This window comes from Spermophilus citellus (genome assembly GCF_964194105.1).
Source record: "Spermophilus citellus genome assembly, chromosome: 12".
Classification (NCBI taxonomy): Eukaryota; Metazoa; Chordata; class Mammalia; order Rodentia; family Sciuridae; genus Spermophilus; species Spermophilus citellus.
Genome location: NC_138198.1, coordinates 37,807,762 through 38,096,119, shown reverse-complemented (window position 1 = coordinate 38,096,119; position 288,358 = coordinate 37,807,762).

The window sequence follows — 288,358 nt, the reverse complement described above, 5'->3', positions numbered from 1 at the left end:
CCTAACTTGAGATTTGCTGACACAGCCCCAGCTTTCAGGGTACAACCCCTTCTAAATCAAAAACTAAATCTAACATAAGGTATACTGTGAAACTTTAAATAATTCAATTTGCTTGGATCAAATCCATTTACTTACAGACTTTGAATTTGGTTTTCATTTTTTTTTTAATTTTGTATCTACAACTCCAAAAAGAGTAGTCACAAGAGATGCCTGTTTCTTTACCTGGTCCCTGTCATGGAAACTGAAGGCCTTGAGCTGACCATTTTATTTTCCTAATGTTCCAGCACATTTAAAATTAACCAAATGAAATCATCATTATTCTTTTTCTTTTTTTTTTTTTCTTAAATGGCAGTAAACACTCAGCAACTCAGATTTTCCTTCTGCGGGCACTTTATTAGTCTACAGATTGCATTGTAAGAATTTTTTTTGTCACTGCTTGACATAAACTCTGTGTCCTCTCTGTCAGTGGCAACAGCTTCATCAATGCAATTCTATCTAATTAGATCAAAAAAGTTACAGAAAACACAAAATCAATTCCCATAAATCATCCATAAATTTTATTTCTGATAAGTTTTATATATATTTTAGTTGTAGGTAAACACAATATCTTTACTTCATTTTTATGTCGTGCTGAGGATCAAACCCAGGGCCTCACGTGTGCAAGGCAAGCACTCTACCACTGAGCCACAACCCCAGCTCATATTCTGATAAGTTTTGATCAGGGAGGCACCCTCACTATAATGGTATGGAATAAAGGATTTATTACAGGGATTGGATCTCATACTGTTGGGATAACCGATGAGGAAGTCAATACAATACTATTCTCATTGTGTCTATGCTGGGCCTGAAATCACTATCAGTCAGCAGGATCAAGGTCTCAGGGAGCAAAGCTAGAATTAAACTGTGTGTTTGGAGTGAAGGTGGAGGAGGCAGGACAAAGCAGAACCCATGAAGACCAATCAAACCCAAGTCCAACCTCAAGAACATGATACCCAAAAGAAGTCTTTTGCCACAGAACTGCCTTCAAGCTTCATCCTGGACTCAGCAACTGCCAAAGGGATCCAGGTAAATGCTGAATTACTCCTGGGTTTGGCCAGCAAGGTGAGAGAATAAATAAGCAATAGTTATTTAATCTGTAGCATCCAAGCTGATGCCTTGAATCAGCTTCAAAGCAAAAGGGCTACTATTTCACTTCTTGCCTCCCAAATCTCACACAATATATAGAATAACGGGTCTTAGTCCAGGACATTGTGCTTCATTGGAATAAAATTTTATTTGGATCTGACCCAATAAAAAGGGATTTTTAAAATATATATTACAAACTTAATCTAGAAATGTACAGGAAGGGATAATTTAGGAAACATAGTTCTAGTCTATCTAAACTGACACAGTACAAAAACATCAGATGCTTGTTTTTCAGATGTCCAGCAACTCTTTTATCTAGCCTAACTATGTACAAGGCCATTTGGTACATTTGACAAAACCTTAAGTCCTCTCCCATAATATACCATTGGAGATGAAAGTACCATATGGAAAGAGAAAGAAAGAGAAATTAAAACTTTATTTCCAAAGATTCTAATTTTTTCTCTATGAGATCATCTAATTTTATATCTCATCCTTGCATGTTCACAAGATTGTCTCTTGTATTCTTACAGAAAAGTAATTCCCTTTTTTTGGTCAGTTACTAATAGAATTTTACCCAAAGAAGCCCAATGGCCTACACTAAGACATTAACCATGGTTTATTTAGTAATCATGTAAATCCTGAATTTTCCCTTATTTTCTCTCCTATTGGTTACTACAAGTCTTAAGTATCAGTTCTCTCAAACAGGAGAGAAAAAAAAATGCCATGGTATTTCTCTAACATTACAGGCCAAAAGAGGAAGAGGGGAAGAGAGAGAAAATATCAATCTTTCAGAGTTCTGGAGGAGAGGAAAAATCCTTTACAAAAAAGAAAACTTTAAGTACACTAGAAATCAATTACCTTTTTGAATGAGTGTAGAGATGAAAATGATATCAGTTTCGTTGAATTCACTTCTGAATTTTAATTTGAATTACAAATAAGCCTTTTGTTAATACTATGATTTTTGTATCTAGCCTATATAAAATTATCCTTCTAATAACTTTTTCCATCTTCCCCCTTTAATTTTTCTTTTGATCAACTCCTTCCACTCCTTCCTTCCTTCCTTTCTTCTCTCCCCATGTCTTTTCTCTAGAGGATGGCTCTTAGAGCATGGGATGTAAATGGTAGAGTTTAAAGTGACTCACTTTTACTGAAGTTTTCTTTGCTTCAAATCCAAATTCAAATATTCTATCTGCCTTTTGTAACATTTGCTAAGAAAACAAAACCTGAAATTTGGATAGATGGTTAGGATTTTGAGACTTTAGTGTTTACATATTGCCAAAAGAATATAAACTAAAATTGTCTTATGGAGAAATGCTGCCTGATTCCTCTAAAGTAAAATAACAACAACAACAATAATTTTTATGTTTTTCACATATTACAGAGCACCAGTATTATCTTGAGGAAAAATATAGTTTTTTAAATGTTTCTAAAAAGTGGTGAAGTTTCATGAGGTATGAAGTAATTTGTGGTGGTCTTGCAGGTATCCTAAAAGCATTGTTAATTAAACATTCTCATCATTAAATTCATTAAAGTGAAATGGGCACAAACTGAATTCAAGAACTAGCCTTGAATAGAAGCATAAGGATAACATAAAATATACTAAATTACTATTATTAAATTCATACTTAAAATGTATCAAACTATACAGGGGGATAAAGCAAGGAATTACCATTCAAGGTCAAAACAAAGCAGTCAATAAATCAAACAGCAAAAATAGCTAATTAGTACTGAAATTATTAATATGTAATATTGTTTGTTAATTTACAAAAACCCTGGGGACTGTTCTTTCCTTCAAGCTGGCTCCAATCCATATGAAATATACTAGCCAATTAATAGAATAAAATACACTGTATTGTTCCCTTCTTGAACAACTCACTTTGTTTGCTTGCTAGATGATTCCCTCGTCTACTTTTGAATTGATGCAATTTTCACTGAAGAGAAGATATGTCTTTTATTCTGTGTCAGAAGAAAGTCTTATTTTGTTTGCTCTTTGCAATAAAGAAGTTAAGAATCGACTATGTGAAAACACAGCAGATTTGAGTTTGTATTTAAAAAAAAATAAAAGATTTTTCTTTCTCCTAAAAGAGATGGGAAGGATCTCAAGATAAAGAGAAGTGGTTTCTGTATAAATGATTGCAGCTCAGAGCAGCATATCAAGACTTGGCCTCTGTGATCTCAATGCTAACAAAATGACACCACTGGCCTTTTATGATTTGTGACAGTCATTGCATTTCAATTGTCTGAAAGCCGCATTACCCTCTAGCATCCTCCTCATAAACATGAAAATCCATCCATCAGCTCTGCCTGATGAGGCCTGAGATGACTCAGAGATTCAGCTGGCTTGTGGACCTCTTGGTGTTTGGACCTGTTGCCAGCTTTTTTCCAGATCAAATTTTCAGCAGTTTAATGCTGCATACACAACTCCATGTAGTATTAATGGGAATTAAAAGTCTTACTCTTTCGGCACTTCTGATAATAATCTGTAGTGTGCTTATGTGTTTGCAGATCTGAAACAAACTCATGTTGAACACAAAACTCTGCTATAACAATTTATGTATGATCCATGGATTTCCTAAGCACTGTACAATACAACAGCATTGGGGAACTGAGAAAGAAAGAAAATTGCATTGTGTTAAAATATAAGGACGGTGTCAGATTTAAGAGGCCCAAAGACTCACATAAGTGTTAAAACATTGCTTTTGTGTGTGCTTAGAGAATACCAGGTAGTAGTCTTCAGGTTTTTACTATGTGTACTATTTGCAGTTGATTTATATTTATATGTTGTTTCAGTATGGTTATTTTTTTTAAACCAAAGAAGTGAAAAACTCCTGATAGAATCAAAGAAATCAATTCTTTGAAATTTTTTTTTAATTTGTTTTATTTATTTGTTTGTTTGCTTGTTTTTTAAACAATATACTTTTTTCCAGCACTACGCTTGTTTCCAAAGAGACTATAAACATAGGGTTCATGTAAGAAAAATCTCCTAGCTTTTATTTTTTTATTTTTTGAGTTAAACCTATTTTATTGGTTCTTTTAGTAATGTAGGACAATAGAATCAATTTTGACATAATTATGAAAGCATGGAATATAACTTTCTTACTCAGCTCACAGTAATTTCCCACACAAACACATGCTTCCTTCCCTCTACTGATCTGCCTACCGTTTATCCACAGTTTTTTGTTTGTTTATTTGTTTGTTTGTTTATTTATTTATTTATATGCAGTGTTGAGAATCAAACCCAGTGCCTCCTACATGCTAGGCAAGCGCTCTACTACTGAGCTACAACCCTAGCCCAAGTCATTCTTATTTACAATGTTGAGGTAAGTTCCTTCTATCTCTTTACTTTTTCTAGTGTTTTACACATAAATGGGTGTTGTACATTGTCAGATGTCTTTTCTGCTTCTATGAAGATAATCACATAATTCTGTTCTTGAGTCTATTTATGTGGTGAATTACATTAATTGTTATCCGTATGTTGAAACATGAGCCAACCTTGTACCCCTGGGATGAAACCCACTTAATCATGGTGCACTACCTTTTCAATGCTTTGTGTATGAGGCTTGCCAATATTTTATTCAAAATTTTTGCATTTATATTCATCAAGGATATTGTTTTTTTTATTGGTTGTTCAACACATTACAAAGCTCATGATATATCATCTTTCATACCATCAAGGATATTGGTCTGAAGGTTTTTTTTCCTTGATCTGTCTTTGTCTTTGTCATATGAGTTTAGAGGGGTTCTCTCCTTTTCTATTTCATGGATAATTGAGGGGAGTTTGTATTAGTGATTCTTTAAAGATCTGATAGAACTCAGATGAGAATTCATCCTGTTCTTGGCTTTTTTTTTGTTGGAAGGCTTTTAATGGCTGCCTTAATTTCATTACATGAAATGAATCTGTTTTTTTTTTATATCCTCCTGGTTTCATTTGGGTAGATCATATGTCTCTAGAAATTTGTCCATATCTTCAAGATTTCCTAGCTTATTAGAGTATATATTTTCAAAATCGTTTCTGATAATCCTCTGAATTTCAGAAATATTTGTGGTGATAATTTCTGTTTCACCTCAGATTTTGATAAATTGAGGTCTTTTGGTTTGGGGGGATACTTTTGTTTGTTTTATTTTTTTTTCCTCTTTACTTGGTTAGTTTGGCTAAGGTTTATCAGTTTAGTTTATCCTTTCAAAATACCAGATGTTTTGTTGATCTTTTGTATTGTTTTCTTAATTAAATTTCATTGATATTTGGCTCCAATTTTAAATATTTCCTGTCTTCTACTTATTTTGGGTGTTAGTTTGTTCTTTTTCTAGAGCCTTTCAATGTAATATTTGATTATTTATTTGGTATCTTTCTTTCTTTTTAATGTATGAGCTCAATGCTATGAACTTCCCTCTTAGAACTGCCTTTACACTGCCCCCAGAGATTTTTTATTACTATTCTCTTTTATCTTGAAGTATTTTTTTAAATTTCTCCCCTTATTTCTTCTGCTACTCATTCATCATTCAAAAGTCTATTATTTAATTTCCATTTGTTGCAGTAGTTTCTATTTTTTTACTTATCATTTGCTTTACTTTATTCCATTACGATCTGATAGAATGCAAGGTATTATCTCTATATTTTTGTATTTGATATGCTTTGCTTTGTGACCTAAATTGTGGTCTATTTTAGAATATGTCCCTTGCTAAATTTAGTAAACTTACTATACCCCTAAGTGAGGGCTAAAAGAAGGGAGGAAGATAGATTGGTCAAATAGGAAAGAAAAGAGAGAGAGAGAAAGAGAGGAAATATAAAAGGATAATATACATCAAGGTAGAAAAGAGAGATAGATGAATGGGTGTTATATGAAGTTGTAACAGTTAGTGAAAAAAATATGAGTAGGGATAAGAGAAGCAGGTGTAAAACAGAGCTAGTAAAACAAGAAGATTATCCATTAATTGGAATCATCCAATTAATGCTTTAAACCATGTGATAAATATATCACATGGGTTGAAGGTATACAATGTTGGCTATTGTGTTAACAATTATTATTCACGTGAAGGAGTTATTTATATGATCAAAGTTGGTGTTAGAGTTGTTTATAGGGCAGTATGTCCAGTTGAAGAAAATTTTTGTTGAATCTTGGTTTGTATTTCATTAAAGTTTGAACATTTACCAGATGTCCATCAGTCTGTGGATCTCACTCAAGTTGTAGAGCACAGGAGCCAATGTCCTATTTTCTATGACCCTCTTACCAGCAGATTCTGGTTTTTGAGCTATAGGGCTTGCAGATGACTTCTCACAGTGTGCAATTCACCCAGCTGACTTTTCTCTCTGAGGTATGGCAGTACAATATCTCCAGTGGTTCATTCAGACACTGGTTCTCAATGCCCCAGGTTGTGAAGGGTGTGCACTGTCTTTCTATGCTCATAAAATATGATGTAAGCTCCCACAAGTATCCAAACAACTCCCTGTCACTTAACAATTGTAGTCCCAGTTCAGTCTATGCACCTGTTAAAGCTGATATCAGTACCCTTCTGCTGAGTAGCCTCGGGCAATTTCCCTCTGGGTTTCTATATAACTGGATATTCAGGCAATTTCCCTTTTGTATGGCCCTGCCTTCTGAACTCTGATCCTGGGAACTATCTCCAGTCTTCCTGTGGTGCCTCCCCACCAGTGTCAGTGGTCTGGGTCTGATAAACCTGCTTTCCTGTTTGGAGCCAAAGGTGTTTCCTTGTTGCTTTCGTCTTAGCAACTGACCAGATGCTATGCAGAGCTTTTCACCCTTGCCTGGGTCACAGAGGTTGAGTAGGGCTACACATGTATTTCCCCAGCACAGGTCCCTCCTAGCCTGATCCATTCTCCTTGGTTCATGGAAAAGGCAAGAGGGTTCAGTGATTTACAGCTAGTAGTGATCTTTCTGGAAGTTCTTTCTGGCTGGATATTTTAAGATGTCTCACTGCAGGGTACTTCCCTCTGTGTTAATCTACAGCTGTCTGGGCATGGAAAGATGACTGCGGCTTTAAGAGGCCAATGGGTCTGCTAAGGGCTCCACAGATGGCTGAGGACCCCTGGTTCAGCTTTCTTTTCACAATTTGGTTTTAAGATATTTATGCTGCTTAGGCCTTCTGTTATTGTTGCACTTTAAGTTTTGTTGTCTTTCCAACCATTCTCAAGTGGGTGAGCTGAAGAGAATGTCCTGGCTGAGTCGGTTGCCCCTCCCACTTATCATCTATAGTTTTGGGTTGCAGGGGTAGGATCAGGGCACGATGGTTGATTTTGTTTTCTACTCTAGTCATCTATCTTCCAGTTTCCCCAGGTCTCAGATTATGTAGTATTGAGTCTTAGAGTATTTATTTTGTCACTCACCTCTCAATTCTGCTTTTCCTTCACTGCATCCTTTCTGTGTTGTGAGGACATCCCTTCCATCATCTTTCTCCTCCTGGCCTTTAAAGAGCATCCAGATTTAATAGATGATCAAGATTAATATACATTGATGTTCAGAGTTAAAATTAATCAGGCACTAATATGTATGAATTTAAGACAATAAGCCTTCTTCAGGGAAGGTTTCCAGTAGGACTCGGGCTTTGAAGTTTATCCAGCTGCAACAGCAGATTGACGACAGATGAGATCAACATGCTGAACTCTCTTTGGGGGTGGGCATGCTTCAGGTATCAAGAGTGAGCATTAGCAGAGGAAGAAGCAAGCAAGAGAATGTCCCAGTAACAGCACAGATCATGATATCAGGGTATAGGGGGTTTTGTGGCTTTTTTTGTCCATGGTAGCTCCCAAATGGGGCACTATGCTAGACCCAATTTTATTTAGTCCACCAGTCTTCTCCCTTTAGACTTGGGACCTATTCCTGGAAGTTCCTTTTAGTCAGGGTAATTGATGAGGCTTCCCCTAGATTGCAGAGAACTGCTATTATCATTTTAATGCCCTCCTCAATATCCTCTTCCCTAGTAACCAAATTTTAAGATAATTCTTTTCCTTAGCACTGAGGGATTGCTCAATACATAAACTTTTCTTCTTTTGACAAAACCTTTTCTTTCCACACTAAATTAGAGGGAGGTGTTATGGTTCAGATATGAGTTGTTCCCCCAAACTCATGTGTAAAACACTGTCAGAATGTTCAGAGGTAAGATAATTGGATAATGAGAGCTGCAACAACCTAATCAGTGAATGAATCCACTGATATAGATTAACTGGATGGTAACTGTAGGCAGGTAGGGTGTAACTAGAGAAAGTGCATCACTGGGAACACGAGTTTGGGGTTTAAATTTTGTCCCTGGTGAGTAGTGCTCTCATTCTTCTTCCTTGTTGCCATGTCTTGAGCTGCTTTTCTCTGCCACACCCTTCTGCCTTGATGTTCTGCTCACCTCATGCCCAGAGCTATGGAGTCAATAATCATGAACTGAACCCCTGAAATTGTGAGCTAAAATAAATTTTCCTCCTCTAAGTTGCTCTTTTCAGGTATTTTGGTCACAGTGATGAAATGCTTACTGAAACAGGAGAACATACAGTTGTAGTAGATGCTGTTACTGCCTCTGTTAGGTTCTCTGTACCAGAAGTCTATCATAGCCTCCTTCCCTTGAGAACAGTCCATATTATCCATCTCACTCAGAAATGCCTAGGAGGCAATGTCCTCATCTCCAGGGCAATCTACAGCCAATTCATAGGAAGTAAAAACACTGCTTCTATTGCCTCTGAAAGGAAAAAAGTCGACAGTGTGACAGTGTCTTTCATGCCCCTAGGGTTTTTGGTACAAACAGGCTGAAGCTAAACATTAGCTCTACCAGTGATTCCAAATTTTAGTGTGCATCAAAATCACCTAATGGGCTTCTTAAAATACATATTACTGGGCCACACATTCAGTGTTTCTGATTCAGTTGATTGGAGCCTGAGAACTTGCATTTTAACACAGTCTCTGAGGCTGGTGCTATTGGCCTAGGTACAAAATTTTGACAACCAGTGAGTTGAACCCACCCCTTTGCTTTCCTCCTTTATCCTTACTCACTTTTCTCACCCTCTTAAGTTTTAATCTGATAGTACTCTTTCAATTCATTTCCATAACAATTCTCATCTTGAGCTCAGCTTCTAAGGAATCTGACCTAAAATAATAGCCTGTGCTGAATTAGAATTACAGAATTTTGAGAGAATGTTTTGGTATATGTATGTATGCATGCATGTCTACATAATAAAAAGCAGGAGAGGAATATGGAAAAAAGCGCTTTTATAATATTCAGAGCTATGCACTCTTTGGACAAGTGAAGTTACATTAATGATAACAACCAAGGCTTCACTCCCTTAACAATTCCTCCTGGTATTGCTTCTGTGACCTTTCCCCTGTGGGAACCAGCACAAGTGCATTGAAGCATCCATAGTTACTAAGGGAAGTGAAGCTGAAAGGAAGGTATGGGAAGAGGAGATAGGTGCCAAAGCTCCTCTGTCCCTGTTAGAAGGATTTCAAAACACTATTATAGATGACTCCACATTCCAGAGAGAGCATTGAAACCATTCTTGCAGAAATTAATGTCAACCCCCTTTCCTCAATCCTAGAGATCAATCAGGGCAAGAACATAAAGTCACCACACTGCTCTCAAAATTCTTCTTCCCTCTGACAGCTAACTGTTCTTTTGAGGTCAGGCTTATGCTCCTCTCCATTTTTGATTTCAAAAGAGTTTTTACAGGGTCCTTCTTTGCTCAAGTAAATGTATTTCTTAAGAACTCACCTTTCTGTTTTTCAAAGTCTTTTTGAGATTCAGGTTGATAATCTCTACTACATATGCTTTATTTGTTTATACCAGAAGTTGGACTTAGCAGCTTTTTATCTGTGAATTATTGACTTACGCTGCTGCTACTTGTTTTAGTCACCTTTTTCACTGCTGTCATTAAAAGATCTGACCAGAACAATTTTAGAGGAGAAAAAAAGTTTTGAGGGGGCTCATAGTTTCAGAGGTCCCAGTCCATAGACAGCAGGCTCCATCTCACAGAAGGTGAAGTAGGATATCATAGAGAAAGAGTGTGGCAGAAGGAAATAGCTCACATGATAATCAGGAAGCAGAGAGAGCTCGATTCACCAGATACAAATATATTCCCCAAAGCCACTTCCCCAATGCCCCACCTCCTCCAGCCCCACCCCACGTACCTTATGTTACCACTCCATTAGTTCCATCAGGTGATTAATTGACTGATTGGGTTAAGCTTCTCACAACCCATCATTTCCCTTCTGAACCCTCTCACATTTCTCACATGTGAGCCTTTGGGAGACACCTCATATCTAAACCATAACACTGCTGGTTTTAAAAAGAGTAAATATAAAATGAAAAAGGTAAAACTTATTTTGTGTGTGTGTGTGTGTGTGTGTGTGTGTGTGTGTGTGAGAGAGAGAGAGAGAGAGAGAGAGAGAGAGAGAGAGAGATTTCCAGAATACCAGATCTGTTTTCCATCATCTACTTGGTTTTTTGTACCATCTTAATGAGTAAAACATGAATTTTCAAAGGCCCAAACGAAGTTCCCTGTATAGTTTTCCCTCTTATACAATTGTCTGAAGATTCTGTCTGCATTCCAAGAATGTAGTGACATTTTTGTATTCCACACATAAGATCATGCTTATTTTTCTGTCTTTGGCTTAATTCACTTACCATAATGCTTTCAGTATTCATTCATGTAGTCACAAATGGAAGTATCTCCTAATTAGTAGGGGTGGGATGGAAGAAATGTGGAGTAAGTAGGTCAAAGGGTACAAACTTACACTGTATAAGATGAATAAGTCTAGACAGCAAATGTTCAACTTGAAGACTATGGTTAACAGTATTATTTTTATACTAAAATTTTGCTTAGAAACTAGATTTTATACAATATAACCACACATACCAAAAAGATAACTAAGGAAGACAATAATGTTAATTTGCTTGACTATAGTAATCATTTCACTATGTATATGTATACACATATCATATTGACACCTTAAATATATAAAATTAAAAATAAGATCATAAAAAATGAATAATCACAGTCCTCTGCCAGATAACAATGTTCCAGTCAATGGTGGACTTTGCATATGATGGTGATCCCAGAAAATTGAAATGGAGCTCAAAACTCCTACTGCCTAGTGAGATTGTAGCCACCAAATCATTGCAGCACAAGGCCTTGCTCACATGTTTGTGGCAATGCTGCAAGTCATACAAAAGTGAAGCATATACAATTATGTACAACACAACACATACAGCTTGATAAAGATGATAATTGGCTATTACAATTTCTTTCTTTCTTTTATTATTATTTTTTTGTACCAGGGATTGAACTGAGGGATGCTTAACCACTGAGCTACATCCCTAACTCTTTTTTTTTAAGCAGGGTCGCACTAAGCTTCACAGGCCCCCTGTAAGTTTCTGAGACTGACTTTTGGATGTGCAATCCTCCTTGCTTGAGCCTCTCAATCCACTGGGAATTCAGGCATGCACCATTATGACTAGCTTTGATTTATTTTATATTTACCATACAATAATTTAAATTTTTACTTTATAATGTATTCCTACCTAATAACAATGTTTACTAAAAAGCAATATGCAGTATTCTGCCTTTATACCCTTTTTACCACGTTTCTCGAAAGCACTGAGGCCAACACGACATGACTAACCTCTATCCCAGGTTTGTTTAAGCACAACCTGTGATGTTTGCACAGTGAAGAAATGACCCAAGAAAACATTTCTCAGAATATATTCCCTCATTAAGTGGCATGTGACTGTATCCTAAACCAAAAGTAACACTTAAAGTAAAGCAGTAGCAGCTAAGATAGTAGATCTATCTTTTCTCTTGGAGCTAAGACTTAGAAATTACCCTTTTCTACATTGAGGAGAGGCACAGAACAGTAAAAATATGTCCTGGGCTTATATGGACAATGGGGAATAGATTGAAACTTAAAAATACATTTAAATTCCCATTTGCATTAGTTTTTTTTTCTTTCTTTGCTTTTGCATCTTACAGTAAACTTCCCTCAGGATAAACATTTGAGTACCAAAAGCATAGCATCAGTTAAATTTCAAATTAATCCACACATACTTGGCTACAGAACTTCTAAAAGTGCAAACTACTTCCCTTAGGGAAAAGTGGTCTTTTCCCTCTCAGAAGTCCATTAAAATTGTCACTAAGGCAGGCTTGCTACAAGATCATGACTGATGTAAATGATATAATTCAGAACATGATTACATATAATTTTGTTTCCATCATCCTTAAGTTTTAGCCAGGATTGGAAAGCCAAAGCATTCTATGACATTTTAAAGCTCTAATCAGGTAACAAATAGACTAACCCTCCTGAACAACGTGCTGCCTAAAAGAGAACAGCTTCAGTACTTGAGACATTTGATAGTTTTATCTCTTCAACCACCAGCAGGATGAGACCCTCATTGTTTAGATTAATTTGTGATCACACACTTCACCTACACAGTGAATATTATAGCCTGTTATAGTTGAATATGCTCTCACACAGACTAAAAATATCAATTAATTTAGGATTTGGGAAACAACACTTACAGGACATGGAGTAGTTCATAAAAATAAATATTAAGTGAAAATTTAGATAATTAAATGTTTTTTACATTTTCACAACATTTTTGAATGTACTCCATTTCCCCAACAATGTTCCTAAACATGAGGTTGTGACTTTTAGTCTTCACAATCTTAGATTCTTCAGTTGTTAAATACAGTGAAAACTATGTTGTCTATTGTGCTGTTAACTGGCTGCTACTTAGTATAATTGAATCATGTATAACATTCTTGAAGAAAATGATGTGCTAATCTATGGACTTTACCAGAGAAGAAACAAATAAATTGTGAAAAACATGATGGTCTTTTAGATAGGATCCAATAAAATGAGAGGACAATTATTTATATCAAAATAGAGAGGAATCAAGCCAAACATTGACCTGCTATTGGGTGGACATGTTGTTACTTTTTAAATAAACCCTGCCATGAGGCTGGGGCTGGGGCTCAAGCGGTAGCGCGCTCGCCTGGCATGCGTGTGGCCGGGGTTCGATCCTCAGCACATACAAAGATGTTGTGTCTGCCGAAAACTATATATATTTTAGTTTTTTTTTAAAATTCTCTCTCTCTCAAAAAAAAATAAAAATAAAAAATAAAAAAATAAAATAAACCCAGCCATGATGATGGCTCTTTACATGATGTCCACAGTATATGTAGAGAATTTAGTGATATCATACTCTGTGTTAGACCCATGGCTAATAAAGTTAAATATAAGTCAGCTTGTTTGAAGAAAACACCTCCATCTGTAATAATCTAAACTTTAGACTACTATTTAGAATATTAATTTTCAGACTACATATACTGTCAAAATTAATTAAAAAGTGATGACTTTTTAATACAACTCATAACTGTTATTTTAGGAAATGTTTGAATTTTCAAGAAAACAGGAATCTTTCTTTCTTTAAAAAGACAACTATTTTTTATAAATATAGACATATATTTTGTTTGATTCTAAGAATAACTTATACTTGATAAAAACAAGCAATATTGCCATATTTTATTCTCTGTCACTTTACTATTTATTTCTTTGAAAACTATAAAACCAAAATAGTTTAATATTATACATAAATCATATAACAGTTTCAAAGATTGTAAGTTTATTTTTTTCCAAAGTAAAGTATTTTAAGACTTTTGCAAAACATTAAAATGATTTTATGTAATGTTAATGTATTAAATATATACCATATACCACACACTGCTAGAATGATGAAATTTTATGGTGTTTTCTTTCAAGATTTTTTCAGGTTAGTGAAGGATAATAAAATAGAATTAACATGAAACAAGTTAACAAGATAGAGTAATATGCAGTGAAGCGCAGAATAAAGAAGTATCAGAAATTTTCTGGTAAATTTACAGAAGGATTCATAAAGGAAATCAATGGCATTTGTGCTTAAGAGAGGCAATATGTTTTCCATTCAGAAGCTTGGATTCTGGGTTATATTTTTGCAGAGAGTTGGGGGACAGGGAACTGAACCCAGGAGTGTTCCACCTATGATCTGTATCTCAGACCATTTTACTTTCTATTTTTATTTATATTTTTGTTTAGGGTCTCACTAAATTGCCTCCCAAGTAGCTGGGATTACAGGCATGTGCCACCACAGCCAGCTGGAATTTTGGTTCTTGACTGTGTGGGTTGGATTCCCAGCTCTGCCACTTCCTCTCTCTGAGATGAACCAAGTTACCAACTTTTCTGTCACTTAACAGTCTGAATTGGAGTAACATATATGGTACTAGAACATCCTCATGGGCTTCGTAGGATTAAATGCATCAATATACACAAAATATTTAGATAAATGTCTCACACACATGGCGTTACTCTTTTGTCATTATTACTTGAAGGATGGAGAACAGTTTGATGTTGGATAAACTTGTTATGTGTATTCCAAGCTAAGTAAGACTCAGTGATGCATTCCCATGATCCTAACAACTAAGGAAACTGAAGGAAGAGGATTACAAGTTTGAGGCCAGCCTCAGCAATGTGGAGACCATCATCAACCTAGGGAGACCCTCTCAATATAAAAAGTAAAAAGAACGAGATATTGATATAGCTCAGTGGTAAATTATCCCTTTGTTCCATCTCCAGTGATAACAACAACAGGAAAAGACTAATGATTTATTTTAAATAAATACATGCAACAATGTAAGCAAAGATAAGGTATTAGGAACTGATCGTGTAGGATCTTTAATCCATGAAGAAGTTGAATGTTTTCATCCTATAGATATTTAGGAAACAGTGAACAATTTTTAGGGATGTTAAAAAGCTCATTCGGAAACAATTTGAAGCAAACATTTGAAGCGTTAAGCAATGGTGGAAGGACTGGTTAGGAAACTACTGTAAAAGACAAGAAATCTGAATTAGGGGAATAAAGAATAGAAAAAAAAATGAGGTCAAAATCTTTCTGGAAAGATTAAAGTGACCATAATTTGCTCTTCAGAATTGAGTATAAAGAGAAGGGTAAGTTTTAGGATATGTATTTTTCTTGCCTAAACTCATTTTAAAGGTAAAAATAGAAAATCACAAAGACTATAAACAATGGATTGAAGAAAATGATTGAAATAATGAGAAAAGGCATATCTGTGGCTTCATAATCCCTCAAGAGAAAACATTTAAAAGAAGGTACAGGGCGAGGGTTGTGGCTCAGTAGTAAAGCACTTGCCTAGCACGTGTGACGCACTGGGTCAATCCACGGCACCACATAAAAATAAACAAATAAAACAAAAGAAGATGCATTAGTTATTTCAACCTGGAATAACAAACTACCTTACCCCAAGTGGCTTAAATAGAAAACTTCATTTCTCACAGTTCCAGTGGCTAGAAAGTCCAAGATCAAGGCTCCAGCTGATTTGGTTTCTGATGAAGGCCCTATTTCTGGCTTAGAGATACCCATCTTCTCTAGGACAAACGATGGAGAGAAACATCTGAGTGTTTGTCTCTCTTCTAAGGGCACCAGCCCTTTAGGATGAGGGTTCCATTCTTACATCCCCTCACTTAATCTTAGTCTTGTGCTCACAGGCCCTTTCTTCAATTATAGAGAACTGAAGTAGGGCTTCACATATGAATTTGGGGTGAGGGGAGTGCCACAATTAAGTCAATAGCAGAATAAGTTTTCTTTTTTTTTTATCAATTGACTGTAATTGCATGATTTTATTTCTTGGCTCTCTATTTTATGCATACAGAGAATTCCATATAGACTCCACCAAAAATAGTGAGAACTAATAAAGTAGAGAGCCAGGATACAAAAATCAACAAATGAAAATTGGTAGTGTTTCTTTTTTTTTTATTGGTTGTTCAAAACATTACAAAGCTCTTAACATATCATATTTCATACATTAGATTCAAGTGGGTTATGAACTCCCATTTTTACCCCAAATACAGATTGCAGAATAACATCGGTTACACATCCACATTTTTACATAATGCCATATTAGTAACTGTTGTATTCTGCTACCTTTCCTATCCTCTACTATCCCCCCTCCCCTCCCCTCCCATCTTCTCTCTCTACCCCATCTACTGTAATTCATTTCTCTCCTTGTTTTTTTTTTCTTTGTAGTAATTAGTATTTAAGAAAAGAAGTGCATTCATTATGGAACTTTATTCTGGAATCAACTCCAGGTTAGGTAATGTAATAGTTTGCCCATGTAGTATACACATTTATGTAAATTCAAATGTATTAGCTAGTTGGGACATTGCCAAGAGTAAGAGCTCAAAATGTTTATTTATAAAATAAATAAGTAAGTAAGTAAGTAAATAAATAAATCTAGATGCAAAAAAGTATTGTCACTAAACACCATAAATCATAAATTCAGGTGGTTTTGAATTTGAAAGAACACTTGAATGTATTAAATTCCTTTTGTACCATTTTACAATAAGAGATGGAGAGAGTAGGTCATGATTTAATCACATAATTGCTTAGTGGCAGCATTAGAAGAAGCCTGAGAATGAGAATTCATTTTATCCTAGGCCAGTGTATTGGCCAGCACACCACATGTCCTAAAGCTTTAGGTATATGATGGATATTTTGCTATGAAAATATTTACTGATAATCAAAATTTTCAACTTCTTTCTAACATATTTGTTCAAATTTCTCTTTTAACAATGTATCTGCTGCCTTAGTGTCAAACATACTCATTATAATGTTGATTTAATTATTAACATCATTATATTGCGATTATATTTATATTTATATTATATTTATATTATATTTATATATTATATTTAACATCATTATATTGCAATTCTTTATTTATAAATGGACATATTAAACACTCTCCACCAATGAGTGACATTAATCTGAGCTGCATTTATAGGCTTTAGGAATTAATAATAATAATAATAATAATAATAATAGTAGTAGTAGTAATATTAATAATAATAATGTTGCTTTCATTCCTCATGGCAATAAAATCAAGTTATGCTGTATGCATTTCTAACAGCATATATGATGGCACAGCCCATAGGAAACTAACTTTCTTCAATAAAGATTCTACATTAAAAATGGAAGCAGTCTTCTCTCTTTTGGTACTTTCTTTCTTGAGCAATCCTGGAGTTAGAATTATACTCAAATCATGTTTTGGTACTTCTCTGGGGGCAAGAAATGGGAAAAGGAAGTATGTTTTGAACTCCAACACATTTTATCTTGCGAACATTGAAATTTTCAGATTTCCTATAAAATATAAGTGGGGCAAAAGGCAGAATTATTGATTTAATCAGAAGCTTGCATAAATGATGGCAAAGCATAAGCACCTCCAAGATTTTTTTAAATTTACTTAATTTGAGCAGATAGCAGAACAAATGTCAGTGGTCCCAAACAAGGTATTTGCTGCAGCTGGCTGTACTAATTCCCATAACTGTTAGCTCATCTTCTCCTCCCTGCTCCTCTCTCCTTGTTTACATTTTCATTGGCATCAAGTCAGTAGCTTGGGATTGGCAACAGCAGTAGTATTTATACTATGGATATCCTCAATTGATACAAATCAGAATGGGTTATTATTACTAATGCATTTTTATTTTGCCAATATTTCTGTCTCACCGTGATATTGGACTCCTTCACAAGGTTGACTTAAATTAGTTATGGTACTAGAAATGCTGAAAAGATGAGAGAGAACCCTGTATAGAATAAAATCCTCTAGCTTCAGAAGAGTGTTTAGTATGCCTGTGATTTAAAATAAATTAATATATAAAAATATAATAATTTCAATAATTGTGATGGATCATAATTTGAAAAATAGTCCATTAATGATTTTCGGAAGCACTTGAACCTACCTCCTCATTTTGAAAGTGATAATAATATGGCCATGAATGATTGAAAGTTGCATAGGGTGATTACTGAACTAATACTCCACTTTCCCTTAAGTGTGTCCTCCTTGTTTAATACCAAATGTGACATGACCGTCCCATTCATCGTGTATTTGCTATAACACATACAGTTAAGTTGATTACTCAGTTGTCACTTAAATGACTTCTCTGGCCAAAAAAGAAACTTTTTAAATGAATAATTCTCTTTGAATCTATGATCATATTCTAGAAACACATAAGCCTGACAATGATAAAATATGAATTCAGGTTTAGCCTTTTAAATTAAAATTTAGATTCTGATTCTGTTTTCTCTTGGGTAAAAATGTCAATAAAAGTACTAGCTTTGAGAATTTTGAAAATACCATAAGAAATTGAATATTATTGTGTTGGAAAATCATCAAGCACTTTCTAGCAAAGTATTGTTGTCAGTATAATTATTTAGATATAAAAAACATTGAAGCAGAAATAACATCTACAAAAATTTCTTTCTAGAAGTGAACTCCAGAAGCTTTACACCTGGAATGAAAATTTATGCTTACTCTCCTTTTAGATTTTTAGAGAAATAATGCATTATTGCTGAGAAATCAAATATCAATTGTAATGAACTGGCTAAACAATAATCACTGTAAGAACTTTCACTCCTAGTACATAGGAACAAATGTCACATTTGTCCAAATCCTGCATTTAGTAACCATTAATAAGATAAATGCTGTTGCTGGAGCTGTTGTTGTTTTAATCAATTATTTGAAAGGAAATTGGCAAGGAAGATGGATGATCTAAGTCCCTAGCTTGAGCTTCCCAGGTGATTGTTTCCAGTCTCCTTGGGAATCCATTAACTCCAACTGGTACCTAGGACTCCCTAGGCAGAGTACATGTGTATCACAATTTTCTTGTGCATTTGGTAATATGAGTCCTACAGTATTGGGGTGTAGAGCTTAAATAGCTAGAGCAAGCAACTATTGTCTGTCAAATCAATCATCAAATAGCATGGAGAGCCATATCGCAGGCAATGCAAATACTAAGACTTCTAACGTGCACTGTTTTTTTTTTTTTTTAGTTTGAGTCCATGCTATTTAATTAACTGTTTTTATTTTTTTAATTTATATATGACAGTGGAATGCATTACAATTCTTATTATACTTATAGAGCACAATTTTTTTCATATCTCTGTACACAAAGTATATTCACACCAATTCATGTCTTTATATATGTATTTTGGATAAGCGTAGGAGGAATGTACACTGATTTCATAATGTGCCCTTTGTTGCACCAAACTCCTCTGACCTCTGCCCTTTTTCTTCAATATGAATATATGCTGACTATCTCATTATATTACGTGTACTTCTGATACATATCTTGCAAAGATCTGAACCCTAGCAACTTAAATTCCAAGAAAAATAAAATTTGTGTTATATCTAGTAAAGAAAGTACATAAAGGAGACAGAAAGAGGATAAAGTAATTAAGAGCACAGACCTGGGAGTAAGACTCTTGAACTTCATTACTGTCTTCATTTTGAAGTAGTGAAATTCTCTGATAAAAATGCTGATTCAAATCGTTTGTTGTTATTTCTTCATGTGTATAAAGTGTGGTTAGTAATAGTACCTATCACATTACAGAATAATGTATGCAATGCTGCTTTTGTTTTTAAATAAGGAAATAAAAACAAATAGCCACAAAATCTTTTTGAGGGCTTTGAAGCTTGACATAGTGTATTAGGCAAAATTCTAGATCAAGTTATTAATTTGTATGTTGTTCAATTTATGAAATTGTAAAGACAAAGTTTCAAAAATAACTTTGTGTTATGAATGGAATTCTTATTAATATTTATGTAGGTTTAATCTTTCATCCTTATGAGCTAATGTCCTTGAAAAGCACCTCTTGTAAATACATAATATGCAATTTGGTTTCTAGACTACACTAATTTATACAATGATACATCTTATTTGATATGTCTAGTGTGCCACTTACTGAAAATTAAAGTGATAAAATGTTTTAGATATGCTATAGTTACCTTAGCACCTTGTATCAATGTAGATTATAAATGACTGCTTCTTCTATATTCCTGACCAATTGAAAAATAATCATGCCATACAGGCTACTTTGAAATGATTTGATTAACTCATATTTTTGTATTTTTGTTTCATAGCAACATTATTGACGTATCTATAACAGCATTCTTATAGTAATTTTATTGTTATATAAAATAATTTGCTATTTAAGTACTTTTAAGAAAATAAGGGCTGGGGATGTGGCTCAACTGGTAGCGCGCTCTCCTGGAGTGCGTGCGGTCCGGGTTCGATCCTCAGCACCACATACCATCAAAGATGTTGTGTCCGCTGAGAACTAAAAAATAAATATTAAAAATGAAAAAATTCTCCTCTCTCTCTCTCTCTCTCTCTCTCTCTCACTCTCTCTAAAAAAAAAGAAAAGAAAATATACTTGTGTGTGAAAAAATATTTAACATTCTGCTGTGGAAGTCACTATCCTAAGAGAAATGAATTAATAGTGAGAAAAACAAATTTTCTGCCCTTTTGAGCTGAGATTCTATTGTGAGAGAAAGACTAAAACCACGAGATATATATATATATATATATATATATATATATATATATATATAGAGAGAGAGAGAGAGAGAGAGAGAGAGAGAGAGAGAGGAGAGAGAGAGAGAGAGTGAGAGAGAGAGCAAGATTATCATTGAGAATGACCTAGACCCCTAGCTTGGTGGTAGGGATGTAGGATGGTTTGTAAGGGGACAAATTTTCTATTCAGAGTGGAACAGAAAGGCTCATTTGGAGGAATAATATTTAAATATAGATCCAAGTGAATAGAAGACAGGAAAACATCCTGGAGAGAATTAGCCCAAGTAGAAGAGGAATAACCTAAAAAGGTCCAGGAACACAATGAATAACAGTATAGGTAGAATTTAGTGTAAGATGAATAGATGTGACTTAACCTGGATTAGAGTTTTTAAAACTACTTTGGTTGCATATGCCCAAAGCCTAGAGTGCAGTCTGGAATAGAGAAGGAAGGTCAGGAAAGAATGAAAACTTACTGGCATTTAGGAAGACACAAGTAGAATCTAAAGAGAAATGATGGTAACGTCAACGGAGAAATGTCTCCAGATAAGGGTCCAAGGAGTTCCTATAGAGAAGGTATAGAGGCATAATAGAGGCACAGAAATTTATTTTGGAAAGCAAGGAGTATTTATTCAAGGGAGAAAGTGGGCCATCTAGAGAGTGAGAGAGGTGTTGGGGGGGGGGGCGGTTCCAAGCTCTTTTTTTTTTTTTTTAAGGAAACTTCTTGAGGGGTAAGTATGGAAAAGTATACAGGAATGGTATCATTCTGTTGCTCTCAAGACAGTTTGTGATAGTCTGATCAATCTCCAAATTCTTAGGCTGATGTGTTCTTCATCATCTGATCAACAGACAGTGCTAGAAAGTCACTCTGTAGTTTTCTGAAAATATTTTGACTCTTTTGACTTATGGACAGTTGATTAACATTGCACAGGCAGATTGGTTTCCCAGGAATTTAGGGGTGAAAATCCTGGAAGAGAGATTGGCTCAGGGAATGATGGGTGTGCAAAAGTATATGCAACTCGTGAACTGAAATTTTCATTCCTATTTCTTCTATCCTACCTAAGTAACTAGTATAGGATCATAATAAAAGCAATGATAATCAACTGTATTCAAAGCATATATTATCAGAAGAATTTAAAAGTTTTGAGAATGTCTTAAATCCGGAAGCACAGGACCTCTGGAGGGCTCCGTCACAGGTGGCAGTGGGAAGTGTTTCAGAATAAATTTCATTCATTTGCAAGAGTTACATTGACATCAAAGGTCATCTCACCCAATTTTTCAGCTGCATGTGGACTCTACATATTACCTTCAGGTAGTTACTCAGTCATTTTTTTTAAAAAAACAATTATAAGAATTTTTTTTCTTTTTGTTTTCTTATAATGAACATAAAAATAGTTACCTGATTATCCCTTTGGAATAGGGCACATTATAAATTCACTACTTCGTCTATAACTATTATTTCTTCTTATATGACACTTAACCTCTGAGCCACCTCCCCAGACTATTTTTTATATTTTATTTAGAGACAGGGTCTCTCTGAGTTGCTCATGACCTCAAAAAGTTGTGTAGGCTGCCTTTAAACTTGTGATCCTCTTGCCTCAGTCTCCCTGGCCACTGGGATTACAGGTTTGCGCCCCTGAGCCTCATAGTCTGTAAAAGGTATTATGTAGAACACTATAGTCAAATAACTTGGGGAAATATTGCATTCTATAAACTCCTTAAAAATCACAAGCAATTTAGAAAAAAAATGAGATGTTATAAGTAAACAAACTTTTATTACGATTAATATTGTGCACCTAAAACTTATTCAACCATGGAGCCCTTATACAATTATTTTTTAACAGGAGCTTTATTCATATTTCAGAAAATTAGTGTGGTGTCATATTTTTGGTAATGATGAATGAGAGTCTTCAGTCATAGCATGTATGACATGATAATCAACAATGCTGTCCAGCTTTTTATTCACAGATCTGTTTTGACACTGTAAATCCAAAAATATGGCAGACATGTAACAAAACAATTCTGATGTGCTCTGAGTAGCAGCATATTTTATGTAGCTATTACTTCATGTAAACCTGAATCTGTATTTCCTTTGAAGTAATTTAAACTATGTAAAATGTGTTGTAACAATATCACATCATCAATCAGAATAAACACAGATGTCCTCTCCAGTGAGAGAGTTGCCAAGACATTTCTTCCTTTTGTAGTTGATGTTTGTAGCAAACAGGCTGGACTTAGAATTCCTGTAGAATTTCAACAGGAATGAAGAGATTGCCAAATGATTTTCATTCTTGGTTCCGTCCTTGTTTTTATTGGCAATGTCTCCCAACTTGGAGACATCTGCATCCTTAGTATGGTTTGATCTCCTGCACTGATTAAATCTGAAACCCAAAGACAGAAACCTAAGTCAATTTACAAGAGCCCTCTTATTAGTTTGATATTAGGTTGTTAACAAAAAAAAAAAACCACATAAAATATACTGACACCACAAGTTTTGAATAAAAATAAAATTTTGAAATTTTATCACAATAAATTATACTTTGGGACAAGTAAAATATGGCCTTCATTATGTTCTCATCTGATAAATGAAACTCTCATTTATTTAAAAAATATATATACTCATTCATTCCCAGAAAATATATGTATTAGTGCTCATTTTACTTTTTAAACTTTCTTTCAAATTATTAGTTAAAAAGTATCTGCTATTTTTTTGTGTGTCTGGTTCCTCTCTTTATCAACTTGCATTTTTCAAAATTAACCATCCTTTTAAAATCTCTTTCAAGTCTTCTGTGATTTCTCATGTTTTTCTAAAGGCAGTCCTGAAGTCTCATCGTACAATTGATTTGATAATATAATTCAATTTGTTTGATTGTTTACTTAATTTATTTCTTACACTAATATATTTGTTGCCTTATTTTAATTATACATAAATAGTGGGATTCATTCTGACGTAATAGCAGCTGCACATAACATAATTTTTTCAATTCCATTTCAAGTATCTCTTCTTTCTCTCCTACTTCCCTTCTTCTAGTCTCTTTTTCTACTTTATTGATCTCTCTTCTATTTTAATGAGATCCTATCATCCCCCCATCCTTTTTTCTCTGTATTTTCCACATATGTAAAAAGTAACGTGACTCTTGGCTTTCAGAGACTGACTTAGTATTTTAGCATAATGCTCTCTTTATGTTAATATCTCCTCTTTAATCTCTAATTTTATTAAATTGGGTTTTCTCTTTCTTTATTCTGATTTGTTTAGCAAAGGGTTTATCTACCCTGTTTATCTTTGCAAAACAAAAACTCTTCAATGCATTAATCCTTGGTTATCTTATTCTCTATTTAATTAATTTTAGCTCTGGTTTTAATTATTTTCTTCTTTCAAATGATTTTGGAAATGATTTGTTCTTGTTTCTCTAGGACCTTGCATCGTTGGATTATGTAGGATCTCTCTGATTTTGTAATGTAGGCAGTCATAGCTGTAAGCTTCCCTAAAAATGTCTTCCTTGTGTCCCCAAAATTCTGATATGTTGTGTTCCTATTTTTATTTGATTCTAAAAAATTTTTAGATTCTCCTGGCTTTTTTTAATACCTCTTAATTTTTCAAAGTGTATCATTCAATCTTCATGTGGTTATATAATTTCGTACTTTGTCTTGCTATTGATTTCTAATTCCACTTCATTATGATCTGATAAGATCCCAGAAATTATGTCAATTTTATTTTGTATTTTCTAAAACTTGACTTGTGATCTAAAATATGGTCTATTTTTAAGAAGGTTCCATGAGCAGCTAAGAAGAAAGTGTATTGAGGTAATTTTGTATGAAATATTCTGTAAGTCCATTTAATTTATAGTATTTTTTTAGATATGAAGTGTCTTTGCTGATCTGATTATATTAGTGTTTAAAGAGGTATTCATTATTTCCTGCCATCTTATTATTTTTATACTTTAATTCTCTCATAATTCTCATTTGTTTAACTACTCTTATAATGAGATTTATCCAGTTCCAACCTCTGATGCCTTTTTTTTTAAATTTTCTGCTGTGTGTAGGATTTCTTTAAATATCTTCTTCAGCTTAATAATCATGAATGCTTTTAGTTTATGCTTATCTTGAAAGATTTTTACTTTTCCTTATATTCTGAATGATAGCTTTGCTTATATAGCAATCTTTGTTCGTAAGCATTTTCTTTCAGGAATTGCAAAACATAATTCCATGTCTTCCTGGATTTTAGGGTTTCTATTGAGAAATCAGTGTTCATTCTGATTGGTTTGCCTATAAATGACTAATATAAATGGTCTCAATTTTCCAATTAAAAGACATAGACTGGCAGATTGCATTAAAAACAAGACAAATATATGTTGCTGAAAGAGACACACCACTTAGACAAAGACAGGTTGAAAGTGAAAGGATGGGTAATGATATTTCATGCAGATGGACCCAGAAACAATCATGATATTTTTGTCTTGATGCTCTTCAAATTCTATGCTTGCTCTGTGTGTGTGTATGTATGTATGTATATGTATATATGTATATATAATAATATGTATATATGTATGTATAATGTATATATACATATTTTATATATATATATATATATATATTATAATGTGTTATTGATAAAATCTTTTTTTGAATTATTTTATTCTCTAGGATTGGAAAAACAATTCTTTTTTTATTTTCCTGTATCTAGATGTCTGTTTCATCACCAAGTTTTGGAAACTTTCTGTTATTATTTCACTGAAAATATTATCAATGCCATTAGCCTATATTTGTTTACTCTGTGATTCCAATGATTCTTGTTTTGTCTCTTACTATTGTCCAAAATTTCTTATATTTTGATGATGGTTTCTTATTTTTTTCTTTCATAGTGTCTGAATACACAGGATATCTCCTTTTCCTTCAAACTCTGAGATTCTCGTGTACTTGCTGTACTCTACTAAAAAGACTTTCAGTTGAATTTTTACTTGATTTGTTCATTTCTGAGATTTCCATTTGCTTCATTTTCAAAATCTCTAGCAATACATTGAATTTCTATTGGTATCCTGTTCTGACTTCCTTAATTTAACCTATCTTTTTCTGCATACTCTTAGAAATCATTAATTGATTTTATAATCATTTTTTGAATCTTTTATCTGGTATTTTACCAACTTTGATGTCTTTGGAGTTAGTTGCTGGAGAATTGTGAGCCGTAGGAAACATCATGTTACCTGTTTTTTTTTTTTTACATATTCTTTTATTCCTATGTTGAGATGTATGCATCTGTTGTTATAGATTTCTCTTCTAATTTATGTGAGGGCCTTTTGAAGACACAGCCTTCATTAGTGTGCTGACATATCAGTTTGTCCTGAATTATTGAATGTATTTCCAAGTGGGTTTCATGATATAGTTTTCCTTCTGTTCTTTGGTGATGATTAGTGTACTTCAATATAGTGCATACTATGTAAGAACTTGGAGGATCCCACTTTATTGCAGTTCTCATGTGAGTCGGATCCTTTTGGTAGGTCAGGCAGTTGTCTTTTATGCAGCAGGGTATATGGGGGTGCAACCTCTCTGATAACTCTAATAAACCTGAAAATTCTATATGTTCTAAAAAGTCATGAGAGTGCACTAGATTAAGGCCTCTTTTAGGTCTACATATAGCTGAAGTTTGAGAGGAATTAGGTGTATGTAGAGCTTGGTGAGCTCTTATCTGGGTTGAGGTGCAGTTCAGCAGCAGAATATAGACCTCCTGAATTTAAAGCCTCACACTAGATCCCCAGAACCTAACAGAAATGGGGGAAATAAACTAGCAACAACAGCTATTAAAGGAGGGGAATCTCACTAAACTGTTTTTCAAATCAGTTCTCAAAGCATCTAGAGATTTAATGGCTCTGGAGAAAAATTCATATAGTATAGACTGAATTTCTATGTCCAAACCAAAAGCCCAACAGTTTGTCTTTTATATTTCTATGGTTAAGGTAAATGGCACAAAATTATCAATGCTCTATGGAGTTGCTCTGTTGTGTTAGAGAAGTAATACACACATCTGCTTTCTGAAGATAATTTATTTGGTGCAAAACTGTCATCATTTTGTGAGTTAGTATACAAGGACTGTTTATTTGAATCCATTCATGGAAATTTTGAACATTCCTACACATTTTGTACTTGAGTTTCCAGCAGGCAATGATTGAGATCTAGTTATTTCAGCACTAATCTTTCTTTTCTTTTCTTTTTTTTTTTTACATTTTATTTTATTGGTTGTTCACAACATTACAAAGCTCTTGACATATTATATTTCATACATTAGATTGACATGGGTTATGAACTCCCAATTTTACCCCAAATGCAGATTGCAGAATCACGTCCGTTACACATCCACAATTTTACATAATGCCATATTAGTGACTGTTGTATTCTGCTACCTTTCCTATCCCCTACTATCCCCCCTCCCCTCCCCTCCCATCTTCTCTCTCTACCCCATCTACTGTAATTCATTTCTCTCTTTGTTTATTTTCCCATTCCCCTCACAACCTCTTATATGTAATTTTGTTTAGCAATGAGTGTCTACCTTCATTTCCATGCAATTTCCCTTTTCTCTCCCTTTCCCTCCCATCTCAAGTCTCTGTTTAATGTTACTCTTTTCTTCCTACTCTTCCTCCCTGCTCTGTTCATACTTGCTCTCATTATATCAAAGAAGACATTTGGTATCTGTTTTTTAGGGTTTGGCTAGCTTCACTAAGCATAATCTGCTCTAATGCCATCCATTTCCCTGAAAATTCTATGATTTTGTCATTTTTTATTGCTGCATAGTACTCCATTGTGTATAGATGCCACATTTTTTTTATCCATTCGCCTATTGAAGGGCATCTGGGTTGGTTCCACAGTCTAGCTATTGTGAATTGTGCTGCTATGAACATCGATGTGGCAGTGTCCCTGTAGCATGCTCTTTTAAGGTCTTCAGGGAATAGTCCGAGAAGGGCAATAGCAGGGTCAAATGGTGGTTCCATTCCCAGCTTTCCCAGGAATCTCCAAACTGCTTTCCAAATTGGCCGCACCAATTTGCAGTCCCACCAGCAATGTACAAGTGTACCCTTTTCTCCACATCCTCGCCAGCACTTGTTGTTGTTTGAATTCATAGTGGCTGCCAATCTTACTGGAGTGAGATGGTATCTTAGGGTGGTTTTGATTTGCATTTCTCTGACTGCTAGAGATGGAGAGCATTTTTTCATGTACTTGTTGATTGATTGTATATCCTCCTCTGAGAAGTGTCTGTTCAGGTCCTTGGCCCATTTGTTGATTGGGTTATTTGTTATCTTATTGTCTAGTTTTTTGAGTTCTTTGTATACTCTGGATATTAGGGCTCTATCTGAAGTGTGAGGAGTAAAAATTCATTCCCAGGATGTAGGCTCCCTATTTACCTCTCTTATTGTTTCTTTTGCTGAAAAAAAACTTTTAAGTTTAATTAAGTCCCATTTGTTGATTCTAGTTGTTAACTCTTGTGCTATGGGTGTCCTATTAAGGAATTTGGAGCCCGACCCCACAATCTGTAGATCTGAGCCAACTTTATCTTCTATCAGACGCAGAGTTTCTGATTTGATATCAAGCTCCTTGATCCATTTTGAGCTAACTTTTGTGCATGGCGAGAGAAAGGGATTCAGTTTCATTTTGTTGCATATGGATTTCCAGTTTTCCCAACACCATTTGTTGAAGATGCTATCTTTCCTCCATTGCATGCTTCTAGCCCCTTTATCAAATATAAGATAGTTGTAACTTTGTGGGTTAGTCTCTGTGTCCTCTATTTTATACCATTGGTCTACCCGCCTGTTTTGGTACCAGTACCATGCTGTTTTTGTCACTATTGCTCTGTAATATAGTTTGAAATCTGGTATCGCTATACCGCCTGATTCACTCTTTCTGCTTAGAATTGCTTTTGCTATTCTGGGTCTTTTATTTTTCCATATGAATTTCATGATTGCTTTATCTATTTCTACAAGAAATGCCGTTGGGATTTTGATTGGCATTGCATTAAATCTATAAAGAACTTTTGGTAATATCGCCATTTTGATGATGTTTGTTCTGCCTATCCATGAACAGGGTATATTTTTCCATCTTCTAAGATCTTCTTCTACTTCTCTCTTTAGGGTTCTGTAGTTTTCATTGTATAAATCTTTCACCTCTTTTGTTAGGTTGATTCCCAAGTATCTTATTTTTTTTGAGGATATTGTGAATGGAGTGTTTTTCCTCATTTCCATTTCAGAAGTTTTGTTGCTGATATACAGAAATGCCTTTGATTTATGCGTGTTGATTTTATATCCTGCCACTTTGCTGAATTCATTTATTAGTTCTAGTAGTTTCTTTGTAGACCCTTTTGGGTCTTCTAGGTATAGAATCATGTCATCTGCAAATAGTGATAATTTAAGTTCTTCTTTTCCAATTTTTATGCCTTTAATTTCTTTCGTCTGTCTAATTGCTCTGGCCAGTGTTTCGAGAACTATATTGAATAGAAGTGGAGATAGAGGGCATCCCTGTCTTGTTCCGGATTTTAGAGGGAATGCCTTCAACTTTTGTCCATTCAGAATGATGCTAGCCTGAGGCTTAGCGTAGATAGCTTTTACAATGTCAAGGTAAGTTCCTGTTATCCCTAGTTTTTCTAATGTTTTGAACATAAAGGCATGCTGTACTTTGTCGAATGCTTTCTCTGCATCTATCGAGATGATCATATGGTTCTTATCTTTAAGTCTATTGATGTGGTGAATAACATTTATTGATTTCCGTATGTTGAACCATCCTTGCATCCCAGGGATGAATCCTACTTGATCATGGTGCACTATTTTTTTGATGTGTTTTTGTATTCGATTCGCCAGAATTTTATTGAGGATTTTTGCATCTAGGTTCATTAGAGATATTGGTCTGTAGTTTTCTTTCTTTGAGGTGTCTTTGTCTGGTTTCGGGATCAGGGTGATGTTGGCCTCATAGAATGAATTTGGAAGAGCTCCCTCTTTTTCTATTTCCTGAAATAACTTGAAAAGTATTGGTATTAATTCTTCTTTAAAGGTTTTGTAAAACTCCGCTGTATACCCATCCGGTCCTGGGCTTTTCTTGGTTGGTAGTCTTTTGATGGCTTCTTCAATTTCATCTATTGATATTGGTCTGTTCAGATTGTCTATATCCTCCTGACTCAGTCTGGGCAAATCATATGACTTAAGAAATTTATCGATGTCTTCACTATCCTCTATTTTATTGGAATATAGATTTTCAAAATAATTTCTAATTGTCTTCTGTATTTCTGTAGCATCTGTTGTAATATTGCCTTTTTCATCCCGTATGTTAGTAATTTGAGTTCTCTCTCTTCTTCTCTTCGTTAGCATGGCTAAAGGTCTGTCGATCTTATTTATTTTTTCGAAGAACCAACTTTTAGTTTTGTTAATTTTTTCAATAGTTTCTTTTGTTTCAATTTCATTAATTTCCGCTCTGATTTTAATTATTTCTAGCCTTCTGCTACATTTGCTGTTGTTTTGCACTTCCTTTTCTAGGGCTTTGAGTTGGAGTGTGAGCTCATTTATTTGTTGGTTTCTTCTTTTTTTGAGGAATGACCACCAGGCGATGAACTTTCCTCTTAAAACTGCTTTCATTGTGTCCCATAGATTCCGATATGTTGTGTCTGTATTTTCGTTTATCTCTAAGAATTTTTTGATTTCCTCCTTTATGTCTTCTGTAACCCATTGATCATTCAGTAACATATTGTTCATTTTCCATGTGATGTAGGATTTTTCCTTCCTTCTTTTATCCTTGATTTCCAGTTTCATTCCATTATGATCAGATAAAATGCATGGTATTATCCCCACCCCTTTATATTTACTGAGGTTTGCCCTATGGCATAATATATGGTCTATTTTTGAGAAGGATCCATGTGCTGCTGAGAAGAAAGTATATCCATTTGATGATGGTTGATATATTCTATATAAGTCAGTTAAGTCTAGGTTATTGATTGTGGTATTGAGTTCTATAGTTTCTTTATTTAACTTTTGTTTGGAGGATCTGTCCAATGGTGAGAGAGGTGTGTTGAAGTCTCCCATAATTATTGTGTTGTGGTCTATTTGATTCTTGAATTTGAGGAGAATTTGTTTTGTGAATGTCGCAGCACCATTGTTTGGTGCGTAAATATTGATAATTGTTATGTCTTGTTGGTGAATGGTTCCTTTTAACAGTATATAATGACCTTCTTTATCCCTTTTGATTGACTTAGTCTTGAAGTCGATTTTATTCGATATGAGGATGGCCACCCCTGCTTGCTTACGAGGACCATGTGCGTGGTATATTTTTTCCCATCCTTTCACCTTCAGCCTGTGTATGTCTTTTCCCATCAGATGTGTCTCCTGGAGGCAGCATATTGTTGGATTTATTTTTTTAATCCATGATACCAGCCTATGTCGCTTTATTGGAGAGTTTAAGCCATTAACATTCAGAGTTACTATTGATATGTGGTTTGAACTTCCATCCATGTTTGATTGTTTATCCTTTTTTTTAAAAAAAAAAAAAATTTAGTTTGTCTCTCCATGATTGTCTTTCCCCTTGCCCTCTGTCTTTACTGCGGCACTTCCCACTGATGGTTTTGGTTATTGTTTTTCATTTCTTCCTCGTGTAGTGTTTTGCTCAAAATGCTTTGCAATGCTGGTTTTCTGGCTGCAAATTCTTTTAACTTTTGTTTATCATGAAAGATTTTTATTTCATTGTCATACCTGAAGCTTAATTTTGCTGGATACAGAATTCTTGGTTGGCATCCATTGTCTTTCAGTGTTTGAAATACATTGTTCCATGACCTTCTTGCTTTCAGTGTCTGTGATGAAAAATCCGTGGTTAACCGTATTGGTTTACCCCTAAATGTAATCTGTCTCCTTTCTCTTGTAGCTTTTAATATTTTCTCTTTGTTCTGTATATTGGATATCTTCATAACAATGTGTCTTGGCGTTGGTCTACTGTGATTTTGTGTGCTCGGTGTCCTGTATGCATCTTCAATTTGTATATCTGTTTCCTTTTTTATTTCTGGAAAGTTTTCTGTAATTATTTCCTTCAGTAAGTTTCTCATTCCCTTGGTTTGAATCTCTGTACCCTCTTCTATCCCGATGACTCGCAAGTTCGGTTTCTTAATGTTATCCCATAATTCTTGGATGTTTTTCTCGTGATTTTTTACCAGCCTTTCTGAGTTGGCTAGACTCTTTTCAAGATGGTGTATTTTGTCTTCATTATCTGATGTTCTGGTTTCTACTTGCTCCACTCTGTTAGTGATACTCTCAATTGAGTTTTTAATTTGGTTTATCGTTTCCTTCATTTCTAGAATTATTGTTTGATTATTTTTTATAGACTCTATCTCCTGATAAAGATGCTTAAATTCTTCTTTTATCTGTTTGTGAAATGCATTCTCAATGTGTTCTTTCGCTGCTTGAATTTGCTGTCTTGTATCCTCTTTAAGGTTCCATTCCATCTGTCTTAGGTGTTCCTTGAGTTCTTTATATGACCATTTTTCTGATGACTCTAGGTCCTCCTGAATATTTAGGCTGTCCTGCGTTGTTTGTACTCCTTTTCTTCCTTGTTTTTTGAAGCTGCTCATGTTGTTTCTTGTTCTGTTTGACTGCTGAGTTACTGTTTACTCCTATAAATTAGTTTGATGCTTGGGAGGAAAGGTATTTGAAGGGAAGGGAAGAAGTCTCTAAAGAGAATGAGAGTAGGCAGGTAGAATTCAAGAAAAAAGGGGGGATAAGAAAAATGAGAAGACTAAAGAAGAAAAAGAATAGGAACTAAAAAAGAAAAAGATTTAAAAAAAATAATAATAATAATTAAAAAAATTTAAGTTAAAATTAGTAGAAAAAAATTTAAAAAATATTTTGTAAAAAAAAAAAATTAATAAAACAACAAGAAAGAAAAAAATGAAAATGAAAGAAAAACCTAAATCAAAAAAAAAAAAAAAAAGGAGAAAAGAAAAAGAAAAAAAAACCTAATAACTGCAGTCTTAGAGTTTGATTAACTTCTCTTCCAGTAGATGGCGCTGTGCCCACCAGGTCAAGTTTCTCCTGTCAATACGCGGGAACCAATCACTGTGCAGCAGCTCCTCCCAGACTGGGCGAGTCTCCAATCCTGAGTGTCTAGGGCCTCCTCTTGTGTCTAGTCACTTCCCACTTTTTCTCTAGCCAGGCCCCTCTCACCACAATACTGGCTACACGCCAAGTCTGCTGCTCCCGGGAGCCCTGTTTTCATGAACGACTGGGCACACTCTTCCAGTTTGCCATTCCCTCAGACCCTAAGCTTGTAGAGTTTGGGGCTGAGAATCCTCAGCGGCTTTTACTTGCCCTCTGGTATCCACTTCCCGTAGGTGGTGCAAGAGGCCTCAGCAATCAGCCCAGGTGGGAGCGGTATTTCCGCTTGCGAGACCCGCACCACCTCTGATTCCCTCGGGCTGGCTGAAGCACTCACAAGAGAGCTGGGAGTTGCCCTTAGGGGAGAGCTGGGAGGGGCTCTTAGAGTTTTCCCGATGTGTGGAGAGGCAAGGCTATGGGATCACACACCTGTTTCAACAAAGTTATCTCCCCAGCAGTCTGATGACACGGTTTCCCTTTGCCGGGAGACTAATTCTACGGGTGGGTCCTTCTCTCCCAAGCCCCGTTTCAAACCTGTGGCCTCTACTTATGAAGGCTCGGTAGGTAGGCATTTACCTTCGTAGGATGAGAAGGGCTGACCCGTTGTTTCAGCGGGATGAATTAATGCCGAGTCATAGCTGTTTGTCTGCGGGAAGCAGGTGACCGGGAGTTTGAATTCAGCGGGCCAGAGCTCAGTGCGTGTTCTCGGATCACTTGGATTTTAAATTGTCGCTCATCTTATCAGCTGTTTCATATAATTCGGCAGCTCAATCGCGCGGTGAAGCGTCTGCTCTGTGGTGCTCTGTGGGAGGCTGCGGCAGCGGCGGCGGCAGCGGCGGCGGCCTTCGGGACCCCCGGGGAGGGGGTGCCAGCACTAATCTTTCTTTGATTATCTCTCAGGTAAATGAAATAGTCAATATCAGAATATTTAACACAGCATTGGTTTCTTTAAAAGTGATCTGAGCATGAGATGTCCCAGTCAGTAACTTAGTGCTCCTTTATGCTTCTATCATTTTACTAAGATAATTTCAGAGTAACAATATTAATCAGAAACAAGAATAAAATAATAAGTGAGACCAATTACAAGGAAGATTTGTGTTTGTGCCAACAAAAAAAATTTAAGAATACCTATTATTTTAGTCAGCTTTTTCACTATTGTGACTACAAGACCTGACCAGAACAATTTTAGAGGAGGAAAGTTTATTTGGGGGCTCACATGTTCAGAGGTCTCAATCCACAGACAACCAGGTCCATTCCTCGGGATCAAAGTAAAGCAGAACATCATGGTGGAAGAATATGATGGAGGGAAGCGGCTCACATTATGATCAGTAAGCAGATACAGAGACTCCTCTCTCCAAATACAATACCCCAGTAATACCACCAGCGACCCACCACCTCCAGCCACACCTACCCACCACCAGTTACCACTCAGTTAATCTTATCAGAGGATTCATTCACTAAGTGGGTTAAGGCTATCATAACCCCATCATTTCTCCTCTAAACCTTCTTACACTGTTGCACACATGAGCTTTTGGGGGACACTTCACATCCAAACCATAACATCTATATGTAGAGGAAACCCTGCAAATCAGTAATGAGTATAAACAATCCATTTTAAAGTGAGCCTGAGTCATTTCTCAGAAGAGAAAGTGAGAATGGCTAACAAATAGGGGTGAGGCGTATCTCAGTGACAGAGCAAATGCTAACAAACTTATAGAGATGTTAAAAATGACAATTGATTTCAAATATTTCAAAGTAAGTAACACATTACAGAATCATTTCATTTGTATTTGATTACAAAAATAAAATATCTGATAATAGCCTTTTATTGGAAATGCTATATATAACATGGTATTTTACATATTACTTATGGAAATGTAAATCTATACAAACATTTTGGAAAGAAATTCAAATTTCCTTCTATTGTTGAAAAATCATATTCTTCATAACCCAGCAATCTACTTAAACATGTATAGCAGAAAACATATACAAGAATGTTCATAGCAGAAATAATCACAATAAAAAATTGCAGATCTCACTTAATGCTGTCATGGGGCAGTAAATAAATTATGGCATGTTCACATAACAGAGTTTTAAAAAGGAGGCAAACCACATTATATATATAGATCACAATTTTTATATATAATATTATATATTATTACATATAATATATGTCTAATGTATATAAAATATATAATTTGCTTGGATAAAGTAATCATTTATATATATATATATATATATATATATATATATATATATATATCTGAGGATTAAATATAGCATAATTATTTTCCATAGTATTCAACCAATAAATTATCTTTTAGAATATGTAGATGTAGAAAAACAGTATAAAACGGACAACAAATGTATAATTATGACAGAAGTTAAGATGATATGGGAGGAAGGTAGGAAGGTAGGAAAATTTATGGGTAGATTAAAAGTTATTTTCTGAAGTCCAACTGTTTTGTGAGTAATGCATTTATAGTTATCTATTACATTCTTTAAAAAATTTTAAGTAGTTACATGTTTTAAAAAGTAGTCCTTGCATATAATAATGATGAATTATGACAAGAACCAAGGATTAATATTAATAGTATTCTGTGAATCGTGGTCTTGTATGTGTACAAATCTATAATAATGAAAATATAAGATACTTTGCTGAATATCCTAGACAAAACCTCTGGATCAAGTTTATTCTATATGTCTGCTATTCCTGTCAGAGAAGCGGAGTACTTTATAGACTTGGTTAAGAATTGTGATTAATATAGCTAGCATGCTGTACATTAAATCTCTACTCATCCTACATAATTGCAACTTTGTACCCATTAAAGGTTTTTTTTTTTTTTTTTTTTTTTTTTTTTTTTTTTTACAGTGCCAGGGATCAAAATCAGGGCCTTATGTGAAGTAGGCAAATACCCTACCACTGAACTGTACCCTCAGCTCTACTTTGTACTCTATGACCAAGATATCCCTGTCTCCATCCACCCATCCGTTGATCCTAGTAACAATGAAGGTTTGGAATGAGTGCACGCGAGCGCACACACACAGACACACACGCACACAAGGTAATTATGTGATGAAATGAATGTTATGATTATGATAATTTGCTTGGATGTATTAATCATTTTGCTGTGCATATGTGTATCAAAATATCATATTGCACCAGGCAGGGCACAAATCTGTAATCCCATCGGCTTGAGAGGCTGAGGCAGGAGGATCAGCCAGTCTCAGCAACTTAGTGAAGCCCTAAGCAACTCAAGGAGACCCTGTCTCTAATAAAATACAAAAAGAGGCTTGGAATGTTTCTCAGTGGTTAAGTGCCCCTGCATTCAATTCCCAGTACCTCCCACCAAAAAAAAAATGATATTGCATACCTTAAATTCATACAATCAAAAACTTTAAAAATTAACTATGATTAATCCTTTCAGAATCATTGTGATCATTCAGTATTTCACATTGTCAACCAACTATCCTCTCTTTCACATTTGGTAAACAACTCTTGGTGAGTATTATTCTAATCACTGTTAGGGGGATCAAGTTTCTCACTTTTCAATGAGGAAAAGAAAGAAAGAATGTTGTCTTTAATACCATTTAAGACTTTGTGGATCATTGTGATTCAACAATTTGAACTATTTAGAGAAACAAAACAATGGTCTCTAAAATGTTGTTGATTGACTTGGGCAGGACAGTCATGAAAATATGGCTCTTTCTGTATCTATAGCTTATTTAAAAAGATTAAGTAATAGCAAATTGACACACACACACACACACATAAAAATTGTATCCCAAAGAAATAAATAAGAACTCCTTACTAAAATTTTATTATGCCCTCCTTTTTCTTCCCAAAAGTTACTCTATTGGGCAAGTGGGTCCTTGCTTTCTGAAGTTTGTCAACACAGTAACTGAGTCCAACGCTATGTTGCTTTATCTCTCCACTAAGAACACTCGTGAGTTGGCACTCCTTCAGAGAGACCCACATTCATCTTACTGTCAGTACACTTCTTGGAATAGAAGGTATACTTTGTCTTCTTGATGTTTGTAAAGCTTTAAAAAACGCAATGTCAACTAGCAGAGGGTCTAGGCATATTACACAACATTCCATTAAAAAGTGAAAAATTTCCTTGGTATTTTATATTATGTTACTGACATTAGAATAACATTTTGCAACAATTTCGTCAGAATTATGTTCTACTAAGAGAATTCTGTGAGAATAGGAAAATGAGAAAGAAAATTCCAGAATCCTTTTACTGGTTATAAATGTTTTGGAGGTTGTAAGTTTTCAAATTGACAAAAGTTTACTTTTGTCAAGCTACCTGGTATTATTTTTAACTACTTTATGCAGCATCATTACATAAAGACTTTATTACTTGAGACTCCAGGCTATATTATTCATATAATCATACTTTATTAAGAAAACATTTCAAAACCCATTTTTCACACTTATAGGTATGAAGAACCCAAATATTGTAATAAATTAATATTTGACACTTTTTAGGCAAGGTCAAATTTTAGTGAGAACAAAATAGATTTATCATTTGAGACTAAAGAGCACAAAGAGAAATTTAATCAGAGAAATTTAAAGACAATAGTATTACTTATTGAATAATTCTGAGAAAATGAATTTAAGCCCAAAATTATCAGAAGCAGAGAACAGACAGCTTCTGACTTGAACATTAATTTTTTCCTTAGCTCTCAATAAGACGTCTCTAATTATCATCTGGGAATATTGCCACCTGGCTAAAAGAGAACAGTTCTCTCAGCCTGTCTTACAGTTCTGGTGACCAATGACTGAAGTGTGGGTGAAGATTCATTGGCACAAGTGTTGTGTGGGACATTATTAAGGTTGCCTTTCTGCCTTCCTTTGTCCTATTGTATTTGATGACTGGAATTTCTTTAGACTTCTAGGATGGAAGGGACTTTGGAGGAAAGCCATGGGTACTAGACAAACAGCACAGAATGGCTTGAATGTGACACAAGAAAGCCACTATGCAAGTTCTGAACAGTTACCCCTAGACTTCTTTTCTAGAAGATTATTATCGAAAACTAAAATTACTGACACCTTAACCTAATCCATAATCTGGATCCATATGATCCATAGACAGTTACTGTTTCATTTCCAATATAATCAAAATTATTATAATCTCCATATTCAACTTCAGAATTCTTTATCTTCTCATTCAAATTTAGTTTGAAAACTACTTACAATTATTTGTTCTTCTGTTAATCATCTTGTACCACCTCTGTTTCACTTCCTGTATATGAATATCCTTTTCATAATCCCACAGTCCCTTGATTTGCTTTATCTTTACCCATTTTCTCTTTCTATCCATTCAACTTCTGATTTCAAGTATTACATCTGGGAGAAAGTAATTCCAATCCTTAGGAATTTTTTTGTAGGGCCTCTGTTTAGGTATTCTAGTATCTCCATATTCATAGACCTATTTTTTAAACAAGTATGCCCAATGCACATTGCTTGGAGACACACCTTATAGTGTTTTCTTGCGCAGAGACTTTGTTTGTTTTGAATGTTTTACGTGTTCATTTGTACTTACCACAACTCTGCTTAAATAATCATTTTTTTATAACTAATAACTATCTGGAAGTCAAAAACAAACAAAAAACAACGGAAACAAAAACACTTTCCTTCACTTATGTCTTTTCTTATCTTGAATAAGGACACTATCATCTGATTCTGTACTTCTCCCATACAACTGCTACTCACTGAGGTCAATCTCTAAATCTTGTTACTTATATCTTTTTCATTTATCTGGAATTTCATGCCTCTTTCCATCTCTAAGTACACTGGCCTTAGTTGAGGCAGGATATTTAATTGCTAACCGGCCCAGTTTGTTCTCTTTCATTCCTCTTCCTCAGACATGATCTCATGAGAAGGAGCTTAATCATGTCACATCAAGATTCAAGCTTACCTCTCCAGTACCATCTAGAAGTTATTCTTGGCTTTAATATCAATTTTCTAGAGTTTCTAAAACATAGTGCCTGGAGTGGCTGGAATAAACAATATAAATTTATTTTCTCACAATTCTGTAGGCTTGAGGTCCATGGTCCAGGTGTTAGCAAAGCTCTTTTCTCTTGCACATGACTGCCCTCTTGTTACATCTTCATGTGGACCTCCACTTGTGCACACACAACCCTAGTATTTCTCTGCATGCCCTAATCACTTTTTTTTTTTAAAATAAGACCACCAGCCAGAGTGAATTTGGAGCCATTGTAATATCTTTCTTGTATTTTCATTAACTCTTTAAGACCCTGTCTTCTGATATAATTACATTCTGAGGTACTGGGCATTAGTCATTACCTAAACTTTAATCTGAAGAGCTTTCTGCAGTTATTTCAAAGATAACAAACTCTGCCTCTTTTCATCTTTTCCTCATTCCATTTTTTAATAGTTTGTATAGGTTCTTCCTTTATGTTTTCAAATTCATTTTTCTGCCAATTTTGTCATTGTGATTCTGCTTAAAATGTATGCCACTGGGTAGAATTACATGTACTTCCTTCCTTTCCTGAACTTTCCCTTATTCCTGTTTCCCCTAAAATGATTTAGAGGATTGTGTTAGACAGCTTTCCATCACTGTGACAAAATACATGAGGTAAACAACTTAAAAGGAGTGAAAGTTAATTTTGCCTCGTGGTTTCAATCCATGGTTTATTGAGTTTGTTGCTCTGGGCCTGTGACAGCACAGTATATCATGATAGAAACTGGAAGTAAAGCAAGAGATAGAGGAAGGGCCTTCTACTAGATGCTACCTCTTGAAGGGATCACTGTCTCCTAGTAGTGACACAAACAGGCTATCAAACCTTTAACACATGGACATTTGGGGAATAATTTCAAACCATGTCCAAGGCCCCTTTAAACTAGCAAGTCTCAGAGCCAGAATTCAAACTCAAGGCATCTAATTCCATAATCTATGGATTACCCATGATAAAGAGATGTTTTTATTTAGAAATAACTTTTTTCCAGGCTGTCCATTAGTTTCAGGGTAACCTGCAACCTTGAGCTCATCCGTAGTTGGCCCCTAGATGACAACTCTACTCTCATGCTTCTAAACCCTGGTTTATATTTAGAATTTAAGGAAAAGGGAATTTAAAATAGGATAGAAGTGAAAAACTTCTATTGGTTGCTTCATTTTTCTTTTTTCTTTCTTTCTTTCCTTTTTTTTCTTTTTTTGTCTTTGGACCTTTATTTTATTCATTTATATGTGGTGTTGAGAAAGGAACCCAATGTCTCACACAAGCTAAGCAAGTGCTCTACCACTGAGCCACAACCCCAGCCTGGTTGCTTCATTTTTCTAATGCACAAAAGAGAAGGGGCGTTTTTAAATTTTACATGATGGCTTATGAACTTAGCGACTGACAGGCTGAGAGACAGTTGAAGAAAACAAGCATGACTTCTGTGTAAGAAATCAAATGGACTAAAGTTGCAAAAAGAAAGGAACATTAATGGTTTTTCTCCAACCATCTTACCTTGTCTGATTTCCTCCCTTGTCAAAAATATGTCAAAAATAGTCACCAGGGCACCCACTTATCTTAGGAGGATGACAAGTGGTAAATCGCTGACACTTAAGGAGTTTCTCCAGCAAAACACTCCAACTGCTTAGAAAGATATTTATTCCAACTCTGTGTTTGGTCTCGATTTATTTTGTTGTAACATGTGTTTTGAATTGAAACTCTAGAATGGTGACTGAATTTTAAGCAAGTGACTTAGTGACAAATACAACATTGTAGTTTAAAATAATGGTCTAAGTTAAAGGCAGTGCAACATAATGGTGAAAAGCAATGGGTCCTGGGCTGAAATTGTTTGTGTATTGAATGGCAGTGAGATTGGAGGAAACAGTTTATAGGAATACTGATCATTAGTAAAATGATAGTAATATTGCCTAAATCGTGGGATTGTGTGAAAGTTAAGTAAGATAATACATATCATGCAATTACCAAAGTGCCTCACACATGGGGCCTACTCAGTTATTGTTACCGACATTTGTTCATCCCTTTCCACTATCCAATCTGAAGCCATGTTCCACTTCCAACCTGAGGAGCCTGTGAGGAATAGTAAAGCCAAGTTCCTGTTCTAACCTTACAGACAATAGAGACTCTTCTGGTATAGTTTAAAAATCTGGACTCCGAATTTGGACTGCCAAGGTTCAAACCCTGCTGCACCACTTATATAGCTATTTGACTTTGGCAAAAGTGCTTGACCTTTCTGTAACTGCTTTCTCACCTGAAAAATGAAAATAATGAATAGGTTTGTTAGAATTAAATGAATCACTAGTCTAATTATCTTAGAATATTCCTGGTATTTACAAGGTCTTTAATAAAGGTTTTTCATTATCTGAATTAAACCAGAAACTTTATGAAATATTTTATAAGACTGGACTTTCAAATCAGTCTGCCTTGAATCAGAAACTATAAGTGGTATCAACATAAACTGAATAATTTCAAGGATACAAACAAGAGATTCAAGAATGGCTTTCCAGATCATTCCTTCCCATAACAGCTATGTCCTTGTAGCCCAGAATAGATGTCTCCAAGTGAGGTGTGCACAATTCTTCACACAGTGGATAGCAGTACAATTATAAAACGCCTCTAGCTAGAGAGCCTATATGATGTTCTCCAGGGAGTCATAGATCTTGATTCTACCCATTATAGGTAATTCTAAACCAGAGACATCCTGCTGAGGACTCTTCAATGACAAGTCTCTTCCTCCTTGTATATATCATTAGTCTATTTACCCAGAGGATGTCCAAGTGACAAAGGGTTTAGTCCTGTCACCTCCCACTATGGACTGCATGCTGAGTTACTCTCCCTAAATTCATATGTTGAACTCTTACCACCCCACCATGCAGTGTATTTGCAAATGAGGCTTTGGAAGGTAATTACAGTTAGATAGGTCATGAGGGTGTGGAATTAGTGGTCTTATAAAATGAGGAAGAAATACCTCTCTCTTTCTCACTTGAATACATGGAGGAAGAGTCATGTGAAATCATAGCTTGAAGGTGGTTGCTTTAAAACTAGTAAGAGAGCTTTTACCAGGAATGAAACCAAGCTGGCACCTTGATCTTGGACTTCCAAGCTCAAGAATTGTGAGAAATAAATTTCTGCTGGTTAAACCACCCAGGTTATTGTGTACCTTATGGTTACCCAAGCTTAACACTTGTTCTTCTTCCTTTCTCCCAAGGTCTTTCCCTGGTGAAGGTAGTGGGTGAGAGAAGGTATTGTAGGCCACATTCTTAAACATCTTCCACCACCTTTTTCTTTTTAAACTTTGTTTTTTAAGTAAAAGAGATGCATATACTAAACTCTTCTTTTCATGCAATTCCTCAAAGACATTCTTTTTTCATTTGAAAGGAAAACTTTCACATGGCACACACACACACACACACACACACACAGAGACACACACAACAACAACAAAAACTGTCTCTAACTTTGACAACAACTTCCCACTTACCCACAACCCCAACCAATTTTGTTAATATGTGATTGAAACCCTTTGCTCTCCCTTGCTATATTCACCTAAAAATAACATGGATACCCCTCCAATACCAACATGAAGAACATTTTTTCATCTTTTCTTTCTGTTTTTCTGCATAGCAGTATATCTCTCATGGTATGGAGATGTTGTATCTGTTCCATAATAATATATTTAAAAAATATTTTATAATGTGAGCCACTAGAAACTTAAAATCACATATCTGTGGCATGTTCCTATGTCATTCTAAACTCATTGCAATTGATGTTCTGAGGATTTTATTTGTGCTATTTTAAAAACTGTGGTAATAATACTTAACATTAGATTTATCCTCAACAAATTTTTAAGTGTACAGTACAGTATTGTTAACTATAGGTACAATATTGTACATTTCTAGGACTTATTCGTCTTACATGATTGAAACTTCATAATAACATTCTCTTGTATATTTTATCACATAGGAAAACAATATTGAAATAATGAAGGAAACTTGTAACTCAGCATTTAGTGTTTGATGGTAATGATTCCAAGAAAACGCTATCATATTTTAACACAAAGAACTAAATCATTTAAATGTTTTTATAATTTATACTCAGACATTGACCAAATTGGATAAGACCTAAAGGACCTCATGCTAAGTTTGCCATATTCCTTTATTTTACACACACACACACACACACACACACACACACACACAAACACACATTTTTTCCTTAACATGAAAAAATTGAAAATGTGTGTGCCAGATTATTTGAACTGAGAAATTATTCATGGTGGTCCAGGTTTCAGATTTAGACAGATATAGGTTTCATGTTAACTCAATTGTGACAAAATAGCTTTGTCATGAAAGGCAAACTTGCATATGCTTCAATCTCCATATAATTTGGGGATATAGACGAACAACTGAGATAATGGATGTAAATCACATCGCATAGCACTTATTCACTAAATACTGGCTTTTATTATCACTAGCTTCATTATTATATGCTCCTGTTTTATTCTGTATTAGATTTGGAAGTAGCTGTTGAAGAACAACAGTTTATATGACATCAATCTTCTGAGTCCACAGTGTAGTGGGAAAGGCATAACAGTAAACAAAGAATAACTTTAATCTATAACAAAGCAATGCATCCTTAGGTTAAATGCTATGCTCCAGGAAAGTAAAAAGGAGTTCTGAAAATAAATTTTATAAAACAATGATCTTGAGGAAAAATCTTCAAGATACTTTTCATTGGAAGAGATACTTATATGCCCAGCTTCAATTTCTACTTTTCAGAGAATATGGTGAAACATACAATACTAGAACAATGCAGTAGCTATTTTAATTTGGTGGTGGTGGTAGGACTTGGAAGACTACAGGTTTTAACAATACCATTTAGATTCAATAGTTTCTTCTTAATTCTGAAGCTAGATGTAAGGTGTAAGGAAATGGAGTGAATCTGTTGATTTTGAAGTTGCTTTTCTTGTTTATTGTCAACTATTTCCTCCCATAAAAAGAGAATATGCAAAGTGATGCTGGGAAAGTTGAGTCTTATTCCTTTTCTTTTTGCATAACAATAACCATTGTGACTTTGGTTTCTCAAAAATCCCCCCCCCAAAATTATTGAGGATATTGCATTCTTACAAAAAGAATAAGAAAATGCTTCCTGAAGAGAGTCCATAAATACACAGATTTTTTTTTCTTTTTTCTTTGTTAAAGATGCTTAAATGTCAAGAATATTCTGTTCCAGATTTTTACTGCTGCCTACACACCTTGTAAACCACAACCCAGGGCAAATGAAATAGACTCCTCTCTGATTTGTACCTGACTTTCCACTACATTCCCAAGCATTACAAAGCACTCCCCACATATTTAACTTGACGAATGTATAAATGACCTATTTCTGCTTATTTTAAAAAGACGCTTTAGTAGCAGATAGTGATTTTCAGAAAAACAACCATAAAAGTAATTTGACACTAGTACCTTTTTGGAGAGGAGGCTGTCCTAAATTTTTAATTTTCTTTCACTGAGTCTCTGGAATCCAACTCTGTAATTCATGTCTAAAAGTCTACCACAATATTTAATTGTTCACTGATAGGATTATGCAATTAGGAATCATAAGTTAAAGATAACATTTTGTTGAAAATGGTTTATTATAATTCTTATTCCCACTTCATTCAGTATCAGGAGCAGACATTTATTAATTAGGATTAAGAATTAGAACTCAAAAAGGCATCAAACCTTGTGGCAAGCAGACAATTTATAGATTATACCAGGTTGGAAAAGACTGCAGCACATCCTCCACTTGAAACGCTGCAAAAGTCAGTGTCCAAAGTCATCTTGGGATATCAAGCCTCAAAAAGTCGCTCCTGGCACACACGGAAATAAAAATGCCTCTCTCTATATATCACTAAACATCTCTCTACCAAATTCATTGTTCACTTTTCCTTCATGCAGGTTCAGCAATCTAGCTTCAAGCTCTTTCCTTAACAGTCGCTGAATGAAATGCCAGGTGTCAAACGCACATTTCAACTCCCTATGCACCGGTCTAAGAGCAACCTTGAATGGCAGAATAAGATAGTGGGAGAGAGTTGTCAGTTGTTCTCTACCTCCAAGGAGCAGTCTTCAAGGATGCATCACCCCTAACACCAACAGTCCCTCTTGGGCAGTGCTTCTGCCAGAGTTGACTCACGCAGAATCTAAAACAGGTCCACTCCTGAAATTCAAATCTGAGCCTTTACCTACTGATCTACAGCTCCTAGGCGCAGCAATGCTCACCTTTTAATGCTCTGAATTGATTTCTGAGCTGCTAGAAGTGCTTTCAGAGCTCCTACCAACACAAGTTTAGTCGTTTATACTAAATCCTCATCTCGTTCCACTTTAGCACTCCCCAACACCATGTTCTGTATTCGCAGACTGTTCTCTCTTGCGGACAGTTAACCGGCTTCCAACTTGAAGAAGACCAATCAGGAGACCCTCTTTCTGAGGAGGAGCCACACGGATGGAGACTGTAGAGGAGAGGCGCCCCGGTGGGAAGGAACCTAGCGCCACCTCCACGCTGCATCACTTTGCTTTTTCTGCCGGCAGGTCCCATGCCTTAGAGATTCGAGCAGCCACTGAGTGGAAAACCCCGCAGACCTCCACGGTCTGTCCAGTACTTGGAAAGACAAAGTAACGCTCTTCTGGTGTAGAGTCAGCGCAGAGGAAAAAAACGATGCCTGATAAATAAGCAACAACAAAAACAAACCAATGGCCAAAAGTTTACTTTCCAAGAGCAATTCATTCCTGCAGTTCAGTCTGGGTACGATAAACTCCCACTGGGAGGATACTTTCCATAGAGCTGTGGATGATCCTGGAGTCTCTGGCTTGGGGTTTCCCACTGTGCAGCACCCAGCGATCCAACCCCTACCGTCCAGGGAAGAATACAAAGTTGGGACAGAAGCTAGCTAGAGGTTCCCACAGCTACTTCTAGAGCAAAACCTTGGAAATGGCTGCTAAAAGGGTTGGGTCTCCAGACTCCTAATCCCTCCCCTTTCTCCAGCTGAGCTGTTCACCTGCTACCGTCCAGTTTACAATATAAGCGTAGACACTAAATTAGCCCACTTCTCAAAGATAGTCATCCCAAGTTCCAGGGCAGTTCCTTTAAAAAATACGTTAGCAGCTTTAAGAACTCCTTGGGGGAAACATTAAGTGAGGGCAAGAAAGGCGTTTTAAGAAGGGATTGCATCCGGGGAAACGGTGTAAGCTCCTCTAGTCGAAGGATCTCGGGGAGCCCCTCAGCTCCCAAGTGAACTGCTGCAGCTACTTCCATTCCGCAGAAGGGGCGGAGGTGGCCCTGGAGGGTGGAAATGGGAACTAGGTTAATCTTAGCCGGGCGACTTTACTCAGTGGTTTGGGAGAGTAGCTGGCCTCTAGGAAAGAGCCCAAGAGTCAAAGAGGGAGACAGGGCAGCGAGCAGCCAGGTAGCCGAACTGACTTGAGAACACGAAGGCAGTAACTGCTAGCAATTCACTAAATAGTGAGGCGTGATCGAGTCTTCCTATTATCTAGATCCTAGGAACCTCTTGCCAGAACTCGCCTTTCCGGGTGGCCAGTAGCCCGGGGGCTGCCGGCACCAGGCCGGACGTGCGTGTGTAGCGGCGCGAGCGCGCGCGCGCGTGGAGCGGGGGGGGGCGGCTGTGTGCGCGTGTGTGTGTGCGCGCACTTCGTGCGCCGAGTGGGGCCGGTGGAACCCAGCAGCCGGCCGCCCGCCGCCCGCTGCCCGCTTGAGGTCCCTCTTCCTTTGAAGCCGCCTTCTCTCAGCCTTCTCACCTGTGCCCAAAACCCGCCCAGCCGCGCTCGGTTAGGGCTGCATCTACTCAAAGTTTCCTCGGCTTAGACACCTCAGAGCCGGGGTTATCTAAGCGAACGCGGTACTGAAGTACCTTGGAGAGACTCTTACAGCACCTTTACGCCTTGGTCCCACCCAATCCAAGCAGAGATTAGATTTTTCTAATTAAGGGGAGAAGAGGGGAAGAGGTGTTTCCAGAGAAAGAGAGGAGCGGCAGCAACTGGGAATATCTGATCCTTTCCGGTCTAACGCCAGAGAAGTGACTGACGTTTTTGTGGGGTTACAGAAGGAAATTGAATAGGCAGCCAAGTTGCCTGAACAGGGACTGACTGGGAGACTTCTGGGTGCTTGAAGGTTGCCCTGGTCTCTGTTTCCATAAGCTTGAAGGTGTGGAGGCGCCTCCACTGTGAGGGCTTTTAACCGCCTTCCCCTCACGTTTCCCTTGAAAGGAAAAGCCAGCAGAGCTGAATCTGGGAAGTCAAGGAAAAGCCCCTGGACTTATGTGCTTGTATTCTTGGCTTTGGATGTTAGGGACCTGAAGAATTAACAGCACCTCTAGGTAAGAGAAAAACCGCTGCTTGAATCTCCAGAGGGAATAATAACTTAAAATAGATGTTGGGGTAGGGTGGGTGTTTAGGCCAAGTTACAATGATTTCCTCGGGTGTCGCCACGCAGTTGCACAACCGGAGCGAGTGGCTCTGGTGGGCAAGTCGAGGAGTAGCTGGTGCTGCTGGTGTCCAGTTGAGAGGTAGGAAGCCAAAGGCAGCGTTCTTTCCTTACACGTTTGAAACCTATTGGAAATACGCATCGGGCTGGGTCGTCTGTCCAGGCTGATTTACGGCGTGGATTTTTTTTTTTTTTTTAACACCCCTGGCAAGATTTTTTTCCCCATTAGCACCGCAGACCCACCCGCTCCTTGCCATAGAGAGCAATGGGCACCGGCGAAAGCAGCTAGAACGCGGTGGCAGGTGAGCCTGGCGCAGGTGGGCAGGTGGCGGCGGCGGCATCCGGCCCGCGGATTTGGGGGGCGTGCAAAGCCCACGCCGCCGCCTGGCAGGCTTTCGGCAGCCGGCGTCGGAGCCCGGGCGCCGCGGGTCGGCTGCGGTTCCCTTCGCCTCCGCTAGAGGTTCCCAGAGGGCGCCGCGGAACCGGTGGGTGTGGGGGCACCGGGAGGCGGAGGGGCGAGCACCGGGAGCGAGCGTGCCCGCGGGGTGGCGGAGCCAGCGCGGCAGGGGGAGGCGAGCCTGGCTGGGTCCAGAGACGTGTGCAGGAGTCCCGGCGCGCGTCCTGTATGCGCGCGGCGCCGCGGGTACGCGGGTCCGAATCCCGGCTGAGCTCTGGAAAGCTGTGTGTGCCCTGAACTGGAGCCACTTCGGGGAAGCGATCCTAGTCCGCGCCCTGAGGGCAGTCTCTGGAAGTAATGCCCTCTTTCTACTTACTCTCTCCTGTCCCCCCTGTGTCCCGTTCTCTGTAAATTCTCAGCCAGATACTCAGTTGGGAGCGAGTTGAGAGTGTGAGCGAATCTGTAGGGTCTGTATCTAAAGGTGCCTTTCAATCTCTCCGTGGTGCTCTGGGGACTGTGTATTTGCACCAATCCCTATTTCACTCACCCCTGAATTTTTGCTTGCTTGCTTTAAGGGAAGTCCCCCCCCTCCCCTCCTGGGAGAGCGTCTGGTGGCTGGTCTGGTTTGGGTTGCTCCCAGTGGACCCTCTGTGTCCCTCTGAGCTGCAGTGTTCTGGAGTGCAAGACTCAGGGGATGGGGTGTGGTGGAGAAAAAGAGTACCACACCCTCTTCTTTTCCTCCCCTTTCCTCTTTACCTGATGGTGAAGTCGCCCCATTCAGCATCTTACTGATTCCCTTTTCCAATGGATTGGCTCTAAGAACAGAGCAAAGCTGCTGAAAGATTTGGAGAGAGGGAGAGCAAAGAATGAGAAGGAAGTCATGGCCAGAACAAGAAGGGGGAAAGGGGGGTGAAGTTAATCTTATGTGTTTGGGAGGGGGGCGGTGCTGCGAATTGGCCTTGAGTTCAGATTATTTGATGAAGTCAGATTCATTTCACATTTCACACTGTTTCTGACATAATCCACTTTACTCAAGCTACTAACAAATATCATCTCTGCTAGGTACTGCCTTGGGCACTGAGGGCACTGAATATGTTTGATCATTATGTATAAGCAAAACAAAAAAGTGGGTATTGTGCGTGCTTGGTGTTAATTATGCGCTGCCTTTCAGACAGGCAGTAATGAGTGCTTTTCAGTGTACTGTGTCGTGTTTGTATATATCATATGTGGTCATTTTACCCTCTGCATGCAATTTTAGGGTCCTTTAAAGGTGGCTATTAACAAAGACGACTTAATACAAAAGAAGACCAAGAATACGATGGGTCATGGAATATTCTAGGAATACTGAAAAGCAAAGATCCAGCAGTAGTGAAATATTGGGCCACATGCTGAAAGAATGAACAATATTTTTTTTTAAGAAATAGGAAGCAGTGGCTAACATTTTAAAAGGGGATTTTTTTCAGTGTATTATCATCATCTTCTACTAGTGTGCATTACTTCCAATACACTTGGAGTGTGAGGAAGAAAAAAATATGAAGTGCTTCCTGTTGAAAACCAGTGAAATGTGTTATGAGATTCTGTCAGGTATTTCACCTTAACAATTTCAGAGAAGTGATTAACCAGTGATGATGGATGAAGTGGTTTGGTTATCATTTATGTAGAGGGCATTGGTTACTTACCTTACTAATTAAGGTTAATATATGTTAATATTTTTATATAGCAATTGTAATTTAGTGAAAATGGAAGCAGGACAATTTATTGATTTTTTTATTCCAGAATAACACATGGCATCATCTCAGGGAAGATTTACATAAACTTTGTCAGACATGTATTACATTGGATAGAGCTATGTCTGGGAGCAAGAATAAATGTTACAGAAGTCCTTCAAAGGATCGTTTGTTCTTAAGCTGTATTTTTTGGAAATTTTGTGTCTTGAGAAATGACTGTGAATCATTTATAGAAAAAAAATCTGCGTATATAGACAAAAATCACTCATTTGGTGAATGCAATTAGCCAAAGAAAAAACATATTAAGGGTTCCGTTGTCTTTCTGAAACCAAAGGAAGATCTGCTAGTATTAAGAATCTGTGTATGTGAAGCTTAAGGGACATTGTGTTTCTAGACAATTAAATCAAAGTAGAGGGGCTGGTTTGTAATCTCAAATTTAGTTTTAGGACTCCGTCTCTAAAGATTTTTTTCTTTAATAAATGTGATTTTTAAAGAGTCCAAACATTGAACTCTTTCAGAGATGCCATGCCATGAGCCTGAAAACCATGTCCTCTGAAATTTCATGTCAAGAATAAGAAGTGATAGGAAGTTGTCACAAATTAATTGGCTTGGTGCTTCAATTAAAAATTGGTTATTATCTGACTCTGGTAGTCATTATGGTTGATTTTGTTTGGTCTCTAGATATTCTGTGAAAGAACTCTAGGTGGAAATGTTTTCCTGTAGTACAAGGAGAGGAGGTCACTATATGCAAACAGGCCTGTCAGTTACTGATTCTCAATTTGGTTGCTTTTTATCCATAAGGCAGCATGTTAGATTGAAAAAAAAATCAGTTTCTGATTCTACATGAACATTTCTCTCTCTTGTAGCCCTCAACAAACCTCTGGGTTCCCTGTTTATAATTTTGATGGGGCGATATGTCACCAAGTCACATCCTTTTATGAGTTAGGGTCTACTTTGGTGTTAAGAACTTTAAAAACTATTAAAGCATAAAATAGTATATTTGTTGAAAGGAAATTAATTGAGCTTTAAAAGATATTTGCTAAGGAAATAAAAAGAGAATAAGAGAGAGAAGTTAAATCCTAGGTATCAGCTTAACCTATCTAACTGCATTTACTTCTACAATTTCTTCTATGAGCCACCATTTTTTTGTTTTGCTTTTAAAAATCTCCTTTCTTCTTTTTAATTTTTTTCCTTCAGAACTAAATCTATGCTAATTTATAGTTACTGAACAATTATTTCAATATATTTAAGTGGGAGGTGGTTTTAAAATATTAAATTTTGGCATTTATTTTTGAATCTCATATGCAAAGGAAATCCCCCTAGAATGTGCTTTTGACTCTTTAGGGAGACTCAGTCATTAACTGATTATTATCTATTTCAGTGTGAATGCCTCTTGTCTGACTGGCTTTTGTTTCTGGGAAGTGTAGAAGGTTGCATACTTAGTCACTGGAGATAGATGAACTGCTTAGGTACATGGTGCATTTGTACTTGGAGTGACTTATTTCCATACAATTCATACTCTATGGGCAAATTGTCTGGTATAATCAAATGTGAAATGCTCATATTAAGCCAATATTTGTGTCACACAAGTCAGTATATACCTGTTCAGAAATTAGTAACCCATTTTAGGAAACCTTAACTCCATCCAAGACTTTAGTAAATCCCTTCCTCCTCCTTTTGTCCCTCTTTCCTTGTTTTTCTCCCTCCCCCACTTTCCTTCTTTGAGGTGTCACTCAATGGCTACAATTGCTAAATGGTTCTTAAATATCCCCAGAGAGAAAATCCTGGTTTCAAAAATCTCTCAAGAGAGAGTAACCCAGTGCCCCAGGAGGCAGCATGAATAAATAGTAAAAGCATTGGTTTTGACATTAGAAAACTTGAATTCTGTTTAAGTCTTCTATGACTAGCAGTGTGATTTTTGAAAAAGCTCTCGTTTTTATAAGACTCAGTGCTGATTTCTGTACAAGGGAACATCTTATATCTATCTACCAATTCTATTTTTGTATTCCACATTTGATCATACCTAGTTTTAGGTTTTAGGGAAAGAAAAACAAGGCTGTCAGGTGAATGTAAATGTTAGGCATTGTAACATTTGATAGAAAAATAAAAGAAATATATGTAAAAATACTGATAAAACTTCTAAAATTAAGGATAGATTTGGATATGCCAAATCCATATGAGAGGACCTCCCCAGGGTATATATATAACAGGTGTTATGAAAATTAATTTTAAGTTAACCTATATGTATGGGAGATAATTTCCTCAAAGTTATTGTGTTAATGAGGCACAAACTTTGGGACATATGGACATCTTGTAATGCTTATTGTGTGAGACTTGAAAGTCCTCTATTCATTCAATCTGTTCTAGAGCAGTTATGATGACAAAGAATAGGTAGGAGAAAAGTAAAATTAAGTATTTTTTAATAATAAAATTACAATGAAATCCCTGTTTTTACTTTTTAGGAATTGTATGTTTTTCTTTTTATGTATAGTATAGCCAATATCTTATTAAATCAGGTATACTACTCAGTTTCTTCAAGCACTAAAGATACTGAATTTGTGCAATGTTGATTTGGTGGTTTAATCTATGAAGTTGAACACAAACCTCATACACTATTTTAGTTTTTGCAAGACCACTGATAGTCTGTCCATTTGTCCTATTTAACTTTAGTGGTTTTAATGCCAATGATATTAACTATAAGTTATTTTTATAAAATGAATTAGAAAGAAAGTAATTGGTAGATGCTAAGTTATTTAAGGACTTAAATTAAAATTTTAAAGACCCATTGAAATAATTGCGTGTTCTTTTGATAAAATAGAAAGACTGCTAGGATTTCAAAGTAGAGTAAATTTTGTTGTTTTTTTAAGGTATTCAGTAGTTAATTTTAATAAAAGCTTGCCTTCACTAGTTGCACTGGTAAGTCAAGTACCATTTCCTTCCCTTGAGTTTTGTTGTCATTGTAAATATATTTTTCTCTACAGAACATATAAAACTGAATGCAAACCTAGATACCTAGCCTAAAAATCAAATTACATTTTACTGTCATGGCAGATAGAGTAAGACATAATATTAATTATCTATAAAGAGGGAATCATTATAAAAATTTTTATAAAAATCATACGCAAATTTCAGCTTAACAAATATATGCAGAAATATAAGATTCCCAGAACTTTTTGGTTTCTAGATGTAGCACTGTAGAGTTTTTCAAGTGGATTCTAAATTGGACTGCATAAGAGGATTTTGTGTCTTCATAGATCTCTTTCTATTATAATGTAACTATGGTTAGCTGCAAGATATCTATCTTGTAGCCAGCATGAAGGGAAATAATTAGCATAAAATCTATATTGCTCCCAGTATACCAGAGGAGCCAACAGCAGTGCCCTGTGATAAATGTTGATTTTGAAATGGTGAGATTCATTTTACAAAAGCAAGGTGACTTTATCTTCTTAATAATTTTTTTGCTGGACTTTAGTGTGTGTGTGTGTGTGTGTGTGTGTGTGTGTATGAAAATATCATGTATCATAAATACTGTATATATGCTCACAACCTTTATATTTTATTTTATAAATTATATAATTAGGAGTTGTGAATGGTTTCTCTTTTTGATATTTCATTTGCAGGTAATTCTAAAAGCCTACCTGTGATCTCAATGGATTAAATTTACCTCAATTAGTATGTAAACATTGATTTATGTTAAACTGATTATATTTAATATTCAGAATATAATGCTGCATGTGAATTGGTCTTTATTCTTAAATATCTTGTGATCTTGTTCAGCCAAGAAGGCAAAAGTTGATAAGCTAGCAAAAACAGAATAGACTACCACCTCTTTGAGGAAATGCTTGTTAAGTATCTATTACTTGCAACACTCTATACAGTGACAAGGTAAGATCTGCATTATCAGGCTATTCACATTAGGATAAAGTGAGAATGGCCTGGAGAAGATTCATAAAAGGGGACATTGAGATGAGAGTGAACATGTGAAAAAGAAATACACAACCTCATCAAGAATCACAGCCATGCAAATTAACTCAGTAGCCAAAGAGTATTTGCTGATGATTTGGGAACATTGATATAGTCCCAGTGTTGGTCATGGAGTTGGGAAATATATATGCGTGTGTGTGTGTGTGTGTGTGTAAACTGGTGTTGTACTAAACTTGTTAAACTTATCTAAAGTGCAATTTAAATATTGTTTAAATATCTGTTAAGTTATAAATGTTTATAATAATTGACTTTAAGTTCCTCTTTTAGGAACTTAGAGAAATGATCTCATGAAGCTGCAAATAAATATTATTTGTACGTAAGAAGAAATAGATAACTTGAAATAGTTATCTTTTCAAGAAATTTTATTTGTTTTTAAAAACTTTCCACACCATATCACCCAGTGAATGGATAAACAAAATAATGAATATTCATATTGTGGAATAATACTCAGCAATAAAAAGGAATGAAATCATGACACATTCTATGACCTGGATAAACCTTTAAAATGTGTTTCATGAATGCAGTCAGAAGCAAAAGACCATATATTCCATGCTTCTACTTATATTTAAAAAATAGAAAAAAATTTTGTGGAATTTGAGTGGAGAGTGGCACTTTCTTCTTACTGGGAGTGGGAAAGGAAGTGGCTGAATGGACATGAAGACTCTTTTGGATGAGGGAAAAAGTATAAAATTGGAATGTGGTGATGGTTGCACAAACCTGTAAATTTATTAAAAATTATTTACTTTTTCATGTAAAATTATTAAATTTTATGGCAAATAGGTGGTATAGCAAATTAGCTGTTAAAAAATTCCAAATCCAAAATAGAACAAAGCACCCAAATCTTCTCACAAGGTAAACCTTAGGCACAGAAGATCTCAGTAATAAAGTCTTTCAAACATTTCAGGAAGAAATAATACAAATTCTCAACAAACTCTTCCAAGAAATTAGAGAGGAAAGAATATTTCACAACTCATCCTTAAAGATAAGCATTACTCTAATGTTAGTAACACAAAAAAATGCATTTGAAGAAGAGAAAAAGAGAGACCAGTAATTCTCATTTATGTAGACCTAAACATTCTAGTAAAACTTTAACAAATACAAATATCAAGAGAATATAAAGAATATGCATCATGACCACATTGGGTTCCTCCCAGAAATGTAGTGTTAGTTTAGCATTAGAAAATCAATCAAAAATATCATCACATTAACAGATGCAGAAAAATGGATGAGAAAAATTCAACATTCTTGATAAAATTTCCTTATCAAACTGAGAAGAGAAGGGAACATCTTCAAGTTTAAGGTATACAACAGCTGCAGAACACCTTGATCAAATATAAAACCTGCTGGTGGAAGACCTAATGTCTTTCCTTTAAGCTTGGAAGCCAGGCAGGAATGTTTGCTTTTTATTACTTCTTCTCAGTGTTTACAATGGAAGGTCTAGCCAAGAAAGTAAGGCAAGAAAAAGACTCAAAAGGCAGACAGATTGGAAAGGAAAGGGCAAAAGCCTTCTAAACACACAAATTTCAAAGAATCAGAAAAACAATCCACATACTCCAAGGAGAAATAAATAAGCTTTGGAATACTTTCACATTGGATATTGTGATGCAGGTTTGTTAAGAAGATAAATGGAATGCTGTATTTCTTTAAATATCACCAAGAGTAAATCTCCAAGATATATAGTGAAGTAGAAAAATGTGGCTGTAGAACAATACTTCATATGGTGGAATAGTAGATCAATTCAACAGGTAGCACGTGACTCCTTTGTGTTAATAAGCTCTAGGGTAGGTCTTGGATATGATTTGGATGTTGTTTCTGGGAAAGGAACAGTTAAAATCATGCCTTTGAGAGACTGACTGGCTATGTTGGAAAGAACTTATATACAATGTAGAGAAACCAAATATATAACTAGAAATTTTGTTTTATGTATGAAGAAACAAAATCCAATGATAGAGATTCACCCAAGATGGTCAAGAGAGTTTCTCTTAGAGGCATCTAATATTTGGGGAACACTCAGTATAGAACTATTTTCATAATAGAGGAATACAAATTATTTTTTTTCTACCTCACCTTATTTTCCCTCATATCTTAGAAACTCAAGGCCTATATACTATACTTCCCTAATAGACTAACTTCCCCTGGTTATTATAAAAATCTTTTTTCACTTAGGTTAATTCCCATTATTATCATCAACTTTCCTCCAGTATCTACTATTCATTTGTTTCATCTGACTAAAGCCCTTTTCTTTACATGTAATCTTATTAGATTTTTTCTTTTTTTATCACAGTAATAGGATATATTAATCATCAAAATATTTAATGCTGCAGAAATCCATAATTTAAAAAGAAAAAAGAGCTTCCTGGGACTCCCTTACACCTAAGGTTTTGATAAAGAAAGAAGTAATATAAAAGAAATGAGGGAAGAACAGTGACACTATGTGCTTTGTGGGTAGAAAGCAAGAAGATTTAGTGGCCATGCACTAGAATGATATTGTATGATGAAGTAAAGGTGATAAACTAGGGGAAAAAACCCAGAAGATAGATGTCAAATGGAATTTTTCATGTACAATGTTGTACTCAGTGTAGGGCCATTGCTCCTGTGATTTCAAAATCTTGAGCAAAGTTATACAAGTTTAAGTGTGATTAATGCTGTGGAAGAATTTGGTTTTGTGTCAAAGTTGGGTTAGCAATGCAAAAGAGGTGGCTTGTGTATATAAGACATGGATCACAACATTCATGTAAATCATGGGGTATCTCCCTTGGATCATTTCCATGAGTGGCCTTAGTGGCATAGTCCCTTCTCCTGTACCTTGGATACAGCCTTATAAAACGTCCCCTCCAAGTAATTGTCTAATATATATTTGGACAATGAAACCTATCGCAGATTATTTTGATATTCTCTATGTGGTTTGGTTATTTTTCATTTTTTTTCTATAAAAATCATTATATCTAAATTTGATTTCCATGGCCATTTCTTTCTCAAGAATTTTATTTTAGACCATATTTATTAGTTAGTGATATTATTTTTGTAGAGGCTCAAATTAAGAAAATATTTGCATATATGGTTGGTTCTGTATTAGAGATTCTTCTTACAAGGTACTATATGAACTTTCAATAAAATATAGTTTGTCTTTTGTCAGAGAAACTGTAATAACCATAATAAAAATATAATTCACTTCATGAAACACATATGTCATGAAATAAATTCTGTATGTTTATAGTTTGTTATGCAGCCTATAAAAGTATTTAGGTCTGAATAAAAGAGGTAGATTAGATAACTGTCATATTGGGCTTCGAACTTTTGGACCTGTTCATCCACCTTTAGGAACTCCTACTGTAGATTATAAGAGTGGTTCATATTCATATTCCAAAGTTAATCCAGCTCACTGAAAAAAAATAGAAAATAAACATTACTAGTAGGTTGGAAAAAGGTTCAATGATTATGGTAAAGTGAAACAAAGCCCAAGGAAAGTTGTGAAGTTTGATTCAATAGAAATTAATTTTTTTTAATCATAGATTTAGAGTATGGATGTTAATCAGATATTTTGTCAATAGTAATGGTGAAAAACCATGGAAGGTGTTTGCCTTTCTAGGGCAGAAAATCACCTACTGTTTTCTCTGGTAAGAAAGAATATAGATGTATCAAGTGTACTAATGGCTTTTTAAGAATAAATTGCTAATGAATTTAATCAGTGATTCATAGTAAATTTATATATATATATATATATATATATATATATATATATATATATATATATGGAAGAATACTCAAAGTACAACAATCTAGTATCTACTAATGAAAGCACTCCAATTTTCAGTATATCTCAATGGTTTTGCACATTGGGATTCCTCCAACTGAAGTAGCCTTTTCCAAATTATGTGGGCTGACTTTTGCTCATTCTTTGAAAACAAGCCTAATATCATATTCTCAATAAACCATTTCATAAACTCTGCACAAAACTCTTTTGTAAACAAACTTCTGTTTGCATATATATTAGTTAATATATATTATTATATATTATTAATTTATTTATTGGCCTGAACATATCCTTATAAACCATGTGATTCTAGAGGGTAACAAATATTTTATCATCTTTTTAGAAATAATTTTAGACATAGTTCTAATATTTTCTAAATAATTTAAAATGTGAGTTTTAAAATAGTTAGTTTTAAATCACATCAAAGGACATAATGATGTTATCTCCAACTAGTAAGGGAGATGGCAAATATTTTCCAAATAATTTAAAATGTGAGTTTTAGAACACTTAGTTTTAAATCGCATCAAAAGACATAGTGATGTTATTTCCAACTAGTAAAGGAGATGGCATGTAATGATTTTTTGAAGTTTAAAGATTTGGTTTTAAATCTTGACTCTGCCATTATCTGCTAGTACTGAACCCTAGCAATCTTAATATTTTGAAGTGTTAATTTCTTAATAGGTAAATTAGGGGTAAAGTTGTTCTTTTGCCCTATTTACCTTGCATAGAGTTTAGGGTAGGATAGGATAAGATAGGATGGGTTAGGATAAAACAAACATGTATACTCAGTGTCTTCACAAACTAAGTCATTTCCATATTAAACATATAAGTAAAAATCACTAACAAAATGATCTTCAATTCAATTAAGTACATCACTTTTAAAATTTAAATGGAACATTTGCATAGAAAAGCAAAATGAAAGCAGTAAAACTTTGTTTCTTCTATTGAATTTCACTGCCTTTTTATAACAAAAATTTCCCCATTTTTTCTTATAATATGGATTTTATTTGTAGGCTATGAAATAAGGATAACAATATAAATCAGACTATTGTAGTTTGAGGACCTCGTTATATACATAACTGGTTGATAACTTTCTTGTAGTTGTTCATACCTGGTTTAAACACTGTAAGCAACTCTTTGATCCTGTATAAATAATAGTTTTTATGCTCTCTTGAAAAAAAAATAACCAACTTAAGTAAAATAATCTGTATTTTACTCTTTTCTTATCTTAAACATTTACCCTCTTCAGCATTTGAACCCTGTTTTCTTCTCTGATGCTTTCTGTATCACAGACAGAAAAAAATTCAAAGATCAAATAGATGATTTAATGGAATTTTGCTTCTGGGACATCCACTGTTAATGTGTTCTGATGGCATAAAGGGTTATAGCTCTATACTTAAATCTAGTTTGTTGGAAATAAATTATGTTTTTTGTCTCTGCTCAGTATTTCTCTTTGGCCAATGTTACAGGATCTAATCAGATTTTCTGTCATTCATTTTGCTGTGATGGAGCATTTTCCTAGGTGTTTTTGACTTTAAATTCTCACAGCATTTTCATCTATAATTTTTGTTTCATGTATCTGGGAAAAACTCCAGGGCAGAATGGTTTATCTGAAAAATGTCTAAACTTTTTTCTTATTCCATTAATAACATTTTATCTTAATTCTTCTGAGATTCTCTTGGTTATGCATGTTTTTTTTTTCCTCTGATTTTTCTGAAAGTTTTATTTTTATTTGGATTCACTTTACAGTCCCCTCCCCACTCACCATCCCCAATTGTTTTCTTTTTAACTTTGCCATTTACTGAAAGGTACGGTTCATCCAACACAGATTTTTCACATGTGAGCCTTTTATTTAAGCAAACTGGTTTTCCTCCCTTTTGAATCCTCTACTCTCCCTTCAGAGTTGAATATTTCCTCTAGGGAGCTGAATATTTTCTTGCTCATGAATAAAATGTCAGATAGGCCTCATATTTTATTTACTTAACTATTATAGAACATAAATTGTGATTAGCAATCACTCCTAATCATGTAAATAGTGTCATTTCTTTTACATCCCATTCATAATAAGGAAGACCTAAATTTATTTAATGTTAATGTTTCCTTCTCTCTTGTTTCTTATACTGAATGGAAGGAGAGTCCAATAGGCCTTTTCTGAGTTTCTCCCAATTGCCTTCCATTCTTTCTGCTCTCGCCTTCTCAGAATCATAGGAGAGGAAAATGTGAAGTCTGACTTGATTGATTTAAATGTAACCTAGAATAAACAACTTCTGGTTTCAGTGGACTCCTCTCTCTTTCTCTCTTTTTAAGTGCTGTTTGTTGTTAACTTATGGCAGTGTGATAGATATGAATGTTATCAAACATTTCTGACTGTATACCTCCTGGGTACATGGTACAGTTTAATTCCCTGGCTATTTGTGCTTGAGAGAGGCCATGTGACCAGATTTGACTAATGAATTGTAAGCAAAGTGAGCAGTGCTAATGATAGGCTGATCTAGTAAGTATCTCCAAAGATCTGTCTTTTTCTTCTGTCACTGCAGTCAACAACTTCACAGAAGACAACTGTTTCCTCTCATTGAAACTTCAGTGAGAAGAGCCAGCCTCTGCCCTGGCTGACCCACAGTAACCATGTTGAAAGTTAACATTTGAGATTTTAAGCTATTAAAACTAAAAGGTAGTTTGTAACCACAGCCTAATATGATCTATAGAAATATACTATAGATAAGTATATTTCTCAGAATCTCTACTAGGTCTCAGCTACATTTTCTGTGACCTAGGAAGTATGTTTTCTTCTGATTAGATAGATAGCATTTCTTCCCTAGTTCCCGGAAAATCCATCCTTCTGTCATAATTACCCCATTCCTGTATCACATTCTTCTTGGATGGGAGCTAGTTTAGCTAGTTCTTTCTTCAAAATTGCCCCTTTAGTCTTTGGGAAATATTTATGGAATCTCGCCTCTCCCAGGGAAGATTTATCCAGCACCTCTCTCTGCTCTGCTAATTCAGGATCATAGCCGTTCATTTAAATTCAATTTGTAAATGGCTTAAAAAATTCTGAATCTCATAAACTATAATAATCCTCTAGAACTCCCAACAAGAATGGTTTTGTAACAGACATTCTAAAGTGCACATAAGACATTAACTGTTACATCTCTCAGGATTTTAAGATTTTGAGGTATTCTCCTTAAAGCTTCTTTAGTGTTTGAGATGAGGAGATGGTAGTGTGATTTACAATACAACAACCCCCCCCCCCCACACACACACTACCTTTTGGACCATATAAATTTTAAGGGACAGAGGTTCACAATTGGGTTTGAGAGTTTTCCTTTTGCAATTCCTGTATAGATTATCTAGTACTTTGATTAAAAATATGAAGTACCTTCAAGTATTTGGTTCTTGGCTTTTAGTCTCAACTGAAACTAATATAAACATGTCTCATTCTAACATGGAGTTCTACAGTCATTGTTACAGGTTATGTTTCAGAGGATTACTGGAATATAGTATATCCTAGGTGCTGTGGGGAACACATGCAGTTCCAGCAAATTCAGAGGCTCAGACAGGAAGATCAAAAGTTGTAACAGCCTAAGCAATTTAGGGAGACTCTTTCTCAAAATGAAAAGGATTGGGGGTACAGCTCAGTGGTAAGGCATCCCTGGATTCAATCCCCAATAGTGCCAAGAAAAAAGAAAGAAAGGAATAAAGAAAGAAAGAGAGGAAGAAAGAAAGAAAGGAAGGAAGGAAGGAGGAAGGAAGGAAGGAGGAAGGAAGGAAAGGAAAGAATATTTTTATGGTATTTTTAAATTTATATTTTTATATTTATAAAATGAATTAAAAATACACTTGCCTAAAAGTATAGCATCATGGCCTCTCTAAAGGAATCACCAAATGATTTATAGGAAGTTTTGGCAAATTATTAGTTTTTGCTTAAATCAATATGATGCTATACATAGATGCAGTAGATGGTGTAAATTGACTCACTTCTCATTAAAGCTATTTGGTGTCTCTGTAAGTGTAACTAAGTAGAATTTACTGAAGATACTTAAAAAAAATGTATTTATTCTTACCAATTTCAAGGACTTACACTAAAACAGTTGCAATCACTTCACATTTACTCCAAAAGATTGCTGTGGCTTAACCAGTTAGCAAATCAGTCTTTCAAACTGATTATAAGTAATATGAAACAATCTGGAGTTTGTGGAGGAAAAGATAGTGAAAATCCAAGAGCATAGTGTACATTATACTTTAATAATTTCAGCCTTTATTTATTATAAAAATTTAAACTTAATGAAACCATGAAAGGATATGCTTTATTTTGTAAAGGGCCTAAGTTGGAACATTAAATTGTGTGTGCAAGCCATTACAGTGTATAAGTACCATTGTAAATTCACAAATATTATTTTATCTATTGTTGTTATTGTTTTCTATCTCCTGATACACTTGTTTATGAAAAGTCTAGTACTATTTTAAGGATCTAAGCCAAGTTCATGAAAGAAATAAAAATTTTCATATTAATATTTTTTTAACCAACCCTTTGTCTTTTGGTATGCTCTAACACTTGATGAATTTGAGCAATAGGAATGGTAGAGTAGATTAAGAAAGGAATATTTTCAGACTCTGGTCCAGGCTGGGTTATTGCAGTGGCTGATAAGTATACACACTTGTAAGTTACTGCCTTCCAAAGAATGATGGCTATTTAAACTCTACATTAGCATCAGATGTTTGTATTATTTGCTGTGTTGACAGATGATTTCATGTCAGAACTGGACACTGCCACCATCTGGTGGCCATGTGAAGTTTCACCACTTAAATCCACAGCCTAAAAGTTCTTGGGCATCTCGCAGGTGAAGTGAGGTTATATAAACTTGATACAGGAAAAAAAAAATAAATAATAATAATAATAATTGTGTATGCCATAGAGCTCCTGGCAATAAATACAAGATTATATTTTCCAATCAGGGATAATAATAAGAAGGAGTGAGGAAGGTTGAACTATCATACCAGATGAGTACATCTACTTCTCTTGAAACATTTTCCATTACCTCTGGCAACTTCTTTCAAAGTCTTCTCTGCCTGAGGCCAGAATACCTGATATTTGTTTACTAACATCTAGAAAACATTCTGTACATTACACATTAGACCTCAATTACTTGAATACACTTTCATAGTTTTTATATTGCTTTTTAAGAAGTTAATTGGAGTTAACCTTTCATCTCAAATTATGTCATGTGTTTATTTAAGGAAAGACATTATAGATTTCTTTTGCATGCCTGAGTCCTAGAACACTTAAGAGTATTCTGTCTTGGCTTAACACCTGTGAAAGTTTATCAATAAAATGGTGGTGTTTAAGAGATTCTTCCAAAGTACAAATGAATAAGAGGAAACCTGGATTTTTTGTCATTTTAGCATCTTTTATACCATTGGAAAGCCTCAAGTTGCATATGTTAAATATGATGTTTAAATAAAATGGTGGTACTATGAAGAAATAATAAAATTTTTTTAAGACTGTATTAAATTAAAATATCTTGGGGGCTGGGGTGGCTCAGTGGTAGAGAGCTTGCCTAGCATGTGTGAGACATTGGGTTGGTTCATTTCATAGCACCACATATAAATAAATAAAATAAAGGTCCATTAACAACTAAAAATAATTTTAAAAATATAATATTATAGATACCTCCTTATAAATTAAAAAATAGGGCTGTCTTGCTTAGCATGAGCAAAACTCTCAGTTCAATTTTCAGTACCTCAATAAATTAAACAAACAAACAAAAAACAGAAAAATTCAAAATATAAAAAATAGAAAGGAAGTTGGTCATAAATAAATTAAGAATATTCAGGAACAAAGTAAAAATAGTAGAAAAGTGGAACTGTTATGAATATATGAATATTTGAAGTTGCCTGGATGGGAAGTATATGTAAGTGAATTCCAGACAACAGTTTAATTATTAGAAGTAGTAACAAGATGCTCTGCAATTCCTGAAGAGGATATATAATTTGAAAATTTAGTGCCATATTCTTTTTTAGAAAAAAAAAGGTCATTAAAGCATAAAGGATCCAGCCCACAATGTCTGAAAAGTCTAAAGTATCAAACATTTTCCTTAAGTTTTTCTTATTTGAATTTTCTCACCTAAAACAGAGGACATAAAATTGGTTTGTGTGATTTTATTTTCTTCCAGTGATGGAGGATAGCACTGTGTGAGATGCGGAGGAGAAGAGTTAACTGACTGCAGTCAGTGCAGTGTAATATAAGGCATTGGTAATTAAATTGAGTACAAATTTCTATGGAGATTAGGTCTCATTGTGATCAGAACATGCTCAGTTAATGGTTTTGTAGAAGAGAGCTTCGAATCTTGAAAATCTGCTGTGTATTAATCTTAGTATATTTAGTATTATAGAGACTATCCAGATCAGATTTAGCTGTTTTAATAATTGAAGTTCAATAAAAGCAAAGTAGTTTTCCATTTGATACTTAATGAATCTTACCATTTGACCTTAATACAGATTTTTCTTTTTTTAATGAAAAGTTGCAAGAATATATTTATAAGCCATGTATCGGAAAAAAAAAAAACTAATATCCAAAATAAAGAGGTCTCAAAACTCTACAGTAAAAATACAAATAATTCACTTAGAAAAAAGGTGAAAGACATGAACATACATTCCACCAGAGTCTATATAGATGGCAAAAAGTCCTGGGAAGAGATATTCAATATTATTAGCCATTCGGGAAATGAAAATTAAAAACACAATGAGACGTTGGTACCCAGAACATGTAAATTAATGTAACATTCTTGCAAGGAGACAGAGGAACTGGATTATTCATGCATTACTGGTGGGTATGTTAAATGGTACATCTACCTGGAGAACAGTTTGGCAGTTTCTTATAAAACTAAACATGTCATTAATATATGACCCAGATGTTGCATTCTTGGGCATTTTTCATGGAGAAATAAACCACATATTTACATAAATACAAAAATGGTATTGATAAGAGATTTATCCATGACAGTCCAAACCTTGAATACAATCAGATGTTCTAAGAAAGTGGCAGATTCAAAAAATTGTGATATCTATTCTATAGAATACAACTCATCAAGAAAAATAAATGACCTATTATTATTTACAACAATTTATGTGACTCTCCAGGGCAAATAAAAATAGCTAATCTCAAAAGGTTACATATTAAATGGTTTAATTTATATAATATTTTTGAAATGACAGAATTGCAGAAATGGAAGACACATTTGTGTTTACCAAGGTTTGGGAGTTTAGGGGGTGGGTAGAAGAGTAAAAAGACAACTCACATATTCCATGTGGTGTTGGGCTTGGAGTTGTCCTGTATTTGGATTGTGGTTGAGGGTTACAAGGACCTACTCATGGTATACAATTGTAGAATTAAATGCATGTACACTCACAAATTAGTTCAAGCAGTACTGGAGAATGTGATGAGTGGCTTGTTTCAGTGGCATACCCTGATCATGATAGTGTAGTACAATTTTATAGCAGAGTTCCCTGGAGGAAATCTGGGTAAAGATACACAGAGTTGCTCAGGAGAGATTTGAGGGTGGATTTCAAAGGGTACAATCATATCCTAATCTTGTATGCTATAAAACTGGTCAGGGACTTCTTGTCACCTTGTGGTCAGAGCAGAGTTAGTGTGGGGGAGGTTAGTGTGTGGGAAAATTTACACAGAGTTTGGAAAGAGGAGGGCCTATTATCTGATCTTTGTATGAAAAAGTCAAAGGTTACAGTGTGACGGAAGCTGCCTGAGATAGTAGAGAAATGGGAAAAAAAGCTTCCTTGAAAATAGTTGTACTTCTGTTGATGATATTAAGGTGATTCTCCTCTGGTGGATGATAAGGTTCAGAGATATCTATGGCTAGTCAATAGTTGGCACCAGGGTGATAGGACACCATTATAAAAGTATGCATATAGTGGACCATGGAAGTAGGGTCTTGGGGACCTCCAACAGCCAGCTGTGGGAGCATGGTTCATAGCAGTGAGATTGCAGGTCTCCAGAAAACTCTGGGTAGGTTATGAAAGAGAGTTCTCTCTGAAAGGGCCAACACTTGGGGTATCTGCTATATCATTATCAAATGTGACCTTTGCAACCTTTACCTTTTTACTCACTTGCCTAAGCATGAGCTAAGGAAGAAGAAACAGCTTTAAATAGAATGACAAAATGAAGTTTAGGACATAAAAAGTAAACTTGTTATTAATAACTTAAAGAGTAAAGCATTTTTATAATTGTCCTAAGTAATTTTCTAAGGGATGGAAGGAGAAATAGAATAGAGATGGTTTGAGAAATAATGAAGAAAACAATTAGTTTTTCTGCTTTGCATTCCCCTGAACCTAGCTGTTCAATAAACTGGTATGTAGATGCATGCATGTATAAATACACATTTTACTAAATATCTTTGTCATAATATTAAAGAAAGACAAACTTTAAGTAATATAATATTAATCATCTTTATTTATGTTTGAGTGATGTAACCTTTTTGTATCAAATTCTTTAAACTTGCATGTATTTTCTAGGTTTTCTATAGTAAGAACATTTCAGTTTTGTAATTTAAAAAGTCTTATTTCAAAATAATGTTGAAGGCATTTTGAGCATCAATGACAGAGATAAAATTATGACTCTATATCTAGCATTTTATAAGTATTTGGATTTTTGGCTGATCTGCCAACTTTTCAGAATTTAGATTATCCATATTTGGAAATAACAGCAAATTATATAATAAAGTATATATTATTTCAATAGTAAAGGAATATTGAGGTAATTATTACTGTTTTTTCACTCCTATAAATCTTACCCATTTTTCCAAATGGTAACTTGTACATCAATTTGTATGTTCCAGCTCTATTTTAAATATAGTCAACTCTCTGTCATTGTTTCTACACCCATGGATTCAGTCTACTGTGAATGAAAAAGTGTTTCATCTATACTGATGCAATTTGTGCTGGTTTTTCTTTGATTATTTTCTTAATATAGTATAGCAACTCTTTTCATCGCATTTATATTGCATTACATATTATAGGTAATCTAAGAATGATTTAAAGCATATGGGATAATGTGTATAGGTTATATGCAAATAACACATCTTATTAGTTAAGGGACTCGAGTGTCTGCACATTTTGATATCCATGGGAGGGTGGATCATTGGACCAATCACAACTGAATTGCTATTAGAAAGGTGAAAAAGAGTACCTTTCTTTAAGCAGCTCAATGTGACAGGTGAAAAAATAGAGAATGACAAATCTGTGTGGTCGGTACTGCAACAGGGACATCACTGAAATGTAGTCCTTCATACAATCCAGGGGAGGCTGTGTAACAAGGTGGTGATATTTGAACTGAAACTTGAAAATGAGCATGCTAGACTCAGAAGTCAAGGAGTGGGGATGCCAGGTAGTGGAAATACACCAGGGGGATCCTGAAGACTAAAGAGAACATAATACATTTAGATTTATACAGAGTGTGAGAGAACTGGGGGCATGGAACTGGTTTACCAAATTTGAGGCTGAATGGTTGTCAGGTAGTAAGAGTATTAACTAGATACTGGAAACTCAGAAAGCCATAAGGAAAGATCAAAGACAGTGAAAGTGTTCTTCCTAGGTTAGAAAACACATGATCCTAAACACAGGCAATGGCAATGGGAAGGAGAGCATTGGAGACACATTAGTGTGTCTGGGTGTGAGTCATGGGGGCAAAGGAGGAATCAGGTGATTCCAGTTGGATCTTTTCCTTCACTTTCCTTTCATTCCAAGATGGCAAGGCTGTCATAAACATATATGGTACATTGTGAGAATTATTAAAAGATAATGACTCTTGACAGATGAATGGTAAAAAAGTGATCATCAGTGGGCAGAAAATTGCAAAGAAAAAAAAATTCAGCTTTTCCCAAGATTTCCCAAACCTGTCAGTGCTGCAGCAGGATACTACCTGGCTTGGCAGTATGGACTGGATTTCTGTTTCCACTTGTCCACAGAACATTCTTTGTGAAGTAACTGGACTGTAGAACCAGGAGACTACACCCTGAATCGCTTTTTATTGGAGGAAGCCTATTAGGTGCAGAAAAACAGTTAACACCAAATAAAAATATTTTTGCTTCTGCTTCGCTAAAATGAGCCAAATTAACAATATGTAGTCTCTATAATGTTTAGAGCCAAGCAGACATTTATGAAATGTTATATCACCAAGTGTTTTTTCCCCCAGCAATTTAAGGAATATGTTAATAATATTTCATGGGAAAACATTTTTTTCTCTATGTTTGAAGAGATCAGTTGTTTTTCTGTATTATTTACATTGTATTTTAGACCAACATTTACTTCTATAGAAATGAATCTCCATTTTAATAATGGGGATTATTGAAAAAAAAGTGTAGTATGAAGAATACAAATGTAGTTTTTAGCTTTCCAAAGTGCTTTGTTTTGAAGTGTACTTTTAAGAACAACAAAAATTTATTTTACAAAATATCATCAAATTTCTCTTCATATACATTAGTAGGTTGGTAAAATCTGTAGGAATGATACAACTCTAAAAGAAGACAAAATTAACTGGATGCAAATATGAATATCTAGTTTGAGGCATTCAAATGAAATCCTATATCAGAATTCATACTTAAGTAAAATTGACAGCACTGATGAATGCTACTAGTGCAATTGATATCATTGATCCTGCAATTGGGAATAGAATGGAGAGGGCAAATACTTTTATTACAGATAACATTGGTAAGTAAAGTAGGCGATCAGTCCCCTACATAACAGACATAGAGTATTTTATATTAATGTTGTTTCTATTGTAGAGAAAGGATCACATTAGCTGGAGATAGTAACATTATCCTGAATTTAAAGATGAATTCAGTAGTAAAAAAGCTTGGAATCATCCACAGAAAACATATGTGATAATGTTCATAAAAAATTACAACATAATTGTAACTAAACATTATTTATTGCTACTTAATTTAACCATATTCATCTTTATATCCTGGGATTATAGCCAATGCCTGATATTTAGCAGGTGCTTTGAAAATGTAAAAGCAGTCATTAATGGAACATGCATTACAATAATATTATCTCACTGATTTCTGGGTTGTGCTGTCTTGGCCATGGTGTTAACAACATAAAGAAACTAGACAGCAAAGCATCCCCCGAAGGTTTTGTGTTCTTAGCAGCTCAAGTGGTTTGTGACCCTGAGGATGACCTGCCAGATGGAAAACATGAGAGTAATAATGATAATTAGGATCCAGGTCAACAAAACTAACTTGCACGTGAGCAAGAATGGGTAAAGTCATTACTACAAAAACAACAAAAATAACAATGATATCATAAACACCTTTCAGTATAAAATCATCTGTAAGTACATTATGACTAAAACTGAGTAAGGAAATTTAAAAATGTACCTCATGTTCATATTATTTTTCCTATTATTTGTAAATGAAATGTTAGTGGAATGATATAAATACTGTTAGAAATTCTTGGCGTTTCAACTTGTTTTCAGGTTTTTCTTATATATACCTAATTTGTGGTGATTATGCATTAAAATGCATTGAACAAGCTGAATATTCTTCTTTTAAATGAATATTTGAATTTTGTACCTCATTTTTAGTGTAGTGAAAGTTCTGGTTAAATTACATGAAGTGTTTGGACTAAGACAGTGGCAGTAGGATTTCAGTGTCTGCAATTTTGGTACCTGTGGTATCTCTTACCACGAACTAATGCATTTCAAAGCATTCAGTGTTTGCAATCATTTAGAGTCATTTTTGATTATCAAATTGTAAGACAATAGTCAATAAATATTAGCCTATCCTCAATTTTAAAGATTTTATAAAAATATTTTTGATGTTGACCTGACTATTGCCAGTCTTCTTGTCTGTACCAGATCAGTAAACTTCTGTGACTAACACTGGAAATGAATTAATTACTATGTAAACATAAAAAAATATGAAATATTTTAAAATTAGAGACAATGCCCTGGCAATTAATTAGCATATATTTTGGAATTCTTGAAAAACTTAATTTTTTAATTTTTATAATTTTTCATAATTAATGTGGAAGTTTCAAACAAATGAAAATATAGATTTTTAAATAAAAAGCCCACAATTCTTCATATTATTATGTCCTTATTTGCTTTCCCTTCACTCATCTTGCTTTTATTTTTGTGTTTGAATTATTTGAGATTAGCACAAGCCTGCAGAGTAACCATGTTGGCATTGTTCTTGCTAATTAATCAAATGGTACTTCCTACTTATTTTAATTATACGAACTAAAAGAGTTATTTTTAGAAAAATGTTGGGAATAAATGAATACTATTACATTCAGTATCTTTACACTGCTTTTTAAAAATTGCTCTCCTTTTTTAAACCATAAGGATATATTTTATGATTCATTTTATTGCTGAGATGTTAAATAGAAAAGGATAGTAACAAGTCAGTTTACACAAATTTTGTTTTAATTAGTTTTTTAGTAATTTACAGTAATTACTAGCAACTAAAATATGTTTAATTATTATACTCATTTTTTTGTATACTTTATTCTAGTTATATAAGCCATCTGTCTGATGAGTTTTTAATCTGTTGCTTGTGGTAACAGGCACTAGATTATGGTTCAACATTGACTGCTCTTTAACAATGAAAAAGGATTTTTAAAACACTCAACCTTAATGCATTCTTTAACAATACAGTTCACAGTAAAACTGATGGAGTGTGATGCTCTTTTTGAAAAATTGAAATGTATACTTTTCCATTTTGAAACTACATTAGATACTCAGAATATTACATTTATATAGCAAATGAGTTGCAGTTTATATATATGTATATAAATATTATAAATACATACATATGTGTATACACATAAAGTCTTACTTTTCATTTCTACAGAAAATAAATTGATTTATTTTCCAGTTGTAACACCCACTGACAAGATGCAAATTTATAGTTTGTACCTGTGTTTTTTTTTTAGTTATGTAAGTGCATGCAAAGGCTAAAGAAAAGTAGCTTAATGTATTCTTAATGTCCTATTTTTTTCAAAAGGTTACTAAGTTCTTTTGGGATATAAAATTTTAGTTGTTTGGACTTAGTAAATAAAAAGGTTAATATTTCTTCTGAAAAAAATAAAAAAGTAGTTTTATCTTATTTTTAATTTTGAGTTTTTAGGTATTTTGCTGAACTGAACACAAATTGGAGTGAAAAATTTAAGAACAGAATAAATGACCAGTGGCTTGATCCATAGAGTATGCTTAGTGCTTAAAGTACTACAAGAAAATTATGGAGTTTTGTTTTAGTTTTCAATGAATATGGGGTTAAATTGTGTTCTTGTTTTCATCTTATAAAATACAATGAAAAAAATATTCACTTCATAGGAATTTCATTTATAATTGCCTTTGCTGAGTTTCACAGTCCTCTTGCAGAGTGAGGTATGACTATATATTCATTTTTAAAGATGTAATAAGAATTTCAATTGGCGCTTATATGCAATGTGTTATGCAAGTAGATTGATTGTGGAAGAATATTTGGATATGAAGCTGGGATACAGCAGGAAGAATACCAGCCCTGCACTCAGAAACCCTGGTTCAAATTTTAGCTCTGCTTCTATTTGTTACTTTGTCAGAGGAGCTTCACCTCATTGAAACTCTGGGAGCATACAATGATTCCTCTGACTATAATTTGCAATTCCTCTCTCTATAATATAAATTAAACGAGGGACTATATGTGAAAATCCTTTAAAATTATGAAGTGCAGTTTTATTTGTACCATTTTTATTATGTACAAAGTACTATGCTGAATGCCTTATCTCATTTAATTCTCAAAACAGTGATATCCAGTAGGCATTATTAGTAGCCTTATACAATGAATGAAAAAATTGGCATTGTCCAGAAGGTAGTGAAACCAGGACATAGCCTTGCTGAAACCACTGCCGTTAGCTAGTATGCTTTAGCATAGGATTTTACTTTTATTTTTACATTTTGTTTTCATACCAACACATCCTAGAAATGAAGCTAACCATGTTAATCATGAAATATTTTAGCGACAATGTAGTTCTTTTAGTTGTATTAGTCGTATTGTTCCTATGGCAGCTACTTCTATTTTCCAAATTAAAAAGACAAATTATTTTAAAAAACCCATTGTAAAATGTAAATTGATTTTTTTTCTAAATTTCTGTGAAGGTTAGCTGTATAGTGTTGTGAAATTATTTCACTACTTTAGGCATTAATTACCTCTTCCCTATCTCATAGAGTTATTTTTGTATATTTTAATTAGTGTGTTTTAAGTATGCAATGTGCAAACAACAATTCATAATACACAATAAGCTTATGTGGCATATAACATGCAGAAATTGCACCAGTTTTTCATATTTCATTCTATCCATACTCCTTTGCAATGGGTCTTTGCAAACATTTCCATCAGGAGGTGGGATTTATTTCCCACACTTGAGGCTTGTTTTGTTCCATAGAGTGCCATTTCTAACCTAAGCCTCAAAAGGACTAGTATGTTCTGTTCTTTCTTTTGGATTACTGCTGCCTGTATCAAAATATTTCTGAGCCATTGTAGAGGAAAATGAGACATCCTGTAGAGTAGAGCCTAATTATACACCAGTCCAGTCTGTTGTCAACCCACCAGATGTATGAGTGAGTCCAGCTTAGCTGAGCTAAGCTGAATCCAGATAGGTGGGGCTTCTCAGTTGACCAAAAGAGCCTGTTTAGAAGAAAAAAAAAAGGTGTTTTAAACGCTTGTATTATGGGGTGGTTAGTGCCATAGCAATAGCTAAGTGATACCATGTGCAAAAAACAAACAAACAAACAAACAAACAAACAAAAAAAAAACAGAAAAAGGGTATTATTAGGATTCTCATATATGTAATAAACTTCTTGAAAATGGTTAGCTAATTCAGAGGCTATATTATACATTACATACCTTACATTACCTTGACTATAAGGTAATTTTTTTAAAAAAGATTTTCAATAAATCCATAGCAACACAAAACCATAAAAAGGGGAGGGGTGGGAGGAAAGGGAGAGAGAAGGAAAGGAAAATATAGAAGAATAAATAGAAGAAATAATTAGAGGGATTCTAGTTATGTAAAAATAGGTTTTAAAAGAAATACATGAGATTTAAGGTAATGGGTACCTTATCTGATATAGGTAATTAATCCAATCAGCTAAATGGGGAGATGGGGCCCTTCCAAGAGAGGTGGGATATATTTTGAGTTTGCCTAACTTTAGGCTTCAACCTGTGTTAGGATGCTTATGAGCAGAACTGCCCTCCCCTCCTTTCCCTCTCTCCCCCCAGAGTGGATATTTAATGTGCTTCTAAATACATGTGTTTGACAGCCCCAATGAGGATATTAACCAAAACTCTCAGTACAATCTTGTCGACATATTAAGTGGCACTCTCTGAGAATCTATATAAAAATATTTTTCAGTTTTCAGAACACAGACTCTTTTCTCTTTACTATATTTAGCCAATTGCAAACACAGTTGGCCACACTGAGCTTGAGGAAATCCTTCAACACAAAAAAGAATAAGGAACAGTGAGTTCACCTTGCTCAAATTTGGCATTGAAAGAGTGTTTTTCAGTTCAGAGCAAAGATATTTACATTTGAAGATATATACTTGTCCAATTACTCTCTCTATCCTTGTTATTCACGTTGTGGTGCTTTAGATAAGGGCATGTTCCTCCATTGCAATCTTCTTATTAAATTAACTTTATTTTCAAGAAGCTCTAAAGATGAAAAGCACTCCGGATGTTAAATATCATTTAAATATTATATGAAGTGCTTCTCAAGTGTTACATTTGTAGGTAGCAGGAAAGAGAGAAACAGGTAGGCAGTTTGAACAGAAGGCTGAAGGGCAGCTTAATGGCATTCTTAAAATTTTTGAGGGCTGCTTTGTGTAGGATCGAAAACAGCTATTCTCTGTTGTCCTGAGGGACTTTACAGTAGCAGAATATGAGGAAATGCCATTAAATAGCAACAGAAAGGACCCCCCAAATAATAATGTATTCTTTCAGCATAAATTAAACAAATGTTTATTGCATGCCTTCTGGGTACAGTCCTGTTCCAGGTGCTCAGAATTAAATGAACAAACCAGACAAAAATTCCAATAGTCCTTTTAATAAATATCACGTCTTCCTTGGTGACTCATGTGTTCTAACCCTAAATCCGCTTCTGGTACCTGGGCCTCACTGTTACTGTGGAGCCACACAATAAATGGAGGTATTGTGGTCTTTTCCCCCTGATGCAAAGGAATGTTACCAGCACCAGCTGGTCATCCAGGTTTCCAGCTTGTTCTTTGTGGGAAGGTTGTCAAAAGAGATATTAGGCATGTTGCATTGGCTGATTTTAAAACCCCGTGGTCTTCAATTGTAGTGAAGAGCTATCGTAACAAAACTGGCATGGCATTGGCACCAAACAGACATGAAGACCAATGGTACAGAATAGAAGACAGAAACAAACAGACATAAGTACAGTTATCTCATATTAGACAAAGGCACCATATACATACATTGGAGAAAAGATAGCTTTTTAAATAAATGGTGCTGGGAAAACTGGAAATTCATATATAGTAGAATGAAATTGAACACCTATCTCTCATCTTGCATAAAACACAACTCAAAGTGGATAAAGGATATAGGTATTAGACCAGAGACCCTGGGCCTACTAGGAGAAGATGTAGGCCTAATTATCCATCATATCCGTTTAGGAACTGACTTCCTCAACAGGACTCCAAAGTGCAAGAAGTAAAATCAAGAATCAATAAATGAATAAATGGGATGTCATCAAAGTAAAAAGCTTCTAAACAGTAAAGCAAACTATCAAGATCATGAAGAGTGAGCCTATAGAATAGTAGAATATCTTTGCTACCTGTACCTCACAGCACTAATCTTGAGGATATATAAAAACTCAAAAAGATTATCTCTCTCTCACACACACACGCACACACACACACACACACACACACAAACACACACATACAAACACACAAATAACCCATTCAAAAATGGGCAAAGGAACTAAATGGACACTTCTTGAAGGAAGAATATGAATATATGAAAAAACGTGCAACATCTCTAGTAATTAGAGAAATACAAATTAAAATTACACTGAGATTCTACCTCACAACAGTCAGAATGGCAACAATCAAGAATACAAGTAACAATCAATGTTGGCAAGGATGTGGGGAAAAGGATACACTCATACTTTGCTGGTGGGACTGCAAATTGGTGCAACCACTCTGGAAATCAGCATAGAGATTCCTCAGGAAACTTGGAATAGAACCACCATTTGACCCAGTTATTCCCCACCTCGGCATCTACCCAAAGGACTTCAAATCAGCATACTACAGTTATATAGCCACATCAATGTTTATAGCAGCTCAGTTTACAAAAGCTAAGCTATGGAACCAACCTAGCTGCTTTTCAACAGGTGAATGAATAAAGAAAATGTGGTACATATACACAATAGAATATTATTCAGCTATAAATAAGAATGGAATTATGGCATTTGCTGGTAAATGGATGGAACTGGAGGCTATCATTCTCAGTAAAATAAACCAATCACACAAAAAAACTAAAGACCAAATGTTTTCTGTGATATGCAGATGCTGACTCACAATGGGCAGGGATGGGAGAGGAGCAAGGAATGGAGGTTCACCAGGTTGGACCAAGGGGAGTGCGAGGAAGGGAGGTGGAGATGGGAATGGGAAAGACAATACAATGAATTGTGTATAACTTTCCTATGTTCACATGTGAATACACAACTAGTATAGCTCCATATCTTGTACAAACGCAAAAAAGGGAAGTTATACTCCATGTGTGTATGATATGTCAAAATACATTCTACTGTCATGTATAATTAAAAGAAAGAAAAAAGGAAAAAAAGGACACAAAATTACATCAATAAAAGAAGTATACAGGAGGTAAATTAAATGACAATGGCTTAAGTAGATTAACTTCTAAGACAAGTAATATGCCATTTCAAATTTCAAAAATTTTCCTTCGGTTTCTAATGACATATGTGATTTTGTTGTTGGTACATTACATTCATGGATTCTGAAGAACTGGAAAGAGGGAGGCTGAACCAGCAAGCCTCTCTCTTTCAATGAACTTGTGCTCAGAATGCTCAAATGTGTAAAAGGTTGCCACAGTCTACACATGCTGCTTTCAAAGTTAACATTATGTTACCTGTTGTTCCATGATCTTCTTCCATTAGCTTTAACCCAGAAAATTTTTAGTATCTTCAGGCTCCATAGAAGTGATGAACACTCTTATTTTTTAAAAAAATATTTTTTTTTAGTTGTAGGTGGGAACAATGCTTTTATTTTTATTTATTTATTTTTATGAGCTGCTGAGAATCAAACCCAGTGCCTCACCCAGGCTAGGCAAGTGCTCTACCACTGAGCCACAACCCCAGACCCACTCTGAATGCTCTTTAAAAAGCACTACTCAGAGAACAATGTCAAGGAAAGACCTAAGGCAGCTGCTGATCTACCCTTCTGTCCACACAGAAGATTTCTGTTAAAAACTAAGGGTGGGCTTTATACAGTTAAAAAATAACCAATAACCATTATTATCCAAATGGTTATAACTTTCATATAACTCTCTCCAAGTAATACATCATCAGGGAGAAACTGATGGAGCTCTTTTGTTTTCAAAGTTGGGCACACAAATATTTTTGATTTCCTGATGATAGATAAGTAATAGAGTCAATTGAAGTATAATAATCGTAATAGAAGACATACTGTTAATTGTAAAAGCCACCTTATAGTGAATATTCACTTTTTACTATAAAGAAACCATTACTGATTTTCATAGTAACCCCAGGAAGTTAACATTTTAGTTCCTATTGCATAGATGAGTAAGTTAAGCCTCTTGAAGTTTGGTCAGTTTTTCAAGGTCATACTTGAACGTTGCCTAATTCTAAAACTCTTTCTTTTATCCTTTGCTGTTACATAAATGCTAACTTTTTACAGATAGCAGTTACTTTGCCACTGTGAGTGCCAAGTATTTCCTCTGTAGATGTTGATCCTGCTGTTAGGGAGTAAATTCTAGCCAGATCCACCATGGCAAGAAAGTAACACAGTAGATAAAAGGCCAGCCAGTTGTGGAATACACATAAATGTTCTCATACTGTCCTGCTGTTGTTTGTTGTTGGTTTTCCCAAATTACAGTTCTTTCCTATTTTGTTGTCTTGAATATTATGATTATAACATCACTGAACTTTTGCACCAGTGTTTCTGTATTTCTTATCTGTTTTCCCTCTATCCATTATTTGATAGAAATTGTCTGGATGTTTCCAAGATGGCCCCAGGGCAGCTCAGATTCTTTGTACTCTTGGAATGATTCCTTCATGGAGGAAAGGTATGGATTGGGGAAGGATGCCTGGAAAAAGTGTGTGACCTTGTATAGGGGAAGCAACCTAGAGAAGCAGGCCATAATTTATCCATGATACTTAATGTTGTGGGATGATTTAGGTAGAATACAATAAGGACATGTCAGGTTCATATTGTCTTTTGCCTGCTAAGGAAGAGTGAATTTTAAAATTACTGGATTGCTGGTTTCTGGGTACAATGATAACATGCTAGACCCAGAATAATATTGTAAGGAATAAAACTTGGAATGATAAAAAATACACACACACACACACACACACACACACCTCTTACATATAATATGGGAAAAGTGCTGTAGTCTAGTAAATTGTATCTATTGTTCATGATCAGCTTGTTCTTTATAGCCATAGGTACAAATAGTAGTTTGTTGAAATGGAAGGAAATAGGAGCTAAAATATATATCAGAGATTCTTGTTTGCTCTTCATTTTCATGTTTGTATATATTAAAGAGAAGAAGAAAAAGTGTGTGCGTATATGTGTTTCATCCTTGGTTCTGGGTGAATGAGAGAGATCAGATAGGGGATCCTCCCCTTTGCCCCAATATACTGTTGGCCTGTACTTCCCTGCTGCCTTCCATCTACCTGCCCACTTATTGATCCTTTTGCATTTTTTGCTCATTCAAATTCATGAACTTAATGTGTTTTTCAGTGAAGTTGTTTAACTGAATTGCTTCCTTTTAACTATCACCTGATTGAATTCCAAGTGTTGCTTTTTCAAAGTAAATCATTATATAACTTTAAAAAAGAATATTTTAACAATGTTGACTTGAAAATATAACGGTGACTATTGCCTTGGGCCCACTTTATGTTGCAAGATATTATCTGTTGTAATTTGTCATGGAAATATAGGGCAAAAATACATATCCATGCACTCTTTAGAAGTATACCTTAGTGAAGTAGTAGATGACACACATAAGTACTCAGAAATAAATACAATGATAAGAAACTGAGTGGTCTGTATAGCTAGTAGTATCTTAACATATTTCTAGGTTAACTAACACTGCAACTATGTGCTGTTTGGCAATGAGGCTATCTGGGATTCTATACAGTGGTACTTGTCTAAAAATCCACCTTATTTTGCTCAAAGGTCATCAACAATAGAATCAAACAGCAAGGAGTGAGTTTGACATAATTGACATCAAAGAAATGATGAAAGAAAGCCTTATCTTAGAATATTTTTAGATTGAGTAGAAAGAAATATTTTATCATTTTATCTTCCTAGGAGCTAAAGATCAGCTTCTTTAAGCAAGTTCTCTGGCCCTAAGTTTGAACCTCGCTTATGTCAATAGCCTCTGATAACTCAGCCTACTTAGTTCTTTGTACCTAGCCACAGAAGCCTTCCTCTGTTTGTTTTGAACATCATAATCCTTTGTTTTTGAGTGATGCACTGCTTCTTCTTTCTGGAGGGATTTACCTATTTAGTTGAACCCATCCTTCAGAACTCTACTTAAAAATTATTTCTTTGAGGAAATTTCTCTTCCATTTCATCACAATAGGATTCCCTTTCTATTCTCATAGCTTTAATAAGTATTTTGTATAGGTCACAGCACAATGGATGTTAAATATACATTGCATTGTCAGTATTTACTGCCATTTGTGCTAGGACATAAGATAAGGTGGATGGTGATAACTTTAGATTTGTTTCACCATCTTTTGCTCCTCTGTGCCTAATATAACAATTACATGCATTTGGTGCTTGGTACATACTTATTGGTTGATTGGATGAGCAAATGGATGGATGAATTTATGAATGCACAGGCAAGTTAAAGGCCAAGAACCATAGAAAGAGAAAGCAATTTATAAAAGGGTTAGGAGGAGAGCAAAATAGGAAATCAATAGAATAGATATAGAAAGGTAGGAGAATAGTGGGAGGTAATGGTGGAAAATGTTTAATATTTGGAAACTATTTGGAAAAAAAAATATGATTGTGATTTTAGACCTTGATAAGAAAGAGAGAGGAGAGCAATGTTTACTTTTTAAATTTTAACTTAATAAAATACCGTTTCTACCATTCCCTGGGCATTTGGGGTATGTTGGCAGAGCTTTCAACAGATGAGTCTAACACTATATCCATCACCTTTCTTTTAGGACCCTTAGGTGGTAAACCACTTTTCAGAAGATTTCAGGAAATTAACAATATTTAAAGTCTATTCTTGGAAAAGAAGGTAGAACTAAAATCACCAATTATTGTAAAAGAAACTAAGAGATGAAAATATATAAAAAAATATTTTTTGTACCATTGAAAAGAAGAACCTTGGATTTTATTTTAAGATCTAGAGAATACATTACTGAGACAAATATAGGTTTTTTGGGTTCCTGAAGATTGTACACTTTGGGAGTTTTCTTTAAGAATGCTAATATAAAATTAGATATAGGACTTTGGGAAAGATCTGTGAAAATAAGGGCCCTGAAACTTAATTAACTGGATTAAAATTTTGCTGTTGCTCAGCTGTGTTCTTATTGGTTGGGCAAACTTTAGGAAGTACAATTACCTCCTTAAACTTAATACTTTCTTCTTATGTAAAATGGGAGAAACTATTTATTACAGTAGAAGACTGGTGTGATTTTAAAATTTTATAAATTTCAGGAAAAAATGCCTTGTAAGCAACTGTGATAGGATTACCATAGCTGCTATTATGATCTTAGTTTATTTTGTTTGTGGTCATACTTATATCACATGTTTTTATAAAGTGGAAGAAACAGGTTAATACCATTTTAGTATTTCTTCCAAGGAACTTCGACTTGCTGACCAATATTTTAATTTTATTTCACTGACCCTCATTTATTTGTGGTGGTCATGCTCATTAAACTTTGAGCACTAATTAAAGCTATGCTGATTCAGGTATGGACCTAGGCCAACTGACTGGCAAGAGCTAAAAATACTCAACCCCCCTCAGTATTGCTGAAAGTTTTCTTCTTGATTCTAATTCCTACTTGTCAGTCAAATGATCATTTTTGTCTTGAGGGAATAGAATTATTTTATAACTCCCTTTCCCTTACAGCTGCTGGTTCTTGTCAGTCTGTTATAAAGCCAAAGGGGGGAAAATATTTGTAATAAAAGTAAAAAGTTGCATTGAAGCTTGTAGGGATTTCAGTTATGTTGTTATATAACATCTGTCCATTTAACTTGATAGTTGTCTCATATTTCTGCACTTCCTAGCAGCATTCCCTGGGGGCTGCAATTCTTTGAAACAAATTATTGTATTTTTACTTTTCTCTTAGATCCTGGGTTTCCTGCACAGAATGTAATTAGATAAGCTCTCTCCCATAAGCATAAATATAAGGACAGACACGTGAGATTAAGCACAGCTTGCATAATATACCCTTTATATGTACTCATTTTGGATGTTGAAGAGAAGCCCAGTGTTCTTCCTCCTCATCTTAGCACAACTGTGAGTGTGTGGGGGTGTGTGTGTTTAGGGGTGGGGAATGTAAACAGAAGTAGCCAAAGAAAAACAGGAGGGAAACACTTCTCCTTAGATTGTTTCTGATTATCTTTTTTGTGTGTAGTTCTGGGGGTGGAATCTGGAGCCTCATGCATGGACATATGCCCTACCACTAAGCTATAACACAGCCTATTGTATCTGTTTATCTATCTTTTCTGTCCAGTTATCCTGCAGATATTAGCTCAGTCTCAGTCCCAACAAAGGATATCTGTCTCTGAGACCATTAGGGTAGTCCGCGATGAGGAGAAAACAAGAGTGAGGGACGATAACAGAAAAGACAGTGTGCCATTGGGTGAGATACCTAAGTTTTCTCACGTGTAAAATAATCATCATAACCATCACTCATAGGATTCTTGTGACAATTAACTATATTAATAAACACTGTAACATGCCAGAAATTTCCTAATGGCTCAATATCTGTCTCTCACTGATTTAAACAGTTTTTGGTTAGAGTACACGCAAGCCTGAGCCAGAGGAAAATGCTCAGTGAAGACTCCTAAATGGGTGGAGCACAGTGGAGCACACCTGTAATTATAGTGGCTTGGGAAGCTGAGAGAAAAGGATCACAAGTTGGAGGCCAGCCTCCACAACTTAGATACCCCCCCCCAAACACACACACACACACACACAAACACACACACACACACACACACACACACACACACACATTCCTGAATGAAGATCTAGGTGCAAGAATTGCGGCCTAGGTCTTGGCCTTAGGGCATAAAGGTAGAAAAAGGAGCATGGAGAAAAAGAAAGTGAAATGCTATTATACAAAAAAGGAAAGATTAATTTTTATTCTCAAGATTCTTTCTGTTGAAAGCCTCAGATATGGTTTTTGAAATAAATTCCCTCAGGGCTCACAATCTGAAGAACTTGGTTATGGGTAGGTTCTGAGCACCCTGAGATATGTCTACCTTAGCACTGAGTTTTAGAACTGGTGCTCAAAGTTCAAAGTGTTCAGTAAGTACATAATCCCCTAGAGGCAGTGAAATAGCTATTTCTTCAAGGAGCAGAATTAGGACTCAGTATGGTCACATTTTTATATCCGTGAAAGCTAGTTTAAAAATAGTAGTCCATTGATTTCAATGAACAATGCACACTAAGGTAGAAGTTTTCATTATTAAATGAATGGCTCAGAGACTAAGAGATTTTGTCTTGGATCACAGAAATAATAAATGGCAGAGCTAAGATTCAACACTGGTCTGGCTGATTCCATAACTACTACACTGAATTATTTTAGATTTTTAAAAATAAATACTTTAAAATCATCCAACAAAACATTCTTTAACTTTGTCCAATCTCATCTTCTACTAGTAAGTCTCTCCCTATGCACATGGACGCTGTAGGCATCTGATGTACACCTGAGATACATTTATAACCTGGCTGTTCAGATCCTGAGTCATCTCATTATGGACTTCCTTTCTTCATAATTGTGATGAAGGGATCCAGTCATGGTCAGCAAGTAGGAAACTTCAGGAGACTTTAAATTCATTCTTCATGATAATAGATTGGTTTTGTTGCCATGAGACATGAAAGGAATGGTCCAAGTAACTGCATTTAAGATTATGTTTTTTTTTTTTTAAAGCTTTGTTGAAAGACTTTAATGGAAACTTTTGTTAAACTTTTGTTAAACAGAACCAGTTTAAACCTAGGAATGGGATGTAGCTTGAAGTGCTGTTCTTGGAGCAGTGTACTTCAAAAGGACTCAAGAGGAAGGTTTGCAAACAGTAAGACCCAGTATATTTTACTCTGTACTTTAGCTCAAGAAAATTTGATTTCACTTTCTCACAATATGGCATAAAGGATGCCAGCTGGTGGAACTTATTTCTTATTTATCATCCATGCCTTGGGGAGGGTAAATGATGAGTCCCAGGGAAAAAAGGAAAACACATGGCATAGAATATTATTTCAAACAATATGAAACTTCAAAAGCAAGTACAAAACAGATCATCTTATTTAATTTCAAATGCTTACTCAAAACAAGGAAAGTAATTACTCTTTTACATTAATATTTTTATTTTTAGATTAAGCATAATCTAATTTTAAACATACTTGAAATTGTTAACTGAGACAAATAAAATCAATGCTTAATCTATGTAAGATGCTTAAACTATGCAACTTATAATGTATAAACAATATATTATTTATATTGTTTATTTATTTTGAATTCACACTTTTTTGGCACAGAGTAATATATATGCAGAGAAAGGAAAAAAAACAATTTTTGAAAGAATGCAGAAATAGTAGTCTCAGTCATTATGTCAGTGTGGCAAAATAGGTACAAATTTACTCTTATTTTCTGATATTTTAATATCCTTCTTGCCCTAGATATTCTCACAAGTTGCAGATGTATAATGAATTTCAATTATTGTTTCATAAATATGTGTGGACCCTGTTGGGGATATAAGCCAAGATTTTTCCTTTGAGATTTTAAATTAGATCTCATTCTTTAATCGTGACACTTAAAATCCTTTAAAAAATGGATTTCAAATGGCCATCATAGCTTAATAGGTTTAATCTTACACATAAATTCCAAATGGCAGTTAATTGAGATAGACTGGAATAGATATGGTATTATGGTTTTAGATCTGTGTGGTCACCCAGAAGCTCATGTGTTAAATAATGCAAGAAGGATTAGAGGTGGAATGACCTGGTTATGAGATCCTTAACCTGGTCAGTGCATTAATCTCCTGATAAGGATTAATTGGATAGTACCTGTAGCAGGCTGGTTGTGGCTAGAGGAGATGGGTCATTGGAGGTGTGCCTATGGGATATATATTTTGCTTGTTGAGAAGAGTTCACTCTGCTTCTGGGTGCAATGCTTTAGAGCTGCTTTCCTCTGCCACACTCTTGTGTGATGACCTTTGGCCTTATCTCAGACCCCGAAGAACTGAGCCAACCATCTATAGACTGAGACCCCTAAAACTGTGAGACCCAAATAAACCTTTTCTCCTCTAGTTGTTCTCTTCAGGTCTTTTTGGTAATGGTCGTGAAAAAGCTGACTAAAACACATGGTAATATGTAATAAGAAGTGGCTGGAGTTTTTTCTTTCATCTACTTTTTTTTTCCTTCCTTAACTACCTTTGATTGTTCTACTACATCAAGAAACTAAAATCTCATGGAGATGAAAGCAATTGACTGGCATCTCTATGATAGTTACTTCCTGTTAGAATTACAGTACAAACTGGGAAATCCTTTTAACTGCAATGATTCCAATCTCCTGCTTCCATGTGAATAAAATAAAATGTGTTTGATATTAATAAAAAACTGAAATGAAGCAGAGTTGGAAAAATACTAACTTTATCATTGCTGCATTAGAAGTGATCTTTTTTTTTTTTCTTTATGAAAGTGGTCAAATAAAAGCATCTTGGGGTAGCAATTCCAAGAGAGTATCAGGAGACTCTTTTCCAATCTTGGCTAGAACCACTTTCCCCAATACAGCACAACTGCTTTGGTCTTTTGGGTGACAGTGTATCTGTGTGTGTGTGTGTGTGTGTGTGTGTGTGTGTGTGTGTATGTGTGATTGTGTGTGTGCCTGCACACACGCATGTATAAGGGTTTGTAAAGAGAGACTACTTTAAAGTTACAGACTAAGACTGATCATTTCAACAGAAAAAGGAAGGTCAAATTTAATTGCTATTTAAATAGGTCTTGGGTAAGTCATGGATGGTCCAGGGGTCCAGGTGTTTTGTTGTTTTTCTTCCTTCCTTCCTCCTTACCTCCCTCCCTCTAGCTTGTCTTTATGTTATAGATTTGTGGAAGAAGGACTCATGACCAGGAGTAGTATTTGGAGCACACTGATATCCAGGGTGTGTTCTCTGTTATCACGTTGCTCTAGCATCAGCAGCACTATGGAGATTGTTTTTCTTCTGCAAATTTGCATTGTTATTTTATAGTTACAATTTTATTTATATTTAATTTCAGTGATTGGTAAATGTTTCTTTCATAAGTGACCAAAATATCTTCCTTCCTTTTAAGGAGTTCTTTCCTGTTAAGACAGTAATCCAGAGTTCTGTTTTCAGTAACTTTATTTGACGAAATAATTCTATTTAATGGGGGCATTAATTTAAAATAAGTTTTAAATTCACTGGGACTGACTCTGAGTTCTGATTTGTAAGTAAACTGAGGAGAGCTATCGCTGAATAATCGGTAATTAATGAGATATCAGTGCTTGGTTGGATTCATATTAAATAAGTGAGTAGATTGAAAATATCACCTATGATTGCTAAATTACAGTATCATTGGCTATTATCCTCCATTACAGCTTTAATAATAACTATATAACATATTCTAATCACATATGATTTTGTCAAAATCTACCAAGTTTTTACTCTTTGAAAGGATATTTAATGAGTTTAGCCATAATCCGTAAAGACTTTCTTATCTTCTTTTGGTGACATATGCACTAGTTTACTTTTAAAAGAACCAATAGTATTTTTCATATTATAATCACCTATTTTCTTTGAAGGGGAGATGAACTTGTTTATCAAAGGATATTTTTATTACATAAGTAATATATGAGTATGCATTACAGAATTCTCAAGAAATGTGTAGAATAAAAGAGGAAATTTTCTGATTTTTCTACTCCCTACTTCACAAGAATTGCAAACTGTTCTCATATGTCTTTCTAGTACTTTTCTTTCAATTATATAATATAGTTATATATCATTTTTAAGAATCTAAGTGCCATCATATAATACATATTCTATGGCACTTTGCTTTTTCTATGTATCAATATATGTGGAATATTTTCCTTACAAACATGTTGTTCTACCCCTTTGTTGACAAGAACAATAAATATGTGTAATATTAGCATTTGAAATTTTTGTGTATGTGGACAAATTATACTTTGGAGAAATTTACACTGCAACTAAAATAAGTGAAATGGTTTTCCTGTATCACACCAACATCATGTCATATCAGTCATTAAGTTTGAGGTGTTAAAGATCCCATTTTTATTATTTTACTTTACATTTCTCTTTAATTTTTAGTTGCTTTTGTGTTGTTTTCACATATTTATTGGACACTTGTATTTATGTTGTGGGTTTCATTTATTTTGTATTTAGCACTGGATCTTCTTACATTTATTTAGTCCAGGAACTATTTTTTGTTCTACATAGTAATTCTTTCTTACACAGGTGGCACATGTGTTCTCTGGTCTACTTTATATTTTTAAACTTCATGACGTAGACTTCTTTATGGCTTCTGATTATTGCATATTCCTCAGAGAGGCCAATTCTTACCAAGATTATTAAAATACTTTCTAATATATCTTCTAACATTTTTGAATTTTTTAAGAGATAGAGTTATTTTATATTCATATTTAGAATTAAAGACAAAACAATTTGACGTATAAGAATGTATGCCTTAAAAAATAAGCTGGAAAATAACTGTGCATTGGCCGATGTTGGAGAGGACAGCAGGCTTTCCCGTAGGAAGGTGACACAGCTATCACTTCCTAATCACTGGTGTTGGTATGGAAGTGTCTGTTTCATCACTATCATCTTCAATGCACTTTCTTTCCATGTGCTATGGTTTGAGTGTACCTTCCAAAATTATGTTGAAATTTCATTGCCATTGTAGCAGTGTGAGGGGTAGGACCTTTCAGAGGTGTCAGATCATGTGGATACCACCCTGAGAATGGATGAATGCTGTTATCTCAGAAGTGGGCCACTTATCTCTAATGCTGTTATTTCAGGAGTGGCTTTGTTATGAAGGAGTGCATGTGTGTTTTCTCTTACTAGCACCTTTTCTGTCTAACACATGCTCTCTTGCCCTTCTGCCACACCATGATGCAGCAAGACAGCTCTTGCCAAGTGCCAACACCATACCCTTGGCCTTCCCAGCCTCCACAAATGTGAGTGAAATGGACTTCTGTTGTTTATGATTTGCCTTGTCAGTGGTATTCTGTCCACAGAAAATGCACTAAGAAACAAACCACCAGTTTATTCCATCACCTGAATCATATTAACATATTATCATGTTCTCAGATTAAATTTATCTTAGTCACAAGGTATGAGCAAATCACATTTTCACTCCAATGGTATCCAAAGCAGAAAGAAAGGGAGCAATTGCAGATGGTGGAGGGGACTTCTTTTTATCTGGGTCTCCCTTTTATCAGGGAGATGAACCTTTCCCAGAATTGGTCTCATTAGGCATTCCCACTGTATTTCATTGATCAGAGTGGAGTCTCCAGATTTCTCCCAGACTAATCATAGGAGTAGGTGGGGGAGATCCCTGTGATTGACTTAAACCAATCGTTATTTACTCCTTAAAGTCTGGAAATTGCCACTTTAGTACAATTTTTTGGCAAGAAAAATGTGCAAAAATTGTTGCAAGGTGGGCAGATAATAGTCTATAAATCCAAATATCAGTACTTTAAATTTACTGAGTTTTTTCTCATATATTAGCTTGTTTGGTTTATCTCACATTTATGTAAGGACAGCTTTTCTCTCCATTTTGATGATGAAGCTGTGATCTAAGAAATTACATGATTTGCTTAAGAGAAAACTCACAAGAGACATGAGGGAATTTAATCAGGTCTTCTGATTCCTTGTTCAAGACTTTATTAGCTATACCTATCATTTAAACAAATTAATGTCTTTAAAATAGTGAGAATAGAGGAATAGATTTATATAGATGAAGTATCATCATCAGAATTCTAATTTCCCTTTTTTCTCCTTAGGTACCAGAATTGTCTTGGGAATTGCTAACTATCATAGAGAGGCCTCTGAGTAGAGAGAAATGATGACCACACAGCTGGGTGCATTAGGTCATTTCTTACATGAAGGAAACCTGAAATTATTAAAAATAGGTGGAATAAGACATTGTCCACAAATGTATTCAGGCCATGTGGAAAATATTGGGTGGTTTCATGGACAGTTTACCTGCAAAGATACCTTGTACATAATGTCACTTAGTTCAAAAGTACCTAGGAGAAATTTTGTTACCGTACAAGCTTTTCTTGACTGTAGAGTGTTAATTGTTTGTGTTGTGTTTCTATTTCTTATTTTTTTCATACGAGGAAACAGTAGAACAGACGTAGTTTTATAGTTTCTCCCCCTAGTACTCCTCTCTTTTAAGGAATATTATTCAGATGTTTTTTTTGTCTGTTATAGGAATTCATTCCAAAGCAGTCCTGGCATGTCACATATTAAGCTCTTAAGACTTTAGTGCTCACTCTCTGTCTTTTCAAGTGATAATGCAGTTCTAAGAACATTAATGTCTGAGAATCTCTTCTGCTGACAGTCAATCTGACATCCTGGTTAAGATAAACTTAATTTAAGTGTGAAAATAGAAGTGCTACATTTGCTGCATTATGAATATGCTAAGCACCTAAGGTAATGAAAGATGATCTGTACAGATCCTTATTATGTTAAAGCTGTTTGTTTTTGTTCAAAATATTCTTATTTGGTAGGCACATTGATTCACACAGATGCCAACTTATGGATTCCTTTGATTTTTTTTCATTTATTTTATATTAATTTATTATATATGACAGCAGAATACATTACAACTCATATTACTCATATAGAGCACAATGTTTCATATCTCTGGTTGTTCACAAAGTAGAATCACACCATTTGTGTTTATATACATTTACTTAGGGAAATGATGCCCATCTCATTCCACCATCTTTCCTTCCCCCAGGCCCCCTCCCTTCCTTTCTCTCCCCTTTTCCCCTTTGTTATATCTAGAGTTCATTGAATCCTCCCATGCCCCCCCAACGCACTATGAATCAGCATATTCAAAATATCCTTGTTCAGGAGGCACACTGATTTGCACAGATGCGAACTTATGGATTCCTTTGATTTTTATGGTCTGTTCTTGAACATCTAAAAAGTGATAAAAGGAAAAAGCATTTTTCCCATTATTTATGATACAAGTGACTGTTGCTTTCAATGTATATTTTAGATTGTTTGATTTCTTCCAAAGAGAAATAAAGAAATCAGCATTTTGGATGAAACATTTTCAAACTTTGTAAGACATATTTTAAAACCTCTTTCTTAAACAATAATAAGGAATCCTCCTTTAAAAAAAAATCTATCCATCTATGTATCCATTTATCTTCCTATCTTTGGGAATTCTCTCTGCTTACAGACATTTTTGGTATTTCATTCATTTCATCATGAACAGGAATAGGATCCAATTATATGAAGAAGTAAATGAATTTTGAAGTGCCTGTAATAAATTTAGAAATGATTCATGTGAATGGATTAAAAAAGTCTAACAAATTGGAGATATCAGCTGAAGTTATTCAAGGACTTTATCAAACATTTTAGTTGAATATGTTTTGGACTGGAAATCATATATACAGTATAAATGTGAGATAGTGATTAAAATCTTCACTTATGTATTAAAATTTTATAAAATACCTCTTCTATAATAATAGTTACATAGTAGTCATGTGCCTCAGAAGATATTTAAATATCTTCTTAGACCAGAAATGATGGGCTGATCAGACAGAGTCATAAACTCAAACACCTGTGAGTTGCAGGAATTAATAGGGAGTGGAAAGGATGAGCTGTAACTGAGGAGTTCATGTTCTGGCCAGAGTGCTCCCTCTTTTTGTCCATCTCTTCTTTTCTTCCTTGTATCCTTTATTCCTTTTCAGCTAAATGTTCTGGCTCAAACAGTACATGTCTGAGAGCTGAATTTAGCCAGTGAGACTCCATGTTGCAAGTTATGAACTACGGGAATAACTAAGGTTACAGCCACCTTTAAAAAATGGCTTTTTCTTACAATTGCATAAGAGAATTGTTTCTTTATTCTAAATTTACTTGCCTAATTCTCCTCATCCTTAAAATTCTACAGTTAGTTGGCCTCAGGTTCTTAGTGCTACTTGAAAGTCATCAAGGAGCTGTAATTTCAATAATGAAATACATTGATTATATGTACCTTTAATTAAACATGTGTACACGTACATACATATGAATAGACACATGCCTTTTTATTTAATGAAGAACAATGCTATCACAAGCATTGAAGCTATTTAATATATAACTTTTTAACTACAAAAATAAACCCCAATCTCTGGTTCTGAAGAAAACCAGACTTTAAATAACCAGTGGATGGGAAATCTATTATTGTGTAAAGAATTGTCTTATTTCTTTGTATGACTCCTCACCCTTTGCTTGATTAAATTGTTGAAAGCTAAGCATCACTAGATCACAGTCACCTTATTTTATTCTATTTTTTTGTGAATACTTAGGCTTAATGGAAGTAAAGAATAGATTCATTTAACAAAGGATTCCATCCCTGCAGTTCACCTTCTCTTCCTATTATCTAGTCATTGTAGTTACAAGTTTTGAAAAGTTAAGCCTGTATACTTAGTATCATTTGGAGAAAATCAATTACAGCTTACCAAGGCTCAGGAGACAACATGCAGTTTTGGTGATGTACAAGTTTAAGATTATGTCTGGATCATGAAATTATGTTCAGTGTCATGTTTTTGGGAAGGTGGTCAATTCTGGGATATTCAGATTCCACAGAATCTATGTAAGTTTTTGTATCTCCCAGAAACTTCATGGGAGCAGTGACCTTTATCTTTCTTCTGCTGTATCTTCAGTGTACAGAGTGGTTGTTCTCAATGTTTAGAAAATTGTCTTGGATATAATAGTTGCTCAGTAAATGTATTTTTAATAAAGTATTGATTTAATTTAAGGAAAATATTACAGAATAAAAAACAGAATATTTTTTCCAGTTAGAGCAAAGATAAGTTTCAATGAAATATAATAAGGAGATTGAAAAATAGTGTATTAATAGGTTTTTGAATTATAGGATGAACATTGTGGTTTTCATTGTTGTAATAGCAATCACCAGGGCCACATTTTTAAATTTAACCAGTTAACTTTTTGGTTTATTTATTTTTAATTTTTATTAGTGAATGATAGGCACACATAATATTTGGGTTCATTTTGACATAATTTGACAAGCATGGGATGTAATTTGCTCCAGTTCAGTCCCTAGTATTTCCCCATACCTTCCTTTCATTCCTCTACCTGTTCCCTTTCTAGTTCTCTACTGGTCTTTTACTATTGAATTAGGTTTGAAATAGATAGTGTTGTCTAAAGATACCCTTATTATAACTACTACCTAGTCATTTAACCAGCAAATAAGTGAGTTATTAACTCATTAATGTCTGAAGTAAGACAATTATGGAATTATTTTATTTTGTTTAGATCTTGCATTTGTTTTCCAGATACATGTGTATATGTTCATGTGTGACACACAGACTCACTGAGGAAAGTTATTTAATTTTGTTAATTTTAGAAATTCTGTGTAAATGTATTGTGTGCAATGTGAACTGCTTGATTATATTTTTATTGTTATTTCCAACTGTCATTAAATTTTGATTATCTCTATAACTAATATATTCTGAACATTGTTTCTTAGTTAATATAATACGATATAATTTTGAGTTGCAAAAACTATGTTAAAGAAATTCGTATTTCAAAACTAATACCAACTCATATTTATAATGATAGGTGCCTATTACTTCATGGTTGTAGAGCAGAACATTGGCTAGTGATTTGTATCATCTATCTACTGCTGCATAAGAAATAATTCCCACTTCTTGGTTTAAAAAAACAATTATTTGTGTTGCTAATGAACCATCCATTAGTTAATGTCTTTGTCGAGATAGTGTGCTTTACCTGAGATGGCTTGAGTAGGAAGTGGATAATCCAATTTCAAGATAACTCAGACATATAAATAGCAAAGTGGGGCTCACTGTTGGCTAGAAGTTCAGTTGAGGTTGTAAGATGTTATCCTTAATATCATTCCCTGTAGTTCCCTTCATTGGCTGCTAAACTTTCATCAGAATATGATGATTTGGTTTTAGTAGAATCCTAGTAAAATTATGCATAGCTTCATGCATTTAACATTTTATTTTTAATTTTTATTTGTGCATTTTAATTATAAATGTTAATGAGGTTCATTGTTATGTATTCATACAAGCACACAACATGACTTTGTGTGAACCTAGACTTGGAAGTCATATAGCATCATTTAATCAATACTCTTCAGGTCAAAGCCATCATAAAGGCCTACCAAGGTACAAGGGGAGGGGACATGCTCTCTAACCCACAACCCTTGCTTGTGAATTAACAAAGTTCTAGGAGGTCAGGTAGGGGAGGAGATACTGTTGCATTTACCTGTGGAATTTACCTTATGAATATTGATTTGTCATCTTGCAATAAAGGAAGAAACTATTCTTTTCATGGTTCTAAAGTACAAGATTTCTGAGAGGTCTTACCATTCAGAAGATGAAGGTGTTGCCCTTATCCTGGATCAGTGTCTATGCATGTACCTGAGTCTCTTCTGTATTACAACTTTCATAATCTTAGATTTAGCACTATTTGTAAGCCACAGTGTATATTTTCTGGATGCAGGAATGAATGTGTAAATGCTCTTCTGATGCCGTGGTTTCCTTAAAGCTTTTCTGATACCTAGGAAGGATCTTTCCTGGGAGATAGTAGAAATCATGAGAATCATTCTATGTCCTATTAGAATCTAAGCTCTATTTTTTATTTATTAATTCTCTACAGTCACAACTACATATACAGAGAGAAGAGTAAAAGTATTTGAGATTAGAACCTATAAAGTAGTATTTGATTAGGAAAGAGTTAATGTTGAAAGTTTGGTGGGAAAAGTGTATAAACTGGATAATTAGAAGTTTTTAGTAAGCTGTATTTTAAAAACATTGTAAAATAAAGCACCCGGCATTTCTAATACCTATATTGATTGATTTTTGAAAATCATGTTTAAATTTGATCTAAGCCACACATTTATTTATTTTTATTAAGATGTTATTTTTGGTATGATGAGTAGTTTGTTTTAAAATGTGGTTTTGATGTTTGTCCTTTTCCTCCTCTTGCATTTTCTTAGCAGTTTCTGTGAGATTCTCAGATTTGTCTGGCCAGTGAAGAAGGAAATGAAACTTAAAACTGAAGCTTTTGGAGAGTATTCTTTGTAATAGAAGAATACTTGTTGCTTATGTTCAGTGGATTGGTTCTACCATATTTACTTTTAGACACTGAATATTTTGATTTAGTTTGATACTAAAATTGAACATAATTCCATTATGAATTTATATCAGTTATTTACTAATGAATCTTCATCCGATCAGAAAGAATATGTAGTTTATTTCATGTTATACATTATTTTATACACCATTCCTTGCTGGAGAAATATTTGGTGACTCGTGCATAACTGTTCAGTATTGTCTTTCATATCCATTTATTCATTAATTTATTCTTTACTTTGATTTTTTTTCCATTTTATTGGTGTGTGATAGTTGTACATGATAGGATGGATTTTTTGTTATATATTTGCACATGTACACATTATAATTGGTCATATGACCCTTGACTTTCTGAGTTTGGCTTATTTTGCTTAATATAATGTTCTTAATTTTCATCCATTTTCCAGCAAATGACATAACTGAATTTTTTCCTTTGGGCTAAATATAGTTCCATTGTGTATATATTGCCGTATTTATTTACTCTTATTCATTTGTTGTGCCTTTTATGATTGCTGACAGGAAACATATTGGTATATTTCTACATGCTTGACATTGTAAAGTGAGATAAAACACTCTCCTTTCTCTTAAATTTATAATTCATTATAGAAGTTTTCCAATTTTTATTTTATAGAACTAACTGCAAGCAGACTATACTCAGAAATTAATTTATGATATAACTTCCTTGGGAACTCTCTCTTGTGATGATTTCATTTCTATCTTAATATCAAAGTTCTTCCATATAAATTTCTTTCTTTTTATTCCTTATAATATATGGATTAGTGAGTGGTCTCTTTATTAAAAGCACTTGTCAGAAAAGTTGTAATATTCTTTTTGCATTAGGAAATAGATGGTGATGACTCTTGTCTTATGAGTTAAGACTATTTAAATGATATAGATTCAAGAAAATAAAGCTAGTAGTTTTGTTAAGATCTGTTGTTTTGTTATTTCAAGACACTTTTCCTTTTTTTTTTTTTTAAAGACGCTTTTCCTTGCATAGTCCCTGTTTCTATGATGGGATTTGGGTAAGTGCATTGACGCTGATTGAGGAAAAGGGGAGTACCATAAAGTATGATTTCAAAGTATCATTCCTAGATCTACAGTATTAGCATAATTTGGAAGATTGAAAATTTTCAGGCTGCTCCTCATGCCTACATAGTTGGAAACTCTGGAGTGGTTCCTGATGATCTGTCAAGCCTTCCAAGTGTTTTGATGAACCCTAACATTTGAGAATCACTGTTTAAAGAATCTTAATACATTTATTTCTCTGCTAAAATTCTTGACACTACAGGACACTAGTGGTATATATAAAGTTGCTTTACCTAGTTAAAATAGAGTGGAAGTTAATAAGTGCAATTTTTCCTTGAATATACTATAATCTAACAATATGGACTTATCTATTTGATGAGTTATCTTTTATTCTTTAAAAGAAAAATTAAATATACATGTATTCCTTATCATACATGACATTGATATTTAAATCATCAAATCTGTATGTGAATAATTGCTTCTCTATTCACCTTGTCTCTGCTTTGTAATCAAATGTTTGTCTCCATAGGGATGTTAACAATATACTGGTACTTAAGCAGGATAAAGAAATTCTCTTATACTTTAAAATAATACTATAAGGAAAACAGATAGTATTTTATGGTCACATTAATTCTAAACCTTTCAAAATATATTATCTAAATTAACTTTCACAAATACTGTGAACTAGATTTTATTTTCCTGCATTTTATTGACCCATAAATCAAGGAAGAAAGAAATGTTAAATAACTTGCCACCTGGAGTAGGTGGAGTCTGTACTCAAAGTTGAAAGTTGAGTCCTCAAAAAACAGCTTTCTTAACTAACTGTGCTTCACTGCTGCGGTGGGAAGCCCACTGGGTCTGGTATTAGATTTAGATCAGTGGTTCTCAAAATTTCTGGGCCAGCAGTATCTGTATTATCTGGAAATTTATTTGAAATCCAAATCCCTTAGCTTCATCCAGACCTATGAAACAGAAATGCAGGAGGACTCAGCAATCCACATAAGTAAACTCTTGAAGTGATTCTGATAAACTATGAAGCTTGAAAACAGTTCATCCAGTTTTAAGACCAAATTCTACTATTGAGTTTCTCAAGAATTGCATACAAATCACTGGATATTTTGAATGAGAGTCTTCATCCTAAAAGTCTAATAGTAATTCCTGCATATTTGGTGACTGTGGAAATTCTGAGGTAAAGTATGAGTTTTATGATTCACAGAGTGCTCTTAAGATGTTATTTGGTCTTAATTTATCACAGCACTTTGTGAAGGTGACTGAATTTTTCATCATAAGCTTTTAGGAGTATGATAATGTCTTTGAAGCTTGTGTGTTAGCTTCTAAATCAGTAGCTTCTATTGATTAAAATTGATTAGCCCATCATTGTAGCTTGCTGTCTAATGATGCGAAGATTGGCCATGAAGAGACAGGAAAAGGGTGAGTTTCTGCCCAGAGCACCAGCTCTGGAGGGTAGTCTCCATTAGTGCCTCACTAAAAGGAAGAACTGTGAATGGTTCCTAGGAGGGAAGATCGGAAAGAGAATTTGCTGAAACATACTAGTGCCAAACTGTTTTTTTTTTTCTTTTCTAATTCTGCTCATCCTGGGAGCTGATGGTTTTGTTCTGTCTTTGGCAGATGACTGAGGTAACTCCACCCTCAGTGTGAATCAGTAGCTTTGAAATGTGGAACAAAGTGCAGGGAAGCTCTGGATCATGTAAGAGTGGTTCCAAGGAGAGGACTTAACCCAGATTGAAGCATGATTTTAGATGTCACACAAACCTAGCAGGGAGAAAATCAGGAGGTAGGCAGTGAGTGAGTCTGGGTGGGTCTGTGAAGGCTTCTCTTTCTTACTCTTACTGAGGCACAGAGCTAATGAAAATGGTTCAAAAAGAGGAAATGACAGAATGGAGGCTCTTGGATTTCAGATTATAGGGATCTAGACTATTTCTCTTTCTCTCTTTCTTTCAGAAACACACACACACACACACACACACACACACACACACACGGGGGCGGGGGTTGGAGAGAGAGAGAGAACCTGAGTAACTAAAATAAAGATTAAATAAACAGATTGGGTGGTGGTTGAGTAACACCATTCGGAGTTGTCATATAACCCACTCTTAGGTTCTTTTTTCCTTTCCTTCACCATAGAGATGAGTCACAAGAGGATGTGCTTTAGAGAAAATAGACATTATTTTATATTCCACTCAGATCCTTCCTCCATTCTGCTAGAAAGCCTAGCTCCTAAATACTCTTCCATTTCTTGGTTCTCAGTTATCAATAGAATGCACAACACTAATGTTGCAGAATGAATAAAGAATCTCTTATCCTATAAGAAAAATTTCTTTGTCAAAAAGGAAATTACTTCTAAATGAATTTTAGAAAGTTGCATGTGAATAACATAAAATATATAGATACAGCCTACTACATACTTTTCTATTAATCCCTATGTCTTTTGCAGCTTAGATAATACAATATATTGTTTTAAGGGAGAAAGTATGTAGCATTGGTGCATGAGGAAGAAAAAAAGCCCCTTTTCATTTTTACTAATTATATGAAATAAAAAACAAAATAAAAGAAAATCAAGCATCATCCTGGACCCAAAAGCTATATAGGGATTATATGGATTACATATGTGGATTGAAGTTTGGAAAGTGAATGCAATTATTAAGTTTAATAAGCCCCAGGTATTATTGTTTACATGGGACTAGGAAATTCTACTATTTTTTTTTATTTCAAGAGTAAGCATTGAAGGAGTTGATACTTGATAGTTACTATTAGGTTTAAATGAGTAGTTACTTATCTACATAGATCTTTGAATATAGTGTTAAAGTTCTTTAATCTGATCATTTTTTAACCATTTTCCCCTCTAAAATATCTTGTTCCTTTTATGTGTAATGGCAGTTGCAGTGAGTATCATATACCACTAATTTCAATTTATTCTTTGACTTCCCAAATATTTTAATTATTAAACAAATGTAAAGTGGGAGTTTACATATTTTGTTACCCATATGGAGAGTGATTGCTGCTCATCATTAAATGTTCTTGAGGTTCTATATCAGCCTCATTGTGATGCAGGAGAAGTTGAATAGCCAGGACAGAGTTCTTAGTATACACAATATGTTGTACTTTTCTAACTGAACATTTTGCATCTTCTTTGAATTATTTACAAGTCTGTATCCAATGCCCCTCTCAAATCGAGAGCATTTCTTGCACTGATACAGATTATGGTTGAGTTGTGAGATATCCTCCAAAAGTTTATGTTTGAGACAACACAAGAAGGTTTAGAGGTAAATAATTGGGTTGGAGACTTTTAACCTAATCAGTGTTTCAGTCCCCTGGTAAGGATCAATTGGGTGGTAACTGAAGGCAGATAGGTTTGGCTGGAAGAGATGAGTTATTGAGGATGTGACATTGGAATTTATATTTTGTCCCAGTTGAGCCAAGGATAGTTTCTCTCTGCTTCCCAGTGGCCATGTTCTGAGCTGCTAAATTCTACCATAAACTTCCACCATGATGCTCTGCCTCACCTTGGACCAGAGAAATGGAGCCGGCTGTCTATAGACTGAGACCTCTAAAACTGTGAGCACCAAATAAACTTCTCCTCCTCTGGAATGTTCTTATCAGGTCTTTTAGTGACAATAATGAAAAATCTGAATAAAACAGATACTCTTTCTCATTCAGCTTTGCATACTGGTGAATCTCATATGGTCAATGACATTTTTGTGGAATTTGAAACATTATTTCTTGAGTGGAATTCCTTATTTTTAAAAAGAATTTATGTAAGTTGGGATAATATGGAATTCAGTTTCTAGTTCTTCTATGATATTATGAGGTGTTAACAGACAAAAACGCCTAAATATATTACCTTGTTTGTATAACTTGTTTCCATTATCATTTTTATTTTTGTTTGTTTCATTCCAAAGCATATCTAGAGAATGACAATAATTGGAATATTAGGCTTAATATTTAGATGTAAGGTACATTAAGTAATGTTTAGCCTTTCAGAAGAAGCTCAGTTTATTCCCAGGTAATAGTTTATGAGAAGAAAAATGTGGTGAAGTGAATTTCCTGCTACGTTGTAGTAGGAAAATCATGTGAAATTGATAGCATTTTATGAAGTGTTCCATTAGTAATGAAGTGTTACTTTTCAAAGACACAAATAACTTTTTCATGTTCTTCAGTCTTGGAAGTTATCGGAAGAAATTTAATGGCATGAAAACTATACTAGAACCTTAGTTTTATTTATTGATACTTCAACTATATGCATAAATAAGATATACTCATATACCCAAGTACATTTATTTAGTGTTTCATGCTTACAAATAGGTAAGAAACCCAGCTTTAAATGAAAATGAAAATCTTTTTTTTTTTCTTTTCTTGCCTATACCCAACAGTTGATTGACGGCAATAATATGAATTTAAAGGTAACTAAAATCCCAATATTGTTGAAAGTACACCACTATACAATCCCTTAGTTCTTAGTGATGCACATAAAAGCCAGATACATTTTCAGCTGCTCAGTATATTGTGAAAGTCTAATGGGGCTTTTTTTTTTTTTTTTCACCTCTTTCAAATTCTCCATGGGCTTTGAGTTACATCTTCAGGGATGTGTTTGTGGTTTTACAATTAACCTGTCAATGTGAGGAGTACACACAGGTGTTTTGTTGTAGTTTCTTCCTTTCATATCATTTCCCTTCAGTGCATATTTAACAAAAGCAATCCACAGTAGCCTTTGATGAGAAAAGGGCAAAGCTTTAATTTTGAGAACTGTTTTAGAATTTGCTTTGTGACTTTTGTTGCTGTAATATCTTCTGGAATGTCCTGGTAAGGAAGCTTCCAGGTCTTCCTTTGTAATTACAGTTGCTTGTGCTTCTTTCATCCTGCCATGGCTCCTTGGTGCAGGAGAGGTTTTTGTTTTCAACCTGGCAGATATGTTGTTTTATGCTCTTGGTTTCCTTCAGATGGCAGTGTAAGCTATTTGCTCTGGAATAAACTGCCTTTGTTTTTCTTCTTTTCCCCCCAAGAAATGAAATACAACTACAGTGTTATTTGACACTAACTTATATATTGCATTATCTCAAAGTTTTAAAAGTTCGTGATTTCATATTAAATACTCAGGTTGTTGGTCTCTTTTTTTACAGTATATTATGTAATAAAATAGTAATTATTTATATTAAAATAGTATTATTTATCACAACAAGTATTGTTTTGTCACAAATAATAAAATAGTATGATTTTACAGAAGGTTTATTTTCATCTTTGTGTATTTTTTCTTAGTTTATTGTAAGGTAACCATTAAAAAAAAAACAAAAAAACCCTCAGTCTTCTAACAGATGATGATAAGTATCTGGGTCACATACTTATTTCCGCTAAACTCTGATTCCTGGCAACTTGTGGGAGATAATTGTAGTCAGAGCAGTGCAATATTCATGGTTAGTAGCATCAGTGAATGTCACATGGGAGAAAGACAGTAAAATAGGAAAAGGATAGCAAAGTATAGAATTATCCTTTATCTGTACAAGTGATGAGCCACTGATTTTTAAAATTTTATTTTGAAATTACTGTTAAATATGTTTTGGGAACTTTAAATTTTTGAAAGGAAAATATCTTCATATTTTTCTACTTATGAATAAGAATTTAATAGTTTGTGCCAAGGAAAGAGTAATGTGGAAAGCTTAAGGGCATTATTTCTTCTATTTTTGGGAATATAAACTTGGGAAATTATTCCTTATTTTTTTCCTCAAGGTCATAATAATCATGGCAACAATAAGAGAAAAGCATTGTATACAAGTCCCTATGATAAATGCTTTATATTTATCATCACATCTAATTCCTTACTAAACATTATTATTACTGTTGCTCTTTTGCTGCTGAGGAATTAATTTTGAAGTCATTGTTGTGCTTGGGAAATTAGAAATGGAACTGGGTGCATGGCCCAGTCATTGGGATGATGCACCTCTGTAAAGTATGAGGTGTTAACTCTGCAGATATGGATTTTTTTATTAGAAGAGAAAATAACATTGACACTTCTTTGTCTTTTTCTACTTCAACATTTCTGATTTCCCCTCTTCTTCCCTACAAATAAATATTTTCTATTACTGATGATTACAGTGACAGCTTCATCTTCTCATCTAACCTCTTATTCTACAGCACAAAAATGTATATATGTTTTCCTTATAACACTTTTAGGAATAAAGTTGATCACTTTATACCAGAACTTAGGCTCTTGAACAAAACTTTAAAGAAATTATCAATTTGACTGCGCTGACCTGAGCTTATTTCTTAGCATAATTTTTAAATATAGATGTAAATATATTCATTAAATAGAGTGTCTCCTTTCATTAGAAACATATTGCTGCTCTTATAGATTTCTATTCATTGTTTGGAGCCAGTCCAAAGGTTTAAAGACAGACTACTAGTGTTGCATTTTAATTCAGTAAAATTATATTATCCAAACAAATTTTAATTGAAGTGTACTATAAAAATGCTTAGTTTCCTTAATTCAAATTAGAGTGACTCGCTTACTTTTCATGCTCCAATAACCCCTATAGAATCAATTGTACAAAAATGTGTTTATGTCCATTTTAGAAGAGGGGATTTCTACCTTTTGGGACAGTGTCAAGGCTGAGATGGATGTTCTGTGCTTTTATTCCTTTAACATTTGTTGGTTTGGTAAAGACCTGGGAATTCCATGGACATTAATTTAAATTATTTTCTATTGATAGTCTTGGATTAAATATGCAGCACAAATATAGAAATTCAGTCATGTTGTTAAAATGTTGAATTTGATATTATCTATTTACTTGCAAAATTATATTTTCTTGCCTTCAAGACTAGAAAATTATGTTTGGCTTTTAAGAAAAAAAAATTTCTTATACTGGTTTGGTAGATTTAAAAAAAATATATTTTTTGATGATGTTGGCAAGCAATCATTTGAAATAATATATAGATAAAAATGTATCTCTTTTTAATGCAAAAACCTACTGTCATTTACCAGGACATAAATTTATAAACATAAACACTGAAATGTTTTTTTGTCCATAGATTTGCATTCTATCATAGTCTCCTTGTTTACCCAGTAGGTGCTGCCAAAATTCTAGTCTCAGCAAAGAATGAAAATTGGATCATTAACATTTGAAATAGAAATGAAAAAATTGATTAGAATGAATTATGTCATCTTTAATGAAATCCTGGCAAAAAATTGAGTTGGTTTATTAATGGCCCATCTAAATGAGCAGGCAAACTTCTCTTCTTAAAACAAGTATAAAATATGTAAAAAATAAAGAATATGATAGAAGATGTGAAGCAAAATTAAATGAAAGAAAATATAATGTTAAAATTATGAAGAACATGTATAGGTATATGTAAGCACATGGGTACATTAGATTTTTTGAAATCGTTTTTATTTTTTTTAGTTGTAGATGGACACAATACCTTTATTTTATTGATTTACTCATTTTTATGTGGTGCTGAGGATCAAACCCAAGGCCTCGCACATGCTAGGCGAGCGCTCTACCACTGAGCCACTACTCCAGCCCTAACACTAGATTTTTTCGAAATTTTTCTTAGCATCACAGAACTTGTTATTAATTAATTTTTGTATAGTGGGGATTTACTTAATAACTATTAGTGTGAAAAACTCTGTAGTCACCTGTGAGGTCCAGGCACCTAGCAGTAGCCTTGGCCCACTGCTGGCAGGGAGAACTGTGGAACCATTAAGACAGATCACCATGGAGCAGTGAAGGAGGCTTTTATTCTTGGCCAAGAAAAGAAGAAGTGAAAGGGAAAGATCATGTCATGTTTGTGACCAAAGAAGACCATGAAATCCACAGCAATGCAGTTGATGACTAAAGACCCCAGTACTAACTAGGAGGAGCACAGATTGATCTTGCCAAAGGAAAACTTCACTCAAACTGCCTAGCAGTTTGGTCCCCTGTGGGGACCAGTTCAAGTTGGCCTTATCTTGCTTCCACTATAACACAGAGGATATCAAGGGACCAGAAAGTGAAGACCAGTTCTAGGCTATGAAAGAATGCATGCAGAAATACCTGGACTTCTATCCCCAAGAGCATAAGGAAGTGGAGGAGGAGAAACCAGTGGAATGTGTAGAGGAATGGCTCCCATGAGGCCCCTGTAACCAAAAAGGAGGAGTCAAGATAATGAAGGCCACAAGGCCCAGTGCCCCAGTCCTTCCACTTTCAGAATGGACCTTTTGCAGGAAGCCTGTCAGTTGCCTGCCCTCCAAGAAAGTGTTTTTCCCTCTGTTGTTCTGTGCACTGAATGTACAAAATAACTTATTTTGATGATCAGGAATCTTGGCCCCTTGATATATACACTGAAAAAAGAGTGGAAGTTATAGGTGTGTGTGTGTTCTACATGAACCTGTCATCAAATGTAGCCACCATCTTTGAATTTTCTCAAAATTGCCCAGAATTTTGCCACTTTGACATAATGCGCTAAATATTCTTGGCAGCCAAAAATCACTGTCCAGGAATGTTTCTTGTGAGTGAACTGATTTATTCTGATCCACTTTTAGTACATTTTATCCTTTTTTTGGAAATGAAATAGAAACAAAAACATCTTCCTTTCAAAATACTATAGTGTGTCCATTCCTAAGAAAAGAGGCCAGATGGTCAGGGTGTTATTTTGCGGAAACCATCTTGCCCTTTGTATGTGACAAAGTGCTGAACCTCATTCCTGATACATTTTGACCTCTATGTTTGCATTGAGCCCTAGTTTTTCTGTTTAGAAGGTGGAGGGTTTTTTTTTAAATATTTTTTTAGTTGTCAGTGGACTTTTATTTAGTTTTATGTGGTACTGATAATCCAACCCAGTGTATCACACATGCAAGGCAAGCCTTCTTCCACTCAGCCACAACCCCACCCTCTAGATGGTGGAGATTTTTATTGTTTGATTCCAAGACTCTTTCTAAGTTAATGGAGAGGATGGGTTTTCTTGTCCTGAAATCCTTGGTTTGGGGCTTGTGTTCACACTGGCCCATCCTGGCCAGATGTAATATTCTTGAAACTGGGACTTAACTGTTAACAAAAGAGGAAACAGTGTGAATAAAGTACTCAATTAAAAGAAAACATGATTTTTATCTGAGAAAATAAAGACTCTAGTCATTATGTATGCAGAAAAGAATTACTAGTTTTGGGGCTGGGGTTGTGGCTCAGTGGTAGAGCGCTAGCCTCGCTTGTGAAAGACTCTGGTGCAAGACCCTGGGTTCGATCTTCAGCACCACATAAAAATAAGCAAACAAATAAAGGTATTGTGTCCAACTACAACTAAAAATTATTAAAAAAAGAATTACTAGTCCTTGCGTCTAAAAGGTAAAATGAAATTTATTGAGTCTATTTATTAAGTATTTTATATACATTTTTCCACTTCATCTTTCAAGTGAAATAGGTAATATTTTAAATTACTGTTTTATATATTATCAAGTAGAGATCCAAATACCCCAAATAAGTATTTTTAATAACTGTGCCAATAAGAGATATTTACTTTATGTGAGGGAGATTGATGAGGATATCAATGATGCTTTATAATAAATCATTAACTCGAACATTGTGCTCTGTTTCTAAAGTTTTTGTTTTAAAATTTGAAGTACTAACGGAAATATGGAATCTAGGCTTAAAGGTGTCCCTGTTGTTCATTTAGAGCTTCTAGAGTATGAGCATTTTTGACTTTTTCAACAATGTTATAAACCAACTGTGTTTTGCATTTTCTTCGATAAACATAGAACTGTAAAATATAGTAATTTATGCCTATTTACTAGCTCTGACATTAAAATAAAGTCTTGAAATGTGAGCAAAATGATATTTCTTGGATTTTAAATTCTCAGTGATTATCTCTTGAGATAGGATTTTTCTCTCCTCTTTCCTATACTCTTAAGAAGATATAGCTTTGAGTTTGAATTTATAAGCTTGAATTTGCTGATAGTTTTGTTCCAGTTCATCTCTTACTTTTGCATAATTTCCTATCTGAATTACTATACACATATGTTTACGTAAATAGGTTGACACTAAATGATTGGATACTATTTATGCCCATTAACAGAAATCTAGCAGTAACAAATGTTGACTAATAGTCTGAGTAATATACTCAGTAATATACCCCCTTGTGTTTGTGACAAAGTGCTGAACCTCATCAATGGAAACATTGTACTTATTAAGCATTATTTTGACCATCATAGATTCTGTTTTTATTAATATGTAAAGTGTGATTGAAAAAGAATTATTGTCTATCCTTTAGAAGTAATCAGGTTGAAGAACTTTTTAAAAAAATAATTTTATTACTGCTATAAAGAATATTTGGAAATGTTTGTTGAAAATTGGCCAATGAATCCCAAAGAAATTGTAGAGAGAAACCTTAGATGCCTTATTTAGTTTCCTGGAATTTTGCCTGTTCACTTAGTTTGTAGATGGCTTTAATTTGTGGTGGCTTAAGTAAAAAAAAAAAATGGAGGTGTTTAATTATACAAGCAAGTTAAACAGCAATATATCTGTCAGAAATTAATGGATTGTCCATATAAATAAATATGGTATGGAAATTTTACTATTCTAAATAGTAAATATATCAACCTAGTTTCAGAATATCAGGGAGGTGTCTATGATACTTTGGATAAATTGGGAAGATAATTACAAATTCCTATCAGATTGTGCCTTGAATATTAAAAGGTTGTATTTTTAAAAATGGGGGTATAGATGCACTGGGTTCAGTGGCACATACCAGTCATCAGATAATTTTTGAGGCTTAGACAGAAGGATGGCAAATTTGAAACCAGCCTCAGCACTTTAATGATGTCCTAAGCAAAGGAAAATGAGCTAGAAATTTTGCTTAGTGTTAAAGCGCCCAGGGTTCAATTTCCAGTACCAAAAAAAAAAAAAAAAAGTATAGACATTGATTCTAAAGTCTGAACATAAATAGTTCTGATATTAACAAGGCCATTGGTTTTTTTTTTTTTTAAAGAGAGAGTGAGAGAGGAGAGAGAGAGAGAGAGAGAGAGAGAGAGAGAGAGAGAGAGAGAGAGAGGAAAGAGAGAATTTTTAATATTTATTTTTTAGTTCTCGGCGGACACAACATCTTTGTTGGTATGTGGTGCTGAGGCTCGAACCCGGCCGCACGCACACCAGGCGAGCGCGCTACCGCTTGAGCCACATCCCCAGCCCAAGGCCATTGTTTTTTGTTATGCATATTGATATAGAGCATTTGTAAATCTTTATCAAAGTGAATCTAAGCAATTGAATGTGTTTCCACTTTTACCAAATGTGTGTGCTAATTAAACTTGGAGATTTGTAAATACATTGCAATAAAATAAAAGCAGGACAATTCTAGTCCTAGACGCTATAAATTAACTATTTCTTTAGAAAAAACAAGATACGTATCTTCTAAGTAATATAAGGACACAATTACAGATATTCCTCATATCTGGAAGGTCTCTCAGGTTGTTTTGATACTAGCTAGCTGATATTCTGCTGTTTTCTCTTTAAAGCATACACTATATTGTTTATTTTTCAAAAAATATTCCATACCAGATAAGCAATTTGAAGAAAACATTCAATGTTTAGAATATAGTGAAAATTGTGTATTTATATATGTAAAAAACATGTACATGCTTTATTGGAGAGGCTGAACATTTTTCTAGTTATTTAAAAAACTCCAATTGTTTTTTTCTACAGATGAAAAGTTTGAATGGCTGATACCTTTTCCATGGACCTGCATATTTATAATCCTAAGAGATACTTTAAAAACCCATATGGTGCTTTTAGAGATCTATGTATATTTCTTCATTTAAAAATGCCAATATTTGAAGAGTTATCTTATTTTTAAAGAGTCTTAAGTTTTCTGCAACTTTGTCTTTTGGTTCAAAATTACCCCCTTGAATAGTCCAGAATAAGGACTGGGTATCTTAAAGAAATATTTGAGGTATTTATTAGTGATATTATTTTTTTCCCAAATTTATAAGAAATATAATACACATGTTCTTTGCCCTGACTTCTGCTACTTTGTTTTCAAATAATAGATAAAAACTCAGTAACACTTTGAACAGTGTCATTAGACACTTTTTAGTTTGTTATGAGAATGATCAAATGAATGTCTTGATAAGTTCTTGTAAAAATGCTAAATGATAATGTTCATGTTGAGGGCAGTATTAATAAGACCATCAGAAATCTTAGATGATGTCTCCATTCATATCCAATAGGTGCTTCAGGGCTGACTTTGTGTTATTTTTCTTTTCTTTTGTAATGCTTTACCAATGTAAGGTAGAACAAATTAGTGTTAGGCTTTTAAGTTTTTTAAATTTTTAAACTATTTGAGTGGCAGACATTAGAATCAGTAGTATAATATTAATTTCTTCAGTTACCAGTATGTGTGTGTATGTGTATGCACATGTATATGTGTATGTGTATTTATATATGATATTTAATAATAAATATATAACAAATACATCTCACTGTACATATTTATATGCTTACTGTTATAGAGAATTTTTCTATAAAGCACAGTTATTTAAAATATACTCTTTATGATTGAAGGACAAGCAGCTCATAATTCTATATGAAATAGAAAACTAACAAAACCTTAATATTCCTGGGCATTGTTATTACTCTTGCATGTGTACTCTTAATAGATAATTAGCTCCCAATACACATTTTGAAATATGTAAATAATTTAAATTTAGTTGGGATAATTGTTAGTACATATTCTAAATATATGGAAATATATTTTGATTGTTTTGATTGGCTTAAACACAGATTTAATATTTCTACTCTGTAGAGACAGATAACTATCCTGAGTATAACATTTTCAGGAGCTTTCGAAAAGAGACTACAAAGAAGAATAGTTTGAGGTTTGTTTTCATTTTGTTCCATGTGATTATGTTATTGATAGAAACAGTGTGTTAGACAAAGACCCCCCAAAAGCAGTACTGTTTTTTATTCCTCCTCACTTTGGAAGAACTATGAAACTATCATAGCCTGATGGCTGGCTGAAGATATTTCTTGTTCAAATACAGATAGAGGAATAAACAAACCATCTCTGGTAATAGCAAAGATAATTGGCCAGATGGACCTCCATCTCCACACCTGGATCTCTACATGTGCCTAGAACAATCAAACTGAATGAATGATGACATTTGCACAATATGATATTATAATTACATGTAGGGGATTCTTAGAATGATTTATTACTCTGAGTAACAGCTGCCAGGACTTCAACTTACTCTGCATAAATTATCTAAATACACCTTTGAAATTAAAGAAATAAAATAACCATGTTGACATAGGGATAAGGAAATCTCAAAAAAATTAAACATTAATATTAAACAGGTATCATTTTTTCTCTTTGTTCTAATCTCACCAAAACCTGCAGGTAGTAAAATCTCATTATTCAAAACATGGTAACTCCTGTTTAAAGTAAACAAAAAGTAAGAAATAGCTTGTATGCATGTAGAAAAAATAAAGGAAATCTTCAGTATGGTAATTATCTATGGATTTTCTTCCTTTCCTGATTTTTCCCCTTTTATTAATGACATAGTGGTGGATTAATTCCTTCTCACCCCCTATTGGAGACCAATCAGCCATATCATCCCTCCTTCTACAGAAAGGGCCCTTGAGATGGACTCAGCCATCTCATCTCTGCTTTGACTGTTCAGCTGGTGACATGTTAAGAGAGGACACATCTACTATAGTGGTGGTAGAGGCAGTGAGTTCTGAGTAGATTGTGCCTGCTTAGAATTATGCCTGGTTTCTCCTCCTCTTTTCCAGAACTGCTTTAGCACCTGCCTGTTATTTTTCTGGTTCTCAAGCCTCCAGCCAATTCTTCGAGCTGAGCTACATGATTCTAATGCACTTCCAATAAATTCCCTTTTTAAAAATTAGCCAGATTCCATTTATGCTGTTTGTAAGTAAATGTGTTAACTGATAAAATTTTAAACTTATTACTTAACTTGAATTTTCTTGTTATTTCCATGTGATAAGAATGATTTCCCCCTACAAATTTGTGAAAGAATTAAGAAATTTCCTGTTTAGCTATCCATCTTATTAATATGAACATCAGATTGTCATTTGACTTCAATTTCTTTTGTTTTTACTTGTTATAAAAAACATACAACATGAAATCTGTCCTATTAAACTTTGGTATAGTACAGTAGAGTTATCTGTATGTTCATTATTACATAACAGATTTCTAGAATTTTTCCATCTTGCATGACTGAGACTGCCCATTGCACAGCAATTCTCCATTGTCCCTTCACCTTAGGCTCTGGCAGTTACTGATCTGCTTTCTGTTAGTTAGACTATTTTAGAACATTCATGTAAGTGGTATCATTCATTGCTTGTTCTTCTGAGACTAGTTTATTTCACTTAACATAAAGGCTGAGAGGTTTATCCATGGTGGTGCACAACAGTTGTCTTCTTTTGAAAGTATGAATGATACTCAGTTGTATGTATATTCACTATTTTCTTTTTCCATTCATTAATAGATGAACATTTAGGTAGTTTCCACCTTTTATTTATTGTGAATAATGTTGCAATAAATATGTGAATGTTAATATCTCATTGAGCTTGTTTTAAATTTTTTAGACAGATATCTAGAAGTGGAACTAATGACTCACGTGGTAGTTCTAGTTTTAATTCTTTGAGGAAATACTGTGGGGTTTTTCAAAGCAGCTACAGCATTTACAGTTCTATCAATGCTGCACAGGGGTTCCAATATCTCCCCAGCCTCTCCAACTCTTGCTAATTTGTGTTTTTGTTGTGTTTCGTTTTGCTGTTGTTTTTTTTATTTTTTGTTGTTGTTGTTTTGGGTTTTATTTGGTAATGGATATCCTTACAGGTGTGATCTGATATGTCCTGTCAGTTTTGATTTGCATTTCCTTGATGATTGCTGATATAGAACATATTTTTTATATTATCTGTTGGCCTTTTTACATGTCTTCTTTGGGGAAATGCCTAATAGAGACATTCTCCCAATTTTTAACTGGACTGTTCAATTTTTTATAGAGTGGGAACTCCTCATACATTTTGGATAGTAACCCTTCATCAGGTATGAGGTTTGTAACTATTTTCTCCCATTCTGTAGGTTGACCATTCATTCTGTTGTTCATTCACTACCCAGGAACCTTGTAGTTTAATGTAGTCCCACTCCTCTATTTTTGCTTTTGTTATCTAAGATTTTGGTATTATATGTAGAAAAGTGTTGCCTGGATCAATGTCCAGGAGCTTTTCTATGATGTTTTCTTTAAGGAGTTTTAGATGTCCATTCTTAGGTTCAAGTCTGTAATGCATTTGAATTATTTTTGTGTACTGTTGAAGAAAGGGGTCCAGCTGCATTCTTTTACTTGTGGGCTCCAGGGAGTTAGCAGAAAAAAAATGTTGAAGAGTCTATCTTGTCCCTATGTGTAATCATAGTACCTGTCTAAGATTATTCCACCATATATGTGTATGTTTATTTTTGGACACTGTTTTATGTTGTTCTGTGTATCTATCTTTATTCCCCTGCCATCATGTTTTCTTTACTGTAGTTTTGTAGACTATTTTGAAGTGGGGAAAGCATAAGGGCTCCATCTGTATTCTTCTTCATGATTGTTTTTGTTATTTAGAATAACTTGTGGTTCCATATGAATTTAAAGATTTTTTTTCATTTATGCAAATAATGTCAATGGTATTTTTTAAATGTTTTTTTAAATGTTTATTTTTTAGTTTTTTTTTAAGGTGGACACAATATCTTTATTTTATTTTTATGTGGTGCTGAGGACTGAACCCAGTGCCTAACGCATGCCAGGCAAATGCGATACCATTTGAGCCACATCCCAAGCCCTGTCATTGGTATTTTTAAGGGGAATGCATTGAGTCTGTAGATCACTTGGGGTAGAATGAACATTTCAACAACAATAAATCTTCCAGTCCACAAACACCAGACTTGGTATTTGTGTCACACCAATGGAAAACTTTCATTTTTAAGTGTCTTCTCTAATTTATTTCAGAAATGTTTTGCAGTGTTCAGTGTACAAATCCTTTGCCTCCATGGTTAACTTTGCTCTTAAGTATTTTATTATTTTATGCCATGTTCATGTGACTATTAATTTTCTTTCCAGATCATTTGTTATTAGTGCATACAAAAACCAATCTATTTTTCTGTTTATGACTTGTCATTTTGCTGAATTTGTTTTTTAGTTAAAATTTCTGTGTCTGTGTGTGTGCTTATAATCATAAGGTTTTCTACATATCATGTCATCTTTGAAAAGAGATAATTTACTAATTTCTGTCTGAATGACATTTTAAAATTTATCTTTTGCCTATATTTTTATCACTATGAATTACAGTATTATGCTGAATGAAAGTAGCTCAGTGGGCATCCTTGCCCTATTCATGATATTAGAGGAAAATCAATTTTTTCACTGTTAAATATGATCTTAATGTGGGCTTTTTAAAAATGATTTGCAGAAAACTACAGTGTAGTCACAATCCAGTCCTTGGATTTCTTCATTGTGGAAAGGTTTTTGATTATTGATTGAACCACTTTGCTCATTATGTCAGTCTAGATTTTATATTTCTTCATGACTCATTCTTGTTAGTTTGTGTTTCCAGTCATTTATCCATTTATTCTAGGTTATACAGTGTGCTTATGTTCAAGTAATCTCTTAGGATCACTTATCTGAAACATCAGCTTTAATGTCTCTTTTTGATTTTTTCATGCTCTTTGTTTCTTAGTCTAAGAGGTTGTCAATATTTTTTAACCTATTTAAAAAAAAAACAATAGTTTCTCTGATTATTTTTCTTGTTTTTTTTTTTTTTTTACTCTATTGCATTAATTTCTGCTCTTACTTTCTTATCTCCTGCAGTCCTGCAGCTAATTTTGGCCTTCATTTGTTCTTTTTCTAGTTTTTTTTTCTTTTGAATTGTAGTGTTTCATTGTGTATTTGAGATACCTCTTCTTTTTTGATGTAGGAGTTTGTTATACTAAATTTCTCTCAGTTCTAATTTGCTCCCATCCATAATTTTTGGTATGTTGTGTTTTTGTTTTCATTTTTTGTGTGCTTTCTAACCTCCCTTGGATTTATTTCTTGTTTCTTAGGAGTGACTTGTCTAATATATGTATATTTTTCCTTCTGCTACTAATTTCTAGTTTTTTTTCTACTCTGGTTGAAAAAGTGATTTGGTATGATTTTAGTCTTTGAAATTTTTAAGCCATTTCTTGTAGCCTACATGTGATCCACCCTGGAGAATGTTCCATGTACACTTGAGAAGACTGTGTGTTCTGTTGTTGAGATATTACGTAGACATTTACAAGTTCATTTAGTCAATAGAATTATTCAAGTACTCAAGTTATTCATCTTTTGTCTGGTATCTCTATTTGTTATTAAAAGTGGGGTATTAAAATTTTCTACTATTATAATTTGTTGTCTTTTTCTCCATCACTTCTGTTAATATTTGCTTCATATATTAGGTGCTCAGATAGTGGATATATATTTACATATATAATTGTAATTCATACTGGTGAATTGACCATTTTATGATGTCTTTATTTGTGTCTTATGACAGTTTTGACTTAATGTCTATTTTTTTTTCTGATATAAGTAGAGCTACCCCTGCTCCTTTTTGTCCAACGTTTGTACAGATTATTATTTTCCATCCTTTCACTTTTAGACTCTGTGCTTCTTTAAATCCAAACAGATTCTCTTGCAGACAGTATATTGTTAGATATATATATTTTTTTATCCATTCAGCAACTCTATCTTAGATTGGGTTGTTTAGCCAATTTACATTTAAAGTAATTACTGACAAGGAAGAATTTAGTCTTTCCATTTTGTTGATTGCATTATATCCTATCTCTCTCTCTCTTTTCCCCTCTTATCCTGTCTTAATGTTTTCTGTTGTGTTTCATTGGTTCTTTTTTATGCTCATATGGTGTGATTTCTGTCTCATTGTTTTCTTTTATGTGTCTTTCATGGTATTTTCTTGGTGGTTAGTAATTAGTTTCCATGAATCATTTATTATAAATCGATAACATTTTAAATTCAATCTTAAGCAATGATCTACACTCTTTTACTTGCCCTCCCACACATTGTTTATGTTATTGATAAGCACAAATTAAATCATTTCATGTTGCATTACGTTAACATATTTTAAGTTATGTTTATTATTTATACTTTCGTCTGTTAAATTTTGTAACAATGTCAAAAGTTATTAATGCACCAACATTGTGTTACTTTAGGGGTTTAGCATTTGTCTAAGTTTTTACCTTTACCAGCAAGCTTTATATTTTCAGATATTTTAATTTTGATACCTGGCTATACTTTCATTTTATCTTAAAGAACTCCTTTAAACATTTCTTATAAGATATATTTAGTGGTAATTTATTTAATACTTGTTTACTGGAAAAGTCTTTATTTCTACTTCATTTTTAAAGAATATTTCTCTGGTTTATATAGTATGTTTGTTTGGGTATATAGTATTTTTTATTGATAGGCTTGTTCTTCTTTCAGCATTTTCAATATATAATTTCACTCCCTTTTGACCTGAATGATTTCTGCTGAGAAATCATTTCACCTGATATCTTATGGAGCCTCCCTTGTATGTGATGAGTCATGTCTTGCTGCCTTTAAAATTCTCCTTTTGTGTTTGATTTCTAACAAGTCAATTTCAATTTGCCATAATGCAATCTTCTTCAGTTTCATTCTGGTTGGTACTTGTTAGGATTCTTGGTGTCCATTTCCTTTCCCATATTTTAGAAATATTCTATAATTATTACTTTAAATGTGTTTTCTGCCCCCCTTTCTTCCTTTTCTCTTTCTGAGACATCCATAGTGTACATATTGGATGGTCAATGATTTTCCACAGGTTATTCTTTTCCATTTTTGTTCCTTTGACTAAATATCCTTTGAACAATTTCAAATGGGCTCCCTTTGAACTTACATTTTTTACATCTGTTTCATTAATTTTGCTGTTGAACCTGTATGAGTGTTTATCAATTAAGTAATTTTATTCTTAAAATCCAAAATTCATTTAGTTTTTAAAAATATTTTTTATCTTTGTTGATATTCTCATTTTCTTAATGTATCATTTCAATGAGCTTGTTGAATCTATATGGATGGTATTTTGAGTTTTCAGCTAATTCATATATAGATAGTCCCTGACTTATGGTTTGACTTGTAATTTTTTAACTTTATGATAGTGCATGAGTGATTTGCATGCAATAGAAACAGTACTTTGAATTTTAATTTTTTTTCCTAAGGTTGTAATCTGCTATATAATATTTTTAGTGATACTTGGCATTGGTAGTGGGCTGCAACTTCTAGTCCACTACACAATCATGAGGGTAAACAGCTAGTATTCTTCTGTGTACTCTGTTGCTATGCAATGATGTTCTGTAAACGCAAGGTTATTAAGTGAAGTTTTGATTTTTTGGTTAGTTCTTTTTAGCAATATATAACATTAGAATCCATTTTGATATTATTATGAAAGCATGAAATATATGGTGTTCTAATGAGTTCATTGGTATGTAACCCCATTTGGAAGTCAAGGAACATCTGTACCTCAGTTTCTTTAAGGAAATATTCTAAACATGTATTTCATTCATTTAGTGAGATTACATTTCATGTCTTCTTCTTGTGCTTTGTTGCTTTGTATTGGGTTCCATATACATGAAAAAACACTGAACACTCCCAGTTTTTTACAGATTGACTTTACAAAGGAAAAAGACCTTCACCAATTGGGATACCTAGAGAATCTGTAGTTCTCCCAAATAATTTCTATAAATGCATCTTCTCTGTACTTGTGTATGTACTTCCCAGTTAACAAGATTTTTCCAGTTTCTTTCTTTCTTTTCCTTTCCTTTCCTTTTCCTTTTCCTTTTCCTTTTCCCCTTCCTTCCTTCCTTCCTTCCTTCCTTCCTTCCTTCCTTCCTTCCTTCCTTCCTTCCTTTCTCTCTTTCTTTTTTTTTTTTTTTTTGGAATTTAATTGTTTGTTTTCCCTCTGCTGTCTGTGTCTACAGCTGATTTAAGCTACCTATCTCCTTTTTGTTCTTATACCCTCCCACACATATAGATTATGCTAGGTCTTGTCCGCACTCTAAGACAGCTGAGACAGAATCCAGTCCCTCAGGTGCCCCCATGAAAAGCTGAGACATTGCACAAACACTTTGCTTTTCTGTTCTTTCTGGGGTGAAGTCACTATGCTGTATTCGCGTGTGTCCGTGACACTGTTGTTCCTCCAAAGCAGCAGAAATCCACCCAGCTCTGTTTTGTTCTTGGTGGTCTCCAGGCATCTAGGTCATGCCATCTACCATCAGTGCCTCAAGAAAGGCAAGACAAACTATTCCTTACCAAACCCCTGATCAAAAAACCACAATGTTAGACAACTATGCTAGCTTTTTCCCCTCCTCAGAAGAGGAAGAAATCTGGGAATTTTCTCCCATTGGTAACATATTGTGAAGGGGAAGGGTCCTGGCATGTAAATAGCACAGATTTTCTTCTGGGTGTGGCATGTTTGGTTTTGCACTTACCTGAAGGGCAGGAAGCTCTTGTTTTTATGTTTTCTAACAAAGGGGATCAATCTGTATACATTGTTGTTCAATCAGTGTCCCTATGGGAAATGGAGGGTCTGGGATTTTCTGTTTTAGCATATTTCTGTCAAACTTAAATGTCACAATTGTCTTAAATGCAATAATTTTAGGGAAATTATCTCATATAAAATTGTCTATAACAACAACATTTATATTAATATTTAGAATTTGCATTGTTTACCCATTGCTGTATAACAATGAGCCCAAAACTTTGAGGCTTAAACCAACTATATTTATTACTTTTTACTATAGGTTAGGAATTGAGGATTGGCTTAGCTGGGTCCTTTAGCTTCAGTTTTACCACAAAGCAAATATGTATTTTTAAATTTTTTATTTGTCCTTTTTAGTTGTACATGACAGTAGAATAAATTTTGACATATTATATATATACATGGAGTATAACTTTCTATTCTTGTGACAAAGAAAATATTTTCAGGATTATCTAGGAATGGATCTGCTTCCAAGTTCACTCATGTGCTTTTTGATGGATTGAATTTCCTGTGGACTGTTGAACTAGCAGTTTGGCCAGGTGGTCTGGTCTTTTAGTAATAATGTTGGAGGGAGCTTCTAAAGGTTTCTAGTAAGAGGAATCATTGTTTAATTTAGACATATTTATCATACTCAGTGTACTAAACTTGTTGCCACATATTTTGATTTTGTTTATAGCCTCCAATTTTGCAAGAGTTTTATTTTGTATAGTACTCTTTTATTGCATCTGCAGCAGAATAAAACTGTCTATAGAACAGTATAATATAATTCCCAATTAGTTATGATAAAAAACTATGGAAATAAAGCTTAGAGCTGATTGAGAAACCTTATCAAATACTAAATAATACTACACTTACAAAGAACATGTAATTTCCAAGGCACTGTTTAAAGAACTTTACAGGATGATGTACCTTTTTTTTTTATAACAATAGTATAAGACATATATTATTATTCTTCATTTTATGGATCAGAAAATTATGATGTAGATAGATTCAATATTTTACCATCTATCATGTAGCTAATAAGTCGAGAGATCAGGAAGGAACCTGATCTCTTAATGTGGCTCTAGACTCTCACTACTAAAAATGTCATTATCATTCCCATCCCAGGATCATGTGAGAGATTGATGGAAATTAGAATCTGAGGCTTTATCCCAGAAAGTCCCTTAAGTAACTTATAGACCAAAATATTTGAATCCATGCCCTCAATTATGTTATTATATTGTAGAATAAATGAAAAGTGAGAAAAAGTCGGTTGTAGCAATATATTGTGAAGAGTACGGAATACCTAGGACTTGCCATAAGGTATACCCAGAAATCTATGATGCCTCTTTTGTAGAAGTTATTTAGATTAAGAGGATTTAGGAATCCAGTGCTTCCTTTGCATTCTGACTTAACTAAACTTTGATCTATTTAACTGTAAAGCAGATGTATGTGGTAATGGACACAGGTAAAGAGATGTATGCAAGTACTTGTGAACTAACGAATACACACTCAACCTTGACAAATAACATGTAAGCATTGAGGGATTATTAGGGTTTTTTTAAATGCCCTTCTCAAAATACCAGTGACAAAATTAAAATTCCAAATGGGAAAAAGTCACTAGCTAAATTTCAGATTAAGTATCTGAAAAAGTAGTTTCATAAATACCCTTCTAAAAATATCAAGGAAGTGGTAAAATTATAAAACAACATCCTGAAGAGGATTTAGAGAGAACTGAGGAAATAGTTTCCATAGTATTTAATCTCTGGGTTTATTTGGACTGGTCAAAAACTGGGTAACCAAATAGATGATTTAAGTTAGGTAGTTAGATAAAACGGTTGAAAGAGTCAAAGTTTCATCTATCTATGAAGGAGAGATACATCTTTCTTTATATAAACTCATCATTAATTTATTTGATTATTGCTATAATCATGGAGGAAATATTTTTGAGTTGCTAAAACATCATACCCAGTAGAGTACAATGAGTTGGAAATGTTTTTATGACAGTGAAGATGATATAGGTATCAAGTAAGCAGCTGTATTAATTGGTCTGAAACTGGAAGGGAAATGCTTATTTGGAATTGAACATTGGAAGCCGTGATCATGCATTATCTCTTTAATGACTATGAGAATGTGCAGGATGAGAAGGTAAGCAGGCTGTGGATAGAATGACAGGTGAGAGTAAGTGATATTTAAGAAGAGGAGGATTAAGTGCTTAATGCAATTTAATAGAGTAAACATTCAGAAAAGGAGGAAAACCAGCAGAGAGAAGTGTTATCAGAGACAATGGTGAAGAGATATTAAAAGATACAGTGCATAAGCAATCATGTCAAGTGCTCCTGCGGTTCAGATAATAAAATGACCAGACTTCAATTCAATTTTACAGGTCAAAATATTAGTTTCTTTATAGAAAATAATTTTGAAGAGTGGTAGATGCAAGAAAAATGCATAGGGAATCAAAAACTAGAAATAGCATTTGCACACCTAATTCTCTAAAGCAGAATTTTTAAGGAGAGAGAGGGTAACTGACTTCAGTGAATCTTCTGATAGAAATTTTTTTTTTCCAAGATTGTGTTATTAGGAAAATTAAGTAAATCTTTGTGCTAAAAGGCAAAATCTCAGGGCTGATTTTGTGGCTCAGCAGTAGAGCCTAGCACATGTGAGGTGCTGGGTTTGATCCTCAGCACCACATAAAAATAAAAACAAATAAAAATAAAGGTATTGTGTCCAACTACAATCAAGAGAAATATTTTTTAAAAGGCAAAATATCATTGAGAAGAAGTTGAAGATTAATGTGATGATAAAATTCAAGCCATCTCTGCCCTTATATCTAAATTTCCATCGTTCACTAAAAATCCAAGGCATATCCATTGGTGTTAGAATATGGGATGCTTCCTATTGGGATAGAGCATCAGAGGAGACTGGATAGAAGGGAATGGATAGAAAGAGGGAGGATCTCAAACTGTTGTATTTGGGAGAGGTGTGTTTCAATTGTAAGTTGGCCATGACAGGTGATACAAAGAAATTTTTATTTTTAAAGCAAAGTGTCTAAGCCTTATAAAGGAAGGAGGTTCTAACAAATGCTACAACATGGGTGAAACTTGAGGACATTATACTAATTGAAATAAGTCACTCACATAAAGACAAATAATGTATGGTTCCATATACAAGGGGTATTTAGAGTAATCAAATTCTCACATAAACAGAAGCGGAAATGGTAATTGCCAGAGGATAGGGGAGGGGAATATGTGTAATAGGAAAATATTATTTTATAGAGACAGTCCTCATAGTGTTATAAACAATACAAATTGAAAAACTTTATAAAACATACAATAAGAGAATGGATAAATCATTACAAAATAATTTTGAATTATTGTACAATCAGCATTTATAACTTGCTATAACTTCCTAAAAATGTTCAATTAGATTGGAAATTCTCATGATGCAAGAGTGAGTAAAATAATTTGTCTGGCTGTTATTTGGTGTGTTCTTCAACCCATATATCCTTCCATCCATCTAGATAAATTTATGAATCTTTGGCTAATGTATATTTATATATATAATACTACTAATCAAATATATATGTATATATATGTATCATTGTATTAATTCACATATAAGTACTTATATGTAATATATAAATATAAATAAATATATTTTATAATATATAATATGTTTCATTAGTATAATTTATGTCTTTATATAATTGTACTATTATTTTCCAGTTATGAGATTTTGTATATTTTTGTAAAAACTATATAATAAGAATGCATTTCTTTGATAAATAAAAAAAAGAAATCTATTTTAAAAGCTTTAAGAAGAAAGTAATTGTAATGTGTGAAGGATATTGACAATGAACCTCTTTAGAATACAATGGAGTAATATTTCCTCTTTCATGACCTGCAAAGGAAACTATAGAGATTGAAACTACTAACTGTACAGCCTTACATTATTGACTTTAATGACACAGATCTTCCTTTTCTGAATGTCAATGCTTTCAGTGAGGGAAAAAGGAATTCTTTTCACATCATGCTTATTTAGTAGATGGGACATTAAGTATAACTCATTGCATATAGTTATATGGGACAAAATCAGGCTTTTCCTGTGGCGTTAATAAACATTTTGTGTATTGTTTGGGTCAAAAAACCTACTCATGTTGCAATGGTGCCATGATTGACAGTGATGGATTAGAAACTGTTTTTGGAGCATTCTTCAGCAACTATAAGTTAATGTGGAGCTATTTCCAACAAATGTTTCACTATTGTGCCAAGAAATAAATGTGTCAATTACATGGGTTAGGAGGATGCTATTTCTGTAAAATTTCATACTTTAAAAAAATGTTGAGCTGAGTAAGAGGATTTTTCAGTTCTAAGCATGACCCCAGGTCCCTATGTGATATGGCAGGTTACTTAAAGTACTCCTGGCCTGGGTGTAATAATTGTTTTAAGGATTAATTTGAATAATAATAGTTTTTAAGGTACTTTTATGTATTGAGGAGAATATATTAGAGCAAGATGAATGGTGAGACTAATTAGTCTCCATTATTTTTAGAGAAATAACTCCGTTAACTCTAGACTTGTTAGAAAAAAATTAAAATAGTTTAGAGAAGAGTGTAGAATAGCATCCCAACCCCCTTCCATTTTTTTTTTGTTTAAATTCTGGAAAGAATGAGGAGAAATGCACCTAAAAATGATTTTATATAAAAGTTGATCAGGATTATGAATTCATCAATAGAAGATATTTATTAATTGCCTATTGATGTTTTAAGGTTAATCTGGTTGTATCTCTATTGATAGAAAGAAAGTGGTGTAAAGTTAGAGGCAGGGAATCCCAGGTTGGAGGCTACTATCATAGTCTGTTTGTGAAATAATAGGGTCTGAAAATCCCTAGGTGGTGTACTGTAAGGAATTCAATCAATATATGCTTGTTGAAATTCCACTGTGTTCAGAGAATTGGGCCAGGGCTGGTTCTTACCATTTTGAGAAGGTTTTAAGAAGTAAAGAAGTATAAAATCTTGGATTCCTGTCAGCTTTCATTTGGAAGAGGAATTTATAAGATAATGTTGCCAAGTCCTAATATTTCCTCCTTTTTCATATCATTTAAAGTGCAGTTAGATAACCATTAATTTTATATAAATCATCTGCAAAGAAAAAAGAAGGTTATTATAACAAATATCTGAAAAAGAAGTGGCACACATGATTATGCTTTAACTTATTTGATGCTATGTTTAAGATCAGTTTGTTTGCATTGGTATTTTTGAATGAAGAACTATATTTAATGTATGTTTCTTTATTGACATTAGTTTTATAACTACTCTGAAAGTATTCTTAGATTTAGACTTATTATTTTGAATTGTTCCTCCTAAAGAGGCTTTATTTATGGTATATCATTTGAGCCCTATTTTACTGATGAGGAAGATTAGTAAGTAAAACTAGTAAGGGTAAATGACATTTTCGGGGTCCCACAGCTGGTTGGTGCCAAAGTCAAAGTGCAAATAAGAGAATCTGACTCAACTGTATTGTGCCTCTGTTACTCAATTATGCATCTTTTGCATGAGCAAGTTATGAAGATAACCATATTTTTTCCTTCATTGTCTTTTTTTTAAATTTTTTGAGAGAAAGAGGAGAGAGAGAGAAAGAGAGAGAGAGAGAGAGAGAGAGAGAGAGAGAGAGAGAGAATTTTTTTTAAAATATTTATTTTTCAGTTTTCGATGGACACAACATCTTTATTTCATGTGGTGCTGAGGATCGAACCCAGTGCCCCGCGCATGCTTGAGACACATCCACAGCCCCTCCTTCACTGTCTTTTAAAAACTATTTTTGATAAGTAGTCAGTAGCAACATGATTGGGGGATGATTGACTGATAGAGTGAAAAAGCTGAAGAGGGACGGAAACATTTCCAAAAGATGTTTAATAGCTACAAAAATAATGGTGTGCATCAAATCATTTCATTTAACAGGTTTCTAATGCTAATGTTACAATTTATTTATCATTTAGGTCAGAAACAATTTAGTCAGACTGATTTTTATATCTGACCAAAGTCTATGAAAGTTATTTTTTATTTCTACTTGATTAGTTATAAATAAATATGAATAAAAATCACCCATGTTACCACATTTATGGTTGAACGTCTCAAAATAAACCTTGGCAATCAATTTACTAGTTCTAAAACAAACCATATGTTCATGAGGATGTAGGCATTAAATGTCCTACAAATACTTCATTAATTTTACATTAATCTGCTTCATTTATAGTGTTCCACACTTTAATTGCTTTAGTGATTTTTTTTCTCTAGTAAGTGTAAGTAGTTTCACAGACTGTTAAAATGTCAATAAGTGTTATATTTATTGGTTGTTCTCTATATTGCAGAACATCTTTTGACCTACAATTATTAGAAACAATAAGGTCGAACAGGAAGATATTTAAATCCAATATAAATATTTGCATTAATACCATAGCCTAGGAATTTATCAAATTTTGTCAGGAAATTACTTATTCTAAGTCATATTTATCTTCGATTGATTACTAACCTGCAATTTTAATTGGCTATTTAGGTTTCTTAAAAATATAAACTAATTCTCTCAAATATTTTAATCAATGAATAATTTTACTCCAACAGGAATCAGTAAAACAACATATATCTTAATTCATTTTCATCCAAAAGAAAACACAAAGTAACTTTATTAACTTTGTGTTATAACTTTAGTATTATACAACATGGTTAACATTTGTTATAAATTTAAAAGATTACACTGAATATTTATTCTTTTCCTTTTGGGGGGTACCAGGAAGTGAACCCACAGCCACTTTACCACTAAGTCACATCCCCAACCCTTTTTTTTTTTTTTTAAAGAGAGAGTGAGAGAGGAGAGAGAGAGAGAGAGAGAATTTTTAATATTTATTTTTTTTTAGTTCTCGGCAGACACAACATCCTTGTTGGTATGTGGTGCTGAGGATCGAACCCGGGCCGCACGCATACGAGGCGAGCGTGCTACCGCTTGAGCCACATCCCCAGCCCATCCCCAACCCTTTTTATTTTTTATTTTGAGACAGGGTCTCACTAAGTTTCCCGGGCTGGCCTTGGTTTTCCTGCCTCACCCTAACGAGTAGTTGGGATTACAGATGTGCTTGAAGTATCTTAACTCAGAAATATGGATACTTAAAAATCTATGATTTAATACCACTGACAATGAATTTGTGAACATGGGAGGCTTGTTTACCTTCTTATTATCCGGAGTAATTTTTTTTTTTTTTATCTCAGTACATAAGATCTGGGGTAGGAATGGTTTGTTTAAAAATTTATTATAGCCTTAGGATAGTACATAATTCATTAGCTTATTTTCATCTGGAGTTTACATTAGAAACAATCTTTACAACTTCTCTAACTTTGAGATTTTACTGAATTGGGCTGACTACTACTCAGATGGTGTCAATGTGTGGATCTGTTTATAAATGTTCCCGTGTTTACGTTGGATGCTCCTGTAGTGTTTATCCAAGTGCATGCATTTTACACTGAAATAGAGTAGTAGGAAATACTTCTCTTGTCTTGATGTCCCTGGGAAAGTGTTTAGTGTGACTTCCTGGGTTAACCTGAAAAACTTCCATTGTTTTGTTGACTATGAATAATAAAGTGTATACTGTAGTAAGAAATGATAAAGTCAGTCTACTTTATCTTGTGATCCTTGACTATGTGTGATGGCAGGACTGCACATTATAACTCCTTGCTGATCAAAGTGCACTCCATAAAGAAGCATTGTGGGCCTCACCTGGGAGTGTATTACCATGTTCATGCTTCCCTTCCCCTACTAGAATTGCTGGGTGAAAAATCTCTATTTTAATGAGATACCTAGTTGACTTATACTCACCTTAAAGTTTGGGACACATGGAACTAAGACCTAGACAGTAATAAAATCTGAGATGATCATTACTTTTTCTGTAGGACATGGTGCAAAATTAGCATCAACTACGTATTTTGTTGATTGACTGAGTACAGTCACTATTGCCTTGTGTTAAGGGCGGGATCATTCTGTTTTTTTTTTTTTTTTTCCACTTGCAGTGTGATACGAAGAATTACAGCACTTTCTGTCTCCTTTGTCTTTTCCTGTCATTGCTATCCTATTACTTTTTTTCCAAGCAGACAAAGTCACCTTTGAAATTTTTTCCAGGTGAATAAGAAAAAAATATATATTTTAAAAAGATCTGAGGCTGTTTGATGTTCAAGCACACTAAATAAAAGGACTACATTCCTTTTTCCTCACCTGATTGCATCTTAGTAAATGCTTAGAAAAGCATATTTGAAAGAATGTTAAACAATTTATTGGAATATGGTAACATCTTATACATTTTGCCTTCTGCCTTATGAGACAATGAATTCCCACATGAAGTGCTGTTGGGTTTAATTATAGACTCTTATTGAAGTCTAAACCTCTGCTGAAGCTGGGGCAGATTTTTCTTAACTAAGAACTGAACAACCAAACAGAATGAAAAGTACTATGTCCTCCATTTCATCAGAGAGGTATTGACTTTATTAAGTATCCCAAAGTGTATAGAACCAATGAGACATTTTTCCTTTGAATTGTTTAAATTATTCAACATATATATTTACTTTATCTTGCTACAGGAATGAAAAAAATATTATTGATTATCTTTTATCCATGGAGTTTGTAGTTTGTTAATTTTGCCTATGAATGAAGCATGTTTTTAAAAAATAGGAGTCTAGAAACATCACCCACAACCCGTTTAAGTCCCAACTTTAAACTCTGTCTCCTATGTATTTCATGTTTCAAAACAGTATGCATGAACTTCCCTACAACTAATTTATCTTCATAATATTAAGTAAGATTTTAATTAAATAAATATTATAGCAATCAAATTACAGAACATCAAAGATGAAGAGAAGATACCAAATATTTCCATTAAATAAAAAATAATTACACGTATAATTGGGGAGCAGAATGTCATTTAACTTGTTCCTAACTAGAAGACAAGATGTAGTGAAATGGTAAGTCCAGTCTTCATTGAGATGTCATGACAGTTTGCCTCAATGTAGGTCATTTTAATTTTGCAGATGATAACGTATACTCCTTCTTTTCAGAAAGTCATTCCTTAAATAGTGCTAAATTGTATTATGTTAGTACTTTGCCATTGCGACTTCTTTTTTGTCTAATCTTTTCTCCCTAAGCACTTACCAGTTGGTTCTTGGGTTTTCTGTTTTTATCTTTCAGTTTCTTTAATTGGACACAAGTTTGAAAATTAAAATAGTGACACAAAATTAATTCTATTATCAATTATATTTTCACACCCTCCAACACCCCAGGGCCCCAATTTAAATGTTTGCATTGGAATAAGTTTTTCTGCTTGGATAATGGATGTCTTCAAAGAATCTGAGGGTTTTTGCTTAATTCCTTTTTCTGACTTCATTACTGAAACAATTAACACTTTTTTTCAGGTGTTTACTTCTCATTTGAATCTTTTTATAAATTTTCTAATATAATATTGTCACCATACTAAAACTTAACGGTCATAAACTTTTGTGTGGCCTATGCAAAGTTCATTTTGACCTAATTGCACATTCAAGTATATACTACTAACACCTGAACCTCTGCCTTTTTGTAAGTCAAGAAATCTGTTTCCCAATTGCTTTACTTTTTTTTATATCTTCAAAAATGTGATTATAAACCTCTAGATTTCTTTGGATAATGATATATATATATATATATATATATATATATACACACACACACACACACACACACACACACACACACACACACACAAAGATGAGTATATCCAATTCTCAATTTTCCCATGAAAATATAACATCTCTGCATGGCTTTGCATATGAATTTTGTAGCTAATATCTAAGCACATTTTGAATAAATAGCATATAGCTAGCACTCACAGTGTTCTAGGTATAGTGCTAACAGTTTATTATATAGTTCTTGTTTAATTCTCATTGGGATCTTTTTATAAGTTATTATACAAACAATCTATCATGCAGGTTTTGCTATTTTCATTTTATAAATGAGGAAAATAAAGCTTAGAGAACTGAATTGTTCCATACGTATACGTAAGTTTTAAAGACTGGTTCAAGTTCAGTTTGTGTGATGACACAATGGCCAGCCTCTTGTGCAGTATTCTATTCCTTAGATATGCGGATATGAACTCACATCTTACAGTGTATGTTCAATGCCAGGTACAGAAATTTATTCAGAAGTATAGCACATAAAACTATTATTACCTAAAATCCCCTAAATTAGAGTATTAACTAAGAAATTTAAGAAATTATGCAAAGAAGATAGAAATGGACTGCAGTTGGTAGAAATTCTACTGCTCATAATTTTTTTGTGGGGAGTACGGGAAATTGAACTCAGGGGGCCTCTACCACTGAGCCACATTTCCAGCCCTATTCTATATTTTATTTAGAGACAGGGTCTCACTGAGTTGTTTAGAGCCTTGCTGTTGCTGAGGCTGGCTTTGAACTCGCCATCTTCCTGCCTCAGCCCCTGAGCTGCAGAGATTACAGATGTGTGCCACCATGCCTAGTGATCATAAGTTTCTGAAAACCATTTAGCACAATGAAAAAGATAATACCATGAATAAGATGAGCACAAATCATACAATTTAGATGTATATTAATTACTACCATAAATTAATATCTCAGGTTCATTTAAAATTCAACATCTGCATAGTTTCAGCATTTCTTTTTTGTTGTTGTTCAAATTAAAATGATTATTAAGAGCTTTTGTGTATGTATATTTAAATGTGTATTGTGCTTCTGGAAGTTCTATCTAGATATTCATCACCACTTTTATTTTATGTTCTTTAATTTATGATTGAGCATTGATGATTAACATGCTTAAGTTTCCACATTGTCTCTGGGTATAAAGATGAGTTAACTTGAATGCCTCCATGGGAAAAACCTTGTGTACTGTTCTGAAGTCTCTTTGAAAATGCATGAGAACAGAACAAAGTTTTCTACATATGAAAATTTGTGGGAGCACAAGACAGCAAAGCAGAATATTCCAATCTGGTTCAATCACTTCTACTTACAAAACATTATTGAACTTTTTACATAGTGACCCACCTTATGCATTTTTAAAATCCAGGTTTACCTATTTGTAATAAGTAGTTATTTAAAAAATACATATAAAATTCTAATGATTGCAAATAAAGAATTATATGCAAGCATACAATAATTTAAGTTCATCTTGTGGTTGAAAAGGTATAGTGCTAAATTCAAAACTGACCATTGTTTCCAATATGCTTCAACTAGGAAACCATAATTATATTTCTTACATTAGTAGACCCATGTTTACAAATGCTTTACCATTTCTAATATTAATATCTACTATCATACCAATGGCAGTTTTCTTGTTGTTATTCTGAGGTAAAATGGAGCAGCCGATGCTTCTTGCTTTAATCCAGCGCTCTTAGGACCTCATTTTTAGAACTATTAATGAGAGAGAAGGAAATATTTCATTCAAGTCCATAATCCACTTATGAGACAGAAACTAACTCCTCAACATTAGAAATGCCCTTAATTTGAAACAGTCTCCAGTGTCATTTGCTTATCTGATAAGTTGATATAATAGACTCATAATATGAATAAAACACATAGGACTACAAGAATAACTTAGAGGAGTGAGTTAATAACTTAGCCTCATTATTGAATACTATATTAGATAACATTGCTGTCCCACCAGGGTCACCTCAGAGACACCTTTAATGGGCAGAAACACTTCCTTCCCAGCTGCTGTATAATGTGGGCTGGCAGCAGTGGGTGGCTGAACTCTTCTCCTGAGGATTGCTCTTGGCTGATGACAGCCCCTGGCAGTGATCCCTGTCCCTCAGGGCATCCCACAGTCAATACTGACTGGTTCCTGTAGAGGATCAGCCAGTTCTCTTCCCTCTAGGTGGGAAAATTCTGTGGTGCTGTTCACATTCCAGAAATCCCTGTAGGATCTGTCTAAACTAAATGGTGTGCTGAGTCAGCTTTCACTGCAGCTGGCTGTGAACCTTACTTTTAGACTCTATATTGAGTGATGTCATGTAGATAACTTAAAACTGAGTATGGCAGGAGTAGTTATAACACATAAACGGTTAAGCACTAAATATGGGGCTTTTTAATGTTTCTTCTCTCCCAAAGCCCTTCACCACCATACAACTGAGCTGAGCTTATGTCAGAGGATCTCTTTCCCTGCTTTTTCCTGTTTCCTTTTCTTCCCATAGCTTTACTTGCGAGCACTCCTGCAGTGGTCATTAAATATTTCAGAAGTCTTCTAGGGATTCTGATCTAGTAGCATTAGCTATTGTGTGCTAAATATTTTTTTTTAAATATTTATTTATTTTTTTTTAGTTCTCGGCGGACACAACATCTTTGTTGGTATGTGGTGCTGAGGATCGAACCCAGGCCGCACGCATGCCAGGCGAGCGCGCTACCGCTTGAGCCACATCCCCAGCCCTGTGTGCTAAATATTGTACTAAGTATTTTATGGAATTGTGTTACCTAATTTTCATAGTAATCTTTTAAAGGAAATATTCTATTTTCAGGATGAGAAGGAGTGAACTTTGGGTATCTGTCTTCAAAAGCATGTCCTTTCTAATATGCCATACTGTGTACAAAGGATGAAGTGAACAGAGCATTAAAAGATCAAGGAGTCATTCATCCATCATTTGACATGGCTTTAAGTAAAATATTCAGGATAATTGATTATCCTTCCTATTTTAAATGGGTAGAGATATTAATGAGGAAAGTAAATGAGTTTGAACAATGTTGAGAGCCATTTAAAGATGTCCTGTGAGTGAAATAGTATACTTAGTTCTGGAAAAGAAGATTGTGGTTTTCTGTAGCATTCTAGTTCTTTGTTAAGACTGTCATTGAAATTATTGCTTTTTGTTTCTTGAACTTCACCATGAAATTCTAGCACCATGATTTACCTTGTGATTGACATTACATTGAGAGAGAAACACTAGCCAAATTCAACTCTACCCACAATGTTTAATCTGATAAGCATTTTAAGGTGTAATCGAGTCTTTCTTGGTATTTGAAGATAGTGGAAAGAAATAAGGACATTCGTTGAAGTTACAATTTAAATTTCATTTTTAAAAACAACATAAAAGAGTGTATAAAGGTACAAAGACAGTATAGAAATTCTTCAGTTTGGCAGACAGTACTTGGGTCTGCCTGCTATGGTACTGGGTTCTAATAGCTTTTTTTTTCTAACTCCAGCAAATTATTCTTTGGTGCCTTGAATATTCAGGCACTTTTAAAATCATTATCCAAAGTACATGTATAAAGACATGAATTGGGTGTCAACATACTTTATATACAAACAGAGATATAAAAATTGTGGTATATGTGTGTAATAAGAATTATAATACATTCTGGTGTCATTTGTTTTTTTTAATCAATAAAAAATAAATAAAATGACCAGCTTTACTAATGCCATTCTTATATATAAATTTCTGCATTAAATCTATGTGTTGTAAAAGGTTGAGAAAAGCAAATTTGTTGTGAAATGACAATGATGTGTGGCAGTCTAGTCTTACCTACACTCAGTGAATCATTCCATGTTCACCTTTAATGCTTTGTTCAGTATGAAATTCTGACTAATTATTCAGTTATGGACAGAGCCTGATACAGCTATGGACTTTTAAACATCTCAACTATTAAGTTGTATATGGCTGGAATCTTATAGAAACCTCATATTTTTGTAATTCATCTGCCTTACAAAATTGCAAGGATCAAATGTAATTTGGTTTGAGTGAGGTTTTAAAAAAGCATAAGAGGCTTTATAAATATACATTGCATTTGTCTTGCAAATTATTTTCTATTATAAAATGGAGAGATCTGGAATACAGAGGAAAGTGTTATATTAACATAAAAATTTTCAAAAAATGGTCATTTATTGAAATATTCTACCTTCTAAAGAAGCAAAGATTACTGTGTGCATCTCAACAGATGATATATGCAATAAAACATCTTGAATTATGCAGGCTGAAATACATTTATTTAGTTAAGCACTTTATGCAATAGCTTTTTATTCACCAGAAAAAAAACATCACTAACAAGAAAAATAATTGGGAAAAGATTATATATAAACTCAATGGCTCATATATAAATATGTAGATTTTGACTCAATTTTATACCCAACATGAAAATGAAATTAAAAAATGCTATATATTTAGTTAAATGGTTCTACCTATTAGTGAGTAGATTGCATTGAAGTCAAGGACAGAAAAGAAGGAGTTAGATTAAGTGCAAAGTATGCTTTGCAGATAATTAGTCTTACACAGTCTGCATAAACAAACTTTGCAATCACTTATTTTCTTGTTTGCATTTATTCATGTCACCTGCTTCATTTCCTGGTGAACCCCCAACATACAGTGTTAGTGCCCTCTTCAATAAATTAACAGGAATTCAAGCATCTTCCTGTAGCCAGACTCATGTAATTAACACTTCATTTACCCATGTGTTCATTAATTCTACGATGATTTCCTTTTCCTTCTATGCATAACTTAAGAATCCCCTCCTTCTGTCAGATGATATTAGCCCAGGAAAAGCAGTCTATGCTGATGATACATTACCTAGGTGCAATTTGATTTTGAGTGAGATTTTAGAAAAGCATAAGAGTAATAAAAGCATACCTAGTATAATCAGCATAACTACTAGTCTATAATGTAGTTTCTTTGTGGCCAAATTGAAATATGCTTTTAATTGATGGTATCTCTGCTCCTTGCTGTTAGCCTGCATTATTGAATATTTATTGAATCCTTTAAAATTAATCTTTAAAGTCAATTATATTTCCTTTACACCTGTTGATTGATGGTTTCTGAATCCACTGTCAGATTATTTGAGCCCACAGTGCATTATTTGAGTCCTTTGGAACATGCTTAGTTTCATAACTAAACAGGTGTAAAGTTTCTACATTCTAGTTGTCTAGCCTTCCAGTTACTAATTGCTAAACTCTTCATTTTCTCCAATCTGAGAAACTCCTATTTATGTTAATGTGAAAATTATATTTGCAGGTGGGTTTTCTACCAATGAAGCAATGAAATAATGTAGTTTATAAACAAATGACTGGATGCTGTATGGCTGTGGCAGAAGTGACTATTGAAATAGAAATCAGAAGTCCTTATCTAATAATTTGGAAACAGATATAACATTTTTAAAAATATATACATAAATAAATGAGAATTAATGTATATTAGATACTGTGTTACCCATAGACAGTTCAATGATTTTGCTTGCAGCAGCTTGTGAGAATTTCTTTTCCGGAGATTTTAATATATCTTTTCAATCATAGAATACTTGATCAGTACTTTCTATGTACTTTTCAGGTGGCTAGCAGAGCAAGGCATAAGGAGGAGGGTGAATAAGAGAGACAAAGGTTATTTGACCTATTTTAAGAGTCACAGTGGATTTGATGCAACATCAGGAGAAAAATTGCAACAGTATAGATTTATGTTAGATGTGATATACAGCTGGATGCTTGAAAGTCACTATTGGCAAATGGAAATTGCTAAAAGAAAGGTGCAGTCAGTTGTCCTTGAAAACTGTCATCCTCGGGATTCTTATTCAGACTGAGAATAATATCATTTTTCTAGATATGAAGTAATATCTAGATAGTCAAGCTCTGCAAGATTTTGCAAGCTTGAGTTGTTTAATGAAAAAATACAAAAAGATTATTTGGGGCCATGATAATTTGGTAGCATTTTATAATCTGCAGAAAACAGGTAGAGAAGACCTTTATGAAGACATGGATTCCATGGTGACTCCAAAGCCTTCTCTAAAACTCTGAAGCAAATGGAGCTTTGCAGACACTACAGTTCACGGTACAAAATGATAAATGCATGTTGAATTTGAAATACAAAATAATTTTAAAATTTTATTTATGTATGTACTATAGAAATTATTTATTACAAAAGTACTATTAGCAATATTACAATCTATGTGAGTTTTTTAATATAGTTGGAAAATTTTGTGAATTTTCACAATGTGCCTAAGCTTTCTTTACCAGAGAGTGGTTTTATATCAGTTACACTGCATGCAAGCATTAAGCAATTAGTGATCAACATCATATCGAATAAAAGAGTATTTTATACTGTCAAGATAATTTGTGTGGGTGGCATGAATAGATTCAAAGGGATATATTTTGTACTGCCTCCTATAGATTTACAAGTAAAAAGGATAGTCTATTTTGAAACTCTCTAGTCTTTCTTGCTACTGGCTGCTACTTTTCTATATTGAAAGTTCCCTTAGTATAGTAACATGAAATATGGAAAAAGTACAACCTTAAGAGTAGATGGACCTGAATTTGTGACTGTATCCATCGTTAATAACCGTATGACCTTCATCAAATGACTTAATCCTTCTAAAATTCAGTTTCCTCATTTTTGATGGAAAATTAAAACTTCTCTGCATGCTAATTGTGAAAACTAAGGTATAAGTGTATGAAGAATATGTAATATCACAGAGGCTTCCTTAATAATTACAATTATTATGAATATTCTTTTGCTTAGAATGTGAAAGTATAATAAGGTGTGGCTGATATTACTTGTATCTAATCAGTTAGCAAACACTTGTTTAGCATGTGAGAAGCACTTGACAGTGCCCCTGTGGGACAACAAGGATGGAACAAGATAAGCATGGTAACAATCCTCATTCTTGTTTTATAAGGCACCTTAGATTCATGAGAGAATTTAGTACTCCCAAAAGCTTTGAATGTCAAGGGAATTTCAAAAGGAAATGGTAAAAAGTAGAGAATAGCATAGTAGAAAGAAAATCAACTAGTAGCATGACTCTTGAAACTTTACTTATGGATTCTGTTTTATTGTCTATGAAATTGGGATGATATCCATGCCACATGTAATTTACCATTATCGATTGAGAAAAAATGTTTAAAAACTGCATGAAGCTTCCAAGATTAAATGATAGCAAGGTTATTTTATGGCAGTTTCCAGGCACTATACTGAATCAAGTGTCTTGTTTCCAATTAAGATAATCCAATGCAGAATCCTTTTAAGGATGTGGGGATTTAGTTCAGTGGTAATGTGCTTGCCTAGCCAGTGTTCTAAGTACTTAAATATCCACCTCAGTGTTCCTTATCTTGGAGAATACATAAAGGATGAAGATGAGGTTTACGCTTGCCTTCCTTTTCTATTGCTACATAACTAATTACCACTAAGTTTTAGATACTAAAAGGAACATTTATGAACATATATTTACTATTTTCTGTTTTTAAAAAATATTTTTAGTGTGGATGGACCTTTATTTTATTCATTTATTTATATGTGGTGCTGAGAATTAAACCCAGTGCCTCACACATGTGAGACAAGGTCTTTACCACTAAACCATAACCCAAGCCCCCTATCTCCTGTTTTTAAAGGATCTGACATATTTCCTGGATGCTCAGGGTCTTATAAGGCTGAAGTAAAAGTATTCATTTCTTGTGTTTTCTCACATATTGATTTGAGGAAGGAAAGAACTCTCCTTTGCTTGTTCATATTGTTGGCATACACTTCTGTTTATGGTTGTAGGACTGAAGTCTCCATTTTTGTGCCTACTCTCTGAGTGGGATTGTAAGGAAAGGGTCACTCAAACCTACCCAGCATCCCAGCCACATGGTATCCTCCATAACATGAGACTTTGGGATAACTGCTGAAATGGCAGCTATGAGCATTAGATCTAAAATGGCAGGAGTCTACTTTATTTTGCTGTAAGAATACAGAAAGCTGGATGGTAGACAATTTGTGCCGATATTGAAGTTTTGATATTGGAAATTATAGGTCAAGGACTTTAACGATCTAACAAATATCCAGCAGGTTTTAGGGATGGATAGTGACTTTAAAATAAAACAGTTCAGGATGGAACATAAAAATAACAGTGTTCTATGATGTTTGCCTATTAAATATATGCAATACTGAATATTTAAATTAACATTTTTGTAAAGCATGAATTTCCATTACTCTTGTATTCTATACTTATTACACTCAACTTAAAAGCACTCCTATGCCAATGCCCTAACATGACCAATATTCTCAAAATGGATTATTTCCTTGCTTTCTGTAAGGCATAATAATGCCTTTGAAATTTAAGATGTGATTATAGCTTTGTGTGCATGGTATTTACTGATATTTTAATACAAAGCATGCATGGTGGATCCAGGTGGATAATTAATTCAATTTAAAAGGACACTAAACCCATAGAAGTTTTGCTTGTCTGTAAGAAGTACAGCCAATAATTTGAACCCAGGTTTTTCTGATTTTCCAGTTCTGTCTCCCTTTACATCCTAATCACAACAAAACAAAAAGAAAGAGAACATATGCAAAAATTCATATTGATAACAGTAGATCAAATGTAAACACAAAAACAGCCTCTCACCAACGGTGCTAAATATGTACCTTTTTAAGGAAGTTGGGGCCTAATCCCACATGATGAAGATTAGGACCTACTTTTTCTTCTATTAGACGGAGAGTCTCTGGTTTAATTCCTAGGTTCTTGATCCACTTTGAGTTTTGTGCATGGGGAGAGATAGGGGTTTAATTTAATTTTGCTGCATATGGATTTTCAGTTTTCCCAGCACCATTTGTTGAAGAGACTATATTTTCTCCAATGCATGTTTTTGACAGCTTTGTCTAATATAAGATAATTGTAATTTTGTGGGTTAGTCTCTGTGTCCTCTATTGATCTACCAGTCTGTTTTGGTGCCAATACCATGCTGCTTTTGTTACTATTGCTCTGTAGTATAGTTTAAGGTCTGGTATAATGATGCCACCTGCTTCACTCTTTCTGCTAAGGATTTCTTTAGCTATTCTGGGTTTCTTATTTTTCCAGATGAATTTCATGATTGCTTTTTTCTATTTGTATGAGGAAAGCCATTGGGTTTTTGATAGGAATTGCATTAAATCTCTATAGTGCTTTTGGTAATATGGTCATTTTGATAATATTAATTCTGCCCATCTAAGAGCAAGGTAGATCTTTCCATCTTCTAAGGTCTTCTTTGATTTCTTTCTTTAGGATTCTGTAGTTTTCCTCTCCTCGGTCTATACCCAAAGGACTTAAAAACAGCATACTATAGTGACACAGCCACATCAATGTTTATAGCAGCACAATTCACAATAGCTAAACTGTGGAACCAACCTAGATGCCCTTCAGTAGATGAATGGATTAAAAATGTGGCATATATACACAAGAGAATATTATTCAGCAATAAAAGAGAATAAAATCATGGCCTTTGCAGGTAAATGGATGCAGTTGGAGAAGATAATGCTAAGTGAAGTTAGCCAATCCCAAAAATACAAATGATGAATGATTTCTCTGATATAAGGTGACTGACTCATAGTGGGGTAGGGAGAGGGAGCATGGGACGAATAGATGAACTCTAGAAAGGGAAGAGAGGTGAGTGGGGAAGGGAGGGAGAGGGTAAGGTTAGTGATGATGGTGGAATGTGATAGTCATTTTTATCCAAAGTACATGTATGAAGACATGAATTTGTGTGACCATACTTCATATACAAACAGAGATATGAAAAATTGTGTTCTATATGTGTAGTAAGAATTGTGATACATTCTTCTGTCGTGTATTTAAAAAAATAAAAGCAATTAAATAAATATGCACCTTTTACTGATGACTTTCATTTGCTTACAGTTTAGCATTCATGTAGAAAGAGAAATTTTCCTAAGCAAAGATATGTGTACTCTCCCTCCTTCACCTTATCCTTTCCCTCCATTTCCTTTCACTGGATAATATTTTTGATAATTGTTTTTCTCCATTTAACATGCGGCATATCATGCAGATTTTTCAAGTAAGTCTAGGTCTTTTCTCTCACTCTTTCCTTCACATTTCCCCAATCTTTTATTTTCCCTATTTTTTGGCCAATATTTTAGTTCTCATGTCTTTATCAGTTAACCATGCAATCATTAAATTTTCTGTACAAAAATAATACAGGCCAGAAATTGAATTTTTATTGGTGTATTATATAATAGTGGGAATCATTATGACATATCTGTATATGCACATGATACAATCTGATCAATCTTATTCCCCTATATTTCCCTATTTTTTCTCACTCCTCCCCTTAATTATTCTAAATATATATATATATATATATATAGAAATGTTACATGTGGAATCTGAATATTAGGAAATAACCCACTTTTAAAATGTAGACTCTACATTTGATTTCAAATTGTAAAATCACCACTTACATAGTTAAGAAAGATCAAATATTGACTATTTCTGATAATTCAACCTAGTATTATTTCCTGAGCTTTGAATATTTGTGAAATATTTTGAACTTTTTATTTATTTTAAGGTGTTACACATATTTATTTTTAAAAGATATTCACATGACTTGGAGAAGGTGCAATACAATAGCCTTAATCAGAATTTGCCTCACTGCTGTCATTAGTTGTCATAGTTCAGTTTCATGCCAGCATTTATAATATCCCTTTAAAAAGAGACCAGCTATTATGTCTCATTAGGATCACATCAAATTATTAATTTATCTCTTCTAATTTTCACATTTCTGAGAAAACTCTCCAAAACAAGCAGGAGTCAGTAAACTCTTATCCATAATTATTCCTTATCTCATCTCAGAAAAAAATAAAATACCTTCAGAGAGATAGTATTGGTATTGCAAAAGTGGTACCAGGATTTCAGAAGATTGCTTGCTGAGATGATAATTTCCAAATAAGGAAACCATATATAAGCACACCACATCTTATCATGTATGTTAAACTGCATCCTTATCCTTAGTTAAATATAATACTTCTATAACTAAGTTGCTTTGATTGACATTATACGGACATTCTAAATCTATAGAATACAATAGTGTATAGATTTTCAAATAGAAAATAATTTTTATTTGGGAGACTATTGTTTTGCCCCTTTAATATATTAGTGATGAATTTTCAAGTGCCAAAAACTGTATCACATTCTTGATGGTTTTCTAGGATCTGGGAACTGAGGCTCTAGCATCTATTGGATAAAGCTTCCTTGGATGAATAAAAGAATGGATTGAAGAGAGGCCAGAGTAGCAGCAAGGAGTTCATTGAAGGGTCTGTTGTCATGTAAGAGGAGAATGGTTTAAAAGTTATGATGATGGAGTGGAGATGAGAGGTAGTAGAGAGGGCAATTATTTTGTTACTAGAATGTATACAAGCTTTGGTAATAGTAAGAATATAGAAGAATGAGTGAAAGAGAAGAGTAAAAAGTAAAAAAATGACCTCCAGATTCTTTTCTTGTGCAACTAGGAGAATAATAAAGATACTGAGATAGGGAAGATTATATAAACCAGCAGTTCTCAAACTTCTGGTGTTGGGATCTCTTAGCATATTATATATTATGGAGAATTCCCCAAGTGTTTTCTTTATTGTATTTTTTAGGTTTATTGATTTTATTTTTTTAAATATTTGACAGCCGAATGCATATTTCAATATTTGCCATGATCAGAATTAAAACTGGGAAATTTTAGAAATGTATACTAATTCATTTAGAAATAATATTGATAATCACATATTAAATGACAATGTATGAAAGCAACTATATTTATTTACTTTCTAAAGAAAAAAGAAAAACTGGCAACACTATTTTTTTGTCAAGTCTCTCAATGTCTAAGTTAATAGACTTCTGATATTTTCTGCATTCTATCTATTGTGATATCATACATCATGGAGTTTTGGGGCAATATCACTGTTCACTTTTGATGAAATGGGAGTAAAGAGGCATCTTAGCATAATTATGAAATGTTTTTGACCTGTAGATCCCCAAGGTCTTTGGACCACACATAAATATATGCCTCTGACTTAATGTATTGCATTATTCTCAATTTTAAAAATCTTATCCTGACTTCATTTCCCTTATTTAGAGGATCAAGAGTTTTATTGAATTTTCTTTGTTGTTCTTCCAATAATGCATTCCCTATATAGGAAACTGTAGTGAATTCAGATTAAGTTTAGTTAATGATTCTTTGGAAATCTCTCCCCCTCATTCTCATTGCACATCCCTCCATTTGCTAAGCTTATACAAATTCCTGATCTCAGACCTTGGTTTCCCCATCTGAGCTTTCTCTGGCATTTTGTGATTGAACAAAAAATGTTCCACAGAACCAAAGGAAGCAACCCACACTGTCTGTCTATAAACTCAGTTCTCAGCATGGAGGCCATTTGAACTGTGTCTCTCAGCATCTTCCATTATCCTAACAGCATTTCTAATAGTTAATGTGCTCTATTTGGGAACTGGTCCTATTGTGGAAAGGCAGAATGGAAACTACAAAATGTTATTAACCAAGAAATCAAACTACACATTCATATATTTGATTCCATTTTTGGCATACTGAATGTTTTGTGCATTTAGATGCATGACTTTCTAATATTCAGTCTCTTGAGAAAGCTTCCTTTTATGTCCCAGCCATTGGCTTACATAAACAAAATAAACATAGCATGGAAAAGAACTGAGGGATGTATTTGTAAAGACTGATCTTATAGTTGAAAAACATGCTCACAAACACAACTGTAGATAGTACACTTCCATTTCAAAGGATAATTTTGGCCCATAATGGAGATCTGGTCTTTGGGGACTAAGTGATAGAATCACACAAACTTCCTCTGTGCTAGCATACTATTTAATAAATTGTGATTCCCTGCATATCAAATGGAACTGTTATGTGGTAGACGAGTCCATTCACTTAAAGGGGGAAAGTTTTTGTCCAAATTATCTGTTTTTATTAAATAGGAGTATGTCCTTAAAATGATATAAGGTAAGGGGGGGTTGATAAAATCTCTATTAGAGTTGTCACTAAATATGAAGTTAATGTAAGAAAGTTTAGAGTATCTGGTATCCACATGCACTAAGCGACTACCAATGTCCCACGACTTGTAAGACGCCTGATTTTCATTTGTTCGATTCTCATTCACTTCACAGTTATGACTGTTACCACTCTGGCACAGGAAGCATGAGTTTTCTTCTGTTATTAGCAAGACATCTTCTTTATCAAGGGCTCAGTCACTCAGTCCTTATCCATTCAAATATTTATTAAGTATCTGCTATATTCAGGTTCTAGAGAGTCAACAATTAAGAAGAATTGCTGATTACCATCAAAACAGCATGTGCTTATAGAGAAAAAGAGCTGCAGAGAGGTAAAGGAAAGAGTTTGGTAGGTACAATAATACAAGTAGACTTAGGAAGACAATGAAGACTGTAGGTGCCAGATAATCTGACTCTTCTCAGTCAGACCATCTTTAGGGGTAAATGACACTTGCTTTGGCCTTCAAGGTACTAGGAGGATTTGATCAGGTGAGAAAGAGAAGGGAAAGGAAAACAGGAAAAAACATGAATAGAGAACATTTTGATTAGAAAAAGAGCATGGTGGCAATCTGATCAGGCAAAATAGACATTCTATGTTCAGCTGGACAGCTGGCTCTCAACCCCATTTCCACAGAAATTAAAACCTTAAGTAGTAAAATACATATTATGTATTTGACAAGGTTAGCATTCACTTGATCTTCTGGTCATAAAAACAGGTTTCCTTTCTGAAGGAAAACTGAATTTGAATAAAGTATAGATTCTGTGGGAAATAAAGGTAGTTAGAGTAAGTGACCTATGGAAGCCTCATCAATATTTCTGTATTTGATACAATTATTCAATGATTATTTTATATCAGGAAGGGAAACTTATTTACATTTTGTTTGGTACTGGTTACTAATTTCCAGTTATCCCTTGCTTAGGAAAATCTTTCAGAAAAGACCCATATCAAGCATTAGGATTTCAGTGATCCTTGCTTTGGGGCAGACAGAGTATATACCAAGATTCATTTGCTTCTTAAATTTAGTTCTCTATCCAAATGTCAAATGCATTTCTGATCCCCTGAATCTAGAGGTGTCAATTTTTAACTGGTCAGTACTGTCTCCTGCCACGTCTCACCACCTCCTTCCCCACAGAAAGCACATCTACCTGTGCTTTTTTTCTTAAGTATTATGGGCAAAACTTCCACCCATATTTGGCTATGTCTTACCTTGTTCACTAGTTCATTTATTCCAAGACCATTCACACAGTATACAAATAATATATTTGGAAAAGCCATTAGGGTGTAAAATAAGCATTCACGTGTGTCTCTCTGTCATGCAAACCAACATCTAAAGTCCTTTCTGGTATGAAAACTGAATTTGACTAACATATATTTTGTAGGAAATAAAGATAGCTTGAATAAGTGAACTGTGGAGGCCTCACCAATATTTCTATACCCAATAAAATTAAGCAATGGTTATTTTATATCAGGAAAGGCAACATATTAATACTTTGTATAGTACATACTATTAATTTCTACTTACTCCTTGCTTAGGTATATATTTATCAAGTATATATTTATTTATTATGTCTGTACTAAATACTGAAGATGAAATAGTGAACAATGTGTGACATGGTTTATCCACTCTCTGTTTAATAACTAGTTTCTAGTTGGCTTCCATATGAGACAACTGGTATCAAAGAATTCACCTATGCAATACTTCAAGTTGCCCCAAAATGAAATAGATGTAAAATTCACAAATAATGAATTTTGCATCAGATCAATGGCAGACTGGGAATAGCAAAAACATTAAACAAAATTAAAATTTACAAGGTCAGTTATTAAACAGAGTAGGAGGAATGAAGTCAATGGGACAGACAGGGGAATACTAGAAATTATCCGTCGATCTTTTTAGAAGCACTCTAATCCACTTAAACTAAGTATTTTCATTAGTGCAGGTGCTGTTTATTATTATTATGGTTGTTAGTTAACTTAATTTTTGATTAGAATAATTTTTATTAGGGTTAAGATTACAAACATGAAATCACTTTCACATACTTGAGCTTGGAAATACAATAGAAGTTTGATATAAAAAATTCAGTATATAATTCTAAAATAGATGCATAGCAACATTTAAACCTTCCTGGCACCTCCCTGTGGAAATTCACATTAACAATTACCATAGTAACAGATTCTCTAAACTTTCACAAAATGTAGGCACTTAAATGTCTTGAGAATTATGAATCCGATATGATATGATGGGCTTTGAAAGATTTCTTGTTTCTCAGCTCAGTGTGTCTGTTATTTGTTGTAAATGGCATCAGTCATTTATTAAAAACAGCTTTGTGGTGTAGCCTTAAGTTCAGCCGTTTTTCCAATTACCTTTTGAATTTAAAAGTATGTCTGATAAGAGCTAAATCTTGCTAGTTTTGGAATATTTATTTTAATCATTTATTCATTCAGTTACTGCACACTCAGTAATGGAGTAGGATGCAGAAAAAATAAGGGGAAGAAATGTTCTACATAAGAATCTTATACTTATTCAGGATAATTCAGTATTAAATGAACTATAAAGTATGAAATTCCATGTATGAGTGCAATAAAAAGCAGAGAGACCAGTGAAAGTTGAATAAGGCAGACCTTGAGGTGGGATTGGGAGGACAGAAAAATGTTTCAGGATGATGACATGTGGTACCTTATCAGTATTATTTTTACCAGTTATTTTGTCTTAAGTGGAAAAAGCGTTTTTTATCTATCCTTTCTTATATCCTATTTCTGAGTCTTGATTGTATCATTTCCTGAAGTTCATATTTTAATAATTTTCCAAACTCTACCAAATCTTGTAAATTTTATACAGGCTGTGAATTCTGAGTACCTTCCAGATATTTTAGAAAGTTACACATTTACATTGTGGCAATGAATATGAAGGTTTTTCTGAAAGTATAGAATTCAGAAGTATTTTCTTAAAAATATTAGTTTGATATATCAGTTATATGCTTTTAGGTTTCTTTAAATATTAAAGTTTCTTTCTTTCTTTCTTTCTTTCTTTCTTTCTTTCTTTCTTTCTTTCTTTCTTTCTTTCTTTTCTTCCTTCTTTCTTTCTTTTTTTTCTTGTTGTTTTACTATGACATTTGCTTGGCAAGGTTGGAAGACAACCTCAAATGGGTAGGAAATGGGATCACAGCCTGAGGTCAATGTGAAGGAGTCTGCAGACTGTTCATGGGAAGCTGGGATGTACAGTAGATCTCTGAGGTACTATTTACAAAAGGGTTTCATAAAGAAACTGTGAAGGGAACTTGGGGAATCATGGTCAGTCTCATGCAGGTGTAAAGATGGGTGATGGATGGCAGTAGACAATGTGCTCATTGTATTGAAGGATACCATGGCACTCTTTAACGTTAGCTCCAGGGTTGAGTGGAACATGCTACCTAAAATCCAGAGTAGAGCTGAGCTGTAGTATTCCATCTCTGCTTTAGAGGAAGATGTCTAGGTTTCCTGTGACTTTATTCATAAACACAAAATTACTAAGTTGTCTATTCTTATGGATATGAGAAACTTTATGTTTGAAGACCATTCTATTCACTGCTTAGTCTTTCTCCATGACATAAAAGATGTGCCACTTCAGTGAGCCAGTACTGTAAAAGATGGACTGAGCAGCCCTATAAATAGGTAATAATATAAAATGTATCAACACTCAAATAAAAACACAAATACTTAGGAAAAAAAATAATTCTTCTTGAATAAGGTTCAGCAAAAGCTTGAATCAGGCAATGCATTTTAGATTATTTAAAATTCTCTGGTAGATGGGAAGGGAAATGTGGAGAGAAGGACAAGGCTGGGTCAGTATTCTTACATGGAAAATATGATTTCTTTTCCATATTAATGATCATGTAGGTTATGACTAAAACTATTTGTTTTGTTGAACAACTTCAGTCCTTGGTTTATTTTCTGAAAAATTCCCAGGGAACGTTCATATTATCCAAAGGCACCCTTCTAAGGCAGATCGAACTGTTCTGTAGTTCTGTAGAGCAGAGAAGGCACAATGTATGTTTCATAAAGATCATAGTTTTTCAATTTGTGTCATAGTTAATGAATTGAGTAGGTCCATCGGTCTAATTCCATATGACATTTCCTGTGTCCTTAAGTTTCAGTAAGAAGTCTAAGTTGAACAAGTGGTATGAGATATTTATAACAAGTTATAAAAGCATGTGCAGGTACAGGAAAATGTCATCAGCAATGGAGTATTAAGTGCAGGAACCGATGCATTTGTTTTCATTATGTCAGATAAATATGAAAGGAAATGCTAATAAGAATGGGTTTCCTTTTAACACTTTGACAACTCCAACTGCTTTTCTTTATTGATATTAATTTACTACTAAATGGAAAATAATTTGCTAAAAATCAAATTTAAATTGACTAAAAGGTTTTCACTTAACATGAGCAAGTCAGAAAGTTCTAAAATTAAGCTTCAGAAAAATAATAAACCACTTTTACACAGAATGAAGCAAATTGGAAAACAGAATGCTATAAGAGGCCGCCTCCCTTTACCTCTACATGGTCTTTTCAAATCAGGTCTTCCAAAATTTGCTTAAAATTTGCTTAAATGTTCTGTAAGTATCCATGAAGAATAGGATGTGAAGGGGTAAATGTAGCATTTAGGTTCACACTAAGGCTGGAAGTCGCTCTCACCATTTAGTTTTTTTTTTTTAAGAGAGAGAGAGAGAGAGAGAGAGAGAGAGAGAGAGAGAGAGAGAGAATTTTCAATATTTATTTTTTAGTTTTCGGCGGACACAACATCTTTGTTTGTATGTGGTGTTGAGGATGGAACCTGGGCCACACGCATGCCAGGTGAGCACGCTACCGCTTGAGCCACATCCTCAGCCCTCACCATTTAGTTTTACAGAAGGACAAATGTCCCTATGATTTTGTCCCGACTCTGTACTGAGTAGTTACTGGGTCAAAGAGAACTAGGACTCATTTTTAAAATTGTTAATATTGTATTTTCTTTTTTTAGAAAAAATATTTATTAGGTATAGATGGACACAACACAATGCCTTTATTTTTATGTGGTGCTGAGGATCGAACCCGGGAACGGCTCATGTTGGGGGTGGTGCTCTACTGCTGAGCCACAATCCCAGCCCATTAATATTGTATTTTCTTTGTTCACTTCTCTTTGTTCAGCCATCCATGCATTTTCTTACATTCATCTGGACCTATCAACTCTTACTGCTTTACTGATTCAATAGTTTCTCTTATTCTAGTCATTTCCCACCCTCTTTACAGTAACTCCACATTTATTGTTTGCTACTAATTTTACATTTTGTCTCTGGAAGAAAATTTCTGACTTATGTGCCGATGTCTACTTCTTACTAACCACGAAAGTCATTCACCAGCTCTGAATTACTGTTTTTGTTCTAAAAAATTAACAAATTGATAGAGAAAAATTGAGATTATAGCCAGGCCTAGTGGTGTATACCTGTAATCCAGCAGCTTGGGAGGCTGAGGCAGGAGGATTGCGAGTTCAAAGTCAGTCTCAGCAAAAGTGAGGTGTTGAGCAACTCAATGAGACTCTGACTCTAAATAAAATATGAAATAGGGCTGGGGATGTAGCTCAGTGGTTGAGTGCACCTGAATTCAATCATCAGTATCCCCCAAAAAATGGATTTGGGGAACATTTGATAACAAAAATGTGTTTGTTGGGAGCATTTGATAACTGATATCCTTTAGTGAGTATATTTAGCACTGTGCTGCCTTCTGTCAGAATTTTTATGTTAAGTTTGTTATTTAGACAGCAACAATCTTTGCACACTGACTTATTTTCTGAAAAAAGTGTAAAATTCCTATAGGGTTATCTCATATGCATTCAGTGGGACATTAGTCATTTATAGAAGTAGGGGAACACATTAAACTCATATTTCTATGTTTGTGTCAGGTTAAACCACTAAGCTTAGCCAGTCCTATGCTTATTCCTTTTCTATGGAGTTATAGGAAGCCTTTGACTTTTTTGTCTTTTGCAGAATCCTTTGTATGCTAAAGGAAATCCACCAGGTCCCCTTTCTCCAGAGAAGGGACTTCACTGCTGAAAGCCGCATTGTGGTGTAGACTTTGGCTCTTCTCGTGCTAGTTCAGTGCTGTCATTCCTTGTCCTCTTTAGTGTGTGTGTGTGTGTGTGTGTGTGTGAACAAGAAGTGTCTATGATAGCAGAGGTTTTGTAGTGCAGAAGGAGAAGGGAAGATTTGTAGCCTCAAGAGCATATAAAATTATAAACTCTAATAACCTATTATAAATCTAACCAGAGCTATTACTAAAATATGTATTTCATTCCTCCCTTTGGGGGACCTAAGTTCTCATACCTGGACTGTCACATTAGCTTACAGATCTTCCTGCTATAATCTTTATGTCAGTGTACCCTGTACTTTATGGAGTGGCCAGAGTTCTCTTCGTAAAACAGTTCTGTTCATTTCAATTCTGTCTTCAAAGTCTTCTGTGATTCCCATTTGCTCTAAGATAAAACCCACGCGTCTTGTTAGTTGTTTCCAAGTTATCCACAATCTCTGCCACTTGTTTTTCACGTCTGTATCCTGTATTATACTCCACTGCTTTGCCCGTACCCCACTTATCTAGTGCTACTGTTATACTCAGCTGTCCTTATTGTCGGAGAGAACTTTCCTGACTCCCTGCCCAGCCTTTCATCAGCCCCCAAAGCAAGCATTTTCCTTCCTGTTCATTTGTTGAAATGTTACCTTTCCCTCAAGGCCTAGGAAAATGTTCCCATCTGTCATCTATTTCAGACCAAATTTGTCATTCCCTCATTCATAGATTTGTATTACTCTGTTTTTATCCCTATTATAGTACTAGGGATTTTTATTTTCAATTTTACAAAATAGTCTTGATTTCCAGGAATCTACCTTGTTGTCAATATTTCAGTAGAATTGGTTCTGAATGTGTATTGCTAATGTTTGTGTAATTTGTGTTCTGCTTGATATTCTAAAGTATATACACAACTGATTTTCTGCCTCCTTTATTATATCTATCTGATAAATAAACAGTGTACAAATAAATCATCATATGATAAATCAAATACTTTGCCTTTCCGTTCTCATGCCCCAGATGTAATTACCCGCTGAACTATAAACAAATATCATTCCTTCTGAGTGTCCTTTCTTTTCTCTCAGTTTAGTTCTTGGTAGCCCCAGTTCTGTTCACATACAGAATATCAACTCAATAATTACTGGTTGAAAAGAACCGATAAAATAAGAGAAAAAACCCAACTGCCTAAGTACCTCAGTGATGATCTCCTGGAGGCTCTTCCTTCTGTGAAGAAGCTGGATGAGGGATAAGAAGGTGAGGGAAAAGTCCTTGTCTGTGCAATACAAGTAAATATTCAAGTGCTGAGAACCCAGCCATGGAAAAACTTCTGCACTATTACTCAAAGGCATTTATCGGACATTGTTTCTCTGTAGGTTAATCATACACATTTGGTGTTATTTCTGAACTTGTGATGCTCCATGTATTCCTCTCAATTATTTTTAAGCTCTCCTAAGAATTGAATGACCTTACTCATAGTATTTTTTGGTAAGTGTATTTAATCAACCCAGAGTCTGGTGGGAATGTGGATAGAAAAATAAAGATACTGTCTGGCTCTACCAGAAACTAATCTATAACTAAAATTTAGCATGTTCTTCAATTACAAATGAAGACAACAAAACATAGTAGGATTTATGAAGTTGTAACTAACAGAAACGAGATATTTTCATAGCACTTTATAGTTGCTGTATTTGAAATGTTTATAAGCCAATCACTGTTTGAAAATAAATTCTGGGGATTTTTATAATGCTAGATGATATATGAATACACTGCAATATTTTTAACATTTTGAAAATGAATTTTTAAATATAATTCCCATGGTAATCCTTCATATTTTATTTTATGATTTTAATATCATTATTCTGAGATGAACATTTAACCAGACTGCAAAATAGAATGAAACAAACTAGTCATCTGGTTTTGTTGGTTTTAGAGCACATGGTTGAGAATATAATACTTACTTTAATTAATGCATACTTAGTGCTGTAGTTTAGATATTAATAATCCCCCAAAAGCTCATGTGTGAGTCAATGCAGGAAAGTTTAGTGGTGAAATGATTGGGCTTTGAGAGTCTTAACCTAATTAGTGCATTAATCCCTTGGTAGGGATTAACTGGGTGGTTACTGTAGGCTGGTAGGGTATGGCTAGAGGTGCGGATCATTCTGGGCATGCCTTTGGGATATACATTTTGTCCGTGGTGACAGAGTCTTTCTGTGCTTCCTGGGTGCCATGTCCGCAGCTGCTTTGCTCTGCCACACACTCCTGCCATGATCTTCTGTCTCACCTAAGCATCCAAGGATTGGAGTTAGTTGTCAATGGACTGAGACCTCTGAAAATGTGAGCCCCCAAATAAACTTTTTTTCCTTTAATTATTTTTGTCAAGTCTTTTGATCACAGGAGTAAAAAAGCTGACTATGACACTTAGATTACATTTTACTTTTTTTAAAAAATTTGCTGTGCTGAGGACCAGGGCCCTGCACATAGTAGACAAGTGCTCTACCACTGACCATCCTTTATGTTTTAAATATTATTTGTGTATGTGTATACACCTACAAAAGTATATTACATATAAAATGTATATGTGTATTTTATATAAAATCATAATTTTATTTGACAGAGGAGTTTACAAAATTCAACATTCAGGACTTCTAACCCCACTTTTCAAGGATAACTATTATAGTTATATTTTTCTAGCTAATATCTACATACATGCACATGAACACACATACATATAAACTCTACAAACATGTTTAGTATACTGACCTACACAATCTAACTTACCATATATACACTGCTCATAGTCCTGTTCTTCATTGACTTTTAACTGGCCAAGTCATGCTTTTGACTGATTTTGTGGTTAAGAAATCTTCCTAGTCTTAATTTTCATTACCTTTAAGCCTTACTTAATTTTCCTTTATAAATTAACATGATCTTTCAAGTATTATTTTGGCATATAACTTTTTAAAATTTTCACCAATTTTAATATTGTGGGTTTTCTTTGTTAGAACCTATTCAAGTCATGTAGAATTCCAAATGTTTTCCAGCATTTGAATTATCACCCTCATGTTTGTGTTATCATCAAATTTTCCTCAAATCTTCTGACATGTACCAATTTCCCATAATTTCTTAGGTAGTATTGTAAACAAATTACATATATTTACTCATTTAGTCTAAGAACCTTATCAACCTTGTGAAATGGATGAAATTATTATATCTACTTTAAAGAAACTGAGCCAGAGAGAGTTTAAGTAATTTTCCCCAGGTTTATACTAGTAAATTGTGAGTTGTGAACATAAATGAACACCTCAAAGAGCAAATAACATTATTGTGTACAATCAGAAATAGTGGATGGAAGTCAAGGAGCCAATTCAATTTCAGTATTTAGGAGGAGTTATTAGATAGGCCTGTCTTATAAATCAACAACTTCATTATTCCTCATTGGAGTTAAGAAAGCCCCAGATGACTGTCTGTCATAGATGGCCCTTAAGTCTCTTTTATATTCTAGCATTTTGTGGGATTTATTCAGATAGTTAGTGACATATTTCTTGTGAAAGTATTTCTGTATCTGTGCCAATAATTATTATTGTTTTAACAAGTTGTTTTTAAAAGCTGTTAATGTATTGTCACTAAAATTGGCTATTCACAGTATTAATGCCATTTTAATAATGAACAAGCATTGAGACATTATTTTAAATAAATTTCCTCATACAAGGCACCGTGGAATCCTTAACACTTTCAAATTGGATTTCAGAAAAGCTGTAGTGGAAATTGGAGCTATCAAAATGACATTGCCCCCTACTCAACTTCCCTGGTGATTGTCCCTTATTGTAGTTTACCCCCCAAAATGTACACTTTGTTGATTATATATGAGGTACCTGTGTCCTTGAGACCTAATCCTGGACCTTTCCCTCAACCATCTTAATACAAATAAGACATTGGAAGGAAGCATCAGGCAAGGCAACACACTTTGTGGTGCTGTATTAATGCTGACTTCCTGATAATCATTTAGGCTGCCACATTTTGTCCATGTCCCCAGCTATGAAAGCCATTGTTTATTATCAGCATCAAATTGATCACCTGGCCAATTTTATTGTCACTAACACAGCCAGCAATAACGTAAACCAATGTGTGTGTGTGTGTGTGTGTGTGTGTGTGTGTTTGTGCTCACACGCATGCACTGGAGCACATCCAACAAGACTTAGGCTTTTGACAGGCCTGAGATGCTTTTTATGCAATGCTCCTCCCCTGAGCTCTGCATATACCTGTATTCATCTCCTAATAGGGCACCAGGAAAAAAGAAAGGAAGAAAAAGCTTGTTTAGTGTAGTATACTGATGGTACCTATGAAAGAGAATCCATCCTATAGCTTTTTAATTATCACTAGATCTTTAATTTCTATAGAGCAGGAGATATAATGCTTTTCTAATTTTTCTAAAGGCTTTTGATTATTATACACAAGAGCTCATTGTAACAGACAATATGTTGGTGATGTTGCTGTCACTGGAAGATATGAAAATAAATCACTCCTAAGGTACCAGTTGACTAATGTGCACTGGTCTAACCATGCAAGTTCTTCACATAAGGTATCTGTGCTGATTAGTCAGTATCTCTTTCTATACTTCAGGGCATAATTTACCTTTAACCTTGTAAGGGTTGTACCTTCAAATTCTACCTCCCAGATATTGTTCTGTTAAAGTAACAAAATCCCCATTTAGCTTCTGTTCCTGAGCATAATGCAAAATAACACTGAGACACTTATGCTAGAGGGATCATCAGGAATGTCATTAACATACAGGAAACCCATTCTATAAAAGTCAGTCAGTTACATGTTACAAGTTTTACTGACAAAAAGCAATTTACAGTTATCTCTTTGGGTATAATATCACTTTCTCAAGTCCCTCCCAGGTCTTCTCCCACTCAGCTCAACAATGTTGGAATAATCATGTGACCACAGTTTTTCACTTATAGTCTGATAGATTTTTTTCTTGCCTTCTTATTTTGTACTTCTGACTTTCTGTTATTTTCATACTTTCTTAAATATTCATCTACCCACATTATAGTAGACATCTTATTGCTTATATTCATTGTTATGGTTTGGATATGAGGTGTCCCCTAAAAGCTCTTGTGTGAGATTATGCAAGAAATATTAGAAGTGAAATTGTTGGGTTGTGAGAATGTTAACCTACTCAATATATTAATCCCCTGACAGAGATTAACTACCTGGGTGTTAACTGTAGGCAAGCAGGGTGTGGAAGGTAGAGTGTAGTCCCTTTGGAGCATATGCTTTGCCTTTGTAGAGAGCAACTGTCTCTCTCTGCTTCCTGGTGCCATGTTCTGAGACATTTTCCTCTACCGCATTGTTCTGCCATGGCACCTCACCACTGGCCTTGAGGAGCAGAGTCAATTGCCTACAGATTGAGACCTCTGAAACCATGAGCCCCCAAATAAACTTTTTCTCCCCTAATAGTTCTCATCATGTATTTTTGGTCACTGCAAATGGAAAAGCTAAAATATTCACTCATCATCAGCACATTGAAAGGCAAAAAATCAAGATTGCATAGAATGGATATATTGCCTTGTCAAACAGGAGTAGTCAAGAAATTATCACAAGTAGAACAAGAAATAGAGGCTAGAGAAGTTAGAACCTAATTCTAGACCAACCATGATTCTAGACCATCATACGGAAACGGAGAGACAGAAATACTTCATCAATTCCATTTCAGCTAAATGAGTTATTCACCACTAGATGGTTTTATTTTTCATCTCTCTTCCCCAGAGAACTATATATTTTTTTATTCTCTTTTACCCATTTAGGAGCTCAGCTTTAACACAATACACATTTAAATAAACCTCTTGTGTGGAATTTGTTTCTATGTATTCTCTTTTATTAATATGAATTTTGATATTACATTAATTAAAACTTTCACACAGTTAGGATGAAACAATATCTTTTCAGTTGAAATTTGAAAAGGATAAACATTCTTTGAAAATCTTTTGGCATTGTGAAACCAAAAAGGATTAACTGTCTAAGAGATGGAATAGGTAATAGAAATTTCTGTGCCTGGGAAAATTGCTGCTTTTAAAATTGTAGTTTGAAATCATTCATGTAAGGGGAGATATTTTAAAACCAAACCCACAGCCTTATAGAAAATACTCATTGAGTTCTGATGCTTTATGATTAAAGAAAGACTACATTTGGATGTTTTTGTGCACAGTGAAAATAAAGTGCTTTTTTTCCCCTTGACTATTGATTCCTTTTTTTTCCCTAAAATGCACAGAATTCACTTATATCAAAAAAGGTCTGATAAGCTAATTATGTCAATAATCAAGTTATATTTGCTTAACAAATTTAAACTCCTATTAGAGGGCTGGGGATGTGGCTCAAGCAGTAGCGCGCTCGCCTGGCATGCGTGCAGCCCAGGTTTGATCCTCAGCACCACATACAAAGATGTTGTGTCTGCCAAAAACTGAAAAATAAATATTAAAAAATTATCTCTCTCCTCTCTCTTTCTCTCTCTCTCTCTCTCTCTCTCTCTCTCTCTCTCTCTCTCTCTCTTTAAAAAAAGACTCCTATTAGAGATAAACTGTGGTGTCAGAAATAAAGATGAAAAAAAAAGAAAGAAGTGTGCAAACTCTTACTTATGATAGCCTTGTGGGAGTGAATTTGTGAACCTGTGTGAAGAAATCAGGCATCTGCATTTGTCTGAGACACCTGGCAATATGATGTGTGATAATTGCCAAATGCATCATGCTAAAAACATTGCAAGGTAAAAGAGAGAAGTTCCTTTTTCAAGGTGTTCCTTTCTCAGAATTGAGGCTATGGATCTCAAAACATGAACAATATTTCAATAAGGGTCACAGGAAGAGAGGTAGGACAATGGATCTGAGGCTGTCATAGAAAACATGTTGTAAGTAGAGTTGAAAAAGTGTATTGAAAATTTGGGAAATAGCAAGTAGATCTATTTTACCACATAGGATGATTAATGTAGGATGGTAGATTTTAAAGTTTTTAATTAAAAAAAAACTGTAAATTCTTAAAAGAATGCAAGCATAAAAATTAAATATTAAAAATAAAGAGATAATGATGAGCTTCCCTGACTGAAATAAAGAAATGTAGAATGGCAAGATATTTGTGCCCAGTATCTCTTGCTCATTTAACTCACCGCCTTTGACTCCTACCTGAATTCTCAACTCTCAGACTTGCAATTACCATGTAATTTAGATTTCAGCTTTCCACGTGGATCCTAGATTTCGTTCTTTTCTGGTAAGTTTCTGTTCTCTATTTTTGTCTGACCAATTGTTCTCCACCATCTATTCCTGCTGTTTCTTCTAGCTGTCACTTCACCCAATTCTGCTATCCCTTTTGACCAAGAAAACATACACATCCTGATGACAGTGTCATAATAAATGTATTAGGTAGTAGGAAAGGAACTGGGGAGACATTCATGGGAAAAAAAAGGAAGGACCCATTCTTTATAATGGAAGATAAAATAGTATTTGTGATGGTTTATTTCAAACAGTGAAGGGACTGGAACAATTTAGACTCATAGTTTTAGGCCAATGAGGATGTGCCTTCATAAAATAAATTTTAATTAATAAGAACCTCCATGTGGCTTTCTCATCTACAAAACATATTCGTATGAGTCCTTGCATCTGCCCTCATACTAACCCTATGAAGAGATTTTGTTTTCCTTGATTACATAAGAAGAGGAAAAGAGATGAAGTAGTTTGTGTAAGATCGTACTACAAGTTAGTCCCAACAACCAATTTAACACTAATTTTTAGACTCTAGGTACTTTCTTCAATTTGTGGCAAATAACTGATAGTGTACTGTTCAAAGCAGACGAGGCATTTTGCACTTGCTTTCATGCTGGGCCTTGTGATGAGAGCCGCATTGCAATGTTGCAATTAGTCACATTTAACAGAGGACTAGGAAATGCATGGTATGAATATTGAATGGGTTTTTTTTTCCTCTTCTGGTGAAAGCCATCATTAATCAGATGCCCAAGCTTTTCCTGATGAGCCTGGATGCTTCCTCTTAGTATTTCTCAATATATTACTCCAGGCAATAACTACTAATAAATCAGAGTCTTCTGAATGTTGAAAGTCATTTGCCATTCTGACACTGGAAACTTGAAGTGACACATATGCTGTAGTACAAAACTCAAATGACATACTTAATTTCCTGTCCCACAGGATAGCCCTTCCTAGCTCCAAATGTGAGACCAATTAACTCCTCAAACATTAGGTCACACTTGTTAAACCTGCCCTGACCATATGCCTACTAACTGAGCTTATACCTTCATTCCTAGGACCCTATATTTCATCCAGGGTCTAGAAACAGATGTTCTTTCTTGTTCCTCATATTTGAAGTTGTATTCTATAACTCATTTTCTCCAAGCTGGAATCTTATCATGAGTTCTCCTCTATATTCCCAGAGACTAGAGTCCAGGTCCAATTGTCTATATTCTTTGACTAGACCAGTTATACATTACAAACTAGTTATAATATCAGTTTTCTATTCCTGTATAACAAACCACCCCCAAAGTTCACAGCCTTGAGAGATTAACAAGTGTTAACTTTTTTCAGTAACTTCCAACATCAACATGTCTTTTCAGAAATTGGTCCTCTGTGATTCAAGTGCAGTCAGGTAGCTGGGTTTTTGTTGTTGTTGTTGTTTTGTTTTGGTTTGGTTTTTTGGTTTTGTTGGCTTGGATTTTTTTTTCCTGATATTTTTTTTTTCTTTTTCTTTATCCTGATTACCAGTTAAGTGCAGAGTTTTTTTTTTTGTTGTTGTTGTTGTTTTGTTTTTTTTTTAATTTTATAGCTTAACTGTTAAGGGCCATACTCTAAAGGCAATACATATAATTAGCATTTTGGTCTAATCTCTTCCACATGTGCACAGCTGAAAGTATTGACAATGCTAGAGGGTCTTAAAAAAAAGACAACAAAGTATTTACAATTATTACCTTTCATCTCACACAGTGAGAATCAAGGTTCCAGACGTCATTCAAATGGTAATTTGGTGCTGTCTTTGGGAGCTAATTCAGGGAGATGGGCCAGGGGCTTCAGTTCCTCTCTACATGGGCCTCTCCATGGCTCCTTAGGCTTACTCTCAGGTCTGACAGTGGGTTCCAAGAGCAAGCATTCCAAGTGCATGGCATCCTGTGATCTAATCTCAGAGCCACTTCTGCCCTAGTTGGTGGATCAAAGTCCTCACAAAGGCCCACTCAGGTGAGGTCATATATTCTATCTCTCACAAGGAAGCAACGGAGTTTTAAAGGAGCTACTATTGTGGTAATCTTTTGAAAATGCAGCCTGTCACAGCCCCCCACAAGATTCTATTGTCTTTGCCTGCTTAGTCATTACCAAAATGCGTCTTCCACCTTTTAAGGTAATGACATCCTGCCTGTTGCTGGATCTCCCAGGCCCATCTGCCTGGGTCCCCATTTAGCCATCCTATCATAGTTTCTAATGTTGTTATCATAATATGTCCTTTTACTTGTAATTCCTCCTGCTGCTAACATTTGGCACACACCCACAATGTCTTTCTGTACTTGAGTTCCTGCTATCCTCCTCTCAAAAAAGTTTAGGAAGATAAGATGATTGAGAAAAAAAAAAAAGAATATTTTTTTTTTAATTTTTTTATTTTTTAGAGCCAAGTGGATCTCTTTTCAAATACCATTTTAATAACTGAACTCTGGGTAACTTCTCTGAGTGTCAATTTACTTTTCTTTCTTGTTAGTATAATACAGTGTTAATCTCATCACTTGTGAGAATTACATATGTTTGTACAGTTACAGGTTTATTGAATAGTCTGAAACACATGGGGTATTAACATAAAAATTTATTTATTAATTCAAGTACTACCTTGAATTATGCTCTGTCTTTACTGGTTCCTTTTCTATACCTGATGTCATCATCATTGGTTAATCTTTCCCATTTCTAACACTTCTGGTTACTTCAAGTCATTAACTTTTCATGACAGTCAAAATTTCTATTTTGTGTCTGATTTAGCATGTCTTCCTCTCCATAGCACAGGTCATGTTTTTTATTAGGAGTGGCTTGCCATGGGGACAGGGTACAGTCTGCTCCTCTACTCAGTCTTCTATGTTCCATCTTAAAATAGAGACAGGGGAGTATTGAGTTTGAGTGTGGTTTATTGAGAGATCCTTCTCCTTTCCCCTTTTCTGAGTCTGGCTTCAGTGGGATTGGAGGGCATAAAGGTACACTGAGGTAAGTTTGTTGCAGTTATAGCTAGAGGCATCCAGGTCTAAAGGTTGAGGTTTTCAAGTGCTTCTTTTTGTAAACCTTCCAGACCTGTGTGAATAAACCCTAAGGATTTTCTTCATGACTTGCCTTTTTGGGGTGGGAATCACACCAGGAAGATCATTATTGCCACTCTCCCTCCTTATTTGTGTTTATAATCTTTCAGCTCAGCTTCTATGCAGTCTTTTATTCCTTCATAGGTAGAATGTCCCAAAAAACAAAGAAGCACAGTATCAGCAGACTTTAATAGGCAGTGAGAACATTTTGTCTGAGTCTAACTGGAATTAAATATAATTGAAGGCCTCTCCAAGGTGTGCTTCTAGTCAGTGATCCCTGTTGATGCTCATTCAGAGCAAAGGGGCTACCTGTCTCTGTGTAACCAGCATGATGTGTCAAGGATTTATTTATTTTAGCCAACGATAAAGGCAAAGCGTTGCCTGCTCCTATTTAAGTTAGATGCTAACAGCTTCCTTGGTGTTTCTGGGCATAATAAAATACTAACTGTGAAAGCAGCAGTGAAGAAAGCTGCACATTGTAATCCTCCTTATGACAGAACCCTCAAAAAGAAAGCCCTGAAGTCTGTTTTACAAGGATGGTGTTTCCTCCACTCCTTCCCAAGTATGTGTGTGGGTATGGGGTACCCTTCTGGCAAGCCCATAGAGCCATTGTTGTTGTGACTGCTGCTATTTTTGTGGTAAACTGATTACTGGCTTTCACTGAATATTCTCAGCTCTATTTGCCAAGACCCCCACTGTTTCTCAGGGAGCAAAAACTGGGTAGACTTCCAAGTTTCTCTGCCCACTCTGTGCCTGAACAATGGCCCCAGGAATGCTATTTTTCAACTGTATCTAGAATGAGAAGTCTATTATATTTCTGTAGATATTTTGCCAACTATATCTGCCAAGTTTATTTTATTTTATTTTTTTTCAAATTACTTTTAAAGTGGCCTGCCCTTGATTTTTAAAGCAACAGTACTGTGGATATCGATAATGGGCTCCAAGATGAAACCTATTTCTCATTCTAGCCTTGACTGATACTTGATATACGTCAGTGCATAAAACTGGATGACCTAGTGTTTTCTTAAGCTCTTCTACAGGATGCATCTTTTTCAGTATCTCAATAGAAAACAAAGAGTGTTATTTTCCATTGGACTAAGGTTTCTAAAATCCTTTTAATCATCTTTGCTTTCCTTTTTGAAAACTCTCTTGTTATGGTTTAGATGTGAGGTTTCCCCCAACAGCTCACAGGTGAGACAATGCAAGAAGGTTCAGAAAAGAAATGATTGGGTTGTAGGAGTCTTGACCCAATCAGGGAATTAATCCCCTGATAGGGATTAACTGAGTGGTAACTGAAGTAAGTGTTAGATGTGGCTGGAGGGGGTGGGAATTGGGGATGTGTCTCTGGGGTATATATTTGTATCTGCCAAGTGGAGACCTTTCTCTCTGTTTCCTGATCATCATGTGAGCTGTTTCCCTCCACTATACTCTTCTGCCATGATGTTCTACCTCACCTTGAGCCCCAAGGACTGGAGCCTGCTGTCTGTGGATTGAGACCACTGAAACCGTGAGCCCCCAATTAAACTTTTCTTTCCTACAGTTGTTCAGCTTGGGTCTTTTAGTCACAGCCACAACAAAGCTGACTAAAATGCCTCTGAAGGGTCCCTAATTGCCCTGCTTAGTGTAGCACATGTCCTTCAATAGTTTTGTTCCTAATTCTTTTTTCTCTCTACTGTCAAGCACATATCTTTTCCAAAACCAGGACCATCTCATTCTAATATTCTAGATTATTCAGGCAATACTCATTTTGTTACTATGTTAATTATTGTCTTGAGTCTTCTGAATATTTCATGAGTTTTAGTCTCACTTCCCATTGGGTATCTCTAGTTAAAATAGTGATAAATCAAATTTGACATAGTCTACATATATGCTGCTGGACATTTTTAAGTTTAAAAATGTTCATCACATTAGAATTAATTTATTGAAATAAGGTGATGATCATTTTATGTAGAGGGCAATGGATTTTAGTGAGGAGTAGTGGTAGGCATGGACACACATATTATACAGGTACATTATTCCCTTTCTTTTACCAAGAGCAAAGTGAAAAGTAAATAGAATATGTGGTATCTGCAGTGCTGGAAGATTGTTATGGTGATTTTAGATACTTATTTCTTTGGGGTTACCACTAAAGCAATGTACTTCCCTTTCTCCTGCCTACTCTTCTCTCCTATGTCTTTTCTCAACCTTCCTCAGTGATATTTGCTCTGACCTTCATACTGGACAGTGAATACATTGATGGGAGAAGCAGCTCAGTTGACTTTGGTTCCAGTTGGAAGAAAGGTATGAGTATGTCTTTGACTTGAGGATTTTACTCTGGACAGAACTAGGCAGGTCTATCACAGCTATGGTCATCACAAAATGCATCAACTCTATTTCCTTAGTTTTTCTATTCTCTACAACGTGAGTGTCAGAAATCACACTTTGTATCTCTTGTATTTACTTTGAAATCTCCCTCATAATTTCCCTGGCTTATTAAAAATTTACTTCATTTATTCATGGAACATTTCTGAACCCTTGCTATATGGAATCATGCTAATTTCTACTGATGAGATGTGAAAAAAATATATATAGAATAATTTACATTAACTATGCAATTTACAGTCACTGTCTGTCCAGTAGGATAGCCAATGTGCATGTGATTGTTAAAATTGGAAATAAGAAAACAACTGAGTTTCATATCACCTGATCTACTTTTGTGTGTATGATAATGGGGATTGAACCCAGAAGTGCTTTACCACTGCACTATATCCCCATCCTGTTTTTTTGTTTGTTTATTTTTTCATTAAGATAGGTCTCATTAAGTGCCACGGCTGGCTTCAAACTTATAGTCAATATACCTCGGCCTCCTGAGTCACTGGGATTATAAGCATGCAGTACCACATCTGGCATATGAATCATTTTCAGTTGAAAAATCCTTACCGACATGTGGCTTATGTTTAGCATATAGCAATATTGACGATATATTGACAATTGACAATATAGCAATAAACCATTGCCAAAATAAGATAAAGACCCATTGGGCAGTGCAGTTAGACTCTGAAAGAAAAAAAGTACCTGTTGTTTTTTATTGAGCACATATTGTGGTAAGCTACTGAGCAATTGTTATGCATGTACTTTAACAGTCTAGTCCGCATTTCTATGACAATAGGAATCAATATCCTGGTTTTACAAAAGAGAAAGATGAGGCATAAAGGATTTAAGGACTGTCTTTTAAAAGCTCTACTCAGCTTTCAATGAGTCATTGGATGATGAATTTAGTCATTAATATATTATAGCTAATGCAATGGAATCTCACCTTTAGAGGTAGACCAAAGGCTATGTGGAAAACTGATTTATAAGTAAATATAATCTATCTAGAGAGATCCAACCATTTGATATTTGTTTATTTTCACCCAATCATGACTCCTTGTATAATGTCCAATTAGTAGACACTCCAAGAAACAAAGCAAAACAAAACAAAAATTCACAATGATGCAAGCCCAAAACCTCACAAAATTCATCCTGAACAAAAATTTAAGATTTTGACTTTGAAGGGACATCAGATTATTAACCTGCTGCTCCCAGACCTGTATTGGTCTGGAAGAAAATGGTTCTTGATGATTTAATGGTCTAGTGATGTAATTGAGCACCTCCATGCTAGTATTCGTTCCCTTCTTCAGCCAGGCCATGCCCTATTCTGCCACAGGCCTGTGGCTAAGTGATAGAGATACACAGATAAAGAGCACCTCCTGCTCTCTGAGAGCTTGCCATCCAGTGAAGAACAGAAAACACAGTACAGTGTGTGTTTATGCACTGCACTTGGTTTATACTCCAGGATATGGAATAAGCAAATAATGTCTCAAGAAAATCTGACAACCATGAGAAAAAAGAATATCATACAAATAAATATAGCCATTTTAGCATTCAGAGTGTGTAATAGTGGTAGAATATGTCAGTGCACCATATCAAATATTATATAATGAAACATTTTTAAAAAATGTTCTGGATACACAGAAGAAGAGACCTAGTTCCCAAACTGGGAAAGGAGGAGATTCATAAGGGGTGAGTATAAAGAATAGTTTTAAAAAGCTGGTGAGATTTGAGCTAGCCTCCAAAATTGAAAAGAATTGAATGAAAGGATATACCGGACATAGGCTCAGCAGGATCAAGATCTTGCAAAGAGGTTCAGAGTGCAAGACCTATTCTCAGAACTGCAGTGAGGCTGCTGTGATGATAGCCTACTTATAGTGCTGATAGATGAGGCAGAGGACAGTTTGCTGATGACCTCAGATTGGTCATGCTGAGGGATGATGTATTTGCCAGTAACATAAAGATCAAAATTTTTTTTTAAAAAAGTATTTGTTTGTTTGTAAATAGATTGTTTTAGTTTTCTCATTGTATATAAAGATTAAATGTCCTTTCCACACCCCAACCTCAGGGCTGAGGACTAAACCCAGGGCCTTGTGCATGCTAGGCAAGCGCTCTGCCACTGAGCTAAATCCCCAACCCACCCCCATTTTAAATTTATCTTAAATAAGTAAATAATTGGCAGCAGAATGCATTATAATTTTTATTACACATATATATCACAATTTTTCATATCTCTGTATGTATAGTATTTTGATACCCAATTCGTGTCTTCATGAATGTACTTTTTTTTTTATTGGTTGCTCAAAACATTACAAAGCTCTTGACATATCATATTTCATACTTAAGCTTCAAGTGAGTTATGAACTCCCATTTTTACCCCAAACACAGATTGCAAAATCATATCAGTTATACATCCACATTTTTACATAATGCCATACTAGTAACTGTTGTATTCTGCTACCTTTCCTATCCTATACTATCCCCCCTCCCTTCCCCTCCCATCTTCTCTATCTACCCCATCTACTGTAATTCATTTCTCTCCTTGTTTATTTTCCCATTCCCCTCACAGTCTCTTATATGTAATGTTGTATAACAATGAGGGTCTCCCTCCATTTCCATGCAATTCCCCTTTTCTCTCCCTTTCCCTCCCCCTTCATGTCTCTGTTTAATGTTAATCTTTTCTTCCTGCTCTTCCTCCCTGCTCTATTCTTAGTTGCTCTCATTATATCAAAGAAGACATTTGGTATTTGTTTTTTAGGGATTGGCTAGCTTCACTAAGCATAATCTGCTCTAGTGCCATCCATTTCCCTGCGAATTCCATGATTTTGTCATTTTTTAGTGCTGCGTAATACTCCATGGTGTATTGATGCCACATTTTTTTAATCCATTCATCCATTGAAGGGCATCTGGGTTGTTTCCACAGTCTAGCTATTGTGAATTGTGCTGCTATGAACATTGAAGTGGCAGTATCCCTGTAGTACGCTCTTTTAAGGTCTTCAGGGAATAGTCCGAGAAGGGCAATAGCTGGGTCAAATGGTGGTTTCATTCCCAGCTTTCCCAGGAATCTCCATACTGCTTTCCAAAGTGGCCAAACCAATTTGCAGTCCCACCAGCAATGTACAAGAGTACCCTTTTCCCCACATCCTCTCCAGCATTTGTTGTTGTTTGACTTCCTAATGGCTGCCAATCTTACTGGAGTGAGATGGTATCTTAGGGTGGTTTTGATTTGCATTTCTCTGACGGCTAGAGATGGTGAGCATTTGTTCATGTACTTGTTGATTGATTGTATGTCCTCCTCTGAGAAGTGTCTGTTTAGGTCCTTGGCCCATTTGTTGATTGGGTTATTTGTTATCTTGTTGTCTAATTTTTTGAGTTCTTTGTATACTCTGGATATTAGGGCTCTATCTGAAGTGTGAGGAGTAAAAATTTGTTCCCAGGATGTAGGCTCCCTATTTACCTCTCTTATTGTTTCTCTTGCTGTGAAAAAACTTTTTAGTTTAAGTAAGTCCCATTTGTTGATTCTTGTTATTAACTCTTGTGCTATGGGTGTCCTATTAAGGAATTTGGAGCCCGACCCTACAATATGTAGATCGGGGCCAACTTTTTCTTCTATCAGATGCAGAGTATCTGATTTGATATCAAGCTCTTTGATCCATTTTGAGTTAACTTTTGTGCATGGTGAGAGGAGAGGATTTAGTTTCATTTTGTTGCATATGGATTTCCAGTTTTCCCAACACCATTTGTTGAAGATGCTATCCTTCCTCCATTGCATGCTTTTAGCCCCTTTATCAAATATAAGATAGTTGTAACTTTGTGGATTAGTCTCTGTGTCCTCTATTCTGTACCATTGGTCCACCCGCCTGTTTTGGTACCAGTACCATGCTGTTTTTGTTACTATTGCTCTGTAATATAGTTTGAAGTCTGGTATCGCAATACCGCCTGATTCACACTTCCTGCTTAGTATTGCTTTTGCTATTCTGGGTTTTTTATTTTTCCATATGAATTTCACGATTGCTTTATCTATTTCTACAAGAAATGCCGTTGGGATTTTGATTGGCATTGCATTAAACCTATAGAGAACTTTTGGTAATATCGCCATTTTGATGATGTTAGTTCTGCCTATCGATGAACAGGGTATATTTTTCCATCTTCTAAGATCTTCTTCTATGTCTCTCTTTAGGATTCTGTAGTTTTCATTGTATAAATCTTTCACCTCTTTTGTTAGGTTGATTCCCAAGTATTTTATTTTTTTTTGAGGATATTGTGAATGGAGTGTTTTTCCTCATTTCCATTTCAGAAGTTTGTCGCTGATATACAGAAATGCCTTTAATTTATGCGTGTTGATTTTATATCCTGCCACTTTGCTGAATTCATTTATTAGTTCTAGTAGTTTTTTTATAGACCCTTTTGGGTGTTCTAGGTATAGAATCATGTAATACACAAATAGTGATAATTTAAGTTCTTCTTTTCCAATTTTAATGCCTTTAATTTCTTTCGTCTGTCTAATTGCTCTGGCCAGTGTTTCGAGAACTATATTGAATAGCAGTGGTGATAGATTGCATCCCTGTCTTGTTCCAGATTTTAGAGGGAATGCCTTCAATTTTTCTCCATTCAGAATGAGCTAGCCTGAGGCTTAGCATAGATAGCTTTTACAATGTTGAGGTAAGTTCCTGTTATCCCTAGTTTTTCTAATGTTTTGAACATAAAGGGATGCTGTACTTTGTCAAATGCTTTTTCTGCGTCTATTGAGATGATCATATGGTTCTTATCTTTAAGTCTATTGATGTGGTGGATAACATTTATTGATTTCCATATATTGAACCATCCTTGCATCCCAGGGATGAATCCTACTTGATCATGGTGCACAATTTTTTTAATGTGCCTTTGTATCCGATTCGCCAGTATTTTATTGAGGATTTTTGCATCTAGGTTCATCAGAGATATTGGTCTGTAGTTTTCTTTCTTTGAGGTGTCTTTGTCTGGTTTCGGAATCAGGGTTATGTTGGCCTCATAGAATGAGTTTGGAAGGGCTCCCTCTTTTTCTATTTCCTGAAGTAACTTGAAAAGTATTGGTATTAATTCTTCTTTAAAGGTTTTGTAAAACTCTGCTGTATACCCATCCGGTCCTGGGCTTTTCTTGGTTGGTAGTCTTTTGATGGCTTCTTCAATTTCATCCATTGATATTGGTCTGTTCAAATTGTGTGTATCCTCCTGACTCAGTCTGGGAAAATCATATGTCTTAAGAAATTTATCGATGTCTTCACTATCCTCTATTTTATAGGAATATAGGTTTTCAAAATAATTTCTAATTGTCTTCTGTATTTCTGTAGCATCTGTTGTTATGTTGCCTTTTTCATCCCGCATGTTAGTGATTTGAGTTCTCTCTCTTCTTCTCTTCGTTAGCATGGCTAAGGGTCTGTCAATCTTATTTATTTTTTCGAAGAACCAACTTTTAGTTTTGTTAATTTTTTCAATAGTTTCTTTTGTTTCAATTTCGTTGATTTCTGCTCTGATTTTAATTATTTCTTGCCTTCTGCTGTATTTGTTGTTGTTTTGTTCTTCCTTTTCTAGGGCTTTGAGATGAAGTGTGAGCTCATTTATTTGTTGGTTTTTCTTTTTTTTTTTATGAGTGACCTCCAGGCAATGAATTTCCCTCTTAAAACTGCTTTCATTGTGTCCCATAGATTCCGATATGTTGTGTCTGTATTTTCATTTATCTCTAAGAATTTTTTGATTTCCTCCTTTATGTCTTCTGTAACCCTCTGATCATTCAGTAACATATTGTTCATTTTCCATGTGATATAGGATTTTCCCTTCCTTCTTTTATCATTGATTTCGAGTTTCATTCCACTATGATCGGATAAAGTGCATGGTATTATCTCCACCCCTTTATATTTACTAAAGGTTGCCCTATGGCATAATATATGGTCTATTTTTGAGAAGGATCCATGTGCTGCTGAGAAAAACGTATATCCACTTGAAGATGGTTGATATATTCTATATATGTCAGTTAAGTCTAGGTTATTAATTGTGATATTGAGTTCTATAGTTTCTGTATTCAACTTTTGTTTGGAGGATCTGTCCAATGGTGAGAGAGGTGTGTTGAAGTCACCCATAATTATTGTGTTGTGGTCTATTTGATTCTTGAACTTGAGGAGAATTTGTTTTATGAATGTCGCAGCACCATTATTTGGTGCATAAATATTGATAATTATTATGTCTTGTTGGTGAATGGTTCCTTTTAACAGTATATAATGTCCTTCCTTATCCCTTTGGATTAATTTAGTCTTGAAGTCAATTTTATTTGATATGAGGATGGCCACCCCTGCTTGCTTGCGAGGACCGTGTGCGTGGTATATTTTTTCCCAACCTTTCACCTTCAGCCTGTGTATGTCTTTTCCAGTCAGATGTGTCTCCTGGAGGCAGCATATCTTTGGATTTGTTTTTTTAATCCATGTTACCAGCCTATGTCGCTTTATTGGAGAGTTCAAACCATTAACGTTTAGAGTTACTATTGATGTATGTTTTGTACTTCCAGCCATGTTTGATAATTTATCTCTTTTTTTTAAATTTAGTTTGTTTCTCCATGGTTAGCTTTCCCCCTACCGTCTGTCCTTACTGAGGTACTTCCCACTGTTGGCTTTGGTTATTGTTATTCATTTCTTCCTCATGTAGTGTTTTTCTCAAGATGCTTTGCAATGCTGGTTTTCTGGCTGCAAATTCTTTTAGCTTTTGTTTATCATGAAAGATTTTTATTTCGTTGTCGTACCTGAAGCTTAATTTTGCTGGATACAGAATTCTTGGTTGGCATCCATTGTCTTTCAGTGTTTGAAATACGTTGTTCCAGGATCTTCTCGCTTTCAGCATCTATGATGAAAAATCCGTTGTTAACTTTATTGGTTTACCCCTGAATGTAATCTGCCTCTTTTCTCTTGTAGCTTTTAGTATTTTCTCTTTGTTCTGTATATTGGATATCTTCATAACAATGTGTCTTGGCATGGTCTACTGTGATTTTGTATGCTCGGTGTCCTGTATGCATCTACAATTTGTATATCTGTTTCCTTTTTTATTTCTGGGAAGTTTTCTGTAATTATTTCATTCTGCAGGTTACTCATTCCCATGGTTTGAATCTCTATCCCTTCCTCTATCCTGATGACTCTTAAATTTGGTTTTTTTATGTTATCACATATCTCTTGGATGTTTCTCTCGTGATTTTTAACCAGCCTATCTGAGTTGGCTAGACTCTTTTCAAGATGATATATTTTGTCTTCATTATCTGACGTTCTGGCTTCTACTTGCTCCACTCTATTAGTGATACTCTCAATTGAGTTTTTAATTTGGTTTATAATTTCTTTCATTTCTAAGATTATTGTTTGATTATTTTTTATAATCTCTATCTCCTGATAAAGATGCTTAACTTCTTCTTTTATCTGTTTGTGTAATTAATTTTCAATGTGTTCTTTCGCTGCTTGAATTTGCTGTCTTGTATCCTCTTTAAGGTTCCGTTCCATCTGTCTAAGGTGTTCCTTGAGTTCTTTATATGACCATTTTTCTGATGACTCTATATCCTCCTGAATATTTAGGCTGCCCTGCATTGTTTGCACTCATTTTCTTCCTTGCTTTTTCATGCTGCTCATGTTGCTTCTTGTTCTGTTTGACTGCTGAGTTACTGTTTACTCCTATAAATTTATTCGATGCTTGGGAGGAAAGGTATTAGAAGGGAAGGGAGGAAGTCACTAAAGAGAATGAGAGTAAGCAGGTAGAATTCAAGGAAGGGGGAATTAGAAAATTGAAAAGAAATGTAAAGACAGAAGAAAAGAAGGAAAGAGAAAAAAATAGAAATTTAAAAAGAATTTAAAGAAAAATAATAATAATAGAAATGAAAAATGAAATTAAAAACTAGAATAAAATAAAATAAAATAAAATGGATTAAGAAAAAACATTTAAAAAGACAGAAAAAAAGAAAAAAAAAGAAAATAGAAAAAAATTATAAATGCAGTCCTAGAGTTCGATTAACTGTTCTTCCAGTAGATGGAGCTATGCCCACCGGGCCAAGTTTCTCCTCTCAGTAGGTGGGAGTCAATCCCTGTGCAGCAGTTCTTCCTCCCGGACTGGGCGGGTCTCCACTCCTGCTGTTTGCCGTGTGGGCGGGGCCTTTTGCAGAGCCAGTTGGGGGTCGTTTGCAGCGCTGGGCTGGCAGGTGGGGGGTGGTCGTTTGCAGCTCCGAACTGCCAGAGGCGGTTCACAGAGCCGGGCCCGTGGGGGCTGGGCCGGTAGCGCCTGCTCCCACACTCACTGCAACGTGTGGGCAGTGGCCGCTTGGTGGCGGCCGGTGGTGGTTCACAGAGCTGAACGGGCGGGGGCCCAGGCAGGCAGCGCCCGTCCCCAATATCGCTGCAACTTGTGGGCAGCGGGTGTTTGGCGGCAGCTGATGGCCGCTCACAAAGCCGGGCCAGCGGGGGCCCAGGCAGGCAGCGCCCGCTCCTAAGCTCGCTGCAACTTGTGGGCAGCGGCCGGCGGCGGTTCACAGAGCTGGGCCGGCGGGGGCCCAGGCAGGCAGCTCCTGCTTCTAAACTTGCTGCAATGTGTGGGCAGCGGCCAGCGGCGGTTCATAGCGCCGGGCCGGTGTGGGCCCAGGCAGGCAGCGCCCGCTCCTAAGCTCGCTGCAACGTGTGGGCCGCGGCCGTCCGATGGCAGCTGGCGGTGGTTCACAGAGCTGGGCTGGCGTGGGCCCAGGGAGGCAGTGCCCGTTCCTAAGTTCGCTGCAACATGTGGGCGGCAGCCAGCGGCGGTTCACAGAGCCTAGCCGGCGTGGGCCCAGGCAGGCAGTGCCCGCTCCTGAGCTCATTGCAACGTGTGGGCAGCGGCCGTCTGGTGGCGGCCTGTGACGGTTCACAGAGCCGGGCCGGTGTGGGCCCAGGCTGGCAGCGCCCGTTCCTAAGTTTGCTGCTACGTGTGGGCAGCGGCCGGCGGTGGTTCACAGAACCGGGCCGGCGTGGGCCCAGGCAGGCAGCGCCCGTTCCCAAGCTTGCTGCAACGTGTGGGCCGCGGCCGGTGGCGGCTTACAGCGCCAGACTGGCAGGGGCCCAGGCAGGCAGCGCCTGCTCCCACGTTCGCTGCAACGTGTGGGCAGTGGCTGTCCGGCGGCTGCCGGCTGCGGTTCACAGCGCCGGGCCGGCGGGGGCCCAGGCAGGCAGCGCCTGCTCCCATGTTCGCTGCAACGTGTGGGCAGTGGCTGTCCGGCGGCTGCCGGCTGCGGTTCACAGAGCCGGGCCGGCGTGGGCCCAGGCAGGCGGCGCCCGTTCCTAAGTTCACTGCAACGTGTGGGCAGCGGCCAGCGGCCAGCGGCGGTTCTCAGAGCCGGGCTGGCGGGGGCCCAGACGGTCAGCGCCCGCTCCTATGTTCACTGCAACATGTGGGCTGCAGCCATTTGGCGGCGTCTGGCGGGAATGTGCCCCTGCTCTGCGTTGCCGAGATTCAGTCGTCTGGGACAAGCTGACACCTCCAATTAAACTTACTAGTTCCTGGCAGGTCTCCTTTCAGCGGAATTTTGCTAGAAGTTTCTCAGCAGGACGCATGTAGGTGTATTAATGAGTCTCTCTGATCCCGTTACCGCGGAGGCATTGAAAGTGCTGCCTCCTCGCCTGCCGCCATGTTGGGTCCTCATGCATGTACTTTGGATAACGATGTGTATCACATTCCATCATCCTAGCTAATCCCCTGCCCCCTCCCCTTCCTTTCCCTCCTACCTCTCTTCCCTAAAAAAAAAAAAAAAAAGAAAGAAAGAAAGAAAGAAACAAAAATACTTTGGCACAGACGAGGCTATTTTTCACCTTTGATACTCTTTAGTTCAATAGTCTCCACCCTGGAATAATGCAGGATCTCAGCTTTTCTACATTGCCAAAGTATAAATTAGAAAAATCATTTCTTTAATGTTTGAGCTTGATTCTCAGGAGCAATGGTTAACTTCCTATAAACTAATGTAAGAATTAATTGATGCCTTTTAAGGAAAAAGTTAATGTTGTAAATGAATTAAATTCCTTTTGCTCCAGGGAGAGTCCTTTGCTTGTTATCAGCTACTTTAAGCCCTGTGCATTAGAGGCATCACCTCTGCTTTCAAACCAGCCCCTAAAATACTCTGAGTATTGATCTAAACCCTACTAATGGATTGCTTCTATGAGGGACAGAATGAAAATATATGACTCACACACACTAGAGCTCAGTCCCAATCTGAGAACAGATGTGGTTCAATGTCTAAACTTTAAAATACAGGATTACCTCCTAGAAAGTTCATCTATGAGCTCAACGTCATACATCTCAGACTTGGCTTGGCTTTGAACATTTACGTGTAAGACATTCTACTGTAGTTTTCTAATCCCTGTACAAAAAGGATAAATAGAAGAGTGAAATATGTTAAAAGAGTCATAGAACTAGGTATCTAAATAAAGTGATGGATTGTCAGTTTGTGAATATATTGCATGCAATGGCAAACCAAGAAACAGAAATCAAGAAGCAAAGCACATTAATTTCCTTATTCATTATGTCTGAACTGAAGCTTTCTCATCTTCTCCCAAATATACACTTTTCCTTTTTGAAGATATTTTTCCCCCTCCTTTCCAATTGTTCTATTTTATTTGGAGCAGCCAATCCATTGGCTCTACTCCTAAGCCAAAGCTGATTTTGTAACAGGTTCTTTGCCCAAGCCTGGGCAATCCAAGTACTTCTTTGAGATTTTTAAAACTATATTTAAGATGAGAAGAACAACAGTTGTTTTCTATTGAAACTCTGAAAACTAGACTTGGACTCAGCTAATACTCATCTTTCTTTGGTAGAGATGGCAGCACTAGGAGAAGACAGACACCATGTACAGAAAAGCTTAGATGGGGAATAAGAAGAGAAAGTCCTGAAGACATTCAAATATCTGTGTCATTGTTTCTGACATGCTAACTCTGTGTGCCACTAAGATTTTGTGAAGTAGCTCAGTTTCCACAAATCAATTTTGTTTTCTGCCGAACTAGTTAACATAGTTTTCCATTACTTGCAACCAAAACATTCTATACTAATACAAAACAGTGGGTAACTGACCTTCTTTATCTTAAATCAAACTCCTATATAACTTGACAGTAACTGAGTCTACATTCAAGTTTTCCTTCTTTATTTTCTAGGGCTATGTACTGATGATAACTTTAAATCTCTTTAATGTGTATGAGTTCTTTAATGCCTAGGAAAAACTTATGAATCTGTTGAAATCCCAAACCTATAAAATTCCCATGTTACCATACTAGGTAAAATATAATTTTCTTATTTGCTTCACATATCCACAGACACATTTCTAAAGAGTGTTTCTAGGGAGTATAATAAATTAATGAGCCTTGGGATCTAGTAGCTGAACATACTACATTGTGATAAAGAAAAAAAATATTTAAATGCTTCATTGGTTACTTTTCATTAGTTCCCATGTCTTGCTCTCTTTTATTAAATATATTATTGATGATTCACAATAAGATTAATTTTTTTGCATTTAAGATCAGCACAAGGGATAGTATTTACTTCTTCTGAATAAAGCAGATATCTAGTTCATTTTACAAGGTTTTGATTGTGTCTGAGCTCTTTATTAAATCACCTCTCTTTCTTTGCATTTGTTCTTAGCAGTTGCCAGGCAACTCCTATGATACTTGGCAAAAATATTCTGAGATTTTTTTTTTAGAATAAAATTAGTAGAGGCACAGACCCCTTGTAATGATGGATATTACAGTTGTTCAGATGTAAAATTAGCCACTAAGAATGAGGGTTATTATTTAATGTTATACTAAATGGGACTTTCTGTCCCATTGTAAGCTGGGTCTCCCACCTACAATTTGCCTAAATTGCAAAGAATATCTTAATTCCTGATTTAAAAAGAAAATGAGAATGATAAAAAATGACAATGACTCTTTTATTGAGCTTAAAAAGGTGAGTGATGATAAATGAATCTGCCCAAGCATTTTTCTCACTGATTCAGTCCACTGCACCTTGCAAAAGGGTTCAGGGAAAAGCAATCTTTTTTGTTTAAGATTTCCTACTGAGAAAGAATTGGCAAGACCAAGGTGGAAATTCAGTTCACTGAGTTTTCTTCTAGCTAAAGGCAACCCTCTATGAGATACATCCTAGTAACTTAATTAATACACCATTGAACCCTGAAGTCTTGTGGAAGAATCCTGGGAATATTTATCACAGAGCCAAATGAGATAAGCTACATGGAAGTACTTGGGACACTTTTCAGGTTTAGAATTTTGTTACATTGGTTTTAATGATGGTAGTGATTGTTACTTTATAAAGTTAAGAAGAAATTCAGCATAAACTATTTCTGAAAATGACTTCTATCTGCTGACATTTTATTCTAGAGTAGTTTGTTAGGCTTGATGACTGCAAAATGTATGTGGATTGGGGAATATGAGTTAAACTTTGAGTTAATAAATATCCTCAGTTAGAAACCAAATGAATCAAGGAAAATAATTCTGTTCTGTTAATCATGGTGAACCACTACCCCCCTCCTCTAAATCCCATTCCCTCTGCTTGAATTTTGAGCTATGCTTGGGGTCTCTCCTTTTACTGTATATTAAATCCCTACCTATCAACCAGAACTTTTCCATGGTTATATAAAGCTGTCCAAATATATTCAATATTAAAAATAAAAGTGTAAGTGAATAATTATTTTATCTTTGGCCCTTGTTGGGGACTTTTTGAAGACTTACCTTCCTTTTAAAATGGAGTTTTGTGGCAGTACAGTGTGCCACCACTTAGGCCTCAACCTATTATTATTTGGTTTCTCCTCCCCTCTAAGACAACTTTCTGTACAAACTAAAGTTGTTAATTCAGTTAATTTTGCCTCTGTACAGAATTTGAAACTACTGGCCATTAGGAATCAAATTTCTTCTTTAGTTTTTTGCTTTATAATTTGATCCTGCTTTTTCTCCAGCATTTTTTTAAAGTTCTGAGGGGTACTTCCTAAGTTACTTTTAAAATACCAGCATTGTTCATGAATCCAATCTAAACCCTCAACCATCTAATTCTGTTCTCCTCCAGTGATTTGGTCATTCTTGAGTTTCTATGACAATTTGTTCATGACCCTAAAAGTGTATGTGGGGTGTGTGTGTGTGTGTGTGTGTGTGTGTGTGTGTGTGTTTGAGAGAGAGAGAGAGAGAGAGAGAGAGAGAGAGAGAGAGAGAGAGAGAGAGACTCTATGTCTTTCTTAGCTCCAGAGCTATTCAGCCAAATTTCTTTGAACTTATCAGAGCGGGTTACCTAAAAACACCTAAAATATAACACATTCCCAATGAATTCATTCCCCTCAATACATTCCCACATTCTCCTTATTCTCCTTTTCATAGAATAGCATGTATCTATGTAATATCCCAATATTATATCTTCACCTCATTCTTGACCCCTCTCTTTTCCATCCCTAAAACTCCATTCTGTCTCCTCCTTTCCAACATTGCTGTCTCTACCATTATACTTGTGTCATCTCTTTCCTGAGAGCATAATCACATGTCTTCAAAGACTAACTATATGCTATCAAAACTCATATGGCTTATACTTATTTAATAATGACAGATTAATATTAAAGGGAAAATTGTGCACTTTCTATTTTTCATAATAGCATGCAGCTATTTTTAAGAAATCATATTATCTGAAAACAAATATTTGGGAGTTACCGGGGAAATACCTGTGATTTCCCTAGTGAAATATCAGCAAGTGGATATATTTGAGCATGACTACTGAAAAACATTTCATTTGACTTGTATTGGTGTGAGAAGGTATTTTTTATGTCCATCTGGATCTTCTGAACATAGACATGGTTCATATATTCACCTAAACCAAGGTATTTAAAACTACTAACTCAAAAAAAGTCTTGACTTTTGAATATGATCATCTAACTGTTCTAGTTTACAGCAGTGAAATGAACTTCCATCTGTGCTTTTTTGAATGGTTCTTCATTTCTTTCTCCTGCCAGAATTAAGTATTAATGATGTTTAAGCATCTTAGTGCCTGGTTTGGGAAGACAAAGCTGAAGCTTGACCTCATTTTCTCCCTGACATGACAGACTTCAGCATCATAATTACACTTGGCATCACAGAATTGCAAAAATGTTGCAGTGAATTCAAAACATTTAAGATACTATATTTTGCTTCTAATTAATATAATTCTTCTCACCCAGGATTTTGAATTTATTGATTAACCATATTCAGTAGTGATTTTTGTATTAGCAATATGTATGTGTATGTACATAGACAATTACTGTCATGATAACTGGATTTAAAAAGGGGGCAGGCAAATACTAGAAAAAAATGTCAGGCCTGAATATGAGAGATAAAGACATGCTTTATGTTTCCTTGGATATATTAAAAGGAGAAGAGAAGAAACTAAAATAAGAGGAGACTAGGAAGAGGAAAAGTCAGAAGTTTATTCACTATAGAATTAAACCCTACGGAAAAATGTTAGTGAAACTGAAAACAGAATACAAAAAAAAAAAAAGAGTTAATAGAGGAGAAAAAAGGTAGACACTGTTAGAGCAGGCTTAAGAAATTTGGCAATAAAACATGTTTAAAGTTACTAAGTAGCTAAAAAAAGTGGATTGGTTAAAAAAAGAATAGAATCTTACACAAAAATTGAGAATACCTTCTCAGGACCAGGTAATAAAGTCTTCATTACTGAAAGAGTTACTTTGTTCCTCTATTTTTTCTCACACACCCTCTCTTTTCATTCTCTCTTCACTTATGTGTGTGACTCTGTGTGTGTGTGTGTGTGTGTGTGTGTGTGTGTGCAATTCTAATATATCCATGCCAAGGATCTCCCTACCTGAGAACTACTGCATAATACATATGTAAAGCACCTCAACCGTGCTATATCCCAAAAAAGGAGGAATTTTGAGGATTCAGATATCCCCCCCGAGATGAGAGATATGCTTTGATTCCTTGAACATGTTCACTAGATTATCATTTCCTAAAGGCGAAGCTCATGTCCATAGTTCATATGCATCATCTTCAGTATCTGAACCCAGGATACAGATACAGAACTTGACATGAGGAGAGCAAAAAATCAAGGAAACATGATTGTGTCCAGTGTCCCTTCCTGGCTATTTCCATGCCGGGCAATATTTTTCTGTATCCCAAGCCAGGGAGACTCGGAATATTGAAGATTTTTCATTTAATGTTTTCAATTAACCTATAATATACCTTTAGTTCATTTTTTAACTGATGCATAGAGTCATAAAATTGTACTTATTAAGGAGTACCGGGCAATGTTTCCATCTGTGTATTCATTGTGTAATGCTTAAAAAAGGTCAAGCATATAGCAATAGCAATAGCAATCTTCTCAAGTTCGTTCGATCATTTGTTTGTTCGTTCCTTCCTTCCTCCCTCCCTCCCTCCCTCCCTCTCTCTAATTCTTTGTTTCTGCAGTACTGATTATTTAACCTAGGGATACTCTTCCACTAAGTTTTCACAGACCCCACAAAATATATATATATATGTGTGTATATATATATATATATTTTTTTTTTTTTTTGAGATGGGTAACAGGGCTTTGCTGAGTTGCTGAAGTTGGTCTTGAACTTGGGATCCTATTGCCTAGCCACCAGAATAACTGGGATGACAAGTGTGTGCCACCATGATCATCTACTTTTCATTTCTTTATGATAAAAACATTCAAAATCCTTTCTTGTAGCTTTTGAAAAATGTATCTCATTACTGTTATTAATAGTCACCCTATTGTGTAAAACATATCAGAAGTATTTACTCCTATCTTACTGTAACTTAGCACCAATTGATCAAACTTTCCCTACCCCATCCAACTCTCCGCAGCCTCTGGAAATAAGCACCACTGGACTCTTTCTGTGAGATTTACTCTAGATTCCACAGATGAGTGAAATGGTGTGATACTCGTCTTTCTGTACTGGCTTATTTCACTTCACGTATAACCTCCATTTCCATCCATTCTGTCACAAATTATAGAGCTTGATTATATTTTTATGGCTGAATAGTATTCCTTTGTGTATATCTGTGCCAGGTTTTCCTTTCCTTTCATTGGCTGATGGGCACTATGTTGTTTCCATTTCTTGGCAATTGTGAATAATGCTGCAGTGAACAGGGGAGTGCAGATTATTTCTTGAACATATGGGTTTTCCTGCCAGTAGCTGTTATTTTCAGATTTTTTTAAATAATACCCACTCTTTCTGGGGCAAAGTGAAATATCATTATGGTTTTGATTTGCATTTCCCTGATGATTAGTCATGTTGAACATTTTTTCATGAACATTTTTGTCATTTATGTGCTTTTTTTTAAGAAATGTCTATTTAGATCAATTTCTCCCCCCCCCCCCTTGGTTGTATGCAGTGGTGCATGTCTGTAATCCCAGCTACTTGGAAGTCTGAGACAGGAGGATCATGGGTTTCAGTGAGGCCTGCCTGAGCAACTTAATAAGACTTTGTATGAAAATTTAAAAAGTTGGTGGGGAGGGTGGGCTAGGGATTGAGCTCAACTGTAGAATGCCCCTGGACCCAAAGGCCAGTACAACAAAAAGGGAAAAAAAATAGACAATCTATTAATCGGTTTGTTTTTATTTTTATTCTTTGCTATTCAGTTTCTGAAGTTCTTCTATATTCTAGATAACACATTCTTATATCTTTGTAACATATTATATAGTGATCCTTCAGTATCCACAGGGTATTGGTTTCAGTGTTCCTCCTGATCATTACAACAGGTCACAAATCCACAGATGCACAAATCATTTACCTAGAATAGTATAGTGTTTGCATTATACCTTCACAAATTCTTTCATGTACTTTAAATAATTTCCAGGTTACTTGTAATACCTAATACAAAGAAAATGATATGAAAATAATTGCTACACTGTATTGTTTAAAGAATTATGACAAAAAATGTTTAATACACACATAATTTTTTTGAAGTATTTTCAACTTCAGGTTAACTGAGTTTGAGGCTCGAGAATATACAGATTTATTGGGGAAACTGTAGTTTGCACTTATTTTCATTCTTATTATCTTATGTGACCTCACTAATATATAATAATTAAAAGACTAAATTTTCATAATTAATAGCTGACTCATTATTAGGTGTATTTTGTAGAATCCCAGTCATACGCTTCTTCCACCATACCATGGCTTGTCCATTGAGCGTATTCCATAGAAAACATCTGTCTGGCTGGTTAATGTTACTGTCTTTGTTAGAGTCTTATGGTTAGCATATGAATTTCCAGAGAAGACTTGGAAAATAGAAGAGAAAGGAGCAAATACAAGTTGAAGGAACTCAGTGGACACCATGACAACTGAGTACTGTTGACAGACAGGAATGATCCCTTAAAAATGAGAGTAATCTGCTGCCTCAGATTAGCTTCCTACAGGGCCTGTAGACTAACTGGAGGATATCCTATGACTTCAGGGCAGCCACTTCCTGGTTGGTGTCAGCAACCCTAATGATGTCCAAGTCATTGGTCACAGCCACAAAAACCTTTTCTTGAACTCTTTGTGTCTTCCTCATGGTTTGCTTAAAATATTGCTTACTGTTACTTACTTTGATTGTTGTTGTTGTTCTTTTGTTTTGTTTTGGGGGGCTTCTTTTTATTCTTTTTGTATATAATTCTTATTAAAGGGAAAAATAGCTCCAATTTTGGTTTTAGATTGCTGCTATAATGTCAATCTAGTTTCTTGATTTTATGCATACTGGACAGTTGTGGTACATGATGTTGGCCAAGTGTGATGATACTAAGAAAAATCTTGAATGTGTTGAATGTGGTTAAAAATGTTTCCTTGCTCCTGCATTGATTTACTAGTATCTCAAAAAAATAAAAAAGAAGGCTTTATTTTTATATTGCATGTTTGTCTCCCCCCTAAAAATCTATCTTTGGACTATGAGGGAGGGTATTGTAAGCATAGAGTCTTGGAGGAAGAGGAACATTTGGGGTCATCGTGGACCCTGGTCATAGTCAGTCTGTGGCAGTGTAGAAGGATTTGCCGGTGAAGCTTGTAACCCTCTATCTCATTTTAAAGAAAGCACATACTCCTTTTTCTGTTGTGTTGTGCTATTATCCTTTGTCCTATTTTGTCTAAAATAAATACAATTTATATTACTGCCTTATGAAAAATGAACGCAAATTTTGAAAGCTACTAATTAATTCCAACCTTCTATTTTATAGTTGACACAACTATTGTTGGATTGTTTAAGCATTTTTTCCTGAAATTATATTTTGATTTAAAAACATCTTTGAATTCTAGATCTTGTGGTTTTCTTTCATCTTTATAAAACTCTCTTTATAATATATTTATTAACTCATAAGTGCCTACATCCATGTTCATAGTCCCTTTCAATGATTTTGTTTGGGCTTTTGTGACAGAGTTACCAAACCACTGTGGCAGATTATATCACTAGAGGTGGCATCCCAAAACTCCTGCTGTTTTCCTGTCTTCTAAGATTTACTACATGTGTGACCTAGTTCTGGTCATGTATGGCCTCATGTGTCACATAGACTTCTGGGGATAAATATTCTTCATAATAATGCTAGGCTTGTTATCAGCAGATACTTCGTGTATGCTTCCTAACCTCTAAATTTAGCTCCTCTTTACATCTTTGTGTAATATCAGGCTACTTGGACAACTATTCTATAGTCATACTGCCTTCTAAGTTCTCAAACACATTGCCGTTTTTCTGATTCTTGGTCTTTTTGTTCCCCTTGATAAGAATATTTCTTACTAAACTTTTGCCTGGCTACATCCATTTGGTTTTTATATTTTATTCTCGAAGGTTTCCTTGACTTTCTAAACTGCAGTAGATTATTTTACTATATCTTCCAATTGTTAATACCATATTTTACCTTGCTTCTTGTATTTATAACATTTGGTACAAATTAAAATTATTTATTAGTGTATTTATTCATTTATTGTGTTCCCATAATCACTGTAAATGAGGGCCCCATTCTACCTTGTTCGATGCTGTATTTCCTCTGTCTGAAAACATAATACATGCTCATTAAATATTTATCAATGGTAGAAGGAAAGGAAGGAGGAAAGGGTTAATTGAACCTTACACGTCAAGTCCCTCATACATAATGTTGCTCACTATTGCATGTGAAGATACACTCAATATCAGTGCTACTCTTTAGATACACTGTAAGAGATAATGTCTTCTCTATTATTTCAATGTAGCTGGCTACAGGATTCCAAACCTACCTCAGTATAATTATCCATATCCCTGTTGATATTATATTATATTTTTGCATTGTCTAATACCTGGAGCTGTTAGAAATGTCATTCATAAACAAGTTAACACAGGAGTCAAGGTTGGCAGTACACATGTGTCCTGTGGGTGCGTCCTTTCAGTTGTTATTTAGGATACTTCCTCCCAGGCTTGAAATTAGTTGTGATCTCAGCTCATAAAAGCATCTTGCTCTCTTGTCTTTATCTCAACAGAGTAAAGAAAAGTTACTATTCCCCCCGGTCATTGGAATTCTGAGAATAATGAAAAAATGCCATTCATTGAGAAAATCGATCCTCCACTGTGGACTTTACTGTTTGAATTAGTGGGTTAGAATCTCAAGTTAAAATTGGTAAGAGAAAGAAGCAAGTATGTACTTTCTCCTGGGACATGTGCTGGGGCATTTGGTGGCACATAATGGATATTTCTGGTTATCTAACTGGACCTTTAAGCATAGAAATTTTCTCAGACATCCTTCATTCTGTGGTAAATCTGATTTTCTGAGGTGAATAGGGCATAGCTTAAATATGATGTGCCCAGAACAATAGCAAATGATTGCACATCAAGAAAGGGAGGTTTTTAAAGAAATATATTTACATCTCATTTTTATAAATTTGGATGCATTCATTAATGGAAAAAAATCCCAACTTCTATGTAATTTCCAATGAAAATATTTATTTATTGAAAGTCAAATAATCACACATTAAAAATAATAAATATGTATTTTAATTTGTCATATAGTTCCTCTACTTCCTCTAAGTCCTGCCTCAATTTCATTTTACTAGCAAAGATATATTTACATAATTGTTTAAATATGTGCCAATTGATGGCAGAAAGATTGCTGCAAAAGATTATGGATTGCCACAAGAATACAACCAAAGGTTAAAAATCTGTTGCAATGACATGAGAAGGGATTGAATTTATATTAAATGTAGAAAACTAATTTGAAAATGTAGTTTAATAATTAATGAATACTACTATATGCCTATTTCTGAATACTACTATATCCCATTTGTTCTAGAAGTAAAAAAAGCAAGACAAGTTCCTTGCTTTTTATGGGTTCTATTTTCAAGTAAAGATAGACAGAGAAGAATGAATGAATGAATGAATGAATGATGAATAAATAAACTACAAAATTTATTTATAAATTTATATAACCAGGACATAATAAGTGCTGTAGACTGAATAAAAGAGGGTGATAAAAGAAGTGAAGAAAGGTCTATGATTATTTACTGCTGACTGATGGTTAGAGAATTCAAATTTAAGCTAAATTCAGAATGACAGGTTCAGTCCATTTATTGAAAAAAATTCAAATAATGCTATGACATGAAGGAAAAAATGAGTATAGCATGGTTGAGGAACTAAAGGCAGCTAGTTTGTCTTAAATAGAGTGAATGACAGGGTAAAGTGTTATAAAATGAAGATTCATAAGGGATGGGAACAGATCATTATTATGTGTAGGTTTTAGAAACCAAGGTTAGGACTTTGAGTTCATTTCCTAGCTTAATAATGAACCGTTAGAGAATTTTAAGTAAGGATATGATGAAATTTTATTTCTGTATAAAAAAATTATTCTGGGTGCTATAGAGGGAAGGGGTATCCGGGTCAAAAACAAATCAGGAAGGAGTCCAGTGAAGTCATCCAAAGGTAACTGTGACTGGGACCCAGGTGGTAGTCATGGAGTAGAAAAGAATGCATGGGTTCAAGGTATAACTTGTAGTGGATAGAGCTTGTTGACTGAATTTGAGAGATTAAAGAACGAGAAGAACCAAGAAAAATGCTAGATTATTGGATTGATATAATAGTACATTGTAGTCCCATTTACATGAATGGGGAATACTGATTCAATAATATGAATTCAAAAGTTGTGTTGTTTCTATCAAAATTAAGTTTGGAATACAGACTGTCCAGATGACATGAAGTAGTCATTTGGAAATAAATGAAACAGAAATTAATTGGTATTTTTGTGGAAACATATGAATAAGCCTTAAGTTTTCAGTATTATAATATTTAAGGTCATGAGATAGAATAAAGTCACTTAAAAAGACAGAAGAATGAAGACTGAGCCTTGGAGAAACCCTTAGAGGTTAAGCAGAGGAGATGACACACCCAAGGGAAACTTAAGCATAGCCAGTAAACAGGAAAACACTAGAGAACAGAAAGAAACTCTGGAAGTCAGAAGGAAAACAAGTTCCAACTATTTTATATACAACTGGTAAATATTGATCACATAGTGACCAATGCCTTAAGAAGAATTCCAGTTGTCATCAGTTGTGGATGGGGCTTTCTCATTTCCTTCTGAAGTAAGTCTCCATCCCTCTTACCTCTTTTTCTTCATAGTGAAGTGAACCACTCTTTCCTTGATTTCCTCCCCAAGGAACCATCATATTCTTTCTTGATGAATCTAAACTCTGCACAAACTCCCTTTCAATACAGTAGTCACCACCTGACTGACCTGACAAAGTTGGTACATGACATTACATCTCTTTATATCCCTGCTATAAGTGTTTTTTGGATCACTTACAACTTAATTGCTTTATAGTTGAAACGAGTTAATATATAATAATTTATCTTTTTAGAAATCAACATGAGTAACAGTCGAGTTTCAGTTTTAATTTCTGTGCATTGTGGTATGATCTTAGGAATTCTCCTCTGACTTTATATTTTATTATCTGGGGATTTGTAAATTTACCATATAAATGAAACAGAAATTAATTGGTATTTTGTGGAGATATCGGAATAAGCCTTAAGTTTTCACTTCTTAAATTTCTTTTCAGTAATGATGAACCTTCACCTATATATGGCAGATAAAGCAAATAGGAATAGTACGATATTATAATGGGAGGGGGCCTAGGTTTCATTGTTGGAGTTGGAGCCCTAAGCAAAGATTTTAGGAAGATGATAAGTAAGAAGAACAGACAATTGTACATGGCAAGTGAAGGGTAGAAGAAACAAATTCCACATAGAAGGAATGGTGTTGTGAAACCTCTGAGATGAAGAGCTTGTAGACTTTAGGAGGTCAAAGAAGACCCAAGGAGTTGGAGTATGGTAAACCATAAAGAAGATCAGCCAATGTTCAGTTGGAAGACCTGAAGTTAAAATGTGACATCTTTCTACTAGCATTTGTTTTTTTGTTGTAATTGGACAAAATCCCTTTATTTTTATATTTTATTTATTTATTTTAAAATTTTTTAGTTGTGTTTGGACATAATGCCTTTATTTTATTTATTTGTTTTTATGTGGTGCTGAAGTTCGAACCCAGGGCCTCTCAAGTGCTAGATGAGCGCTCTACCTCTGAGCCACCACCCCACCCCTGCTACTAGCATTTTTAAATTCCCACTGTGACTATATTATGGAGAATAGATTGGAAGGAATAATGAATGTTGGGAACGTTGGGATCCATATGGTAGTCTGGAAAAGGGTGATGATACCTTGGCAAGAAGTAGTTAATGGAGCTAGAACTTCGGGAAGATGCCAAGATTACATCAGTCTTTGTAATAGACCATTTGTTCTATCAGTGGCTTGATTTATTAGTCTCTTTTCTATTATTGTAACAAACACCTGAAGCTGAATAGTTTCAAATGGAAATAGGTTTATTTGCCTCCCAGTTTTAGAGGTTCAAGAGCATGGTACTAGCTTCTGCTCTTCTCCAGTACGGGTCCCCTTGACTGCGTCACAACATAGCAACAGCATGGCAGGACATGATGAGGGAGGGATCTCATGATAGGATAGGATGCCAAGGAGCATTCAGGGTTAGACTTGCTCTTTTATAACCATTTATTCTTGTAAGAACAACTAATTCACTTTACAAAACCAATATGGATCTTTTTGAAGGCAAGTTCCCCATGACCTAATATCTTTACGCCTGGACTAAATCCCACCTCTTAAAAATTCTGCCACCTTGAGGATCATGCTTAATCTTAGGAGCTAAGCCACTGCCAAAGCATAGCACATGCATGTTTATTCCTATGAAAAGCTTGATACATAGAAAATTTAAACATTTCTGCCATTCCTACTCTCCAAACAAATTTTATGTGATGTTCCAGGGATGGAATCTTTGAATCCCCTTATTAAGGATTTATAATTTTAAGTAAAATGCATAATTGCAAGATTTTCATATCATAGGTCAAACAGTATCTATATTTATGTCCATAAATGTGCATAATACAATAATAAAAATACTTGAATTCATAAAATACAGATGTGGGGTTATAGCCAACTCTACTCTGAGCAATGGAGAATGAGAGTTTCAGCCTATTTTTATTTTAATTATTTTTATTACCCATGAAAATTTAACTTCTAGATGCATTTATATTCTTCACACAGATGTTATAAAAATCAAAGGATAAAATTATTATGGAAATATTTATTTGTTTTTAAATCATCCTTATGTATTTATCACAAAAATACCATTCTAATGTATCAATTGAATAAAGAGAACCCAGTAGGATCCTAATTCCATTTCTTTTTTGAGTAGTTGTCTAAATTTGGTCACTATTGCTGAATAGTTGGAATGCCTTTTTTTTTACTGCTTGTTCTACTATTAAATCCATAGCTTTTGTCTTATCCCAGAGAGCTTGTGACAAGGAATGAATGGACCAAACCTCACCCTTTCCATGCTAGGATCTTATAGGAGTCACTTAAGTAAGGAATAAAATCAGGAGTATGGTCAATGGAGAAACTTAGAACTTTTTTGAGAAAATTCTTTGTTTCAATTTCTGAATCAGCAGAGGAGAATTCACACGAGAACACACCAAACGGGTCAGAATGTTTATACCATACTTTTATAGAAACTTTAGCATTTAGAGTTAATAATGCCATTGAAAACATAAGAACAATAATATTATTGAAATTAAAATATGCTTTAAAGTAGCATAGTTTAGGGGAACAAAAACAGTTTAAGACTTCTTTCCCTCTTTCTCTTTGTAACAAAGTACACCCAAAATAAGCAGATGGCATTCTGTGGGCTGAGGATGAATGACTAAGGATTCATGGCAGAATCACATTACAAGATTATGTGTAATTGATGCATTTAGCTGTAAAAGCTTTTGGTTTTGCAGAATACTTAAAGCATTGCTGAAACTGCATTGAAAGAAAAAACTGGAATTGATTCAAAATTACAAATGTGATAAAAAATGAGGTGTTTTCACTACCACTGCTTTTTTGGTCATTATGATGATTCTGATCATTGGTATTGCTGAAAGCTATGAAATGGATCATGCTTTTATTATGAATAATGAGGTCAGTAAGACCATTGTATTGGTAGATTTCTTCATTGTCTTGTTCTTATTCTTTTTTTCCATTCACTCAGCAATTACTGACATCTTAACATGTGTCAGGCACTGTCCAAGCCTTAGGATTATCACAATGAATACTATTCCATTATATGTACTATAATGGGGGAAATAAATCAATAAATTCATAATCATGAATGCTATGATTATACAAAATCTTTCATTTTATACAATTGTTATAATAACAAAACAAACATCTTAAACACTATTTCCAGTTATTCCAGTTATTTCCTCTAAAAGCCTAAATAGGGTAAAGATTCTCAACTATTTATTTTTGTCATTTACAATATATTTAGGTTAATTAACACTTCTATTTCAAATACATGCTATTTAGTTTAATTGTACATATTGTACAGTTAGCCTAGATGCCTGTTTCAAAGTTATAAACTGTCTTAGCCAAACAAGACAAAATGCTTTTATGAGGTATAATTGAGGTGCAATGGATGAGCATAGTTTTGGAAATATGAAAGTAAAGGAAAAATAAAGCTTATTCAGTTACATAAATTCTTATCAGAGAGACTGAAGCAGACTAGTTCTTTGGGTGTGATAGACTTTTTCTAGCTGTAATTTTAAAAGCAGTTTTTCACATGAGACCTCATACAAAAAATGTTAAGTCAGAGACTCATATTATTCTTCTATACCTAAATGTAGAAACAATCCTATTATGATTATTTCTTGGAATGGCTCTCTATAAAACCTTACAGTGAAATGATAATATCAAGTACCTGAGGGAAAATGGTTTTACAAGAGGCTAGGCAAATGTGGTGGAGAAATATTGAGTCCTGCTGATCCAGTGTAATGTATAAAAATTAAATTAGTTTGAGGAGTATGAAAAAAGAATAATACTGATATTAACTTATTATGGATTATTCCTGTCACCTTGGCTTCTAATGAGACTTGCAGAGAAAATGACCATGGTTATATTTTCTAATGTGGACATAATATCCTACTTCTCATGACTCTGGGGAAAGGCAGGTAAATTTGCTTTGGAAACCAGATAAGATGATAGGGTTAGCATTTATTTTATCATAGCAGCATTATGCAGTCAATATGGAGTTGCATCTCCATTTAATGGATAATAACTGAGTCTTGGAAACTTTTCTAAAACTTGGTAACACGAAACATAAATAATATGAAATCATCTTATAAAAGTGTCTGGAAAAAATAAATAATGATATAAAGGAAAGTGATAGGAAAGTAAATTAAAACCTCCTCAAGATCCCTAAGTAATAGTCCATATTAATAAGAACTATGTAAAAAGTCTAAAAGAGGACCTACAAAAATGAATCCCTACTTTGCTTGTGACTCTTTCATTAATAGAATACTCTCCAAAACTGAAATTTAAAGCAAAGATCTGACAAGGCCATAGTCATGGAAATCAGATACTGTCCAGCAAATTTGGAACAGTTCAGAAAAATCTATTCTAGTTGGGTTGTATGAGCCCTTTCCAACTTCCCCCAAATCAGATTGGACTTCAGTGAGATCCTAGTGTTCAAGTGAATGAGCAGCATTATTGACAAAGACTGCCATCAGTCTTCAAACTCTTTTTTTTTAAAGAAAAGTTTTTTATGTTATATATTTATTTTTATGTGGTGCTAAGGATCAAACCCAGTGCCTTGCACATGGTAGGCAAATGCTATACTGCTGAGCTACAGTGTTAGTCCCCAGAATTTTTCATTCTTTTTTTTTTTTTTTTGGTACCAAGAATTGTACTCAGGGGTACTTAATCACTGGGCCACATCCCCAGCCCATTTTTTTTTCTTTTTCTTTTCTTTTATTCTTTTTTAATTTAGAGACAGGGTATTGCTATATTATTTATGGCCCCCCTAAGTTGCTAATGCTGGCTTTTAACTTGTAATCCTCCTGCCTCAGCCTCCCAAGCCAGTGAGATTACAGGCATCTCCACTGCAGACTTGTTTCTTATAAAGCATTGCACCTCTGTTTTCTGGGACATCAGCTAGACTAAAATTGTTTTTTGAGTGACAAGTCAAATTTCCTCTTTGGAGAGCCTGTTTATCTGTATTCTGCATTCTACTTTCTATTCATCACTGTTGATTTCTCTTTCAAAATGCTTTAAACACTATTTAGGCTAAATTAGTATAGTTAAAAGAATGCATTTGGGGAAGAAATACGACTCTGACTCAGGAATTGATTCAGTTAACATAGGTTTTACCCTCTAAATATGAGTCATCAGCTCCAGCAGCCAGATATTCCTTTCCCTATTGAAGACTTTCTATCCCTTTCCATATCTGTATTCCCTTCCTACTTTCTACTGTTCCCATTTCCCATTTTCCCTTCTTCTCTACCTGCATCCTGTAATAGGACTACCTGTGGTAGTGGAGGTTTGATAAGACACTTTGATAAGAGACTAGTGGAATTCCTATTTTAGGACATCAATATATAATTTCTTTATCCTTTTCCAGAGGAAGAAGATTAAATGGGGTGTTCCTTACAGTCTTTTGGTTAACAGCCTTCCAACAACTTTGTAAGGAGACAACTTTCCACTGCATCTGATAAAAGAGAATTTGGTATATGAATTTTTCCAGAGTACCAGCTCTCCCTGTTCATCTCTGTAGTCTCAGTCCTTCCCAAAGTATTTCTGTGATAAATATATGATGAATGAACTGATCCTTGAGAAATATTATTCAATATATTTTTAAATATCTTATATAAAGAACACTTCTGTCAGAAGAAACTAGGATCGGTCCATGATTTAAGTTGATGCCATAAGTCAAGTTCCTAAATAATACATAACAATATCTCTTTTTTGAAATTCAAAAAAGAAATAGAAAATTAAATACATCTATTGTCAAAAGGTTGTGTATGTTGACTAGAGATTAGCTCTGAGATATTAAAGAACTAAATCCTAAAATTCAAGTGAAATCACAAAAGACTCTGAACAACCAAAGCAATATTGTACAAAAGAACAAAGCTGGAGGCATCATAATATCTGACTTCAAAATATCTTACAAAGCTATAGTAACCAAAACAGCATGGTGCTGGCATGAGAAACTGACATGTAGACCAATGGAACAGAGTAGAAGGCCCAGAAATAAATCATTGCATTTAAAAACCAACTGATTTCCAATAAATGTACCAAGAACATGTGATGAAAAGAACAGAGTCTCTTCATGAAGTTGGCACAACTGGGTGTCCACATGCAGAAGAGAGAAAATGGACCATTTATTCACACCACCTACAAAAATCAACTTGAAATAGATTGAAAACATAAAGATAAGGAGCTGAGGGTAGAGCTGAATGGTACAGCTTACACTTAGCAGGTATGAGGCTCTGGGTATAATCCACAGCCCTAAAACGTAGGAAAAAAGGTGTAAGATCTGATACTGTAAAACATTTAGGAAAAAAATAGTAGGAAAATCATCATGAGACTGGCCTGGGCAAAAGTTTTTATATGTGACCCTTAGCATGTGCAAGCAATGGGAAAATATGCAAGTGGATTACATCAAAAATAGTCAAAGAAAATAATCAACAGAGTGAAGAGTCACACTGTCAAATGGAAGAAAATATTTGCAAACTGTATATCTGATAAGAGGTTAATGTTCAAATTATATAAAGAACTAAAACAACTCAATAATAAGAACATAAACCTATTAAAATTGAGCAAAACATCTGCATAAATATTTCTCAAAAGAAGATAAATGATCAACCATTATATGAAAAAGACTCCACCTTAGTAGTTATCAGACAAATGCAAAATAAAACCTCAATGTGATGTCACTCTAGTAAGAATGACTATTACCAGGGACTATGGTTGTGGCTCAGTGGCAGAGAGCTTGCCTCACAAGTATGAAGCACTGGGTTAGATCCTCAGCACCACATAAAAATAAATAAATAAAATAAACTATTTTTAGTCCATCTATGACTAAAAATATTTTTTAAATGACTGTTATCAAAAAGAAGATAACATGTGGTGCAATGATGGGAAGAAAAGTAAATACTTGCCCACTAGTAGAATAAATGTAAATTGATACAGCCTTTATGGAAAATACTAAGGAGATGCCTCAAGAATAAAAATAGAATTACCATATGATCCAGCATACCTACTATTGTGTATATAATCAAAAGATCTGAAATCAACATGTCAGAGACAACTGCACTCCTGAATTCCTTCCAATACCCCTCACAATAGCTAAGATGGAATTATCAAGATAACAACATATGAAAGGACTAATACAATGGAATACTATTTAGTTTTCAAAAGGAAGGAAAGGCTGTCATTTGCAACAACATAGATGAACCTGGAGAACGTTACACTAAGGAAATAAGGCAGGCAAAGAAATACAAATACCATAGGATCTCTCTCTCACAATTGAAATCTTTAAAAGTTGAACTCATAGTAGTAAGAGTAGAATGGCAGTTATCAGCGGCTTTTATATGTGCATGGGGGTTGGTAAAAGGATACAAAATTTCAGTTAAATAGGAAGAATAAATTCAGGAGATCTAAAGTACAATACTGGGACTATACTTAATAACACTGTATTATATTCTGGCACATTGTGAATGGAGCATATTTTAAGTGTTCTCACCATAAAAAATGATATGTATGTGAATACAAATGTTAATTAACTCAATTTAGCCATTTCACAATACATTTAAAAGCATGCCATACATGATAAAACTATGCAATTTTGTATATTAAAATAAATATTTATATAAGTAAAAATGTTAAAATATAATAAAGGATCAAATAAATATTTATAAGGAAGTAGAACAAAGCAACTCAATCACTAGACTTTACTATGCAGACATTTTTTAATATTTTTATTCCCAAATATGTGCTAAAGTGGAGTTTTCAGGTAGTTACAAATCATCCTTATTATTACTATTGTGTGTAGGGAGTAATAGTTCCAAACATTATTATATACACAAATGTATACAGCTTTTTTATGTCAACCATGTTTCAAAAAAGCATTTAAAAAGTAAGATATGAACCCTAGGTATCTAAAGTTATTCTTGGCTACAAGATTATATGCCTTTCTAGGCTTTTTTTTATTCTAAAGATTAGATTAGGCAGCAATAAGTTCCTGAGAAGCATCAGCAGGACATGCTTATTAATTATGCATTAGAAGATCACATCTTTAAAACAGCATTTCAAGGAAATCAGAACTAAAGTTACAAGATGAATTATGTTGGAATCTGAGTTTTAAGAGTTTCTTGGAGAAAAGTCTAGCCCCAAGGAACCATGTTGTAGCTTTGATAATGGTGAAGAGTTTTTTTTTAAACTCAGAAAGATTATATCAGAAACTTTTCCTAAGAGTTATCGAAGTTTTTGTATTCATGAATTACCAAATATGCTAATCATGAAAAGAGATAAGACAGCCTACCATTTTTTAATAAAGTTTCACAGTAATTTCTCAAATAGCTTTGAATGGAGAAACAGCTGAATGGATACAATATGAAGATTTCTGTTATATCTGGTGAATCTTCCCTACAAGTATAGCAAACTACCACATATTATATAATTTTATGGACATCAAAAACCTACCTTCCCCCAATGGATGATCTATAGTATATACTCTTTTAAAGAGTTCTTTCTTTTAACAATTAGGAAATCTGCATTTAATCAACCAGATCCCTAAATAAATATTTTCCTAGTTTTTTTTTAAGCATAGTACTGTTAGAGGCACAAAGTTTTTCATAGTAACAATATGGCTGTGGTTCCTGTTCACCTTGAGGCTGCATATTTATGAGAAAGGCATAAACATAATCAAATAATTATTCAGGTAAATATAATTTTTCTGAATTATAGCTGCCACATTTCTTGAACACTTGATTTGTTCCGAGTGCTTAGCCATGTTAATTTGTATAGTCCTCATAACCATCTCTTAAGGTATATCATTTTCTATCTTTTTTATACATAAGGGAATGGGAGCACAGCAAGGATAAGCAGCTTCAGTCTGGCAGGTGTTTCCTTCAGGATTCAAATATAGTATAGGTCTGGGTAGAAGTCTTAGACTCAAAACCATGATGTTATTCTGATAAACAACATGGAGGAAAATTCCAGGAAGCCATAGTAGAATATAGAAAGGGCCTTCCAACTAGAATGAGGTATGAGGCTGAAACCTAAAGAAGGGTGGAAATGACAAGGTAGAAGTGGGGAGAGGATTGTTCTAAAAAAGACAGCCGACAAGTAAGGGCCTTGAAATAGGGAAAGCTGTCAGCAGAGATGGGCACTGGTGAAGAAGAGCATGGTGCTGAAAGATTGACTGTGAACACACCAGGCAGGGCCTTTTAGGTCAGGGAAAAAATAGAAAGAATAAAAAAATACATAAAGCCTTTATATCTGCATCTGATAAAAGAGAATTTGGTATATGAATATATATATATATATATATATATATATATATATATATATATATATATATCCATATATAATGGGAAAAATTCATGCAGATTTATGTTTCAACTGATGGTTTTAAGATAATTCTGACTGGAATGTAGAGAATGGATTGGAAAGACAATATGACAAGCAGAAAGACTATCTAGGAGACTTTGGAGTAATCCAAGAGAAAGAGAATAGATTGTACTGCAGCCAACAGGGAAACAGTTAACAGATGGATTCAGGATGCATCTGGGAAGATGAGAGAGGAGGAGGGACACAGAACAGCTCAGGATATTGGTTTCTGGATTTTGGTCTTATTGCCTAATGTTCCCAGCATTAGAATTAATATCAACAGTTTCTCTCAAAATCCTCTGTCAAAATGGACCTATAGTAAATGTAATTACAATGGATTTTTTCTTTACTGTTATAATTTATTAAATGACTCTTGCATAGAATAAGACTTGAATGAATATGCACATAGGCAGTTTTAGCTAGAACTCAGGTGACTTGGGCTGAATGGAGAGAGTACTGGATGATGTAGTTGATGGTTAGGAAAGAAGGTGTGAATCCAGTGAAAATATATACCACATCTAGCTAGCTTCCCTGCTTAGTGTGCATGCTACTTGTACTTTCCAGCTGAGATGTGCAGAACCACTAAGTGCATGCAATTTTCCTTATTTTTTTTTTTTTATTCATACAATTTGCATTTATTCAAAATTTTTTTGTTTTAATCCACCTTTTTCCCATTTATTTTCTTTGTTTTTTTTTTTAATTTCAGCACTCTTTTTTTTTTATTGATTATTTATCGCATTACATAGTTCATGATATATCATCTTTCATACATTAGACTCAAATTGTGCTTTGAACTCCCATTTTCACCCCAAATACAGATTGCAGAATCACATCTGTTACATATTCGCATTTTTACATAATGCCATATTAGTGACTGTTGTATTCTGCTACCTTTCCTATCCCCTACTATCCCCCCTCCCCTCCCCTCCCCTCCCATCTTCCCTCTCTACCTCCCCTGCTGTTGTTCAATTCTCTCCCTTTTTTTTTCCCTCCCCCTTGCCCCTCATAACCTCTTATAATTTTATGTATCCTTGAAGGTCTCCTACCATTTCCATATGCTTTCCCTTCTCTCTCCGTTTCTCTCCCCCGATTCGTCTTTGTTTACTGTAGTCTTTTCCTCATGCTCTTTCTTCATGTTCTGTTCTTAGTTTTTCTCTTTATATCAAAGCAGACATTTGGCATTTGTTTTTTAGGGCTTGGCTAGCTTCGCTTAGCATAATCTGCTCTAATGCCATCCATTTCCCTGCAAATTCTATGATTTTGTCATTTCTTAGTGCTGCATAATACTCCATTGTGTATAGATGCCACATTTTTTTTATCCATTCATCAATTGAAGGGCATCTAGGTTGGTTCCACAGTCTAGCTATTGTGAATTGTGCCGCTATAATCATTGATGTGGCCGTATCCCTATAGTGCGCTCTTTTAAGGTCCTCAGGGAATAGTCCGAGAAGTGCGATAGCTGGGTCAAATGGTGGTTCCATTCCCAGCTTTCCCAGGAATCTCCATACTGCTTTCCAAATTGGCCTCACCATTTTGCAGTCCCACCAGCAGTGTACAAGTGTACCCTTTTCCCCACATCCCCGCCAACACTTGTTGTTGTTTGACTTCATAGTGGCTGCCAATCTTACTGGAGTGAGATGGTATCTTAGGGTGGTTTTGATTTGCATTTCTCTGATTGCTAGAGATGGTGAGCATTTTTTCATGTACTTGTTGATTGATTGTATGTCCTCCTCTGAGAAGTGTCTGTTGAGGTCCTTGGCCCATTTGTTAATTGGGTTATTTGTTATCTTATTGTTTAATTTTTTGAGTTCTTTGTACATTCTGGATATTAGGGCTCTATCGGAGGTGTGGGGGGTAAAGATTTGTTCCCAGGATGTAGGCTCTCTATTTACCTCTTTTATTGTTTCTCTTGCTGAGAAAAAACTTTTAGTTTAATTAAGTCCCATTTGTTTATTCTTGTTGTTAACTCTTGGGCTATGGGTGTCCTATTGAGGAATTTGGAGCCTGACCCCACAATTTGTAGATCGTAGCCAACTTTTTCTTCTATCAGACGCAGTGTCTCTGATTTGATACCTAGCTCCCTGATCCATTTTGAGTTAATTTTTGTGGATGGCGAGAGAAAGGGATTCAATTTCATTTTGTTGCATATGGATTTCCAATTTTCCCAGCACCATTTGTTGAAAATGCTATCCTTCCTCCATTGCATGCTTTTAGCCCCTTTATCAAATATAAGATAGTTGTAACTTTGTGGATTAGTCTCTGTGTCTTCTATTCTGTACCATTGGTCTACCCACCTGTTTTGGTACCAGTACCATGCTGTTTTTGTTACTATTGCTTTGTAGTACAGTTTGACCTCTGGTATCGCTATGCCTCCAGATTCACACTTCCTGCTTAGAATTGCTTTTGCTATTCTGGGTCTTTTGTTTTTCCATATGAATTTCATGATTGCTTTGTCTATTTCTACAAGAAATGCCATTGGGATTTTGATTGGCATCGCATTAAACCTGTAGAGAAGTTTGGGTAATATCGCCATTTTGACGATGTTAGTTCTGCCTATCCATGAACAGGGTACATTTTTCCATCTTCTGAGATCTTCTTCTATCTCTCTCTTTATGGTTCTGTAGTTTTCATTGTATAAATCTTTCACCTCTTTTGTTAGGTTGATTCCCAAGTATCTTATTTTCTTTGAGGATATTGTGAATGGAGTGGTTTTCCTTATTTCCATTTCCGAGGTTTTGTTGCTGATATACAGGAATGCCTTTGATTTATGCGTGTTGATTTTATACCCTGCCACTTTGCTGAATTCATTTATTAACTCTAGCAGCTTCTTTGTAGACTCTTTTGGGTCTGTTAAGTATATTATCATGTCATCCGCAAATAGCGATAGTTTAATTTCTTCTTTTCCTATTTTTATGCCTTTAATTTCTTTTGTCTGTCTAATTGCTCTGGCTAGTACTTCGAGAACTAAATTGAATAGAAGTGGTGATAGAGGGCATCCCTGTCTTGTTCCAGATTTTAGAGGAAATGCCTTCAGTTTTTCTCCGTTTAGGATGATGCTAGCCTGAGGTTTAGCATATACAGCTTTTACAATGTTGAGGTAAGTTCCTGTTATCCCTAGTTTTTCTAGTGTTTTGAACATAAAGGGATGCTGTACTTTGTCAAATGCTTTTTCTGCATCCATCGAGATGATCATGTGGTTCTTGTCTTTAAGTCTATTGATGTGGTGAATAGCATTTATTGATTTCCGTATATTGAACCATCCTTGCATCCCAGGAATGAATCCTACTTGATCATGGTGCACAAGTTTTCTGATATGTTTTTGTATTCGATTCGCCAGAATTTTATTGAGAATTTTTGCATCCAAGTTCATTAGAGATATTGGTCTGTAGTTTTCTTTCTTTGAAGTATCTTTGTCTGGTTTTGGGATCAAAGTGATGTTGGCCTCATAGAATGAATTTGGAAGAGCTCCTTCTTTTTCTATTTCTTGAAATAGCTTGAAAAGTATTGGTATTAATTCTTCTTTGAAGGTTTTGTAGAACTCCGCTGTATAGCCATCTGGTCCAGGGCTTTTCTTAGTTGGTAGTCTTTTGATGGCTTCTTCTATTTTTTCTTTTGTTATTGGTCTGTTTAAATTGTGTGTGTCTTCCTGTCTCAATCTGGGCAAATCATATGCCTTAAGAAATTTATCGATATCTTCATTATCTTCTATTTTATTGGAATATAGGGTTTCAAAATACTTTCTAATTATCTTCTGTATTTCTGTAGTGTCTGTTGTGATATTGCCTTTTTCATCCCGTATGTTAGTAATTTGAGTTCTCTCTCTTCTTCTTTTCGTTAGCATGGCTAAGGGCTTGTCTATCTTATTTATTTTTTCAAAGAACCAACTTTTAGTTTTATCTATCTTTTCAATGGTTTCTTTTGTTTCAATTTCGTTGATTTCTGCTCTAATTTTAATTATTTCTTGTCTTCTACTATATTTGCTGTTGTTTTGCTCTTCCTTTTCTAGGTTTTTGAGGTGTTGTGTGAGTTCATTTATCTGTTGGTTTTTTCTTTTTTTGAGGTAAGAACTCCAAGAAATGAATTTCCCTCTTAAAACTGCTTTCATTGTGTCCCATAGATTCTGGTATATTGTGTCTGTGTTGTCATTTGACTCTAAGAATTTTTTCATCTCCTCCTTTATGTCTTCTACAACCCATTGATCATTCAATAATATATTGTTCATTTTCCATGTGATGTATGATTTTTCCTTCCTTCTTTTATCATTGATTTCCAATTTCATTCCATTATGGTCAGATATGGTGCATGGTATTATCTCCACACCCTTATAATTACTAAGAGTTGCCTTATGGCATAATATATGGTCTATCTTTGAGTAGGATCCATGTGCTGCTGAGAAGAACGTGTATCCACTTGATGATGGTTGATATATTCTATATATGTCGGTTAAGTCTAGGTTATTGATTGTGCTGTTGAGTTCTATAGTTTCTTTATTCAGCTTTTGTCTAGAGGATCTGTCTAATGGCGAGAGCGGTGTGTTGAAGTCACCCATAATTATTGTGTTGTGGTCTATTTGACTCTTGAACTTGAGGAGAGTTTGTTTTATGAACGTTGCAGCTCCATTGTTTGGTGCATACAAATTGATGATTGTTATGTCTTGTTGGTGGATGGTTCCTTTTAACAGTATATAGTGACCTTCTTTATCCTTCTTGATTAACTTAGGTTTGAAGTTGATTTTATTCGATATGAGTATGGCCACTCCTGCTTGCTTCCGAGGGCCATATGAGTGGTATGATTTTTCCCAACCTTTTACCTTCAGCCTGTGTATATCTTTTCCTATCATATGAGTCTCCTGAAGGCAGCATATTGTTGGATTTGTTTTTTTGATCCAGGTTACTAGCCTATGTCTCTTGATTGGTGAATTTAGGCCATTAACATTTAAGGTTACAATTGAGATATGATTTGTATTTCCAGTCATGCTTCTTTATTTATTTATTTTAGTTTGGCTAGTTTTGCTTTTTGGTTGTTTTCCTCCCCCTTTACTGAGATACCTCCTGCTGTTAGTTTTGGGCACTATTTTTCACATCCTCTTCTTGTAGTGTTTTGTTCAAAATGCTTTGCAGAGCTGGTTTTCTTGCTGCAAATTCTTTTAGCTTTTGTTTATTATGAAAGATTTTAATTTCATTGTCAAATTTGAAGCTCAATTTTGCTGGATATAGTATTCTTGGTTGGAATCCATTATTTTTCAGCGTTTGAAATACATTATTCCAGGATCTTCTCGCTTTCAAAGTTTGTGATGAGAAATCGGTCGTTAACCTAATTGGTTTACCCCTGAAAGTAATCTGCCTCTTTTCTCTCGTAGCTTTTAATATTCTCTCCTTGTTCTGTATGTTGGCTATCTTCATAATTATATGTCTTGGGGTTGGTCTATTATGGTTTTGAATGTTTGGGGTCCTGTAGGCTTCCAGGATTTGGCAATCCATTCCATCTTTCATCTCTGGGAAGTTTTCTAGAATTATTTCATTTAATATGTTGTCCATTCCTTTGGTTTGAAACTCTGTGCCTTCTTCTATCCCTATGACTCTCAGATTTGGTTTTTTTATGACATCCCATAACTCTTGAATAGATTGTTCGTGGGATTTAAGCATCTTTTCTGTGTTGACTATATTCTTTTCAAGTTGATAAACCTTGTCTTCATTATCTGATGTTCTGACTTCTACTTGATCAAGTCTATTTGTAATATTCTCGTTTGAGTTTTTAATTTGGCTTATAGTTTCCTGCAATTCTAGGATTATTGTTTGATTTTTTTTTAAGATCTCTATCTCCTGGTAGATCTCGTTCTTTGCCATTTGAATTTGTTTGTTTAATTCATTTTCAAAATATACTTTTATTTCTTGGACTTGCTGTCTCATGTCTTCTCTAATATTCCTTTCCATTCGAGTTAGGTATCCCCTGAGTTCTTTCCATATCCCTGTTTCTGAAGTTTCTATGTCCTCTTGTAGAATTGAGTTGTCTTGCATTGTTTGAAATCCTTTTTTCCCTTGTTTTCTCATGTTGTCCACGTTACTTTCCAGTTCTTTTTGATTGTCGTGTTTCTGCTCTCTTCTATAGATTTGTTTTGTTTCTGTATTACTCTGATGTCTCTCCTTTGTGTTGTTGAACTATGCCTGCTAACGTGGGTTCTGCTGGGAAGGAATTCCGACGTCCGAGCTCCAGTGACGACACTACTCTGCTATGCCGTGCCCCAGTCTCCTTGCCGGGGTGCCCTAATGGGGGAGTGTGAGTGGACTGTCTCTGTTTGGTTTCAGCACCCGGTCGTGGCAGGCAGGCAGACTCCCGCCGCCCAGTATCTCAGGCCGTGGGCAGGTGATCCATCGCCAGCGGGAGGGCGTTCTCCTACCGCCCAGTTACCCTGGCAGTGGATGAACTGTCGCCGGCGGGCCTGCAGTTTACAGCTGCCCAGTCACGAGAGCCTTGCCTCTAGTCTCCTGTTCTCTCCTGCTAGGCTTGGGTTCTCCTGCTAGACCAGATTTCCCCTCAGTGATGGTTCTCGGCAGTTCAAGCTATACTCTGGGCCTGTTTTGTTGCAATCTGTTTTGTTGCTGCAATCTGTCGGAGAGTGGCGGTGGGTACTTCAGCCCTCTAAGATGGTGGCCGCTGTTTGCCTTAGCGGAGTGTCCCTTGTGGGGGGCGGGGCCTTACCGGCTTCCTTCCCCGACTGCAATCCCGAACTCAGCCCGGGGGTCAGTGCGGGCTTGGGCTTGGCTGGTGGGATACCACCGTGTCGCAGCCACTTAATTCCCTGCTGACTGGTTAACCCCTTCTCTGCGGCACCACGCCTTCTGTAGCCTCGGGGCAGGCCGCGCGTATCAGACAGCCTGGATCTCCGGGGTCACACCGTTGGCTTTTGGGATCCCCGGCAAATTTTCCTTATTTACTAATTCCCTCATATGACAGATATTTTTGTAGTACTGGTTTATTACATATTTGGTACTCTACCAGATGTTGTGAAGACGTGGTAAACCAAATAGGCACAGCTCATGCCTTCAGAGATGGGTCTCTGTTATTTTTCACTAAACTGTTTCTACTATCTCACATATATGTCTATTGTTTGATATGTTGTGTTTAAGTGTGGTTAATATGGTTAAGGATAACTTATGTGGAATTGTTATTAGAATTTCACTATCGATATCTTTAATCAGCTGTCCTATAGCAATTGCTATAGCTCAAGCTCTGGAGTATACAAATATTTTGTTTAAATCCCAGCTCTGTCATTTTCTTAATCTCTCTGAAACTGCTTTGGGATTGTGCTCTGTCTCGCTGTGCTTTCACTGGGGATAAAAATAATATGTTGGGATTGGTTTGAGAATTAAGTGAGGAAATATATACAGAGTACTTATAACAGTCTTATGAATATGATTATTCATTCAGTAAATATTATTATTTAAATGGCTATAAGGTACAAAAATTGTTGTGTATGTTACATGTGCAATTTAAAGAGATACAGTTCATAGAACTATCTTTTAAGACCAGAGAAAGTATGTGGTCTACTAGCAAAATATGCAATTGTAGTAAAGTTTCAACTTTTTAAAAGTTCAGTCAGAATGAAAAGTTTTAACTTGATTGATCTAATAAAAAGTGAACAGTTTATTGCTATCACACTTGGGTTTTGCAAGATTAAAGCAAATAAAAATGCTGATAATCCTTATCATGTACATCTCTAAGAAAGCCAAGAACAAAGGGAAATGTGTGCCACCAAAGCAATCCAGAGCAAAATCCTCATCATTCTGTTGGGAGCCATAAACCTGAGCAGTTTAAAACCAGGCAACTTAAAGTAGAATCAAAAAAGTCTTATTTTATTACTGTTTTTTCTCTGTTGAAAAGCCAGCAATGTGTACTCCATGCTAAAATAGGATACAGTACACTTAAAGTGCAAGATTCTCTTTTGGTATGGTTTGAAGGATTCTATAAGTGGAATATATACAGAGAATTAAACAATGCTGTCATTATATTTTATTTGTTTTAACTTGGAAAATATGTTTTAATATTAAAAATTTTTTATTAATAATAATCAAAATTACTCAGTGAATACATTTTTCTATCTTCTCTATCTTCCCTTATTGCTCTAGTATACTGTATAACTAATATATTATATTAAACTTATAAATATGTAGCTCAATTCTTAGTAGAAGTTTTGTTATTTTGTGCCATTAAAATTAAGAATTATATAGGTATGTTGTTATGTTAGAATTAAGATTGGATGAATGGTATATTCCATTTTATTTATCCTAATGAAAAAGTAATGTTGAATTAATATGTGTCCAGGAAATGTCATTTCTATTATATCAATTTGATAAAAATTATTAATTCAATTAGATTTGTGCAAAATTACCTTGTTTAAAATATAAAATATCATATTTTCTTGAACCTTCTAGTATAAATCTAAACTTTAGAATTAATGGAAAAACATGCTGTGTTGTATCTTAATAGCATCCTTTAAATAAAGGGCCAAAATAACAAATAAAAAAAGGAAATCTTTTATTTAGAACTTCACTTTTATTTAACAACCACAAAATGTTGATAACAAAACATTTAAATCATCCAGTTCTTGTCGTCTGCACTGATTATAGGTTTCAAGTTTTGTTTAGTATCATTATATTCAATTTAATATTTATTCTCAATGGTTTCATAACCAAACCAATTCAGACCTCACATTTCAAAAGTAGTGTTAAATAACAGAAAGATGTGTAATCTTGAGAAAATAATTGCATTACTTTCTAAGCTTATGTTTGGTATTTGTTGAGTAGGACAGCACTACCTATCTCATATGACTTAATTCCTGATGAATAAATTAAATAACATTTTTAAAACAATAACCATCATATCCAGGCATCTAGTGGTTTCTTAAATCTGTGATTGAATAGAAAAATAAAAATATGAAAGAAGATTCAGATGCCATAACAATTCAGAATATTTGGTCTCAGTGTATGAGAGACCCTCAAATTCCCAAAGTGGGACTGAGCATTTCTCTAGGATAAAATTGTTTTTTATCCTAGAGAAAACCCTACATTAAAAGTGTGAGGCTGCAGATGAAATATGATCCTCAGGTGCTGCTGTGTTCTTAGACTTGCATAGAATTTTTCAGAGTGATGAACTCTGCAACTTCATTTTCTGTGTTTATGCCCTACCCTACAATATACAAGTTATTAACAATAGCAAATAAAACTTCATTAAGTGAATTACTTTGCTTTTGAGAGAAGATGTCATATACCACATATTTTCCCTGAAAAGTCTTCTTTTATCTTACTTTGAAATAAAGCATGAGAATTGCCAGATCATTTTATGGAAAAAGACTGAGAAGCAGATATTTTCAAATTTTTCGTCTGAATCAATTGTAAAGGCAGAGATATAAATCTGCAACTATATATTATTTACCTAGAAACATTAACAGTGTAGGCATGTGTATTTCTCTTTAAAACTCAAGTACTGCTGAAGGTTAGAGAGAGAGTTATTTTTTTCCTCTGTTTTAAAAAACTCTCTAATATACCAATATAAACCTAAAAGATATGTGTATCCTGATTAGATAACTAAAACATTGCTTTACTTGTAGATCATTATATTCATTGTCTAAAGAATCAAACAAAATGACAGTTATAATTATATCGACTTCATTCACAATTTTCTAGCCTTGAATTGACTTTCACTTGTTTTAGAATGGGGACTAAATAAGGTCTGGTCATAGTTTCAAAAATACCAGTCCCTCTAAAGTTACTGGTAGAACAAGTTTACCAACCTTCTTTGAAACTATTTTTTTTCTTCATCACCACATCCTGATCATGACTACGTAATTGACTCTCAGTATTTTATTAGATACTCAGACTACTTTAGGTGTGATTTTATGGATCATCCCAAGCATTGGGACAAATGTTTATTTTATACCTGGCTTGGAGTATGTTCTGTCTAGTGAAGGCTTGCAAGACATTATGATATCCCCATTTGTTTTCATGTATTTATTTATTTTAGTTTCAGATTCTAAATTCATGCCTTAACCTCAAACTGTATGCTTCCATCAAAATGCTCAGGATGTAGTCCCTCATGTTCCTTATTCTGAATCTTATCCTGGCTCAGGGAAGACACAGTTCTTTCTTATAAAATGGATTCTTCTGATTTTTACTCTTCTTGCCTCTGAACAAAATTCATTTGACTACTAATATATTTTTGCTTCTTCTGATCATTTTTGTGAGAAAGATCTAGTGTGTCACACGAACTAGGAGTACACCTGGACTGACTTCTCCTCTTACATGTTACCATTTAGTACAAAATGTGATACAGCAGCATTGTAAACTTTGATTCACATTTTAGGAATAATAGTTTTGCACTTTGTTCCTTCCATATTCTATTATTAGATTAGCAAACTTAAAGGAATTTATGTGGACAAGTGCATTCCTTTTATTCCTGTTTAAAAAACAAAAAAAGACTTGCTTTGTTAGGTTTTATCAACATATTTTTCCCACTTACTTCTTTCTCCACTAAATTATATCTGTTGCCAAATTATTATTTTTCTTTTTAGCAAAACAGTCTTATTTTAGTTCCTTTTATTTAGTTGCTTCTTTTGTACCTATACTCTACGTTTTATTAGAATATTTATTTTCCATACCTGTTAAACAAAATCAGTTCTTTTTTAAATTTATTTTTTAGTTGTAGTTGGACACAATACCTTTATTGTGTTTATTTATTTTTATGTGGTGCTGAGGATGAACTCAGGGCCTCGCACATGCTAGACAAGTGCTCTACTGCTAAGCCACAACCCCAGCCCCCAGCATGGGTTCTTATTTAAAATTATCTCTTCTAAGAAATTAGAAAATTCCAGTTTGGGGGTTAGAGATACAATGTACAATCCCTCTACCTTAGTGATGACATTTATGTAAACTTTAAATGTAATTATAAACAAAAGGTCTTGTTAGATTCCAAGATTAATTCTGTCCCCCCCACCCAAAAAATGCTAGAATGGAAGTTTCAAGAAAACTAGAAAATAGATTTTGTTTAAAAAGGCTATATATATATATATATATATATATATACACACACACACACACACACACACACACACACATACATATTTTGTTTAATAAGTTCTATATACATACATATATATATATATAAAATACATGACACATTAATTTTCCATACATAATTTATACATTTAATAATATCTAAGCAAATTAAAATTGTACATCTTAAAATTCAGATGGAAATACTTTATCTTCTAGAACATGCAACTTTCAGCTTAGGAATGATTTGTATGCCGATCTATCTATCTATTCATCTATCTATGAGACAATGGTAATTATCTCCAAAGTATGACATTGTGCATGTCCTGATTATTAAATATGGGTAGATGAAAGCACCTAATACAGCGCTTGTTACTGTGAGCTTTCATTAACATTGAAGGTTTAACAAAAGGAAGAGAAAAAACACATAGGAGATGTAGGCATATATATTTATGTATTTATTTATATATTTATTTACTTATTTATTTCCCATAAGTAGCTTTTAAAAACATTGGATTGATTAATATATTTTGCAGGCACCCATCCCTGAAAGCTTGACTTCTTATTATGGCTTCTTATAATGGAATAAGAAGATGCTCATTTATATTTGTTCTACCATGCTACATGTGCCTTGACAAAGCTATACTTTCTTATTTAGGACTAAAATTTTTCCTCAATCATTTCCCTGACCCTCTTGATGTTCTTTGGTACCAATAGCTTACAGAATTATAGAAATGGATGGGATGTGGTCAGGGGGAGTAGAAAGATGTCCATGGTTCTGATTGACTGGCATTTGTGCCTGAAGGTACAAGCGAGTATGTGAGACTTGGAGGGGATCAGGATGCAGAAGAGGAATGCAACACATTTCCCAATCTGCCCTAACAGTCTATTTATGGTGTACATTCAGAAGAGAAAATGGAGAGGAGAGAAATACATGTTTATGTTATGTATCATTTTATTGCTCTTCTGGAAGTAGATGATATTTTTATAAAGAGTTACTTCCACAGATAATTTAAATAAATTACAAAAGTTGAGTTATTATGGAATTTTTACTGTATGTCCTGGATATTACTTTATTATTTTGGAAATTCTTCTTAATTTATATCCCTTAGTTTTCCTGGAGAAGACTCACAAAATGTGAAATATGATAAGTCATCCATTAGGTAAATCACCCGTTTGATAAGCTCATATCAACTTATAAAACAGATGACTATCATTTCCTACATTTTATGAACCTGCTACAGGAAGATTATGGGATATAAAGTAAGAATTCTGCCTAGCATCTTGATAAAGAAATCAATGGTAAAAACTGGGTAAGAAGCCCAAATTCTCTACTTTTTATAACTCACTGTTATGACTAGAAAAATGTTTAAGTGGGGATGCATATATAATAAGAAAGCATTTCAATTACAAATGCTTTTGTTTTCATAGTACAACAACCTTTCTCTGTAAAATAACATGAAATTGAGTGGTTTTATTTATTTATTTTTTTTGCAGTGCTTCATAATCTAGAGTCTATTTTAGTGTTTTGGAAGTCCCAAACAGACATAATTTTCATTGCTGTGTTGTACATTTGACAAGAACTATGATAACAGCAATACACAGGGAGTGCTTTTTAAATGGCAGTGTGGAGTGATAATAAAAAATTCATAGTTAATCACCATCATTTTACAAAGACATAGATTGCTCTGAATATTATCTTTCACCTTCTTTTTATTTATAGGAATTGAAGAGTGCTGCCAGAAAGCTGTATCATGAGCTGCTTGTGCTTCTGAAGTGTCCAGTGGATTTTTACTCATAAGACGTATGTGTCATTTTTATTTTAATTGTATTTTGGGGACAAAATGAAATATTATTTTGTGTCTTAAAACTTACTCTCTTTATAAATAGAAGGTAGGTAATTTTATTTCATCATATTTTTCATTAAGCAATCCCTTTAGTTTATGAGCCCCAAAGGGACTGGAGGAAGTTGTTGGCATATTGGGAATACACTGCTGGGCTTGTATTGTATCTGTCTATGTGATATATTTCATACAGTCTGTATACTGTTTATATTTGGTAAGTGTTACTTCTGTCCTTTAAGACACTATTTTAACATATTCAAATGTTGCACAGAATGTGTGATTGCTGAATATATTTCTTTATTAATACTATGGCATATGTATGTGATATAGTACAGATATAGGAGATAAAAATATTATAAATTTAAAGTTCAAACTGAGTTACCTCTGGATGTCTTTCTCCCTATTAGTCTTAATGGGACTAGTAGCCATCAGTATGATGTGTATGTGTACGTGGGTGACTTTCTTATTGTTTTTCTCCCTTTCTTGGCTTGTGGTCTTTTACTATGCATTACAGATATGAGTATGTGTAGTGTGTGTATGTGTGTGTGTGTGTGTGTGTGTGTGTGGTTTCAGTTGTTGGATTATGTATCGAAGCATTTCCAATCACTTTTTTTCTTCTTACAACCTAAAATTATAGAGAAAGGAATTGAATCCAGTGTTGCCTAGAAAGGTAAGGCATACCTAGTAACTTAAGAAATGTCTCACTTAATTCAACTTAATTCAAAGGGAGACACATGGAACTGCATCACTAAAAACTGAAGTAGTCACATAAAATTTTCTTCTGAAAAAATACATTTTCCTTGAAAGAGAACATGCCTATTTGTAGCTGGTTTCATGTGTCTCAAATATTAGCAGCAAAGAAGGAATGACACGTGCATAAGTGGTCTACCCAGATTCAAATGTGAGTGCACACACAAAAATGTACACACACACACACACACACACACACACACACACTAGTCTATAGGAGCATATCAGGGTCCAAAGGAAACTGACACTCTCCATGCATAGAAATATATCTTGAGTGAAAAAAAGAAAAAAGAAATTGATTTCCAGAAGTAATGGGGAGAATTTAGATGCAAAATGCATCGAATTGGTCACATTTAAAATAAAAGCATCATTGATAAAATTTAAATCTTGAACTGCACAATGAGGCATATGGCTTCCATTTTACAGGTCTCTATTATGTTAACTTGGATGAGATAATAGGGAAAGAATTGACTGTCATGTGAAGAAAATTAGGGAAAACTGCTAATTTGCACAGCACAAAACTGTCTGTCATTTGCAGGGCTCTTCCAATCAAAAAGAATATTTAATGGCACTTAAAATATGATAAATGTGAAATGATTTGAAGGCACTGTGAAATATAATTGCTTCTTTGAATATTTCTTTGAATACTCTTTCATAGTTCCTTTAGTCAGTGTAAGTAATCCTGGTAAGTTAACCTCTTTTTTTCTGCTGTAAAATGTATGTGAAGTTCTACAGTCTGTCTCCTATTGTGAAACCAAGAACACTGGCCATTTTCTGATGTACCTTGACAGAATATAGGAAGGCATGTTTTTTCTTTATCAGCTAAAAGTGAAACACACATTATTAGTTTATGAAATTATTAGAGGTTAGTTAGAAAATTAATATTTCATGTGATTTAGAAGGGATTCTTAAGTATTATCAAATCCATATGCAAGTTTTTCTACACGGAGAACTTCCATTTTTAACAAAAGTGTAAATGAAATGAAAAGATTAGTCCCCTATCCTCTAGGGTCTTTTTTTTTTTTGCCAACTTTACTATTTATTTTTGGAAGGTTTGGTGGAGCACAAGAAAGTATATTTTTCTTTTTTCTTTTTTTAATTAGTTATACATGAAAACAGAATGCATTTTGATTTATGGTACACAAATGGAGCACAACTTTTCATTCTTCTGGTTATACAGGATGCAGAGTTGAACCGTATGTGCTGTCATACATGAATCCCCGGTAATGATGTTTAAGCTCACTTGCACATTCATTTTCAGTCCCTTCTTCCTGAAACACTGGTCCTCTTTCCTTTGTCTACACAGTCAAGTCTTTATATGAAATGATAAGGGAGATGATAACTTTTCCCCTACTCCCAGGTACTGAGTTAATTAGTAGCCTTCAACAGAGAGAGAGAGAGAGAGAGAGAGAGAGAGAGAGAGAGAGAGAATATATCTTTATTTCCTCAAAATCTTTTTGGAAGAGTTTATAAAGGTACCCAAGAATGCTTTCCCATAATACTAGTTAAGAAATAAAAGTATTGTGAATATTGCAGATATATTACATGATTCAAATTTAGAAGGTAATTACTGCCAATGTGACAGCTAACGTGCAATGAGAATGCAGACAGCATTAACATGCGCTTCAGAGAAGGGGTGGTAAAATAAATCAGTATTCTGAATAGAACATGCCCAAAAGCTCAGTACAAACTGAAGAAGAACATAGTAGTGAATTTGAGGATTTCAAAAGACTGGGTATGGCTTATTTAGAGAAGACAAGATTTTAAAGCATTTGAGATAATGATTATTCCCTATAAATATTTTTATCAATATCAGGTGAAAAAGAGGTTAGACTTTTTTTTATAGTTGTGTCTCTAAGGGAGACCCCAGAACATTGGGATATGATGGGACCTAATGCAGTAATTTTAACATCCTTCCTTATGGGTTTAATTTAATTAAAAATTAAAATAATGCAGAAAATGAAAAATCCCATTAAAACTAAAAATTTTCCCTAAATAGTTTGAGAATCCTGACTCTAGAGATGTCAGTTGGTGTTTTAGCATGGCAACTGCTTGCAGACCAGTGTTGGAAAAGATGACAGTTCTTGTCTGTCATTACTCTATTATTCCTTTTTTTATACAGAGAAATAGCCTTTATACACATTATTATGTCATCAGATAGGAAGCCAAGGAGGTCCTTCAGAAATGGGATTTCAGTTTCGTACTAACAGTTCTCTCTCTGTGTGTGTGTGTGTGTGTGTGTGTGTGTGGTGGGAAGTGGTACTGGGGATTTTACCCAAGAGCAATTTACCACCAAGCTCTATCCCCAGCCCTATTTATTAATAAATTTATTTTATTTTGAGGCAGGGTCTCACTAAGTTGCTTGGGACCTCCCTAAATTGTTGAGGATGGCCTCAGACTTGCATTCCTCCTGTCTCGGTCTCTGGAGCTGCTGGGCTTACAGGGGTGTAGTGCCATGCCCATCACTGATAAGTTCTTGACTTATACCAAGGAAAGGATTTCAGGATGTCTTAAAAGAATTTCAAACCAAGATTTATTCAGGGAAGTGAGTAGATTTATTCAGAAAAGCAAACAATAGAGTGGGCAACAAACTCAAAGAGCAAAGAAGAAGGAGTGCAGGGAGACATACCTTGGGCTCTTCATTTTAAGAAAACTCTAAATAGTGAACATGGGAAGTAGAAGTGGGTGATGTCCACTGAGTGGGCTCAATTGTCTTCATCGTGAAGCACAGGGCAGGTCAAGGTGAACTAGTTCTTTCAGGGTTCCTAAATTAATCTCATCCAGCCAACAGATAATGTTTAAAATATACCCATAAATCTCCAATAGTATTTCCCTTGGCTTTATTTAGTCTAAAGAAAATACATAGTGTAAGTTAGCAGTGTATGTTGGTTTTTATTTATTTATTTTTGGTAGGATTTTAGGCTTGGAAGAAAATAGACTCGGGGAGCAAAGATGAGGGTATTCATAGAGCTTCTTAAAGTTATAGTTTCTTTTTCCTACTCTGTTAGTCTCTTTTCTGTCTCTCCTTATGTTTTTCTCTCCTATTTCAATTAGATAATTTTATTTAATACTCAACACTATTTATGTAACTCAATTCTATTTGACATTGACTTTGTTTTATGCTCCTTGTTTTTTTTAATTTAAGGGGATCATTCTATCACTAACTAGGATATGAACTTGAAGACAACAATTCACTGTCCTTTAGTTCATCTGCAAAATAACAGGGCAAAGTAAAATAAATCCAAGATTCTTTCCAGCTTCTAAAGTCTATTAGTTTTATCTGTCTGGCAAAAGCTGTTGAAAGAAAGACAGACTTCTTCATTGGTTACACTCCCAGGCCCAGAGTTAGTAGTCCTCCATCCTTACTCAATAGATAGGTCTCTTTGGCAGTTTTTATGAAGTGTCTGGGCTTAGTTTACAAGTATGTGACCAGAGAAAATTAAAGTTAATGCTCACATCACAGAGGTTTTTTGAGGTTGATGTCAAACCAATGATTTTAAGAGAGAATGATTTAAAATAAATCCTCAAAAACTATATGCTTGGCTCTTGCAATCACTTTGAATTAGAGCCCAATGATTATTGAGTTAACTAGGAATACATTTTTACAGTGTAGATTGAAATTAAATATTTTAAGGGCACTCTATTTTTTTTTTTTTTTTTTTTTTAGTGATTTAGCGTTGTGACTAGGATCAGATGTTGGCTTCTCGTCAGACTTCTGTGTAAGTTATCTATAAAAGCATAGTTTTTTTTTTCCCCCTGAGGAAGTCCTTGGCATTATTTTATAGATCCCCTTTTGTGTTCCTCTGTGTAAGAACAATAGTAGCCTGTTCAGGAACTTGTTCTGGTGAGGCATCTAAGCTTCTGAGAGTTTCCAAATGTATTTATTTTTTTAAACAATGGATATGGCCTTAAGAGGAACAACAAGCATTTGTGGTCTGGTACTCATTCTAGAATATATACCTCAAAATCTCGGCAAGCCAGTGTGGATCAGCAATGTAGTTTCAAAATACAGTTGTGAGGGAAGATTGTCCAAATGACATGAATCCTTTTCATTCATCCATAGCTTAAATTTTATCAATGGTTTAAGCAAGACTGTTAAAATCTTTGTATTTACTTTGTAGAAGTGTTTGCACTGAAGCACAGCTTGAATCGATGCCATCAGCTTACATTGATTTGTGTTATAGATGCTAGAAACCCATGCTGCATTTGCTCTAGTAATGCTATTCATGTCATGGCTTTCTTCATCCTTCATAAAATTTCTCCTTTAAAGAGACTATGGGATATATTTCCTCAAATCTCAACACTGAAATGGCAGGGCTTTTTCTGAAAATAAATTAATTTTAACTTATGATTCTATTGGATTATGTAATAACTTTACTTGCATGTGTGTGGAGAGTACTAGGAAACTCAGAACCAAATCTGATGTACATGATTGACAAGTAAATAGTATCTAATGACATTCATGGTAGTGAAGCATAACTGCTTTGGAATCAGTCTAGGAGTGTGTTTCATTTCTTTGCCTTGGATGGAGGGCATATTTGATCATGTTGTCACCACATATTTTTCTTTAGTGCTTATGTTATGGTGTTGTAAAGATTAAACAAGATAATTATAGTATATTGGCATACATATCTGTTAAATGTTACAAAGATCCCAAATTTTCCATCACTGGTCTTGGCCTACCAAAATAAATATGCATACTTGTATTCATTCAATAACTCTTTATTGAGCAACTCTTATGTTCAATTATCACCATCTGTATGTGAGTGAACAATATAGAGGAGATCATTGTTATAGGGTTTATGCTCTAAGGGAAGCTTATTAATAATAAAACTATGTGAAAGAAAATCTTCAACTATGGTAAGAATAAACTGGAAGTAAAACAATTTGAGAGCCTGAGGCACTACTTTGAATTGTCAAGGAAGGACCCACTATAGATATGACATTTTAAGTTGAAACATGAATGATAAGAAGGTCAACATAACTGACTATGGTGGATTATTCCTGTAATCCCAGCTACTTTGGTGACTGAGGCAAAAGGATCACTTGTTCAAGACTAGCATCTACAATTTAGTGAGGCCCTAAGAAACTTAGTGAGACCCTATCTAAAAATAAAAAACAAAAAAGGCTGGGATATGACTCAGTGGTAAAACACCCTGGGTTAAATTCCCAGTACCAAAAAAAGAGTCAATATCTGCAATATTTGTGTGTGCTAAGTCATTTTTTCATCACTATAACCAAAAATACTAGGCAAGAACAACACTTAGATTAGGAAATTTTATTTGGGGCTCATAGTTTCAGAGGTTCATTCCATGACTAGCCATTTCCATTGCTCTGGGCCTGAGGTGGGAGTAAATATCATGGTGGGAGTGGGTGGCAGAGAAAAGATGCTCAGTTCACAGCAGCTGGGAAGCAGAGGATGAGTGGGAGAGAGCGAGCACAAAAGGAGTCAGGGTCAAAATATAATCCCCAAGAGTATACTCCCAGGGACCCACTTCCTCCAACCATGCCCCACCTGCCTGGATTCATCACCTAGTTGTCCACTCAAGTTATTAATCCATGAGATTGTTTAATCTACTGATGAGGTTACATCTCTCATAATCTAATGATTTCATTTGTGACCATTCCTGCATTGCCACATGACTTTTTTTTTTTTTTTTTTTTTGCAGGGAGGGGGTTGTACCTGGGATTGAACTCAGGGGCACTTGACCACAGAGCCACATCCTCAGCCCTATTTTTGTATTTTATTTAGAGACAGGTTCTACTGAGTAGCTTAGCACCTCACTATTTTTCCCCCTGAGGCTGGCTTTGAACTCACAATCCTCCTACCTCAGCCTCCTGAGCCCCTGGGATTATAAGCATATTTCACTGTGTCCAGTTTACCACATGACCTTTTTGGGGGGATATTTTATATATAAACCATAACACTATGCAGTATCTGTAGGAAGAGTTTTCAGGGAGAAGGAAAATCTAATCTCTAAGAAGAGGAGACAAGAATCATATTGCCAAGATGCCAGGGTGATGTGTTATTCCCATCCAGTGAAACTTCATGGACAGGAATGTGGCTTTATTCTTCCTTTCTTGTAAACTTGAAGTGCAGGTGCCCCCACATGGAGGAGCTGAGTGATCTTTCTTTCTTTAAACACACTCTTCTCCTTTTAGCCTTGGTGTCTAGATGGAAAACTAACCAAGGAATTACTCTCTACGCTATTCTCTCTATTTTCCTTGAAGGCATTGAACCTAATCAAAGTAAAATTTACAGTTTGTACCTAACCTAGGAGTGGGTGTAGAGGTCTTTCAGACTTCTAATCCAGACCCTGGTTCCAAGTCAATGTATCACAGCTCTCTGTATTCACATTTAGGCCAAAAGGGAGAGTTTAAGAAATTGAACTTTTCCCTCCTTTATCATTGTCTCTTATAGATAGCTTCCTCAGAAGTTATACAGTACTGTGGTCTGAGGAAGGAGTCCCAATATTCACTATTCCCCTAGAGGTCAATCTTACACGATTTTGAGTAGGTACACATTTAATCTCTAGCATTGTTGTATTATTTTCTTATTTGTATCCTGTTTCAAAAACAACTTAGTAAGCCATTTGTAAATCCTTTTAGCAGTAAGGCAGACCACAATATGCTCTCTCAGTATAAACATTTAATTCTTGCTCCTATTTATTTACTGTCTCATAGTACCCACTGATAGCATTTTCAGTCTGTATGCACATTACTGCCTCATCAGTCTTAATAAGGGACTTGAATTCCTCAGGTCTCCTTACACTCACCAATTCAGGTCTGATTTGAAGTTGATTATTAGAGCAAAGGGGGCCTACCTTTTGTGTTTCCATATGCATTTCATGAGCATGAAACTAGATTTTTGATTCTTTTATGACTTAGCAATTATCTTCACTGCACAACAGAGACAAGAGAGGAGGTAATATTTAAAATTACTTTTTATAATATTTCATGTACTCTTTGTATACCACTTGTATTTTCAGTGATCAATGATTTATTGAAAGAAGGCAACATTATTGTATATAGATATTTTAAAGACACGAGGTAGAAGGTTTTTTTTCCTCAATTTTTGTTTGCATCCTTTCCAGGGCCCTCCCAGCATTCTGCTCACAGTCAGATTTGAATTGCATTGATTTAGGTTTGTGTCATTCCTACAGGGCATCCAGGACAGGTAATCAAAACATAACTGCACCCTGACAGGCTGGCAGTATGTTCTTCCACCAGAAAAGAAGCTTGAAGTGAATTTAGGTGACTTTTTTTTTGATCTGACAGATACAATTCCTGACCTATATTTATATCTATATCTTCCCAGTTGCAGAAAATATTAAGAAAAAAAAACTAGTAAATCTCTTATGAATCCTTGCACTCTTATCCTTGATATGTGAAACTTTGTTCATATTCTTGTACTATAGCTCTGTAAAAGTTGAGTTGACCCTAGAAAAGGCATACTTTAGTCATTTAGAATACTGGAGATCAAAGTCTTAGTCTACTGAGGGATTGGAAGTTTAAATGGTTATGGATCTCTGGGGAAATAGGAAGACATATTATTGTGTTAATATTCATTTGGTAACCTGTGTAATTCTTGCTGTGTGACAATGTTTTAAGCATGTAACAATATTTATGAAATTAATCCCTATTATAGCTCCTTTCTGCAGATTAAAAAAATATGGAAGAAGGATTAGTGATTTACCCAACCAAGATCACATGAGTGATTAAATGTGGTTAATATTTACATGACTCTGGGAAACCTATTTGCATTATGTTGCATATAAGAATGCATTTACATAAAGAGGCCAACAATATAAGAATGTTTCTTGAGAACACAAAGGCAGCAATGACAGTGATGTTGTCTTAGCAGAACTGAAAATGGTCCTTTCTATGTGCTCCTCAAAGTCTCCCATCACTTGGCAGTTATGTGAGGAGTAACTTTAGAGATGGGAAAAAAGTTGATGAATAGGAACTTTTTAAGCCTGCATAAGAAATCCTTAGAGGGAGTAATAAAAAAGCATCAGTTCTTTTTACTTGCAGGCTAAATAATTTTGCCATCCCATCTAAATTTTCCCCTCAGACAGGGGTATAAGTAAGATTAATCTCAGCAGGACTCTGGTAAACCTATTTGCATCTGGCTCCCTCTGGATTCTGATTACATTTTGCCCTACTGTTGTGTGACACCTAGCATCTTTGGGATCTCTTTATGACTCTGAGTGCATGCTCCACATGTAATTTACAGCAGCATTAACAGAGTTCAACACCTAATTAATTCACCAATCAGCTGTCAGAGCCTGTGATCTTTTCCTAGTTCACTGTTGAGTTCTCTGTGGGAGAATCAGTATTCTCCAAGTGTCATTTCCATTATGCTGCGTGTGGTGTTAGAGCAGAGTACTAAGTTATGCTGCTTGTTCATGGAAAATATGCCATCCTCATGACTGCCTTGATGACTTTGTTAAAAATACCTTCTGCCACCCCTGCTCTCTTGTTCTCGTGCAGCAAGGCTTTTACCACACCACAAATTAAAAGAAGGGAAATCAGCATATCTCAGTTTCATACCTTTTGCATTTTTCATCGACTTTTTCTATTTTATTCTTAAGAAATTTTATTCCAATTGGATTATGAAAAAAATTAAAATTTATCTTCTCAGATTTGATAATTTTGAAGACTTTTGCATCTCCAATTTTCCAAAATGGGACATTTTACACACAACAGAAAATTTCTTGGCTGCTACGTGTTTCATAGATTTAAAAAATTAAATCAGGTAAACATGTTTTAATGAGTGTTTTCAGGAAAAAGTATGCATAGGAGAGCAAGAAATAGTGCTTGTAGAATCAGTTTCTTTAGAATTGATATCTGCTGTAATGATTGTACGATTAAAATTTGGGGTTAAGAAACAGTACCCAAACCCACTTGTTTAATTCAACAATCATTTGACTTTTTCTTTTAGGTCTGTGGTCAATGAGCAGGTAGTTTTGGTGAGCAAAAGCTACACTGATTTTAGCTGAGTTTTCTCAGGCATGGAGGTCAGCTTTGGTAGGCCAGGACAGGTTAGTCTAGGAAAGTTTCAGTTATTTTCTCACTGAAGCAACAGGAATGACTGAGCCACATGACTCTCCTCACCCAGTGAATTACCTTGGGCATATTCACATAGTGAATGGCAGTATCAACATTTATAGACAAAGAATGCAAGCAGTGTTAGGCCAGTGTTAGGACTGACCCAATGTTGCCTTTGTTGCATTCTGTTGGCTGAAACATGCTGCAAGGTCAGCCCAGAAACAGAGAGTGAATAAATGGACTCTACTTCATTTGGAAAGCCACAAAGTAATGCTAAAATCAGACTGGGTAAGTGGGGAGTGAGAAATTAGGACATTTTTGCAATCCACCATAATTAAGTGCTTGGTGGAGCTGGGTGGTCACCTAGTCCTGACCCAGGTTTAGTACTGGCATTGTTCCATTTGGACTGGTTCTAGTCAGGAACATCTCTCCTCAATATGGTCGCACAACATGGCATCAGTACAGAGATACAATCCATCCATTCAAAATACTTTCTTTCTGATATTTCCTTTTATTGTTCTTATTGAATATTAGAAATATGAAAAGAATCCAATGTGCAGTGTGTGAATAAGTATAAAATGTAGAACAATTATGTCGTCAATATAGTATAAGGAAAAATATATATATAGCCTGATAACTTGTATATTCCTCCCTGATCCAATTCCTTTTCCTGCTTTCCAAGAGATAACCTGTCTTCTGTATTTTATTATTCTTTTGCCTTTCATATGGTTTTAAGACACAAATTTATCTATGTGTAGTTATTATAGAGTGTGTATATAGACTGTATATTTTTTAAATATCCACTAATGGAATCATACTGTATCTACCAGAGTCAGCCACTGCTTTGAATTTTGTGAAGTGTTTAATTTGTTTACATTTATAACAATTCATAGCACAGTAATTAGGCAAGAAAAAGAATAAATAAATCACTTTATTACTACCATCTTCTATTTGCTGAAGTGAGTTACCAAGTATAGCCCCCATTCAGAGAATGAGAATCAGGCTCTACCTGTGGTGAAGAGGCATGTCAATGATTTGTTATCATTGACATTTGATGTCATTCAGATTTTGCCCCTTTGCCAGTAATATCTTTAATAATAATATAAATTATAAGATCACAGTTATCTTTAGTTTCCTTTAATCTCAGAATTCCTTTTTGATACATGTCATTGACATACTCAAGCCATCTAGTTCTTATGAAGATTGTCTTGCAGTTTGGATAGGTCTGATGTTTCTTTACAAGTAGGTTTGTTTGGGGCCGGGCCTGGTACAGCATACCCATAAACTCAACGATTTGGGAAGCTGAGGGAGGAGGATCACAAGTTCCAGGCCAGCCTTGATAACTTAATGAGATTCTGTCTCAAAAAACAAAAGACAAAAACAGATTCAATTCTACATTTTGTTAGAAATATTTCAAAGGTAATATTCTCATTTCATCATATTAGAAAGCCCATGGTGTCTACTTTGTTCTTACTAGTAGTAGTTATTTGGTTAAGTAGATGACTTCTGGTTTCTTTATCAGGTAATTACTATCTTTTTCTTTGTAATTAAGATGATGTTTTTGAAATCTTATCTTTTTATCAATTGTAACCAATAAGATACATATAACTCTGAGAATATTCTGTTATTCACTGAGATTTAACCTACTTGCTTTAGAATTAATATTTTAAAATTTCTTTCCAGATAATTAATACATTTTAAAAGCATGTTTCATTTTATATTTTAATATTTTACCTATGCTTAAGATGGTCTTCATTGTGAGGGTCAGGTAGGATATCTGTCCAGAACCCAAAGCAATGATTCCTGCATTGACACCCATATTTATAGCCTTCATTAAATTACTTTCCTGCCTCTCATAACTCTGGAATTGTGTTTGCTAATTACTTGTTAAAATGTGAGCATATTGACCTCTAATTATTTATATTTTTTGGCTCCTCATATTATCTTAAGCACCATATGATAAGAGTTAATAGTGAATGTTAATCTTTCTTCTAATGAAAACTCTGAAAGTTGGACACCCTTGAGAGATGGCATTTTCACACACACACACACACACACACACACACACACACACAAAAAGACCTAATGATTTCATGGCTAATAATTGCCATGGTTGCTAAAATATGATATTCTATATATATATTTACAAAGTATGAACTCATTTAATCTTCCAAGTGTTTTATGATTAGATATATTATTCCAATTTTATTGACTACAGAGCTAGTAATGGTAAAGCTGTTTGCCACATCTGACTGTCTTATCTCCAGAATTTGTATACTTAACTATTGTGCCTCACTGTTACAAAGAGCATTGCCTCTGAAAAGCTGTGAGGTGACTGGAAACCTCTATATTAATGTAAAATCACTGAGGAATGGGAGGCTAGAGTTAGGAGGGAACATCCATATTATTCATTTACTTCTCAGATTATTTCCAATTTAGGAATAAAGTTGAAGCAAAATTTAGGTCCCCTGATGCCCAGCCACTCAAGTTTATTTTCAATCCTATCAGACTGTAATTGCCTGATAAAATGAAAATAAATACTCTGCACTCAATTATTTCACCAGGGAAAATACATTACTCTACATTGTCAGTTTCTAAGCTCAGATTCTAAAAATATGCTAGGTATGCCATACATTAATTAAACACGGATTGCTTTTGCTTGCCATTTTTGAACGTAAAAGGGCTTGGGGGGACTAATTTGTATGACCCATGCATTTTTGCACAGATAATCTGGTTAGTTCAAACTTTTTCTCTTGTCCTAAGCCAATATATTACACATATTTTCTCTACTCATTTATTTCAAAGTAATCCTTCCTTGTAAGGGCAATTTGTGCACAAACTTTGAAAGAAGTCTTTCCTAACCTGTTATCAAGTAAAGGACAGACCATTATATACATATTCCTTAAGTAAAGCACTCATATTTTTTTCTTGTTTAGTGTTAGCATGAGAAACAGATAAACTTACCAGTATAACTGGAAGTGTACAAGGTCATAGCCTCTTTGATGTTTACGGATTAATGGTCATTATCATCACTAAGTATTGTCCCATAATGCATAGATTGTTTTAAAATACTACCTGAGGAATATCCATATTTAATAGATTCCCTGGGATGTTTAGAAAAGAGTAATGTTCAAAATCTTTTGTTGTTGTTAGTGTTCTGTGTTCTCATTGATAAATTGAGTCTAGAATATTCTTTGCATAGTTCTCTTATCCTTAGATTTCTGGTAGTTTTTGTGTATTGTCCTCAGGGTATATTCTCTTCAGGTATACTGGTGCTACAAATTGTTCAATGTAAGAGAAGTATCTATTAAATGCCTACAGCGTGCAGACCACCAAATAGGATTCCAGAAATGATGTAAATCTATAAAAAAGGAGCCTTTTGACTCATTAAGTGTGTTAATGCCAGTGATTTTTCTAGTTACATGAGTTATCATAGAATAATGTCTTGCTTGCACCTCCATATAACTGGGAGAATAAAACTTGTACTCCACTGTTAGGCTTTTACTTCATCTTCTGCCACATTTCTCCTTACCCCCTTCTCTGATTCCCCTCATTCTGGCTCATTACAATCCTGACTTATCCTGTGTTATGCCATCTCTGTATTTGTTTCCCTCCCCTTTACTCTTATTTCAAATGCCCCTTCTGGGAGGAGTCAACTCAATCCCTTCTCTCCTCCACTCCTCCACAGGCTTTTTTTTTTTTTTTTTTTTTTTGGACATTCAACTTCTTAGCTAGAATTACTCATTCTCTACCATTCTTTGGATTTGTGTTGTTGTCGTTGTTGTTTAAATTGCTATTGCATACTAACGTATTTTGCAGTACTATTTACAATTCTACCTCTATCAGAGAAGGTGAATGGTGAAGTTAGAAAGTCAAATCATGGCTCAGCTATTTGTCTACCTAGATTGCCTTGGATAAGCTTAAGCTTCTTTCCCTCTTTTATAAAAGGTGGGATAAATAAAAACATTTCCCTTAGAGCAAATATTTAATTTATTTCCCTTTAGCATGTGACCCTGGTGGATGAATTACTAAATGGGTAGGTCCTGTGCTCTGAAGAATAAAAAGAGAGAACGAATCCACCAGAAAAGCAATAAGTTAGAAACATTAATAACAGACATTGATCACTGGTCAAATTTCAGCTCTAATATTCATTGTGAAACTGTGAAGATAAAGATACACTTGGATTAGACTCTCTTATTTTTTTATGTTGATTTCCTATGTTTATTTTTTCTCCTCAGCATCACATCTCCTACTAAGAGCAAAGTCATATTCAAAGAGCAAATAAATCTTAGAACACTGAGTATTAAGTCAGGACAATGGTGGTTGTTTATGGATTGACTGAATTTTTGGCATTCTGTGATGGAAATATCTAGTGCTGTCACCTATTCAATTTCCCACTACTTTCAAGCAACTAGAGGGATATAGTTCATCCACTCACTGTTGGGTTGGGCTTTGTGGCTATTATGACCACTAGAACCTAAGCAGAAGTGGCTGAGTGAGTGGATTGCAAGGTCCTCCAATGTTGTTTCTCCTTTCCAAGATGACTGCAGAGAACCCTTCTCTAGGTGGTACCATCACAAGCTTGTGAAATCTTCATCTGCCTGGAAATCCTGGTAATGCATGAAAGAATCTCACATGGGATTTTCACATGATACATGCAGTATTACTGTGAAATACTTCCTCTTTGTTAGGATATTGAAATTTGGGATGTGTGCGTGTGAGCGTATGTTTGTTTAATTTTGTTAACAATACCCCAATACATATTACCCCACAGGGGTTGATAAACGTATTTGAATCAAATAATTAAACCCCTTCTTAACATTAAGTGATTCTGATGTTAATTAAAAGTTGTATACATTAATAAATTTTATCTTATTTTAGCTATATACTTTTTATCAATTAATTATCATATTTTCCCTAGATACAGTGTATATTCTAACATTGATTCTCCAGGCTTCAGATTTGATATATCTCTGTGAGACTTTTCCCCATAAATCTGATGTTCTATGATTATTTCACAAGGATTTTGTGAGTAAATTAACAATGAATCAACCTTTCATTCCCTCTCCTTTCTACTCTCCCATAAATTGACATCTTTAATCTGTTTGAGCCTCTATATCTTTCCTTGTATTTTTTCTCTGTTATTTCAGGAACATGTCTTACTAGATAAATCATAAAATAATACCAAACTTACTGCTTAAAGAATCAGATACAATTTGTGTTCTATAATTCTGTTAGTTCTATAAGAAGTAACAACACATGATTTTGGAGGAATGCTCCTCTCTTCAGTTGAGAATAACTGTCCATTGTTCAATTAAATAGAAAGGAATTATATAAACTAGAAATCCAGGGATCTGCTCTATCTCTGTAGTAGCCTGTTATTTTATGAGTCTAAGGAGCAGTGAGAGCCTTACTGGTGGAAGCTATTAAAAACCAAACAAACAAACAAAACTTTAGTTTGGGTTTAAGCAGTATCAAGCTTCATTGTGATCACATTTCTAAACTTTTAGAAAATTTAATTCCAAGAGTTGGTGTTTTATAAATAAAGGGAAAGTCACAAATATGGTATATAAAAATACATTAATTCACATAATCCAGTCAATTATTATTAAATACCCATGTCTTAAATAATATTTGCCTATTTGCCTAGTTGGGACTGGGAGGTGAAAAGCTTAAAATACACTGATAAACCATGTCCCTTTGCTTATATATTAGTAGAGAAAAAGGACATATGCAGATATTATTATCATGTAAGTAAAGCTCTGATATCTTAGGAACAAAGTTCTATGACAAAAAATATACAAGTTTATCCAAAAAGAAAATTAAGTTGAAATTCAGGTAATTGTGCATGGATTAGATACTGAATTTTTACACAAATAAATAAAGAAGTTAAAGAGTACATTATGACCCCAAACCACACTATAAGAAAAAATGACTAGATACGGTAAGGGGAATTGTTAGAGATTGGAGAGGCTGAAAATTTAAATGAATATGTCTGTGTAGAAATGGATGAATCCAAAAATAGAAATTAAAATCTTTTCAGAGTATGTAATATATGAATTTGCTTTGAAAGCTATAGAAATGGGGGGCCATTTCAGATTTTATAACAGAAAAATAAAATAATACTGAAAACTTTCAAATTTTTGAAAATAATAAATTTTACAAAAACATAATGCACTAATATTATAGAAATTAGCACTAGAATTAAATCTCTCTGCAGGTTTAATTTTGAGTCAGGAAGTGTTGAGTGGAAATTGCTGAATTGGATCAACCTCTCAGAGAGCTCTGATGATCATGGTTTATGTTTCATGGAACTTATTTGCTGGTTTCTTTTTTTTGCTTTTATTAATGGTGAGCATGATGATGGTAAAGGATAGTATCAGTAGAGGTTGTCAGAGAGAGTCTGTAAGAGAGAGAATCAGGCATGCACCAAGCAAGGGCTAGTTTTTCCTTCTCTACTGATCAGGTGACCCTGGATAAATCAGTTTCTATGCCTATAAAATCCCTGTCCTGTTCGGGAAATGTTATGACAATGTACCTTGAGTGAGTGAGTTGGACCATCAAGGCATTGTGATAAAGCTGTTAAAAACTATCAAAGGACAGAATTATAATAGTTTTAAAGAATTTAATTGGTTTCATTTTAATTAAATTTACGTATTTACTTACTTAATTTTTTTTAAGTACTGGGGATTGAACCCTGGGTACTTTACCATTGAGCTACATCCCACCCCTTTTTACTTTTATAATTGAGACAGAGTCTTGCTAAATTGCCCAGGCTGTTCTTAAATTTGCAATTCCCTTGTCATAGCCTCTTGAATAGCTGGGATTAATGTGTGGACCACCACACCCAGCTTGATTGGCTTTGTGTTTGATTAGAGCAACACTTTTCTCCATGAACCAGAATAAATGTTTAGATGAGTCAAACAGAAGAGAATATTTTTATAGACAGAAAAGAGCTGAAGAAAATAGAAAGAAGAAAACCCACAAAAAAAGATTGGTTATTTCAAAGTTTTGTGCCTTGTAAGGTGAAGGTAAGGAAACAGAATAATAACAAAATAACTGATTAACTTGCATAAATATTAAGGCAAAGGGAACTTCATTATTATGCCAACTGAAACTGGCCTGTTTGGGAAAGTTGCTGTTATCCCTCCAATCCTGATTTCTCTGCAGGTCAGATAAATATCCTATTTCAGCTGTGCAACTATAGCTTTGACCCGAATTACCCCATTTTTATTTATTCTTGTCTGCTGAAGCCTATAGCAGGGGCTTAGTTCCAAACTATGACTTCCTGTCATTTCTATGTAATAAAACTAAAGTCAGAGTGGTCCTCTTCTGTACTAATCCATGATTTTCAAATACTTCCCTTGTTATTAGAGCCTTTAAATTGGACTGATATGTGAAAAAAAGGTGGAGGAACTGTTATTCGCCTTCTTTGAACTCAGTGACAGTAACCACCATGGGTAATAAACATGTAACTGCCTTTTACAAACTATGTTTACATGCCAGTTGGTTTGTGTGTTTTGCTTTTTTTGAGGACATGCAGAAGAGGCTTATTGAATAGACATAAGTAGAGAGAAGAATATAGCTAGTAGAGGGAAAATGTCAATGAAACAGGAATTTTAGCAGGAAACAGGACTGCAAAATTATAACAGAAGCACAAATAAGTTGCAAAAATTTTGGAAAAATCATTGATCCCTTCACAAGGCTATGGCTAATGAAAGACCCAATATAAGTCTCAAAGGACAGGATAACCTCAGCTGAAGTAAGTATTTCATTCTGCCTGGAGAAATCACAATTCCTAGAGGATGAGAACAGGAAGTAGTCAGGCCCCAATGTCATGGAAGAACTTGGAGATGCTGGCATTAATATACAAACATTGTTGGCTGAGCCCTCTGAATGACAGGCTAAAGAGTAATATGCCCTGCCCTCTCAGTTAGGAAAGGGCAGATGAGCTATAGACTTATTTATCTCTTTCATCTCAGTCTTGGTTTATCTGTTTTGCTCCTACCCACAATTTTCTCTTCTCTCTGATTTCCAATCCAGTGGTTAGTTTACACCTTTTATAATTTCTTTTTTATTTTCCCAATCTCCAGAACTCTCCTAAGCCTTCAGAGTTTTTTTTTTTTTTAATCTAGCTTCATATTCTATAGAAATTGAGGGAGAATGAAAGAAAAAATACTTTAAATTATTTTTTAATAATTTTAGGGATACTATATGATTTAGGATTTTTTGACCTATGTATGCATTCTTTTTTTCTGAGAAAAACATTTTCAACATTTTAGGAGAAAGCATAACACTATAATCTTTAGATTGACAGCACCTACATTAGAGAATAAGTTAGTTGTGAAAAGTTAGTTAACATACAAAACTTCAGTTTCTTCCTATATAAACTAGCATCCACATCTGAGATCATTGTGAAGATTTAGTGAAGCAGTATATTGAAGTAGAAGCAACTTTGTTGAGACATGCCAGTCATTAGGATGGTTGCCACTTTTACTACTATTGCCATCATGTTTGAAAGCTGTTATCACTCTTCCATCTTAAAGGATTCCCATTGTCTTTGGGTGTGCCTTTTAGCATAACAATTATGGTTGCTGGCACTTAAACATACTACAAAAATATATGTGCTTTGCTTTGACTGAAAACATTGACATTTAAGTTGAAAAAGTTTAGAGCCATGAACTTTACTACATCAAAGAGTGTGTTTGTTTGATTTCTGTTTTGTGAAGTAGGACACAATTGAGCTAAGATATCGATTACTTCAAGTCTTAAGAGTATCTAAAGAGAGAGCCTAGAGTAGATAATGCCCCCAAAGTTTCCTCTGGTTGCAAGCAGTTTTCTCTCTCTACTGACCAGTTTCTGGACATGGCATGATGTGAAAGTCAGGAGACATTGATTTAATGGAACTCCACCAACAGAAGATGAATTGTAGTAGATTCTTTATATATAACTAGGATGTATAAACACACATATATACATGCACACACACTTTCTTCAAGAATGTTCATTATTTTCTTTTTTCTAACTGAGGAATGATTGAAGGAGTAGCTCTGGATTCAGGGCACCAGGATTTAGAGTATCTCAACTTTATACTCTACTGTAAGAAGGAAGGGAGTTACTTTCCTTTAATTTGTAAGAAATGATTTGATATGAAAATCCAAACAACAAACACATTTTAGATAATTATTAGTTGCCTCCAATAGAACAATTAAGTGATAATTATTGTACTTAATGCACAAATAAGAGCATGTTCCAGATGTTCACTGGGCTCACTACCTTACATGAGCTGCTTAATAAGTGTTCCTTATATGAATATCCATACCTTATAAAGATGCATTAGCCTTTTCTTGGAGAAATGAGACAAGTAGACAATATATAGGGTAAGGGTTTAAGTTTTACTAAAGCAAATTTAGTGAAAATAATCATCCTGGAAAGAGTCTATGCTCTTTCATAAAATAACTGGGGCAATTGTAGAAGCAGAATTCTAAACCAATTGGATTATATACTATGTTTTTTTGCAAAGCATAATCTGGACTGATTTGTTGTAAAGTGCCTTAGCCTTCTTAGAGACACTAGTCTGTCTATATTGACATATGAAAATTGCAAGTCACTGTTATCCTGCAGTGGAACTGTGTAGGCATCATTGAGTGCTTTACAAATGATCCAGGATGCTATTAACTGTGTTTTGTGCTAATGTATTTCGCATCATATTTCCACTATTATATAGCCCTGTTTAGGATACATGCATCTACATCTTGCTCTCACTTTATTTAAATATTCTTCTAGGGTAAATTAACCATAAGCTATCTACAGTGTAAAAAGAAAGAAAAAGAAATAACTTCATAGAGAGTTATTGTCAATAGAAGGTGACACAGGCTGAAGAAATAATAAAAGTTAAATGGAGAATAAATCAAGTTAATGTATACTATAATCTCAAACTCTGTGGAAGGTGGAAGGTTTGGTTTATTGTGATGTTAAGAGAAGCAAGCACAGTCTTGAAAGGCTAGTTATTTATGAATTCCTGAAGGGCAAACTAACTTTTACATAAATGTAACCTACCGAGAAACTAAGATGAGATTTTAGTACATCTGTGTAATTTCCTTTGTAATAATGGTATAAAAATCCACATTTTAAAGAAAAATATATATACAACCATAGTTTGAGAAACAAAATATGTCATTTTCTACTATTGGGAGCTAGTAGAAAATAAGGTACATTATAAAGCATTATTTATAAAGCCATATGCTGAGAGGGAAAACAATTCCAAATCATTGATACTGATTGTGTCAGTCACTCACAAAAACTCACTGAATAGTATAACTGTCAGTGCATCTGTTAAAGCTCAAACAAGGCACTTATAGGTAAATAAAATGATATATTATTTTACTCAGTGGGGAGTAAACATGAGGAAACTATTATCGTAAGAGTTATAGCAGCCACAGTAAGTTATGGGAAGTGAGAGGTACTTAGGGCCTACCCACTAATATTTTGAGTGTGATGGATTACAGGGCAACCACACAGTACCATAATATATCTCTACATAGTTGCCCTCTGTATTGGTAGGTACTGTGTCTGTGAATTCAAACGGCCACAGATTGAAAATACTCAGGGGGAAAAAATTGATATCCATATTAAGCATGAACAGACTTTTAAATGTCATCTTTCCCTATAAAAAAGAGTAACAACTCTTTACATAATATTTAGATTATATTATGTATTATAAGTAATCTAGGAATATCTGTATTGAGCATGAACAGACTTTTCATCTTGTCATCGTTCCCTATAAAAAAACAGAGTATAACAACTTTTTACATAGTATTTACATTACATTAGGTATTATAAGTAATCTAGAGGTGAAGTATACAGGAAAATGTACATATGTTATATCCACTTGCTACACCATTTTAAATAAAATCCTTGAACATTCACTGATTTGGGTATTTTGGAAGAGTCCTGGAACCAACCAACTCTCTGTGATACTGAGGGATGATTACGTATCACTTTTTGAGTTGGATTAAAAGACTGAATGTTCTAGGTATCATAGCAGTAGCAACAGCAGCAGTGGCTGCTTGGAGACAAAGGTATGACTGCTTGTTATTTTTTCAGTTTGGGGAGTGGTAACAAAGGAATGGCCAAGAAAATCGAGGTGTGGTATCTCTCAGCTAAGTCACCACATTCTGAAGTGTGTTTTTCAAATTTCCTGAACCAGAAGTTGTGTCTTGTCAGTACATTCACTGATTAACTCAGATTTATTAAACTCTCAATAGGCCCCTGTATAAATCAGAAATACTAATGAGAATCCTTTGTAATGATTAGAATTTTTATATACTCCACCAAGAGCAAACTATTCTCTCCTCAGAGAAAACTTATGTAGCAAAGTAAATTGACCACTATAACTTTCTTTAATGGTACTAAAGAAAGTATAAGAATGGATCGAAAGTAATATTTCATGAGAGATCATTTTCCGATGGAGAACTGGAGGTATTGAGTGCTCACAGTACTGTCTTTTCCCTTTGAACAGTGCTGGATGCTTGATCAAAGAGGGCTTCTCTGGGTCTCTCAGCTAAACCTTTCTTTTCTGTCTGATACTTCCTGTTGCTACATATGCCATTCAGATGAGTTAGCATTAAAATTAATCAAAATCTGCTTTTACTGGTCTGTGATTCACTGTATTCTTCCTCTTTCTCAATCAGTCAAGTTTTCTACATTGTTGAAGTTTTTGATTTTGCAAAAGTCAATTTACATATTATTTAAGATACCAGACTAATTGTCCCAATTCACTTCTTCTCAAACAGCTTTCTCAGTGATGTGTGCATCATAAAATGACTGTTTCAACATCTCAACTTTATTTCTCTAACTTCAAAAGAGATTCCAACCATTAGCTAGCTATCAGAGATACAGTGTTCTGGATGATGCAGATGGAGAAGTGGATCATTCCACGAATTTCTCACTTTGAGGAAAATTGTAAGAAGGTTGTCGTTCAGGAGTGTTTTCCTAGGACTCCCTGGAGATTTTCATAACAAAATTGAAAAAATGAAGAACACATTTTAGGCCAGTTGATGTTACTAAGGAACTTACCTATAGTTTCTAATTTGATGTTGACAACAACTGAATGTGATAGGTCTTACTAAACCCACTTTTAATTTAATAAACTGAAGCTTGGAGAAATTCAAATAGTCAAGGTTACTAAACTCAGTGAGAGCCACAACTCAGCTCAGATCTGTCTCTGAAGCCTGGTGTCCAGCAGTCTGTGCTGTGTTCTAAGACTATTAATTAGTGAGACTTGGAGCCAGCTTCACTGTGCACTTTTGAAATCTGCAAGGATGGGCCTGGCTGATCTATCCATGGCACTCTCTTATCTGAGAAGTTGGTTAGGGTCTAATATTAGGCATTGTTTTCACTAGACAAGGTGACTTTGGTCTTTTAAAGACTTTGTAGTGCTTAGTTTGACTTCCTAAACATCAATTACTTGCCATATTTTATCCAGAGGGTTGCCTTCTAATGAAGTCTTTGGTCTCTAACTGGATGCTATGTTCTCATTCGACCTTGAACTATTTGATAACTCTGATTTTAGATGGGATGAAATAACTGGGTCTCTTCCCTCTTATCAAACTGATACTATTAGTTGTATCAGAAATCATATTAACATAAATAGTCCCACAGCTGGAATTTGTTTTGCTTTAGTTATTGAATTTTCACAGGCTTTGGGCTTTGCTATGGAATAAAGACACTTCACAGTCTTTTCTTTATTCTAATTTGCATGGTGAATTATGTTTGTGTGAATTACCTACTCACAATCCATAATGGGCTCTGCATAGATAAGAGAGCACTGGGTTATGTCCAATTCTCACTGCAGAGACTATAACTCAGTCCCTTTTTCTCTTATCAATTAACCCACAATGACTGAAAGACACCAAATTAAATGATAGGGCATGAACCTACAAGCTAGGTTTTAGAATCATCTGATAAGGGAATATCTGTGTTCATTTTATTGGCAATATTGGTCCCCAGGGTTCTTATCGAACCAACAGGCAATCTCTAAATTTATCACAGCTTATAAGTACATGCAACCTTCAAATTTCTGTAATTTAAAATCTTCTTGGATTTAAAAACAAGTTCTTTCTTCATATTATATAGCAAGGATACCTCCTTTTGAAGGATCAGGAATTCTTTAAAATATTGAATATTTCTTCTTAAGACAGTGATCTTTCATTAATTCATTCATCATATACATATATTAGTAGTTATGACTTTCAATAATTTTTCTCTGATAAAACACAGTAGGGCACAAAATCCACCATGAATTTTTTTTTTTTCATTCTTCACTTCATGGAATTTATTTTCAGAATGTTTACAGCTTCTCTTTAGAGCATTTCAAATGTAATTTGACATGAAATTTTTTCTTTTATCCTGCTTTTACATATACATCAATTTAAATGATAAGGATCATAAAAATAAATTTTGGAAGTAATTTCCTTATTATTCCTGTTTTTCCCTTAAATACTTTTGTTAGGAATGTATAAATCATAGAAGCAATGAGAAATATATTATATTTTTTAAATCTTAAGGTATTCCTTCTGTGCAACATCCATCCATCCTCCTAAGTCACTAATGAATCTATCTACTCTAAGCCAAGGCTTATTAATTTTCTTCTTATAATTTTCTTCCTATAGATGTAGTGACATTGAACACAACTAAATAAAAAAAATCAATCTCTAGAATTGAACAGTCTAAAGTATTTTCTAGTTTTTTTTTTATTGGATGTTCACAACATTACAAAACTCATGACACATCATATTTCATAGATTAGAATCAATTGGGTTATGAACTCCCATTTTTACCCCAAATACAGATTGCAGAATCACATCGGCTACACATCACATTTTTACATACTGCCATATTAGTGACTGTTGTATTCTGCTACCTTTACTATCCTCTAAAATCCCCCCTCCCCTTCCCTCCCATCTTCTCTCTCTACCCCATCTATTGAAATTCATTTACCTCCATGTTTGTTATCCCATTCCCCTCGTAAACTCTTCTATATAATTTTGTATTACAATGAGGGTCTCCCTCCATTTCCATGTGATTTCCCTTTTTTTTTTTTTTCCTCCCTTTCCCTCCCGCCTCATGTCTCTGTTTAATGCTAGAATTTAACAATAATTTTAAATAGTTTAATGTTATAATGATCACATCAACTGTTTTATATAATTAAATGATAATAGGCCAGGTATATGCCAGATACTTTTATTCCTATGCCACTATGATAAACATAGTCATATATCTCTTGTTGTATCTCTAGGCCCCAAGTTTATCTTCTTTAATCATATCTGAGATTTCCATTCACAGTGTTCTTTGTGTGTGTGGTAATGGTGCAGTGGAGAGCATAGCTACCTTTTACAAAGGATTTTGTGATCACAAAATTGTGATTGTAGGTTTGGACTATATTATGACCAGTCACAATGTATGCATACAATAAAGTCCTCTGCTTTAATTACCATCTAAAGAATTGGCTCAAAAGACATCAAAAGCTATTTTCATGTTTTTTCAAAGTCAATCATCATTTTTTTGTTATATTATGACAGCATTGTTATTATTTTTTTAAACAGTGCAGGGGATAAAATCTAGGGTCATAAGTACAGTATTACTATTTTTGATCCAAATCATATGTGATCAAATCCAGAAGGTTTCAATTGAGATAATGGCAAAGGTGAGAGTGAACAGGACCAGAAGAGGCCCAAGAGATGGGATAAAACACAAAGAGCAATTCTAAAAATATAGTTTTCCCCAGAATTCAAAAATTTTAGCAAAATACATTTTACTGAAATTTGGGGTTTCCTAATGACACATTTTCATTTTTCTTAAAAGGAAAGCTTTTTTTTCCTCTCATTTTCACAACAAACTTTATAGCATATTGAAGACATTTAATATGTGTTCACGTGTCTGATTAAATGTGCCTGTATATTAAAACTTGTTTAAAGGTAAGAAAAAGAGATGTATGCTAGCCAGTTATAAAAAATGGGGATACTATAAAAACACAAGTAGAACATATGGGAGAAAGGAAATTATAGGAAGCAGTAAGGAATATATTTACCTTCTAGGAGTGGAAACTAGGTCATTCTGGGATTGAGAGTGACTCTCCAGATCTCCACTGCCTGGCCAGGAATCACAGGTCTTCACTCTTGTGTTTTACTTTACTTCTGTTAGAAATCATAACTGCGTCCTCTCTCCTCTTCCATCTGACTGACTCCTTATACATACCTGACTTTGTCTTGTCCAGGACCTTCCAAGTGATCTGTGAGCCAGTCTTAACCTCTCCCCATAATATCTTTTGTTTCTACTTCTGCTGAAGCTAAAAATGTTCCATCACATTGCCCACTACAAATATGGGTTAAATCAGACCAAACTGTCTAATTTTCCTACCACCTGAAAGTGCCATAAGCAGAAAGCAGAGGTCCATTCCTCACTCCTGTCTTGGGTCACTTCTGCATGAAGGCCCTTCTCTTCTCCAGTCCGTGGCAGCAATGGGAAGCTGGGAGGAAGGAAGCATTCCTTTCCCTGGGGATTTTTTTTTTTTTTTGAGGTCAATTTTCTTTAGCAGATGATGGAAGTGACACAGGCTTTGTAATACACCTGATTTAATATTATCTCAGCAGAGGAAGTGTCAGAAGATATTTCTTTATAGCCTTTGAAAAATAATCCTTCAGAAAAATAATCATCTGAATAGTATCACATTAAAGACAATATATTTGGGGGTCTTCCCTTGTGGTTCTGTTATTTTAATCTCTTTAGAATCACTTTTTGTCAGAAGGTTTTATACTTTCACTTATGTCGGTTTTGAATCCAAAGTAATCCTTATTTAGTCAAGGTTTATGTGTTTCCCGATATGAATTCCAGATCTTGATGGCTTATTTCTTGCTTTACTCTCCCTGTGCCTTTCCCATTATCTGTTCCTTTTCTTCTTCAAATACCACATCTAAAATATTATTTTCTTGCCAGGCATGGTGGCCCACACCTATAATCCCAGTGACTCAGGAGGCTGAAGCAGGAGGACTGCAAGTTTAAGGCCAACCTGCACAAATTAGTGAGGCCTTGGATCAAAGTAAAATATAAAAAAGGGCTGGGGATATAGCTAATCCCTAGGTTCAATCCCTAGTACCACAGACAAAATAAATAAATAAAATTAAATTTGTTATTTCCTCCCACACCCTACCCAGTTATCTGAATATTCTCTGTACTTTTCTACCCCCAGATCCTTTAATTTCACCGTATGATCTAAATTAGTATTCCCTACTCCATTGATGATACCACTACTCATTAAAACTGTATATCAAATGTCTTTATTCTATTTATTTTTTGTACTGGGGATTGAATCAAGGTCACTTTACCACTGAGCTATACCCCAGCTCTTTTTTATTTATTTATGTACCTTTGAGACAGAGTCTCACAAAGTTGCTCAGGACCTTGGTAAGTTGCTGAGCCTGGCCTCTTGCCTCAGCCTCCTGAGTCACTGGGATTACAGGCATGAGCTACCACACCTGGCTCAAATGTTGTATTTTTCTAGGACCATTTCCTAATACACATTATAAATGGAATTCTACTTTTTTTATTTTTATTTTTTTTTACCATTTATCCTTCTGATTTAATTACTGTGTTTTGAACTTTATTATAGCGACTATAATAGAAAGATTTTATTAAAAATGACAGGCAATCCAACACAGAATAACAGTAGCAAACTTCATATATTGGATGTATAACTGAAAGTTTTAAGGATGGGTGAATCTGGGTTCTCAAACATGGAATCAATAAACTATTTCTTAGCATAATTTTGTTTTTCTTTTCTACTGCTGGATTCCGTTGTGAGGCACACTCCTCCCTCTGGGTATTCCAGGCTTATATCCTCACATTTTAATTTCTTTCTCTAATAGTTTTATCTAGAATCCTATAATTAATATCACTTTTTAATTTTTTCTTTCATCCCCTATCCTAAGCCATTTATTGGGTGAAAGAGAGAGAAAACAGTGAATTGATACTCACAGGCTACATGTTAATCCCTAAAGTCAGGAAGAAAATATCTCACTCCACCAATAGTACTGTGTCTAAATGTGAGGAGGTGTGGTACCACAGGAAGAAACAAGATTCTGTTCTTAAAAGAAGGGACAGTGGGAAAAGTCTATTTGTATCTGTTTTCTTTCTAACAAAATGAACAAGTTGGTTTTATAATTTCTGAGATAATGCCTTGTATCCCAATCCCCCTCCAAATTAACCTTTATCTAAATACTTTTTTTATCTTATTGCTTAATCCATCAGAATAAACATGTCAGTCTACCACAAAAGCAAAAAAGGAATAAAAAGGACAAAGTATGTGTTGAATAAATTACAATTATTTGCGTATCCATTGCCCATTTATTATTCAGTGCATTACTTTCATATCCTTTCACAAGTGGTGATGAATTGATGGGCACATGGGGCATGCCTGTGATCCCAGCACCTGGTGGGGTGGGGACTGCTAAAGCAGGAGGTTGGGATCGGGAGTTCAAAGCCAGCCTCAGAAACTTAATGAGGACCTACTTACACTGTTTAGCAAAGACTCTGTCTCTGAACAATACATTTTAAAAGGGCTGGAGATGTGGCCAAGTGGTTAGGGGCCCCTGGGTTCAATTTCCAGCACACACACAAAAAAAGAAAAAAAGTCCTGTTTCCTATATAATAGTCTCTTCAACAAATGGTGCTGGAAAAAAAAATGAAACTCCATATAAAGCAAAATGAAATTAAGCCCCTATCTCTCACCATACACAAAACTTAAGTTATTAAGTGTATCAAGGACCTAGGAATTAGACTAGGGATCCTGCAGCTAATAGAAGAAAAAGAACGCCCAAATCTTCATCATGTCAAATTAGGCCTCGACTTCTTTAACAAGACTTCTATAGACAAGAAATAAACTCAAGAATCAATAAATGGGATGCATTCAAGCTGAAAAGCTTCTTCTCGGCAAAAGAAACAATCAGTGAGATGAAGAGAAAACCTACAGAATGGAGCAAATTTTTACCACATGCACATCAGCTAGAGCACTAATCTCTAGGATATATAAATAACTCAAAAAACTTAATGCCAAAAATGCAAATAACCCAATCAATAAATGGGCTAAGGAACTGAACAGACACTTCTCAGAAGATGATATATAATCAGTCAACAAAACTGAAAAAAATGTTCAACATCTCTAGCAATTAGAGAAATTCAAATCAAAACTACTCTAAGATTTAATCTCACTCCAGTCAGAATGGCAGCTATTAAGAATACAAACAAGAAGTATTGGTGAGGATGTGGGGGGAAAGACACAATAATACTTTTTTGGTGGAAATGAAAATTGGTGCAATCAATCTGGAAAGCAGTATGGAGATTCCTTAGGAATCTTGGAATGAAACCACCATTTGACACAGCTATCACACTCCTTGGTCTATACCCAAAGGGTTTAAAATCAGCATATTATAGTAATGCAGCCACGTCAATGTTTATAGCAGCATGATTCACAATAGCTAAAATGTGGAGCCAACCTAGATGCCCTTCAATAGATGAATGGGTAAATAAACTGTGGTATATATACACAATTAAATCTTACTCAGCATTAAAAGAGAATAAAATCATGGCATTTGAAGGTAAATGGATGGAGTTGGAGAATATAACGCTAAGTGAGCCAATCCCAAAAAACCAAATGTCGAATTTTTTCTCTGATATGTGGATGCTGATCCATAATGGAGGTGGGGGAGAGCATGAGAGGAATGGAGGAACTTAAAATTTAAGAATGTCCATTCTGAATGTCTTACAATATCTATTTTTTAAAAATAGAATCTTAATGTTTTTCTTGATTTAAAGAGTGTGTGTGTGTGTGTGTGTGTGTGTGTGTGTGTGTTGTTCATATATAATGCCCCTTGTTGGTGAGGCATCATGAAGGTTATCACTAGTAAGAAGGCAAATGATAGAAAGGTTATGTTGTGATAAACTCACACACATACACTCATAATTGAAGACCAGAAATGCAGACATGAACATCTGTTTGCAAGAGTGCCAGTATCCATGTCTTTGTCTTTACCTGGCATTTTAAAATTTCTTTATGGTATCAGTAGAAGTCATGGTGTTTATGATTTCCGATGCTTAGTAACTTTGTGATTAGGGAACTAGGAAGCATTTGGTATACCAGTTACAACTTGGGGATGTGACTTTTAGTTTAATGTATTTATTTATTTCACCTCTGTATTTGACCTTTTCAGAACTGTGCTGCTCTGTTATTCAGAAAGTGTATAATCATTCTGGAATGGTGTATATGGGCATGTTGCTATCATGCAAAAATGTTATTCATTCATCCATGCAGCTATATATTAATTTTAATTGGCTGAGCTAATGACAAGTGACATCTGAAACATAGAAGGCAGAACGAAGGAAGAAGCCAGTGTTTTCCCCTCATCCTCTCCCCTACCTGAAGTAGAATCTTAAACAGCAGTTGTATTTCTTGGTCACAAAGAAGTGAATAAGTGCAGCCATAGTCAACTCTAATGTCATAGTGAAAACAGTTTGGTGAACTGTACTTTCCTCACCAAAGCATAGTTATACTTTCAGAACAGTGCCTTTTATTAATAATTAGCTCTAACCACCTGAAGCTTGATATAAATCCCAAAAATACTCAGGAAAAAGAGGTAGGAATGGCCAGTTTGAAAAATCATTTGTACAAAACTTCCATACTTGGCAGAGGCTCCAAATATTCTGCCAATTCTAGTACTTCCATTATCTCTGTCCACAGACGAGGATCCAGCACTAAGAACCAGATTGTAATGCATGCATTATTATATCTTTGGGACTGAGTAAGAGATAAGCCAGCCGTCTCCAGGGGGATATGCTGTCAACTTCTTCACGGGGCATGATACATCCTGGGATTTTGAAGCACAAAATGAAGGGCTGTAAGGTTACAGAAACAGCTTATCAGTTTTTAGGAAGTTACATTGTTTTTCAGTCCTCACTCTGCAGTATGGCCATAAGCTTAGCTTTTGCCAATCACTTTACCCCATCCATGGAGGGTAAGCTCTTTACAGAGTAGCTAGAGTGCTCTCAGGGAGAAAAATCAGCAGGGTTCTAAAGATGTTGCCAAAGGAATAAAACTAGCAAGAAATAACCCTCCCCTGAGATGCACAGTAAGAAGTTCAAATAATGTACTCGACCACAGGGAATGAAAGGAATCAGTATTCTGTTCCCTTATCACAACTAGATCTGCTCTTAAAATGTACTATTTCTTATAGATTATTTTTTTTTTTACTGGCATGAACATCTTTATTTAGAAAACTAAAATACAAAACTTAAAACTGTTTAGTTTACTAGACTCCATTTGTAGACATTATGATTATTTGCAATAGTTTGCTTCTATAAACAATGAAACAAGGATTATCCACATACTATACATATTTAATCACTTGGCACTTATCTTTGTGAAATTAAAGGCAAAGGAAGAAAACTATCATGGGTTTTATTTCCTTTTTTAAGCACAAACTGTTTTCTTCAGTTAGAGAAAACTGGAGTATTGGTAATATATTTTTAAAACCCTTTTTTTATTTTTAAATAATTTTAGATTCTTAGTATGTTGCAATCATAAATAGAGTGATCCCTTATGCTACCAGTTTCTGAAGTCAGCTGTGCTGCCCATGCTTAAACTCCAAGTGAGCATATACCTACCAACCTCTCAGGATCTCATATGGGTTTTGTGACTGCTTGAAAGGTTCTTGTGACAGAAAGAGTACATATAAAGCATTGGAGTAGTGATTACCATGTAATAAGTACTTAATAAATGAATAAATGCTACTTATTGCATAAAATAAAATAGTAGACTTATGTTTTTATGAGTGTAAACTATATGGACTCTGGGAATCTGCAGAGATTTATCCCCAAACCTGAGAAGTTAGTTCAGGATCTACATGCCAGCACCTCTGAAAAGAGGCATTAGCTGATACCACACTTTCAGCTATTAGTACAAAATTACCACATTACTGCTGGCTCATCATTGCTGACGAAGCTAATTGCAGGAACTAATTTTATTGAGACAAACTTCATTGTGCAGAAATAAAATATTGAGCTGAGTTTATGAAGGCAGAAATCAGGAGACTGGGTGTCAGGGGTATAGGATAGATAATACTAAACACTGGTGCACTCATTTATCATTCTTCTGTCACTGAATGCCATTCACTTCAAATGAATTTGTGCTTTGCACCCTTTTCCTGTTCCCTCTCCACAAGAAAATATAATCAAAAAAACAAAAACAAACAAACAAAAAATCCTTGGAGAATCAGCCACACTACAGGACAGTAAATATGAGTTTGTAAAGTATAAGGTACTGAGAAACCATCTCCGTAAATCAGTACACTATAGTGCGCAGAACTGAAATACACACCGCCAATGTTTTTTTTTTCTCTGCAGGTAGCATTTTTTATGGTTATGTGAATTTATTGCCTGCGAACTATGCCACAGCCTCAAAAACTGAACTCCCATATTTATCCATAGAAGAACATGGTGATAATCTCGACTCTGTCTTCAAAGATATATTATATGCAGCCTTCTACAAAAGGAAGGAAATGTATTACTTTTTCTATGCTAGTTAAGCTTGGATCTTCCTGGTCTATAAAATGTCAGTAGCTATGAATTGTATTGAAACCTGCTGCATGGTTTTGAGATGATTTTTTGTACACTGGGGATTTGACTTCGAAGACAACATTCTTTTTCTGCTTGGGTGCCCAGCCTGCATTTGTCATAACTCCACAAATAAAAACTTGTACTACAACCATTAAGAATGACATTATTGAGATAGAAAAAGATAGCAGACAATAATTATTTTAAACTTAGTAGCAAATATGGATAAAACTTTTCCCCCATCATCATAAAAAATTTAGAAATATATTCTTCCAAAGTCAAAATGTCTAATAACAAAAAGGGAAAGAAAATATCTATTTTTATCTCATTGGTGTTAGGATCATCTTCACTCTAGAAAAAGATGCAGACATTTTGCATATGTTTTTAATTATAAAATTAGTATTTTGAAAAAAAGTTACATATGTAAAAATAGCATTGACAACTTCAAATTCTGTTTATGTTTCCATAACTATAACGTGACTTTTCTTCATCTTAAACAGTCAGAAAACTGACAAAGTATATGAAACATTTAATTTCAAACATTATACAACAGGTAACACAAGACTGAATTAGAAAAGATGGAAAATAAGAGGAGATTTGTAATCAGCTTGGCTTTCTGTCTAGAGACATTTTCTAGATTATTTTTCAGGGATGGGGGTGGGGGCGGGGAGCACAAGGAGAACATTGATCAGTTGAGAAGACATATAGTGAGGTTTTCAGAGATAAGGCCTATGAAATTTGTGGTGCAGGAGGTAAAAAGAGGGAGAGGAAGAAAGAACTCTAAAAAGAATGCATCAACAGAGAGGGTCCCCTTGGTCTGTGGGTGGACACAAAAGTTTGCATCCTTATGGTAAAAGTTCACAAGATAAGCAAAGGTCTGTTGGAGAAATGTAAAGTAAATGGTCAATGAGTTTGCTTACAATTAAGACACAAAAGATATCTGTCCATTCAGAGCAGAGAGAACTTCACAAATACCAAGGACACTTCTATAGAGACTACTGAAATGTCTCACCTCAGCAGAAGGCACAAATGATACCTAGATTAAAGATTACTCTTTATCTGCCTACTAAAACTATTAAAAAATCACTTCATTATCTGTCAACACAAAGTTCAGTAAGTACTTTCTTAAGAAAGACAGAAAAACAAACAAAAAAAATTGTCTTTGGTGCTGATCTGAACCCAGGACCTTGAACATGCTGGGCAAGTACTCCGCCACTGAGCTTCATTCCCAGCTCCTAGAAACTTAAAAATATCTAAGCAGTAATTATCAAATGTAAACACAAGCAGGAAAACTTGACCCCTATCTTTCACCCTGCACAAAAGTCAACTCAAAGTGGATCAAAGACCTAGAAATTAGACCAGATATTCTGTAACTGCTAGGAGAAAATGTAGGCCCAACCCTCCAAGTCATGGATACTGGAACCGGCTTCCTTAACAAGACCTCTGTTTCACAAGGAATAAAACCAAAAATCTACAAATGGGATGGCATCAAATTTAAAAACTTCTGTATAGTAAAGGCAACAAAAGCATGAAGATAGAGCCTGCAAAGTAAGAGATCTTTGCCACATAATTCTCAGAGAGTGCATTAATATCCATAATATGTAAAGAACTTAAAATCTTCACATACACATACACAAAAAAAACAATAAATGTTTAATAACCCAATAATATTAATAATCCAATAAATATTAATAACTCAATTAATAAGTGAGTCAACTAAATAGATAATTCTTGAAAGAACAAATACAAATGACCAATAAATACATGAAAAAAATATTCAACTTCTCTATCAAATAGGGAAATGCAAATCAAAATTACCTCGAGATTTCATCTCATTTCAGTCAGGATCGCCATGGGGGTAATGGAGGAACTTTAATCTGGTAAAGGGGAGGGAGGGGAAAGGAGGAGGGAGGGGGAAGGAAAGATGGTGGAATGAGATGGAAATAATTACCCCAAGTACATCTATGAAGACACAAATGGTGTGACTCTACTTTGCATACAACCAGAGATGTGAAAAATTGTGCCCTATATTATATTATGAATTGAAATGCATTCTTCTGTCATATATAACAAATTAGAATACATTTTTAAACATTTTAAAAAAGAATACAAATAATAATAAAAGTTTGCAAGGATGCGGGGGGGGGGGAGTACCCTCTTAAATTGTTGGTGAGACTGAAAATTAGTATAGCCACTCTAGAAAGCAATCTGCAAGTTCTAAAATAAGCACACTATAGGGATACAGCCATATAAATGTTTATAGAAGCACATTTCACACTAGCCAAGTTATGGAACCCATCTAGATTCCCAGCAACAGATGAATGAATAAAGAAAATGTGGTAAATATACTCAATAGAATATTACCTAGCCAAAAAGAAGAATGAAATTATGGCATGTGTTGGAAAATGGATAAAAGTTAAAGACTATCATGCTAAGTGAAAGCAGACTCAGAAAGTCAAAGGATAAATATTTTCTCTAATATACAGAGGGTCGTCCAAAATAAAGAAAAAAAAAATAGAAAAATGGAGAAAGAAAGAACAAGAGAAGGAAGATTCCATCAAAACAGAAGAAAGATCAGTGGAGTAGAGGAAGGGGATTGAGGGGTAGGGAGGAGGGACCGGATAAGGGAAGAACAGTGGAATGAATCTTACCTGACTTTTCTATGCACATATATGAATATGCTACAGTGAATCTCACCTCTGTGTATATCCACAAGGTATTAATTTAAAAAAAACTAAATAGTAGAAAGATTTGAAGAACAGAGGAAAGGGAACAGGCAGAGGGAGGAGGGAAGGGAAAAGGAAAATACTGGGTACTGAAATAGGGCAAATTATATTCCATGCTTTTATAATTATGTCAGAATGAATCTTAATGTTATTCAAAACTAAAAAAAATTAATAAGAAATTGTACAAATAAATAAGTAGGAAAAGATGACCCATAACTTGAAGAAAACTTGTCAGCTAATAGGTATTCAGAAATGAAACAGATGATTGGATTAACAGGTGAGTACTTTAAAAAAACTACTATAAATGTGTTAAAAAATTAAAAATCTCTTGACATATTATATTTCATACATTAGATTGAAGTGGGTTATGAACTCCCAATTTTACCCCAAATGCAGATTGCAGAATCACGTCAGTTACACATCCACAATTTTACATAATGCACTAATAGTAATTGTTGTATTCTGCTACCTTTCCTATCCCCTACTATCCCCCCTCCCCTCCCCTCCCATCTTCTCTCTCTACCCCAACTACTGTAATTCATTTCTCTCTTTGTTTATTTTCCCATTCCCCTCACAACCTCTTATATGTAATTTTGTTTAGCAATGAGGGTCTCCCTTCATTTCCATTATTGGTTACATACATATCAAATTGATCAAATTGCATACTTCAAATATGTGCTTTTTTTTGTACTTTAATTTTACCGCAATAAAGCTATGGGAAAATTGTAAAAAAATAATATTTAGAATTCCTTAACAGCATTAAAATGAGATGATCTCATTTTTATGTTACTCTTTGTATTAGTTTCTATGGTAAATAAAATATATAAATGCCTAAAAAAAATTAAAAATCATTAAAATAATGAGATAAATGGAAAACATACAAAAATAGCAAAATAAAAATTCTAGAACTGAAAAATACAGTATTTTAAGTGAAAATATTTACTAAACATCAGTAAACTTGTATAAATACTATTAGAAAATATATAAATTAAAGCAGAGTGTATATATATATATATATACACACATACATACACATACATACATATGGAGACCCACAAAAAATGATCATTGCTTATTGACAAGTGTGCCCAAATGTATCAGAGGTGTTTAAATAAATGATGAGGACGAGATGATACATTCATATAAAAGAATAAACCTCAAATTTTTACTATTTACAGAAATTTATTTAGACTATATTACAGGAGAACAATCTTCATAAGTTTGCTATAGACAAATATTAGACACTCAAAGCATAAATCATGAAGAAAAAAAAAGATACACTGGAATTGGATTTTATTAAAATTAAAAATCTTTCTTTCTTAAAATTCTCCATTAAGGTAATAAAGATGCAAACCATGAGCTGGAAAAATTACAATATTTATATATTTTATCTTGAATATACAAAGGACACCTATAATTCAATAAGATAAGCAGCTCAACATAAAAGAAATGTGGACAATTGGACAGACATTTCAGACGAAGAAAGATATATGACTACTAAGTACATGAAAAGATACTCAAGACATTATCATCAGGGAACTGAGAGTTGAACACAATGAGTTACCACCATGCAAGAACCAAAGTAGTTATGATTAAATAGACTATAATACCAATTAGCATTTTTGGAATTCTCAAATATCACCAATATTTTGAAGACAGTTGGCAGGTTTTTTTATAACATATTCATAAAGAATTTTCTCCTCAAGAATTACCCAATAAACTTGTTATCATACATTCATAAAAAATCACATATTAATGATATATCAGCTGTCTTCATAATTTCCCCACCTGGAAACAACCCAAGGTTTTTTAGTTGATCAGTAAATCAATGGTAGACTAGTACTCAGCAATGAAAAGGGAATAGACTATTACTATTAATATTAATTTGTTGAGTCTTAGAAACATGATGAGTGAAAAGTAGCTATACCAAATAACAAAACAAAACAAAACTTATCACTGATACATCTTGGAAAGATTCAGGGTAAAATAATTCATATATTTGAATATACTCCATTTATAGAAAATTCTACAAAAAAATAACAACAACAACAACAACATCTATAATGACAAAAAGTCACTGATTCTCTATGCCAGTTGAGGTGATACATGTGAAGAAAGAGTACTGTGGAGTTTGTTGCACGGGGTAGGAGACACAGAAATATTCTTTATCTTGATATAGTTTGGTTATATTTGTTAAAAAGTCATTGAAATGGTATACTATTATTTTATGATTATCATACTTCAATAAATTTGACTAAAATAACTGAATAACCCATAATTCTATACTCAGTGGTAATACCTATTAATACTTGTTATAGTCTTATTTAGATTTATTTAAATACATCTTTATGTTATTATAATTACAAGTATTTCTTATATAGAAAAATATTTTTGTTTTGATAATTGACTGATTTTTGTGTACTTTTCTCTTGAATAAAGTAGTGGAATTAGTTCAAACCGAATAGTTTGAAAAATTTCAAAGTTCTTGACACATACATCTAAAATTTTTGGAAATTTATTGTAATTTATATTCCATTGTCTCATATTTTAGCTAAGGATTGTCTGGAATTTAAAATTGATACATATGCATGATATATACATTTATATTTTATATATTTGTATATAAATATACATATTATTCTCCCTGCCCAATAAGAGCCCATCAAGAAAACAGATCCCTTCCTTGAAAGGTAATTGGTACATATATTACACATTGCAAAGGCTGCCTTAGGTTGTCTCTAGCAACTAAGTATTGTGAACCTCATTTTCAATATAAATTCCTGTGTCTTATGCATTAGAGCTGAGTGATGACATGCTAAGGAAGATCTAAGGCATAAAAATGCATCAAAAAGAAAGGGAGACAGAAGATAACAGAACCAGATTCTGAACAGGAATAGCTGGGCAAACTGTTTTTTTCAAATTATTGTTTGGACTATTAACTCTGCTTCTGAGGAATGCATTTTGACTAACACTTAAGAAATGACAGTGTGCTCCCCTGTATTTTCCAGTATTTGAGTCCTAGTCATCTACCCGGCAGCTTGAATCACCTGGGAAGAAAACAATGCAAAGAGAGCATTTACCTCACTTAGGAGAACATTGTCCTGAGAGCTGTTGGAAACTCTGCAGACTTTTCGCTATAGAAAAACCATTGATGCAGCTGAGTTGAACAATTTGCTCTTTGGGCATTGTAATAGTATGGTTATGTGCCTGTACATGCACAGCCTTCTGATGCAGAAACATATTAAGATTTTTAGAGTGAGTTTAATGGACCATAACAATAACTCATGTACAAATTCCTCATGATTCTGGGCAGTATTCCATTTTCCAGGTTTGTTGCAAGTTTGTGGAAATAGGTACATGTTTTATATAAGAAACAAACTGTCAACAGGACAGTTTTTCTTTCATTTTTTGAGTGATTACCTTGTTCGTATAATACATCATTATTTATCATTCATTTTATCATACATTTTGACGTTGTGTTTCAAATTAAATGCCATGACTTACCCAAAGACTGCATTATATAGTTTGCAAACAGTATCACTAAAAAGGAACATGTGTGTGTGTGTGTTTCATACACACACACAAATACACACACATATATGCATATGTATATGACTGAGTGCACAGTATGGCCACATTAGTACCCCCAGGAATAGAATTTAAAAAATTAAAGAAAGCCTAAATAACAATGAAATTAGGCAATCTCATACAGAGATAAAAAGCCATATGCTATTCCCAGAGTTATTTCCCACCATCACACTTATAGGAAAAGGACTATTAAGTCATATTGATCATATGCTTAACTATTGTGCTGGGTGAAGTATAATCATTATATTATTCATTCTACCAAATAAGGCTTCAGAGAAGTTGCATGAGGAAATTGAGGTTCAGGACACAGAAGTTGTGATCCCAAGCTTGTCAGCAAGTGGAGTGAATTCACTGAGAGTGAATTTAGATCTCTTTGACTCCCAACCTACCTCTATATTTTCTCATCATTCATATTTTTCCAGCTCCTTCTAATACACAGAATAAACAAGTGCAGTGATTTTAAGAATCTCAGTATGGTGAAAAAAAAGAAAGAAAGAGAAAAAAAGAAAGATTAAAGGATTTTTGTATACATCATTAATACTGTAGCCCAGGTTTGCTTCTAATGCTGAAAACCATTCACTCACTGGTCACTTATGTAAAAGTACTGTTTTAATATTTTGTTTGAAAATTGAAAAACCTTCATCTTTCATACTTAGGGGACTATTGCTCAACTACAAATCCTTTGCAATCAGTTAGTATAGTCATTATTTTAACAACAAAAACAGTGACAAATATGCCCACATTGCTAATAATGATTTGTGAAGTCCTACATTGTCCTGGTCACTGTGCTACTCAGTGTACATATCTTGCTCATGAAGTTTCTAGTAGTCCAGCCCTGACAGGTAAGTAAAATGATGTGCATTTTATAATAACAAAGTTGTTTTTTTAAGTTCATTCATTCATTCAATAAGTATTTGAAAGGCACGTTTTATGTGTGAGGTACAGAAAGTATAGAAGTGAATAAAACAGAAATAAGTAATATAAAGTAATATTGTGTGTGTATTGTGTGTGTATGTGTGTGTGTGTGTGTGCGTGTGTTACTAGGGATTAAACCCAAGGCCTCGTGCATGCCAGGTGAACATTCTATCACTAAACTACATCTAAAGTCCTTTATATTTTATTTTGAGACAGGAGGTCTTACTAAATTGTCCAGGCTGTCCTGAAACTTGTGATCCTCCATTCTTAGCCTGCTTGGGTAGCTGGGACTACAGGTGTGCCCAGCACTGATAGGATTTTCAGGAATTGGTGTCTCTTTCAGAGTGGACAAGGAAAAGGTGATGATTAGTTTGGAATCAGAATAAAAAAGAAGATGGGCATTGTACACAGATCTACGTGGCTGGATCATAATCAGTAAGGAGGAGAATATAAGCCTGACAAATGAATTTAAATATTTAATTCATGATGGAGAGTTAATACAGAGTTATAAGCAGTGGAGTAAGTGACTTCATTTAACTTTTAAAAAAGAATACTCTATTACTCTGCATTAAAAATGACAAAATCATAGAATTTGGAGGGAAATGGATGGCATTAGAGCAGATTATGCTAAGTGAAGCCAGCCAATCCCTAAAAAACAAATGCCAAATGTCTTCTTTGATATAAGGAGAGTAACTAAGAACAGAGTAGGGATGAAGAGCATGAGAAGAAGATTAACATTAAACAGGGATGAGAGGTGGGAGGGAAAGCAAGAGAGAAGGGAAATTGCATGGAAATGGAAGGAGACCCTCAGGGTTATACAAAATTACATACAAGAGGAAGTGAGGGAAAAGGGAAAAATAATACAAGGGGGAGAAATGAATTACAGTAGAGGGGGTAGAAACAGAAGAGGGGAGGGGAGGGGAGGGGAGGGGGGATAGTAGAGGATAGGAAAGGCAGCAGAATACAACAGACACTAGTATGGCAATATGTAAATCAATGGAAGTGTAACTGATGTGACTCTGCAATCTGTATACGGGGTAAAAATGGGAGTTCATAACCCACTTGAATCAAAGTGTGAAATATGATATGTCAAGAACTATGTAATGTTTTGAACAACCAACAATAAAAATAAATAAATAAATAAATTTAAAAAATAAAAAAAATAAAATTTCCCAGTAGTCACATTTAAAATATAAAATTAATTTTTAAAATGTTATTTAACTCTATATGCCCAAACTATTATCATTTTTACATGTAATCAATATAAAAACATTATCAATGAGAAAAAAATAAATAAAAATAAATAAAAAAGAATGCTCTGGATGCTGTGTGTTGAATGTTGTGGAAGAATTCAGAACATTCCTGCAGTAATTTGAGCACTATATGGGTTAGCAATTTGGGTGAAATGGTAATGGCAGAAAGATGAAGAGAGAGGAAGCCATTTGGGGATGCTAATGATTGAATGTGTGGTGAGAGATAGAGGAAAAAAATCAAAGATTTTTGACTCAATAACTGGGTGTGTTGTGATTCTTCATCTAATTTACATGGTAAACATTAAAAAAGGATCAGATTGGAAGCATTATTCTAGTCTACCTTTCTCAATTTGGAAATCACTAATTTGCCCAAGGTCACCCCAGTGGTTGAGCTAGGATTAAAATCCATTTTTCTCTCATAACCTTAGCCTGAGTTTCTGTGCTACTGCATAAGCTCGCCACTATCATTCAGCCTCCTCCTTTAAAGGCCCCAGTTCTTCAAGCTACATTAACTGAGTGGTCATCTTGACTTATGTGGGAAAAGTTTCAACTTCAATGCTATCTCCATCACTAGAGAAATCTTCGTATGCAAATATATTTATACCATAAATTTCGTTTTCATTTGAGAACATTATCCAAGAAGCAACTAAAAGAGCAGAATGAGGAAAAGGGTAGCTAGAATTTTTATCTTACCCAAACTTAGTTAATAGGATATACAAGTATCTTATTAAAAGTACATTTCTTGTTCTACCCAGGATTTTATGCAAGCTTAGAGTTATGTAAATAAAACATATAAAAATTAAAACAGAGATGGTTTTGTCCTTTCAGGGTCAAACTATATAGGGAAGAATTTTATGGTAAAAACATATAAGTAGCTTCTGGCTTCTAAATGACTTGAGGAATAATTAGAAATATTATTTAGAATAAACTAAGGATAGGCAGACATGGCCTTTTAATGCTATCACCATAAAACTAACCACTCTTATTTTTATTCTTTAGCACAAGTATGAAATAACACCTTTATTATACTATCTGCAGAGTTCTCTCTTTTCTAATTCAGAGGACTTACTTTTTCACTTAATATTCTTGCCATGGCTAATTTACTATTAAAACGGGAGGAAGATCACAAATATCATATTCCCATGACATAATGAAAGGAAAATGTCTCTTAAGTGGGATATTGTTTCAGTTTTAAATAGAAAAATCAATGTATGCCAGCAATGGCCTGTTTTGCATTCATACTTGTGATGAAAGAGGTTTCTGAATCTTTTCCAGAAAGGAGAAACTTTAAAATACAGGAAGTTCAAAACTCACATGGGTAATTAAAGTACAAACATCCTACCAAATTGGAAAAACCTTGCATGTAAGCAAAGGTCATTTAATTCTTCATTTTATTATTTGTTTCTGTCATAGATAACAAACTTTTGACCTGTTCAGTCCAAATGATTGCACAGTGTCCACGCAGCTAAAAGTGATGTGGTTGATTACAGCCTATTTTTATTTAAGGACAATAATCAGGGCAGAGAGGTACATTTCTTTATGTTCAAAGGATGTTTATGACCAGGAGGACTTCATTTTTGTGTAACCTCAAACACAGAGCACTCACTTGCAGAGATGCCTTTCAATTTTAGTAATGCACTGTGGCAGTTCTGGTGGCTGATTACTTAAGGGCCTTTGTTAAGTGGTGACCTCAACCATCTTTTGTCACCTTGAGACACATCACTTCAATCTGTTTTGATAACAACTGATTTGAGTCAGATATAGCTCAAGGCCTAAGGGACTTCCACTGAATGGAAATCTATTCAGAAAATACTGCATATGCATGTGTATATGTATGCATGCATGCACATATATGCAACCTTTGCTTTTATTTATTCATCTAAATCCATGTATTTTAGTGATCATGACTATACATTTATGTGCATTGTGTTTTTACCAGTAGAACAGAAATATGTATGATGAGTATTTTAAAAATTAAACTCTTCTTTGCTATATGATTTATACATAGAAAAATGAAAAATCTAGAGTAATGAAAAATCTAGAGTATGTAGCTTGATGAACTTTCACAAACTGAACACACCATGTAACCGCAACCTACATCAAGAAACAGAATATTACACTGGAGAATGAAATTGAGCAAATTATATTAAGTGCATGTATTGAAAATGTCACAATGAATTCAATTATTATGTATTTATAATCCACCAATAAAAACATAAAAATGGAATAGAACATCACTAGGACCCCAGATACTCCTCTCATCGCCACTCTCAATTATTATCTTCTTTCTCCAAATTAACTTCTATCTTGATTCCTATGACCATAAGTTAGCTTAGTTTTTCATGTTTTTTTGAACTTTACAGAATGGTCATGCAGCACATGTTCTTTTCTGTATGCCTCTGTGTGTGTGTGTGTGTGTGTGTGTGTGTGTGTGTATTCTCAACTTGTTTTTGAAACATCTGTGTTGTTTAATGAAGAAATATTTTTGTCATTTTAATTTTCATTTTGACGCACCAGCAAAAATGCCCCTCAGTAAATTTTAACAGTGTATAATCCCCCAAACTGTTTTCTAACACTCTCACCAACACTGGGCAGTTGTCAATGCTATAAAAAATACCCATCTGATAGACAAAACACAATGGCATAAGTCTGTTGATTTTTCTGGTTCACCTTATTGCTATAAATCACCTGTTAATGTACTTTGCCTTTGAGTTTCTACTGTGATATAGGACTTTTTAAAAAAAATATACTGGTTTTTGTACATTAAGGATTCAATGATTTCTCACTTATTCTAAAAATAATTATTGGGTACCTTTCTCATATCAAGCAATGTACAGGCATCAGGAGATAAAATAATTATCAAGCCTGGGTTACTTCCTTCTTGGAACTTATGTTACAGCCCCTTTTCTGGAATAATAAACAGATTCTTTGAACTATAAATTTTTATTGCATTGCATAGTCTTTTAGTTCTAGTTTCTTATGAGGTTTTTATATGTATATGAGTGTATATCTATACATAAATATAATTAAAACCAGTGACACTTTATCACTGAGCCACATCCCCAGCCCATTTAATTTATTTATTTGTTTATTTTCACTAAATTGCTTAGGGCCTCACTAGTCTGCTGAGGATGGCCTTAAATTTGTGATTCTCCTGCCTCAGCCTCCCAAAGTACTGGAATTACAGATATGCGCCAGCATGCCTGGTTTTCATGTTTTAAATGCAATGTTCTAATCATCTTGGATACACTAAGGGCATTTTTCTATTTTAGAATTATCCATGGCCCTTCTGAGAAGCAGGCAAGACAAATGACTGAGATATTCTAAGGATGAGCATCCCTGAATCCTCAGTTCTTCGATTTTTTTTCTCCTTTCTGCCTTTCATGAGAAGGCAAATTTGCTCTTCCATTCAGAGTACAGAAAGATTAAAATAACCTCCCTTAATATCATCTTTGCTGCAAAAAGAAGATGAAAGGCATAATTCTGATTGATGTCACCGAAAGTCATGTTTATTCAGTGTTGAAGAAACTGTGTGAGGAGCCTGCAGGGCTGAAGGCTCATAGAAGCCTCTGCAACCTCTACCACAGGAAACAAATTAGTCTAGTGCTTTTCTGAACTACCATTGTTGTAGAGGAAGACAAAGTTGACCCCAGTTGAGTTAATTCCCTGAGTGTACCATTAAAATCTGTTCCCAGGAAAGAAATTAGGCTAATGACATAAAAGGAGCATTAGATCACTCTCATTTTCCAAGGCCTTAATCTGACCTACATGTTTCTATCATACTATTACACTAGCCTAACAGGTTTCATATGCAAATTAATTTACATTCACTGTGATAACCCATATTTTACTCTACCTTATCCCTATCAACCATACGTTTTTCCTTGAATGCCAAATGGAATCTAGATGCCTCTTCAAGGATTACAAATTTAGTTTGGGGGGTCATATTGTCAGCATCTAATTTGAATACACAAATATCAGTGTAATTTTTATTCACTTGACCTTTACTTTGGCAAATATTGGGGGGTGGTGTTGGAATGAGGCGAAATGCTTCCTACTTAAATTTTTTAGAGGCACAATGGGCAGATTTTTGTTGTTGTTATTTGTTTGTTTGTGGTCTTCCATAACTAGGACATTCTCATAAATATAAGTGTATAAATTCAAGAAATTTATAATGAATGACTTTTAATAGTTTTCATTTTTATAATGTAAATATTATTCATATAGACATTTGAACAGTACATCTACCATTTTTACACGTTAAAATATTGTTATATTCTTTACAACTATTTAAAATGTAAAAGTCATTTTTAACTCCCAACCATTCAAAAAGAGGTAAGGGGCCATACTTGACTCAAGACTTACAGTTTGTAAGTGTAATAGATGATAAGCGTAATAGATCATTTTTAAAGAATGTAAATGCTTCTCATGGCAGTTATTTCAGATTTGCTCAAAACAATGCATGATATTTGAAAATCTATGTGTCATAGTGGTCACCATATTTTTAAAGTATCAGAAGCTATTTGCCTTTTTTGGATGCAGATGTATGTATGTATATATATATACACACACACACATACATATATATACACACACACATATATATTATATAATATATATAGATAGATAGATATAGATATAAATATATCTCCATCACAGAGGTATAGATCTATGAATTGCTGACATATGAATAAAGAAAATGTGCTATAAATATCCATATCCATCATAAATACGTATATATGACATATAAATATGTTACATGTGATATAGGCTATTATTCAGCCTTTAAAGAAGGAATGTTATTTGTAACAGCATGGATGACCCTGGTTAACAATATCTTAAATGAAATAAGCCAGTCACGTTAGGACAAATGTTTTATATTCTCCCTTATATTTGGAATTTAAAAATGTCGGATTCAGAAGCAGAAGACAATGGTTTTGGTCAGAAGCTTGAAAGTGGAAGAAATGGAAAATATTGGTCAAAGGATAAGAGTTTTAGTTGTACATAATGGATATGTTCTAGAGATCGATGTACAGCATAGTTAATGTTGCATCTTTTAATTCTAATGTGTTGAGAAAGTAGGTATTCGTGCTCCTATCACACACACACACAAATTGGTAACTTTGTCAGATGGTGGATATGTTTATTTGCTCGATTTTTGTAATCATCTCAAAATATATACATACATCAAAATATCACATTTTACACCATAAATATGTACCTAATTTTTATTTATCAATTGTACCTCAATAAAGCTGGGGGAAAAGTCTTGTCTGCTTTAAACATACTTTGCCCTCCATCTGATAATTTATTTGAAAGCAAAAGGAATAGAATTTTTCTCCAAATAACCCCTGATTCCACCATGCAATGTGAGCTTGCTCCTGTATGTCAGGTAGCTCCACAGTAGGCATCACAGCAGCTGACTTAAAGAGGAACAATTTTCCTCAGATTTTTTGCTCAGATTTTTTCCTCAGATTTATTGAAAGGACAACTTTCAATAATAATAAATTCCTGATAAAATCATTCACCTCTAAATGCTTCTATTGTTAAATTAAAAGGCCTCTTATCCCATTTTAGTCTTTTGAAAATAATTATCTACTGAAAGACACATGATTGGGAGTATGAAGTATCATTGTTTTTAATCTTAATTTTAAATAAATTATAATTTTTACATTCTTCAGGAGTCTCATTTCTCTGAAAGGTAATGCAAATTGAACTGGAGTTCCTGTGAAGAACAAAGATTATGCTTCATTGGGACACATTTAATTTGTGAGATGCTTTTGAATTTGAGGATTATATATGTATATTTTCAAATCTTTTTTTATGCCTTCCATGAGTGCATTTAGGTTCTCTCTATTGCTGACCACTGTCGTGCCTGGGCTTATGTTTTGAAGGGCCGAATTTTGCCCAACCACAGTGAGGTTGGGTGTCACTTTGCTAAGCAGCCTGTCCTTCCACCTGGGATTTAGATAGGTTTATATAAAAAGTCACATTGTAATGTGTCATACAGAAGTTAAACTGTTTAATTTTCAGAAATAGAAATCTTTAGTAGGAAAGTTCAAAGAGTTTATAGCTTTTTGTGGGGAGAGGGGAAAAACATTGATGAGGTATGTCAGAAACACTAGGACTGTGCCAAAGGAAAAAGTCAAATAGCACTGTCCTGAATTGTCTGAGCCTGATCCCAAATCACTGGCAAGTCTTCATGGAGTGGGAAAATACTGGATTATGAAGCCAATCTAGTGTCACCAGAACTCCATTTTTAAAGTATTTTGCTCTTTTGTTTTTCCCCGAAAGAGAGCTCTGAAAAACAATGCAAGATTTATAATCATACATTTCACATATGAGAATATTAACTGAATCTTTAAACAAATTGACAGGCATACGTGGGTTATTTACACTGATGCAGTCATGATTTATAATAATTTACAGTGCAGAAATCACTGTGATTCCTATATTTTCTTTTGCAAATAGTTCTGTTTGTATCTATTTCTTGAACCGTTCCCTGGATTCATTCATTCAACTAAAGATATTTATTGAGTACCTACTGTGTGCCAGGGCCCGTGGCTTAGTATTTGAGACAAAAGACTGTGATTGGGGATTGGGTCATAGCTCAGTGGTAGAGCACTTGCCTAGCATGTGTGAAGCACTGGGTTTGATTCTCAGGATCACATATAAACAAAAGAAAATAAAGGTACATCAACAACTAAAAAAAATAAAAATGATTATTTATGGAGACTCTGTACCAATGGGCAAACATATTTACATTGTTATTGAATCCTCTGTTATTTCAAATGTCTGTCATAAACTTTTTTCCTGATTTCATATAGACTTTCATTGCCAACTTGCTATAGAAGATTATGGTAGGAGTGCTGGAAAACTCCAATGCCTTGCTTTGTTTTTGAAGGATTTGTTTGTTACTGGACATTTTCTTTATCCAAAATTGTGCTTGCTAGAACTAAACTGTATAAGAATAGTTGCTTTCTATAGTCTATGTGCCAGTCTTTATTTGCATTTATGAAGCAGAAAACTAGATCATACTTGGCCATATTTGGTTCTCAGCTGTAGAGTTCTGATCAGCAAACCTTTTAATCATGCCAGATTATGTGATTGTTTTGTGACACAGATGTACAGTCACTAGGGATTAGGGCTTGTTTTAAAATTGTTATTCCAGACGTCTGTATGCAGATAGATACAACATTGCTTTTAGAAATATAAATATGGATCTTTCTGAAAGTACTAACAAATATGTTAGAAAAGGAAGATTCCCTTCAACACAACTCTCTGGAATAAAAAAAAAAAAATACACACTGACACATTTATAAGTATGTCTTTATGAGATTTATTTACTCTTTCTGAAAAATATAACCTCTAAGTACTGATACATTTTAAATAAACAGGCAATTGAAAAAAAAATCACTCAGTTTAATGTAAATGTAGTTAACTATTAGAAAAATTACTGTAATATAAGCTTGTAACTTGATGTATTTATGTATAATCTCAAAAATTTAAGGAGAATATATTGTGTGTTAAAATACATTAGGCTCCTGATAAGTGGCTCTTTACCACTTTAGAGTTCTTACCATTAATAGCTAAATGTAGTGTTGCCTAAATCCATTTATGTTTTTGTTTTAAGGTACATTTATTTAGTATTTGTCCTGGTACATCTCCCTACATGCCAACTTCTGCCTGGCCCTAAGCCAAACAATGACTGATAAAAGAAACACAAAAGCCGACTAGGTTCCTTGCCTTGAAATAAGGCAAACACAGGTGCATAATGAATTCTTTAGAGTTTTGCCCAGGGTAAGGCTGGGGCTAGGATTTTACCTGAAATCACATCTTGCTTGGTTTCACACCTTCTTGGTTTGCTTTCCTATTCCCTTGCTCATTTCTCTAGGAGCATTTCCTTAAGAAAGTACTTACAATTGAATCTTTTTTTTTATTGGTTGTTCACAACATTACAAAGCTCTTGACATATCATATTTCATACATTAGATTGAAGTGAGTTATGAACCCCCAATTTTACCCCAAATGCAGATTGCAGAATCACGTCGGTTACACATCCACAATTTTACATAATGCCCTATTAGTAATTGTTGTATTCTGCTACCTTTCCTATCCCCTACTATCCCCCCTCCTCTCCCCTCCCAACTTCTCTCTCTACCCCATCTACTGTAATTCATTTCTCTCCTTGTTTATTTTCCCATTCCCCTCACAACCTCTTATATGTAATTTTGTATAGCAATGAGGGTCTCCCTTCATTTCCATGCAATTTCCCTTTTCTCTCCCTTTCCCTCCCATCTCATGTCTCTGTTTAATGTTAATCTTTTCTTCCTACTCTTCCTCCCTGCTCTGTTCATAGTTGCTCTCCTTATATCAAAGAAGACATTTGGTATTTGTTTTTTAGGGATTGGCTAGCTTCACTAAGCATAATCTGCTCTAGTGCCATCCATTTCCCTGCAAATTCTATGATTTTGTCATTTTTTATTGCTGCATAGTACTCCATTGTGTATAGATGCCACATTTTTTTTTATCCATTCATCTATTGAAGTGCATCTGGGTTGGTTCCACAGTCTAGCTATTGTGAATTGTGCTGCTATGAACATCGATGTGGCAGTATCCCTGTAGCATGCTCTTTTAAGGTCTTCAGGGAAAAGTCCGAGAAGGGCAATAGCAGGGTCAAATGGTGGTTCCATTCCCAGCTTTCCCAGGAATCTCCAAACTGCTTTCCAAATTGGCCGCACCAATTTGCAGTCCCACCAGCAATGTACAAGTGTACCCTTTTCTCCACATCCTCGCCAGCACTTGTTGTTGTTTGACTTCATAGTGGCTGCCAATCATCTGCTTCATTGTCAAAATAACAAGAGGTTAGATTCTGAAATCTATAACAAAATGTAGGGGTTAACAAAAAAAATGCATTAGCAAAGGAGGAGAGTAAAAAGGGAAAGAAAAAAGAATGTGAGCTAAATAAATGAAGATAGAAATTCATATATTGATGCCCTAACCCAAGGAGCTGTTCATTTCTGCCATCTTTAGCACTCGATGCATGCTGAGGTGACAGAAGTGTTGCAAGTCACCCAAGAAAGGTTACTCAGATATCCAGCCCTCACACACAAATAAACCCTCAGACAACATTCCATCCTGATGTCCATAGTGATACATTTAAACTGTGATCTTCTAGCATACAAAGAGATGTCATGAAACTCTTGGAATTTTAGCAAATAGACAAAGCAACAGACTAATGGAACAGGAGGGGAAATACGTGCATCAGTAGTTCCATAACCAGAGCTTTAAGCACACCAAGCATACTTTTATAAAATCTAAATCATTACAGAAATTGGAATGAACCCAGATTACCCCCACATACATTTAACCCACCTACTAAGGAAAAACTGATTTTGAATACCTGTTATTATTCTTTCCAAATATGACAAAATATAATATTGGAAAGGTTGCCTTTACAATGAACCCTTCACTGTCATTCTAGCTTTCCTATTAGTCATAAAATATAACAATTAAATGAAATTCTTCTGAAAAAATTTAAAACCTACTTGTGCTAGTTTAAAATTTACCCTTATTATAAAAGTTTTAGGGGCTCATTATAAATATTTTAATAAATCCATCTCATATTTTCTAGTACTTGCAAGTATTGATCCCCTTATTTTGATGTACTGAGTATTAATACTTGAATATATGTGTATATTTTATATATATGTATATGTGTATGCATATATATGTATATATTAATACTTAAATATATATGTATAAGTGTGTATATATATATATATATGTGCAACTCAATTATCTTGAACATCTTTTGTTCTCAATACATATTGTTATATTTTATAATAGATGGAGGGAAAGGTATGAAATTCAGTTTTGCACATGTAAGTCTGATATGTCAATTAAATATATTCAAGTTAGGATATATTCAAGTTAGGATTCCAAGTAGGATATATATATATATATATATATATATATATATATATATATATATATTCTAAGAACTATTCAATTAAATCCAGAAGATGATTGTCTTGACAATCATAGGATGTTGTTCCATTAATAATCCATTGGAACTTACTCTTAAATTGAACATGGTTGAATATAACACTGTATTCACACCTAACAAATGAAGAAATGCAGTTTTCATGCTGTGACTTGCCCCAAACAGCTATATTAGTAAAACATGGAGCAGGAGTTCAAACTAGCCTTAGTTTTCTTGTAAAATACAAAATTATAATTTCTTGAAATGGAGTATTATGAAAATCAAATATAACTACACCATATCAAAGCACCTTGATATTTATGTATTATTACTCAATATTTTGTTATAATTACTAATGAAGAAAAGGATTTTCCCACTGGTCAGTATTATTTCAAAAGTTAAGTTGATACTCTTAGAGATAATAATAGGTAAAATATCCTTGCATAGAAATAGGTTATTTTCAGGTGGAAATTACAAGGAATGCTATTTATTGATGTCATTAGTGATTTTTAAAAATTTTTAAACTTTTTGTTTTAGTTGTAGATTAACACAATTCCTTTATTTTATTCACTTATTTTTATGTGGTGCTGAGGCTAGAACTCAGTGCCTCACATGTGCTAGGAAGCACTCTATCACCGAGCTACAACTCTAGCCCCTCATTAGTGATATTGAGTGATGGTTAGTTCCAATAAATGACTAATATTCCTTGGAATATTCTGAAGAAAAACAATTTAAAAAATTAATATATCATTAGCAAATATGTAATACCTAATGCAAGAGTAAATTAAAGAGAAATAAAACTGTGGGTAGATATATAAAGAATGTGAAACTTAGGTCAGCCTGATTTTCCCCAATATTAGCCTCTGAATTGCATTTTGCAAATGCAGATTATGTCTGAGTATGTATTAGTTGCTAAATGAAGCAATTGTTAGCCTTGGAGTCAAAAAGGAAACATAAATGCAGTGTTTATCTTTTCCAAACACCTTCATCCCTAGTGAATGTCTGTCTATAGTTTATAATCATCACAACCTATTACAAAAAAAGATATGAACTAAAGATTTATAAGAATTGACTTTTCAAAAGCTTCCAATTCAATGTGCCTTTGTTAACAGATTATGACTATTACTAAACTTTTATCTTCATCTTATCCAAACCAGAAAATGTTATAAGCAATATCTAGCAAATTTACTTACGGCTTCCTTCACCCCTGCTTGTCTAATTCTTTTTATTTATTTATTAATTCTAATCAGTTATACATGACATTAGAAAGCTCTTTGATTCATTGTACACAAATGGACCAGAACTTTTTCACTTCTCTGTACTTGAAGTATATATGCATGCAATCATACATGTATCCAGGGTAATAATGTCTGTCGCATTCCACTGTCTTTCCTACTCCTTTGACCCTCCCCGGCTCTCCTTTGCCCCATCCAAAGTTCCACCATTCATTCAGTACCTGACCCCACCCCTGACCCCTATGGATTAGAATTCACTTATCAGGAAAACACTCTGCCTGTTTTTTTGAGATTGGCTTATTTTGCTTAGCATGATATTCTCCAACTCAATCATTTATCTGCAAATGCCATAATATTTTTTCTTTTCATGCTGAATAATATTCCATTGGGTGACTGCTACCAACAAAGCACCTGTTAGAAGATGAAATCTCAGCCCCTGAGGAGTATCCTGTTTAGTTTTTGCCTTTGACTGTACCTGAATCACTTCTGTGTTTTGAGTCTCCTTTGTTTCATAAGTATTATTTTATACTTTCCCTTTTTGTTTATGGGCTGAGTTTCCCCTAATCTCTTTTAAATATCTGGTGAAGTATTCAGCATGTATGGTCAAATCATTCTAATTTTTAATTTTTAAACTGATATATTTTTATGTCTTACTTTTGCTTCTTCTATCACTAGATGAATTTTTATGCTTTTCAATATGGCATTCAGAGCTCCTTTCTTGAACTGGCTCACACTGAGTTAAGTAATTTGGTTTCTTATCTTTCTCTAACTTGAACCCTTCACTGCAGCCATTCCTTTACTTGTAGTGGCTCCCTTCTTCTCTTTGCAAGCCACAGTTTCTGTGTTGCCTCCTCTGTGAATACTAACTCCAACTGTACTGATTCCTCACCCTTTCACCATCAAGTACATGGCCTCTTCTTACTTCTTTCTCATTTCTCCATCTCTTCTTTCCCAGCCAGTGTATAAACCTATTGGAAGCACTGCAATATCCTGTTTTTCCTACTGAAACTATCTCTAGTATTTGGCACACACTAGGTGTGTAATAAGAACGTGATCATTATTTACATTTTGTCCATTTTCATAATGAAGCTAAATGAATTTTTTAAGGTGAAATGTGAAAAAAAATCTAACAGCAAAATAACAGTGAGATTAGAATAGATGAAAGAACACTTTTGAAGCAACCACATGAGAACAGTGCCGATGTAAACATGGCAGATAGGGGCTTATTATTTAGCTTCCTAAATTGAAACTTTATGGGTGCATGGTTAATTCTACACATTTTTTTTCTAAGTAAGCTCTTTCTGAAGCATTTTGCTTCACCATATCTTATATACCATAACAAGTTGCATTTTTCTGCCCATGTTACCATATTTTTGTATGTAATGTAAGACTATCTAAAGGAAAAGTACTAGTGGAAAATGGAAAGCTATACAGAAATTTAAGGCAGTGTTTTAAATGTTAAACAATACTACACAGACTAAATATATCAAAATGAGAAAATATAGAGAAAGGTTCTTTGGCATTATTTTATTCAGAACATTTTCTAAGACTTCTGAAGCTAAGTCATTAAGAAAACAAACATCTTCCTAAGTATATTTTGAAGTAAACTTGAGATGATAATGCATTATTAGAATGTTTGCTTTTGATCTGATCTTTGATGATAGTTTTTCTGTGAGAAGAGGCCTCGTTTTATTCTTTGCTTTTAGAAATAGGCAGTAAGAGAGGTCTACAAGATTTCAAGAGAAGAACCCCCCCACACTCAGAATTGCCTTCATAACTAGTCACCTTTTCTTATTATACCATTCTTAATGTGGCTTATTTATTGATCAATCATTCTGTTTTTCATTTGTGCAAATCCCACCCCCATGTTTTTTCTTTGCCCTTTTACTCTCCTCACTGTGTTCCCAATAATTCCTCCTGCTTCTCTTCACTCTCTGGCCCACAGCCCAGAAGGTGTAACATATGGGGGGCTTTCTTATGGAACAACTTCTGCTCTCCTAGTAAGAGTTTCTTAAAATATTCTTAACTAATGAAAAATGGTCATTCAGTTCAAAGCAGAATGCCTAACATTCACTTATCATATACATAAACAAATATTAGTCTATTCTCAAAAAACACAATAGTAATAATGAAATAAGCCTTTTGACTTTATAGAGACACATTACATTCCAAATCTGCCGTCATCCTAAAGGCGATACTCAGTGGACCTTCACCTTCACCAAAAGACATGTTCCATATGGAAATTCCATCAACAGACTGTTAAAAACCCACATGCTTAGCAATATGTCAACTTCAGGACTGCCTTCATCAACTATCCCAACATTTCTTATAACAGATTCTTTACAGAACTCAATTGTTAATGTACATTTAATGAATTTTTACCATGTATTTATGAACTTTTGTAGTGATTGTTTTTGCTCATTCTGGAACCTTACTAAATTTATAATCAAAGCTGCTTAGAAGGGACTTTAATGGACCCAGAGTAATACAGAAGGTATTTCTTTCCATATTGGTCAACAATAACAGCCTGTTGTTAGAGTTAAGTTTGTAAAAAATAAACCATGATATGTAAATCCTTTTTTTCATTACTGATGCAGAGCAAAGAAAGCCAACAGTATAGCAAACACTAACATTTTGCCTTTAAGTACTCATGGACATAAAATAAATGAGCCATGGCTATTGATTGTCTTTGGGCTACATTATCTGCACAGCAACTATTAAGGAGGCTTTTCCATCTTCCTTTCATGCCTCATTTTCTCATGCTATCTAATGAAGAGCTTCACTTAAACTATAATGTGCTACTCTCCTGAAAGCACATTTTTATGGCAATAAAAAGCAATACTTGTATATCAAGGACTGTTTTTACAGCTGCATTTATTGGTGTGTTGCACTATACAAAAAAAATCATAAAATATTCTAGAGTTGGATAGCATTATTACTTTTTAAAATCAGTTTCTGATTTTGAAGTTTATTTTGTCAATCCAAACATTCTAAAAACAGATACAACCTAATTGTTAGACATGTTTTCTAAAAATATGTGTTTCCTAATTTATTATTACATAGACCTTAATGAAGTGTTGGTTGTGAGGCTCAAGTGATAAATATACATGAAAGATATTTTTGCTTTTGAACAAACTGAGTTTTTTTAAGAATTTCATATTTATACATATTGTTGGGTTGATTTCAAAAAACTCATATAGGATATACTGAGTTTTAGATTCATGTTAAGATATTTATGAGTGAACTCTGAATAGAAAACCTGAAGTATCATTCAGAAGATCTGGGCTGGAATCATAGTGTGTGAGTTGTCAGTTGTTGCAAACCAGATTGATGAATGAATGAGATCATTTGGGAGGATGGTGTAGCAAGAGAGAAGTCAAGATGAAATACTGAAGATACTGATATTTAAGGGGCAGCAGGTAAACAAGAACCCATAAGAGAAGGTAGGCAGAGGTGAAGATTGCAGAGAAGTCAAGGGAGGTGTCATGGAAATGTAAAAAGAAAACTTTATGGAAAAGGAGTATAAGATGCCTCAGTCATGGTGTGTGTGTGTATGTGTGTGTGTGTGTGTGTGTGTGTGTGTGTGTTTACTTGCCATACTTCCTTTGAATTTCTCTTATCCCCATCTTTGTTGAATTAACAGAATATTATTTGCTCTATTTATTTATTTGTGATGGCTGACAGTTTCTTCATCTTGTTTACATATTGGTGGCGGCAATTCTTAAGATTTAATTTATACTTTGATAAGTTATATTTTCTACCATTATCTGAAATTATTTAGACTCTATGTCCACATCCAAACAAAACAAACTCAGTATGCTTTCTGGGTTACCTGCTCTGCCTTACCATTAGTTTATATAAATAATTCCTTATTACTAATAAATGATGTATGATACTTCAAGAATATTTTCATGTAAGTATGGTGATGACAAATTTGCTGAACATATTGCATTGATTCATATGTTCATCTATGTTGAAATATTTTGCCCTATTTTTCTACACTCTATACTTGTTTAATTTTTTTTTTTAAAGAAAAGACTGGTATTTGGTAGATAGACTATTGTAAAATACCTTTATTTTCCTCTACTCCATAATGCTATCTTGCTGTATCTGGATTTTTGAAGACATTGTTCTCTTCTTATCAATCTTCTGCTGTAACTGTAACTTCTAATGTAACCAATCCAATTTTCATTCCTTTGCATTCAGCCTGTTTTGTCTTTCCTGTAGCTTTTTGTAATTTAGCATTTGAAATATTGCCACAGTTTCACTTTTTTTTATTCTTTCTGCTTATTATTTACTAGTCCCCTTTCTATTTGTAGTCATCTTATTTTCTTATTTGGAGATGTTTTACTTGTTCTTTGTATTTAAAAGTTGTGTTCTCCATAACATTTATTATTCTTTTCTGGAAATTCTATCATATAAATTTGAAACATTCAAGTCTATTTTTTTTTATATTTATTTTTTAGTTTTCGGCGGACACAACATCTTTGTTTGTATGTGGTGCTGAGGATCAAACCCGGGCCACAGGCATGCCAGGCAAGCGCGCTACCGATTGAGCCACATCCCCAGCCCATCAAGTCTATTTTTGTAGCCTCTTAACTTCTTCTTTCTTATTTTATACCTCTCTCTATATTTTGTAGTGCATTCTGAGAAAATATCTTGCCTCTACCTTCCAAACAAATGATCTAATTTTATATCTAATCTTACATTTATATCATTTGAAAAAGTTTAGTCAATTTTAGATAATTGTCACCAGACAGTAGAATTGAACTAGTTACAATAGTACAAGAAATTTCCTTCTCATTTACATGTAAGGAAAAGCTACAGGCTGTTGATTACTGAATGGAGTTAAAGAGTTGTTGATTATTGATTATTGACTGGAGCTAAGGGTTGTTGATTATTGACTAGAAGTCTTTCTCAAGAAAACACACACACACACACAATGTTTATCTTTATCTCTACTGCACATTTTAGGCAATCTTATGATGACCTATGTCACCTGGTGAGTGCTGTTTTATCTCTCCCACCTACTTATCAGGTTAGCCTAAATACTTGATAATATTTATTTTAAATACAATATTCTATGAATCCAAAACTCAAGAATTCTAATAGGTTACTGTTATTTGCTGATTTTCAAATAAGTAACTATTACTATTGCTAATTTTACTCTGAAACAGCTAGAAAAGTCTTGCAGACATGGGTAGAGAATCAGTACTACATTTACCAATAAGTCTCCAATAATTTATTACTGTACCATCTCTAGATATTCTGGCTTCACTGTATGTCAACCAAATATCCATCCTCACTTGACATCTATCCTAACAAGTTCTCAATTTTGGAAGCAATATGTCTACTACAAATATTTCCTTCCTTTGGTCCCAGGCAATAAGGGATTGAATATTATTAAGGTTTGTGTTGAATTTGGTGGAAAAAATGTAGGTGTAAATATTAAGAAAGGGATTTCCTTCCAAAACAAAAAGAAATTTTGACTCTCTAGAAGAGCAGATCAATAACCAGCAATACCAGCAAAGAAACTTGAAAGAAGTGAACCCCTATCAGAATTGTTTTGGTTTTCAGTTATTTTAAACTGGACAGATATAGTGAGTTAATACTTATATAAATTTATGAATCTGAAAAACTGCCATTATTTTTAGGATAATGCTACCACAATTTTTTCTTTAAGAGTTTTTTGGTGAGTTTTTATTTATTTGTTTGTTTGTTTGTTTGTTTGTTTCTTTTGACCTCTCAAGAAAGGTGGAAGAGCTTTACTTAAGTGTTATAATGGTACAACCTCCAGATGCTAGTTGAAATTCAGAGACCCATTGCTGGTTGGGGTCTCTTTAATTCAAGTCATTCATTCCATGCATATATACCAATGGAGGGAATAAACAATAGCTATAAGTGGTTTAGGAGTTAGAAGAAGCTTTGAAGGGATTTAAAGTGATTTTCAAACCCACTTTTAAATACAACAGAAAAATTAAGCTTGACAGGACTGTGTGGTATTTTATCGTCACCTGAAGCTACATTATGCAGCTCCAGGTTGTCGACTGCACATGCTTCATTAATGATGGTAGAAGTGTTTATTTTATACACATACTTTGCAGTAGTTTTGCATTAATTCTAAAAAATGTGCTCTAGGCTATCACTGAGCTTTCAAGTTTTCAGAATATGAGTTAATGCTGTATGTTGTTAGTGCTCTATTTGTTTGGAATAGTGAGTCCCCTACCACAAATTATAGAACTAGGAGACTCTGTATTTCATACAAATTGATCAGATGTTGTTCTGTTATACCCCTGGTCTCACTAGCACATGTGAGATACATAATACCTAATGGAATTCAGCTCTTTGTAGAAGATTTCTGCCTGCATCTATTTCCATTGGGAATCATTGCAGAGACAGCTAGAATTGAAATGCTGAAATCTGATATAAAAATATTTTTAAGACATCATTTTCAGTAACACTAAATAATCTCATACAATAATGCATAAGATATTTTCCATAAAGATTTTAAAAGTTAGAAATAGCTTTACAAGTTAATAAGACACATATAACATGTATTACATAACAGGTATATACTGGTGTCTGAAAAAAACATCCCCAAATCAAACATATTAATATTCCTACAATATATGAATGTTCACTCTAAAGGAATAAATAAATATTATCAATAAGTTAAAGACAATACTGTCAGATTCTGCTGTCAAATGAATTCAATTCATGTCAGATTTTGCCTGCTAACTTTGTTACCAAAAAAAATTGTTAAAAAATATAACTTTATAATAAATATTTTATTCTTCTTTAAACATGTGAAAGATATAGCTGTGTAATAATTTCTTGAAGTGAAATTATTATAGATTATAAGCAATATTCTAGTAAATTTGGTAGATCAGAAAAAATGTTCTATAAAAAGGTAGAACTATGCACTCCGCTATAGTCATGTATGCAAGAAAAAAATAATAAATAAATTCACAAATTGGTGTGCAAAAAAAGGTAGAACTAATTTATATAATTCCAATATTATGTGAGGATGCCATTTATCCAGGCCCTTGCCAGTGCTTTTGAGGTGTTGAGCTTTTGGCCAGTGGATGGGATTCTTCACTTCTTCTAAAAGTATTTATAGTTGTTTTCTTTTATGTAGACTGAACTACTTTTATGTTAACTTTAGGGAATATATAATAAAAGAACATTGGCAAAGTAGCTTCTAATTCTGACATTTTCACTTAGTGGACTTTTTCTGGACAAATAATTTAACTCAGTTCCTCACAATCCTAACTCCTTACCAGATTTGCCTGAGAAACATTAAAACGCTTATTTCTAGTTCAACCATGCTTACTTCATCAGACTCTCTTAGGTAGTGACTGGAAAATTTGCTAACAAACATGAGCTGATTCTTGTACAACCAGTAAGGATCCTGCTATGGCCTATGTTTGGGAACCACTGAATCAATATTTCTAAGCCTGAGTATTTTTGCTGCTGTTAATTCCTGTGGAATAAGCTTGTCTTTCCCACAAGGTTGTAATGGAACAGATCTTAAGTATTGCTTATTCCCTTGGGCCTGCTCCCTTGGCTCTACTGAGATTCCTTAACCACCTTACTTGAGTGGGAATTGAAAGCAGCACAAACACCATGAACTGACTACCAATCTGGAATTTTACCAAAAACTTTGATGCCAAGAATGAATTTGTAATTTTCTTGCCCTTTGATTTTGTTTTCATTCATTGTCTTGCCTTATTTGAAATATTATGGGTGTAGGTGGGATTTAGTCAGTACAGGAATGGGCCAAACCTAATAGACCAATCACTCATCTTTTCTTTGGAATTCTTCAAAGAGCTGCATTTACAAAGGGCGATGTTAAATAGAAAAAGAATGTTTCAGCTTATTATTAATTTTAGATTGAAACTTAAAGAGAAATTCTCCTAACAGATGACCTAATAACTCTCTAACAGATTCAACAAAATAGTAGAATTGTCCAATCTTGTGTAAAATGCACTCATGTATGCCCACAGCACATTCTCCTCTCAGCCAGAAGTTCCTCTCTAATACATAGAAGCATGTGTTTTTCTACTAAGTGTCTGTTATATTTGTTCAAAACCTCTAGCTAATCTCATTACTGAAATTAAAGTTTACTTAAAATTTCCATAAATTAATGAAAATGTATGGGAAAATAAAACTCTGATTATTAAAATTAAGTTGAATGATTTAGAATATTACATAAATGCAAAGTATTTTTAAATTGCTGATGATTTTTATTTATATAAATATATCCATTTCCCAGCTTTCTGGTAAATAACGGAAGCCATTTATATAAATATTGACCTGCTAATTGGAATAACAAGTTTTACTTTTTACATAAATCACATTTATATGCCTTTCCTTACTTCCCTAAGCCTTAGCTTACCAGCTAGTTGATGGACTTAGAAGGAGAAATTCAATGCAAAATACAAGAAAGAGATAGAAGAACAAAAGTTCAGGCCTATCTTCAGAGAGTAGGCCCTTTGTCAACTTACTCACAATATTAAAAGGAAGAAAGAATTGCAGAAGAAAGCTATCCTTACATGCCAGAACTATGAAATTTTGAAAGCATGATAGTCAAAATTGTTCATGAACTTTGTCCATTAGTGTCCTGGGAGCAACTACAGTTGGTGGCAGAGGGTAGAGAAGTTGGGAGAAGAATTCCTTTTGTCTATGGTAGACACATCATTATAATATAAGCTTTTGGAAGACAGGGCCATTCCTTTTTACATTGTTGTGTTCCTAACTTCCTTGAAGCCTAAATCTCAGTAAACATGCTAAGCAAATGAAAACAAAATAATTTTTTAATATTTTATAAATTTTAAAACACTAAGTAGAAGATATTTGTTTATTGGTCAAACATTTGTACACAATTAATTAGCTTTCAGACAATTTAATGACGGCAGATAATATAATTTAGCTTGGGACTATGATTTCTTATGAATAGAATGTGATTAAGTCAGCCTTGATCAAATTCTGCCTAGAAAAAAACATCTTTTCCTGAAGGATGCTTTGGTTTTCAACCTTTTAATACTACTAGTAATAAGGATATTAACCAAAACAAACCATATAGATTTCTCATTAGGTTCTGAATTCTATGAAATGCCTCATTTGATTCTCATGAATATCGAAAATGTATTTTTTTGAAGAAAATGTTTTCTTAGGTAAGTCAAATTACCTGCTGAATATATTATCAATTAATGGCAGTGCTAAGATCTTAACTCCAAGTTTCACCCCATGAATGCTTTTTCAGTACTATCTTTGATTATGTTGCCTTCACTGTTTTAGGATTCTCACTTTGGATGATCCTGCTAAGTAGTTAGATCTATTTACAAACTCACACAGTCAGTAAGTGATAAGACTTTAGCTCCTCAGGGCAGCGTGTCTTTGCTAGCTAGTGTATTTAGTAAGTTTGACCATTTATATGCATTGACTCAGAAAACCAAGTCTCTTGGACATACAATGGTGTGATTAGGACAATATAGAGACAGGAACTGTCATTTTATATTACATCATTTTTTCTCCTAGTCCAGTGTTCTTCACAAGGCAAATGAGTAATGAAATATGTGCTTAAATTAGCTCTAATTTTGTGTTAGCAGTTCATTGTGAACTTATCATTTTAAATCTAGGATTAAAAAAAACTCTTTAATTTCTTTATTCTTTTAGTCCATGAAAATAGGAAGGTTTCAGCAATTTAATCCAGAGATTCCCCTTCTTCACATCAAACTTGATTCCCGGGGGGTAGAACAGGGACAGTTCTCTTTAATAGCCATTTTCCAGAAAGCCTGGATATCATTACATTCTTTAAATTATTCCTGATATTGTCTCAAGATTTTAGAGCATAGACAGATATTTGCCAAACTTAAACAAGCACTGAAACCTTATGAATCCAGACTGATATTTCAGCACCTGCAATTTCCTTATTCATTTGTCACGTAATTATTTTTGTTTTTGTTTTCTAGTCAAAATCTCCCCTAGGGAAAGGTGGAAGTTTGTTTGTTTATCCTTGTGAAATGCCCTGTCATTTGGCTCAGTAAGAAAGAACATGTCCATATTCAGAACAGATGTCAGCCAGACCAGACTTAAGAGAATTTTACAGCATATACATGATATACTTTGGAGCCTTTTAAGCATGCTTGATAGCTACTTTTTCTCTGTTTTGTTTTGGTTTCTAATCTATACACTATGGGCCATATTAACAGCTGAGAAGTCTCATCAATTAGCTAACCTGTGTTGACTGAGAACATCTTGGTAAATTAAGTTGAAAAAATATTCCATAATTTTCTTCCCTAATTAATGAGTTTAGGTTAATGGCTACAGCAGCAGTATTTAACATTTATGCCACATCAGCAACAAATGAGGTCCCAGTCTGAATGAGCTAACTGCATTCTCAGACCTGAGTTGTCATAGCACAGAAAAGATTAAGATTTATGTTGCTGTTAATATTAGTCTTTCTTGTGGGTATATTTGTGTATATTTTACTCAGTCTTTCACTAGACAATTTTGACATTTCCCACACATTGTATGTGAGTTGAGAAGGAGCTGAGTATGTTTTATGGGGGAATTGATTATATTGAATGGGCTGTCATTAATGTAGTTTTTAAATATTTTGTAGAAATGTCCATATAATTTCAACATAAAAACTATCATGCATATGACCCAAATGTTACTTAATGGCTATCAAAATAATAATAATATCAGGCTTATAGCTTTGACTTATGCCAAACCACTTTACCTGCATTCTAGAAATACCTCGTGGGTATAAATTGAAAGTATCAATTTGTTCTTTAATTCATTCCCTAAATCTCAGTGGTGGGAATAGCATACTGAAGGAATATTTATCAAAAGATTCCTGTGTTCAATAGAGTCTTTGAAGACAACTTCTTTAGAAAAACATAGAGGATGAAACAAAGACAGTTCCCTACACCAGGGAGACCAGTGTTTGTCTCCATAATATCTGTTGAATTAGTGAGTAACTTCAACTCTATCCAGACTTTCTTCATGTCAAAGCAAAACTCCAGTTTTTCTTTTCATGATGTGCTTTACATGATGTGGACATTTTTGACCCCATACTTTGTTTTACACTTCTTGAGGACATCTTTCTCTGGAACTGCCTTTTTGGCTTGGCACTGAGCAGGTTGAATGGTTTCTCCTTGTCTCATCTAGCTAAGGCGCCTTCATTAGAGACAATACAAGCACCTAATGAATGAGGCTGGCTCTATATTCTTACTTTGAAGAGAGTGATTATATACTGTCTCTTTGCACAAACACATCATGATTTTATATTACTCTTTGTGTTCTCTCTTAAAATACATTGAGCATTTTATACCTTGGAATTTGGGATTGTGTTTCATGAGTTTCAGCAGAATTAATCTAAGATGTTTTTGTGACATTAAGAGACTAGTTGGAGGCCTAATAAAACCAGAATGATGTTCAATATAAAAGGAGGAGAGTCTGCTGTGCTGAGGGAACACACTTTGAGAAGGAAATCTGAAAACAGGAAACAATGTACATGCCCATCATCCTGTGTAAGTATGTGTAATTTATTTTGGAGAGAGAAAAGAAATTTACTGATTGTAATAAATCATCTTTTCTTTAAGTGAGAAAAACAATCCTTTCTGTCCAGTTGGCATAATCTCATGCTTTCCTCAGTAGAAATTGAAGGTACTAGATAATCTCCAATCCAGACTATCCACTGGCAAAATTGGAAGATGGGTGAATAGTTAACTCATTTTCACTCTTTCATCCATTTTTTTCTATGTATTTTGGGGGAAAGAGACACTCAATGATCTAGTGACCTTGTACTCTGTCATTCCACTTCATGAGTAATTAATAATATTTTATGTATCAGATAAAAATTATTTAATAAATTGCTTCACACTAAATTGAAAGCATTTGTTAAATTCTCCTACATGATGGAATTGTTCTTTAATAAGGAATCCTGCATATGTGGACAAGGAAAAGTGAGAATCCATTGAAAATTTAGGTATAAGATTTTTTAGTTAGAATATGGTGAATGTTAGTCCTGCATGGGACCCCTTCTGTTAACATAAAGCAAAACAAAGGATGCTGGTTTTTATTTATTTTTTTATAAAACATTATTGAAACCAAGTTATTTGTCATAATTCTGCATTGTTTGTATTGAAAGAAGAATATCATCCTGGGGGTTCTGCAATGGTTGCTGACTAATAAGGGAAGCTGTGGGATTTTTTCTGTTTGTTTATGCAGTATTGGTTAGGGTTAGCTTCTCTACAAAGTTCATTCTGTTTTCTAATTTTATGGAATGAGAAGATAGTATAGAATAAGACTAATGTTAAGCAGAGATAAAAATAAAGGTTACATGAAGATCTGGAATGACTTGAGAACAAATGAAGGATTTAGAAATACTTTGTGCTTCAAATCCTGGCTCCATTGTTATTGGCTTTGTAAAATGAGACTAAGTTAATGATTTTCTTTAAGCCTTTTTTCTCATCTGTAAAATGGAATGCTGACATGTAACTGAGAGTGTAGTTGAAAAAATTAAATATAGTAATTAAGTAGAACAGTTACTATTGCTGGCATGACATAGAATTCACACTCATTACTTTTCCTTGCCTAAGAACCTTTAACAGATACAAACAAGTACTGTTACTTCATCCACTTGTCTCTGAACTTCTTTTTTTTTTGGTAAACTTTTGTCTGTATTATACTCTTATGAACTATTCCCTTATTCTTCCTCTTATCTTCTACACATGGAAAAAACACTGATAATACTCATTCAGAAACTGTGCTGAAGTCAGGTGAGTTGGTTTTTCCTTTGGGGGAACAGACCCCTATGTTTCAAGATATCCATGCTAAACAATTGATTTTCATTTCAATTGTTTTGCATCCTTTAAGAACCCAATATTTCATTTTATTTTTTTTCTCTAGTTCTTAATTATTTCAAATCAAGAGAAAAGGATATATGCCCAGATGGTGGTAAGGAATTTTTGACACAAAATATGTTGTTATCTTTGATGAAATAAATAAAAATTTAAGACACCCTGCAAGGCTGGAATACAACATTTCCCAGAAAGACCCCAAATAACTGACAGTTTGGAGGGTGAATGGTGGAGAGACAACATTGAGGCTGTGAAGAGACTGTTTTGTGTGGCACTTTAGGCTCCTAGTGAGGCAGATCGAGAATTGTCTTATTATCTCAATATTGTGTAATATGTTCTAAAGTGCCCATCCAGAACATTATTTTGATTTGTGTGCCTTTAGAATCAACTTCAATTTCCAGTATGATCTTCTATCATTTTATATCGTTATAAAAGTGAAGCAAATATTTCTGGCAGACTACGTTTCTTTTGATATTAGGGGGAAAAAAACAATAAAGAAGAAAGAGAAGCATAAATGCGCCTGTTCCCAAGAGTTAGGATCATGTTGCATTTGCAAGAGTCTCTAGTATGTTTATTCCTTGGAAATTAATTCTGTTTGTTTTAATAATTTTAAATAAAGAGGTAAAAGGGACATGGGGCTCTTGATATTTTTAATCTATTTGTATTTAATCTATTTAATCTCTCTTTTTTAGACTCACCTCCCAACACTACCACCATATGTCTCCTAGGCTTAGAGAAATCCATTACTGTGGAAGATCATCCATCCTGCAACCCCTCCCCTACCAAAAACAAAACACACACACACACACACACACACACACACACACAACAGGAATTAATTTCCAAAGGAAGGAGTAAAACTCCCTATTACATATGCATTGTTTTGCATAGCACCTATTTAAATTAAATTAATTTTAAATGATACAAAAAAGCATAAGGATCATAATGCTAATAAGTACCATGTGATTTTCCAATACATGTGTAATTAAGTTAAGTATACTATCTCATCAAACATTCACCATTCCTTCATGAGGAAAACATTCATACTCCTTTCTTCTATTTATTTTAAAAGAAAAAAAATACAGCACAGCACATTATAATTAGCAATAGTCACTCTCCTGTGTAATGAAACACTAGAATTTCTTTTACTTGTCTCATTACAACTTAGTACATGTTAATGACTTTCCTCAAACCCCCCTGCCCCTTTCCCTCCCTGGCCAGTGGTAACCACTGTTTGACTCTCAATTTATATGAGATCAGCTTTTTTAGATTCCACCTATGAGTAGGATTGATACTTTTCTTTCTGTATCAGGATTATTTCCTTTAAAACAGGACCTCAATTTCTATCTATGTTGTTGCAAATGGTAGGTTTCATTCTTTGTTTACGGTGGTGTATTATTCCATTTTATCAGAATACCAGTTTTCTTTATTTATTCATCAGTTGGTGGGGACTATGGTTGCTTCCATTTCTTGGTGATTATGAATACTGTTGCAGTGAACAGTGGAGTGCAGATGTCTCTTCAAGACACTGGTTTCATTTCCTTTAGCTACATAGTGGTGGGATTGCTGGGGAACATGGTAACTCTACTTATAATCTTTTGAAGAATTTCCATACTGTTTTCCATAATAGCTGTTCTAATTTACATTCCTACCAACAAGATACAAGTGGTTTCTCCCCATCCAAAAGATTAAAGATACCGAGTGCTGATCACAGCTTTCTTAGAGGAGCGAGGTGATGTTTCATTGTCGTTTTGATTTGCATTTCTCTGATGATTAATCAAACTGAACATTTTTGTCATAAACTTTCTTGTCATGTTTTTATTTTCTAAGAAATATCTACTTAGGTCTTTTACTTTTTATTTAATCAAGTTATTATTATTATTATTATTATTATTATTGTTTTTGAGTTTTAGAGCTCCTTCTATATTCTATATAGCAACTTCTCGTCAGATACATAGTTTACAAATATTTTCTCCTATTTTGTAGGTTGTCTCTTCACTCTGAAGTTTGCTTCCTATGCTGTGTAATTCCATTTGTCTATATTTTCTTTTGTTTCCTGTGCTTTGGGGTCCTTGTTGAGTAAATCCTTGCCAGTTACACTGTACTAGGGCATTTCCCCTATTTTTTTTCCTAAAATTGTCATTGTTTCAGTTCTTACATATATGTCTTTAGTCCATTTTGAATCAATTGCTAGATATAGTGAGAGAGAAGGATCTAGTTCCATCCTTCTGCACATAGATACCTCAATTTTTCTAGCACCGAGTTTTGAAAAGACTGTCCTTTCTCCAATGTGTTTTCTTAGCACCTTTGTCAAAAATCAGCTGTGTATAGATATATGGATTTATTTATGTGTTCTTTTTTCTGTTTCATTAGCCTGTATTTTGGTTTTTGTGCCAATTCCATTCTGTAAGGCTTTATACTATATTTTGAAGTCAGGTATCGTAACACTTCCTGTCTTGTTCTTTTACTCAACATTGCTCTGGTAATTCAGGGTTTGTTTGTGTGTCTGTGTGTGTGTGTTTGTTTGTGTGTGTGTGTGTATGTGTAAAAACACAGATTTTAATATTGTTTCTTCTAATTCGGTCATTGGTATTTTCGTAGAGATTGCATTGAATCTTTGCATTACTTTGGGAAGTTTGGGTATTTTAACAATATTAATTTTTTTCTAATCCATGGAAGCAGTTATCTTCCCATTTTGTGTGTGTGTGTCCTTGTCAGTTATTTTTGTCAATGTTTTATGGTTTTCATTGTAGAGATTTTTCACCTCTTTGGATAAATTTATTCCTTTGAGTTATTTTTCAAGCTATTGTAATTAGTGTCACTTTCTTAAATTCCATTTCCAATAATTCTCTATTGGTGTTTACATAATATCTTTCCATTCAAAGAACATTTTTATAACTACCTGCTCTGAAAAATATTGTTTCCTCATTTCTCTACTAGCATGAAACTCTTTCTTTTGTTTCTTTCCCCTATTCCAACTTTTATATTATCTGATTTTCCAGACTACAGAAATTAGTTCAAGGCAGAGCGTTTATTTAAATCATATGTACAGGTAATGTAAAAAAGGGACTGCTGACAAAATAGTAATGGGTAAAATAAAGACACAAATGCACAAATGCAGAAAATTATGAAACAAAATTTATTGTGATGTGGAAGTAAATTTCTCAAACAGTAGAATGAATGTATGTCCTGTTTATTATGTTTATGAAATATATGAATGTGTAATATATCTTTTAGCATGAGTTTCTCCAGGTCCATAGAACATGTTATATTGTATAATTTCAGTAGATTGGGTTTTGGTTGTTAGAGTATATAAATGTGTGTCTTCACTTCAAATTTCAAAGCACATAATGTAGTACACAAATTTCAAACCATATAGAAGCTTTAAGGTCTCCAAATGTTTTCTAGATGACCTTTTATAAGAATGCTGGCTAATTCCTAATTCATTTGGGAAGTATAATTTTTATTTAGTACTATCTGTTTACCTGGAACATTGGTGCTAAGAAAACAACTATTACTAAGACATAATTCCTAACTTTAAGGACCAAAAATATTGTGTTTATACAACTCTAGACCCATACACATATTCATAATTAATATCCCTTCATCCACTTAAAAACATTAAATAAGATAATAGAAATGGAATTTTCTGGCACATAGTTGATGTCTAACCAGTATTTGCTGATAATTGACTCAACTTTCCCTTTTGTTTATTATTTACCAACTACCCAGTGAGATGATGATTATTGACCTTCAACATGTCACTAAATCTCTTTATCTCAAAATCATTAACTGTAAAGTGGTTGTATAAATACTGCACTTTGGGGTTTATTGTGAAGATTTAAGAAAAATGTTACATGTGAAATACCTATTACACAGTTTCACCAGTGTTCTCCTTCCAATTTTATAAATGTTTATTCCCAGAAGATCAGATAAAAGATCTGAACATCATAGTGGAGTAGGTTTTGTTTGCTTTTGGAGTTTACGTATGTAATTATTCTCCTAATTCAAGCATCATTTTTTTTCAAATGAATGTAAAATACTTTCTTAGGGCATAATTTGGTTTGTTGGAACTAAATAGTTATTCAGTGGTGCCAGGATTTCATTTTATGCATGGTCATTAAATAAATCATGTTGGTGTGTTAGAATTTAGTAATGCAGAATTATAATTTGCATCTAGGCTCCATAACATTTTAATGGCTTATTCTTCTCCCTCAACTCCCCTAAGAATCATTATGTACAAACTTATGTCTGATGGTTTCTTTTGGCTTCTGCTCTTCTCCAGTTTTAATTTTATCTAGTTCTGGGGCAGAGTACTAAGTGAGCCATGAATTTTATATCTGTGACAGTTCACCCAAAAAGAGTTAGGTGAGCCTGGTGTGGTGTGGCCTTCAGACAGGAACCTGGAAGATAGGGGAACAACAGACACAACCTTATTTAACAGTGAATGACTTTCAGGGAAGGAACTTTAAAGTCTAATAGAATTAGTGGTTGGTAGACTAATTTTTAGTTTCAAAGCTTCTTATATTCTTGGCAATATGTGTAGACATGGAAAAGACCCAAATATGTTAACAGTGATTTAGTTAATGTAACTAAAATTTTGAACATTTATCCTGAGTAAGATAAGAGTTTATTTATGTGAACACAGATGAAAATTGTCATGGGACAAACAAGGCTGAAATGAAAACATTGAAAATTTATTAATGGGTAGTTTTTGAGTTCTGAAAAGGTGTCACACTGTTAGTCTTAGGAGGTATAAAAATGTAGAACCTTTGCACTTTAAAAAAAATGTGTTTTTCAGTCACATAAATATCATTTGTCATTATAAAGAAATGACAAATATTCTGAAAAATATTCAGAGAATAATCTGTGATGAATTGGGTGCTCTGACACGTGACATGTGGTACATATGAGCTCAGGCTAAAATGGCTTGTTTTTCATCTCTTAAAAGTAGTCCTACCAATTCATCAATTCACATCAAGTCAATTTTCCCAACAGTTTTCTTCTTCCAAACTATAAACCTGAATAGCATTGAAGGAAATTGATAATTATAGTCTCCTTTGTAATTTGCCTTGTAAAGTATTCTCATTGAGATTCACTTTGTGGTACACTGCCTGGATTGCTAATTCTTTTCAGTGAGAATGCTTTGGCTGAGTTGTATCACTAATCAAAATTTATGCCTCCCCATAACTTTTTCTATGAGGGGAAAAGAAAGTAGTGATGACGCAAGAGAAAAGGAAACCATTAATGTGAAGTGCATATGCAGTGTTGCTCCTATCCCCTGGTGGGAGGTAGTTTTATATTTCTGGAGCTGGTATGTACATTAAAACCTGTTTTGTGACTTGATGACAATATTGAGGATTTAAGATTGTGGTGTATATTTTACTTTTGTTAATCTATCTCAGGATTTCACTGAATGCTTTGGCAGCATTTTAGTTCTTTTTGAAAGCCTTTCTTTTGTTGTACTGTGCTATGAGATGTGTAACTGGCCCTGTGCAAGATAAAAGGTGCTGTGTTTATACTGAACTGTCATACACAGATATCAGGAGCATTCTTTAAACCATTGTGACATGTCAAGGTTTCTCCCTTATCTCCCTAGTTTTCTGCACTTCCACAATAAACTACTTGTCTGTGTAGCTTCTGGAATCACCTCTGTGATAGATTATGCTCATTTATGATTTAAGTGTCTCCTTAACACTTGAGAGATTCCAGGGAATGACTCTGTCCTCATAGAGTATAGAAAATGCTTCTTGCTTCCATGGTTCTGGGAGCTTCTCATCTGAGGAAGAGTTTAAGAAAAAGACAACAGAGAGAGTAGAAACAGTCATATGTTATCTTGAACAGTTGCCAGTGAGAAATGAACACAAGATGATCCGTAATGTGTGTGTGGCAAGAACAGCAATCCATCATAATGAAACAAATGTTTTCACTAAAAAGAAGCCTTGTTCCAAACCATCTCTTATATTCCTTGGTACTCCTTGAATTAGAGCATTCAGATTAACAACAAGTTTATAGGTGTGCATGTTCAGTTTATGTCATGCATAGTCAGATAACAACCTTCATGGGACTTCCAAGATCATGGCATCAGTTCTAATGGTTTCATCTTGGAGTGGGTCTCACAGAGCATCTGAAGCAATCACTTATCTGAGCACTAGAAAATGGACAGTCAAATGGAGCAAACTTCTGAGACCAAGGGAGGAGACTCTACAAGCCAAAGTTTTTCTTTTAATACTCTGTCCACATCTTTTTGGTTTGGTTTGGTTTGGTTTCTTCTTCTTCCTCCTCTTGAAATTCTTTTTTTTTTAAGAGACTGAGAGAGGAGAGAGAGTGAGTGAGGGAGAGAGAGAGAGAGAGAGAGAGAGAGAGAGAGAATTTTTAATATTTATTTTTTTAGTTCTCGGCGGACACAACATCTTTGTTGGTATGTGGTGCTGAGGATCAAACCCGGGCCGCACGCATGCGAGGCAAGTGCGCTACCGCTTGAGCCACATCCCCAGCCCCCTCTTGAAATTCTTTATGTGCTGAGAAGCAAGGTACGGCTATGCCTCTGAGGTAAGAGACATAGAGAGTATGAGACTCTGAGAAAAGTCTGGTGAGGCTGCAAGTGGGGCACCTCTGAAGGGCAAAGGCATGTGATGTGGACTGGGGCCAGGCCAGCCTCTGTCATCGCATGATGTGATCTAAGTTTTAGTGCTAATGAGTGTGTGACTTCAATAGTTGTCCTATTCTTCTTCTTCTTTTTTTTTTTGTCTTTTCAATTTGCTCATCTGAAAAATGGCAATAATAATAGTATTAATAAATTTGATGTGGTGACTCAATACCTTGATGCTTGTGAAACATTTAGCACAATTTGAAGTAAAAAATGAGCACTCAAAAATATAGCTGGTATTATCACATGAATTAAATAGGTTAACAAATGCTAGTTATTCTTTGAGAGAATAAAAGACTGAGGATAAAATCTGGGAGGGAAGAAAACACATGGGGAGTAGGGAATGTGGAGGTACCAGTATGCTGAGGTAAGAATATAAGAAACAGTGTGAACCCCTGGCAGATAAAGATAGTCCCTGCCAGATAGAAGCATAAATTCAAGAGTGGGCCAGTGATCCAGGAAGCTTCAGAGGTGGAAATAGAATGGAAGAGAATGTGACCATTCACCCATAAAAAGTTAGGTAAGCCTGGTGTGGTGTGGCCTTTAGGCAGGAACCTGGAAGGGGTGGGGAACAACAAACAGAACCTTACTGAACAGTGAATGAGTTTTAGAGAGGTAACTTTAGAGTCTAATAGAATTAGTTAACGGAAGACCAACTTTAGTTTCAAAGCTTCTTGAATTCTTGGCAATACCTGTAGGCATGAAAAGACCCAAATATATTAACAGCGATTCAGTTAATGTAACTAAAATATGGGACGTTTGTCATGAGTAAGATAAGAGTATATCTCTGTGAACACAGATGAAAATTGTCCTGGGACAAACGAGGCCAAATTGAAAATTTAATCAGTGGGTAGTCACTGAGTTCTGAAAAGGTGTCACACTGTTTAGTCCTGGGAGGTATAAACGTGCCAGAGAGAAGCAACAGCCACAGCAGAGAATGCTGCGGGGCCAGGGATATGGGAGGTATGAGTGCTGAATAAGGCCCATCTCATGAAGCTTCTGATCTTCTACAAAAGGAGTTTGTACCTGTCCCTATGGATAGTAGAATTCCATTAGAGTGCTGTAAGCAAGAGTGTAGCTTGGCCTGGCCACCCATGTTGTACAAGTTCATTGCTCTTGGTGCAGTCTCTCTCACACCCTTCTGCCTGCCACTCTTTCTCTGCTGTTTATACCCATCTTTCCGTCTCCTTGGCTCTTGACATTAATCACATTCCATGCCTGTGCATTGATTTTGATTTTGTGTCTTGGTTGTCATTTAACAGCAAATCTGGCTTGGTTGTTTATTAGATGAGTGTAGCTTTTCTGTAAGCACATTAGAGCAAGGTTAGATTTGTCTTCATCATCATCACACAGTTGTGTCTAGGAAATCATGATAATGCCCAGATTACTTAGTAAATCAGATTGTTCTTATGAAATATATTGGATTCATATTAAAAAGACATTCACTTGTACCCATAACATTTATCAGCCAAGGAAAGCAAACTATTTAATAGTCTAATATACAACAATAGACTTACAGTACTTGTAAGCTGGATATATTGTGACGACAGAACCACTTCAGATATTAATGACTTTTGTTCCTAAACCAATGTTTCCCACCATTTCTCACCTGTAATCATGTTCTATGTGGCAAGCATGATGATGTTCCTATAAGCCAGAAAGAAGGTACATTTAATTTAAAACTTCAGGAGATGTCAAACAATGGATGAATTTAGTGGATGGGGCCTATAAGAATACTAGAAAGGCCAAAAGAGAAGAACAAAATTATTTTTAGAAATCCTTAGTGCTTGTTCTTAATACTGAAGGTCGCATCCTGAAATTCAGTTGCTGAGGCAGAGAGGTGTTGAAAATGCTTCTCATTCTGTTCTAGCAGATAGTTAAGTAGTATTTTTTTCATTAGCTCGTTCATCTGAAGCACTTTTATCTGTATTAAAATTGTCCCAAAGGAAAAAATAAGTTTCAGTAATGTTTGAGATCTTTTAGTTTTAGGGGAAAATTCATTTTCTATGATTTCTGTCAAGTGCAGAAACTTATTTAAAGGTATTAACTGTAATAATTCACTTCTTTGAATTGATTCCTTTTGCAGTATCATTTAAACATCTCCATCTTATTCATTTAATTCAAATGTATTTATCTTTCTTTTCCATGATCAAAATCTATTAATATGTATAGTTTGTATATCTTTGTGCGGACACACACACACACACAATATATATATATATATATATATATATATATATATATATATATATATATATATTAGAATATACTTATATATAGATGTTTGGATAAACAGCCTATTCTGTCTGTCTGTCTGTCTGTCTATCTGGTAATCAATGAGAACAGATGAAAGTAAAGCAATAAGAAGTACAGTGGAAAAGTGTGAACAACATATTGACAAATATAAGAACAGGAAATTTTTCTGTATTTAGGTACTGAGATTTATTAATCTGAGAGTTAATAAATGGAAGATAGACTGTCAATATGAACTTGTGCATCCCACCATGCCACCATCCCACCATCCCACCATGTGTGCCTTTCTTTCTTACTTGTTTTTTGTGGGAGGGGCGAGGTGGAAGAGGTACTAGGGATTGAATCCAAAAGTGCTTTAACACTGAGCTACATATTTATTTTTTTTTTACTATTTTATAAAGAGTCTTGCTAAGTTGTTGGAGCTGCCCTTGAACTTGTGATCTTCTTGCTTCAGCCTCCTGAGTCATTGGGAGTACAGATGTGTGCCACTGTGCCCACCTACCATGTATACCCTTCTAAATAACCTTTATGAGAGTTGTTCTCTGGTTCTAGAAACTCTCTCACAGAGTTTTCCAAGTTTTGCACAATAAAGTTAAAATGTCCAAATGGGCTGGATGCAGGGGCACATGCCTGTAAGCCCAGCGACTCAAAAATCTGAGGCAAGAGGATTGAGAGTTCAAAGCCAGCATGAGAAATTTAGTGAGGCCATAAGCAACTCAGCAAGACCCTCTCTAAATAAAATTTATAAAACAGTTGGGGATGTGGCTCAGTGGTTAAGACCTCTCGGGTTCGATCCCCAAAATACTCCATTACTCAGGAATATCTTTGACATGTCTCATTATGGTATGAGACATGGTATACTTTAATCTTTTCAGTTCCCTGATTTCACAACTCCAACCATGATTGAAGATAGACTGCAGAAAACCTATTGTAGAAATTAAACACATGAGTCAACATTAGATTTCTACATTGTTCAGAAGAAAAGAGCCATCTGAAGAATTTTTAAAAATTGTACTGTAGAGACAAATAATTCTAGTGACACTGGTATTCAGCACAGCATTAGGAAACTATTTGAATCATGTCATCAGCTCTGAAGGTGATTACCAAAGAGGAGCTCCTGCAATATCTGGACCAATAGTAGTATCAATGAAATAAAGGGCTCGTCACACACGTGGATAGATATATTACAGTGTTAACAAGAAATCTGGTATACTTTTCTATATGAATTGGACGATTTTACTCTTCTGTTGAAATATTTTTAGAGATTCCTTGTAATCTATGCCATGATTTTAAAACTTATACACTTAAATATCTCTAAGAACAAAGAAGGTACAGTCATGAAATTTTCCCTTGAGTTCTATGTTAAAACTGTATCTGAATATTTCATTCACTTCACAATTTAAGAATGCATTAAAAATCTTATTATCTAGGTGATCATTTAGGCCTCAATGTTGCCTAATGTACTCTAAATTTTGATGGAAAACTGATACTAGTTCCAACATTTATCTATTTCACATATGCAAAGTATATTGAGCACTTGCTATATAACACAGAATATTATATGATGAAATTATATGTAGAAAACTACATTTTCTCTCTTTATGAGTATTTTCCCAATAAATTGAATTTCTTGACAGCAAGGACTCTTTATTATCCACTCTAGTCTTTCCACTGACTAGCATAGTGCTTAGAACATAGAAGATATTGATAAAATGTTGAAAAAATATAAAAATCTGTTAACCATCTTCAAAAGTTTTTAGCACATTATATATTGTCATTTGAAGTTTTATTCCAGTTATCATTCTCCTCAAATCTATTATTTTTAGTTCAGTCAGACTCATTCACCTACCTTATTCAAAACTTTCCCCAACTTTACACATACATAGCTCACACAGAGCTTTCCAAGTTTTGCACAATAAATTTAAAATGTTCAAACAGTCTGGGTGCAGGGGCACATGCCTGTGATCTCAGCAACTCAGAAAGCTGAGGCAGGAGGACTGTGAGTTCAAAGATGGCATCAGCAATTTAGTGAGGCAATAAGCAACTCAGCAAGACCCTGTCTCTAAATAAAATGAACAAAACAGTTGGGGATGTGGCTCAGTAGTTAAGACACCTGGGTTCAATCCCTAGTACCAAAAAAAAAAAGTAAATTCTGAAGTAAAAAATTATTTTTAAAAATGTCAAAACAGCTCCTAAGCAAGACATCCAAGACCTGTGATTATTGTCTTAGGCTTACCCTTTCAGTCTAAACTCTTCTTCCCCACTCCCCATTAAATTCCTTCCTACCTCCCTGCAACTCTGAGCTCTTCCACAAGCTCTTATATTTGCTTAGAATTTTCTTCTTTCATGAATCTAGAAAAATTACTTTATATTTTTCAAGAGCCACCTCAGGCACTTCTGTTTAGAAAAGCTTCCTTGGCTTCCAGATATAATCACATCACCTTGTATGAAATTGCTTTTCCCAAATTATACTTCTGCTGAGATACTCCTTCAATCTTATTCTGGGGACACTGTTTCCATAAGATGCTAGCAAGTGAACCACAGTGGGAAGGACAGTAGATAATATCCTGGGGTCAAAAATTGGGGGGGAAATTGTGTATTAAATAAAATTAGATGAGTTTTTTATTTTAATACAAAGAAACTTTTCAGTTCTCATGTTCATTGTGAATCTTCTAGAATATACTACATAATATACCAGAGATCCCCAAGAGTATTTCTCTCTGGAACCCATTGTTCACATAACATTTAACATCACCTGATGAGGCACATGTATTTCACTAAGTATAGTGTATGAAAACCCTGTTCTGATATTTTACTTATTATTTTCTTATGACCTGTGAGCTAATTGAAGTCAACATCTATATTCTGCTTCGTTTGTTACACTGTGCTTAGTGAAATGTGTTTGAATATTGACTTAGTTTTCAAATGAAAATATTCTAAATCAGGTTATAATATGAAGATAGAACGATATAACTATATTTTCACCCATCTTTTGTGATTTGTGTTTGAAAGAGTACACATAAACATTGGACAAGTCAGCAGAGAATGAGCAAGAGATGAAAATTCATTCTTAGTGTATTCTATGTTTTAGAGTTTTGGAGTTTTTTTTCATCAGCTAAATTTCACCATTATGGTATTTTTTAATTATAATTATAATTTAATTAAAGAGGTTTCAGGGTTATATACACTGAACTTTTATGTATTTTTAAAAATTTGATGTTGGTGATTACATTGACATTATTTTTTACATTTTTCAATTGGAACCCTAATACAAATGTCTTTATTTTATGAGCTATAACAACAGAATATTCACACAGATGAAGGGCAAAATGCTGCCAACATGCAAACTTAGCTTTGCATTTAGTTATCCCCCATTCTAAGCAGATGGTTTGCTCTTATCGTGTATCTGAATGGGCTCCTTCCTGCTGGAAAAGTACATTATGATCACGTCTACTCAATTGGTGGCAAGGTAAGTATTTTAATAAAAACAGACTGAATTTGTCTACTTGGTGAATATGAAGTGATTGGACTGAATTTGCTTTTGATAAATGCACCAGTTAATTCAAATAAATGAAACTTTGGCAAGCTCATTTGCATATACATTCTATTCCACCTTTTAAATACTATTTTCCTCGTATTAGGAAAGAGCCTAAGAGATCAGATAAGCATTACTTATGCCATTTTTCTTGTCCTATTTTCCCACTGTATCAATATTACAGTTTGGGGTTTGTTATTTTAAAACATTAAGAGATATCAAGAGCAATATTCATAATGAACATTATGAACATGAGCAAGGGGTCTGAAACACCATCCCAAGTAGAGTTCCTGTGGGGCACAGGGATACTGAAGACCTGGAACTAATGATTATCTATCCTTATTGGCTCCATATGTGAAGCTATACTTTTTAAATTAATTTGACACAAATTTCTCACTTACATTTAAAAAAAATCATGTGTTTTCACACAGCAGTTACACATGTGGTTCCTAAAATATTCTACTTTATGCCCAAATCCAAAAATGAAAATTTCATAAGACTGTTTCTATTCTAAACAAAGGAGGAGACTTGGGCTCATTCATACTATTCACCTCAATTAAGTGATAACATCATGAGGAAAATGAGCTATTTAAATACAAATATTAGTACTATTAATGATTTATTTTTATGTAGCTTAACTTTTTTATAATGAAAAAAACATAAAATAAAAATATGGATTATCTTCTGGCAGAGTTAGGTAATTGTGAAAATGATGTAAGTTTTCACAGTAGCACTACGACCCATAGGCATGAACACTGTGCTCCATCCATATACCACATGAACTTATGGCAACAGAAAAATAATATTCTTGGGTTAGATTAATTTTATTGCTGTACCAATTAGGCAGGAAAACATTTAACCAGCATGTGGCTATTCAGACTTTAGCTTTTAAATGCCATTGTTAGTGGTCATTTTCTGAATCCCAGAATTGAAAAATAACAGAGAACTCTAATCTATTTTAACTTCCAAATTAATGTCACCACTCTAGATGTTTAGGAATGAGGATTATGTTCTTCCTACAAACTAAATATTCTTTTCAGCTTAAAAACCCTACTTTGTTTGACTTTCTTTAAAGTCATTATGATTCATTCACGAGGTGACACTTTACACAGAGTAAAACTCAAACTCAATGAGCAAAAGATGCACCTAGAAAGCTTGTTAGGATATGGATTCATAGGACTCAATGGCAAACATTTTGAGCAACTTGTCTTAGAATTTGACCAATGGATCTTATTTTAAGGAATGTCTTAGGGAATCTGTTGGCTGTAGTCCTCATCTCACATTTCAGAAACACTGCAGGAGAGAAGAGTCAATTTTCCAAGGAATAATGTCCAAAAGGAGTACAATTTCAGAGGGTCTTGCAGATAGGGAGATACAGTCCAAAAACTTGCACATAGCAAGAGATGTATCAGAGGAGCACACAGGTGACAGTGCAATGCATGGTTGATGTGGAATTGTGGTCACTGTGCCTCTAGGGATGTCAGAGCATGCTAGTCCTCCCTCCTTCCTGCAACCCAAGGACCAGGGATAAGGAAATGTGATTAAGCCTCAATCAGTTTTCTAAAACAGCCAGAAACTCCTAGATAACTTAGCCTGATGTTTTGACTTAATTTTGAGTTCTACTAGAAAGGTGTAACCGAGGTTACATCTTATACCTGTCTCAGAATGGAATCATAAACTAGATTATGCTGACCCTGTAGGTTAGGATCACTAACTGAAGCAAAGGAAATGAGGTAAGAAATGGCAGTCCCATTTTTAAGTCTGCCTTTTATACATATCCTAACTAATTTTAATTGTTCTGTGATTTTTCTATGGATGTAAGTAGACCTTAGAAAGGCTTGACTCTTTAAAAGAAGGAAGGAAGAAAAAAATCAAAATATCAACTCTTCTTTTTAAGGATCCCAGTAATTTATGATTGTACAGGACTGGCAAAAGGTTAACTTTTAAATATATTAAGCCCCCATCCTGGCTCTATGTATGTTTGTTTTAAATTTACTCATGGTTTTTCAAAAAAGAAATGAACATGTGTGCTTCTCTTTCTTTCTTTTCTTTTTCTTTTTGTAATTAACAACCTATGGATATGATCACATGACATATAAGAAGTTAGAAATTAGCTGAGAATGGCTGCCATCAGATTGAAGATACTTTATTAAAAAGAGCCATTACCTCTTTTTAAAAAATATATATTTATTTATTTGTTCTAATTAGTTATACATGACAGAAGAATGCATTTCAATTTATCATACATATATGAAGCACAATTTTTCATTTCTCTGGTTGTACACAAAGTAGAGTTACACCATTTATGTCTTCGTACATGTACTTAGAGTAATGACATCCATCTCATTTCACTAACTTTTCTACCCCCAAGTTCCCTCCCTTTCCCTTCCTCCCCTGTGCTCTATCCAAAATTCCTCCATTCTTCCCATTTTCTACCCACATACCCCAATTATAGATCAGCATTCACTTTTCAGAGAAAACATTTGGCCTTTTTTTTGGGGGGGGGGAATTGGCTTACTTCACTTAGCATGATATTCTCCAACTCCATCCATTTACCTGCAAATGCCATGATTTTATTCTCTTTTAATGATGAGTAATATTTCACTGTCTGTGTGTTTATACAGTTTCTTCATCCATCCATTAAAGGTCATCTAGGTAGGCTCCACAATTAAGCTATTGTGAATTGTGCTACTATAAACATTAATGTGGCTGTGTCACTGTAGTATGATGTTTTTAAATCCTTTGGGTATAAAACAAGGAGTGGAATAGCTGGGTCAAATAGTGGTTCCGTTTACAAGTTTTCCAAGGAATCTCCATACATCTTTCCTGATTGGTTGCACCTATTTGCAGTCCCACCAGCAATGTATAAGTGTGCCTTTCCCCCAACATCCTCACCAACACTTATTGTTGCTTCTATTTTTAATAACTGCCATTCTGACTAGAGTGAGATGAAATCTTAGAGTAATTTTGAATTGCATTTCTCTAATTGCTAGAGATGTTGAACATTTTTTTATATATTTGTTGATCAATTGTATATAATTTTCTGAGAAGTGTCTGTTCAGTTCTGATTGGATTATTTGTTTTGTTGGTGTTACATTTTTTTGAGTTCTTTATATATCCTGCAGATTAGTGCTCTATCCAAAAGCACTATACAGATTTAATGCAATTCCAATCAAAATCCCAAAGACATTCCTGATAGAAATAGAAAAAGCAATCATGAAATTCATATGGAAAAATGAGAGCCTGAGAATAGCCAAAGAAATCCTTAGCAAGAACTGTGAAGCAGATGGCATCACAATACCAAACCTTAAACCATACTATGGAGCAATAGTAACAAAAATGCCATGGTACTGGCATCAAAATAGGATTGTAGACCAATGGTACAGAACAGAGGACACAAAGACAGACCCACATAAATACAGTTACCTCATACTAGACAAAAGAGCCCAAAACATATATTGGAGAAAAGACAGCCTCTTTAACAAATGGTGTTGGGAAAACTTGAAATTCATATGCAGCAAAATGAAATTAAACCCCTATCTCTCACCATGCACAAAACTCAGCTTAAAGTAGATCAAGGACCTAGGAATTAGACCAGAGACCCTGTACCTAATAGAGGAAAGGTAAGCCCATTATGCCCCAACTTCCTTAACAAAACTACTAAAATGTAAGAAATAAAATCAAGAATCAAAAATTGGGATGGATTCAAACTGCAAATCTTCTTATCAGTGAAAGAAAGAATCAGTGAGGTAAAGGAGAAAGCCTGCAGAATGGGAGCAAATTTTTACCAAGCATCTCTTTTGGTGAACTTTGAGATAAATTGGATAATGACTAGTACAAATCCAATGGTAATATCACACAGACAGGCTGCACCTCTGTGCCTTATTTCATGGCTAAAGATGCCCAAGAAAGGCATAGGATGTGGAAAAGGCTAACATTAAACAACCACATAAAATCCAACCCCCAAATCAACCTCCCTCCCTGTCTCCCTCTGTGTCTCTCACACATACACTGGATTGATGCTGCCCATTGAATAAGCTCCTGCTGTCTGCCAAGCCATTAGCAACCCTTCACTACCTCTCAGCCTGGTGTTATGCTTGTCTTTGCTCCCTTGAATTGTCCTGTGTTTTAGTCAAACCAGATAGCTCCCCATTTCCAAATTCACCCCAGGAATTGTGCTTGCACCTTTCTCACACTCTTCCTTCTATATTGCACCCTGTTTCTCCAGCTGTAAAACCCGACCAGTCACATGGGGTCTAGCTTCAATGCTGGCTCCACTAAGAAGATGCTGTGCCATTATGATCAGTAGGAAGTAAACACACTTTAGTTTCCACAAACTGTTAGCTTTACTTTTTCTGGTCCTTTCCATTTTCTCATTTCCATTATTGTTTTCTGCATTTACATCATGTTTTGTTTGAACCTTTAAGTTCTTTGGCATCAAGAATCTTTTTTCCCTTCCTGAACTCCCTTCAGCAACTGAGTGTACACATAAGAGTATGCATAATGCATTTTTAATGATGTCCTGTTCTGCATGCATTTTAACTCATCAATAAGATTTTAAAATGTGAGCCTTGAAATTTAATAAGCAAACCACTTTCTGACACTACATGTCTATTAATAAATTCTCAAATTATGTTATAGTAGCTTTTAAATGATTTTTTGTAGCTACTATTGTTTAACTTTTAGTACCAGTCATGACAAGAGTATTAAAAGCTGAAGGTTTTTTATATTACCTTCTTCTAACTGAGGTAGGTCTTCCCTATTTTGTATTCTCACAACTTTAAAACACAGGCAGCATTTTAATGCTTTTTTTTTAAATGTTGTCCTTTATTTTATCCTTTCAAGGTATGTTTGGATATTGATCAGTTTTGCTAGTAAATAGACTAGTTGTCTGTCTCCCGGCCCAGACTCTTTCCATTCCAAGCTCTAAGTAATATGCTGATTATACAGTCCCTAATACCACTAGAAAAGCTTAGCTTCTGTTGTTAAGCAATTCATTTATAGAATTGAGTGAGACACAGACATGTTGGAGAACTCTCTTCTGATCGGCACCAGTTGAAATCAGCACATTATAAGTCCTCCAATATAGTCATAAACCTCCATCTTCTCCAGAAAGATGTCATGAGAGTACATGCACTGCCTTTCTGTCAGCAACATTCATCCTTCTAAAAGCATACTCCTAAGTATATTTTTTTCCAATATACTTAATGTATCACAATAAACAGGTGAGTTCCTGTTTCAATCAAATAATCTAAAGCTACATGTTATAAACCAGTTTACATTTTTGGAAATTTATTTGGTTCTCTAGTTTTAGCTGTGCATTTAAATTTTAATCAATACTGATAGAGAAGGTGATATTAATTCTTTCAAAACAATGGAAACTAGCAATTTTGAGCTTATATACTCATTTGCTAGGCAAACTTTGCCAAATAAGTTCTGAAGTTCTGTGTGTGTGAGTGTGAGTATGTGTGTGTGTATGTGTATATGTGTGTATGTGTGTGTGTGTGTGTGTGTGTGTGTTTATTTGCTTGCAACAATGGGGATTAAACCAAGGGCCTTGCTCAGGCTAAGCAACTGCTCTCCCATTAAGCTTCATCCCAAGTCCCAAAAGCATTTTTATATCATAAGTAGATGAATTGTAACTAGTAGCTTCTTTGTGAACATTTTTATTTCTTTCATCCATACATTTAAGTCATGTTACCTAAACAAGTAAGTGAATTTTTGGATTAATGTAAATTTACCACCACAGGAATTAACAGCAGTTTAAAATTATATCAAATGGGCTGGGGACGTGGCTCAAGCGGTAGCGCGCTCGTCTGGCGTGCGTGCGGCCCGGGTTCGATCCTCAGCACCACATACAAACAACCATGTTGTGTCCGCCAATAACTAAAAAATAAATATTAAAAAAATTCTCTCTCTCTCTCCCTCTATCACTCTAAAAAAAATTATATCAAATGATTTCATAACAGCCAATTTTGAGTGCCCACTATGTGGAAGGCACTGTGTTCAGTGTCATGAACATGATATATCATATCAAAAATTATCACAATATAATTAAACACATATATTATTTCAACTGATAGAGAATTTGAGGTTCAAAATTTCACTCATTTATTCCACAGCTATTTACCAGCTACTTATGTTCATGCAGTTGGGTCTGATTATACAGTCCCTAATACCACTGAATTTTTGCTTTGATGGGAGGCAGAATTCCCACAACCCATTAGAGAACTTGTAAGCAATTCATTAAAGAACAAATCAGTTATTCATTGCTGTCTTGGTCCATTAGACTTGCCCTAACAAAATACAGTAAAGTGAGTGATTTGTAAATAGCAAAGATTTACTTACAACTCTGGAACATGGGAAGTCCAAAATGAAGTCATCAGTGGATTCCGCATCTGGTGAGGAGTTTCTGCTCTGGTTCATAGATGGCACCTTCTCATTATGTCCTCACATGAGAGAAGGGCAAACTAGTCTCCTGGGCATCTTTTATAAGAGCACAAATCCCACTTGTGATGCTCTGCCCTCATGATTCATCACCTCCTAAAGTTTCCATTTCTTGAATTGGGAAATAGGCTTCAACATATGACTATGGGGCGGGGCGCAAACATTCAGACCAAAGTTGTAGTTATGAAAGATACTTCAGAGAAATCTGGAGTCATATGAGGATATATAACAGCAAAATTGACCTAGTCTAGGGATTGAGAAGTTTCTATGAGAAAAAAAAACAAAAAACTTTTAATCCGAGTCCTCATAAGAGTTGTAGAGAGTCAAGAGGAAGTGGACAGTGAGCTTGTGAAGATAGTGGAAGATTATTTGAGGCAGAGAGGAACATACATACAATTCCTGAGACAAAATGGAGTCTGGTAGTTTTTAGGAAAATAAAAGGCGGCCAGTGTGACTGCAGTGCAGAGAGCTTCCTACAAGCCACCTGTTAATTGAAAATTTTATCCTAAAGGACCTGAGAGGACAGAAGCCTATGTGCTTATTTGTATTTTGTTTGTTTAATTAGTAGTGAAGTATATAATCAGACGTTCACTGTAAATAATCATTGTGGCTATTCTGTAGGGAATAAATTAGACAATAGCACAAGTAGGCAAAAAATTCCAGTCGAAGGCTTTTGCAGGAGCAAAAGACAAAAATGACAGTGCCTTAGAGCAGGTAATCACAAAAAAGGTCAAGACAAGTGAATGGAGTCAAGATAGGTTCTGGAAACATAATTGGCAAGACTTTGTAATTGACTGAATGAAGTGTTGGGAAAAAGGAGAAAGCCAAGCCTTGTCAAACAGGGTGGATGTTAATTAAATAGTTGCTCAAGGAGAAATAACTAATAGGTGTTAGGGACTTGGATTCTGTTCAAAATTTGTGCTCTTGATGTTGTGCTCCTCTAAAATCTAGTTTGGACTGGTCAAGTTTTCCAATATTTGAAATTCTATAGTGTAATTTGGATGTGACTGGACATGTGTGACAACATAGTGGAGAGACATTTGCAAATGCAGTGCAGGATGGATCATGGAACAAATCCAAGTTCTGTCATTCAGAGTGTGCTGCAGTGGTTGTCAGACAAGCTGCAAAATAGAGGGTTCTTTCATTTGTGTCTCACTCTATATCTTGATGGTAGCAATAATAATCATAATGAGGTATTCAAGATAAAATGAAAAATAAACATTCCTTAGGATCCCTCAATGAAAGAAAAACTTCCCCTAAATCATAAAATCATCTATTTTCCGAATAATGTTCTATCTCCCTGTCTTATTTAATAGTAATAAAATTGTGATGTATCTTTTCGAATAACCATATAACTATTTGCATAGATCAGGAGAATTAATTATGTCTGATGTCAGGTAGAATTTCTCTTTTTTGAATGCAAATATCCTCAGTAATGTGAGGTAGTAAATCATAACCCATAATCATGGTCTTTTCCCTTCTGTGTTAGAAGATAATCACTATAAAGGAATTATAGCCACAGTATTTCATTATTGAAAATGCTGCACACACAGAAGATGTGGCCACCAAGTGATAACATTGTCACTGAGCAGAATCAGATGCAACCTTTTCCCAGTATATCCTCAATTAAAAAAAAAAAACTGCTTCCATAAAGTATAATTTCAAGTTTCTTCCACAGCTTCAAATACTATTCCCTATGTATTGTGTTTTTTAGATGTAACTGTATGTGGACATTGCATACTTTATTGGGATGGAACAAAAGGAGTAATAAAAGTTGTGTAATCATTTTAAATGTTTATATGCCATCACAGATGCAGCATAATTTGGACTCAGCCTGCACTGTGACATAGTTATTTCTCCAGTTTATATATTTCCAACAGAAAAAAAATCAAGGCTATGCCAGCTTATGCTGGATCTGTGGAAGATGAGCTGATTCTATAGCTATGAATGCAATCCTCACTGTGGGCAGGTTGTGGCACGGGGACTTCATATCCCAGCCCTAAGAGGCAATTAGAGGAGTATGGTAACACTCAAGTGAGAAGAAATAAGTTGTTTTACAGAACAGAAACTTTACCGTCCTACTGACAATGACAGAGTTTAGTAAATCAGGAACTAATGATAGGTACTGAACATAATGGTTAATGTAGAAGTAAGATGCCCCATGTGTGAGGCATTGGGATTGATTGCCAGCATGGTATGACCCTGGCTAAGTTATTCAAATGAGGTAAGCACAGGTTTGGGGGAGGCATAAATGACATGATCCATAAAACTCTCAGTGCAGTGCCTGGCACACGGTAAACACAGGAGGGATGTTAGCTTTTACTATAGTTATTGCTACTCCAGTACATTCACCAAACCAGACACTTGAATAACTACAACAGACACCCCACAGAAGAAACAGGGCAATGGACATGGAAATATATCTTCTTTTTCATGTTTCAGCATTTTTCTCCTCCTTTCTTTTTTACATATCCATTGTCTGTTTGACTTATCAACATGTCATTATTTCCATTCCTACCAGTGTACATGCACATGCATAAAATTGAAGTAAGGTAATCCTTATCTTAAAACTTATCAGTCCATGAATGTTGGGGTCTTGTTTTTGGAAATGCCCAGTTTGTGAAAACAACAGTAATAATAACCACATTGTTCAGGCTAATACATCTAATATTAACCATATTGAAAATACATACTATTGTAGCCCACTTCCCATTGCCATAATGAAACATCTGAGGCTAGTTACTTATAAAGAAAAGAGTTTTATTTAAGTCACAGCTTTAGAGGCACAGGACCATGGTAGCCTTCTGGTGAAGACATCATGACAGATGGGATCATGGTAGTAGGAGCACTTGTGAAAAGTCAGAGATCACATATGAGACAGAAAACCAGAAAGTAAGGAGGAACCAGTCTTGCAGCTTCTTTTTATATTGCATCTCTTCAAGACCCCATCACCTGCTAAAATCACCACACTGAGGATCAAGCTCACAGCACATGAACACTTTGGGAACCCTCCGACATAACCAAAACATAGGATGCAGTATATAATGAAGTTTTACCAAAGGAAGTATATAACCCTTTAAAATGGGAGCAAATTTACCACCACAAGTTTCATATGCCTTCATAACCTTAGGATTATGGTCTCAGCTAATGACACCATGAATTTATGGAAGGAAATTTTATTACTGACATAAGAATGCACATAAGCCCCACTAGTGCTTCATTAAGGCTACAAAGAAATATAAGTAGTCCTATTTCTCCATCAGAGAGAGATCCCTGCCTCTCCTGAGTACATTCTCTTGGTTGCTTTTGCAAGGAGAGTCTGTATGTAAAGATTAAAAATGTATCTACAAGAAATATTGCTGCTAGTTCCCTAAAAATACAGATCATAACAAAAGAAAATAGATGGTAAGTCTTGAAAAAGAAAAGGACTAAACAAGAAAATTTTTTTTAAAAAGTTACAAAACATACATATTAGCTCATTTTCTGAGTTTTCTAATTAATAGTAATTTGAATTGACAAATCATAGTGGTATACACTTACAGGATACAATGTGATATTTCATATAATGTGTATAACATGGAATTATTAATCCATTTTTTAAAAAATTTTAAACATAGCATACACACTTGAAATAAATAATTTTAAGAGTATATAAACCAAGAATTTAAAGCCATTATGTCTTAGTAGCGGGATCTAGGGTGGTCATTCGTTTATTCCTTGTTTGCTAACAGTTTGATAATTGTTCTACAATGTCTTTCTTAGGTCCTTAAAGAAGAAATAAACAGAAATGTAATGTAAGATGACCAAGTGACAATTAGCCGGGTGTGTGTGTTTGTTGTTTAGTGGTACTGGAGAAGGAACCCAGGGAAGCTCCACCTTTAACCTGTTGCCCCAGCCATATATATATATATATATATATATATATATATATATATATGTTATTTTTAAACAGGGGCTTGCTAAGTTGCCCAGGTTGCCCTTGAACTGGCCATCCTCTTGCCTCAGATTCCTGAGTAGCTAAAATTACAATTGTGTGGCACCACAACTGGCTATTTTTATAATCTGTAAATGTTAAGAATGTTTTTATTATGTTCAGAAAGTTTAAGAAATCCCTTAGAGATCACAGAGAAAAAGAGAAAGCCTGTAGAGTTTAAACAAATCAAATAGAAAGGGTTACACTTACACTGCCAGTGGCAGAGAAGTTTTACCACAAACTAATAATAAAAAGATCTGATCAATGTAAATCTTGAGGAGCATTCACAAAAGAAAACAGTGGGTGAAGCTGAGGGTATCTGAGTTCAAGGGAGTCAGAAACAACTAATATAATCTTAAACACAGCAAAATTTAACACTCTAAATTTGGCCACCAAAGAGAGTTCAAAAGAGTTATTTATTTTCAGTAAATCTCAAATAAGTAACTTGGATAATAAATGGAAGCATAATTTACTCTTCATCAAGGAAGACAAATCAATAACATAGTACATTCTTTGCTCCTTTGTTATTAAGAGGAGTTGATGCTGATAAAAATCAGGGTAACTGCAGATGCATGGTGAAAAAGAAAAAAAAAAATCAATGTCCAGTCCTCTTTCTAGATGTCAAGATCTCTCTCTTGGGCTGTGTCCTCAGTGGTCAGTGCCTACTTCATTACCTTGAAACCACCTGCGAACCCAAAACTGATGACCCAATCAAACTCTCTGGAGTCACATTCCCTAGTAATTTACTTTTTCAGTAAGTGCCGAAGGTAATCCTGACATTGACTAAAGTTTAACAACAACTAATGTGAACTATGGATCTAAAATCCATCAAAGGTGAACAAAGTGGTAGATATCACACTTTTCTTTAAAGAAAGAGCTTTTTTATTTGACTGAAAATTAGGTGAATACATCACCTTTCTGCTGGGGAGGATGAGCTAATGCACCACAAAAAGGCCAATAAATTTGCAGTTCTGTGCTTATATACACAGTATTTTAAAGAGGCTGGGAGGTCATTTTCATTCAAATTGTCTTATACATCCTGAATTAATATGTGAACTGGGAAAACCTTAAAATGCCTTGTTCTCATTTGCATAACTGATAGAAATAAAATATTCTTGTTAATCACTGAGGCAGATGTAGAACCTTTCAGGTGATTAATTTCCTTTTAATGTGATCCCTGTTTTTTCTCTCCTACTTCATTGAACAATCATGGGTGAGCTAGAAAAGTATTCTCAGATATTTATATCCCTTTGGTTATTTTATCCAAGGTTAAATTGTTTTTATTTTCAGAGTTTTTGTTTTCTTTCCCCCTGTGCCATGTCAGAGGCCAAATTTACAGCAAGTTTAGTTTAAGGATCTTGACTGGCTTTACTTTACAATTCTGGAGTCAGAAAACACTTTCCTCCATAAGATAGAATGTGTGTTCCCATGGGCTAAACAGAGAAGGCTGGCTTAGAGACAGTGAAAGACAGAAGAAAGGCAGAATGAAGGCATTTCACGAGCTTCATTCATTTCAGAGACACATTTCTTATGTGTTGGGGACAGGGAGGCAAAACAGGAGGATGACTGGCTAACATCGGATTACTTCAGGCTACTTGTGTAAGGATTGAAGGACATAGGGATTAAAGCAGAGGGAAATCCATTGTCATGTCAGTTGGTCTGTTTGGAAATTTGGCTATCATCAATCATTTTCCTGATTTCTGGGAATGACAGATAGCAATTTACTTTCAGTTTGGTATCAGGGACTTCTAACATGGGTGACTTCATTTTGTGTTTATCTGGTCTATTGTGGCCATATGTAGGATCCTAGTTTAAAGCAATAGCCTCCTGTAATTTTTATTTAACAGGGATTTCTAAAAGGCGTAACTGAATTTAAAAAGCTCTGAAAGTTTTAAGGAGGAAAACAAGTACACAAAGAATTTGTGAGATCAATGGTATGAGAATATTAGGGGTAACATTCTGGTCTTAGAGTTGATGGCTTTGCTTTTCAAGTGGAGACATTTTCTGATTTCTCTGAAAAGCTAGGATACATTTTTCCAGAAGTGTAATTTTTAGAAATGTCCTTCTGTACATTGAAAATGCACTTGTTATTTTATGCACACACTCTTCATACCTTCTTTTATGTATGTCTTTTACATATAAAACATAAAATAATCACTATGTATACATACTAAATATTCCAGAAATTTCTCCAGCATTTCTAAATACCAGGTACATCAACTCAGAAAATGTACATACTCCTGAGACTGTTTTAACTCTTTAAAAACAAACTACAAAAAAAATCAAAGTTTAAGAAAAACAAAGTGTCATTATATAGAAACAAGACATTTGTGGTATTATCATTCCCCTTAATGATGGTATCATACAGTATGGGCTGTATTAAGCTATGACAATGAATAATGCCAAAGCTCAGAGTCTGGAAATAGCTTACGTTTGCTGGAGGCATGTGCACATCAAGTTATGCACAGTTCAGGATTTGGGATTTCAGAGAAGTGTCTATCTGGAACATCACTGGGTACCATTACAAGTAGAAGGATGTAATAATATGAATTCTATGCTAGATCTTATAGTGTACCCCAGAAGTGACTCATTTGACTAGAAAAAGGAAGTCACATGGCCATACCAAACCACACTGGGCAGAGGCATGCAGCTATGCCATATGCCCCATGGACTTTAAACATTCAATAAAATAAACTAGTGACTATCACAGGA